This window comes from Thalassophryne amazonica, chromosome 20 (genome assembly GCF_902500255.1).
Source record: "Thalassophryne amazonica chromosome 20, fThaAma1.1, whole genome shotgun sequence".
Classification (NCBI taxonomy): Eukaryota; Metazoa; Chordata; class Actinopteri; order Batrachoidiformes; family Batrachoididae; genus Thalassophryne; species Thalassophryne amazonica.
The window spans coordinates 30,197,744-30,486,101 of record NC_047122.1 but is presented as its reverse complement, the minus strand read 5'-3'; the positions used below and the strand labels follow the sequence as shown (position 1 = coordinate 30,486,101).

The 288,358-nt window shown below is 42.4% G+C and overlaps 9 protein-coding genes across 13 annotated transcripts; 4 read left to right on the top strand and 5 right to left on the bottom strand.

Moving 5' to 3' along the window:
- Positions 1-76,712: 76,712 nt before the first annotated feature.
- cdca8 (cell division cycle associated 8) lies at positions 76,713-90,596 on the bottom strand. The gene is made up of 11 exons (XM_034160847.1): positions 90,525-90,596; positions 89,851-89,943; positions 88,163-88,291; positions 87,631-87,671; positions 87,399-87,471; positions 81,293-81,366; positions 81,085-81,167; positions 80,898-80,996; positions 77,507-77,636; positions 77,238-77,324; positions 76,713-76,826 (listed from the first exon to the last, which is right to left on the bottom strand). The coding sequence occupies exons 2-11, from the start codon at positions 89,939-89,941 to the stop codon at positions 76,791-76,793; spliced, it is 843 nt and encodes a 280-aa protein (XP_034016738.1). The 5' UTR covers positions 89,942-89,943; positions 90,525-90,596; the 3' UTR covers positions 76,713-76,790.
- A 1,041-nt stretch (positions 90,597-91,637) lies between these two features.
- c19h1orf109 (c19h1orf109 homolog (H. sapiens)) lies at positions 91,638-106,811 on the top strand. Its single transcript, XM_034161015.1, has 4 exons — positions 91,638-91,969; positions 103,879-104,058; positions 104,129-104,247; positions 105,419-106,811. Exons 1-4 carry the CDS (start codon positions 91,692-91,694, stop codon positions 105,457-105,459), a joined length of 618 nt encoding a protein of 205 aa, XP_034016906.1. The 5' UTR covers positions 91,638-91,691; the 3' UTR covers positions 105,460-106,811.
- Positions 106,812-107,590: 779 nt separating this feature from the next.
- Positions 107,591-109,373, bottom strand: LOC117502034 (claudin-4). The gene has a single exon (XM_034161014.1). The coding sequence runs from the start codon at positions 108,284-108,286 to the stop codon at positions 107,597-107,599; it is 690 nt and encodes a 229-aa protein (XP_034016905.1). The 5' UTR covers positions 108,287-109,373; the 3' UTR covers positions 107,591-107,596.
- Positions 109,374-120,387: 11,014 nt separating this feature from the next.
- ago4 (argonaute RISC component 4) lies at positions 120,388-170,153 on the bottom strand. 4 transcript variants are annotated; one of them, XM_034161294.1, is made up of 19 exons: positions 169,973-170,153; positions 148,155-148,326; positions 147,838-147,958; positions 145,936-146,117; positions 141,002-141,138; positions 140,437-140,571; positions 133,642-133,729; positions 132,363-132,510; positions 132,148-132,267; positions 131,722-131,883; positions 127,480-127,628; positions 126,963-127,147; positions 126,636-126,795; positions 126,067-126,238; positions 125,665-125,808; positions 125,194-125,328; positions 125,003-125,104; positions 121,123-121,322; positions 120,388-120,991 (listed from the first exon to the last, which is right to left on the bottom strand). In XM_034161294.1, exons 1-19 carry the CDS (start codon positions 169,989-169,991, stop codon positions 120,883-120,885), a joined length of 2,640 nt encoding a protein of 879 aa, XP_034017185.1. In that variant the 5' UTR covers positions 169,992-170,153; the 3' UTR covers positions 120,388-120,882. The 4 variants fall into 4 exon arrangements, with proteins under 4 accessions (XP_034017185.1, XP_034017186.1, XP_034017187.1 ...); XM_034161295.1 differs by having other exon boundaries at positions 127,480-127,613; XM_034161296.1 differs by having other exon boundaries at positions 131,755-131,883.
- Positions 170,154-173,822: 3,669 nt separating this feature from the next.
- LOC117502243 (claspin) lies at positions 173,823-200,352 on the top strand. The gene is made up of 24 exons (XM_034161293.1): positions 173,823-173,958; positions 176,502-176,616; positions 178,982-179,394; positions 179,872-180,012; positions 180,376-180,429; positions 181,392-181,464; positions 181,651-181,753; positions 181,932-182,524; positions 182,646-182,837; positions 183,880-184,043; positions 184,139-184,305; positions 184,544-184,596; positions 184,738-184,931; positions 186,844-187,366; positions 192,053-192,113; positions 192,328-192,421; positions 192,538-192,665; positions 192,869-193,030; positions 193,144-193,265; positions 193,518-193,642; positions 196,838-196,958; positions 197,837-197,913; positions 199,012-199,173; positions 200,168-200,352. Exons 1-24 carry the CDS (start codon positions 173,932-173,934, stop codon positions 200,291-200,293), a joined length of 3,990 nt encoding a protein of 1,329 aa, XP_034017184.1. The 5' UTR covers positions 173,823-173,931; the 3' UTR covers positions 200,294-200,352.
- Positions 200,353-210,673: 10,321 nt separating this feature from the next.
- LOC117502164 (UPF0500 protein C1orf216 homolog) lies at positions 210,674-214,060 on the top strand. The gene is made up of 3 exons (XM_034161196.1): positions 210,674-210,803; positions 212,945-213,713; positions 213,744-214,060. The coding sequence occupies exons 2-3, from the start codon at positions 212,967-212,969 to the stop codon at positions 214,041-214,043; spliced, it is 1,047 nt and encodes a 348-aa protein (XP_034017087.1). The 5' UTR covers positions 210,674-210,803; positions 212,945-212,966; the 3' UTR covers positions 214,044-214,060.
- A 27,739-nt stretch (positions 214,061-241,799) lies between these two features.
- Positions 241,800-244,019, bottom strand: cdca5 (cell division cycle associated 5). The gene is made up of 2 exons (XM_034161345.1): positions 242,443-244,019; positions 241,800-242,341 (listed from the first exon to the last, which is right to left on the bottom strand). The coding sequence occupies exon 1, from the start codon at positions 243,891-243,893 to the stop codon at positions 243,162-243,164; it is 732 nt and encodes a 243-aa protein (XP_034017236.1). The 5' UTR covers positions 243,894-244,019; the 3' UTR covers positions 241,800-242,341; positions 242,443-243,161.
- A 399-nt stretch (positions 244,020-244,418) lies between these two features.
- On the top strand, positions 244,419-266,826 carry psmb2 (proteasome 20S subunit beta 2). Its single transcript, XM_034160915.1, has 6 exons — positions 244,419-244,632; positions 246,782-246,904; positions 247,353-247,423; positions 266,131-266,293; positions 266,465-266,514; positions 266,611-266,826. The coding sequence occupies exons 1-6, from the start codon at positions 244,542-244,544 to the stop codon at positions 266,710-266,712; spliced, it is 600 nt and encodes a 199-aa protein (XP_034016806.1). The 5' UTR covers positions 244,419-244,541; the 3' UTR covers positions 266,713-266,826.
- A 1,871-nt stretch (positions 266,827-268,697) lies between these two features.
- Positions 268,698-283,682, bottom strand: tfap2e (transcription factor AP-2 epsilon). 2 transcript variants are annotated; one of them, XM_034160913.1, is made up of 7 exons: positions 283,588-283,682; positions 281,505-281,948; positions 279,120-279,174; positions 275,523-275,754; positions 273,912-274,030; positions 270,510-270,648; positions 268,698-269,791 (listed from the first exon to the last, which is right to left on the bottom strand). In XM_034160913.1, exons 1-7 carry the CDS (start codon positions 283,624-283,626, stop codon positions 269,530-269,532), a joined length of 1,290 nt encoding a protein of 429 aa, XP_034016804.1. In that variant the 5' UTR covers positions 283,627-283,682; the 3' UTR covers positions 268,698-269,529. The 2 variants fall into 2 exon arrangements, with proteins under 2 accessions (XP_034016804.1, XP_034016805.1); XM_034160914.1 differs by lacking the exon at positions 283,588-283,682 and adding an exon at positions 282,892-283,244 and having other exon boundaries at positions 268,701-269,791.
- Between the last annotated feature and the right edge of the window lie 4,676 nt (positions 283,683-288,358).

Genomic DNA, 288,358 nt, shown 5'->3' with positions numbered 1-288,358 from the left:
TGTGGATTATTTCCTCAGAATTTAATGAACCCCACTGTAACTAACAGGTAAGAATTTATATTTACTGCGTATCTTTTACTCTGTGAATCAGTGCATTAATGGACGTATTTCGGTTGTTTAAGCCACAGGGTTGAAAGCGTGTGAAAAAAGCAACAGCTTTTAGCTTGTAAATGACAGTGTGTCTAATACCGAGATAAACTGTGACTTCTAATACTGTGTTTTACTGCTTTTGAAAGATGACAGTGTTTGGGGTTTTTTTTTTTTTTTTAATTCATTCATTTTTCATGCATTCTTTTTGTGTTTGTGATCCTTGAAATTACCCAGCAGCCCCTGCGGTGCTTAAAGTGAAACTGGTTTATCAATAGCCGACAGTGTAATCTGACATGGCCGCGTCCGAATAAAAGTTATCGTTATCGGTTATCTGTAATAAAGATACATTTTTTAGCAGTTTATCGGTTTAGCGTCATAAAAGATAACTTTTCAGTTATCGGATTAAGGCTTATCGAAGCTAACGTTTTGGTTAGCTATGCCCACCACGTGCTGAATGTAACATCCTTCTATCACTGATGGCTCGTCCATTTGTGGGATGAAAAGCAACGTTGTCATACAGAAACAATAGCAGTAAGAACGTTTTATCAACTACTTTACGTTCCAGCCGTCTGTGGCTGGCCTGTGTGTGCACACGTTGTGGCTGTGAAGACAAACATCTCTCACCTGTTGTCAAGACAACCACAACCGGCACCTGCAAGTACTACGGACATGCGGACAAGGCTGACTGCGCTTGGTCTCATAACCGCTATCAGTCATGTCATCCTAAATGTTTCATTTTGATTTGAAGTCGACGTTTGCTTTATTTTTCTTTGGTTAGTTTCGGTTTTGTTTCGATCCTTTTTGCGCTCTTGAGTTGTAGGCTTTTTGGTGATGGGAAAGGTGCAGGATCATTTGTCCACCTTTTCTCTGTGATTTGTGACTTTTCTTTTTACTTTTTTCCCTTCGTTCAGCTATCGCCGTGTGACCGGGCCCTTACATGACAAGACCCTAGGATTCTTATCCAATTAGGGTCCAAACAGTCAAAGGTCAGTATCAAAGGAAGTCTTTCTTTACTTAGAAATGTGTCAAAGTATAAATAAAGTTTGTATGTGCTCACTCTCAGGTCTGTTTCTCTCAGTTGTTCAATCATCCATGAAAAAGGATGAAAAATAAGGAACAAAGCTGCATCTGTTCCACCCACTGACAGGTTTAAGAAAGCAGATGGGAAGAGATACTCAAGTGCTGATGAATGCATTCGGCTAACGCAATTTCTGAAAAGCCGTCTGTGGCCAGCAGTGGCGCAGAGCAGAGCAAAGACTGCTCAGGCAGGCATCAATGAATGAAACGGATCAGGTCAAACAGCCAGAGAGAACTCAGGTGGGATTTTTCTTTCCCCCCCACCTTTTTTTTTTTTTGCACTTGTACTTTTTGCAGCTTGTCAGACAGACAGCAGGCTGCCAGTGGGCATTTCACAGGAAATAAAGGCATTGTTCGGGTGAAGAATGAAGGAACCTGAAGCAGGGATGGCTATGTTAAATGAGCAGACCTGCAAAACTGCAGTCCGCCAAATGAATGGCGCATGAATACTTCAGAGGCCGTGCAGGCGGGAGAGTGGAGGGCCGAGGTAACGCTGCAGTCAGACAAAAAGATGAAGCGCTTTCTTTTATAATGATGCAAATCATTACAGTGTATTAGATAGCACTGCTTCTCTTCAGTCAGGGACCTCGTGTAACCACAGGATCTGGCATTTATTGCTTAGTTTCTTTTCTGGCTAACCTAATAGGGGTTTCTAGTACATTTGGTGCCCACTGCCTCTTTTGATAGAGGCAAAACCACGGATGAATTTTATTCTTCTGTATCTGTGCACGACTAAAAATCATCACAGTGTAAACCCCTCGAGAAAGCAATTTCCTGAACATCACATCTGTTGTTTATCAAGCAGCAGCTGTATAATGAAGGGATTTTGTAAAGACTAAACTATGAATGTTCACACTTTACTTGCAAATTTTCACACAACTCTGACAAATCTTTCTCATCTACTCAAAGAATTTTTGCATTCCACACTCAGATATCTTTGAATTAATGATTTTTGTGTGAGTGCTTATAAGTCAACACAGCCTTTCAGTACCAAGCATATGAAATTGCTGATACTGGAGTGATGCTGACAGACTGCTTGGGGATCTGAGCAAAATTAAATATTTCCATGGTGAAAATATTTTAAAAATCCCAAATATTTCAAACCCATTCTGTTCAACTGTCTACATTTCCAATCTGATATACGAGGTCTGTCCGTAAAGTATAGGTCCTTTTTATTTTTTTCAAAAACTATATGGATTTCATTCATATGTTTTTACGTCAGACATGCTTGAACCCTCGTGCGCATGCGTGAGTTTTTCCACGCCTGTCGGTGACGTCATTCACCTGTGAGCACTCCTTGTGGGAGGAGTCATCCATCCCCTCGTCGGAATTCCTTTGTCTGAGAACTTGCTGAGAGACTGGCGCTTTGTTTGATCAAAATTTTTTCAAAACTGTATGGCACATCTGAGTGGACACCATTCAGTAAATTCAATTAATTGGTAATTGGTTTTCGGTAAAAATTTTAACGGCTGATGAGAGATTTTGGTCTGGTAGTGTCGCTTTAAGGACGGTCCACGGCACCTGACGGCGATCTGCGCTTCGAGGCGGCAGCGTCTCGCCGTTTCAAGTTGAAAACTTCCACATTTCAGAGAACAGAGAACTTTCAGAAGAAGTCGGCATGAGGAGTTTATTCGGACATTCCATTGTTAACGGTCATTTTGTAATGAAAGAACGTGCGGGCAGAGTCGCATGTCGGGCTGGACCCGACCGCGGGGGGTCGCGGCAGGAAAAACAATCCGTTGGAAATCTTAACGGGCAAGTTGGAACATGCCCAAGCTGTTAAACAATTTCTCAGTTACTCACTGTTGAAAGCCATTAAAAGCCGCCTGAATTCTACAAATGGTTTTCAACACGGAGGTGTTTTCCTGTCGCGGCGCACACAGATTTGCCGAGTCGTCACGGAAACGACTCGGCGAATTTGCGCGTACGTCTTTCATTAAAAAAATGTCTTTAAACAGTGGAATGTCCGCATAAATTTCCTCATGCCGGCCTCTTCTGAATCTTCTCTGTTCTCTCACGATGTCGCTGGGTGAATTAAGCCTTAAATTAGGATGTTTCAGCTCGAAACAGGCCGACGACAGCGCCTGGAAGCGCTGCAGGACGTCCCGCTCCGTGGGAAGTCCTTACACCGACAGAAAACACCCCATAATCTCTCATCAGCCGTTAAACTTTTCACAGAAAACCAGCTTAATTTCTCGAATAGTGTCCACTCGGATATTCCTCACAGGTCCAGAAAAAATTTTGATAAAGCAACGCGCGCCGTCTCGAGCAGCGTGTGAAACAAAGGAATTCAGCCGAGAGGGCGGGACCACATCTCACTCAAGGCCTGCCCACAGGGAAATGACGTCACCGACACGCGTGAAAAAACTCACGCATGCGCACGAGGGTTCAAGCATGATTGGTGTAATCGCATGTCATTCAAATCCATATAGTTAAAAAAATAAAATAAAAGGGTCGGTTTATTATCTAAGAGACCTCGTATATATATATATATATATATATACATTATGGGGTTGTCATTATTGGTTTTTGGGCTGTTGTTTTTTATTGGTTTTTTCTATAAAAGTCTCCACAGATCATCTATTTAGGACAGATCAGGTTTGCAGACAGTCACTTCCAGTACCACACCCCTCTCCTTCTGCAGCCATGCCTTTATAATACGGTATAATGATAACGGAATTTTGCATCATCTTGTGAAACGCATGGATGTCTCTGGAAAAGATGCCAGCTTGACATATGTTGTTCTAAAAATCTCAATGCCCATCTCTACATTAATACTGCCATCACAGAAATGTAAATTACCTTTGCCAAGGGCACTGACACCACCCCTTATGACAGACCCTGGCTTTTGGACTTGTTGCTGATAACAGTCTAGATGATCCTTTTTGTCTTTGATCTGGAGCATACGGCATCCCTTTCTCTATAAACAAAAAAAAAAGATCTGGAATACTGATTTGCCTGACCAGAATACACATTTCCACCATGGGCGCAATTTGGTGGGGGATAGGGGGACAAGTCTCCCCCCCACACACACACCTTTTCAACCAGGGAGGACAGAATATGGTATCCCCCCCCCCCCCCCCACCTTCTAACATATATGTGTGTACTTGAAACATGCTATGCCAGTCTTATGTGCAAACCATGTCAGAATAGTATCTTTGTTTCTGCAAGTTGGTATTTTTAGCAGCATTGACTTGTTTACAACACCTGTTTCTTGTTTGTCACATTCAGAATTTTCTGGGACTGCATTTGCCCAGATTTGCAACCAAAAATAGTTGCCTCTAGGGACTAGTGTCTACACATAAGTATCAATGGACCATATGCTAATTTCTAAATTCTGAAAGTTAGAAAGGAAATAAGAAAACCTATCTGGGACCTCAGAAAGCCCATCTGCAATTATTGCTTGATCTCCAAAATCAGTCTATGCAAGCGAAATTATGTTCAGTATGAGTGTTGTCATTAGTGCCACTTCGAAAATTAAATTCATGATAAGTAATTTATCCTAAACTTGATGATCTGTTGTTTTTTCAAACTTATGCAAAAACAAATCAGTATGTGATAGTTAATAATTATTAAGATCATGTTCTTTCATATTTATGAATACATTTTACCACATTGCAGTTTTTTTTTTTAATGAAAACTCAACCTATCATTCTTTTTGAGTTCTACACATGTGGTGATACCTTATTACACCAGGATGTTAATAAAATCAATGCTGGCTATTCTCAGAATAAAGTACTTATATCCACAGTTTCAAATTGCATAAGTCAAATGGTGTCCACTTTATGGTATTCTCAAACATTAAAATTACTGTTCTGGATGCTCAGAATGCATCTGAGCTTATCTAGAAACCATTGGCTTCTGGGGGCCTAAAGAAGACCCCCCAGACCCCCGGCCTATGGGCTATGGGCTATGGGCCTCACACTTTGTCCCCCCAATTTCTAGTTCTAAATTGTGCCTTTGTTTCCACTGTGTGATGGTCCAATCCAGATCTCTCAAAGCCCAGTGATGCCGACTCTACTTCTCGACAAGTATAACATAGGTTTCTTTTTTGCCCAGTAAAGTTTTAAGTCCCATTTGTGAATGTAACTCTATGTTGGAGTGCTTGACAAAGGTTTCCCAAAGTCATGCCTTGCCCGTGTGGTTAGTATCAGCTATTGATGAATGATGCTTCTTGATGCAATGTTGCTTGAGGGATCAAAGATGACGTGTTCAGTTTAGCCTTGCACCCTTGTCTTTTACACACAAATTCCTTTAATTTAATTTAATGATATTATGTACTGTAGAGGAAATCCTTTCCTATCTTTTTTTGAAGAGCATCGTTTTAAAATATTTCAAGTTTTCTCATAACATGTCTACACACACACACACACACACACACACACATATTTTAAGATATATTCTGCGTACATCTTATCAAAATGCTTTTATGGTGCTTGACATAAAAATAAGAGCTCAACAAATAAAAGGAGACCAAAAATAAATTTCCCTGTTGGGGACAAAATGATTTACTTCTACATCTCATTTTATCTACCAGATCAAGATCCAGGTGGACTGAACCTCTGAAGATTCTTGAAGCTAATACCACAATATAGAATTTATTGATCCAACTTAAACCAGTCCTCACACAGCATCATACAGCTTCTTTCTGCACATTGCACAATCTATTAAACTATGAGCCAGAAGGGTTATCTGCTCCATCACAAGAGACTAGTGTAAGTTTTAATCAGCTTGAAGTGCACCCACCAAAAAAAAAAAAAGTTTGATATAACTTATCCTTGTTTAGGTGGGGGTTTTTTAATCTTCTGGATGGGATTATCTACCATCTGAAGAAGTTGCTGAAATAGCTGGACATTAATGAGACAACAGGAACGCAGGTATTTTGCTGACGCCTATACAAGGCTCCAATCCAATTAATAATAAAATTCCCCACATCCCTCCATCCTTATCCTTTTTATTATTATGAGGACGCCGTGTTTAATTTATGCACGAAGGCACAGCACTCCCACGAGAATGCTCCTACATTTCCAACAAAAAGGTCAAAGAAAGTTGAAAGGCCATCAGTCCCGAACCTTATTCACTCACAGATGATTTAGTTTGCATGCAGCAAGCAAGCGCAGGGATTTATGTGTGGTGAACTGGGACAGGACTAAAAGTACCATAAGAAACAGGGTCAGGTTGGTTTCATAATCTATGACCAAGAGTCAATGAACGTGGTCTTCATGCTGTGGCTAATGCGTGCACGAGCTTCCGTGCACACGAGGAGCAGATGGGATTTTATCTCCGTTTACACTGCAAAAAACTGATATCTAAGAAAGTTTTAAAAAAGACTTGTTTAGAGCAAATTTGATTTAATTTATGCCAAATTAGAAAAATAATTTGTCAAGCATTTTTTACATAACAAATTGTCTTAGAAAATGTCTTATTTTGGGAAACATATGTGTCACTTTTTCTTAATAAGTTTTTCCAGCTAATATCAAGCTGTATTTAACAAGAAACAAGGGAAAGCAATGGATTTTAAATCAGAATAACAATTCTGTGTAGTTTAAGGCACATTTTGATTATTTAGTGCCTTTTGCTAGTTAACCAATTGGCAGATTTTTTTTTTGCTTAATACAAGACAATTTGGCAAGATTTCAGATTATTCTTCTTATTTTGAGAGGGACAGTTTTTTACAGCGTATATTCTGTGCATATATGGAATTGTGACATTGCTCGCAGTGGTTTGAGTCTAATTATTAAATCTGTTAAGGCATCTTTTTTTTTTTTTTTTTTTTTTGATGAAACATGGAAACTACAGCAGCACTTCTTCAAGCACATACTGGAACTCCACAAAGTCCAATCAACCCACCAGGTCCACCTCCACCTGGAGTTCATTTAAGACAATCACTTGTGCAAAATGCACATTTCGTACTGGCAAAGACAATCAAAAACATGGACTTTAAACTTAAAGCTGATTCAACTCTTCCTCTATAATAAACAGTGAAGTAACATCCCACCAGCTCACAGGTTTCTCTCCTGTTCAACTGTCGGCTGCAGAACTGGTTGAAATGAAGCTTTTTCTTTCATGCGCCGACTTTCAAAAAGCCTCAGCTGCAAATGAATGAATGCTAACAATTCTGTTTTTATGTGGCGCTTCATAATTGCAGTCCGTGAACTCTCCAAATGACCTGCGTATGTTCGATGAATCCTCATCCTGAGTCAGTAATGTCCTTAGTACTGAACAAAGAAGAAAAACACTGAAAGAAAAAAAATATCAATGTCACAAACAGAATGTGTGCAAATGTGCAGATGTGACTCTTACATTCAGCATGTCTGCATTTAGAAAGACAGAAACTGAGAAAAGGAGTTCAAACTTTGCAAGGAGGAAGGGTGACGCAGACTAGTGGGTAGTGAGCGTAGCTAGGTCAAAGGTTACCAGCTCAGGACACAGTAACCTTTCACCTCCTGCCATGTAGAGATGTGACTTTGCCATTCAAACAAAAAAAAATAAAAAAAAATCCAAAGTCTACTGTGAAAAAGCTGCAATTCTGATAGAATGAGAGGAGTGATGGATGGCAACAGCGCTGAGGTGGTGACTGCCACCTGGGAGTCTGTGATACTGAGGCAAGTGATTGACTGGGATTTAGTGGAAAGAGGTCTGACTGTGTGGCCTGACAGGGACTGATAGCCTCGCTGTCTTCATTCTGGGTCACGGTGGGGGCGGTCTGTACTCTCTCTGTGAGGTCAACATGGAGGATGGCACAAGTATGATCTGTACTCAGTGCAGCAACCCGTTAATGTGGATTTAAAGGACATCAGGAGCCAATAAGCAAAGTGTGCAACGCATCTGGCAATGCGTGGGTCAAACGGGTCAAAAATTCCAGCTACCAACCCGCTACTAGTGAATTCATATACGGTAGCGTTAGCGGACTGTAAAAGTTAAGGGTTACAGGGATTGTTTCAAAGCTTTAAGCCTTAATGTGACGCATACAATAATGACAGGTGCACATTGTACTGTTTTCAAATGCTCGAACGGAATTTATAGGCTTGAAAGGTGGCTGAAAACACACGATTGCGAGGCTCCGCTGAGTCCACCCAAAGACGGAAAGAAGAAGAAATGTGGTTGTAAACCCTTCATTCATTGTACACAATTTCCCCACAGAAAAGAAAGATCCAGACGGACGTAAAAGTCAGACTAAAACTGTAAGTTTCTTGCACACATTTATTTTGTCAATATCCTGAAACCATGCCGAATTATAATGTGGCTGATGACGCTGTTTTCGTGCATCGGCTTATGACTGTAATATTGTAATATTGACATGTTCTATAAACGAACTGCATGCATGCACATATCATCGTATGTCTGTCAACAAACATGACACCAAAGAGGTTATATGTGAGACCCACCTTCCTTGTAGTCATTACGAAGCCAGTGGAGTAGCGATTTCTCATCCCTGCTTAGCAAATATTCTGCGATATCCACAGTTTCAGTCTCTGGAATTCGTCTAACCATCCGTCAGTTGCCTTCAAGGCAGTGGTGGTCCTAGAGTGATTTACTCCCCGGGCGAAACCCCTGCGTGCCCCCCCTGCGCACACTAACGTGGCCACCACCTCCGTCCCTACCATCCATGAAAACACTAACTTCGTCCAGAACACCCACAATCCCACAAATTAACTCACAACAGCTATTTTCAAGAACAGATTTCCGGTTTTAATGTCTACTGCAATAACAAACACAAAGATAAACAATAATTACTTCAATAAAGTTTTTCAACATAAAAAAACAAAAGACTCAGTGACTTCACATTACAACTATGTACAGTACAGGTATTTAAGAAAGCACAACTGCACTACAGCACCACCTGATGGTCAGAATATTGCTCGTCATTCAGTTTTACCAACAGAGTGCACTTTGCATCATCATAGAGTACCATTCACCATAATGAACAAGACTTAAACCTCCATTAAAGTCGCACCATATAAAAAACAAAAGAAGTTAAACAATCTGTATATTACAGAATACCATGAAGTGACAAAAAAATGTACAAAAAACCCCTATACATTAAAGTGGCAAAAATGGTAAAGCACAATCATGTATCATAAATAAATGAACTAACGACAGAGGTAAATTCTATACCCATTACTGTACACATAAGAAGAAATAACAAACACTATTGTGTATCATAAGTAACAGGAAGCAACAAGTGAAGAAGTAACAACACTCTTTAAAGGCAAAAATGGCAAACCACAATAATGTCATAAATAACAAGAAGTGCAAAAGAAGTTAAGAGGAAAACAGTCTATGTACAAAAGTTTGCATCATAATTGTTTGCCACAGTGCTCACTATCCGTGATGTGAAATTCCATCGAGTAGGAGCATTTCTGGGCAACCTTCAGCAGCCTGCAGACTCAAGAAAAGACATCCTCTTTGTGGATTTTGAGAAAAATGTGGCAAACCCAGAGTGATGCAAAAAATATTCTGCACTCAGATAAGCATTTAGCCCCTGAGACAGAACCAGATTCAGTCTGTGTGCAGAGCAATGCACACACATTGCAACTGAGGGCTATTGCTTTAACTTTGGCCTGCAAACCATTGAGAGCTGAAGCCATAACAGCAGCCATTGGCTTCTTCGTAAGGAAGACTATCAAATGGCTTCGCCAAAATCCGGTCCCACAACATTCACATTGTCTGCCATTATGTGCAGCTTGCTACTAGCTGGGACTGGCACGAGGCTAGTGTGAAGTTTGTCCGCCTTTGAGTGCTTTGTGACGGTCGAGAAGCTCAGCAGCACCCGCTGCTCGGTAGGGACAGAAACTGCGATAGAAGTCAGAAAGAGTGATAGAAGTCAGTCTCCAAACACAAGCAGCTACAAAAAACACACCAGAAATAGAAGCTCGATTTGTCGCTAGTCGTTTTTTAACAAAGAAAATGCCGCTAAGAGGATTAGGAAAGTCTCTGGTTCAACTCAGAACAGAATGAAAATTAAAAAATGCTCCCACAGATGTTTACACCAAAAGATCGCTGATTCGCTAATTTCGCTGTCAATCAAAAAGGGATTCAGCCTCAGACAGATCATCCAATCATCATGCAGAAGCTGAGCGTCTGGGCCGGCCGAGGCCAGCCCACTGCCCCATAGACCCCCAGACACGCTGAGCGTCCGATGGCGGGACAAAGCCCAGCATTTATCCATGCAGTGTTGCCAGATGTACGATAATTATCGTATTTGTACGATAGTTTTGCCCTCTGTACGATGTACGATCAATAATGGGAAAAAATCCAAAATGTACGATAATTTTAGTTGGTTGCCCAAACACGCATTTCTCTCTGACACCCAAGAATCATTATTCTCTTTCTTATGAATAGCTTATAATTTTTTATCTGTTTTATTGTTTTACTTGTGTTTTTGTGTATTTTAAATTTGATATTGAACTGTTCTGTGTGAGGTGCCTTGAGGCAGCTTTTGTTGTGATTTGGCGCTTTATAAGCTGATTAAATGCTGATTAAAGCTGATTAAATTGAAAAATTGAATTGAAATCCATCCTGCCATATTTTTGTTTAAGTTATTTTGTTCAAACACACATATGAGCGATTAAGGTACCTTCCTTGCATGAGACCTCATGGGGTAATAATGGTTACAGTGTTAACCTACTAACAGTACTTCACTGAGCTGTAATATGTACTGTACTTGTGGGATTTTAGGAATTGGTATGACTGCACAAATGAGGCTAACGTCATAGAAATATTTGTTCTGGTTTAAAAAACCCTGTGCTCTTTTCTAGAAAGGCTTAGTGATAGCTTACCACCATCCCATCAGTTAAAGAAAGAAGTAGTAAGTCCTATATAGACCCTGACTAGGGCGTAATTGTTGTGTGGGCCGCCAGAAGAGGAGGTACTGCTGGCCCACCACCAAAGGGCGCCCTGCCTGAAGTGCGGGCTTCAGGCACGAGAGGGCGCTGCCGCCACGGACACAGTCGGGAGTGACAGCTGTCACTCATTAATTCCTGACAGCTGTCACTCATTCTTCATCATCGCACTCCATAAACCCAGACATCATCTCCACCTCATCGCCGACATATCGTACTTCTTTGGAGGTAATATCCTCAGCCATTTGTTTACAATATATCTGTATATTGTGAGTGTTTGCAGGAGTACCGGTCCTTCTTTCTGTGGAAGCTGAGTGAGTGCTGGACGGCACTCTTTTTCCCTGAGGAATCACTGCGGTACTCTGCTACATATTGAGTAAGAGGTGGAGGTGGCATTCCCACCGTTGTTGTTACTGGGTGTGCACACACCTACACTTGACTGTCTTTGTTCTCGCCAGCAGTACCAGATCCGACAGTCGGGGACGGTGATCACCTGGGAATTCGGGACTTGGTGGCTCCAGTATTCACCAGGTTCAGTGGCGGCGGAAATCGTGTGGTTCCGGCTCTTCACAGGAGAGACATCTTCTATCCTCAAACCTGCCCACACATCACCTTTGTGATTTGACTGTAATTATATTCTGAGATTGTCTGTATTTCGTTGTGCACATTTCACAACATTAAATTGTTACTTTTTGGCTCATCTATTGGCCGTTCATTTGCGCCCCCTGTTGTGGGTCCGTGTCACTACACTTTCACAACAGGATATCCCGGCCAGCGTCATGGACTCCGAGGGGCGTCACCCGGCTGTTGAACGAGCCAATGGGAGAGCAGGGAGCGCAGGCGTCTGCAGGAGGCGTGATTGGTGAGCTGCAGCACATTCTCACCGCCTTTACGGCTCGGTTGGATCAAATGACCGAGCAAAACATCCTCCTGAACCGCAGGGTGGAGGCTCTCTCCGCGCAGATGGCGGCGAGTGCTCAGGGTGCTGCTGCAGCTCCTCCTCCTGCCGACCCTGTGCAGGATATGAACGTTCCAGTGGTGGTTCAACAACCCCTCCCACCATTCCCTGAAGCATACATAAGCCCTCCTGAGCCGTACGGAGGTTGTGTGGAGACGTGCGCGGACTTTCTCATGCAGTGTTCGCTCATCTTCGCACAACGTCCCGTCATGTACACGTCAGATGCTAGTAAAATAGCTTATGTGATTGCTCTGCTTCGGGGTAAGGCACGCGCCTGGGCTACGGCGCTCTGGGAACAGAACTCACGGTTGTTATCAGCATACACTGGGTTTGTGGGGGAGTTCAGAACAGTGTTTGATCACCCTAACAGAGGAGAGACCGCTTCAACAATGCTGCTGTCAATGCGACAGGGGCGCCGGTGTGCAGCCGAATATGCAGTCGACTTCCGCATCGCGGCTGCGAGGTCCGGCTGGAATAACGTTGCGCTCCGCGCCGCCTTCATAAACGGACTGTCGTTAGTCCTGAAGGAGCATCTGGTAACTAAGGAGGAACCGCGGGATTTAGATGGGCTTATCGATCTCGTTATACGGTTAGACAATCGGTTGGAGGAATGCCATCGGGAGCAAGACGAAGGACGTGGCCGGATACGCGCCGTCCCTCTCCCTTCTGGTTTCGAAAAGGGGCCGCCCTCCCCACGCTCCACAGCCGCAGCGCTCTGTGAGGCAACAGCTCCCCCTGCTTGACGTTGTTAGGGAAACGCACAGGGCCAAAATGAGGAGGCTGATCCGCGGGGAGTGTTTTCTCTGCAGCTCAAAAGAGCACACACAGAAAAACTGCCCCAACGGCCACAACAACAACCGCCCTCAGAGACTGGGCTCAGGGGGGGTCAAAACATTCACGTGAGACACACACAGATTGCCACACGACTCCCAGTTACAATCCTGAGCGAGGATTTAACCCTTCAAGCCCCAGCACTGGTGGACACGGGGTCAGAAGGGAATTTGCTAGACAGCAGATGGGCAAGGGAGGTAGGGCTCCCTCTGGTGGCGCTTCCTTCGCCATTGCAGGTGCGGGCACTAGATGGCACCCTCCTCCCTTTAATCACACACAAGACACAACCAGTAACTCTGGTGGTGTCTGGAAACCATCGGGAGGAGATTGAGATTTTGTAACTCCTTCTACCTCCCACGTGATTTTGGGCTTCCCATGGATGTTGAAGCACAATCCCCGGATTGATTGGCCGTCTGGGGTGGTGGTTCAGTGGAGCGAAACCTGCCATCGGGTGTGTTTAGGATCCTCGGTTCCTCCCGGTTTACAGGCTAAGGAGGAGGTCAAAGTCCCTCCCAATCTGACGGCAGTGCCGGTTGAGTACCACGATCTTGCTGACGTCTTCAGCAAGGATCTGGCACTCACCCTTCCCCCGCACCGTCCGTATGATTGTGCCATTGCTTTGGTTCCAGGTGCTGAGTTCCCGTCCAGCAGGCTGTACAACCTCTCACGACCTGAGCGCGAATCAATGGAGACCTACATCCGGGACTCATTAGCTGCCGGGCTGATCCAGAACTCCACCTCCCCGATGGGGGCAGGTTTCTTTTTTGTGGGCAAGAAAGATGGCGGACTCCGTCCATGCATTGATTACAGGGGGCTGAATGAGATTACGGTTCGCAATCGATACCCGTTGCCATTGTTGGATTCCGTGTTCACCCCCCTGCATGGAGCCAAAATCTTTACTAAGCTGGATCTTAGAAATGCGTATCACCTGGTCCGGATCCGGAAGGGAGACGAATGGAAGACGGCATTTAACACCCCGTAGGTCACTTTGAGTACCTGGTCCATGCCGTTCGGCCTCACCAACGCCCCCGCGACGTTCCAAGCCTTGGTAACGACGTCTTGCGGGACTTCCTGCACCGATTCATCTTCGTATATCTGGACGATATTCTCAACTTTTCTCTGGATCCTGAGACCCATGTCCAGCATGTACATCAGGTCCTGCAGCGGTTATTAGAGAACGACTGTTTGTGAAGGGCGAGAAGTGCGAGTTTCACCGCACGTCCTTGTCCTTCCTGGGGTTTATCATCTCCTCTAACTCCGTCGCCCCTGATCCGGCAAAGGTTGCGGCGGTGAGAGATTGGCCCCAACCAACAAGCCGTAGGAAGCTACAACAGTTCCTCGGCTTCGCTAATTTCTATAGGAGGTTCATTAATGGGCTACAGTCAGTAGTTAGCCCCTGACAGCCCTGACCTCTCCAAATGTCCCCTTCACCTGGTTGGATCGGGCGAAGCCGATTCAAGGAGTTGAAACGTACGGTTCTCTACTGCGCCAGTTTTGGTGCAGCCCGACCCTAGCCGCCAGTTCGTGGTTGAAGTGGATGCCTCTGACTCAGGGATAGGAGCCGTGCTATCCCATAGCGGAGAGACCGATAAGGTTCTTCACCCGTGTGCCTACTTTTCACGCAGGTTGACCCCGGCTGAACGGAACTAGGACGTCGGCAATCGAGAACTCCTTGCGGTGAAAGAGGCTCTTGAAGAGTGGAGACACCTGTTGGAGGGAGCGTCTGTGCCGTTCACGGTTTTCACTGACCATCGGAACCTGGAGTATATCAGGACCGCCAAGTGGCTGAACCCCAGGCAAGCCGCTGGTCACTGCTCTTCGGGCGTTTGACTTCCGGATCACCTATCGCCCCTGTGACCAGAACCAGAGGTCAGATGCCTTGTCCCGGGTACACGAAGAGGAGGTCAAGACTGCACTGTCAGATCCACCGGAGCCCATCTGCCTGAGTCCACTATCGTGGCCACCCTCACCTGGGACGTGGAGAAGATCGTCCGGGAGGCCCTGGCACGGAGCCCGGACCCAGGAACAGGTCCGAAGAACGGTGTGTACGTCCCACCAGAGGCCAGAGCTGCAGTCTTGGACTTCTGTCACGGTTCTAAGCTCTCCTGTCATCCAGGGGTGCGAAGGACCGTGGCAGTTGTCCGACAGCCGCTTCTGGTGGGCGGTCTATGGAGGCCGACATCTGGGAGTACATCCAGGCCTGCACCACCTGTGCCAGGGGCAAGGCAGACCACAAGAGGTCCCAAGGGCTTCTCCAGCCACTTCCTGTGCCTCATCGCCCCTGGTCCCATATCGGCCTGGATTTCGTCACGGGCCTCCCGCCGTCCCAGGGCAACACCACCATCTTCACGATAGTGGACCAATTCTCCAATGGCGGCCCACTTCGTGGCCCTCCCGAAGCTCCCAACAGCCCAGGAGACAGCAGACCTCCGGTCCACCACGTCGTCCGTCTGCATGGGATACCCACCAACATCATCTCTGAGCGTGGTCCCCAGTTCTCCTCACATGTCTGGAGGAGCTTCTGCCGGGAACTGGGGGCCCTGTGACCCTCTCGTCCGGGTATCACCCGCAGACCAATGGACAGGCAGAACGGGCCAATCAGGAATTGGAGCAAGCCCTGCGCTGCGTAACATCCGCACACCCGACGGCCTGGAGTGAACATCTGGCCTGGATCGAGTATGCACATAACAGCCAGGTGTCCTCTGCCACCGGCCTCTCCCATTTGAGGTGTGTTTGGGGTATCAGCCCCCATGTTTCCCGTGGTGGAGGGAGAGGTCGGTGTGCCCTCGGTCCAGGCCCACCTGCGGAAGTGCACGTCGGGTGTGGCGCTCCGCCCGTTCTGCCTTGTTGAAGGCCCAGACGAGGGCGAAGACCCATGCGGACCCGCCGGCGATCCCCGGCCCCTGCTTACCAGCCCGGGCAGGAGGTGTGGCTGTCCACGAAGGACATCCCCTCCAAGTGGACTCCCCCAAGTTGAAGGACCGTTACATTGGACCTTTCAAGATCCTCAAAATCCTCAGTCCTGCCGCAGTGAAGCTGGGAGTTGGAGCTTCACTGCGGATCCACCGGGTTTTTCATGTGTCCAGAATCAAGCCTCACCACACTCACCCCTCTGTGCTCCCGGTCCGGCACCGCCTCCTGCCCGGATCATTGACGGGGAGCCGGCTTGGACAGTGTGCCGGCTCCTGGACGTCCGTCGAATGGGCCGGGGGTTCCAGTATTTGGTGGACTGGGAGGGGTATGGACCCGAAGAACGCTCCTGGGTGAAGAGGAGCTTCATCCTGGATCCGGCCCTCCTGCCGATTTCTACCGTCGACACCCGGACAAGCCTGGTCGCCAGAAGAGGAGGTACTGCTGGCCCACCACCAAAGGGCGCCCTGCCTGAAGTGCGGGCTTCAGGCACGAGAGGGCGCTGCCGCATGGACACAGCCGGGAGTGACAGCTGTCACTCATTAATTCCTGACAGCTGTCACTCATTCTTCATCATCGCACTCCATAAAACCCAGACGTCATCTCCACCTCATCGCCGAGATATCGTACTTCTTTGGAGGTAATATCCTCAGCCATTTGTTTTACAATATATCTGTATTGTGAGTGTTTGCAGGAGTACCGGTCCTTCTTTCTGTGGAAGCTGAGTGAGTGCTGGACGGCACTCTTTTTCCCTGAGGAATCACTGCGGTACTCTGCTACATATTGAGTGAGAGGTGGAGGTGGCATTCCACACATGTTGTTACTGGGTGTGCACACACCTACACTTGACTGTCTTTGTTCTCGCCAGCCAGTACCAGATCCGACAGTCGGGGATGGTGATCACCTGGGAATTTGGGACTTGGCGGCTCCAGTATCACCAGGTTCAGTGGCGGCGGAAATCGTGTGGTTCCGGCTCTTCTCAGGACGACGTCTTCTATCCTTGAGCCTGCCCACACGTCACCTTTGTGATTTGACTGTAATTATATTCTGAGATTGTCTGTATTTCATTGTGCACATTTCACAACATTAAATTGTTACTTTTTGGCTCATCTATTGGCCGTTCATTTGCGCCCCCTGTTGTGGGTCCGTGTCACTACACTTTCACAACAGTAATTTTGGTAGGGACGCTAGGGTCATGTCCCTACCAATATTCAGCCCCCTGCTGTGTAATCATGACCAATAAAACCGCTGTCCTCCATTATTATGGCACATAAAGGGTTAAATGTATGCCACCTGCTCGAAGCCCCCCTCTTTAACGTAGATATCCTTGTCTGATTAGCTACCCGTTTCTTGCTAACGTGGTTGGCTATCCCACTTGTCACTCCAAGCAGCACACTTCCCACAGTGGCCATGACCGCCCATCGACCCCCGTTCCCCCCGCCCCTATCTCTCCCTCTTGAGCTAGACTTGGTGATATTTGGTAATGGATGACAGCCCCCCTCCCAAGAAACAAGTTATTCATTCATTCTTCACAGTCAGGAATGTAAGTGCAGGGTCTCCGTCAAGCTTTAAAAACTAAGCAAAATCCCTTTCATGAATGGAAACCCTTTTTAAAAGCATTAGGCTTCTTCTGCTCTTTAGGCACTAGGCAGGTTTTAGCAATGTGGCAGGACGCATCATTATTGGGGCGGACACATAACAGACAGACAACGGGAATCGATTCATTCACGAATAGGGATGGGCATCGAGAACGGTTCCTTTCGGTATCGTTAAGAAATGATTCGATCCACCGACATCAATAAGCTTTTTGCTTAACGATTCTGTTATCGGTCCTTCAGATTTTGGGGGTGTTTGTCAGGAAAATGATCATTTCTCTACATTGATTACAGACCCTGCAGCGGGTCTGTAATCAACTTTTCTGCAGCGCGGCTTTGCTTTGAACCTTGAACCAATCGGAGCAGTGGTTCGCAGATTGAAACAGTGCTTCGATTGCTTCGTTTATTCTTTCTTTCGCTTAATTTTCCCCCACTAAAACCCTAAAGCGCATAGTCTGTGAGTATTATTTACCTTTTCTATGTTAAACCGACCTGTATGGTCTTCTGAAACAGTTGATAGATGTATTTTATAACTTAAAAACGAGGAGTGATGCTAACGTGTTAGCATGTCTATGGCATTTTCAGTGTTAAAAGTTAGCATTAAGCAGTTGCAGCTGTCATCACGTTCGGGTGCATTTGTTTTCAAATTGTAATATTTTTAAATTTATTTTTGTTTATATATATAATATATGATTATTAATACAATATATACTTATTATATACAGTTTAGAGAAAGAGACAAAAGAACCTGAATAGAAGTAAAATAAGTCCCTTCGGCTGCTCCCTTGTTTGCACTCGGGGTCGCCACAGCAAATCCAACTTGGATCTGCATGTTGAATTGGCACAGGTTTTACGCCGGATGCCTTCCTGACGCAACTCCACATTACATGGAGAAATGTGGCAGGGGTGGGATTTGAACCCGGAGCCTTCTGAACTGAAACCAAGCGCATTAACCACTTGGCCACCACCCTGAACAGAAAATATAAAACCAACTAACAATGACACCATAAAACATACATACATACATACAGAATAAATGTGTTTCCTGTGAACACCTAGTGACTTTACACCTCCATTTCATCCCTGTCTTATTTAAGTTTAATGACAGTTGTTTTGGTCAAACCATATTTTCAATGTGCTAATTTCTTCATGATTTCTTCCAGAACTATCTGCCAAACTAGAAACAGTTGCCATCCTAGTAAGAGCAGAATACTACTGAATGAATCTGAATAAGGAAAGTTGGGTTTTTTCTCACTAAATGGAGTGCTGCACTCACTGCAGTTTATTGTCTGGAATAGTCCCAGATTGCATTTCACAGCTTCTAGAATTCATTTTTGTGCATGTGGTGTTGGGGGGTAATTTGGGTTTCAGCTTTTTTGTTTTTCGTCACTTTCATCCCTGAATATGTCAATCAATGATTCACTTTTGTTGCGGATTAAAGTTACTAACTGGGACTCCTGTCTTGTTGCGAGAAAGAAACGAGAACCGTCCTCCATTCTGTTCACACAGCTCCAAACGCTGCGCGGCTCTCTGACGAGTCAAGTTAGAATGATAGGTCCAGTCTGAATTAATAACTTCAAAGCGAAACAGCCGGTTTGTTTATTTTATTTATGTCAGAGATCAAGGATACAGTGACCAATTTCATATTTATTTACTTTAAGACTCAATGAAATACATAGAAAATCTGTAAAGCCTACTTTTAGTACAAAATTCACGAGGTATCGATAAGGAATCGGATCGATAAGCAGAATCGATAATGGCATCGATAAAATCTTATCAATACCCATCCCTGTTCATGAACGTCACAACACTAGCAGATAGGTCATTGCAATACTTCGTGTTAAATATCCATCCTCGAATTCAATTTAGATGTATAGCTGGAGCAATGTTGGGTTAGTTGCTTTGCTCAAGGTCACTCCAGTCATGGATGGAGGTGTAAAGAGAGGTAAGATTGGGATTTGAGCCTGCAACCCTGTGATGAAAGACCAACTCCCTAACCATTGGAATGGCTCATTAACCTATAACATCTGCATGACATGAACTTATGATTGGTAATGCAAAAAAAAAAAAATCTTTGTCTTAGAGCACTTTTGTGTCCCCACCAATATCAAAATCAAAGTTACTCCCTTGGACCCTGAGGTCTGTGGCGTCTGTGCTTATACCAGGATTCTGTGGTGTGGTGTGGTGTGGATGAGAGTCTACAAATCCCCATATATGGGATACCAGTTGAGTGCAGATTACTTCCCCAGCCAAGACTAATATCATTTCCAGCCAGGTGGACTGGCATCCCATCCCAGGGGAGTTGTAGATTCTCCACTTGACACTACAGAATCCGAAGATAGGCACTGGCACCAGTGGGGCTCATAGTGCAGCAAATAACTGAAACAATACTTCACATGGTCACATTCTCCTTAGACATTGCTCTTTTGAAAAAATCGACGGGCCACTTGAATTTTCAATAGGCGGCCATGTAGGGGTCAGTTGAAGAATTACACAGGGGTTAAAATATAAAAAAGCTCCAATCATATTGAAACCTATACCACAATATTTGTCTGATTATAAAGATTCCAAAAGGTATAGTTTGGTCTATCTATGGCTGAATGATATGGAGTTATGGGGTAAAAACCTTAAATGGTGACAAAGGTCAATTTCAGTTTGTACAGGGGTCAAAAGTTGCTCCAATTTTAGTAAAAAAAATGGTGTAAATTGTTGATTGAGTTACTTGAATTATAAATTGAATAGTTTTGACTGTGTTCATGCTTGGTCTCTAAAGTAAAGGTCAAATAATGTTGACATCCACTGAATTCTATGATGTGACATATGTTACCCCGTAACGTGACAACTAAGCATGATACATCGTCCAAACTATTCCTTTTTGAAACCCTATTAACTCAACCAATAATTTGCATCACCTTTGAACAAAATTGGAGTAACTCTAACTTTTGGCCCCTGTACAAACTGAAACTGAACTTTGTCACCATTCTTGTTGTTTTTACCCCATAACTCTATAGAATTCAGTCATAGATAGTCCAAACTATACCTTTTTGGAATCTTTACAATCAGACAAATTATGTGGTATAATTTTCAATATGATTGGAGCATTTTTATATTTTGACCCCTATGTAATTCTTCAATTGACCCCTATGTGGTCGCCTATTGAAAATTCAAGTGGCCTGTCGTTTTTCAAAAGAGTAATATCTAAGGTGTACTTTTGCCAAATTTGGTGCTTGTATCACCATTTGAAGGATTCCTCTGTAAATATTCTGTTATCTGCTGCACTACCAGGACAGTTACTTTTTCTTTCCCAGTTCTGCTATTAAGAGCTGAGTGGACTCAAAGTGTCCAAGAACACAGACCAGAAGCTCAACCAGGAACCAAATCTAGGTCTACCTATTAGTAGCCCAACTCCTTATCCCACTGAGCTACCTGATCTACACATTTACTGAAGATAACAAACCCAACTAAGATTAATAAATAAATAAATAAATAAACACACACAATGTACTGTTGCTTATAATAAACTGGTTAATGAATTGGAACAAAGTGTGTGATTAAAACTGTAACTGGTGTGAAGCTGTAAAAAAAATTCATCAAGTCCACTTCTTTGTGGATATTTTCCATGTGGCATTTTCCTCCCACTGCTGCTATAATTTAACTTTTCTTCTGACATTAATTTATTTGTAATAAAGCTTCTCATGAAAAGAAAAGTACAATAATGAGGATTTGCTGCAGCTAAAGCAATCACAAGAATAAAGGGTTTGTTATTATCGCCACAATTCATCTATATTTCTTTTCTCATCTCTAGCCACTCTCCCATATTACATCCTCCCCTTTTTAATTTTTTACCCATTTTTTTCATGCAGTTCTCCCCTCCTCTTATTTCTTACCCCGTCCTCCTGCTCCCTGATTCTGCAATGTAAAGCCTATAAATCACATGATGATAGATTGGACCCGTTGGGAACGTCTCAGCCCAAAGCTCAGAGCAAGGGTAGCTCGGCAGGTACGGCTTTCTTTGTTCTGAACCCATGTCACGGGGGAATATTTACATGAAGGGCACAGATCCCAGTCAGGTTTGAAAGAGGGGAAGCGAGGGCTATATTCACAGAAACGGCCCAAGGACAATAAAATGCCACAATAACAGATATTTTCCAGGGAACAAATCGCTGGTTATATTCGCGCTGAGACCTCTGGTGGGACCGAATACTATGATTGTGTCTATTTATATTGCAGCTTTGTGACGGGTACTGGGCCATCAACCTAAAATGTGTGTTTGAGTTCAAGAGGCGTAACCTAGAAAGTGAAGGGGAAGAATGAACAAACATCAGCCTGGCCTGCATATCTATGAAAAATGGTTCATGCCACAAATTATGGTGGTGTACACATTTGTTTTTTTTTTACATCAGTACTTATGTGTTAACAAGAATGCAGTTTCACACAGTAAACTAGACACTTCAGCTTCAAATGACCTTCATACCTTCCCAACACGTTACCTCACAGCAAGCCGCAGTGGGACGCTCGCACCGCCACAGGCTGGCGTCAGTCATCACACCTCGCAGGAAGCGCCGAGGTGGCTGTCGCACATTTCTAAGTGTATTTGTTTCGCTTTATTATCTGTGTCCAGGAGTGCCAAAAGCAACAAGGTCACCTCACACTGTTGTGATATGCCAAACATTCCTTCTGCCGCGAGTCACTCATCACAGAGTTTTAACCCCGGGCATCGTTTGCAGTTGCATTACATATTTATGCAACACAGCGAGTGTTCGCATTATAACAACAGGTGTGACACGGTCCAACCCAACACCAGACTGAGTTATCACTTTGTTGCTAATGAGTATAGCCACTACACACTCCAGACTAGAGACTGGTGTTATAACCTGCAGACAACGTTCTTCAAAAATCTGCTAAAGGGTTTTTTAAACAAACCAGCAGCAGTGGCTTTGGTGTCCACCGTGAAAGAAACCAACCATTCATGTTGTGTGGGCCGTTGAGAGGAGGTACTGCTGGCCCACCACCACCAGAGGCGCCCTGCCTGGAGTGCGGGCTCCAGGCACCAGAGGGCGCTGCCGCCGACGAGGGCTGCCAGGGTGACAGCTGTCACCCATTACTGGACACAGCTGACTGCACTCAGGACGGAGGTATATCAGCAGGACAGCGTCTCCACCTCAGTGCCGAGATATCGCCTTGAGATTAAGGTAACCTTCTCTGCAAGCTCATATTGAAGACTCTGATAAACCTTGGTAAACCTTTTCAGGACAGCTGACTACAGAAAGCTACTTGCTTGGATAAGTACTCACCTTTCCTGCTTCATTGTAACAAGAGGTGGAGGCGGCTTCTCCCCTCTCCGTCTACTGGGTGCTGTCGCATCCATACCTGTGTGTTTGTGCTCTTTCCCGCCAGCAGTACCGGGTCCGACGAGCGGAGGCAGTGGCCACCTGGGAATTCGGGACTTGGCGGTTCCAGTACTTCTGGGGTTCGGTGGCAGAGGAAATCTGGGTGGTTCCGGTTCGACTAGGACGGACGCCTCCTACCTTCGAGCCTGCCCACACGACACCAGCAGATTTCGGCTTCAAACTCCAAATTATTAATTGTGGTATTGGTTGTGCTCTTTTCACAACAGTAAAACGTTGTTATTCACCTTTCTCCATTGTCCGTTCATTGCGCCCCCTGTTGTGGGTCCGTGTACCTACACTTTCACAACAGGATATCTCGGCCAGCGTCATGGATCCCGAGGGGCGTCAACCGGCTGTTGAACGGCCAATGGAAGAACAGGGCGCAGCGGCGGCTTCGGGAGGGGTAGTCGGTGAGTTGCAGCGGATCCTCACCGCTTTCACCACTCGGATCGATTTCATGACCGAGCAGCACGTTCTCCTAAACCGCAGGGTGGAGGCTCTCGCCGCACAAGTGGAAGCGCGCCCTCCGGCGCCGCTGCGGCTCTCCCTCCCGAGGACCCTGCGTGTGAGAGTGACGTTCCACTGGTCGTTCAACGGTCCCTTCCTCCGTCCCCAGAAGCTTACATAAGCCCTCCAGAACCGTACGGAGGCTGTGTGGAGACGTGCGCGGATTTTTTGATGCAATGTTCGCGTCGTCTTCGCACAGCATCCCGTGATGTACGCGACTGACGCTAGCAAAGTAGCTTATGTCATAAACCTGCTTCGCGGGGAGGCACGCGCTTGGGCTACAGCGCTCTGGGAGCAGAACTCACGGCTCCTTCATTCATACGATGGGTTTGTACGGGAGCTCAGAACGGTGTTCGATCATCCCAACAGAGGCGAGTCCGCTTCAACCGCACTACTGTCCATACGACAGGGGCGTCGGAGCGCAGCTGCCTATGCAGTCGCCTTCCGCATCGCGGCGGCGAGATCCGGCTGGAATAGCACTGCCCTCCGCGCTGCCTTTGTAAACGGACTGTCTCTGGTCCTAAAAAGAGCACCTGGTGGCTAAGGACGAACCGCGGGATTTAGATGGGCTCATCGATCTAGTTATACGACTCGACAACCGGGTAGAAGAACGCCGTCGGGAACGAGGCGAAGGGCGTGGCCAGGCACGCGTCGTCCCTCTCCCTTCCGGGTCCGATCGAGCTCCGCCCTCCCCACGCTCCTCTGTTCCTGCGCTCCGTGGGGTCACAGCTCCCCCTACTGACGAAGCTAGGGACACGAGTAGGGCAACATTTAGGGCACCAGATGCACAAAGGAGATGGACCCACGGAGCGTGTCTTGTTTGTGGTTCAATAGAGCACCATGTGAGAGACTGCCCCGAGCGGTCAAACGCCAAACGCCCGCCCTTAGAGACTGGGCCAGGGGTGGGCCAAAACATTCACGTGGGACATACCCACATTGCTACACGACTCCCAGTCACGATCCTGTTTGAGGATTCAACCCTGAAGGCCCCAGCACTGGTGGACACGGGCTCTGAGGGGAATCTGCTAGACAGTAGATGGGCCAGGGAGATAGGGCTCCCTCTGGTGGCTCTTACCTCGCCTGTGCAGGTTCGAGCACTAGATGGCTCCCTACTCCCACCAATCACACACAAGACACCTCCAGTAACTCTGGTGGTGTCAGGCAAACCACCGGGAGGTGATCGAGTTCTTCGTGACTCAGGCCACCTCCCGTGTGGTTTTAGGATTTCCATGGATGCTTAAGCACAATCCCCGGATTGATTGGCCGTCCGGGGTGGTGGTTCAGTGGAGCGAAACCTGCCATCGGGAGTGTCTCGGTTCCTCGGTTCCTCCCGGCTCCCAAGCTAAGGAGGAGGTCCGAGTCCCGCCCAATCTGAAGGCGGTGCCAGCGGAGTACCATGACCTTGCGGACGTGTTCAGCAAGGATCTGGCTCTCACGCTTCCTCCCCACCGCCCGTACGATTGTGCCATTGATTTGGTTCCAGGCAGTGAGTTCCCGTCCAGTAGGCTGTACAACCTCTCACGGCCGGAACGCGAATCAATGGAGACCTACATCCGGGACTCATTAGCCGCCGGGTTGATCCGGAATTCCACCTCACCGATGGGCGCTGGTTTCTTTTTTGTGGGTAAAAAAGATGGCGGACTTCGTCCATGCATTGATTACAGGGGGTTGAATGAGATCACGGTTCGCAACCGATACCCGTTGCCCTTGTTGGATTCAGTGTTCACCCCCTTGCATGGAGCCAGAATCTTCACCAAGCTGGATCTTAGGAACGCGTACCATTTGGTTCGGATTCGGAAGGGAGACGAATGGAAGACGGCATTTAACACCCCCTTAGGTCATTTTGAGTACCTGGTCATGCCGTTCGGTCTCACTAATGCTCCCGCGACCTTCCAAGCGTTGGTAAACGATGTCTTGCGGGACTTCCTGCACCGGTTCGTCTTCGTATATCTAGACGATATACTCATCTTTTCTCCGGATCCTGAGACCCATGTCAAGCATGTACGTCAGGTCCTACAGCGGTTGTTGGAGAACCGTCTGTTTGTGAAGGGCGAGAAGTGTGAGTTCCACCGCACTTCTTTGTCCGTCCTGGGGTTTATCATCTCCTCTAACTCCGTCGCCCCGGACCCGGCCAAGGTTGCGGCGGTGAGAGACTGGCCCCAACCCACAAGCCGTAGGAAGCTGCAACAGTTCCTCGGCTTTGCTAATTTCTACAGGAGGTTCATCAAGGGCTGCAGTCAGGTAGTTAGCCCCCTGACAGCCCTGACCTCTCCAAAAGTTCCCTTCACCTGGTCGGACCGGTGCGAGGCCGCGTTCAAGGAGTTGAAACGGCGCTTCTCGTCTGCACCAGTTCTGGTGCAGCCCGATCCTAGCCGCCAGTTAGTGGTTGAAGTGGATGCCTCGGACTCAGGGATAGGAGCGGTGCTCTCCCAGAGCGGGAAGACCGATAAGGTCCTTCACCCGTGGTGCTATTTTTCCCCGCAGGTTGACCCCCCGCTGAACGGAACTATGACGTCGGCAATCGGGAACTCCTTGCTGTGAAAGAGGCCCTCGAAGAGTGGAGACATCTGTTGGAGGGAACAGCCGTGCCATTCACGGTTTTCACTGACCATCGGAACCTGGAGTACATCAGGACGCTAAGCGTCTGAACCCCAGGCAAGCCCGCTGGTCACTGTTCTTTGGCCGTTTTGACTTCCGGATTACCTACCGCCCCGGGACCAAGAACCAGAGATCGGATGCATTGTCCCGGGTGCACGAAGATGAGGTCAAAACGGAACCGTCGGATCCCCCGGATCCCATCATCCCGGAGTCCGCTATCGTGGCCGCCCTCACCTGGGACGTGGAGAAGACCGTCCGGGAGGCCCTGACCCGTGTCCCGGACCCCGGAAACGGACCAAAGAACAAACTATACGTCCCACCAGAGGCCAGGGCCGCAGTCCTAGACTTCTGTCACGGTCTAAGCTCTCCTGTCACCCGGGGGTGCGAAGGACCGTGACAGTCGTCCGGCAACGCTTCTGGTGGGCATCCCTGGAGGCCGATGTCCGGGATTACGTCCAGGCCTGTACCACCTGCGCCAGGGGCAAGGCCAACCACCAGAAGACCTCAGGGCAGCTACAGCCACTGCCCGTGCCTCATCGCCCCTGGTCCCACATCGGCCTGGACTTCGTCACGGGTCTCCCGCCGTCCCAGGGAAACACCGTCGTCTTCACGATAGTGGACCGTTTCTCCAAGGCGGCCCACTTCGTGGCCCTCCCGAAGCTTCCACGGCCCAGGAGGACAGCGGACCTCCTGGTCCACCACGTCGTCCGTCTGCATGGTATACCATCAGACATCGTCTCCGATCGCGGTCCCCAGTTCACCTCACACGTCTGGAGGAGCTTCTGCCGGGAACTGGGGGCCACGGTCAGCCTCTCGTCTGGGTATCATCCCCAGACCAACGGGCAAGCAGAGCGGGCGAACCAGGACTTGGAGCAGACACTACGCTGTGTGACAGCCGCGCACCCGACGGCCTGGAGTACCCACCTGGCCTGGATCGAGTACGCTCACAACAGCCAAGTGTCATCAGCCACCGGCCTCTCCCCGTTTGAGGTGTGCTTGGGGTATCAGCCCCCCTTGTTTCCGGTGGTCGAGGGGAGAGGTCGGTGTGCCCTCGGTCCAGGCCCACCTACGGAGGTGCCGTCGGGTGTGGCGTGGCCGCCCGCTCTGCCTTGTTGAAGGCCCGGACGAGAGCGAAGACACATGCAGACCGGCGGCGGGCCCCGGCTCCCACGTATCGTCCTGGGCAGGAGGTATGGTTGTCCACCAAGGACATTCCCCTTCAAGTGGACTCCCCCAAGCTCCAAGACCGATACATCGGTCCCTTCAAGGTCCTCAAAATCATCAATCCCGCCGCAGTGAGGCTTCAGTTGCCGGCCTCGCTGCGGATTCACCCGGTATTCCACGTCTCCCGGATAAAGCCCCATCACACCTCACCCCTCTGCACCCCGGGTCCGGCACCACCTCCTGCCCGGATCATCGACGGGGAACCGGCTTGGACCGTGCGTCGGCTCCTCGATGTCCGTCGAATGGGTCGGGGTCTTCAGTACCTGGTGGACTGGGAGGGGTACGGCCCCGAAGAACGCTCCTGGGTGAAGAGGAGCTTCATCCTGGACCCGGCCCTCCTGGCCGACTTCTACCGTCGCCATCCGGACAAGCCCGGTCGTGCGCCAGGAGGCGCCCGTTGAGGGGGGGGTCCTGTTGTGTGGGCCGTTGAAGAGGAGGTACTGCTGGCCCACCACCACCAGAGGGCGCCCTGCCTGGAGTGCGGGCTCCAGGCACCAGAGGGCGCTGCCGCCGACGAGGGCTGCCAGGGTGACAGCTGTCACCCATTACTGGACACAGCTGACTGCACTCAGGACGGAGGTATATCAGCAGGACAGCGTCTCCACCTCAGTGCCGAGATATCGCCTTGAGATTAAGGTAACCTTCTCTGCAAGCTCATATTGAAGACTCTGATAAACCTTGGTAAACCTTTTCAGGACAGCTGACTACAGAAAGCTACTTGCTTGGATAAGTACTCACCTTTCCTGCTTCATTGTAACAAGAGGTGGAGGCGGCTTCTCCCCTCTCCGTCTACTGGGTGCTGTCGCATCCATACCTGTGTGTTTGTGCTCTTTCCCGCCAGCAGTACCGGATCCGACGAGCGGAGGCAGTGGCCACCTGGGAATTCGGGACTTGGCGGTTCCAGTACTTCTGGGGTTCGGTGGCAGAGGAAATCTGGGTGGTTCCGGTTCGACTAGGACGGACGCCTCCTACCTTCGAGCCTGCCCACACGACACCAGCAGATTTCGGCTTCAAACTCCAAATTATTAATTGTGGTATTGGTTGTGCTCTTTTCACAACAGTAAAACTTGTTATTCACCTTTCTCCATTGTCCGTTCATTGCGCCCCCTGTTGTGGGTCCGTGTACCTACACTTTCACAACAATTCAAGCTGATTTGATAGTACATGTTCCTTCAACCACACCTGCTCCTAATTTCCATCATCTATTCAGCATCCACCAGCAGGTGGCAGGCAGGAGGTCTATGTTATCTACTAATATAAGCAACAGGTTGGTCATCTTTGGCAGTGTCCTACACCATCCTATATTTAAGGTACTTGAAATGGAGTAATATCTCCACCTGGTAGACATTTACCATTAATGCAGGTACAATATAATTTCTCCAAGAGCTCTAGTAAGCAAAACAAAGAGACTTTATGGAGTGCTGCATTAAAAAAAAAAAGATTTTATCCAGTTCAAGCGCCTTTTAATTTGGAGATGTAAAAGATGGTAGCATCTATTGTTTCTGAGTGATCATGTTAAACTGGATCTGTATTTTCATTCAGTCACTGCATTTTACAGCTTCCATGCCATGGATATTCTATGGTGTTCCCCAATCTTGACTTAATGCACATTTGCATCCAAGTTCCAAATTTTACCACAACTTTTTAAGTTTTGGAAACTCACCATGTGAACTGTGTGTGATAACCACAATTTGAGGTGATGTTGCAGTAGCAGCTGGTGAAATCAGGGTCCTGTATGTCCACCCTCGCAATCGCACCTGAAAAAGATGCAGGAAGATTCTGAATGAGATAAATGAAACCAGATCAGCTGCTTTCTTTTTGACACAAAAGCAAAGTTCTCTCAGGTTTTTCCAAGTCTCAGAACATTTCAAACATGTGTTTAGTGAGCTCAGGCATCTTGCAAAAGAAACGTATCCACAATCAGCTGAGACAGGACAAAGGTTCGAGACTGTAAGCCATCCAATATACTGTAATTCTGTTCTCAAAAAGGATGCAGTTTAGATCATGTAGGATCCTTCGTATCATTCACGCAGCAGAGAAGGTGATCGACTGCAATCTGCTATCCCTTCAGGACCTATATACCTCCAGGGCCTTGGGGCTAGCAAAGATTGTGGCCAATCTCTGTCACCCAGGACACAAACTTTTTGTTACCCTCCCCTCTGGCAGGTGGCTGAAGTTCATCAGGACTAAAACCTCAAGACATAAAAACAGCTTCTTTCTGTCTGCAGCTAGACTTATAAATACCAGAGACCCCCATTTACCCTGCCTCCCCGCCCAATCCCACAAAGTACAGACTGATCAACCCTGAACTGTTCATTCGCATGCCCGCACAGCCCCATTCCACTATATCTATGACAGTAAACTTAGCTTTGTTCATTTGACTCCTTTACATCTTACAGAAGTATTTTTTTTCCTTTTTTATTATTGTTTATGCACCTATTACTTCTTATAGAAGTATTTTCTTTTATTGTTGTTTATGCACCAATGACACCAGATCAAATTCCTTGCATGTGAGAACTTACTTGGCAATAAGTTCGATTCTGAAAACTTACTGTTGCTAATACTGTGAATGTATTTATTCATTTTTAAATAGAGTTTTACATGTGGTTGACAGATTACAAACTCTGAATTGTGTATTCCTGGGTGTACCATATCATTGTTGTGCATTTGACTTTCTGCTCAAAACAAGAATCTGTCAAATCAACAGGCACATCTCTGGCAAACAGGAGAGGAAACACACTTACTGCACAGCTGCACTTTGTAGAAACATAAAACCTGACAGTGATGCTGGCAGAGCTACAGAATGGCGAGTGGTTGCTCCAAACTCTCCTCGACAATATGCATTAGACTTCCAGGACTACTGGGATTCTTTGATAAATAAGACGGGGGGGTGGAAACCACGCTCTTCTGCTCAGCCTGACTGTAATTGCTTTTTATTATTAAGTGGTCATGACCTGATTTAGAAACCAGTTTCATTCTTTCATTTTTTTGCAGAGCCTTTCCTTCATTAGTCTCAACAGCTCACAGGAGATGACTCCGTCTAAGAAATGTTGTGCAATAACGAACAATGCACAGTGACAAGGGGGGGAGCTTTTTAATAAATGAAAATCCTTCCAGGAGACATGGACCTGGAACCTTTTTGCTAGCAGCCTGTTGAAAGTGTCTTGGCATGTATTATACGGGGCGCTTTTGGGGGGTCTGCTGCAGATAAGAGTAAATAAAGCCTTTTATTGCCTTGATTCCTTCAAAAGATAGACTCAGCTGTGTAATATAGCGAGAAAGATACCAGGGGATTGGAACAAATAAGGAGTTGAGCAAGGTAGGAATACTTGTATATCATATGAAGATTTTTTTATTTCCTTTCGCTGCAACTAAAAGGAAAGCTTTGTTATTCTAAAGTTTAAAAAAAATTTATATTCTGCATCCAAGATCAATCAATAAGCAGTTAAAGCTACTAAGTAATATTATCTGTGAGAATGAAGATTAAGGGCTTTGGTAAACTGACATTTAACCAAAATGACCTTCACCGTGATGTTTTGGTGACCTTACCAAGGCAGTTCTGGAATCTACATTGGTGTGTGTTACCTTTGTTCCAAATCAGGCTGAAAATCAAATTCCTTGACCTTTGCCAAAATGAATTCCTCAAGGGCAGTTTTTGGGTCAGTCTCCGTTGACATACAATGTTTGGTAGAAATCAGCAAAAGGAACTGAGAGGCACAGGACTATACACAGACAAACACCAGCTCCAGTTCGTTGCCTCTGGCTCAGGTGATCCCTCCGCCATCCCCAACTCACTGCATCCACTCACATTGCTCCCCAGATTCGGGGTGTTTTGTTTTTATACCTCAGCCGTGACTGTGTTTTTACGAAACTGATACGTTAAACAAGATTGTTAGTTTTTGAAAAGCCAGAGGCAAAGGTGATCCGTCCGTAGCCGTCCGCCATCCCCAACAAAGTAGATCCGGTCATATTGTGTGTTTTGTTTTTTATACCTCAGAAATTATATGTTAAACATCATTAGAAATCACCATTTTCAGGCGGTATCTCTGAGGTTGAAAAGTCTGATATTTTGTTTGTTTGGTGTGAGCAGATAAATTCATATTATGCACCGACCAAAACAAAGATGGCCGAAAGAAAATAGTTCCACACAGCCTGGATCCACTACACCTGATCCAGGGGGTCTGGATCCACTCGTAAACTGAAGGATCCACATCCATCCGAGGTATAAATGACCTTGACCCAGTTAAGCTCTGGGTTCTTTGGGTCTTTCCTGGATCAGCAAGACTCTGTTATTACAAAAAGGACAGTTTACAGTTGAGCTCAAAAGTTTACATGCCCTGGCGGAATTTATTTATTTATTTATTTATTTATTTGGCCATTTTTCAGAGAATATTAATAACACAAAAACTTTTTTTCACTCATGGTTAGTGGTTGGGTGAAGCCATTTATTGTCAAACAACCAGGTTTACTCTTTTTAAATCATAATGACAACACAAACTACCCAAATGACCCTGATCAAAAGTTTACATACCTCTGTACATGTATTGCCCCCTTTAACATCAACGACAGCTTGGAATCTTTTGTGGTCACTGTGGACAAGGCTCTCTGATGGTAAAGCTGCCACTGAATATGTTTTGGACTTATTTACATCAATTACAAAGAAATACCAACAATATGACACTCTATGGTAAATCTGCATGGAATAGACAGTTCTCAAAACTGAGTGACTGTGCAAGAAGGAGAAGAGTGAGGAAAGCCACAAAGACATCCAGACAACCCAGGAGAAGTTATAGGCTTACGGGTTATGACTGGAGAAATTATACACAGTGCAAGCTTTGCATTTTGTATCACCAGTTATCCATCTTCATGATGAAGTGGTTTAGAGGAGGCTTTTCTTAAAAAGAAGACCTGAAAGTTTAGCTGCAAATTGCCAGAAGGTACATCTGAGATGCATGCCTGGATTTGATCTGTTTTGGTGAAAGAAAATCCTTCTCTGCTCTACTCCACTATGAAGCTAAGAGTAGTGATGCAAAATGCAAGCTTGCACTGTGCATAAAAACCTAAGACCTTGGGTTGGTGGCTGATTGGTGAGGCTGCTGTTTGTTACGCCTTTCAGGATAGCATGATGAAAAAAGACATCTTTTTACAAGATGTACTATTCTGTGCAGATAAAAGGATTTTTAACAGAAACCCACGTGTCACTGTACAGATATGATTTTCAACAAGAACATATTGACCTGCAAAATCGCTGACCATCATCACTCTTAACCTCACCTAGCCCTCAGCAGAAATACAACAATGTATCAACATGGGTTTAGAGTGTTTGAAATCAATAATATTATATGGCATATGTATTTCAAAGGAATTTGAACTTTCTGGCCAATTCTGGATGTTCCATGCAAAGTGGAATAAAAACTTAAATTTTGGACTCTGACTGCAATGTGCTTGACCCCAGTTATTGCTCTTGACAAATTTGACTTCATCTATGCAATTCCAGCACCCAGCTACATGGGTGCCCAGTGTTTGGTGGACATCAGTTTAAAAAACACACACATACACTTTTGCACTTTTGTTCAATGACTGACCTGAGGTAAACGTGATGTTACCTTGGTCATTCCTGATCCAACCTACATATGTGCATCAAGTTTGGTAGACATTTTTAACTTTCAACTCCAATGACCTTGACCATGACCTTTGCCAAAACAAACCCTTTATGTCCATTTATGGGTTGGACCATCATCTACTTGAAAATTGGCTAAAGGAACTGGGAGGATGAGGGGAACACAGCCATAAACCAAAATGTTGACCTTTGGCCCAGTGACCTTCAACTTTTCCAAAACACAACCCAATAAGGGCAACGCTGGGGTCAGCTTACATGCACACAGCACGTTTGGTGGAAATTGTCCCATGCACCTCAGAAAAATAGTTTATCACACACACACACACACACCTCAAATTAATCAAAAGCATGTTTGCCTTCCTGTGATAACAAAAAAAACTACAGAATAGATTTAAGATGGTATTTACGTGACATTGTCCTCTGCACATTACTTTGTAACCTAAACTGACCTTCCTGAGGTCAGTCTGATGTTAAGGTCATAACTGGCAGCAAACCTCTTGCTTTCATCACCTACACACAACATTGTGTGTGTTCACACACCATATTCTTGACAAGTATGTTGTGTGGGCCGCTGAAGAGGAGGTACTGCTGGCCCACCACCACCAGAGGGCACCCTGCCTGGAGTGCGGGCTCCAGGCACCAGAGGGCCCTGCCGCCTCACAGGAGCAGCCGGGGTGACAGCTGACACTCATCACCTGTGACAGCTGTCACCACTCATCTGATCTGCATCGGTATATCAGCAAGGCGTCATCTCCACCTCTTTGCCGAGATATCGTTCTACCTGAAAGGTAATATCCTCAGCCTGACTGCTTGATAGAAAGCCTTTTTTTGTGATTTTTGTGAGTGATAACAGACTTTTTCTCCAACGAGAGGTGGAGGTAGCTTCCCTGCCGTGCAGATTGCTGGGTGCAGACGCACCCACGTTTAATTGTGTTTTTGTTCCTCGCCAGCAGTACCAGGTCCGACACGCGGAGGCAGTGGCCACCTGGGAGTTCGGGACTTGGCGGCTCCAGTATTCCCGGGGTCTGGTGGCGGAGGAAATCGTGTGGTTCCGGTTCTGCTTTGGACAGACGTCTCCTATCTTCGAGCCTGCCCACACGACACCTTGTAATTTGACCTTTGATCTATTGTGTAATCTGTTGTGTTTGTTGTGCACGTTCGCAACAGTAAAGTGTTGTTATTTGACCTATTCCATTGTCCGTTCATTTGTGCCCCCTGTTGTGGGTCCGTGTACTTACACTTTCCCAACAAAGTATCGATGTAAAACTGATACAGGGTGTCAGGAACTCGGGGTGATGTGGCACCAAACGTTGTGGGACCCAAATGCAAAAACTCACAGACAGTGGAATTGAAATTGAAAGGCTTTATCGGTCAAAAAATGAGCTTGGATTCGGTACACAGTTAGGCAGTCATGGATGCAGAGGTACAGATAGTCAGCAGGCCAGGGCGTCGTCAAAAAGGCAGGCTCAGGTCTTTAACACAAGCAGACAAAGTACGTGGGCAGCAGCAAGACGAGGTCACAAAACAGAGCTGGGTCAGTACACGGCAAAACAAGGCAGAACTATGAAAAGGCTGGTACGAGGACTGTGAAAATCAACGAACTGGCGGGGCTTGAGTGAAGGCAGAGAGTTTAAATAACCAAAGTGGAAATGAGGAAAGTGAGAACAGGTGTGTTGGAAGAACCAGGAAGAGGGCGTGGCAAACAGAAGAAACAGAAAAGTTCAGGTGGGCGTGACTTAGTGCAAAAATACTGAACAGCAAAAACCAAAAGGTAATTCTGATGAAGAAAAAACAGAAATAACAAAATACAGAGACAAGTGCAATGAGACAAAGATGAAAGAAAACAGAAGACTAAGTGATAAACTGAAAACAAAAGCAGAGACAAAAGTAAACTTCACAGAAAAGGCCAGACTAAAGCATAATACAAGAAATTAAATAAACAGAACAAAACCAAGACTGAAGTGAAAACTAAGGTAACAATTAATGACAACAATGTGGCAAAACAGCTACTAAGACAAAACTACACAATACATGAACGATGAACAGAAAACAAAACCAATGAAAACATGAACATGGCAGGAATGCAAATACAGATGTACAGAACAAGAAAGCAAAGATCAATGAAAAAGTCATAACAAAAAGCACATCAAGGGCAGGACCATGACACAGGGCTAAAATCAATACACAAATACTTAACAGCTTGCACAAACTTCTTTTTCTGTAAGGTCAAGACCTGAAGTGGTTTAAATAATTTCTATCGGCACAGCTGAGTGCCCCCTGAAATTACTTTTTCTTCTTTTTTTTAATATTTGTGTCTTATTAGCAGTTGCGTGATAATGTGACAGTGATTTATTTCCAGACTTGGCCTTTTTTTCTTCTTCTTCTTTTTTACTTGTTCACATTTTTCTGATGTAGTGCTTTCATGCAGCAAGTGTAACGATTTGTCACTTTCAAAGCAAGGTCACCAAAAAGTCAATCGCAATCACTTTTTCTGCTCTTACCCCCCCAAGATCTTAGCATGGGAGTGCCAGTCACTCACATCAGCTCAGATTAAAACACCAAGTTATCTCGCTGTTGCTATAGATATTTCATTTCTATGTTGCTTTTTGGGGACAACTAACACTTCCTTATGTTCCCAGTAGTGTTTCAAGGCTTGAACTGGTATGTGCATGTGCTAGTTTATGCACGTATTATTCGAGTGGTGCACGTAATTTTATACTGCATTTGCACTGGTGCAAGTAACTTTATCCAAGTTTTATCAACTAGAAGCACCAGTAAAATGAACCAATAACGGAATAAATAAGGAAAAAACAATTTCCAGTGTGTTGTCTTCATCTTCCCCGTGCTTTATGACTCTCACACACAGAACAAGTTGCTGTGCTCTATTTGTTGTGTTCGCGCGCGCATATGTAAACAAAGAAAAAAAAACTGGATGGCTGCGGTTCCTCTCTCACTCTGCCCCCAAACTCTGTCATCATTGTGTTATAAACCAGTCACCATTTGTTTTATTATACATCTGTGTAGTTAATAAAATTATCTTCACGGACGATTAGTTCACGCGCGCATGTAAAAAAAAAAAAAAAAACTGGCTGCAGCTCATGGATACAGCTCCATGCTGCCGCTTCGGCTCCGTAACATCGTGCCCTTGTTTTACTCAAACGATGCTTAAAAAGTGAGCACAATATCGTAAAACGTGCACACAATATAATAAAACATGCACACATTCTCTCCACATGCAAAACATTTTGCGATATGACACTTCCAGGGCTCCGTAGTTCCTCGCTCTCTCTCCCCTGAAACTCTGTCATAATTGTGTTATAAACCAGTCACCATTTGTTTTATTATACGTGTGTAGTTAATAAATAAAATAATCTTCACGGACGATTCGTTTGCATGCGCACATGAAAAAAAAAACTGAGGGGAGAGCAGCAGCAGCAGCAGCAAACTCTCCCCAGAGACGAAGAGTTTGACACATCATAGGAGAAGTTTTATGGTTGATATAAGACTGACTTTTGGTTGTGCAAGTAACTTTTTTGGTGCAAGTAATTTTTTTGTTACTAGCACCAGTGCAAGTAGGTTAAATAAAAAATGTATTTCGACCCCTGTGTTTGGTTCCCAATCCCCGAAAACCACAGTAGAACGAATGTCAAGAAGAAACCAAATTGTCTTATCAAGGGGAACCTCTGTTCCTTTGCAGACGATGCGGTGATCTTTGTAGAGTCAATAGGTGCCCTGATTGCAGAGCTGGGAGCTGAACTGGGAGTCAGAGTGTGTGGGTTTCTATTGTCCAGCATCGACTTCAAGCCAAGCTTTCAATGATTTTCTGGACTCTGCCATCAGATGTTTGTGTTGGGTGAAAACACTGAAGTTGTGGAGACATTCTCTTATATCAGCAGTGGCATTCATGTCACTCAATCTACTGTCTTTGAGATCTGGTGCATCCTGGTGCTTTCTGTCTTACTGTGTATTTGTTAAAGGTGGACACCAACTAGTGATAAAGTGACAACTTGATATCTTTGGTACTAGATCCCTTCAGAGGATCACTGGTTATTGTTGGAATGACTGTGCAAAATGAATGGTTAATTAGGAAAATGTTCATTAGGTGAAAAGTATCACCTGTATTTGACAGGCAAGTTGGTCAAAAACATTTGGACACAAATGTGAGGCTCACACAAGCAGCTCTGGTCGGTAAAAGGCTTGAGGGAGGAGGATAGCAGAGATCGGTACATAAAAAGGCAGTCCAAAAAAAACACAGCAGAAGTACAAAAATCATCAGGCTTTGGCGAGATCAGAAAAAAGGGCAGGACTATGGAACACAAGAACGAGAGCTGGCGAGAAGGCACAAGGCGCATCAATCTGGTGAGAAACAACACCCAGTGAGCTTATATAACCCCAGATGATGAGCTGCATATTACAAAGAGGTGTGCGTGGAACGCACCAGAACAAAGGCGTGGCCAGGGAGAAAGAACTGCCCACCACCAAGAACCCAGGAACAGACAAGAGAGACAGAAACAGACAGACCCAAGCAGAAAAACCCAGCAAGAGAATAAACACACAGAAAACTAATGAATCAAAGAAAATAACAAAACAGACCTAATGAAAATAAAAAAGAAAAGCAAACAAAATCTCAAACCCTGACAGTGTTCTGGCCATGGACCATGTGGTGCATTTGTGTGCATGAGCCAACACACAGGTGCCTCAGTGTGGAGGCACTCATCTAGGACCCAAAACAGTTCTGTGGTGTGGTAGATGCAGGGACACAGAGCACCAGCGCATACTCCCAGATGGGAATAAACATGGATTTACACCAGATTTGATGAACACATCAGCCACACACACCAGTTCCCATCAGATCTTAGAAGTGAAGTAAAGTGTACCTAACGGTACAGGGTGACCCCAAAAAACATAACCCATAAAAATTGTAATAAATCCTAGAAAGGGGAAGACAACTGAAAAAAATTCTCTTCCCTTTTCTAGGATTTATGTGTATTTATATGCATTTCCCAACATGTCTTGGTCAACCAAGGAAAAGACATCTTGCTTGGGGGCCTATTTCACCAACAAATCATATCATCTGGAGCATAATTTTGAATTAACATGACTTTTATGCAAAGCGACCAAGATAACTGAAGCTTTGGGGAATGACTGTCCACAGACTGAAGTTTAACTCCAGCAAATCTCAAGAAATTTGCTGGACCTTTGTATGATTTATTACAATTTTTATGGGTTGTGTTTTATTTGGGGGGGGGGGGGGGGGGGTCACCTTGTACTCGAACACCTGGAGCTGTGTGCATGTTTCTCCCAGTAGAACTTGAGGTGCATTACAAAATGCCATAAATCTTGTGGTGTGCCCCAACTCAACCAACCAGGAGAAGCCAAAAGAAACTTATCTGAAGTTCCTGAGCAAATTTTAATTCAATTCACTTTCAATTTATATAGCGCCCAATCACAACAAAGCTGCCTCAAGGTGTTTCACACAAGTAAGGTCGAACATTACTAACCCCGAGAGCAAGTATACAGGCGACAGTGGTAAAGAAAAACTCCATCTGATGATGTTGAGGAAGAAACTTCAAGCAGACCAGACTCAGGGGGGTGAACCACTGCTTGGGTCATTCTAACAGTTAAAAGATTTTTACAACATTTTTAACCAAGCTGAAGAAACAGGAAACAGAAAAACCAGAATAACATCAAAACAAAGTGCATTACTGAGATGAGCCCACAGTCATTGGCGGGGGGGTCGTCCAGCTCCCTGGGATGCGAGCCAGCGTCCATCCATCACATCATCATGTAGGATTACATTCCAGCAGATTGCAGTGTGCTGCAACTTCAGCCAGGGCATCTCATGGTCAATCCAGTGCCCTGTGGTGCGCAGCCGTCAGCCTTGCACAATGTCAATCGAAATCATCAGGGGCCTCATGTACAAAGCATGCATATGCACAAAAACGTGGTGTACGTCCGTCTCCATGCAAATGTTCAGCTGTATCAAAAGTGAAATGACCATAGAAATATGCAGTGCAGCACGCAAAAATCATGGCCACCATACACACGTTTATGCAGCTGTTGGTTCACTGCCGGCACGTAGAGGTGATCGTGCGAAATATTAGTAGTGTGAAAATATGAAGTCATCAGAGTGATGTGCACATCAGAGCCACACTTAAGAACAATTAACACACTGTTTGCAATTATGTGGGTGGATATAAAAACATGCGCAAAGTGATGAATAAAATTACATTAACAATGGCTGCGTTAGTGTTGTTAGAGGGCCTTGAAAATGGTGCAATCCGACATGAGCGTGCATTTAGGGAACGTGAGGGTTTACTTGCAAATGACGATAATTGGCTCATAGATCAATGCCGAATACCAAGGCCAGTGTTACTGTAGTTGCGCGCAGATCTGTGGCTGGCCCTAGAGCGTAAAACTGCGAGGAGCCAGGGGTTATCTGTGCCCGCACAAGTGCTGACCACACTGGGCTTCCTGGCAACAGGGGCATTCAAGCGGGAAATGGCAGATCGGTCAGGAGTATGCCTGTCAACCTTGCGCCGAGCCATGCCAGCTGTGTGGAACGCGATCATTCAAATGTCATCCAAGTACATCACATTCCAACATTAAAGTGCAATTGCAACGAGATGTTGGGAAAGTGTAGTGACACGGACCCACAACAGGGGGCGTAAATGAACGGACAATAGAAGGAGTTAAATTTGAACACTTTACTGTTGTGAATGCCACAACCACACACAGCAGATTATAGAATAAATACAAAGTCAATGGATAAAGGTGTCGTGTGGGCAGGCTCGACGATAGGAGACGCCCATCTAGAGAAGAACCGGAACCACACAATTTCCTCCGCCACCGAACCCGAAGGATACTGGAGCCGCCAGGTCCCGAGTCCCCCAGGTGGCCACCGTCTCCGCGTGTCGGATCTGGTACTGCTGGCGAAGAGCAAAGACAGTCAAGTGTGGTGTGTGTACACCCAGTAACAACAACGGTGGGAATTCCACCTCCACCTCTAACACACTCGTGCAGCTCCTGTCTCAAACACTTATCTGACGGAAAGCAGAATGAAGCAGTCGCAGCCCACGCCGGTCCTCCGGGGAGACAGCTGCAACAATGTATCTACTGGAATCAATATTGGAATATTCAGGCTGAGAGTATTACCTCCGTAGGAGAACGCTATCTCAGCGACGTGGTGGAGGTGTCATCCTGCTTTTATCTGGGGTGAAGTGCAGATGATCGGTGACAGCTGTCATAGTTGATGAGTGACAGCTGTCACCTCGGCTGTTCCTGTGAGGCGGCAGCGCCCTCTCGTGCCTGAAGCCCGCACTTCAGGCAGGGCGCCCTCTGGTGGTGGGCCAGCAGTACCTCCTCTTCTGGCGGCCCACACAACAGGACCCCCCCTCAACGGGTGCCTCCTGGCGCCCGACCAGGCTTGTCCGGGTGGCGATGGTAGAAATCGGCCAGGAGGGCCGGGTCCAGGATGAAGCTCCTCTTCACCCAGGAGCGTTCTTCGGGTCCATACCCCTCCCAGTCCACCAAATACTGGAAACCCCGGCCCATTCGACGGACGTCCAGGAGCCGGCACACTGTCCAAGCCGGCTCCCCGTCGATGATACGGGCAGGAGGCGGCGCCGGACCGGGTGTACAGAGGGGTGAGGTGTGATGTGGTTTCAATCTTGAAACGTGGAAAACTGGATGGATCCGCAGTGAGACCGGGAGTTGGAGCCTCACTGCGGCGGGACTGAGGACCTTGAGGATCTTGAAGGGCCCTATGTACCGGTCCTTCAGCTTGGGTGAATCCACCTGGAGGGGAATGTCCCTTGTGGATAACCACACCTCCTGCCCGGGCCGATATGCAGGGGCCGGGCACCGTCAACGGTCTGCATGGGTCTTAGCCCTCGTCCGGGCCCTCAACAAGGCCGAACGGGCGGTGCGCCACACCCGACGGCATCTCCGCAGATGGGCCTGGACCGAGGGTACACCGACCTCTCCCTCCACCACAGGAAACAAAGGGGGCTGGTACCCCAGACACACCTCGAATGGGGAGAGGCCGGTGGCAGAGGACACTTGGCTGTTATGCGCATACTCGATCCAGGCCAGGTGTTCACTCCAAGCTGTCTGGTGTGCAGATGTGGTACATCGCAGGGCCTGCTCCAGCTCTTGGTTAGCCCGTTCAGCCTGTCCGTTGGTCTGAGGGTGATACCCAGACGAGAGGCTCACGGTGGCCCCCAGCTCCCGGCAGAAACTTCTCCAAACCTGCGAGGAAAACTGGGGACCACGATCTGAGACGATGTCTGTTGGTATCCCATGCAGACGTACGATATGGTGGACCAGGAGATCCGCTGTCTCCTGGGCCGACGGGAGCTTCGGGAGGGCCACAAAGTGGGCCGCCTTGGAGAACCGGTCCACTATCGTGAGGATGGTGGTGTGCCCCCGGGACGGCGGGAGGCCCGTGATGAAATCCAGACCAATGTGGGACCAGGGGCGATGAGGCACAGGAAGCGGCTGAAGGAGTCCCTGTGCCTTTTGGTGGTCCGCCTTGCCCCTGGCGCAGGTGGTGCAGGCCTGGATGTAAGCCCGGACGTCAGCCTCCAGGGACGCGCACCAGAAGCGCTGCCGGACCACTGCCACGGTCCTACGCACCCCTGGGTGGCAGGAGAGCTTGGACCCGTGACAGAAGTCCAGGACGGCAGCCCTGGCCTCTGGTGGGACGTATAGTCTGTTCTTTGGCCCTGTTCCGGGATCCGGGCTCCTTGCCAGGGCCTCCCGGACGGTCTTCTCCACGTCCCAGGTAAGGGTGGCCACGATAGTGGACTCCGGTACGATGGGTTCCGGTGGATCCGACAGCTCGGTTTTGACTTCATGTTCATGCACCCGGGACAAGGCATCCGATCTCTGGTTCTTGGTCCCGGGGCGGTAGGTGATTCGGAAGTCAAAACGACTGAAGAACAGTGACCAGCGGGCTTGCCTAGGGTTCAGCCGCCTGACGGTCCTGATATACTCCAGGTTCCGGTGGTCAGTAAAAACCGTGAATGGCACCGACGCTCCCTCCAACAGGTGTCTCCACTCCTCAAGAGCCTCTTTCACCGCTAGGAGTTCTCGATTGCCCACGTCATAGTTCCGTTCTGCTGGGGTCAACCTGCGGGAGAAATAGGCACACGGGTGAAGAACCTTATCGGTCTCTCCGCTCTGGGATAGCATGGCTCCTATCCCTGAGTCAGAGGTGTCCACTTCAACCACAAACTGGCGACTGGGATCGGGCTGCACCAAGACGGGTGCAGTTGAGAAGCGCTGTTTCAACTCCCTGAACGCGGCATCGCACCGATCCGACGAGGTGAAGGGAACTTTTGGTGAGGTCAGGGCTGTCAGGGGGCTAACTACCTGACTATACCCCTTAATGAACCTCCTGTAAAAATTTGCGAAGCCGAGGAACTGTTGCAGCTTCCTACAGTTCGTAGGTTGGGGCCAGTCTCTCACCGCCGCGACCTTGGCTGGATCCAGGGCGACGGAGTTGGAGGAGATGATAAACCCCAGGAAGGACAAAGAGGTGTGATGAAACTTACACTTCTCGCCCTTCACAAACAGCCGGTTCTCCAACAACCGCTGCAGGACCTGACATACATGCCGTACATGAGTCTCAGGGTCCGAAGAAAAAATGAGTATATCGTCCAGATACACAAAGACGAATCGGTGCAGGAAGTCCCGCAAGACGTCATTTACCAAAGGTTGGAACGTCGCGGAGGCGTTAGTGAGGCCGAACGGCATGACCAGGTACTCAAAATGACCTAACGGGGTGTTGAATGCCGTCTTCCACTCGTCTCCCTTCCAGACCCGAACAAGGTGATATGCGTTCCTAAGATCCAGCTTTGTGAATATTTTGGCTCCATGCAGGGGGGTGAACACCGAATCCACTAAAGGCAACGGGTATCTGTTGCGAACCGTGAGTTTTGTTCAGCCCCCGATAATCAATGCATGGACGAAGACCGCCATCTTTCTTGCCCACAAAAAAGAAACCTGCTCCCATTGGGGAGGTGGAGTTCCGGATCAGCCTGGCAGCTAAGGAGTCCCGGATGTAGGTCTCCATCGATTCGCGCTCAGGACATGAGAGGTTGTACAGCCTGCTGGACGGGAACTCCACGCCTGGAATCAAATCGATGGCGCAATCGTACGGACGGTGCGGGGGAAGGGTGAGTGCCCGATCCTTGCTGAAAACGTCAGCAAGATCGTGGTACTCAACCGGCACCGCCGACAGATTGGGAGGGCCTTTGACCTGCTCCTTAGCCTGGGAACCGGGAGGGACCGAGGATCCTAAACACACCCGATGGCAGGTCTCGCTCCACTGTACCACCACCCCGGACGGCCAGTCAATCCGGGGATTGTGTTTTAGCATCCATGGGAACCCCAGAATCACACGGGAGGTAGAGGGAGTCAAAAAACTCTATCTCCTCCCGGTGATTCCCAGACACTACCAGGTAGTGTCCTGTGTGTGATTAAAGGGAGTAGGGTGCCATCTAGTGCTCGCACCTGCAATGACGAAGGCAGCGCCACCAGAGGGAGCCCTACCTCCCTGGCCCATCCGCTGTCTAGCAGATTCCCTTCTGACCCTGTGTCTACCAGTGCTGGGGCCTGAAGGGTTAAATCCCCGCTCAGGATTGTAACTGGGAGCCGTGTGGAAATATGCGTGTGTCCCACGTGAATTTCTTGGCCCACCCTAAGCCCAGTTTCTAGGGGCGGGCGTTGGTGTTTAACCATTCGGGGCAGTCTCTCAATTGGTGCTCAATTGAGCCACAAACAAAACACGCCCCGCAGGGAAGCCTCCTCTGTCTAGTCAGTGGTCTGAATGTGGCCCTGCTTGTGTCCATAGCTTCGTCAGCAGGGGGAGCTGTAGCCACACGGGGCGTAGAGGCCATGGAGCGTGGGAAGGGCGGACCTCTTTCGGACCCGGAAGGAAGAGGGACAGCGCGTGCCCGGCCACGCCCCTCGTCTCGTTCCCGACAGTGTTCCTCCAACCGATTGTCTAACCGTATAACAAGGTCGATAAGCCCATCTAATTCCCGCGGTTCGTCCTTGGCCACCAGATGCTCCTTCAGGACCGACGACAGTCCGTTTACGAAGGCGGCGCGGAGCACAGTGTTATTCCAGCCGGACCTCGCAGCCGCAATGCGGAAGCCGACTGCATAAGCGGCTGCGCTCCGGCGTCCCTCTCTCATTGACAGCAGCACAGTTGAAGCGGTCTCTCCCCTGTTAGGGTGATCAAACACGGTTTTGAACTCCCTCACAAACCCAGTGTACGTATGAAGGAGCCATGAATTTTGCTCCCAAAGCACCGTAGCCCAAGCGCGTGCCTCTCATCGAAACAGATTTAAAACATAAGCTACTTTACTAGCATCGCATGCGTACATGACGGGACGTTGTGCAAAGACGAGCGAACACTGCATGAGAAAGTCCGCGCACGTCTCCACACAACCTCCGTACAGCTCTGGGGGGCTTATGTATGCTTCAGGGGATGGTGGGAGGGGTTGTTGAACGACCACTGGAACATTCATATCTTGCTCAGGGTCGGCAGGAGGAGGAGCTGCAGCAGCGCCCTGAGCGCTCGCTGCCACCTGTGCGGAGAAAGCCTCCACCCTGCGGTTCAGGAGGATGTTTTGCTCGGTCATCTGGTCCAACTGAGCCGTAAAGGCGGTGAGGATGTGCTGCAACTCACCAATCACGCCTCCTGCAGACGCCTGCTCTCCCATTGGCCGTTCAATCGCTGGGTGACACCCCTCGGAGTCCATGACGCTGGCCGAGATATCCTGTTGGGAAAGTGTAGTGACACGGACTCACAACAGGGGGCGTAAATGAACGGACAATAGAAGGAGTTAAATTTGAACACTTTACTGTTGTGAATGCCACAACCACACACAGCAGATTATAGAATAAATACAAAGTCAATGGATAAAGGTGTCGTGTGGGCAGGCTCGACGATAGGAGACGCCCGTCTAGAGAAGAACCGGAACCACACGATTTCCTCCGCCACCGAACCCGAAGGATACTGGAGCCGCCAGGTCCGGAGTCCCCCAGGTGGCCACCGTCTCCGCGTGTCGGATCTGGTACTGCTGGCGAAGAGCAAAGACAGTCAAGTGTGGGTGTGTGTACACCCAGTAACAACAACAGTGGGAATTCCACCTCCACCTCTAACACACTCATGCAGCTCCTGTCTCACTTATCTGATGGAAAGCAGAACGAAGCAGTCGCGGCCCACGCCGGTCCTCCGGGGAGACAGCTGCAACAATGTATCTACTGGAATCAATATTGGAATATTCAGGCTGAGAGTATTACCTCCGTAGGAGAACGCTATCTCGGCGACGTGGTGGAGGTGTCATCCTGCTTTTATCCGGGGTGAAGTGCAGATGATCGGTGACAGCTGTCATAGTTGATGAGTGACAGCTGTCACCTCGGCTGTTCCTGTGAGGCGGCAGCGCCCTCTCGTGCCTGAAGCCCGCACTTCAGGCAGGGCGCCCTCTGGTGGTGGGCCAGCAGTACCTCCTCTTCTGGCGGCCCACACAACACGAGAACCGGTTTTCCCGAATGTAATTGGAGCTATTTTGTTATTTAGTTAATCGAAAACATTTTCATTTCAATATTCAAATCATACGTCATGCGCAAATGCATTGGGTTGGGAACAGGCTAAAGGCTGGCACGGTGTGTGATTGGTGGCTGCTTGGTGGATAATAGTTTATTTGTGTAATTGTTCCTAATGATAACCAGCGTGGGCACATTTGGGCAGGGCTCATATGATTTAAATCGCTGTATATACACACACACACACACACACACACACACACACATATATATATATCATCAAAAATGTTTTATTTAGAAATTAGAACTTAGAAGAGTGAAACAAATAAAAACAATAAAAGTCTATTTAAAATCAATAAAAGTCTATTTAAATTGAGTAAAATCAAAAATCATGACTTTATAGAAAACAAAGTCTTTTTTTTTAACCAGCCCTACACTTGGGCATGTGCGCATTCAAATATGTTTTTTGTTATTATTATTAATGTGTTTTCTTTTTCTTGATGGTCAAATAGAGAGATTATTAACAGGTCGCTGACTGTCACTCTGTTCAGTATTTGTCAATGAACACATGTAACGTTGTGAATGTCACACACTGTCAGCCACCATGCACCTAATTATTTTTTGTTACTTCATTGTATGTGTGTGTGTGCTGCTCTGACCCTCAGCATTTACACACACAGATACACTCATTGTACATTACGGTGAGCTGCTTGGGAAAACGGCAACTGAGCCACAACTTTCATTGTTTTTTCATACTGTCTCTACATATGTCTTTAATTTTTACAACACAGAGACAATGGTGGAAGTCATCAAACACACCACACTCCAGACTTATGGTACCATAAAATATCACAACCAAACTATTTAAATAAATTTACATATTCAGATGAGGGCGTAGACAGGGAGGTGATTGGTACTTCTGCATGTGTGCTGAATTCCACATTGATTGGGATGTACAAATGTAATGTGCTTGGATCCATGCGTACGCACACTTTGATACATCTGATTTTTGTTTGTGCTTATGCCAGTTTCTGTGTTGTAGCGTACACCATGTTTCAGTAGGAAGTCCACGCAAGTCTTTGTACATGAGGCCCCAGATACTCATTCCATGTGACCTACACTTGCAGCATCTCAGCAGGGCGTCTCTTGGTAAAGTTAAAAACTAACAGTCAAAAGCATTTTCTGTCAGCATTTCTTGAACAATATTGATTTTTTTTTTGTTGTTGTTGTTTACGCTCATCTCCTCAAAGCAGCTCATAAGAGAAAACATGCATATGTTCAGACCATAGACTGTATATGGTTCACACCTACTGAGGTGAGCTGTCTGTGGTGCTGTACACACATTGCATGCATATATATATATATATATATATATATATATATATATATATATATATATATATATATATATATGCACATGCATGCAAACATATACACACACACAAAAGCTGCAAACACTAAATCAATCAATCAATCAACTTTTTTTTTATATAGCGCCAAATCACAACAAACAGTTGCCCCAAGGCGCTTTATATTGTAAGGCAAGGCCATACCATAATTATGAAAAACCCCAACGGTCAAAACGACCCCCTGTGAGCAAGCACTTGGCAACAGTGGGAAGGAAAAACTCCCTCTTAACAGGAAGAAACCTCCAGCAGAACCAGGCTCGGGGAGGGGCAGTCTTCTGCTGAGACTGATTGGGGCTGAGGGAAAGAACCAGGAAAAAGACATGCTGTGGAGGGGGGCAGAGATCGATCACTAATGATTAAATGCGGAGTGATGCATACAGAGCAAAAAGAGAAAGAAACAGTGCATCATGGGAACCCCCCCACAGTCTACGTCTAAAGCAGCATAACCAAGGGATAGTCCAGGGTCACCCGATCCAGCCCTAACTATAAGCCTTAGCGAAAAGGAAAGTTTTAAGCCTAATCTTAAAAGTAGAGAGGGTATCTGTCTCCCTGATCTGAATTGGGAGCTGGTTCCACAGGAGAGGAGCCTGAAAGCTGAAGGCTCTGCCTCCCATTCTACTCTTACAAACCCTAGGAACTACAAGTAAGCCTGCAGTCTGAGAGCGAAGCGCTCTATTAGGGTGATATGGTACTACGAGGTCCCTAAGATAAGATGGGACCTGATTATTCAAAACCTTATAAGTAAGAAGAAGAATTTTAAATTCTATTCTAGAATTAACAGGAAGCCAATGAAGAGAGGCCAACACGGGTGAGATATGCTCTCTCCTGCCAGTCCCCGTCAGTACTCTAGCTGCAGCATTTTGAATCAACTGAAGGCTTTTTAGGGAACTTTTAGGACAACCTGATAATAAAGAATTACAATAGTCCAGCCTAGAGGAAATAAATGCATGAATCAGTTTTTCAGCATCACTCTGAGACAAGACCTTTCTGATTTTAGAGATATTGCGTAAATGCAAAAAGGCAGTCCTACATATTTGTTTAATATGCGCTTTGAATGACATATCCTGATCAAAAATGACTCCAAGATTTCTCACAGTATTACTAGAGGTCAGGGAAATGCCATCCAGAGTAAAGATCTGGTTAGACACCATGCTTCTAAGATTTGTGGGGCCAAGTACAATAACTTCAGTTTTATCTGAGTTCAAAAGCAGGAAATTAGAGGTCATCCATGTCTTTATGTCTGTAAGACAATCCTGCAGTTTAGCTAATTGGTGTGTGTCCTCTGGCTTCATGGATAGATAAAGCTGGGTATCATCTGCGTAAGCATGTATAAAGTGAATAAAATTGGTCCTAGCACAGAACCTTGTGGAACTCCATAATTAACTTTAGTCTGTGAAGAAGATTCCCCATTTACATGAACAAACTGTAATCTATTAGACAAATATGATTCAAACCACCGCAGTGCAGTGCCTTTTGTTATGTGTCGGACGCAGCTCGGAGAACCGACCAGCGTTTGAAGGACCCAGTATGAAATAAGCAGAGCACGGTACAAAGGCTAACTGAATTTAATACATAACAGTGATAATACAGAAAGGTGCGGTCTGGCGTGGTGCGCTCCCAGCAGCGCTAACGGTCCGGAGCCAGAAGCTGTTTCGGACCCAAGGACCCCGCCGACACCCCCCAGGTGGCCGCAACAACCGAGTCTGTGAAAGAAGGAACCATTATGCGAGTCCACACTCTACACACAGAACACTTAAAGGTGTACAAACAGCAAACACTTCCTGGCTTGATTGCTGATCAGCTTCCAACCTGCAGGCATGGAACATCCAGTTCACAAAACTCCACCGCAGTGGAAGCTGATACATGACTAACAAACAGCTCAATACAATAAGGTGTGAGGGACACCACATTTACTGACTGTATAACTGTTAGTCACAAAATCTAACGTACCTCAGGAAGTGTGCTGACGAGCGTGAGACCTCACCCCCTCCTCTTTCACAGACTGTGCATCAAACCTGGACGTTTCTCAGCATCCGCTGCTGATGAGATGGCTCCCGAGACGACGATCTCACCCGTCTGGTCACAAGGTCGAGTCTCTGGCAAATACACACTGTGCACTCCAGTCTTAAATGCCAACATGCTCCAATCCATCCAGATGCACCTCAGCTGTGAGTCCTGACGAGTCGCAGGTGATCAGGGTGAGGTCCTGACAGCCTCAGCAACACAGCCACTCAGTCCCAAATGCACGCCACCTGGGAGGAAAACAAAAAGACAAACAAACCGGCAGCCAGGCCCCCCCAGCCATATAACAGTACCCCACCCTCACGGGAAGCCTCCCGGCGACCACACACACCTGGCCCAGGAGAAACACCCCCCTCCAGGGACCATGGCTGGAAACCGCGTCTGCGTTCGTCCTCCAACAGACTGGTTGAACTGGCTGCATCTTTGCCCTTGTTTGACAGTCTCAGCACAGGTGTGGCCAGGAGTTCCTACACCTGTGCGGTCAGCCTTTAACCAAACATGTGTGATTAGTCATAACACAAAACAACCAAAACACCCCCCCCCCCCCGCCCCAGGGGACCGTCCCATCAAACCCCAGGGAAGGGGAAAAAGGAAAAACAACCCAAACCCAAGCCTACAAACAAAAATACTAAAACACCCCCCCCCCCCCCCCCCCCAGAGGACCGTTCCATCAAACCCCAGGGAAGGGGAGAAAAGAAAAACAACCCACATGTAAGCTCACAAACAAAAATGCCAACATACCCCCCCTCCTCCCCCCCAAACGACACGCAGGGACCAACACCCCCCAGAGGGCCACCCGCCAGCTCCAGGAGTAATAACCACGGCCGAGGTCCCTCTGGGATCCACCGTCACCCACGGGGACTACCAGCGCCCCCCAGAGGACCACTCGTCAACCCCAGGAGACGCCTCCCCTCACGACCAATGGACCCAGCCCCGGCCGTCCACGGCTAGATGGACCCAACTCCTTTTCCCCCCCAGAGGACACCACAGTCAAACCCTGAGGGCGGAAACTGGGGGAGGGAAAACAAAAAAAAAACCCAAACCCCCCCCCCTCCCCTCCCGGGTGCAGAGGCCACCTGGGAAACGCCCAGCACAACCTAACTGCACCCCTCCAGCAATGCCGACACTACGGCACACCCGGCTGGAGTCAGAGGAGAAGAGAGGGCACAACAAAAAACAAAGAGAAAAAACAACCCAAATACCACCCCATCACCCCCCAGGGGACCGTTCCATCTAACCCTGGGGATGTGAAACAAAAAGAAACAAAAGAAAAAAAAAAAAGACCAACACACAGTTGTTTGGGTCCCCGTTTTTCTTTTTCTTTTTTTTTTTGCTTTTGCTCTTGTTTAGCAAAGGCTACAGGGTCACACCCCCAGACAAATAGTGGACAACAAAAAAGAAAAGCCCACACAAAAACCAACTCAAAAAACACCCACACAAAATGAACTAACACAAAACAAATCAGTGAGTTATACCGTCAAGCTCAACCAAATGGAACACACCTGTTCCTACTCAAGAGCTTGACGGTAACGTGATTCAGTCACCACAAGGGGGAACCAGAGTGCTAAAAATGAAAAAACCCCTTGGGCGACAGAAAAAAACAAACGAGCTGCTTTTGTGTGCGCAGCTGAGTGCAACACACAACCAAAATGTGCTCAACTAAATAACGCCGGAGCTGATACAACAGACGCAGTAGTTACCTTTATCCGGGGAAACGGGGCTACGACTGTAACACAGGAAGCCCAGCGACCCGTGCTAACAGAGCTCCGCCGTGCGCGTGAACCCATTACAAACGCACTCTTGCAGCTCCCGTTTACACCTCCCATCCGGTCGGAGTGTGACGCGAAGCCGTCGCCAGTCACACTCCACCACGATCCACGGATGAGGCACAACACAGGAACACGGCTGCAAGAGAGCACAAATTAGTATCCAGTAATGGGTCTCAAACACGCACCTTCCGGGCGGAGAGCCCCGCAACTGATCTGGATAACCACTGAACGTCTGCTGCCGCCTTCCCGGCGCGTTACCGTCTCTGCTAACGCTGGGTCCATGATGTTTGGCCAGAGACTACTGTTATGTGTCGGACGCAGCTCGGAGAACCGACCAGCGTTTGAAGGACCCAGTATGAAATAAGCAGAGCACGGTACAAAGGCTAACTGAATTTAATACATAACAGTGATAATACAGAAAGGTGCGGTCTGGCGTGGTGCGCTCCCAGCAGCGCTAACGGTCCGGAGCCAGAAGCTGTTTCAGACCCAAGGACCCCGCCGACACCCCCCAGGTGGCCGCAACAACCGAGTCTGTGAAAGAAGGAACCATTATGTGAGTCCACACTCTACACACAGAACACTTAAAGGTGTACAAACAGCAAACACTTCCTGGCTTGATTGCTGATCAGCTTCCAACCTGCAGGCATGGAACATCCAGTTCACAAAACTCCACCGCAGTGGAAGCTGATACATGACTAACAAACAGCTCAATACAATAAGGTGTGAGGGACACCACATTTACTGACTGTATAACTGTTAGTCACAAAATCTAACGTACCTCAGGAAGTGTGCTGACGAGCGTGAGACCTCACCCCCTCCTCTTTCACAGACTGTGCATCAAACCTGGACGTTTCTCAGCATCCGCTGCTGATGAGATGGCTCCCGAGACGACGATCTCACCCGTCTGGTCACAAGGTCGAGTCTCTGGCAAATACACACTGTGCACTCCAGTCTTAAATGCCAACATGCTCCAATCCATCCAGATGCACCTCAGCTGTGAGTCCTGACGAGTCGCAGGTGATCAGGGTGAGGTCCTGACAGCCTCAGCAACACAGCCACTCAGTCCCAAATGCACGCCACCTGGGAGGAAAACAAAAAGACAAACAAACCGGCAGCCAGGCCCCCCCAGCCATATAACACCTTTAATACCTATGACATGCTCTAATCTCTGTAATAAAATTTTATGGTCAACAGTATCAAAAGCAGCACTGAGGTCCAACAGAACAAGCACAGAGATAAGTCCACTGTCCGAAGCCATAAGAAGATCATTTGTAACCTTCACTAATGCTGTTTCTGTACTATGATGAATTCTAAAACCTGACTGAACCTCTTCAAATAGACCATTCCTCTGCAGGTGATCAGTTAGCTGTTTTACAACTACTCTCTCAAGAATCTTTGAGAGAAAAGGAAGGTTGGAGATTGGCCTATAATTAGCTAAAATAGCTGGGTCAAGTGATGGCTTTTTAAGTAATGGTTTAATTACTGCTACCTTAAAAGCCTGTGGTACATAGCCAACTAACAAAGATAAGTTGATCATATTTAAGATTGAAGCATTAAATAATGGTAGGACTTCCTTGAGCAGCCTGGCAGGAATGGGGTCTAATAAACATGTTGATGGTTTGGATGAAGTAACTAATGAAAATAACTCAGACAGAACAATCGGAGAGAAAGAGTCTAACCAAATACCGGCATCACTGAAAGCAGCCAAAGATAACAATACATCTTTGGGATGGTTATGAATAATGAATACTCAGCTCAATAGAGCTCTGACTCTTTGTCAGCCTGGCTACAGTGCTGAAAAGAAACCTGGGGTTGTTCTTATTTTCTTCAATTAGTGATGAGTAGAAAGATGTCCTAGCTTTACGGAGGGCTTTTTTATAGAGCAACAAACTCTTTTTCCAGGCTAAGTGAAGATCTTCTAAATTAGTGAGACGCCATTTCCTCTCCAACTTACGGGTTATCTGCTTTAAGCTACGAGTTTGTGAGTTATACCACGGAGTCAGACACTTCTGATTTAAAGCTCTCTTTTTCAGAGGAGCTACAGCATCCAAAGTTGTCTTCAATGAGGATGTAAAACTATTGACGAGATACTCTAACTCCCTTACAGAGTTTAGGTAGCTACTCTGCTCTGTGTTGGTATATGACAATAGAGAACATAAAGAAGGAATCATATCCTTAAACCTAGTTACAGCGCTTTCTGAAAGACTTCTAGTGTAATGAAACTTATTCCCCACTGCAGGGTAGTCCATCAGGGTAAATGTAAATGTTATTAAAAAATGATCAGACAGAAGGGAGTTTTCAGGGAATACTGTTAAGTCTTCTATTTCCATACCATAAGTCAAAACAAGATCTAAGATATGATTAAAGTGGTGGGTGGACTCATTTACTTTTTGAGCAAAGCCAATAGAGTCTAATAATAGATTAAATGCAGTGTTGAGGCTGTCATTCTCAGCATCTGTGTGAATGTTAAAATCGCCCACTATAAGTATCTTATCTGAGCTGAGCACTAAGTCAGACAGAAGGTCTGAAAATTCACAGAGAAACTCACAGTAACGACCAGGTGGACGATAGATAATAACAAATAAAACTGGTTTTTGGGACTTCCAATTTGGATGGAAAAGACTAAGAGACAAGCTTTCAAATGAATTAAAGCTCTGTCTAGGTTTTTGATTAATTAATAAGCTGGAATGGAAGATTGCTGCTAATCCTCCGCCCCGGCCCGTACTACGAGCATTCTGACAGTTAGTGTGACTCGGGGGTGTTGACTCATTTAAACTAACATATTCATCCTGCTGTAACCAGGTTTCTGTTAGGCAGAATAAATCAATACGTTGATCAATTATTATATCATTTACCAACAGGGACTTAGAAGAGAGAGACCTAATGTTTAATAGACCACATTTAACTGTTTTAGTCTGTGGTGCAGTTGAAGGTGCTATATTATTTTTTCTTTTTGAATTTTTTTGCTTAAATAGATTTTTGCTGGTTATTGGTGGTCTGGAAGCAGGCACCGTCTCTACGGGGATGGGGTAATGAGGGGATGGCAGGGGGAGAGAAGCTGCAGAGAGGTGTATAAGACCACAGCTCTGCCTCCTGGTCCCAACGCTAGACAGTCACAGTTTGGAGGATCCAAGAAAATTGGCCAGATTTCTAGAAATGAGAGCTGCTCCATCTAAAGTGGGATGGATGCCGTCTCTCCTAACAAGACCAGGTTTTCCCCAGAAGCTTTGCCAATTATCAATGAAGCCCACCTCATTTTTTGGACACCACTCAGACAGCCAGCAATTCAAGGAGAACATGCGGCTAAACATGTCACTCCCGGTCTGATTGGGGAGGGGCCCAGAGAAAACAACAGAGTCCGACATTGTTTTTGCAAAGTTACACACCGATTTAATGTTAATTTTAGTGACCTCCGATTGGCGTAACCGAGTGTCATTACTGCCGACGTGAATTACAATCTTACCAAATTTACGCTTAGCCTTAGCCAGCAATTTCAAATTTCCTTCAATGTCGCCTGCTCTGGCCCCCGGAAGACAATTGACTATGGTTGCTGGTGTCGCTAACTTCACATTTCTCAAAACAGAGTCGCCAATAACCAGAGTTTGATCCTCGGCGAGTGTATCGTCGAGTGGGGAAAAACGGTTAGAGATGTGCACGGGTTGACGGTGTACACGGGGCTTCTGTTTAGGGCTACGCTTCCTCCTCACAGTCACCCAGTCAGCCTGCTTTCCCGACTGCCCGGGATCCGCCAGGGGGGAACTAACGGTGGCTAAGCCACCTTGGTCCGCACCGACTACAGGGGCCTGGTTAGCTGTAGAATTTTCCACGGTGCGGAGCCGAGTCTCCAATTCGCCCAGCCTGGCCTCCAAAGCTACGAATAAGCTGCACTTATTACAAGTACCATTACTGCTAAAGGAGGCCGAGGAACAACTAAACATTTCACAACCAGAGCAGAAAAGTGCGGGAGAGACAGGAGAAGCCGCCATGCTAAACCGGCCAAAAGCCAGTAGCTACGCAACCTAGTGGATTCCCAAAAACACGCAAAGCGAACAATGTGCAAATAATTCAGAGGTGATTCAGCAGAAGGAGTGCTTTAGTTAAGGCACCAGACAGGCCACGAAGCAGCACAAGTAACGCACGGCAACAGCGAACGCACGACAACGGTGCAAAAATAAAATAAAAATCCACTAGACAGGCTGTGGAGCAGCACAGGTAACGCACGACAACAGTGGTAGAAAATAAAATAAAAATCCACTAGACAGGCTGCGGAGCAGCACAGGTAACGCACGACAACGGTGGTAAAAAAAATAAAATAAAAATCCATTAGACAGGCCGTGGAACAGCACAGGTAACGCACGACAACAGTGGTAAAAAATAAAATAAAAATCCACTAGACAGGCTGTGGAGCAGCACAGGTAACGCACGACAACGGCGGCAAAAAATAAAATAAAAATCCACTAGACAGGCTGCGGAGCAGCACAGGCAACGCACGACAACGGTGGCAAAAAACAAAATAAAAATCCACTGGACAGGCTGTGGAGCAGCACAGGTAACGCACGACAACAGTGCTAAAAAATAAAATAAAAATCCACTGAACAGGCTGTGGAGCAGCACAGGTAACACACGACAACAGTGCTAAAAAATAAAATAAAAATCCACTGGACAGGCTGTGGAGCAGCACAGGTAACGCACGACAACAGTGCTAAAAAATAAAATAAAAATCCACTGGGCAGGCTGTGGAGCAGCACAGGTAACACACGACAACAGTGCTAAAAATAAAATAAAATCCACTGGACAGGCTGTGGAGCAGCACAGGTAACGCACGACAACAGTGCTAAAAAATAAAATAAAAATCCACTGGGCAGGCTGTGGAGCAGCACAGGTAACACACGACAACAGTGCTAAAATAAAATAAAAATCCACTAGGCAAGCTGTGGAGCAGCACAGGTAACGCACGACAACAGTGCTAAAAAATAAAATAAAAATCCACTGGGCAGGCTGTGGAGCAGCACAGGTAACACACGACAACAGTGCTAAAATAAAATAAAAATCCACTAGGCAGGCTGTGGAGCAGCACAGGTAACGCACGACAACAGCGCCAAAATAAAATAAAAATCCACTAGACAGGCTGTGGAGCAGCACGACAACAGTGCTAAAAAACAAAATAAAAATAAAAACGAAAGCGTTAGCAAGCTAGCTAGCTTGCCAACGCCGATGAAAGTTAGCCGACAAAAGCGCTCCGTCGCGATGTTTCGACCGCTAGAGGTCTTCTCTAGGCGTTGGAGCACGGCGAAAAAGTAAAAAAAAAAAAAGTAAAAAAAGTAAAAAAGTCTTGAAAAAGACTGTTAATTCAAAGAACTCAAACAGCTCAGTTCAAACAGCTAACAGATACAGCAGAACACCGCTCATCATCGCAGAATTCATCACGTTAACACAAATGTGCAGTCTGTAGTACGAGCTTTTCCTCATCATTTTAGAATTAATAAACATATCATCTACAATTACAAAGGAAACAAATGCGTAGCTGGCAGGCCATACGCACATTAAAATTTAAACAAACCACACCAGGGAAACACAGCCATTGAACTGAATGAAACTGATGCACTGTAGCATCACAGTGACAAACTGAAAGAATAAAACAAACTTATATGATTACATCACATAAATGCAACTCTTCTGCAGCTAGGCTCAAGCTTTTGGATGAATACGAGGCATTTTGCAGATGCATCATGATTGGGGTGACAGCTGGGGAATGGACTAACTCAATGACTGATCTGGCATCGATGCAACCACTGATTTAGCAGTGCAGTCAGTTTAAATGCAATTTATTTACACAAGGCTAACTTCAAAATCTGTCATCGTACAACTAAATTAGCAGCAGTCCTGTTGGTAGCATTTACACGTCATACTATAGACAATTGATTACAAAAACAAAGTACACGTAAAAATAAGGAAGATCATTGAGACGAGATGCTACAGATAAGTGAAGCAGTTATTCCACATATTGCACAAGGTTTTTCAAAATGGAATATGTACTAGAGCCTGACCAAAATAGCCCGGCCGATATTATTGGCCGATATAAGCCCTTTTCAAAGTATTCACTATCGGCTCAAATTTTGCTGATAGAACACCGATAATTTCTTATAAACAGAACAGCTACTGAAATAATGTTTGTGTCGGCAATGTAAAATGTCCTTGCACTGTTTGTCCAGTAGCTGACTCCATTCAACTGACAGCTGATTACACCCCTGCTTAAATGTGTTCATCACCGGCCCCCGTAGTTCACCGTCACACTGCACTGAGTCGGCTGACAAAAACATACAAGTAGGTTTATCAGGATCTACATCCTTATCCTCAACCTATATCTAAGTTGCAGCAACAGGAGGTACAAGATCAAAAATCAGCCGATTTATTGATTATCGGCATTTTTTCATCCAAATATCGCTATCGGCATCGGCCTCAAAAAATCCATATCGGTCGGGCTCTAATATGTACATAAAGATGCATTGCAGAGTGTTAGTGTTTGTGTGAGTTCAGTTTCTGTATGGCTGTGGGATAGAAACTGTTTGAGCTTTGATGGCCCAGTAACGTCTGCCAGAGGGCATCAGGTCAAACAGCTGATGTCTGGGGCAGGAGGGATCATTAAGATAATAGGCTGCTGTCCTGAGGCAGCAGGATCTCAGTGAGTCCTCTGGAACAGGCTCCTGTTTGGTTGCAGTACAGTTAGCACACCACGCACAGATACACTCTGTTAAGACGATCTCAAAAAGGTGGTAGAAGGAGGCCATTTCTCTTGAGGATCCTCAGGAAGTGATGTCACCGTGGTGCCTTCTTGACTTCCGCTGTGGTGTTGGAAGTCCAGTAGAGCTCTTCAGTGATGTACACTATGTGTCCAGGAATCTAAAAGCAGAGATGCCCACACAGATCTCATTGATGTCAAGTGGATCTGGGTCTGAATGGTCATTTCTGAAGTCTACCACTAGTTCTGTTATTTTAGTAGATTTCAGGACCAGATTGTTTTCCAAACACCATGCAGACAGTCTGTGGATTTCACCCCTCTAGGCTGTCTTATCTCCTCCTGAGATTTTTCCACCTGCATACAACCACAAACTGAATGATGGTGTTGGTTGAGTAGTAGGAATGCAGTTGTGGGTTTACAGGGAATAGAGGATGGAGCAAGTACAACGCACTCTGGGGAGTCAGTACATAGTGTGATGGTGGCGAAAAAGAGGGAACTGTTTGGGTCAGTTAGACAGAAAGCCCCCTGAACCAGTCATAATCTTCAGGTTAAGACTAATAGTGTTGATGCCAGAGTTATAATCAGTAAAAAGCATCCTTGCATAGCTCCTGTGCAACCAGACGATAGTCACCGAGATTCAGGATCCTGATCTGAAGAGTGATTCCACGATAATCTTCGCCTTAAGCTGCTTTTGGGAAATGGGTCCCAGATCTGGATGCTTGTTCACTTTCGATTTCCTCTCCTCCCCTTCAGCCATCTCTATTTCTAGCTCATCTCCAACCATCATGAAGTCCCTCAGGTGTCTGCCCACCGTGCCCGGAGAGCTACACTACAGTGGAACTTCACCAAACCGTCCGCACAAAGGAGTCTTCTATCCTGCCCAGCATCATTGTTATTCAACAAAGAACTGAGTCGTCTAACCAGAAAGCCGTGAGGGTATTTAGATGATCACACAGTCTGCTTTTTCCAGACGCTATTCGCTGGCACAGCACAATACTTTCAAATTGACAGATACACAATATGCTCTGAAACATATTCCGTTATAGGTGCAGGTTGATTTATTGTGTAGAAATGAACCGTGTCACAGCGTGAACACCTGACACGCTGCACTATATTTAAATCACATCAGTGATCTACAGTCATTTCCAAAAGCTAAAGTGAAATAAAAACGTATGCCTCTGCATTTTTCCACACTCCTGCATTCTTTCAGCAACACAGAATGTGTTTTACACGTAACAGACCGTGTCAACTGCCACTTCTGTTAAGAAGAGATTGAGGCTGAACTCCAGAAGCGGCCTTGCTGCAGGATGGCGTACACCGTGTTAAATGCTGCTGTAGTCCCGAAGCTCCTGGCAGGTGTGGCGCCGCTCAGTCGCTTTAAATAAGGCCAGTGCTGCTGTGAATGCCAGCAAACATTAGCTGAACTCACGCAGTGGAAATGCTGAATTTGCTCAACTGAGGATCCATCCTGATGCAAATTTTATTTTTAAAAAAATTCATTTTATTTATTTTTGTAGCAGTGGCATCTGGGATTTTGCAGTTGGAACATGTAAGCAAGAGAAAATCATAAGGAGAAATGATGTAAGCAATGCTTGATATGCAGGAGGCTGCCGCAATTACATCACCGGCCCCATTTTGATGCATGCAGGGATCTGTAGACCTGAGTTTAATTTCCAGTAATGTTTTCTGTGTCCTTCTGCATCGTCGTAGTCCAACCAGCTGTGACTGGGTTCCAGTCTTGGCTGGAAAAGTAACTTGTGATGGACTGGTGTTCCATTCATGGGGAGTTGCAGTCTAATTTGTTTCATGCCGTAAGGACCAGCCTGATAGGCCTCAGGATCTACATACGACTTATTTCTTCATAGTCCAAAAAAAAATTACTTTTTGTTACAGTTCATCCAAATTGGTCCATGTGGTGGGATTGTCCAATCAATATACTAGAATGGTTGTTGTGTTGCATGATGTCTGATGAGTACTTTCAACTAAAGTTGGTGTTTGTATCACCATTTGAAAGAGTATTATAGTTGCCCATTGCATTCAGTGTAAAAGTGAGAGGTTTTCTGGTGGCCTGTAAAGTATCAATGCATGCAAGCAGATTATTGCTCCTACTTTACCCTTCTCACTGTTTTGGATATGACAGGCCCAGTCATGATGAGCCAAGCCAGAAGGAAACCAATGAAAAACATGGTACAAATGTGTTTTTATTTGTCATTGTTGTTGATGCACCAATACGAATCCCTGTGTGCGTCAGCAGAGCGTGTCATCGACCAGTCTGTAGCAGGCATATGCAAATATTGTGCTGTATAAAAACTGTACTTTATTTTACACCAGGTTTTTTGATGGCCTGTGACACAATTACTTTCTACTGCCTTGCTATAGGAGTGTTTTCTTTTTCTCTCTGGTGGAGATGTGCCTGGATTAGATGATTTCTGTAATGGACATGGAATGGACTCTGCTGCAGGAACAGATCCAACGAGTGGCTCGATGAACTCCCCCCCCGACAGTGGACTGGACGCCTGCATGGATTCTCATCAATTATTGTTCTGTTGTGTTCTGTATTGTAAACCTTTTTGGTAGAATGGCCTAAGCAGAGGGTCACCCCTTTGAGTCTGGTCTGCTTGAGATTTCTTCCTCAGTATCATCAGAGGAGTTTTTCTTTACCACTGTCACCCATGTGCTTGCTCTAGGGGTTGGTAAGGTTAGACCTTACTTGTGTGAAGCGCCTTGAGGTAGCTTTGTTGTGATTTGGCGCTATATAAACTACATAAATTGAATTGAAAGCACCAACCAAACATCTGACCAGCTGACTGGTGAACATATAAGCGCAAGTAGATTTGCCTTTAAAAAGTTGCGGGTGCCCAGTACATGACCACCGCGCCAGTTAGAAATCCCCATGGTACAACCTAATAATGAACACCACTGTACCATGCCGGAAACCCATGTGTCCCTTATCACAGATATAATGAATGTTTATTGTAAGAACAGATATTTTGAACTTTTGGGTTTTCATGTGTAATTACATGTAGCCACCATAAGATGGCAGCAGCATATCACGAATGCAAGTGGTAGAAAGCCACAGAGTTTGACATTAAAAAAATACATACTCTAGATGATTAGAGATCGAAAGCTTTCAGTCAAGCACACATTAACCTTTCAACAAGTACAACCCCCATAAAATCTGTTTATACACATTTCTGCAGGTCTCAGAGCCTCTCAGTGGCACGTAGAAAAGCTATAGCCAGAAATCAGCCTCCTCAAGAGGTTACCCAGCAGCAATGCTTGGCAGAAACCGCTGCCTTTCTGATTAAGAATTATTTGCTGCTACGGAACATCAACAAGATTATAACTCAATCTAAACTGTATCTTGTGAGTGGATACCCATTAAAGGCAAGTACACCGCTACTCCGTAGATTCATATGGGCTGGGAGCTGAGCTGGAAATAACATTTAATCATACTTTTGGGAATTGGCATTTCTAAACAGTGTGTTGATTAACCAAAAAAAATGCTCCTGGAGTCATGAGGTTGCTGTACAGTGGTGTTTGTAAGTGAAGGATTCTGGTGTTTGTCTTTCTGTTTGTCAGACTTAGATGTTAACCAGGGACCTATGAATGTCTTTGGTACGAGGTCTCTTGGTGCCACCAGAATGACTGTGTGTCAAAGGAGTCGCTACGTGACATAGTATCACATTCAAGGGGACGCCCACATTTCACCTGACTGCGGCAAATAGGTGGCTACTTGCAAGAGGTGGGGATGGACCAGTTGTCTGCCATCCTGGACCCAAGATGGTTCCATGGATCCATGGATGCAGCAATGTCCACCAGCAAGCACTCCCAGATCTAACCTCTTTAAAATAAATAAAAGCATGTGTGCATTGATTATTCATAACAATCAACAATTAATAAAAAGGATAGAAGCAGGAATGTGTGCCAAAAATGTAAGAGGATTGCACGTTTTCTCCCCCAGACATGGCGCAGGGGTCAGAGTGTGGTCAACTCTACAACACATTATACTGGAACAAGATTCTCTGCAGCACACTGGTGCTAGTTACAGTGAGGTCAACATCTTACTCACTTCACTGTGCACAATGAGAGTTTCTGCTTCTGGACCTCAGAGACACATCAGCTGACAGACGGCCTAACTGCCTGTCAGTCCTCACTTTGTCTCTGTGTGTGTGTGTGTGTGTGTGTGTGTGTGTGTGTGTGTGTGTGTGTGTGTGTGTGTGTGTGTGTGTGTGTGTGTGTGTGTGTGTGTGTGTGTATACTAACTTTTAGACTCAAACTGCACTGACTTTGGTGAATAATTGAAACTTTAACATTGCATTATCAAACTTTCTTCTGACTTCACCTGACCTATAAAAAAGCGACACTGAATCAATAAGTGAATTGCACTGATCCAAAAACCGCCAAAGTCTAACGGCATCCTCGGTGGCAGGTAGGAGTTATTGACAGATGTCTTGGGCTGTGAGACTGCTCAGGATATAAAGCGAGTTTTTCCGAAGGCGTCCAATCCTTCAGCAGCAGACGTGCTGTCTGTCTCTGTCTTTCTCTCTCTGCAGTGTGACCACGTAATGAAAAGACTCGTGTTCTTTGATGACTTACAAATGCATTCACTCTCAATTACATGGGATTAATACCGGGGGCACACGCTAAGCTTTATCCTCTCTAACTCTCAGAAATGGAAGGATGATCTTTGAAAAACCTTTTTTTTTCAAACTTTACTTGAAATTATATCAAATCAAGCGAACCCGGACATCAGCGACCTATTCAGGAGCAAAGAACAGTTTAATTTCATTATATAAAAGAATACTAATTAGCTCACAGGCACCAGAGTTCACTCTCATCTGTAAAAATAGACTATTGTTTCTGACATTAGATGTGAAGTGAGAAAGAGCAGGACAGCGGCTTTTGTATCACTGGTTGCTGCAGCTATTAAAAACAGAAGCAGCAAAAGAAGACAAATAATCCCCCAGTTTAATTTGTTATGCAAGTCTGATGCCACAAATCTAAGAGAAGCAGGTGTTTCTGCAGGAAAAACAGAAGAACTGGAGGTTTGATTAGAAATTAGTATTTCAGAGGGATAGGACGGGATAGTTTGAGACAAAGTGAGAGATGCTGCACTGAGAAGGTTTGAACATGTGCAGAGGAGGAATGTAGGTTATATGCAGAGAAGGATGCTGTGGATGGAAGTGCCAGGTAGGAATAGAAAGAAGGGTAATGAGGAGGTTTGTGCATGTGGTAGATGAGGAGATGCAGGTGGCTGATGTGAGGAGAAGAACATGAAGAAGAGTTAGATGCTTTAGGCATGTACAGAGGGGGAACGTAGGCATTTCCAGAGAAGGATGCTGAGGATGAAGCATCAAGACAACAGAAGAAGCAGAAAGCCAAGGAGAAGGTTTGTGGGTGCATTTCAGGGAGGACATGCAGGTGGTTGGTGCAAGAGAAAGATGCAGAGGACAGAAGTAGATGATTTGGGTATGTGAAGAGGAGGAACATAGGCTATATCCAGATAAAGATGCTGAGGGTGGAGCTGCAAGACAACAGGAGAAGCAGAAAGCCAAAGAAAAGGTTTGTGAGTGTGGTAGATGAGGACATGCAAGTGGCTAATGTGAGGAGAAGAACATTGAGAAGACTTAGATGGTTTGGGCATGTGCAGAGGAGGAACGTAGGCTATATCCAGAGAAGGATGCTGAGGGTGGAGCTGCAAGAGAGAAAGACAAGCGGAAGGCCAAAGACAAGGTTTTTAGATGTACTTCAGGGAGGACATGCAGGTGGTTGGTTTTTACAGAAGATGCAGAAGATCGAGTGAGATGGAGACGGACGATCTGCTGTGGTGACCCCTAGTGGAAGCAGCTGAAAGGAGAAAACAAAAAACGTGATAATGTGAAAGGTGACAGCAGAGCACAAAGATCAGGTACCACTGGGAGCACTATCTTCTTCTGCCTTTTCAATTATGATTAAAATGAGCCTAATGGGAAAATATTTCAAGTTGACACATCGGCCGCTGCTGCCGCCTGGAATCCCACACACGATGCATCTCACCTGTGAGCCGTAATAAGCAAAAACATCACGGGGCAAGAATCACCTTTTGACAAGGTGAACCATAAGGCGCCTGAAGTTAAAAGTGAGGTTTTGTGCTGGAGGACAGAAACAGACCCTTTGTCTCCTTTGCAGTCTCCTAATGAATTGGTTTTAGCCCGTTTTGGAGCAAATTATCCTTCCCTCTCCTCCTAATTTTCCAATTTGCTGTGTCATTTACACCTAATTGAGGCCCGCACTGGGCTGTATTACTCTCACAAATAGGGTGATATAGTTTATTGAAGGTCTGCTTTATACAGAGGGGCTGGTAAAGCAAACATCAATTGCAGACTATAAAGAAGATGGGGATTTTTCCGTCAGGCTTGGCGCAATTGCAAAGAGGCTTTAATTATTTCTCAAAGGCAATCCCGCCCATTGCTCCGCCGCTCATTTTATGGTCACTTTCCTTTTCTTTATTTGATGGAGGTAATGAATGGGTGAGAATTCACTTTACTTTATCCCCGCTCTGTCATCCGTTCACATATTTGCATCTTATATTGTCTAACCAAATAAGAAAAGCTTGTTTTCAACCCGACCAGGTCCAGCATGAGGACGGCAGTACGGCCGTCGCCAAGTTAGCGCTTTTTAAAAGACAGCAGGGCCCGATTTCATAAAGCAGTCTAATCTTTCAGTCTACTTAACTTACTTAGTCGACTACAGTTAGTCGTCCAACATTATCCGTCTATCACCGTTTCACATCGACAGCTAAACTTGTAGATTAGCCATCTTATGTGTTAATCAGCGGTTTTCAAGGGCATAGCAGCTTCCTGAGAGACGGCTCCAATGCGCAATAGTTTTGTTTACTTCAGGGATGATCGTAGTCATGAAGTATCCAGCCATTGTTTCTTTAACTGGCTTTACGGACCCATACGAACTGCAGAATGGCATGCTTAGCACTTAGCCTAGCAGTTTCACTCTTCAGTTTCTTCTTCTACACTTCGGTCAAGTTTTTTTGTGCACATAACATTGCTCAGCGTAACAGCGATGCCCAGTGGCTAATGTGAGAACTGTCACAAACACATCATGACAGTCGTTGTCTGCTACAATCATGGCAAAAAGCAGAGGAAGTTCTCCTTTTGGAGGAAGATGAGCGGCGTAGGGGTGCTCAAGTGTTCCATCAAGTGGCGGTATATGATAGCCACCATTTTTTGAGGTAAGACACTAACATTTTATCGAGTAAAATAAGATTAGCCTACTCTGTACCAGGCTAAAAACTTTAGTCAGGTAAGGTGAGACTTTAGCCAACTAAGCGCTTTGTGTAACGACTTGTCAAAAAACTAGTCAACGCAGTGAGTTTATTCGACTAAACAAGATTAGACTGCTTTATGAAACCGGGCCTAAGTCAGCTTGTTCTAAAAGTTCAAGTTTTTATTCTTGACTTTCATAAGCAGAAAATAGATGGTGATGGGAGTCGAAGATATTTAAAAGACACTCTAATGCACTATTTCAACAAAGTTTAAAATGTACTTTGACAACAGAAAACTGAAAAAGTTGGGAGGATATGCAAAATGCAAAGACCAGACAGTGATCAGACACTTTAACTTCTACTTTATTGGAGACAGTGAACCCAAGATATTTCACGTTTTGTGTGGTCAGCTTCATTCCATTCCTGCAACACATCTCAAAAAAAGATGTGACGGGAGCAATTTATTCTAAATATAAAGATGGCATGACAACAGACGGTACAGAATACTGTTGCTAGAGTTTTCACAAAAAACAGGCAGTTCGATTACATCACACCCATTCTGGCTTCCCTTCTCTGGTTCCCTGTGATTAGATTAGATAGAATTTTATTAATCCCTTGGCAAGACTCACTCGGGGAAACTGAGGTTCCAGCAGCATTGTATAGCAGCACACAAGAAGCACACAGAGTATCAAAAGTAAAAAAAAAAACAAAAACATTTTGCAAATATAAATATAACAGACATACTGATCAGTACTGGTTTACTGGCTACAACTGCTCCTCTCATTCCCGTCCTCTGTCTTCCTGTTACTCCTCCTCCCCCCGAGTGAGGAGTTGTACAGTCTGATGGCCTGAGGGACAAAGGAGCTTTTCAGCCAGTGGATGCAGGCTCGCTCTGTGTCCCAAGGGTTAAAAAGAAGTCAGCAGGTTTTACAGCCTTTTCTTGCCATGCTCCTACATTGTTGAGTAGTCTACCTTTTGGGATTTGAAAGGGAACCTCCATTAAGACTAGTCTTAAAATGAATTCATTCTCTATTGCATATCATTCATTAGCTTTAGGGGTTTTTTAAATCTTGTTACATCCCAAAGGATGTAATAAATTCATCAGCATTTAATTATTTGTCTGTCTGTCTGTCTGACAGCAGGATTATATAGCTACTGCCCAGATTTTGATGAAATTTTCACCACAGGTACAGTGAGGAAAATAAGTATTTGAACACTCTGCGGTTTTGCAAGTTCTCCCACTTAGAAATCATGGAGGGGTCTGAAATTTTCATCTTATGTGCATGTCCACTGTGAGAGACATAATCTAAAAAAAAAAATCTGGAAATCCCAATGTATGATTTTTTAAAATAATTTCTTTGTACAGTAGTGTTCAGAATAATACAAGTAGTCGTGCTATGTGACTAAAAAGATTAATCCAGGTTTTGAGTATATTTCTTATTGTTACATGGGAAACAAGGTACCAGTAGATTCAGTAGATTCTCACAAATCCAACAAGACCAAGCATTCATGATACGCACACTCTTAAGGCTATGAAATTGGGCTATTAGTAAAAAAAGTAGAAAAGGGGGTGTTCACAATAGTAGTAGCATCTGCTGTTGACGCTACAAACTCAAAACTATTATGTTCAAACTGCTTTTTTAGCAATCCTGTGAATCACTAAACTAGTATTTAGTTGTATAACCACAGTTTTTCATGATTTCTTCACATCTGCAAGGCATTAATTTTGTTGGTTGATCCATGATACCTGGTATGCGATATATAGGCCCAACACCATAGTAGGAGAAACATGCCCATATCATGATGCTTGCACCACCATGCTTCACTGTCTTCACTGTGAACTGTGGCTTGAATTCAGAGTTTGGGGGTCATCTCACAAACTGTCTGTGGCCCTTGGACCCAAAAAGAACAATTTTACTCTCATCAGTCCACAAAATATTCCTCCATTTCTCTTTAGGCCAGTTGATGTGTTCTTTGGTAAATTGTAACCTCTTCTGCACATGTCTTTTATTTAACAGAGGGACTTTGCGGGGGATTCTTGCAAATAAATTAGCTTCACACAGGCGTCTTCTAACTGTCACAGCACTTACAGGTAACTCCAGACTGTCTTTGATCATCCTGGAGCTGATCAATGGGTGGGCCTTTGCCATTGTGGTTATTCTTCTATCCATTTTGATGGTTGTTTTCCGTTTTCTTCCACGTGTCTCTGTTTTTTTGTTGTTGTTGTTGTTGTTGTTTGTTTTTTTTTTTGTCCATTTTAAAGCATTGGAGATCATTGTAGATGAACAATTTTATGAATTTTATGAATAATTTTTTGCACCTGCGTATGTTTTCCCCTCTCCAATCAACTTTTTAATCAAACTACGCTGTTCTTCTGAACAATATCTTGAACATCCCATTTTCCTCAGGCTTTCAAAGAGAAAAGCATGTTCAACAGGTGCTGGCTTCATCCTTAAATAGGGGACACCTGATTCACACCTGTTTGTTCCACCAAATTGACGAACTCCACACTATGCCACACTACTGTTATTGTGAACACCCCCTTTTCTACTTTTTTTACTAATAGCCCAATTTCATAGCCTTAAAAGTGTGCATATTATGAATGCTTGGTCTTGTTGGATTTGTGAGAATCTATTCAGTCTACTGGTACCTTGTTTCCGGTGTAACAATAAGGAATATACTCAAAACCTGGATTAATCTTTTTAGTCGCATAGCACTGCTATTATTCTGAACACTACTGTATGTTACTGCTGCAAAGAAGTACATGAACACCTACCAACCAGCAAGAATTCTGGCTCACACAGACCTGTTAATTTTTCTTTAAGAAGCCCTCTTATTCTGCACTCTTTACCTGTATTAATTGCACCTGTTTAAACTTGTTACCTGTATAAAAGACACCTGTTCACACAATCAATCAATCACACTCCAACCTGTCCACTATAGCATGACCAAAGAGCTGTCTAAGGACACCAGGGACAAAACTGTAGACCTGCACAAGGCTTGGATGGACTACAGGACAACAGGCAAGCAGCTTGGTAGAAGACAACAACTGTTATGATTATTTATTAGAAAGTGGAAGAAACACAAGATGACTGTCAATCTCCCTCGGTCTGGGATTCCATGCAAGATCTCACTTTGTGGGGTAAGGATGATTCTGAGAAAGCTCAGACCTATACAGGAAGACCTGGTCAATGAACTGAAGAGAGCTGGGACCACAGTCACAAAGATTACATTAGTAACACATGATGCTGTCATGGTTTAAAACCCTGCAGGGCAGCAAGGTCCCCCTGCTCAAGCCAGCACATGTCCAGGCCGTTTGAAGTTCACCAGTGACCATCTAGATGATCCAGAGGAGGCATGGGAGAAGGTCATGTGGTCAGATGAGACCAGAATAGAGCTTTTTGGAATCAACTCCACTTACCATGTTTAGAGGATGAGAACAACCCCAAGAAAACCATCCCAACAGTGAAGCATGGGGGTGGAAACATCATACTCTGGGGGTGCTCTTCTGCCAAGGGGACAGGACGACTGCACAGTATTGAAGGGAGGATGGATGGGGTCATGTATTGCCAGATTTTGGCAAACAACCTCCTTCCCTCAGTAAGAGCATTGCAGATGGGTCATGGCTGGGTCTTCCAGCATGTCAATGACCCCAAACACACAGTTAGGGCAACTATGGAGGGGCTCCGTAAGAAGCATTTCAAGGTCCTGGAGTGGCCTGGCCAGTCTCCAGACTTGAACTCAATAGAAAAATCTTTGGAGGGAGCTGAAACTCTAAACCTGAAAGATCTAGAGAAGATCTGTATGGAGGAGTGGACCAAAAGCCCTGCTGCAGTGTGTGAAAACCTACAGGAAACATTTGACCTCTATAATTGCAAACAAAGGCTACTGTACCAAATATTGATATTCACAGGCGTTCAAATACTTATTTGCAGCAGTAACATACAAATAAATTATTTAAAAAATCATACATTGTGATTTCCGGATTTTTATTTTTTTTTTTTTTTTTTTAGATTATGTCTCTCACAGTGGACATGCACCTAAGATGAAAATTTCAGACCCCTCCATGATTTCTAAGTGGGAGAACTTTCAAAATTGCAGGGCGTTCAAATACTTATTTTCCTCACTGTAGACATTAGACTCCACTGAATTTTGGAGGTGATCCAGATACAGATACAGATTCTGAATCAGGATTTCACTTTATATAGGCTTTTAAGGATTACGTCAAAACTACTTCACGGATTCTCACCAAATTTTCACCACAGTTAGATATTAGGCCATGGAAGACTCCACTGAATTTTGGAGGTGATCAGGATCTGGATCAGGATTTCGATTTGTATGCTTTGATTTTGAGGATTACATTAAAACTGCTTAACAGATTTTCACCAAATTTTCATGACATATTGGTGTTAGGCCTTGGAGGACTCCATTAAATTTTGGAGGTGATCTGGATTTGAATCCCAATTCTGGATCAGGATTTCACTTTTAAGGGTTACATAAAAACTACCTCACATATATGACATTACGATGTAAAACCAAGATCAGGAAGACACTATTTTGTTTCAGTTTGTGAATTAAATATTACATTGTAACATCTTGATCAGTCGAAACATTCTGGATCAGTATGCCGTTATTGCATTGTGTTGTGGAATCCAGATCCAGGTAAAGTCCAGGTCATGATGTAAATTACATATCTGTTACTTTGGGTCCTCGTCTACCCTTGGTGGACGTCAGAAATCTCTGATTGCTCTTGTTTTAATTATTTTGCTTGTACATAATTACTTTGTGGTTTTAATTGTTTTTAATGTTAAATAGTGTTTGACAATGTTCTGGAGCTATTTTCAACCCTTTCTTGATTTTTGTTTTTTTTCTTCAAGTGCTTTATAAATATTATTACTACTACTACAACCATTTCCAAGTTACTGAATAGGTTTTTGGTTTTATTTACAGCAGTCGTTAAAAAATAAACAGTATGATGAATCCGTGTCAGGGAGGCAGTTCCCAAAAACTGACTGACCATGATGGACGGAGACGAGTGAGTTGCATAAGAAGTATTGCATACATGTCTGCTTATGACAAGACATTTATATTTATGTTTGTATAAATTACCACAAATTTCCCATTAATTCCCTTGTAATAATTTCAAATGGAATATGGCAAAAAAATAGTGCATTAGAGTGTCTTTTCCAAAATTGCCAAGCTCAATGTCAGTGAAAAGTTTCCAGAAATTTACTGGAATGTTTCTGCCCCTTTGCAACCCTTCTTGGGGCGGCACACAAAAGAAATTGCTCTGCATTCATATTCCAGCCCAGTCTCACTTTTTTTTTTCGTATCCCCCATCACGAATGGCACCCCATTTTCATGAAATGTTTTTTTTTTTCCATTTTGCTATTTATAATCCGCCCCCTTCTCTTAACCATAGTGCAAGTGTGTCGCCTACCCCAAACCTAACCATACCCTCCCAGACCCCCCTCCCCCCGGTGGCCCCACATTTCGTGGCCCCGTCACGAAAAGTGCCCCGTTTTCATGCCCCATCACAAACCCGTAGATTAATGTACTTTTCGTAATGGCACCATGAACTGCCGTGAGACTGAGTTGTCATATTCAGTGTCTATAACTCTGTTTTGAGGACTGACATCTTTGCAAGCAAATAACATTTGCAGAAGAATGTTGGAATTTCAAACTAGAGGTTTGTTTCAAATTCTGTCTCCATAACAATCTGAAAATGGCATTAACCTACTGCCTTTCCTCTGAGCACCTTCAGGACCTGGTTTTCACAGGCAGCAGATGTTCCTCTCATTCCTGCCCGTTGTCAGAGGTGCCTGGGCGACAAAGGGGCCGCCCATCAAAATGCCATCAGGGCCCCGCTAGCCACCAGACAAACATGCTCAAAATGCATCATTTGGGGGCTGCTCAGCCCATTAACCTGGTCCTGTCTGCTGCTTCATCATTACTTTGTGCCCTTTTATCCACAGACCGGAGAAAGAGTGAGGGGTTTTTTTTCTCCCCCATCATACCTTTTCATGCTGAGAAACCAACAGAGTAAACGTTGAACCTGGCTCTGTGGTTGGCTCACTGTGAATTAAGAGACAGTGGCAGACGGAGGTGTAGGCACGTGAATAAATCGATTAGCAGAGCAGCTGACGGATGGGATTTATAGGAGGGCGAGACGCAGCAGAGAATTAATTTCGCTGGGAGAACACGCCTCTGCCAGGTTCATTTGTCTTGGCAGGAAATTTGGCACCTTCGCCAGGTCTGGGGCCTCAATTAAGGAGCAGCTCCAGCAGTTTGGGGAGGGAAAAGCTACTTTGAGGAATACGCCACATTCATATGTCAGTCAATTTTCTCAATGATAACAAATTTTAGGAACATAAATGAGACGTACGGGGTGGGAGGGTGAAGGGGGCGAGGCCCAGGACAGATGGATCATGGTGTACATTAAACACGCCTCAGAACATTTTTGGTGATCAAATTGTAAATCCCTGCCCCCCCACAAGGAAGTTGCATTTTAGGCTTTGATTTTGGTGTTAAATTGTTCTCAACATGCAAAACTTTTTTTTTTTTTTGGCATTACATCAGTATAAATGTAAAGATATTTAACTGGGAATCTTCACTTTCTGATAATTTTATCTATTCAACTGAATTATTTAATAATAAGATTATGCAAGACTTCTGGAATTGTGCAAAGCTGTGATCCAGATGCATTTTTTTTTTCTAAACTTTGTATGCACTTCAGAGAATTTAAACCATTATCCTAACCCTGAACCACTGAAGATAAAATAATTTAAAGGTTGCTAGGCAGCTGAAACATCAGGTTTGGAGCCTCCTTCAAACACTAAAAGAACACGCTTCCAAAAATGGTGGTCAGTTCCAGGAGTGCAATAAATTCACTTTGTGTTGTGATCTAGCACACGGAAAAATAATATGAAAAGGAAAATACCAAAAGGACTGCTGGTCTTTATTGATGCATGTGCTTGGAGTTCCCTCCTAATTTGTCCTCACCCCCAAAAATGTAGTGCTTAATGCATATACACTATCCGACAGTGCAATGATTTATATTTGTTATGCAAAACTACAACTGTCAAAGCTGCTGCAGAATAATTCTCCAGTTATTGTTCACTGCAGCCTACAAGTGGCCACTTGTAGGCTGCAGACAATGAGGGAACATGTTTTGCCACATTAAGTGCAAGAATTTTTTGCAGAGTGCACAATGGACTGTTTTAATGCAGGTGGACATAAAACAAATATACACCAAGTACAAAGTGTCGGTGTCTCCCTCCTGCTATCGCAGTCTGCAGTCCCTCAGCCTGAACGTCTCAGTGGATGATTTATGTTGCAGCGTTGCTCCGTGACCTCAAAATCCGCCCCATCCATACTGCACCTGTCACTGCACCACTGCCTGCCTGCTTACTGAAAAACAAGCCGCCCGTGCAAAACGACAATTTTCCACCCATCTCGATTATACAGGAAGCGTTCAATCCATTCAGGAGCCAACCAGGGTGAGTTCTGTGATATGTAGAGCAGGTGCACGGGGCCTCCGTATTTGGCTAACGAGGGAGCTGAACTCCATGCACCACAGACCACAGCATCTGTCGCTTGTACGGGTGCAGTTTGGTTTTTGCCTCTGCAACACAGTTTGCACAGGCGCGTGATTAAGTGTTTATGATGGACACAGATGGAAGCTGGGAGCTGTGATGCAAAGAGTTTTGCTCATCCGCTCGGCCTAAGGTGAGACCCACTCCGACCTGGCTCACCTTCCCAGGTGGAAGCTCTAATGAGCTCATCAGGCTTAACGAAGCCTAACAAGCTTCTAATTGGCAGCATTACGATGTCCCCAAAGGTCAGAGTGCAGAGTCCAGTGCCAGCAGAGAAACAGGATGGCACTTCCTGCCAGCTCCTCACCATGTGACTCATTATTGTCCCTCTGTGTAAATAAGGTTGCGGAAGGATGAAGATCTTTTCAGAACCAAAAAACTAAATTTAGCAGCCTACAGGTTAGAAATGAAATTTAAAATGCAGTTTTGAACATCAGAGTTTGACTTTTAGGATACTTTGAAAATGGATACACATTTGAACTCAATGATTGTTGTTGGTTCTGCTGGACGGAGATGTCTTTTTGGTCAGTCTTCATAGCATAAAGTATGTTCTTTCAGCTTTTTTCTTTTTAGTCCATAAGTCTAACGCTAATGTTGACCTAATCGTTACTGCTCACATTCCAGCCTCAGCATATCATGGTCTACACAAAATGTATGGTGGCCATCCCAGGGTGGCAGCTGGAACCAAGTAAGGTTTCAAGGAACTGAATGGTGAAAAGGGTCTATTTCAGTTTGTGGGTGATTCTTAGACTACGGGCACTTATGTCCTTTGATCATATTGTATGAAAAACAGAAAAAGGGGAAATTTCACACTTTTATAGTTATCTTTACAATGAAAGTGTGTTAAGAAATTTGTTCTAGTAGTCTATGATGACTTTTTCACCTTTTTTCAGCATCATTATATGCAAATATTGCCGTTTTGTGCTTGTCCCACACCAAGACTTTTGATCTTCAATGATAAAAATGAATGGTAAAGAAACATTTTTTCTAATGTTTTAAAATATCTCTGAATAAAATATCAGTAAAATAATCAAAACATAATTGGGGTATTCAATGTCATACAACTGTTGTGATTTTTTAAAACAAAATGTAGTTGTCCCACACTATTGCTGTAATTTCCACCACAACACTGTAATGTCCCTTTAAACAGTTTGTATGAAAGATTGTTTGGGTAGTTTCTATGGAGATAAACAGTGACATCAGAGCACATGTATATAGCGCCAAATCACAACAAACAGTTGCCCCAAGGCGCTTTATATTGTAAGGCAATGGTGTGGTGGAAATTACATTTACAAGGCCAATAGTGCCCGTAGTTAAAGAATCACCCTTGTAGAAAGGTCAAACATTAAAGTTGCTCCAATTTTAGTAAAATATGATGCAAATTACTGGGAATCAGACAAATAATGTGGTATATTTTTCAGTATGATTGGAGCATTTTTAAATGTTGGCCCCTTAACTGGCCATAGCCACCACACTTTTTCTTTAGGCCATGGTATACTGAGGCTGGGTTGTAAGTGTTTAGTCTCCTATTTCTATCAGTGTCACCACAACGGACCCAGTATAGATCAGCATGACTGCTGGAGTTTTGATTAAAACCAAGGTTTAATTGGGCACCGCAGTCTCGTTTGAGGGCGGACTCTAAAGGGCTAAAATATGATGCATATGATGTAATTTCTCCACTTCCAGGGGAAAAACCACAGCATTTTCAATGGGTTTTGGGCAAATTACACACAAAGTGGAGATGCAAAGAAAAGTGACAATGCGGTGGGAAAGTGGACATGTGTTGCAATTTGTTTATGATCCAGAGCACAAGCGTGTCGAGGCGGTTACACACTGGCTGCTATATTTATGTTTAAAATGACAATTACAGTATCTTTAATGCACGAAATGGTTTTATGCATCAATCTCTTGAAGAACCTACTTTTTTGTGCACCAAATGTTATAAAGAAGACAGCAGGCTTTAGAGACTTTAGATATCATTATAGCACTTCAGGTTTGTCACTTGATATTAAAAAGCCCACTTCAGTTGATTGTTTTAAGGCTCATTTTAAAATGTTTTTTAAAACACTCTGCTTATTAAACTTTTCTGACAAAAAAAATTTTTTACAGCCAGTGGCAACTGCCACAAATGTAGTTAACAAGCTACGACATGGTTACAGCGCAAGATTGTAGTGCTCAGTTTGAAATGACAGGACAACCTGAACTGTTAACATAGGACAGAAAGGGATTCCAGGTCCTTTCAAATTCTACAATACTGCTTGCCAGTCATCCTGTTTTTTGTCCAGTTTGAGAAAATAAAGAGCCTCTTTAATTCAGTTTGTATAAGTAGGTGGCGCTGGAGATTTCCAATTCAGCAGCCTCCTAGCCAGCAGAGTTGTGAATGCTATTATGTTGTTTTTAGCAGGACAGTGTCAGTGAAGCGGGCCACAGCCCGAACAGGGCTGTCACGGCCTTAGGAGCAATACCTCTATGTGCTACATTGGATAGGATGTGAAAGATTTCAGACCAACACCTCTTCCTAGAGGGGGCCGCTCCAAAACATGTAAGTTGCAGTGGCCTGACAGCATTGATTGCACAGAGGGAACACTGTGTCAAACATTTTTGCAAGCCAAGCTTTAGTACAGTGAGCTGGATGTAAAATCTGCCTCTTCAAGAAACTGTGCCCATAGCAGGTGGAAGAATTGTGCACCCTTTTTAAGACCTCCCTCCAAACATCATCTGGGATCAACACTCCCGAGTCTGTCTCCCATACAGTTTAATGCACAGTCGGCCCTGAAAGGTTAGAAATACTTAAATATATAGGAGACTGTCCCTTTCATTGAGGGGAGGGGTCTCAGAAACATCTGAAAACATTTTCATAATTTTTACCTCATTTTAGGAATATTTGCTGACATGCATATTACTGTGTGTTCAATTGTCATTTAATATGGATTATATTTTGTTTTATTGCTGGGTATTTTGAGGTTTTATTATGGACAACACTTTGAAGAATCATCAAAAGCAATAAAATATTTAAAACTAGCTTCAAAACCCAAGAATTGAGGACTGTTTTAAGTGCTCTTAATGTCAAGATCATATATTTCCTCAGATTTCTTTGGAAGGCGCAACAACTAACATCAAACATCACGGTTATTTTGATGTTTGGTTGGTTTAATGTTTGGAGAAAGCTGCTTGATGACTGGTCGAAACTACACTTCTAAGGAAATTCTGCCACCTACTGGCTACTAAATTCAGTTACACATTAATGAAAATTATAAAAACGTTTTCTGCAGTAATTGATTACGGCACATATTAAAATACAAATTTTCATTATCAACATCCTAACTCATAAATTCTGCACCTGCAGACAAGTGACAAAGGAAAACAAAACTGACTGAGGTAGTGGAGAAACAACAAATGACCTCCGTTCACAGGGATGAAGGCACCAGGTGGGGTCACTACATGGTTTGATATGAAAATTAAAAGAAACGTTGGCTGTGGCCTTCACAGGCAAAAGGTCTCAACTCAGTTACACAACTATGGGAGACCACAGACACGTTAAAGAACTCTGTAAGAACAGTGTTCAATCCCTGCTTCAAACTTCCAGTATTTAAGAATCAATGCCAAGGTGCATAAAATCTGTTCTGGCAGCTCACCACCTCACAAACAATTTATGGGTGATTCTTAGACTACGGGCACTTATTATGTCCTTTGATCATATTGTATGAAAAACAGAAAAAAGGGGAAATTTCACACTTTTATAGTTATCTTTACAATGAAAGTGTGTTAAGAAATTTGTTCTAGTAGTCTATGACTTTTTCACCTTTTTTCAGCATCATTATATGCAAATATTGCCATTTTGTGCTTGTCCCACACCCAGACTTTTGATCTTCAATGATAAAAATGAATGGTAAAGAAACGTTTTTTCTAATGTTTTAAAATATCTCTGAATAAAATATCAGTAAAATAATCAAAACATAATTGGGGTATTCAATGTCATACAACTTGTGATTTTTTAAAACAAAATGTAGATGTCCCACACTATTGCCGTAATTTCCACCACAACACTGTAATGTTGTATTAATGGCATTCAAGTCGTTAGTTAAAAAAAAATGCAGGATTTCTATCTTGTTTACAAAACCACTGGATCACAGGGTTTGAGTCACAATGAAGCATTTAAAAAAATAGCATGAACAAAAATTTAACAGAAAATTGTGCTTTCATGTGAAATAAATTTCACACATTGTATAGAGGAACTAAAATAAATGGTAAATGAATGATAAATGGACTGCATTTATACGTATAGCGCTTTTCCATCTGCATCAGATGCTCAAACGCTTTACAATAATGCCTCACATTCACTCCATTGTCAAGCTGCTGCCATGCAAGGTACTCACTACACACCGAGAGTACCTACGGGATTAAGGACCTTGCACAAGGGCCCTTAAAGATTTTCCTGTCAGGCTGGAATTTGAACTGAGGATCCTCTGGTCTCAAGCCCAACGCTTAACCACTAGACCATCACCTCCCCGTACAAATACAAATGTAAGTAGACAACAGGACAAACAGGCTACAGTGTTGAATTGTTCTAAAAATGAGACACATTCAACTTAATTTATGTGGAATATGTTTATGGCAGCGGGGGGGGGGGGGGGGGGGGGGGGGGGTAGTTTTCCAAGAATGTATTTGTTTGGGGTTTTTTTTTTTAAGTCATATCAAAAAGACCAAAAAAAGTCATACACATCCATCCAAAACTTTGAGATAAAGACAAAACAAAGTAAAAATCGGTTAAACGGTTCAGCAGCAGACATCACTTGTGTGGTCCACAAAGTTTTGTCAGACGACTCTGCAAAGAACAAAGAAAATATTTAGTTTCTTAGATAATCATAAGGAAACAAGTTCATTTTGATGTGCATTTTTTTTCCAAGTTATCTGCTCAGTTTATCAATATAATTGTTTGAAGGTTTATATATGTGTTTTTTATTGCATTGTAAAGACACTTTTATTCCTTTAAAAATTAATATTCAATTATGTCCAAGTTCAATTACAATAACAGAGCATCCGTTTTCATTTACCACACAGACACATTTGGGCAGTTGGAAATAAAAATAAAAAAAGGAGAGTGCATCCAAAAGCCAGAGGTGGTAAATACAAAGAAGAACAAATAAAAACATAAGATCTGTCTGAACAGTTGCAGTGAAAAACCCAAATAAGCTACAAACATGAAGTCTGAGACTCAAACATCGGAGCAGCATACCTGCAGCAGCCGAATGCTCTTCAGGGCCGTCTCATCCAGCACAGAAAGGTCAACTGAATCCATCTGACTGGCCAGCAGCTGAATATTCTGGAACAACACAAGACAAGGGGTCACAGGAGCACACACACCCTTTCCAAAGGGTGCCAAAGCCCTTTATTTTAAAGTGGACTTTAGTTTAAAAAAAAAAAAAATTCATGTGCTTTGTTGCCCTGCTGAGGTAAATAAACTGTCCCCTACAGTCCACAGCTGTCAGCCAGCTTTTAACTCACTTCTCCATTGCCAACAGGCACGTTGATGACGATGTCATCATTGGCCGCCGTGATGGGAGAGCCGTTGACTGAAATGCTGTAAACTCTCTCTTTGTGGCGGGGAACTCTCACAGCAGGTGTCTTAGGAAGTCTGAGCGGGGTGCAAAAAAAAATATATAAAAAAATAATAAAAACAAAATATAATACCTGAATGGTGAACCATGTGTTCTCCTCACTGCAACATCTACTGTTTACAGATCACACAACCTAATACACCCAAAATGACAGCAAATGGTACACGCAGCCCTGGAACACCACTCAATCATTACTTTTAGCACATTTGTAAAGATGTTTAGATGACAAAATTATATTTCTTGAAGCTTTTGTTAAGCATTCACAAATAGTATTTACTAAATACATATGAAAAAAAATTGGATACAATAGATAAAGAAAAGTGGGAGTTGATTTGGGGTTGTTTGGTCTGTCTCATCAATAATTATCAGAAAATACTGGAGAAGCCAAAAGAAATGAGTGTTAATAGAAAAGTATTGTGCTGGAAATTATTTGGCCAGTAGATGGGAGGATGATGATGAGCTGCTGCAGTGACAGTCAGTACTTCACTTCAAGTAATGAAGCTTTCAGTGAAGCCGGGGAGTCGCTCAAATGACACTTAAAGGAGACACTATTTCATCTTGTCAGATGAAATAGCTCTGTGTCCTTTGGTCAGATTTAATTTATATGACCAATAATAACACTGTGCTGTGGCTCGCTGTCCCTGACTCAACTGTACGTGCTAGCGAGATACTACAATGCAACGATTCATGACACAGCCAGACCCAGTGAATGTAAGCTTCAAATATTTCAGGTCACTGCCAGATTTGGTCGAGTTTGATGTCTGACTGCAGACTGGTTACATTTATTTAGAACTTCAAACTAGTGCAATCACAGGACACAGTACTATCAGGACAATACTTCAAACTACGGTTAATGTCTGGTTCACACGGCAAGATTTTAAAATTGTCTGTAGGTTTTCAATACCTGAGAGACCACACACATGGAGGTAAAAAAAAAATCATAGATCCAACAGTTTTGGTTGTACAGTGTGTGGTGTGCAGCCACACGGTAAAGACAACACACCACACACAAACATTACCAGGTCAGACAGGAAATCTTGCAAAACCTCTCGAGATTAAACCTGACTTCGGAGTAAAAAAAAAAAAAAAAAAAATTCAGGGTGAATGAGGAAGAAGCAATGGCAATAATCTGTGGACTATTTCTTACTGAGAAAAAAATGACAGAAAAAGCATTTGTTAAATGAGTGGAGACAGCATAATTATCAGCATAATTATCTTGCCATGTGAACCAGGCTTAAGTTAGTTTACATGGTGAACGTAAGCAACAACATATTACAACCCCTGGCAAAAATTATGGAATCACCGGCCTCGGAGGATGTTCATTCAGTTGTTTAATTTTGTAGAAAAAAAGCAGATCACAGACATGACACAAAACTAAAGTCAGTTCAAATGGCAACTTTCTGGCTTTAAGAAACACTATAAGAAATCAGGAAAAAAATTGTGGCACTCAGTAACGGTTACATTTTTTAGACCAAGCAGAAGGAAAAAAAATATGGAATCACTCAATTCTGAGGAAAAAATGATGGAATCATGAAAAATAAAAGAACACTCCAACACATCACTAGTATTTTGTTGCACCACCTCTGGCTTTTATAACAGCTTGCAGTCTCTGAGGCATGGACTTAATGAGTGACAAACAGTACCCTTCATCAATCTGGCTCCAACTTTCTCTGATTGCTGTTGCCAGATCAGCTTTGCAGGTTGGAGCCTTGTCATGGACCACTTTCTTCAACTTCCACCAAAGATTTTCAATTGGATTAAGATCCGGACTATTTGCAGGCCATGACATTGACCCTATGTGTCTTTTTGCAAGGAATGTTTTCACAGTTATTGCTCTATGGCAAGATGCATTATCATCTTGAAAAATGATTTCATCATCCCCAAACATCCTTTCAATTGATGGGATAAGAAAAGTGTACAAAATATCAACGTAAACTTGTGCATTTATTGATGATGTAATGACAGCCATCTCCCTAGTGCCTTTACCTGACATGCAGCCCCATATCATCAGTGACTGTGGAAATTTACATGTTCTCTTCAGGCAGTCATCTTTATAAATCTCATTGGAACGGCACCAAACAAAAGTTCCAGCATCATCACCTTGCCCAATGCAGATTCGAGATTCATCACTGAATATGACTTTCATCCAGTCATCCACAGTCCATGATTGCTTTTCCTTAGCCCATTGTAACCTTGTTTGTTTCTGTTTAGGTGTTAATGATGGCTTTCGTTTAGCTTTTCTGTATGTAAATCCCATTTCCTTTAGGCGGTTTCTTACAGTTCGGTCACAGACGACTCCAGTTTCCTCCCATTCGTTCCTCATTTGTTTTGTTGTGCATTTTCGATTTTTGAGACATATTGCTTTAAGTTTTCTGTCAAGACACTTTGATGTCTTCCTTGGTCTACCAGTATGTTTGCCTTTAACAACCTTCCCATGTTGTTTGTATTTGGTCCAGAGTTTAGACACAGCTGACTGTGAATAACCAACATCTTTTGCAACATTGCGTGATGATTTACACTCTTAAGAGTTTGATAATCCTCTCCTTTGTTTCAATTGACATCTCTCGTGTTGGAGCCATGATTCATGTCAGTCCATAATTTATTCCTCAGAATTGAGTGATTCCATATTTTTTTCCCCTCTGCTTGGTCTAAAAAAGTAACCGTTACTGCCACAATTTTTTTTCCTGATTTCTTATAGTGTTTCTTAAAGCCAGAAAGTTGCCATTTGAAATGACTTTAGTTTGGTGTCATGTCTGTGATCTGCTTTTTTTCTACTAAATTAAACAACTGAATGAACATCCTCCAAGGCCGGCGATTCCATAATTATTGCCAGGGGTTGTATAAAAACTGAAACACCCTCATCTTCAAATAGATCTGGATCTGTCTTTTAGTTGGTTAGGTAAATTTGAGTTGCCCTTTGATCAGAAATGCTCTATGGTAGATTTACATCCAGCTTTTACAAAGCAATTAACACAAACTATTTTGTCTGACTCTTGTGAACAAGTCGAAGCTGTCAGTGTCTGTTCTCGTGACATCCCACATCTCATATACAGCGGATCTGCAGCACAACAGATGGAAATTCATCGTTGCAATGGAAATCTTTAATCCATGCTAATTTCAGTGACCTTACTGTGTCCATTCCCAAGGTGCTCCTCACCTTATCTCTATTTTGAAATCTTATCCTGCATCACCTTAATTCCAGAATTACTCAATACAGATTGTGCTTCAGCATATTGATTCCTGTTTTAAGAGTGAAGCTGCAACCAGCACACACTGACCTTGGATCAATTTGCGGGGTGATGAGCGGCGTCGAGCCCATCAATAAAGACGAGTCCATGATATTCCTGGCAGGAGTGACAAAAGGCTTCCTGTTTGATCTGAATCCGATAAGACAAGGGTTAGCGTCAAAACATTGGAGATTTAAAATGTGGGAGAAAAGAGGATGTAAAAAATAAACAGCCTTACCTTCTGATGGAGGCGTTTTGCCGGCTGACTGACAGCGCCTTTCCTCTCTTTAATGTAGCCCGGCCTTTCCGTGTAGATTTTTCCTGAATAAAGGAGGATAAAAATAAATAAAAAGTTAACCACTAATCCAACTTTATTTACAATCACTGATAAAGACACATGGCTCGTGAACTGTTGGTACTTTAACTCTTCTAACATTTGCATCTACCTTTGTCACTGAGCTCTGGCTTAGAATATTTTCATTTTCTGAACTTGACTTGGTTGCCATCTTTTTCTTTGATGCTGTGAAACAGAAATAATACAAACAAGTTAACATCTCAGCTCTCTATGCCTCTTTGGTTACTTTAAAATAGTTTCTAAATTGCATTTCTTAAAACAACACTGTGTAAGACAGTGTTATCTACTGTTGACACTGCAGTATTGCATTATGCTGTTGCCTGTCAAGATTTAGTTTCCGTTCATGATTTCACTTCTTTGATGACAGTTCCTCTTCTTTTTTCTTCAGTCCAGCCAAGACAGAAAAACATAAAAGATGGAGTTAGTATGTCCCTTCTGGGCATCTGTATCAACACGGCAGCCTGTGTGAGGGGTAGGGTTGGGTATTGAAAACTGGTTCTTTTCAAGAATCTTTAAGACATTATTCAATCCACCGACTAGCCTTTTTGCTTAACAATTCCCTTATCGGCCCTTCAGTTCACATCACACTGGAGCGGTCATTGTTTTTGAGGGTATTTATCAGGAAAATGATCATTTTTGTATGTTGATTGCAGACTGCAGACCTGAAGCAGCGGGTCTGCAATCAACTGCTTCTTCTATGGCTCTGATTGAAGCTTGAACCAACAAAGCAGCGCTACAACCTGCTGCTTCGTTGGTTCTCTGCTTCGTTGTTTTTCAGAAGCTGCAGGTCCACAATTTCTTCATTAATCCCTCTCAAAGCCATTTAAAGATGTCAATCGTGAATCACCTTTGTGAGGATTAAAGTCACTACCTGGGACTCTTGTCTTGTTGTGGGCAAAAAACAAAATTCATCCTCCGTTCTGTTTGTACAGCTCCAAACTCTGTGCCACTCGCTGCCCAGTCAAGTTAGAAAGATAGAGTCCGGTCGGAATTAATAATGTCAAAGCGAACCGCTGTTTTAAATCAAATGATACCTCTTTCCAAACATTGTAATATGGACAACAAACTACAATCGACCAAAACAGTTTTTTTTTCCTGCCAAAATGAGACGTCCTGTTCTTTATGAATTACATTGATGTTTACATGCAGCACAGCCAGCTGCAAGAGCTCAGCTCAGAGGTATGGCGTTACATTTGTCTCATTAATATCTGAAAGGAAATGCTTTTGACAAAAACTACAGATTTTGTTTATTTCTATTTATCAGAATCAGAAAAGTTTTATTGCCATATGAGTGAACAAGTTCACAACATTAGGAAATTGCTGCGGTACTCTGCTAACATAAAAGACAAAAAAAAAAAAAAAAAAAGAGCAGTAAAACAATATATCAAATCAAATCAATTTTATTTATATAGCACCAAATCACAACAAACAGTTGCCCCAAGGCGCTTTATATTGTAAGGCAAAGCCATACAATAATTACGGAAAAACCCCAATGGTCAAAACGACCCCCCTGTGAGCAAGCACTTGGCGACAGTGGGAAGGAAAAAACTCCCTTTTAACAGGAAGAAACCTCCAGCAGAACCAGGCTCAGGGAGGGGCAGTCTTCTGCTGAGACTGGTTGGGGCTGAGGCAGAGAACCAGGAAAAAGTCATGCTGTGGAGGGGAGCAGAGATCAATCACTAATGATTAAATGCAGAGTGGTGCATACAGAGCAAAAAGAGAAAGAAACACTCAGTGCATCATGGGAACCCCCCAGCAGTCTAAGTCTATAGCAGCATAACTAAGGGATGGTTCAGGGTCACCTGATCCAGCCCTAACTATAAGCTTTAGCAAAAAGGAAAGTTTTAAGCCTAATCTTAAAAGTAGAGAGGGTGTCTGTCTCCCTGATCCGAATTGGGAGCTGGTTCCACAGGAGAGGAGCCTGAAAGCTGAAGGCTCTGCCTCCCATTCTACTCTTAAAAACCCTAGGAACTACAAGTAAGCCTGCAGTCTGAGAGCGAAGCGCTCTATTGGGGTGATATGGTACTATGAGGTCCCTAAGATAAGATGGGACCTGATTATTCAAAACCTTATAAGTAAGAAGAAGAATTTTAAATTCTATTCTAGAATTAACAGGAAGCCAATGAAGAGAAGCCAATATGGGTGAAATATGCTCTCTCCTTCTAGTCCCCGTCAGCACTCTAGCTGCAGCATTTTGAATTAACTGAAGGCTTTTCAGGGAACTTTTAGGACAACCTGATAATAATGAATTACAATAGTCCAGCCTAGAGGAAATAAATGCATGAATTAGTTTTTCAGCATCACTCTGAGACAAGACCTTTCTAATTTTAGAGATATTGCACAAATGCAAAAAGCAGTCCTACATATTTGTTTAATATGTGCATTGAATGACATATCCTGATCAAAAATGACTCCAAGATTTCTCACAGTATTACTAGAGGTCAGGGTAATGCCATCCAGAGTAAGGATCTGGTTAGACACCATGTTTCTAAGATTTGTGGGGCCAAGTACAATAACTTCAGTTTTATCTGAGTTTAAAAGCAGGAAATTAGAGGTCATCCATGTCTTTATGTCTGTAAGACAATCCTGCAGTTTAGCTAATTGGTGTGTGTCCTCTGGCTTCATGGATCGATAAAGTTGGGTATCATCTGCGTAACAATGAAAATTTAAGCAATGCTGTCTAATAATACTGCCTAAGGGAAGCATGTATAAAGTGAATAAAATTGGTCCTAGCACAGAACCTTGTGGAACTCCATAATTAACCTTAGTCCGTGAAGAAGACTCCCCATTTACAAGAACAAATTGTAATCTATTAGATAAATATGATTTAAACCACTGCAACGCAGTGCCTTTAATACCTATGGCATGCTCTAATCTCTGTAATAAAATTTTATGGTCAACAGTATCAAAAGCAGCACTGAGGTCTAACAACAAGCACAGAGATGAGTCCACTGTCTGAGGCCATAAGAAGATCATTTGTAACCTTCACTAATGCTGTTTCTGTACTATGATGAATTCTAAACCCTGACTGAAACTCTTCAAATAGACCATTCCTCTGCAGATGATCAGTTAGCTGTTTTACAACTACCCTTTCAAGAATTTTTGAGAGAAAAGGAAGGTTGGAGATTGGCCTATAATTGGCTAAGATAGCTGGGTCAAGTGATGGCTTTTTAAGTAATGGTTTAATTACTGCCACCTTAAAAGCCTGTGGTACATAGCCAACTAATAAAGATAGATTGATCATATTTAAGATCGAAGCATTAATTAATGGTAGGGCTTCCTTGAGCAGCCTGGTAGGAATGGGGTCTAACAGACATGTTGATGGTTTGGAAGAAGTAACTAATGAAAATAACTCAGACAGAACAATCGGAGAGAAAGAGTCTAACCAAATACCGGCATCACTGAAAGCAGCCAAAGAGAACGATATGTCTTTGGGATGGTTATGAGTAATTTTTTGTCTAATAGTTAAAATTTTATTAGCAAAGAAAGTCATGAAGTCATTACTAGTTAAAGTTAAAGGAATACTCGGCTCAATAGAGCTCTGACTCTTTGTCAGCCTGGCTACAGTGCTGAAAAGAAACCTGGGGTTGTTCTTATTTTCTTGAATTAGTGATGAGTAGTAAGATGTCCTAGCTTTACGGAGGGCTTTTTTATAGAGCAACAGACTCTTTTTCCAGGCTAAGTGAAGATCTTCTAAATTAGTGAGACGCCATTTCCTCTCCAACTTACGGGTTATCTGCTTTAAGCTGCGAGTTTGTGAGTTATACCACGGAGTCAGGCACTTCTGATTTAAGGCTCTCTTTTTCAGAGGAGCTACAGCATCCAAAGTTGTCCTCAATGAGGATATAAAACTATTGACGAGATAATCTATCTCACTCAGAGTTTAGGTAGCTACTCTGCCCTGTGTTGGTATATGGCATTGGAGAAGATAAAGAAGGAATCATATCCTTAAACCTAGTTACAGCGCTTTCTGAAAGACTTCTACTGTAATGAAACTTATTCCCCACTGCTGGGTAGTCCATCAGAGTAAATGTAAATGTTATTAAGAAATGGTCAGACAGAAGGGGGTTTTCAGGGAATACTGTTAAGTCTTCAATTTCCATACCATAAGTCAGAACAAGATCTAAGCTATGATTAAAGTGGTGGGTGGACTCATTTACATTTTGAGCAAAGCCAATCGAGTCTAACAATAGATTAAATGCAGTGTTGAGACTGTCACTCTCAGCATCTGTGTGGATGTTAAAATCGCCCACTATAATTATCTTATCTGAGCTAAGCACTAAGTCAGACAAAAGGTCCGAAAATTCACAGAGAAACTCACAGTAACGACCAGGTGGACGATAGATAACAACAAATAAAACTGGTTTTTGGGACTTCCAATTTGGATGGACAAGACTAAGAGTCAAGCTTTCAAATGAATTAAAGCTCTGTCTGGGTTATTGATTAATTAACAAGCTGGAGTGGAAGATTGCTGCTAATCCTCCGCCTCGGCCCGTGCTACGAACGTTCTGGCAGTTAGTGTGACTCGGGGGTGTTGACTCATTTAAACTAACATATTCATCCTGCTGTAACCAGGTTTCTGTAAGGCAGAATAAATCAATATGTTGATCAATTATTATATCATTTACTACAGGGACTTAGAAGAGAGAGATCTAATGTTTAATAGACCACATTTAACTGTTTTAGTCTGTGGTGCAGTTGAAGGTGCTATATTATTTTTTCTTTTTGAATTTTTATGCTTAAATATATTTTTGCTAGTTATTGGTGGTCTGGGAGCAGGCACCGTCTCTACGGGGATGGGGTAATGAGGGGATGGCGAGGATGACGGGGATGGATGATGAGATATATAATAAAAACTTTACACTATAACAATGTTACAAAATGTACAGAATGCATATGAGGGGTCGTTACTGGTGATAGCAACAATCTGGAGTTCAAAAGGTTCTTGTTGATGAGGCTAACGGCAGAGGGGAAAAAACTGTTCTTATGGCGGGAGGTTCTGGTCCTTCTTCTCCAACCACAGCAGTTTCAGTTAGGGAGTAAACCAGGGTTTGTCATTGTTATAACTTACCCTGGTGCGTGATTAGGGATGGGTATCAAGAACTGGTTCCTTTCGGGTATCGTTAAGAAATGATTCGATCCATCGACATCAATAAGCTTTGTGCTTAACGATTCTGTTATCGGTCCTTCATAGTGGCCGTTGTTTTGTGGGGTGTTTGTCAGGAAAATGATCATTTCTCTACAATGATTACAGGCCCTGCAGCGGGTCTAATCAACTTTTCTGCAGCGCGGCTTTGATGGTACAATGCTGTCCTCGCAGAAGTGGATATATGAGGTCACAGTGTCCGTATATTCATCCAAACTCTCACAAGCAGTGATTTATGTCCAGAGATCAAGGATTCAGTGACCATGTAGAGATTTTATTCTTTTTTTTAATGTCCACGATCACGGATCCAGTGACCAATTTCATATTTATTTACTTTAAGACTCAATAAAATGTTGCTGACATAGAAAACCTGTGAAGTCTACTTTTAGTACACAGACAATTCACAAGAGGTATTGATAAGGGAATCGACAAGTAAGATTTAGTGAGCTTTTATGTGAATAATGATAATGTGGACATCCCCGGAAGTATGATTATTGCGTCATGTGCTTTCATGTAACCCCTTATTGCCCACCCTCAAACGAGACTACACTGACCCATTACTTTTCCATTAATAAACATCCTTAAATCACACATACTGTAGCTTTATTTTCTTGACTTTGCTTCATGTAATTTGTTCCATTTAAGTAAATATATGTACAGCTGCAAGCAACTGAACTTAATTTTCATTATTGATCATTTGTACAGTCTCTGTAAAAATGTTATAAACACAGAAAAACAAAATCCCATCACATTTTCCCCACAAACGTCCCTCCATCTTTCACACCACAAAAAGGGAGAACATTATCACATCTGAGAAGCTGGAACTGTCAAAACTGGGTACTTTTAATTACTTTGATGATTATCCAATAACAAATTGCTGGGGGTTGGTGTTCAGTTAATTGACTCATTTCAGCACTACATCCCACAAATTAAAAGAGAACGGTAATAATTATGACAACATAATCTTTATTAGCGCGGGTGTTAAAGCTTTGTTGACGGACTGCTTTTGTTAAAGAAAAAAATGATTTAAAAAACATTAGGTTTAACATACTTTTGGCTGATTTGAGAAGGACAGCTTGATCCTCAGCGACAACATTTGCTACTTTAGCAGCTTCCTCTTCTCTCTGTTAACAGACATGATTTTATGACTCTGTAGAGACAGCTGTCTGTTTATGATGCAAAATTAAAATTGAGTTAATGCTCAAAAACAAGACTCACATGCACATGCAAAAAGATATAAAACTCTGTGCCACTCAGTAATGACAGCTATATAACCAGCCTACCTTTTTAGCATCCACTTCTGGTGACTTTGGTTTTTCAGACTCTACACAGGCAGAGAGGTGGAGTTTTTTTGTTATTGGCCAAGAATGAGCAAATCAAGCAGTTTACCATGTTTCAAAATGTACACAACACTCCAAAAGTAACACATCACAAGCAACCCTGAACTGAGCAGGGAACTAAAGATTTTGATTATTTTCCAGCATCACATTGACAGGTCATTGGAAACATGTCCAACATTTTTCCCCTACCTATACGATGCAAATTATATATATTTCACAAAAGCTGATAATAAAAATTGTCACACAATGTGGTTATAATTTGTCCCAATGGTCATGAAACTCGTTCAAGACGGAAACCGTGCAGTCCAAATTCTGTGTTCCTGTATGACAATATCAGAGCTGCCGTAACTTTTTTATGAGATCAGTTATGTGAAATGGTAACAAAGCCTGTGACACATTTGTGATAAGTGTGTCAGCAAATGTTGACACTTTTGACTTTTACAAAACGAATATGAAGTGGAGATTTTTAACTTACTTAAATAATCCAACCAGTTCATTTGCCGAATGGCCTTGGGTAGCTTAAGAATTGCCACGTTGTAGCTGTTGTCCACATCTTTCAGCAGTCCATTTCGCCTCTCTATCAGGCGTTCAACTCGAATTTTCACTGATGAGAAATAAAGAAGTGTTAGCAGGTTTTCTGGCAGCAGTGAATTAAGCTATCTGATGACCCTAACTGAGGATCTAACCACAGAACAAAAATAATATCTTTCCCTTAACTGGTATCCGCAGTACATTTTCCTTTTTCAGTGGGATAAGTCGTTGGGCTAAATATATGAAAAAGTGGGTTTGATTGTCGGTCAAGCTAGCTTGGCTGTATCCTTGGGCAAGACTTCCTCTGTTTTACCCCAGTCCACTCAGCTGTAAATGGGTACTATTCTAAGTTGGAGAAGTAACTTGCTTCATTTCTCAGTTGGAATTTTCTATGTATCAGGAAGAATGTTCAGTACCTTACCACAACTCAGCTTGGTGAGGTATTGCTTTCCAAAATTCCACATCTAACGCTGGCACATTTGTTGAAACATAATTTCACCTGTTGCAATGGTCAGATAAATTAAAGAATTGTTGACGCTATTACAAATCAAATGCCACCAACAATGGCAGGCTGGGTGGGGCGTGGAGGGTCAGGGTTGCATGCATGCAACAGAGTGATGACACTTTTAATATACCCAAATTCTGAAGGAGTACATTGAGTGTGTTGGAGGTGAAGTGAGTGTCAGACTGTGACAACTGTGAAGCTGGTGTCTTAGTGATGATGAATGCAATCAACACATTATTTGTTTTTAATTAGGATGTTATCTTATTATTTTATATCAGCGAAGCTCGCTCTTATAGTAGACAAAGGCACAAACAAGAAATGGCACAAAACAATCCAGAAATAGCACCAAAAAAAAAAAAAAACAATCTGGAAATGGCACAAAAAAAAAAAACTCTGCCCATGGTAGATGAAGCCACAAACTGGACAACACTGTCGTCAAAAGCCACAAACTGCAAATGGCGCAAAAAAAATCTGCTGCCCATGGTAGATGAAGCAGCCACAAACCGGACAACACTGTTATAAAAAGCCACAAACCCATGGTAGGTTCTGCAACAATTATTAAAATTATTGTTTCATGATATATACACAGATAGTGAAGAGCTTTGCTCATTAATGTCAGCGACACTGAACATATAATGTGTGAAATACCAAGTGTTCCAATACTTTTGTAGGGCACTGTATCCTAACCTTATGATGAGTGCAAAATGAGTGATATTATTTAGCCATGCTCATGCTCCACCGAAGCATTTACTCAAAAAAAAAAAAGTCTGAAGGACCTAAATGACATAGTGAGATGCTGAAGATCTTCGCTCGTCATGTCCGCGACACATATTGGTTTACAGAACTACATTTAGTTTACTTCCCACTGTAGCCAAGTGCTTGCTCACAGGGGGTCGTTTTGACCGTTGGGGTTTTACATAATTATTGTATGGCCTTGCCTTACAATATAAAGCGCCTTGAGGCAACTGTTTGTTGTGATTTGGCGCTATATAAAAAAAAATTGATTGATTGATTGATTGATTGTTTGTATTTTGTGAACTATATCATCCTGTAGATCAGATCTTATTCAGGTCTGGATCTGCGGTACATCTGATGACTGTTATCCAGAAAATAACTATGCATCTGACCTTCATTATCGAAATCCTCCAGAAAAGCTTCCAGTTTGGCCTTTCTGGGGTCTATTTTTCGTTGTTTTGTAGCTCTTTTCCTGGGAGCCATGTCTGTACAAATGACAGGAGAAAAAAAACAAACGTTCTGCAACTCAAAAATAATTCAAGGAAGATAACTGAAAAAATATAACACAAATAACATCCAATCCAATCCAATCCAGTTTATTTATAGAGCACATTTAAAAACAACAAAGTTGACCAAAGCGCTGTACAATGACATGAAATAAATCAATCAATCAATAAATAAATAGAATGGCAACAGTAAAAGTTTTTAAAAACAATAAAATCATCAACCCTCTAGTTAAAAGCCGTAGAAAACAAGTATGTTTTAAGACGAGATTTAAAAACTAGAGGTGACTCCGCCTGCCTGATACAGAGAGGCAGGTCGTTCCACAATCTGGGACCAACAGAAAAAGCTCTATCATAATAACATACCACCAAACTAGCCAGCATTAGCAAACTACTAGCCAGCTTCAATGCTAACAAGATGGTTAGCAAGATTACTGCGCCAAACTGCCAAAACGGTCTTATTTTCAGCTTATCTAGTCATACAAACAAGTACTTAAAACACTCCACGTAGTAAGTTTATATTTTTAAAAGCAACGAACAATCAATAACTATCTTATTTTTACCTCACGTATCTTCAAAAAGTCGTCCCTCCACAAATCCGTTTTCAAATTTGCGCAATGGGAGGAGCCAACGTTTGACCTTAACCAATTAGAATGCACGTTTTCTTTACATCTCGAGAAAAGAATTTGAACCAATCACACTACGAATCATCATAGAGTATCGAGCCACGTTTCATTCGACGCAACACGTTTCAACATAGCGGAGAAGGGGACGAGCGAACGTAAACTTAGCCAATCAGCGTTGAGTAACACTGAGGTGGCGGGGTTTTTGAGCGAACAGCGTCGTCCTTCGAGCTCAGTGTTTTGCTGTATTCGCCCTATTGACGTATCCCATAATCCCTTGCGTGCCAGAGAGGCTGGAATCAACACGATGACGGTTGTAAATGAAAATTATACTACAAAAATGTAATTTTTTATGCTTTTCGTCACGTTAATAAGAGACGTCTGTATGATACCCTGAAAACTTGCGAAAACAATTATAACAAATAATCCGTGTCTGCTACGTTTAATCTGCGTGGAATTTAATAAACACAAACCGAATTTCAGACTTATTATATATATTAGTCTGGAACAAAGAGGACAAACAGTGTTGTAAAGAACAATAATCAAGACGTTAAAGAGCAAACTTCACTTTCCCCCAGAACGACATGATCAGGAAGCGAGCGAAGCTCACAGCAGCTTCCATTGAGAATAACGGAGAGACAGCCTGTGATTCTCGCATGTTTACATAAAACAAATGCAATAACAACGTCTATAAACCCAGAGAATATATTCATAAGCGTTTTAGGCACAATATAAAAATAGTTTTATGTTGCGATGTTAACGGTGTTGTCCGTGTGCAGCGGTTAAAGTGCAGCGTGATCAGAGCGTCTCAATGCAGTTCTTTCTCAATGTTACTGAATCTGAAGAAATCAGGAGTGCTATTATTCGTTTTCTCCGCCTGACTGGCGCTTACTCAAGAATATAGTGTAACATCGGCATCATAACAGAGGAGGGCAGCATTGCGCACACCAGCGTATAGCCTGCCGGAACCCGATTAGAGGAAGAAGACGAAGAAGAATCGTGTTTACATCAGGAGACCGGAAATGTTCGAAGCGTCGCATCGTGGTGTGGGAATGTGATCACTGATCTGAATATTAGGCGCGATCGTAGCTTGGACCTTCAACGTTAATGTCTGAAATATCCAAATCCGCCTTACTGTCGCTCGAGCAGGTGCTGAGGAAAAGCTTCCACAGTCTGGAGAGCAGCCAGAAAGAATGGAGTGGAGTGTTAGCCGAGTGCGATCCTCTCATGGCTTCTCTGGGTAATTTAGCAGAACAGTTACGAGCTCTGACCAGCGTCCAAATGTCCAAAACTCCACTCAGTGTTTTTCCAGACCTGGAAGAACGGCTACGTTTCAAGCTGCTAGAGGCCACTAATACAGTTGTGGAGAAACTCAATGAGAAGCTGTAAGTGTCTGATTGCACAACACCAACATCACTGACTAATCTCCAAAAACACAATTCATATGTCAGTTTGCAGTTATCCACTTCAGCAGACAGATATGTGAATGAGTTCTCCAGAACTGAAATGAGTATTTATTTATTGGGTTGCTTGATCTACAGAAAATTTGCTTTTTTTATGTCAGAGGTAGCCTCGATGGCCACCAGGTGAGATGAGGAGGTCCAGATGCATGAGCTGGAACCCACTTTAAGGGGTCTGGCCCATGGCCTGTTGCTGGGGTCCTCAACACTGATACGATTGCAAGATCATGTGACACAATGTCATTCCAGCAGTACCTAAGAATGCTCCGGAGGATCTAGTACCAGCAGGGCTCAACTTGGACTTTCCTTCTCTTGCGATGGTTTCGCCATCACCAATCCCCTCTGCCTTTTCCATCTCTTCCTGCTCTGCTAAAAGCTGATTAGCTCATTCAGGTGTGCAACCAATTAGGGCTGAAACGATTAGTCGAGTAACTCGAATAATTCGATTACAAAAAATGTTCGAGGCAAATTCTGTGCCTCGAAGCTTCGTTTAACGTTGTAGTACATATGCCAGGCCTGTGTGTGGCGCTGCAACGTCCACAGGAAAAAAAAAAAAAGACTGGAGCATAACGGCTAATGAAATTAGCAACGATAGCTACCGCTTTCCAGCGTGATACATAGAGTAAAATAAAGCCTTTTAAGAGATAGTTGGTCCACACCGATCATCTGAAATAGACTTACTGTGCATTTAAAGCGAAGCAGTGTGTTTGTCTAGTTTTAAAAAACACACGGTATGAGGGGCTCTCAGACCGGGCGAGTCACAGCTCTGACCCGGCTACATTGACAAACAGCACAAGTCCACTCTTTGATGACTCACACTGTTTGACTTTTTAATTTTTTGCTTTTTTGGACAACACACTTCACAAACACGGTGACTTAAATAATAATAATAAAAAAAACTGCGAGACTGCATGTTCAACCTCCAGCTGAAATGCATCTGCTGAATTGCAGAGAAAGAGGGGGGGGAAAAAAATCACACAGGGACCCAGTCCATCAACCTTAAAAAAAAAAAAAAAAGAAAACTTAAAAATGGTTACATTTTACAAGTTGGAGAAAACAAAACAGAAAGCCACATCCCATCGCCATTTCAGCAAAATGCCAACACTTTGGCGCAGTGACATTGTGCCATTGCTTAAGGAGAGCCCTGGACTATCGATGTTGTTTAAAAACGCAAAAGTACTTTTTATCCGATTACTCGATTAATCGCCAGAATAATTGATAGAATACTCGATTACCAAAATAATCGATAGCTGCAGCCCTACAACCAATCAAGTACTAACAAACACCTGAATGAGCTAATCAGCTTGTAGCAGAGCAGGGAGAGATGGAAAATGTGTTGAGACAAAGATCACAGCTTTGTCCACAACGTTATGATTGATAAAACTTTCCTTGCTGACAAGGCAACAACAAAGCTGGTTTCCATAATCCTCCCCAATTCCCACTCTATGCAAGTGTTGAACAGAGTAGGAGGTAGAACCTAGCCCTGATGAATGTGAGATTTACTGGGAAGAAGTGAGAAACTCTACCCCTACTGTGCACAGCACTCCTCTACTAATATAAGCAACAGGTTAGTTGTTGTTGGTGTCCCACAGCAGCAGCCTATAGCGTAGTTTTAAGATGATGTCATGGCTCACGTACATGCGCCACCTCTTTACGCACTGCTGAGACTTTCAGATAAACAGCGCGCTATGTCTACCGCTAGTTCTGTACCTCTTATAACGCTAGATGAAAATGAGATTCCTGGTGCTAAGTTCATCTATCCATTCATCGAGGATCACACTGTTGCTCAGCTGAAGCGCTGGCTTGAATGTCGTGGCCTCCCAGTCACTGGTAGAAAGTCAGAGTCAAAGAAAAGGTGATGAAAATAATGTGTGCATTCTCGTAGGATCACTGTCAATTCAATAATAACGGCACAACTGACTCTTTCCACGTAGCTTTTGCCTGATTAATCACTAGTTTTTGCTGTTAATGTGTACGTTCAGAGGAGTTTCGTAAATTATAGGGCTTAAAATTAATTAGCTTTAAGCTATAGCTAGCTATACACAACAGAGGGTGCTAATGAGCTGTCAACATCTATCACTAGGGCCAGGCTACTACATTTGTGCTTTATATTAGATGTAAGCTATTGATTGTAGTAAATGTACACTTAAATAAATACAAATATCAGGTCCTTGTTTCATAAGTTATTTTATTCAGGAAGTTATGTGTTTTCGTTTCTTCAATTTCAGGTGTGAGAACTGCATCAGCTCTGGTTTGAGCAGTAAGATAGTAATTACTATAGATGGAGGGAAATGGTATGAAGAGAAAGTCCGTGCATACTACTCACAGCAAGCTGCAGGTGAACCAGATAATGCTACCAGTGTCAGTGTATACCAAGACTCAACAATACCACAATCAGGATGGAGATAGTTTCCTTCAGGTGATATACCAAAGATGTTTAATTATGGCCACATATACCAACGCGTTATCGAAAGCCCACAATTCTTAAGAACTGATCTTGTACATCAGAGTGATTCTGATGACAATGATGACACATTTGATGTTGGGACTGAAAAACCAATGAGGAAAGGAATGGTGTTTTTCAAAAGTGGTCATGTTCAGTCTATGATGGACTGTGTGAGTGAAGACAGTTTTTATTATTGTAAATGTAAATGCATGTCATCTTTTGCCCCTAAAAAGACTTACAATGTGTGTTAGTTTGTCAAAGGACAGTGGCTTTGTGAAAGGGGCATCATGCACATGCAAAGCATCTGCTTTATGGAGATGTAATCATGTAGCTGCTTTGTTGTTTGCAATACTGGATTGGACCAAGAATGCTGGTGATCAGCCTGCTTGTACATCTGTGCAGTGTGAGTGGAACAGAGGCAGAAAGGAAAAGGCCCCCAAAGTTATACATCATGCTGAGTATGACTCTGTTGGTCCAACTGAGGAAAAAAAGAAGGAAAAAAACACCAGATGAGACTATCAAATTTGATCCTAGACCTACCAATTTAAGATCTGCTCCATCAACTGAGAGAGTAAACAATTTTCTACTGAGTATGAGGAATTCCCTGGGTGGTGAGAAATCTATGTGGGAGATTGTCATTCCAGTTAAATACTTGGACTTCGAGGTCATGCATGATCCAATTTTGATTGAAAACTGCAGACAGTTACAAAATAGTCTCATCACTGACCAGAGTGGTCCAGCAAAACTTATTCAAGTACAGGGGTCTGATGAGTGGCACAGAGCAAGAAGCTTTCGCATTACTGCATCTGTTGCTAAAGATGTCTGTAATGCTCAAAGATCAGCAGGTCATTCATGTTTAAACCTACTAAAGCGCCTTCTCTGGACTGACATCATTCAATTAAACAGAAAGGCCATTGAGTATGGGAGGCAGCATGAAGCCATGGCAGTGCAGGATTACCAGAAACTGTACAATCAAGTTGATGTCACATACGCAGGTAAACTCACCATGTTAGCACAAATGCACACCTAACTTATCATACGTTACATTACTTAATTGCCTCCTCTAATTTTTTCCACATAAAACATGGAATGTAAGTTGCAGTTTAGAAATTCCATTCATTTGAAACAAATTCACAATGACAACAAATGTATACAATAATATGTTTATGATTATGCTCTCATTTACAGCTTGATGAAATATTTAAAATTTGAAACTTAATTCAAATAGTCATGTAGAACTATCTTTGTCATACATGTTGACTTTTCACACACCATTCTAATTGTTCTCTTATACATGCTATTGTCAGGTTTGTGGATCAATCCAAAGTACCATCAGTTAGCAGCAAGTCCTGATCAACTCATACATGACCCTGAAAGTGGTCCTGGTGTGCTCGAGATCAAATGCCCCTATGTGATGATGGATCAAGTCCTCAGTCCAAATACTCTAGAGGGGCTGACTCCAAGTCAGCGGAGTAGCTTTTGCTGCAATCTGAATGAAAATGGACAGTTTGTTTTAAAGAGGACTCACAAGTATTTCTACCAAGTGCAGATGCAAATGGGGATTACTGAGCGGAAATTTTGCAACTTTGTCATGTGGTTTTCAAAGGGAATGAATGTTGAAAGAATACATTTTGACAGTCAATTTTGGTCAGACACAGTAACATACCTGGTTAAGTTCCACAAGTACTACTTATCACCAGAGTACTTTTTAATGAGTACCTAGAAACCTCATGCCAGTGTATTTTACTTACTGAGAATGTTGACTTAATATTTTTGTAACCTGTTGGTGAGTACAGTAACTAATCAGATAGATTTCATTTGACAGAATTTTTATAGTTACTTATAAATCTAAACCAGAGGAAAAGTATAACGCATAACATGAGCAAGGAAGAGAGAAAGGACAGTGTAGAGGAGTCAAAATAAGATTCAGAGCACACAAGATTCATTCTCATTTCACTTCTTTATTTTCTGTTCAGAATTGAGAAATTTTTATGGTTCATGAAAAAAGTAAAGGTCTACAGTGCTTCAAGTGATTTACTTATCTGCTCTCTGTGAAATTGAATTTTGTTTTTCTATAGGTTCCTAAATTGGTAGTTAATAAGTTCTACAAGTACTTACACAAGTTAACTCTTTATTATACAGTGCTCAGAACAAAAAACAAAATGTATTCCTTTGCAGTTTAATAACTAAATATAACTTCACCTTCAAGAGAATAATTGATTTGATCTCTCATGATGGCACAATGGCTTTCTGAAAATTGACAAGGCAGCAGCAGACAAATACCATCTGTGAAAATACAGGTTTGAGAGAAAGTGGGATTGTTTTCTGAAATATTCTGTATTTCTTCAGTCGTTCAATAAATCTTTCTACGTGAATTCTTCCCTTAGCATTTCTTTTTGTCTCCAATTCCTCCTGTGCTGAGAATCTCTCTCTAGATGCCAAAAAGGGAGGAATGTTTAAATCATCCCCTTTTTCTTGTAACAAGTCCTTAATGATAAAACCACGGTCTGCCATTACTAGGTCACCTGGATTAATTTTTTCAAGGAAGCCTGACTGAATAGTTAGTTCTCAATCAGAAATACTCCCTTCAAAAGCATCTGAAACAAAAGCACAAGATCCTTGAGGGGCAATGCCAATCAAGATTTTAAAAGTTGTTTTAGCCTTATATGATGAGTACATGATCCTTTGTTGTTGAAAATTGGTTGGGCTTTGAACAAAGAACTCTGTTGCATCAATTACAATCCTCAAATTTTTATACCGTTTAAAACACCTGGGCACATTTTGCTTGGTTATATCTCTTGGGGCAAACATTTGTTCTTGAAGATTCCCAAACTCGTAATAAAGGAACTGGATCCATGTGGTTACACAACATGACACATATGATGCACTGACACAGAATCTATATGCAAGGTCCTGGTGGAGAAGTCCTAATCTAAGGCGAATAAGTGTCATAAATAATCGATCTATAGCACCCAATTTCCTATTTGGTCCTCTCCTGTTATTGTAAGTTTTGTCACTTGTTGCATTTCTTTTCCAAAGAGTCAGTTTTTCTCGAGCTGGACCAAGAAATGTCCATAATGTTAAAAACTGATCCCAATTTAATCCTGTGTAAAACTGACACATCTTATCATTGTCCCGCACACAATTAATGTTAAAAGAAGAGTTAGAAAATGTATTTAAGTTTGCATTCTTCAGTGAATCCAGTTCATTCTTCAATATTTTGTTTTCCAGTTTTTGTGATATCAGTTGGTGGGTTTCACCTTTAACAGTCTGGACTTCAGCATCTGCCCTCTGAACTTCCACTTGTGTAGACTCACTTTTGACTGAAGGGCAAGCCTGAAGCCCTATTGAGTTTCCCACAAAATTCACTTGAGATGCTTCTGCAGCGACAGACATCTCCTCGACACCAACTGTCTGAGAACACCTGCAAAAATAAAAACATAATCATGACTTAAGTTAAAATGACCTCCTTGTAATAAGAAGCATATGCACAACTCATTGAAACTTTGAGAAAATCTTATTGCAATAGCAAAAAGACACTAAAGGTACTTGGATTTAATCAAGTAAAAAGATATGTAGGTACAGTATGTGTGGATAGCCAGGTCTAGGTTCAGCACCATTGCATGCTCAAAAAATAATGATGGGCTGAATGTCCAAACAGTATTCAGATTGTGTGACCTTTTTTTTTTGCAATGTTCTTTTTGGTCAGGCAGTATAGAATTTCAGGCAATAAAAGAAGTTACTAAATGTAGGTTACCTCTGTCTTTTTGCTGGTGATGCCCGGTTTGTTGGGGGCTTCCGTCTCTTTGAAAACCTGGCAACCTGAAAAATTCCGAATATTTTGGCATTAATTCAACTTTTATTTCAAAGAGCATAGCAGGACAGATAGCTTGAAAGCTGGGCCAATTCTGAACACACTTTTCAGGGTCAATGATCTTTTTTATATATATAATCTGCATGAAGTAAGAATCTGGTGTCTTATTTTTTTTCTTTCTTTCTTTCTTTTTTTTTTTTTTTTTTTGGTTCCTTGCTCTCGGCCGAGACGGTTGCATTTTTCTCTTCTCCCTCCCTCTTTATCTTTCCTGCTTCTGTGGTGTGTTGTCTGTGAGGCTGCCAGCTTTGCTCTTCTGGAAACAGCAAAAATGGATCTGTTAAAGTGGTCTCTGAACGCAATTGACACTACGAGGTCTGTCCATAAAGTATAGGTCCTTTTTATTTTTTTCAAAAACTATATGGATTTCATTCATATGTTTTTACGTCAGACATGCTTGAACCCTTGTGCGCATGCGTGAGTTTTTCCACGCCTGTCGGTGACGTCATTCGCCCTGTGAGCACTCCTTGTGGGAGGAGTCGTCCAGCCCCTCGTCGGAATTCCTTTGTCTGAGAAGTTGCTGAGAGACTGGCGCTTTGTTTGATCAGAATTTTTTCTAAACCTGTGAGACACATCGAAGTGGGCATGGTTCGAAAAATTAAGCTGGTTTTCAGTGAAAATTTTAACGGCTGATGAGAGATTTTGAGGTGACACTGTCGCTTTAAGGACTTCCCACAGTGCGAGACGTCGCACAGCGCTCTCAGGCGGCATCATCAGCCTGTTTCAAGCTGAAAACCTCCACATTTCAGGCTCTATTGATCCAGGACGTCGTGAGAGAACAGAGAAGTTTCAGAAAAAGTCGCTTTCAGCATTTTATCCGGATATTCCACTGTTAAAGGAGATTTTTTTAATGAAAGACGTGCGGACGGGTCCGCGCGTCGGCTCGCAGCCACCGCGACGCTCCGCCGCAGGGAAAAACACCTCCGTTGGAAGCCTTAAGGACAAGTTGGAACATGTCCAGCTGTTAAACAATTTCTCATATACTCACTCCACTGAAAGCCATCAAAAGCCGCCTGGATTTTACAAATGGTTATCAACACGGAGGTGTTTTTCCTGTGCCGCCGCTCTGCGCCGGCTGCGTCCCAACGCGCGGACCCGTCCGCACATCTTTCATTAAAAAAATCTCCTTTAACAGTGGAATATCCGGATAAAATGCTGAAACCGACTTCTTCTGAAACTTCTCTGTTCTCTCACGACGTCCTGGATCAATAGAGCCTGAAATGTGGAGGTTTTCAGCTTGAAACAGGCTGATGACGCCGCCTGAGAGCGCAGCGCGACGTCTCGCTCCGTGGGAAGTCCTTAAAGCGACAGTATCACCTCAAAATCTCTCATCAGCCATTAAAATTTTCACTGAAAACCAGCTTAATTTTTCGAACCATGTCCACTTCGATGTGTCTCACAGGTTTAGAAAAAATTTTGATCAAACAAAGCGCCAGTCTCTCAGCAACTTCTCAGACAAAGGAATTCCGACGAGGGGCTGGACGACTCCTCCCACAAGGAGTGCTCACAGGCGAATGATGTCACCAACAGGCGTGGAAAAACTCACGCATGCGCACAAGGGTTCATGCATGTCTGACGTAAAAACATATGAATGAAATCCATATAGTTTTTGAAAAAAATAAAAAGGACCTATACTTTATGGACAGCCCTCGTATTTTTTCTACAAGACACTCGGGAGCGGAGGACCCGACCTGTCCTGCCGGGACACGTGATGGGTTACGTGATGGACAGTTGGAGGAAATGGCAGGTCATGTGCCTTTACACGCTGTCTGTGGAGAACGTCGAAGATGTGTATATATTTGGCATGGTGGTGACCGGGTTCCTGCTGTGTGGAGCGGGCATAGCGCTGGTTTACCGGAAAATTAAGAAAGTGGAAGCTGCAATAATTGGCCTGTCCAGGCTGCCCCACATGATTGATTCGATTGGAAGGGCAGTGTCAGCTCAGTCGGTGGGTGTTAACCGCGCGTTGGAAACCATCTCTGGAAGGATGACTGCACTGGAACACCGCATTGATCGTCAGTAATGACCACATCTCCTCTCCTAATTCAGATGTATTGGAAGCCACTCTGTCTCAGACTGTGGAATCTTTCAGGCGTCTGCTAATCTGGATTTTCATTCGGCTTCCAAAAACACAGCTGCACTTCAAGGCCGCTGTGATAAAAACCTCCTGGAGAAGAACAACGCTCATGCCTCACTCCCCCTGGTCTTCCCCCGCCCTCAGCTTCTCCAGCTGTGATGTTGACTGTGGACAGTGGACTGTTCAGGGCTGGGCCCTTCCTCCCTCCAGAACAGACGAACAAGGCCGTTGATAGCGCCTAAAGGCGGCCTCCGGGTGTTCTGTCTGATAACTGGACTCTTACAAATCTCGGTCGTCGTCTCTCGTCCTGTTGTGTGTGATCATTGTTCATTGTGCTGATGGGTTTTTTCCTGCATTGCTGCTGCATGATTCAATGCAGCAGCAATGAAGGTTTTTCTTTCCCAAGTCTTACCTTGTGTGTGCTTTTTATATGTGTTCATGTACCGGGCCGGCTTATGTGTGTTGTTTGTGTGTGTCGTCTGTTGTCATGAGGCCGGTCATGGTTTGCTCAGCCCTGCTGTTGACCTAAGGCAGGACATACATCTGGAGCTGGTCCCTGGGCGCCTAAAGGCGACTTCTGCTCCTAACTGGCAATTAGGATGGGTTAAATGCAGTAAACACATTTCATTGTGCAGGGAACATGTTCCTTTGTGCATATGACAATAAAATTCTTTTGAATCCTTTGAATCCTTATGCAATAAGCAATATGTACATGGAACCATGACAATGAGCCCAAGGATTTATTTAAACGTCAACTCATATGCCATGTGTTCCATTAAGAAAATGTAAATGAGTTACAAATGTACCCTGTATGTGCTATGGTTTGATGTTCAATGTTTCAATGAATTTCAGTGTTTTTTAATTATACTATAAACTGTAATGAAATTGTAATGCAACTATGCATGTTATGCACTTTATATCATTATATTATTCATGTGGACACAGGAAAACTAGCAAACACCACTGCTCACAGCTAATGGGATCCATATAAATAAACTAATAAACAAATAGTACATGAACTACAGGCATCTAATAACACGTGAGTGTGATAAACACGAGTGTATTTTCGGGGCATTAGCTATATCATCAGTGCTAATGCTATGCAGCGTACACATTGATGATTTAACCCATTGCACAATACAAAAGCCACAGATAAGTCTTGTGTAGATGATAATCTGTGGCATATCTTTATAATTCACCCATGGACGGGAAAAGGGCAAGTTAAATTAGCTACCGTGGTTGGGAAAAAAACACAGGAGGCTAAGCGTTAGCATGGGGCGAAACTCAAGAAGCAACTTACTTGTTCTGGGGTAATCGTGGCTGGAATAGGGTCTGGATGTTCAGCACTTGGCCCTGCTTCACCAACAAAGTGTTTCGAACAGATATACGTGTCCTTCTTGACATTTTCGTGCGAGAAATTAGGTCGACCACAAGCCCGAACCCAGCACTTACATTTCTCGAGGTCTTGCTTTAGTTTAGCAAATGGGATGAATGTCACTCCTCTCATATAATCCTTCTCCGCGTATCTGGAGTCGCTTCGACACAGGCCATGGCTGCAGTGCTTTGTTGTCACCATTGTGGAGTTGTTTGGAGGGTTTTTAAAAGAAGTTTGAGAAAGAAGTGAAAGTTCGTTGCGGTCCGCCGCGGAGTTTTGTGGATTAGTTCCATTGAGTTGTACAGGCAGTTTGTCCGAATTCAAATATGTCCGCCAGACATGCGCAGTGCGCTGTTTCTAAAAATAGTAACTGGAAACTTCCCTATACTCAAAGGTTCTTGAAATGGAGTATTATCTCCACCTGGTGGGCATTTACCATTAATGTAGATACAATGGAATTTAGCCAAGAGCTCTAGTAGTACCAACAGTACAGATACATTTACAGTGGCTGAGTCCAGGAAGCCACTGAAAGTATGGATATTGTCTTTGTCTAGTACAGTTGCAAACCAAGGCACTGCAACTCCTCCTTCTCAAGTGCTGCAATCAGGGTATCCACTGATTCCACAAAGGTCACATCATTGTCAAAGACAAGGTCAGTAAATGTTTCCTCACTGAAAGCACCTAAGCTGCTACTTTCTACAGTCCTACCCAACACCCAGTCCGTGCAAGTATTGAACAGTTTAAGAAACCAGAACATATCCCTGAAGAACGCCAGTATTCACTGCAGTGCTTGCAGAACCTGCGCATAGACCAGCTATGATATTCGACAATTTATTTGTGGAGCCCATGGATTTTCAGGATGATCCACGCAGCAGCCTGGTCAACTGAAACAAACATCTATCCATCCATTTTCTATATGCACTTACTCCAGTTAAGGGTCACAGGGGGCTGGAGCCTATCCCAGCAGTCATAAGGCCCGAGGCGGGGAACACCATGGACAGGACGCAAGTTTGTCCCAGGGCCACATATAGACAGACAAACACATTCCACACTTGCACACACACCTGTGGACAATTTAAAGTTTCCAGTTCACCTAATAACCTGCATGTCTTTGGAAGTGGGAGGAAGCCAGAGGGAACTCACGCAAACACAGAGAGAACATGCAAACTCTACACAGAAAGGCCACAGGTGGGAATCGATCCCATGACCTTCTTGCTGTGAGGCAACAGTGCTAACCACTAAGACACCTTGCTGCCCCTGAGACAAACACTTTGCGAAAATCAATAAATTCGGCAAAGAAGCACAAAAAAATCCTGGAAGCATCTCTAGATTAGATTAGATAGAACTTTATTGATCACTTGGGAAGACTCCCTCAGGGAAATTGAGGTCCCAGCAGCATTATATAGCAGTACACAGGGTAAGAAGCATACAGAATGTCAAAAGTGAAAGAAAAAAGCAGTTTGCAAACATAAATAGCAAGAATAAATACCAGACATACTGATCAACACTGGTTTACTGGCTACTAGTGTTCCTCTCCTTCCCGTCCTCTGTCTTCCTGTTACTCCTCCTCCCCCCCCCAATTGAGGAGTTGTACAGTCTGATGGCCTGAAGGACAAAGCAGTTTTTCAGTCTGTGGTCCTGCACTTGGGATGAGCAGTCTGTGGCTGAAGAGGCTCCTCTGGTTGCTGATGACGGTGTGCAGAGGGTGACTGGCATCGTCCATAATGTCCAGTAGTTTGTCCAGTGTTCTCTGCCACCATCACCAGAGAGTCCAGCTTCATGCCAACCACAGAGCCAGCCCGCCTGATCAGTTTGTCCAGCCTGGATGTGTCCTTGCATGTGTTGCCGCCCCCAACACCACAGTGCGAAAGGGGACACTGGCTACTACAGACTGGTAGAACATCCACAGGAGTTTCCTGCAGATGTTACATGACCGCAGCCTCCTCAGAATGTACAGCCTGCTCTGTCCCTTCCTGTACAGGTGGTTGGTGTGGGTGTGGTGTAGAGCAGCTTTTCCTTTTAATATTAACTTTATTGCCATCTTATCTTTCTGTCTATCATTCAGGTCTTCTCTGCAGTCTGTCAGAGATGCCATCAGTAACCAGGTCTCTGGAGTCTTCCAGCTATACGAACAGAACTCGGATGGTCTGGATTTGTCGACTGTAACAGAGCGCTCGGCTGCCACGCCGTCTGTCGCCGACATGCTGGAGTGGCTGCAGGATGCCGATCGTCATTATCAGCAGCAGTATCCTTTCTGCTCAGGTTTTGGTTGGTGTCTGTCAGAGATTCTGGTTTGTTCCTCAACCCTTTTCCAGATTCTTGCAGAGGAAAAGCTTGCTGCGGATGTTGAGAGCAGATAAACTCTCTCTTCTGGAGTCTGCTCCTCAGAAATGGAAGTCTTTGAAGAACCCCAGTGAAGAAGAAAAGATCTCAGGTACCACGTGTCAGTCCAACACACTGTATCATTAAGGTGGAGCCATAACTCATCCTATATGAATGGGGAGTTGTTTGACATACTGGATCTGAAACATCCCACCCATGTTAATGTTGCATTTTGCAGCATGTTGGCTGATATCCTTTTTCTTAGGAACTTTTGGGAACAAACTGTCTTACAGCAAAATTAAACATTATGCTGCGTTTACACATAAGCAGGACGCGTTACGGATATCATATTTGTGTCATTCTAGGCATATTCCTGACATTTTTAACGTGACTTAACGCATCGGAATAGGTGTGTTAATAGTGTGTTAATAGTGCGTGTTGGTGCGTGGCTGTCAAAAAATCTTCCATGAATGTCATGCACCACCCTCATTTTGCCTCATGTCGTGGAGGTCGCAACTGAGCGTGTTGATCCGTCTTGGTGGTGATCCTTAATAGAGCGTGACAGTGTTCTTCTGTGACATGCGCACAATTAAACCCTGCTGCACCACCTTCAGTTTCACTACTGCAGTATGCTGAAGGAGGACAGTGATGCCAGTCGGCTAAAAGTCTTGTTCCAGTGCCCCTCAGCGCACTCCTGCAGGTGTTCCACCTGCTGCTGCTGCTGTGCCTGATGTTTGGGAAAATGAGTGAGACGAGAGGCACGTGGAGCCACACATCTGGCTGTCTCTGTCTCCTCCTCCTCCTCTCTGCACCACTCCATGGCACAGAGCCCAACTAAGCATGCAGTCAGAGTTCTTCTGCTGCGGATTTTGAGGAGCAAACTGGAGCAATCTGAATTGTTCAGCAGCTGATGGATGAATATGGGTGTGTGGAGACAATTTGCCTCATTCACATCGTGACAGAATGCGCAATAGCACGGAACATTATTCTTGACCATGCGTAATGGTTCCTGATAATTCTCCAGCAACTCATGCCATTAATCGTAAGGCATGGTAACAGGTTGCAGCAGTTCCTGAGGACTCCTGACGCCTCTGCCCTGAATCATCACATTCCTGATCAGCAACCAATAATGCATACTTCGTGGCATTCATGACCTTCATTATGTGTAAACACAGCAAAAGGTGACATCCACAACTGCTACAACTTTCATGTGGGTAGTTTGTTGTTGTGTTGAACTTGTGATGATTTTGCACAGAAGGAATAATTTCTCCGTCCTTTTTCAGATACACTTTGCAAAGTGTCCTTCTTTATGGACTCCCAGTGAAGACGGCAAACGAATCAAGTGGAACTCTATAACCTGTGAATCTTGAAGTGCGTCTGTCAAGAAGATGGAACACAAGAAAACAAGTAAACATGCAGGAGATCCTCGGACTGATTAATTGTATTTTGGCTTTTTTTCACTGGACAGACTGTGTCGAGAACTGCTAACAGACTGGATGAGTCCAAGTTTACCAGACTGCATTTAATAATTAGCAGATATTATCACATATCTGCAGAGTTCTGTTTTTTTTTTCTTTCTTTCTTTCTTTCTTCCTTTTTTAATGTCTGAAATTTTGGTTCCCCATCATTCAGCATCTCCATCTCCCCTCTTCCAGTATGGACCCAGAATGTGTTTTTTTAATGAGCTTCATATAGATATGGCACAACGTTTATACCAAATTTCCTTCCTGATGCAACTCCAGATCTACAAGGAAAATAAGCTGACTATATGTATTTTATTTTACTATTATTATTATTATTATTATTATTGAATGCCAAAAATAGGGTATTGTGAGGATAAATGCAGCTCGCACAAGGAATAACATACTTGCAAGACAACTAATTGACCACTCACACATCTTTTATTTCAGTTTTAATATATTACAAACATTATCAAGGTTTAAGTAATAGAAAGGACTAATTAAGAAATCACTGCAATCTTTTAAACACATGCCATTATAACAAATAGTAACACTCTTATACTGTGTTTCTTGGATGCTGATTAAGAAAAAAAACTGGTGTGAACTCAAAAACCTTTGACCTGATTTAGGCCAAACATGGTGAAGTAACTGGGGGTCAGCCAGTGACAAAATCATTTGATTTTGATCAATATCAGTTCAAATTCATGGTCATAGGCCAAGCTCAAAATTTGGGCCCAGTGAATAAATATGGGGAAATGCAGCTTTCAAGACTTTATACACAGTACAATCTATAAAAGAATAGCAATAACAACCTATAACAACAAAATATAAAACAAAGCATAATGAATTTAGAGCAATCATAAGATCCTGGCCTATTTATTTATTTGGTGGGGGAGCATCAGTCATGGGTACTAGAGCCCACTTTGTAAAAATGTTATGAACGCAGTAATTTTTTTTTTTTTGTTTGCTTGTTTATTTACAGCTCAGTTGTCCTGGCTTTGGGGTCAAAAGGTCAATGTCACTGGAGCTTACTCTGTTTATATATATATATGTGTGTGTGTGAGAGAGAGAGAGAGAATATCTTTCCCAGTTACCTGATTATAACCAAATTTGATGTGTGTGTTTTAGGCATTGTGACCTTAAGAAGTCTGTTGATTTTAGGGACAAAGGTCAAAATTGCTGAACTGTACTTTATAAAAGCAGTCTACAGAAAAGCGCCACTTGTCAGTGGTGAGCTTATCAACATTTGTTGAGGGCGCTGTGGGTTAGTGAAGACTATGTGGTTGTTTTTTTTTTTATTTCCTTGAGTCCCTGATATCGGCAGTGAATTCTTGCTTCCTTCAGGCACTTATGCAGCAACATCATATTTAAAATGGTAATGGTAAATGGACTGCATTTATATAGTGCTTTCCCATCTGCATCAGACACTCAAAGCGCTTTACAGTAATGCCTCACATTCACCCCGATGTCAGGGTGCTGCCATACAAGGTACTCACTACACACCGGGAGCAATAGGGGATTGAAGACCTCGCCCAAGGGCCCTTAGTGATTTTCCAGTCAGGCTGGAATTTGAACCAAGGATCTTCTGGTCTCAAGCCCAACACCTTAACCACTAGACCAGGGGTGGCCAAGTTCGGTCTTCGAGAGCCACCTTCCTGACACTTAGTTGTCTCCCTGCTCCAACACACCTGAATCCAATGAAAGACTCGTTAGCAGACTTTTAATGAGTCTTTCATTGGATTCAGGTGTGTTGGAGCAGGGAGACAACTAAGTGTCAGGAAGGTGGCTCTCGAGGACCAAACTTGGCCACCTCTGCACTAGACCATCACCTCCCCAAATGTGGACACAATTATCACCATTATTACAGAATAAGCAGAGTGATGAATTTAATTAATGAATACACGTCAAGTCAACATTTTAATTTAAGAATTTAGAATTCATGAGAGAGGTTAAATTCGAACAGTTTGTTGCACTCTGCTTGCACAGCTTCCTGTTCCCTTCCTACACGTACTCCTTCAGCGGTAGATTGTTGGATGTGATTGGTTTGGGGAAATCTGGGGCTGATGGTGGTGAATTTGCGAAGCTGCGGCCGATGTATCCCCGGCTGTACCTGCCACCCTTCTCCATGAGGGGGCAGGTGCTGCTCAGTACAGCCCCGCTGATCATTAGAATAACTGCAGCGGCCCAGCCCAGATAAATAGCCTGACCCAGCTCGCGTTTGTGCATCATCGGCACGATGGGGTTGTAAAAGTCTTGGATGACCGTGTTGGCAGTCCATGAAATGGGAACCAGCACACACAGGCCCGTCAGAATGAAGAGAATCCCGCCTGCGAGCGCGATACCCGCCTTGGCGCGTCGGTCGTCCCCGGCGCAGGTTGTGCACTTCATGCCGCAGCAGGACACTGTGCAGGAGAGCCAACCCATGAAGATGGCCAAACACATGAGGGCACGGGCCGCCTGGATGTCCGGCGGCAAAGCCAGCATGGAGTCGTACGTCTTACACTGCATGTGGCCGGTGGTCTGGTAGACGCAGTTCATCCAGATGCCTTCCCACTTGATCTCCGAGGTCAGGATGTTGTTGCCGATGAAGGCCGAGACCTTCCACTGAGGCAGCGCTGTCACCGCGATGGCCATGATCCAACCCGTCACCGCGCAGGTGAAGCTGATCAGCTGCATGCCCGTGTTGACCATGATGAGGAGGACGTTGCTTCCAAGTTCTCAGACTGCTTGTTCCGCTTCCATCCGCTGCAACCAAGTTCAAAGTTCCAGTATTTATTCACGTGTCCATCAAAAGTCTTCTTATGTGTCCATTTCCTCTCTGATGACCCTTCAGAGCCGTGCAAATGTAATCACTCGCTCCTTCATCCACCCTTTGAAAGGAAGAGGCTCACATGCACTTTCTCCATCTCTTCATTGCAGAGTTTGAGTTACTGCATTATTGAGTAGAAGATTGCTGTGCAGGCACCTGTGGCAGGCTGCAGGTACACAATCAGTAGAGCATCACCAGCGGCACATTCCAGACATCCAGGATGAAACCGATCTGGGTTTTTCTTTTTTTACCTCCCTGTATCAATTGGTGGATGCGTCCCTTTGCTTTTAATCCTGGTTCAAACCCAGAAGGCCACAGCAGCTGATTGGTTGTGGGTTTGAGTGCTGACACTCTCCTGGTTTGGTGTCTCGTTACCCCAATGGATCAGATTGGTGCAACTTGATGCTCTTGATTCTGACCACAGTGCTGCCGTGAAAGTATCTCCTCACAGCAAACATCAAGACAACACCAATCACAAAAAAAGCAAAGAACAGGGCAGGTTTTCCAAAAAAAAAAAAATCACACTATCTGCTGGTGTGACTGCACCCATAAAAACAGATTTACCCCATTTGAAAGATGCACAGTAAAATTCACGAGTCTCCGCCGAGCGCTGGCTGCTGCTGCTGCTGTCGCCGGCTGAAGTGTCTCCTTGTTGACAATAAGCACATCGAGGTCCAAGCTACGGTGAGCCCACTTCAGACTCAGCTGCTGCTCAGTTCTGCCCTCCCCCTGCTTCTTTTAAGGGTACCACAGTGCAGACGGCTCAGTCGGGTTCAAACAAAAGAGACGAGAAGAAGCAAAGCCAAGCAGAGTAACAACAGAGGTGCTGGTGAAGAAGGACGTCAGGTCACGTCCATCTTCAGTGCTGCCATTTATCAGACAGACGTGTGACTCCAAACCACCACAAAAAAAAAAAGCAGCAGGGATGAGGAGAGGGGAAGACAACAGGAGGCAGGGAGGGATGCAGAGCAGTGTGTGTGTGTGTGGAGGTGGATCAGTTACAGTGGGGCTCTGCCACAGGGTTTACACTGTGTGCCATCTGAAACCAAACAGTTTTATTTATTTATGTTTGCTGACTTTTCATTGCAAAGAGTATTGTTTTTATTTAGCTGACCATTGCTAAGAATATTTCTTCTTTTTTGTGTGTGTGTTTGTTTTTGTTTTTTAGTTATGTCATTGCAAAAATTAATTTTAAAGACATCTGGCTGAAATTTAACTGCAAAGGGCATTTTTGACATCATTGTAAAGACTTTTAAGCTGACCTTTGCAAAGAGCATTTAATTAATATTAATTTTTATTTTCAGGCACGTCATTGCAAAAATTATTTTAAAAAAATCTGGGTGACACTTGACTGGAAAGGCCTTTTTTTTACATTGTAAAGAGTTGTTTTTTGTTTGTTTTTAAGCTGACCTTTAAAAAGAGCATTTCATTAATATTAATTTTTATTTTCTGGCACATCATTGCAAAACCTATTTTAAAAAAATCTGGGTGACACTTGACTGGAAAGGCCATTTTTTACATTGTAAAGAGTTGTTTTTTGTTTGTTTTTAAGCTGACAAAAAAGCATTTCATTAATATTAATTTTGATTTTCTGTAACGTCATTGCAAAAGTTATTTAAAAAAAAATCTGACTGACGCTTCACTGGAAAGGCAATTTTTTTTTACAATGTAAATAGTTTTTTGTGTTTTTTAAGCTGACCTTTGCAAAGAGGTATTCAAATACTTAGTTTCCTCATTGTATGTGTGTGTGTGTGTGTGTGTGTGTGTGTGTGTGTGTGTGTGTGTGTGTGTGTGTGTGTGTGTGTGTGTGTGTACCGTATTTTCTGGACTATAAGTCGCACTTTTTTTACATGTTTTGGCAGGGGGTGCGACCTATACTCCAGTGCGACTTATAAATGAAAAATATACCGGTAGATTCTCAATTAATTTACCGTAATAAAACAATTTTACGTGACAGAGTCGCTCTAAGATTTAAAATGGCCGGAAATGCAATGCATCATGGGTACTGTAGTATGGCAGCCGTCCTATAGGTCACGCTGGTCGCGATAATCAATCAGAGAACAGAACATTGGACGCGTATTCCTCACTTCACTCAGACAATGATTGTGAAACAGCGTGTGAAGCAGACGAACACGGTGCTTATTCCGGGAGGGCTAACAAGACATCTTCAACCCTTGGATATCAGTGTGAGCAGAGTTGATGCTCAGAGCTGTGTGGAAGCACTGGGTGAGCGACGGCGGAGGATTAGCATCTGCACTTGGAAGGAGCTGGCTTCGACACCACAGGGAGGTCATGAGCTGCGCAGGTAGGTGCTGCATGGTTCGGCTCGCAATGTGGTCCGCAAAATGCAAACATATCCATAGGTAAAATGCAGCTCACGAGAGGGTGCTCAAGGCTTGTGTGACTGTTCCTGCGACTTCTGACTACCATAGAAAAATAGAAATTTCAACATTACTGATAACTTAACAAGACAATGGAGAAGGCCAGAAAAAAATGCCACCAAAAAGAAAATCATACTCTGCAGATTACAAGTTGCGACTGGTGAAATATGCATCCGAAAACGGTAATTGATCAGCAGAGAGAGAGTTTGGAGTGAGTGAGAAACTTGTGAGGGACTGGAGGAAAGCAGAGGTTACTCTAACCACCATGAAAAAAAACAAAAAAAGCTAATCGCGGGCTAAAAGCTAGACGGCCACAGCTAGAGGAACGAGTCCGCACATGGGTGCTCGAACAATGTGCAGATATTATCATCATAATATTATCATCTGAACTTTCATGTTAAGTTAACATACCTGTATGTCCATGCGACTTATACTCCAGTGCGACTTATCTATGGTTTATTTTTCTTTATAATGGATAAAGTGGCTGGTGCGACTTATACTCCGGAAAATACGGTATGTATATATATATATATATATATATATATACACAAACATACATACAACCCCAGTTCCAGTGAAGTTGGGATGTTGTGTGAAATGTAAATAAAAAATAATACAATGATTTGCAAATCCTCTTCAACCTATATTCAATTGAATACACCACAAAGACAAGATATTTAATGTTCAAACTGAAAAACTTTGTTTTTGTCGTCCTTTCGGCTGCAACCTTTTGGTCACAGGTGTCTCCACATCAGATATAGCCAGATCTGCATAGGTATTTGGCACAAGTTTTAGGCTGGATGCCCTTCCTGACTTAACTCCAGTTTTACATGGAGAAACACCCACAGTCCTTGGTGTTCCGAGGAAGTCTCCCATCCACGCACTAACCAGGTCCTACACTGCTCATCTTCTGACATCTGACCAAATCAGGCGTAAGAGATTTTAATCCCAGTGAGACTTTACCTCATCAAACAAAGGATACAGATAGTTGATTTATTTCAAACTTTACTACACTGTGGATAAAACACCAACAGGGTGGAAAATATGGAGCAGTCCGGTGATTAACAGTGTGTATTTATTTATTTTTTAAAGAAAATAGCAAGAGGGAATTTAATCATCTGCTACACAAACAAGCAAATTACACATAAAACTTCTGTCCTCTGTCTACAGTCAGTGTCGGTAAATTTTATCCAGATTTTTCCATCTTGTCCTTTTGTCTATTATGCCACTCTTTAATAGCTAAAATTAAATTGTTTTGTAAGCAATTTGTACATCTGGTTAGAAAATGCTTTCTGAACAAATATCAAACTTACGTTACACCCCCCCCCCCCCGCTCCATATCCATGGCATCGAACCCTGCTTTGCCGATGAATTAAATATCACTGCAACATGAGCTGTGGTTCCTTGGCAACAGTGGTCATGACAACAAGCCAGGACACAGGAAATGTGAGGGAGGATGATCCACTAAGCAGAAGACAATTTGACAAATATCATAATCGCTCTTTTTTTAAAAATGCTAAATGGACTGTATTTATATAGCACTTTTTTCATCTGCATCAGACGCTCAATGTGCTTTACAATAATGCCTCACATTCACCCCAATGTCAGGGTGCTGCCATACAAAGTGCTAACTACACACCAGGAGCAACTAGGGGATTAAGGACCTTGCCCAAGGGCCCTTAGTAATTTTCCGGTCAGGCTGGGATTTGAACAGAGGATCCTCTGGTCTCAAGCCCAATGTTTAACCATGAGACCATCGCCTCCCCCTTTTATGTTAATTTTCTCCCTCAGTGAGATGATTTACATCAACTGGCTGAGCTGTTGTAGGCATTCACTAATATTGTGATTTACAGGATATTACAGCACAGTTTATTCAAGTATTTCATTGGCTTTCTTTTAACATGCAAATTGCAAAATTGACAAACTCACTGACTGAATGCCAAACTACTATTATTGTGAACACCCCCTTGTCTACTTTTTTTTTTTTACTAATAGCCCAATTTCATAGCCTTAAGAGTGTGCATATCATGAATGCTTGGTCTTGTTGGATTTGTGAGAATCTACTGAATCTGCTGGTACCTTGTTTCCCATGTAACAATAAGAAATATACTCAAAACCTGGATTAATCTTTTTAGTCACATAGCACTACTATTATTCTGAACACTACTGTATACAACCCCCGGCAAAAATTATGGAATCACCGGCCTCGGAGGATGTTCATTCTGTTGTGGCAACCCTGAGTGAAAACAAGGGAGCTGCCAAAGGCACTCACAATAACATTAGAAAAACACACAAATGCACCATGATGCCAGTGTAGCTACAATATAACCTGACTGTAATAACTAGTGTTAATGACTACTTTAAACATGTTTTTGCTATTTTGCTACCAACTATAAGTTTCAGGTATGCATTCCTGAAGTATGTAAGTCTGTAATGGGTAACTGGATCTTGCTAAAATCTATCTACAACCCCTGGCAAAAATTATGGAATCACCGGCCTCAGAGGATGTTCATTCAGTTGTTTAATTTTGTAGAAAAAAAGCAGATCACAGACATGACACAAAACTAGTCATTTCAAATGGCAACTTTCTGGCTTTAAGAAACACTATAAGAAATCAGGAAAAAAAAAATTGTGGCAGTCAGTGACGGTTACTTTTTTAGACCAAGCAGAGGAAAAAATATGGACTGACTCAATTCTGAGGAAAAAATTATGGAATCATGAAAAACAAAAGAACACTCCAACACATCACTAGTATTTTGTTGCACCACCTCTGGCTTTTATAACAGCTTGCAGTCTCTGAGGCATGGACTTAATGAGTGACAAACAGTACTCTTCATCAATCTGGCTCCAACTTTCTCTGATTGCTGTTGCCAGATCAGCTTTGCAGGTTGGAGCCTTGTCATGGACCATTTTCTTCAACTTCCACCAAAGATTTTCAATTGGATCAAGATCCAGACTATTTGCAGGCCATGACATTGACCCTATGTGTCTTTTTACAAGGAATGTTTTCAGTTTTTGCTCTATGGCAAGATGCATTATCATCTTGAAAAATGATTTCATCATCCCCAAACATCCTTTCAGTTGATGGGATAAGAAAAGTGCTCAAAATATCAACGTAAACTTGTGCATTTATTGATGATGTAATGACAGCCATCTCCCCAGTGCCTTTACCTGACATGCAGCCCCATATCAATCCAATCCACTTTATTTATAAAGCACATTTAAACAGACCCGAGTCTCCAAAGTGCTGCACAACAAAAGCGTAGACACGGAAAATAGCAATAATAACAATAAAATAGATAAGATAAAATACATAAATAGATAAAACCATGATAAAAAAATAATATCAATACAATAAAAATAAAATAAGACACAAGGACCGTACAACTCACGCGGTGTTAAAAGCCAAGGAATAAAAATGGGCCTTAAGACGGGACTTAAAACACTCCACATATCATCAATGACTGGAAATTTACATGTTCTCTTCAGGCAGTCATCTTTATAAATCTCATTGGAACGGCACCAAACGAAAGTTCCAGCGGTATCACCTTGCCCAATGCAGATTCGAGATTCATCACTGAATATGACTTTCATCCAGTCATCCACAGTCCACGATTGCTTTTCCTTAGCCCATTGTAACCTTGTTTTTTTCTGTTTAGGTGTTAATGATGGCTTTCGTTTAGCTTTTCGGTATGTAAATCCCATTTCCTTTAGGCGGTTTCTTACAGTTCGGTCACATACGTTGAGTCCAGTTTCCTCCCATTCATTCCTCATTTGTTTTGTTGTGCATTTTCGATTTTTGAGACATTGCTTTAAGTTTTCTGTCTTGACGCTTTGATGTCTTCCTTGGTCTACCAGTATGTTTGCCTTTAACAACATTCCCATGTTGTTTGTATTTGGTCCAGAGTTTAGACACAGCTGACTGTGAACAACCAACATCTTTTGCAACATTGCGTGATGATTTACCCTCTTTTAAGAGTTTGATAATCCTCTCCTTTGTTTCAATTGACATCTCTCGTGTTGGAGCCATGATTCATGTCAGTCCACTTGGTGCAACAGCTCTCCAAGGTGTGACCACTCCTTTTTAGATGCAGACTAACGAGCATATCTGATTTGATGCAGGTGTTAGTTTTGGGGATGAAAATTTACAGTGATTCCATAATTTATTCCTTAGAATTGAGTGAGTCCATATTTTTTTCCTCTGCTTGGTCTAAAAAAGTAACCGTTACTAACTGCCACAATTTTTTTTCTTGATTTATGATAGTGTTTCTTAAAGCCAGAAAGTTGCCATTTGAAATAGTTGTGTCATGTCTGTGATCTGCTTTTTTCTACAAAATTAAACAACTGAATGAACATCCTCCGAGGCCGGTGATTCCATAATTTTTGCCAGGGGTTGTATGTGTGTGTCTGTGTGTGTGTGTGTGTGTGTGTGTAAAAGCACTCCCAGTATAAAATAACGAAGTCATCCAGAATCCAAATTCTCATCCCTCGTAAACAACTTTTGATAGTCTGACTAAAACAATTATACATCTGGAAGGTATTCACAACGCTTATTTCACATTTTGTTACAGCCTTATTCCAAAATGTAGTAAATTCATTTTTCACCTCAAAATATTACACACAACACTCCATAATGACAACATGAAAAAAGTGGCTGAAATTTTCGTCAATTTATTAAAAATATAAAAACTAAGAAATCACATGCACGCAAGTATTCACACGCTTTGCTCAGTTAATACTTTGTTGATGAAACTTTGGCAGCAATTACAGTCTCAAGTCTTCTTGAATATGATGCCACAAGCTTGGTGCACCTATCTTTGGGCAGTTTTGTCCATTCCTCTTTGCACCACCTCTCAAGCTCCATCAGGTTGGATGGGGAGTGTCAGTGCACAGCCATTTTCAGATCTCTCCAGAGATGTTCAATCAGATTCAGGTCTGGACTCTCACTGTGCTACTCAAGAACATTCAGAGTTGTCCTGAAGCCACTCCATTAATATCTTGGCTGTGTGTTTTGGGTTATTGTCCTGCTGAAAACTGAACAGTCTCTGTACATTGCTACATTCATCTTTCCCCTCAATCCTAGTCTCCCAGTTTCTGCTGCTGAAAAACATCCCCACAGCATGATGCTGCCACCACGCTTCACTGTTGAGATGGTGCCTGGTTTGCTCCAAACATGACGCCTGGCATTCACACCAAAGAGTTCAATCTTTCGTTCATCAGACCAGAGAATTTTCTTTCTCATGGTCAGAGTCCTTCAGGAGCCTTTTGGCAAACTCCAGGTGGGCTGCCATGTGCCTTTTACTAAGGAGTGGCTTCCGTTTGGCCACTCTACCATACAGGCCTGGTTGGTGGATTGCTGCAGAGATGGTTGTCCTGGAAGGTTCTCCTCTCTCCACAGAGGAATGCTGGATCTCTGACAGAGTGACAGTCGGGTTCTTGGTCACCTCCCTGACGAAACTCCTTCTCCCCCGATCGTTCAGTTTAGACGGGCGGGCCACTGTGCTCATTGAAACTTTCAAAGCAGCAGAAATGTTTCTGTACCCTTCCACAGGTTTGAGCCTCAATTAAGCTGCAGAGTAGGTAGAAACATGATGCACCTCATCTCACATTTGAGTTTCATGATGAAGGCTGCTAATACTTACGTACATGATTTTATTGAGTTTATTTTCAATAAATTTACAGAAAACTATAAAAAAAATTTATCCTTGACAAGCAATTTAAAGTTATCTCCTTGATGTTTCGTACAAAGACAGAGATTTGTCCATGTTTGATCCTGAATCATTTCACCAAGTTTGATCCAAATCAGATCAAATGCACTGGTCAGATAGATGAACACACCGGACCATAGACAGTACGCACTTCCAAATTCTGCTATATACCAAAATTTAATGGGTTCTTACTTTTAATACTATCTATAATTTTTGCTAAAACCAACAAATGTGAATGAAAGTTTAACTCCTTGGCAGCACTAATACTGATCATTATATATGCATAGAAACACCAGGTATTTTAACAACTGTGATGCTTGCAAGCTACTTTATTTCACCTGCTGCCAATTGCAAAGTTGGGAGGAACTGGAGGTGTAAAGTGTTCAGTGACAGCACAACGTGGAAAGAAACACTAACAAGGATATCAATAAGACCAAACATTAAAAAAAATAAAAACAGAATGATGGATGTAAAATCATTTACACATTAGAGCCAGTTGGTATAGAGTGCCATCTAGTGACAAAATATAGGAGCTGCAGCATAAATGGGGTGAGATTTTCATGAACAAGAACACAAAACAATTCGAGGTATAAAATACCAATTTATTACTTTGCACATGAACACAAGAATTCCCTGCAGGCTTAAAAAAAAACAAAAAAAAAACAAATTATGTCACATAATAGCAACAGAGCAGGTGAGTGGGGCCAGAATATGCCTCACCTATCCCAACAGGTCAAAGGATCCTGTTCCACTCCTAGAACTTAACAGTTTCAGCTCTGATTCTATTGCTACTGGACAATCGCACAGCTTCAGAGACCACAAGCAAAGGGAGGAATTAAAAGAACTAAAAATAAAAAGGGGTAAAATACACAATACACCATAACAAATTACAAATTTGATAATATCAAAGTAAAGAATTAAAAAAAAATCATGCTCAATCTAGAGGGACACTGAATTAATTATGGACTTTTTCAGTTGTTAGAAAGAGGTCATCCTACTCTGTCAATGCTGAGGGGTGTCACCAGAACCCTTCACAAACAGGAAGTGCATTTGTGAATGGTCAAGGGAATCACCATGGAGATGGGTGTGTCCACCTCTGAAAGGTGTAACCACAGGCACAATCCAGGAACTTTTATTTATTTATTTTACAGTTTTGAAAGGGGGCATGGGGGGTGCACTTGCTGCAGAAACCTGGCTGGAGGGGAGGGGTTAGCGCTTTAACGGGTCCACATGTGGAGAAAGTACCTCGTTTGAAATTGGACGCAACACAAAGAGCAGGAACCCCCTCACCTCAGAAAACAGCGCGTCCCTCCAAAAACTACAGACGTTTAATGTAGGAACTGTTAAAATACAGACTGGACAAATGTTGCTAGCCTAAAAACTGTCACACTAGAAAAATCGCTAAAACATTTATCTTGGAGGGGAAAAGCATTTATATATATATATATTTTTTTTTGTACTCATAATAAATATGATTTAAACTTTTTTAAGGACAACAGGACAATACTCTGGCATGCAGGCAAGCAAAGTCTACATTTTGTTGTTTTAAAGAAAATTTTCTATCGCCTATGCTACAATTTCACCAAATGCACATTCCCACTGATTGATACAAGCAAATATATAAAAAAAAAGATAATAAAATACAAAAAGACAACAACAGCGAGAGTCGACCAACAATTACAATGAGTAGAATTATAGCTTTGTTTTTCCACATTTGAAAATTACAGCTGGCTTAATATTGCTTTGCAATATGTCTAACAACAGAGTGATCACTCAGACTCCATTTGAAACTAATTTTACGCAGGATTTAAAAAACAGCAAATCAGTCCTGCTTGTGAAATGTCAGATAAATATCCAAGCTGCTTGGGGTGAAAAAGCTAGTGCACATTTATAGAAGTTTAAAGCATAATATATAAAATTACTACAATGCCCGTACAAGACCATAACAATCCCCCGCCTCCACCAACCTCTCCATTTCCTCCAACTCTCATCCTGGCCGACGCCCACGCCGTCAAAAGGTGGGTGCTCAAACTCATTCATAATAAACCTACTTATTTAAGGGTGGTTTATTACAAAAGGGTTTTCACTGAGCTGCCCCCCCCCCAATGAGGCGTGAACACCGACTGTTCCAACAGTCAACGCCAGGGGGCGTAGTTTCTACAAGCAGGGCAGTGTTTGGGCCTATAGTTGATTCATATAATCCAGTGTTAAAATGCATCAAAAATGTGAAAAACAGTAAGTAGTACAGACTTTAAAATGGATATACTTCCAGTACACATTTAATAGAATTTTAAAAACCATTTTAAAAAGTCTGAAATTTCAACTCATCACTTATCACTTTTTAAAACAAATCAAAGCTAGGCTCACTCTGATTACCGATTCCTGATTGTCTCCGTCCATCTCGACCAAAGCCAATTAATAGTAAATGAGCAATTAACACAGCAGCAAATGCGTTTTTGCCCGTTGGAGTGCTCAACAATGCCTCGTCATCAATAATCAATTAAAATCGGAATTCACAAAGGAAGCACAAGTTCATCCATACAAGAGCCTATTTTCACTCACCATTAATCAGAATGCTACAAAGAAAAAAAAAAAATCTTACTCAAAGCTCCACCCCTTTAACCTGCGGCTCTACAACAGAGGTCTATTCCTGAAGTCGCACTAAAAACTATATACCTGGCTTTGCTGGCAACCATAAAATTCCATCACAACTGTAACAACAACAACATCAATGGTAAATTACTAATTCTAAACAACGTTTTAAGATAACCACAAAACATCTTATATTAAACTTTTACAAATCTGCTTTGTTGATTCGTATGTATAAATGCATAAACGTTAAGAGAGATTTGAGAGTGCCCTCTGTTGCTTGCCTCGCATCCCAGGTCAGTGCAATGATTTGGCCAGCTTTAGCAAAGGAGACCATAACAAACTGAAAATGAAAAACAAAATTTAATTTGAAGAAAGGAAAAAAAAAAATTAAAAAAAAAATTAAGTAAAACGTTGGTTTCTGGCCCTTTAAAGTTGACAAAGTTTTAAAAGTCACAATATTCCAGCAGTGATTTCTGCAAGACAGTCAGGTCCAAAGGAAAATTAAGATCAAGATTTACACACAAATCAAAGCTGAAAACAAACTATTTAATGCTTTTAAGCCATTCAAGGTCCCACTGCTGAGCTAATCACAGGCCAGACCATCATCACAACCGCTACACATCAGACCTGCGTGCGCTTAATAACTGAAATGCATTAAGTGACTTTCTTCTGGGCTTCAATAATCCTGCAGGATGCAAAACAAGAAGTGACCCCACAGGTGCAAATCTCACCCTCTTTCGACTAGCAGCACCCCAAAGCTCACTTTTAAAGTCACTTAAGGCATTTCAATTACTAAACCAACTCAGGGCCGCTACAAATACCCACACTGACCTCCATCAGTCCTGCTTAAGTCATATGTGCCAAAGTTGCTCTATAGATGTAAATATATGCTTTTATGTACTGTATGTGTGAATATAAAAACAACAAATCTGAGGCATTTACAGCAGTTATCTCGATTTCCCTTTGCAATTCAGTGGCCTGCCATGAAACGCACATGCGCGCACACACAATCATGCACTCACATACAGCAGAACATTTATATACAGAAATACACACACACACACACACACACACAAGTATTAATGGGCATGAACACCCAGGTCACCTCGCTTGTAAAAGAGTTGAGGAAAAGTTAACACACGCTCATAAAAAGGAAAATATATATATATATATATATATATATATATATATATATATATATATATATATATATATATATATATTCTCAAAAGGTCAACTCCCCTCCATCTCTTTTCAGAGATCCCTCCCCACCACCCCATAAACCCAAGACCTTGTGACAGATTTTTGCCCAAAAGGGCTTTGAGGTAAAAGTAGATAAGAGTCCTGCTTAGCTGGGAGAGCTAAAGAGCAGTGGCGACACAGATCGTGCCGGTCAGCTCTTTTCTGCTCAGTGTACAAACAAGAATCCAGACATTCAAATAGAAAAAAAAACAAAACTCAAAATAATGGCTCAAATCGTGTGAGTGTGCATGTTTTTTTTTTGTTGTTTTTTTCGTGAGGGTTTCCCCCTCGTCTGCATTGGGAAACCCTCAGGGCTCGCGGTGCTGCATTTGCTGGTTCTAAAAGGCGGCTTGATCGGGAACGCTGGTTGGAGAGCGTCCTGGTCAACAGATAGCGAGACATGGCAGATTCGCCCGTCCCAAAAGCCGCTTTGGTGCCGATTCAGAGAATGACAAGTGTGACGAGGAAGAAGACATGACAGGGAAAGACACAAGAGAAGAAGAACATGGCAAGTAACGACAGGAAACAAGTCCGAAGGTGGACCGGCTGATGTGCTCAGGCGAAGTACATGGTGTGCTGGGTGTCATAGTGAATCTGAACTGCCTTGGCCAACGCCTGGGGGTCCCGGCCGTTACTCTGGCCCGACACGTGGCTACCTTCCGCACTGCAAGAGAGCAGACACGACTCACTTCAGCTTTGAGAGGAACGTTATTCGCAAAATACTTGAAAAGGCAAAAAAATGGATGGCAGAGTGATAAATGGCACGGAGCATTTTCTGGTTGCGCTCTGTCTCACCTGTCGTGGTCTTTGTCCACCAGGTGGTAGCGTGCGCGGAAGGCCACAAGCCGGGCATAGTAGGCCGGTGCTGGGATGGAAACGGAGCGTGTGCAGCGCACGTAGGTGTGGCACAGCTGGTAGGTGAGGAGCTGCAGTTCGTCGGCTGTGAAACAGTTGTCATCCCACAGGACGTGATAGTGGGAGGGGCGACTAGTTCCCTGGGGGGGAAATGGAAATTTAAGATACTAAGTCCATGTAGTCCCATGAACGCAACAAATTTACGTGTAGATTGTCAAATTAGAATTACCACCACATCATCAATTCTTGCCCTTGATTCCACCAGGTGCAGTTTGTAATGTCAGAATTGGACAATTAAATGCATCATTTCACTTCAGGTGGCTGAGGTCATTTTGGATTTTTTTTGTTGTTTGTTTGTTTGTTTGCTGAACTTGTCTGCAGGATCCTTGTCCATGTAGCTACATAAAAAAAGCATTACAAAACTCTGGCATTTTGGGGGAAATGAAAATTTCAAAAACATTCAGATCGGAGTAGGGCAGGTAGGGGTGACGGGGTTCTCAGTTCAAGGCCACTCTTGCCACATTTCTCCATGTAATATGAAGCTGTGTCAGGAAGGGCATCCAGTGTAAAACTTGTGCCAAATCAACACACAGATTCACGTCAGATCTACTGTGGCGACCCTGAATGAAAACAAGGTACAACCCCAAATCCACTGAAGTTGGGACGTTGTGTAAAATGTAAATAAAAACAGAATAGAATGATTTGCAAATCCTCTTCAACCTATGTTCAATTAAATACACCACAAAGACAAGATATTTAATGTTCAAACTGATAAACATTGTTTTTGTGCAAATATTTGCTCATTTTGAAATGTATGCCAGCAACACATTTCAAAAAAGCTGAGACAGTGGTATGTTTACCACTGTGTTACATCACCTTTCCTTCTAACAACACTCAATAAGCGTTTGGGAACTGAGGACACTAATTGTTGAAGCTTTGTAGGTGGAATTCTTTCCCAGAATTCTTTCCCATTCTTGCTTGATGTACAACTTAAGTTGTTCAACCGTCCGGGGTCACCATTTGTCATATTTTGCGCTTCATAATGCACCACACATTTTCAATGGGCAACAGGTCTGGACTGCAGGCAGGCCAGTCTAGTACCCACACTCTTTTACTACGAAGCCACGCTGTTGTAACACGTGCAGAATGTGGCTTGGCATTGTCTTGCTGAAATAAGCAGGGACGTCCCTGAAAAAGACGTTGCTTGGATGGCAGCATGTGTTGCTCCAAAACCTGGATGTATCTTTCAGCATTGATGGTGCCATCACAGATGTGTAAGTTGCCCATGCCGTGGGCACTAACACACACCCATAGCATCACAGATGCTGGCTTTTGAACTTTACGCTGGTAACAATCTGGATGGTCAGTTTCCTCTTTTGTCCGGAGGACCCGACGTCCATGATTTCCACAAACAATTTGTGTCTGTCCATTTCAAATGAGCTTGGGCCCCAGAGAAGGTGGCTTCGTTTCTGGATGTTGTTGATGTATGGCTTTCGCTTTGCATGGTAGAGTTTTAACTTGTACTTGTAGATGTAGAGACAAACTGTTAACTGACAATGGTTTTCTGAAGTGTTCCTGAGCCCACGCGGTAAGATCCTTTACACAATGATGTCAGTTTTAATGCACTGCCGCCTGAGGGATCAAAGGTCACAGGCATTCAATGTTGGTTTTCGGCCTTGCCGCTTACATGTAGAAAGTTCTCCAGATTCTCTGACTCTTCTGATTATATTATCAGGGCTGTGAAATGAAAATTGTGAAATCCGAGGAAAATTTGCGGGGGGGGGGGGGGGGGGGTACAGCTCCCCAGGAGCCGGGGGGAGAATTACAGCCCAGAATTACATTTTTATCTAATAATACTTTTTCAGCATCTCCTGGAAGAACAAATCTCAAAAATAGTGGATATTTAAAATGATCCTATATTCAACCTTTTATTTGACCTGTCAATGATGATGTTGAAATAACACAATATGACGTGGAAGTAGGATCTGGAATGATTTCCTTTTAATTGTAAACCAAATTATGCATTAACTCAGAACAATTAAACTACATGAAATTTATGAAGACTGAAAAGACTGTTACAGCATTTCAAAAACCACAGCTAAAGCTTGTAGAATATTTGTAAAATCATGGTAAAATATCAATAACATACCTTATAGTAAAAAGTCACATTCTTGTGTAAATTCATGCAGCCTAAATGCATTCAAAGCCACAATGTCTTTTTTACAATGAAAGAAAGTCTAGATTAGTGAAAAAAAAAGTCACATAATCTTGTCTAAAACCCTTTTTTGAACAGCAGAATGTTTATTTTCCAGGGAGAGAAAAATTCTCCGTGTTTTCCTGAGAGGGCACAGTTCACTTTTCCCGTTTCTTTTATCTTTCAGGTGTGTTGATGAAGCCAGCGACAATTCCACGGATTCTTGTCCTTTTAAGACTTTTCAAATAGTCTTTCTCGCCATCTTCTCTCTGTCCGACGTCGGTCCATGACACAGACATACTGCACAAATCTGCTTTTAAAAACTTGAAAGCTCTAAAAGTTTGGAATATCCACATGCTAAGTTTAGCTTAAGCGCCGCACAGGAGCCATACAGCGTCGCTGCAGCAACCAACCAGTCCTGCTTTATGACAACTGTTGTAACAGCTATGCTTTGAGTGGCATTTTTCCTCAGAGAAACTCCGCGGATCCGAGGAACCTGATTTGTATCTGTAACACACAGATCAGTGTCCGCGGACTTAGAAAACTTACACGATGTTGTAAAAAAAAAGAGAACGCTTTGCGATAAGCATTTTAAAAACTCAGTGATGTTCACGATTAAAGAGTACAACACTAACACCCCACCCCCCTCCCCATGATGAAATCCGTGGAATCCTGCGGATCCATGCAGTTTTCACAGCCCTGTATTATGGACTGTAGATGATGGAATCCCTAAATTCCTTGCAATTAAACGTTGAGAAACATTGTTCTTAAACTGTTGGACTATTTTTTTACGCAACTGTTCACAAAGTGGTGATCCTCTCCCCATCTTTGCTTGTGAACGGCTGAGCCTTTTGGGGATGCTCCCAATCATGTCACTCACCTGTTTCCAATTAACCTGTTCACCTGTGGAATGGTGCTTTGAGCATTCATCAACTTTCCCAGTCTTTTCTTGCCCCGTCCCAACTTTTTTGTAACGTGCTGCAGGCATCCATTTCAAAATGAGCAAATATTTACACAAAAACAAAAAAGTCCATGAGTTTGAACATTAAATATCTTGTGTTTGTGGTGTATTCAATTGAATATAGGTTGAAGAGGATTTGCAAATCATTTTATTCTGTTTTTATTTACATTTTGCACAACGTCCCAACTTCATTGGAATTGGGGTTGGAGAAGCCAAAGGGACTTGCATACTTTTACTAGTAAGGAGTGGGGCATGACAGAAGTAAATAAATCCAGGAAGAAACACATTTTTGACAGGTCAAATTATGTTTCATAGTGGCAGTGCCCAATTTTTCTTTTTTTTTTTTGCTTAGATTGACCATAAAATGATTCTGGATGGTGGGCTGCAGGCCAAAAAAATAAATGTGTGCACTACATACATACAATTAAATTAATTTATAGATCATTAATTCTAAATCTTAAATTTTTTAAAACATTTCCAAATTTATTAGTTTGCAGAGATTGTCAACTGCCATGTTGGGGCCAAAAGAAAGGCAGTGCAGGCCAAATGTGGCCCGTGGACCACAGGTTGGCCAGCCCTGTTTTAAAGCACATTAGTGTCCATGACTGATACAAAGTACAACAATTTACAACACAATGTTTTGTCTGTAAATGTCAATTCCTCACCTGAATCCCAGCGTGGCTACACAGGTAGAAGTCAAATTCGGACGGGTGCGTGATGGTGCTGTCCACTGTTGTGCCAGCTGGGACATTTCCACTCTTCCCAACCTGCAGCAGTTTGTCATATTATAATCAGCACTCGCACAGTACAGCACTGTGACGTAACGCTACAACACGTCCAGTCAACTCCTACTCACCCTTTCAGCTTTGTCAGAGCAGAACAAACGCGTGTGGTGGCGTTTTTGCACCACAATGTAGGTGATGCCGGGCCTGTAGTCCTCCTCTAGACTGATGCATGCCTTCCGGATGGCTATCAGCTCCGGCCACGCTACCTGAAAATCAGAGGGGGTGGAGACAATATACATTAAATGAATCATTGTGAAAACTGCTTTTTTTGTGTGTTTCAACAACCTTTACTGACTTTCACTGCAAGACAAATGATTTTTCTACTCCAAATTTAACACATTCTGTCAAATTAAATTTGCTTTAATTCACTGGATTGCAATGTTAGAAAAAGGCAGCTAGTAAATAAACCAAGTTTAAGAGACAAAATATGCCATCAATACTGCAGTTTATCCCCACTGAGTGTATAAGAGACTTGGGTGGTAAACTATCACCAGCATGACGGCAATAATCTCAAAATGAACACGTAATTACCAATTTCTCACCTGTTTCATCTGTCCTTCAGACACGCCTCCACGATAATAGATGATGCGCGTGGGCTTGAAACGTGTGGACTTATAAAACTGGATGAGCAGCTCTCGAACCATATTGGTCAGGTCCTGAATGACCTCCTGACTGAAAAGCTGCTCCTGAAGGGGCACAGGGAGAATTGACAAGTACCATAAAAATTATTAGTTTATGATGGCTTCACCAGATGTTATGAGTGATTTGTCAAACAAATAAAAAAGCAACAACAAAACTCAATTAAAATTCTGGATGAAGAGATTAAAAGCACCTGGCAGACAGGGGCGGGGGGAACCAGATTTCTAAATAAAGTTTATGCTTTAGTTAAAACTGTGAGTACTAGCTTATGCATGATAAAAATGAAACATCACAGAAGAAGGTACCTGAGACATGTCTTGTCGAGACGTCTGAACGCGGACCGTGGCACAGTATCGGCTCGGGTGGCCATCCATGCTGCCCACGACTGCGGCGATGGACGGTTTCTTCCCATCGCCTGCTGGTGGATGTGTGACGTCAGCACCCAGGAAGATGACAGGCTGCTGGAACACAGAAGGCCTGAACCAAAAACGATATGGAAAGATGACAAAGACAAGGAAGATACATGAGGACTTAAGAGTGCAACCGAAGCAACAAGCGCATAATCTCCATGAACCCACGCTACCTGGCCAAAGTTGATGACCTCACCACTGACAAGTGAGGCTTTTTGCAGAAAGCTTTTACAAAGTACAGTTCAGTGATTTTGACCTTTTGACCCCAAAAATCAATAGACTTCTTGGGGGGTTCACTATGTGTAATGCATATACCAGGCCAGTCTCATTCACAAGTAACATACTGCATGACTATGGAAACCATTAATCACTGAATGTGTCTTTTTGAGGCAACTTTATGCTAACCAGCTGCCTGGGTGAGCCACTGGTGGCTGCAAAAACAAATTCAAAGACTACACGCTGACCTCTGATGAGGCACCAGGACATTGTTGATGCCGCCCAGTTTGGCATTGATCTTGAGGCAGAGGTTGGAGAGGGTCTGAGGGGACGTCTTCACTACATTCTTCACCTGGACACACTGGGTGGCCATGCCAAGGAGGGTGTCCCCCACACGTTTCACCTCAGCTGTACAGAAAACGACAAGTAACACATTACTAACCAGTTTGTTTCAGCAGAATTTAAATTATTTCAAAGACGAACGCTTGTCACTACATTTTCCTTTGTTCATCTACTAGATGTTACATTTCCCTTATTTACTGAAATGAACAAATCTACAATTTCCAAGTGCTGACCATAGACAGGCGTTTTGCCGGGCAAGATGACCACAATGAGCTGCAGGCCTACGTAAGACATCTTGAGGTGTTTGAACATGGGCTCCACACTGTCAGCTCCTTGTGCATATTTACAGAAACATGGCTGACCCTGAATGGGCATCCCAGCATCCTTTGAGATTTTTCGCAGCTGGTCAGTGAAGCTCCTACAAAGGAATAACATCACATACATGCTCGTTAGAAGTGAGTAACAGGAGGAATGTGCACATAATAACTGCATGTGAGAGCTATGCAATAGTAGGAAAAGCACATTTTTGTATTACAGTTCAAGGTCATGCAGACTCATAATGAGCAAATACAGTAACGAGCCACTTGATATCAGTTGCATGCATGTTACAAAGTCAATTTATGAAAATTAATTGTGGAAAGAAAAAAAAAAAAAAGAGTCTCATTCTGGTTTTGCTCTGTCACTTCCTCTTGTAGTTGTTGAGTAGCTTTCAGACAGGCCACAGCAAAAGTGTTAAAAACCATGACTCACTTTAGCAAGTCCTCCCGACACTGTTTCTGGGGTGCAAAGCAGGCCACGGCCCAGACTTTGATCTCAATGCCAGCATAGAACTGCTTCCCTCTCATGTCCCACACACCCTGGTTGGGCGTGGCCACGGTTTTATTCTGTGGAGAGAGTCCCTACTCTCTTAGTCAACCCCCGGTTCAATCAGCCAACACAATTGATACTACAGCCAAAACATGCAATAAACACAAACATGAGTCCAGTGCATCCAGAAAGTGTTAACAGCACTTCACTTTTTCCACATTGTGTTATGTTACAGCCTTATTCCAAAATGGAGTAAATTCTTTTTTCCCCCTCTCAAAATTCTACTCACAACACCCCATAATGACAACATGAAAGAAGTTTTTTTTTTTTTTTGCAAATTTATTAAAAATATAAAATTAAGAAATCACATGTACATAAGTATTTACACCATTTGCTCAGTACTTTGTTGATGCACCTTTGGCAGCAATTACACCCTCAAGTCTTCTTGAATATGATGCCACAAGCTTGGTGCACCTATCTTTGGGCAGTTTTACCCATTCCTCTTTGCAGCACCTCTCAAGCTCCATCAGGTTGGATGGGGAGCATTGGTGCACAGCCATCTTCAGATCTCTCAAAAGATGTTTAATTGGATGCAGGTCTAGACTCTGGCTGGGCCACGCAAGGACATTCACAGAGCTGTCCTGAAGCTATTCTTTTGATATCTTGGCTGTGCACTTAGTAGTGGTGCAGCTTAGCTAAAATTTCTAGAACATTTGGTATTCCATAACATTTGGAACTCTGTGGCATTCACGCAAAAGAATTCAATCTTTGTCTGATCAGACCAGAGAATTTTGTTTCTCATGGTCTAAGTGTCCTTCACGTGCCTTTTGGCAAACTCCAGGCAGGCTGCCATGTGCCTTTTACTAAGGAGTTGGTTCCATCTGACCACTCTACCATACCGGGCTGATTGGTGGATTGCTGCAGAGATGGCGCTCCTTCTGGAAGGTTCTCCTCTCTCCACAGAGGAATGCTGGAGCTCTAACAGAGTGACCATCAGATTCTTGGTCACATCCCTGACTAAGGCCCTTCTCCTGTGATTGCTCAGTTTGGACGGGCGGCCAGCTTCAGGAAGAGTCCTGGTGGTTCTGTCGCACTGTCAACTGTGGGACCTTATATGTGAACAGGTGTGTGTCTTTCCAAATCATGTCCAGTCAACTAAATTTATCCCAGGTGGACTCCAATTAAGCTGCAGAAACATATCAAGGGTGATCAGGGGAAACAGGATGCACCCAAGCTCAATTTTGAGCTTCATGGCAAAGACTGTGAATGCATATTTTTTATTTCATTGTCATGCACAGTATTTTTTCTGGTGTCATGTACAAAGATAATAATAAATTCTATTCTATTCATATGTACATGTGATTCATAATTAAAAAAAACTTTCATACTGTCATTATGGGGTATTGTGTATAGAAGTTTGAGGAAAAATGTATTTAATCCATTTTGGAATAAGGCTGGAACATAAAATGTGGAAAGAGTGAAGCACTGTGAATACTTTCTGGATGCACTGTGTTTGCAATACAAACATAGTGAGTCAATACATTTCACCTGAGTTTGCTAAAACTCCAACCTGTTTTATTGTATTAGTAGGATGGTGTGTAGCTAGTAAATGGTACTGATGTGAATCGGGGGCACTGTGCCTTAGTGTTGTTATTTAGGCACAGAACATTCTTACTCTATGTTCTGCTTTGTTTGTTTACACACACAGAGAGAGAGAGAGAGAGAGAGAGAGCGAGAGAGAGAGAGAGAGAGAGAGAGAGAGAGAGAGAGAGAGAGAGAGAGAGAGAGAGAGAGAGAGAGAGAGAAAACGCCTGCACTCCCATTTCTTCATGGGAGTGCAGGCATTATGTGGAGTGTCCACACTTAGGAGGTTGGGAGGCACCATTTAATGACTTTCAATTACATTAACAAGATATGCCAAAGGCCATTAGTGACCACAAAGACACATCAGGAAAAACGTTGGAGCTGCCGTCTCCAAGGTCATCACAAAAGTTTAAAGTCTTTTAAACTTTAAAGAGAGTCTTTAAAGTCTTTTAGACTTTAAAGAGTTTAAAGTCGCGTTTGGTTAATCTTTTAATACCTGATGAAGTTTTTATGTAAGCAGAAAACAGACCAATGCTTATCCCACCTCAAATATGCAAACAGTCACTTCAGGAAGTCGTACTTTATATTAGCATGCAGTTTTAAAATGAAAGATACAAGTGCTTCATTTATACCATGTGATCAGAAACATGGGAAAATCTGTCGGTCTACATTTAAGAAGTTTTCACTGGAAGCTAATTCGACTCTACGTCCCAGCAGGAAATGGGCCAAACCATTCACAGCAACACTGCTGTGAGGGGTCTCAAAATAACCACTGTTGTTTAAACAGCCAATAGTGTGACTGGAGCTTGACAGAAGATACAATGATGTAACAATCTACATTGACACCAAGGGTTTTTGTTTAGTTTTTAGGTTTGTTTTTGTTTTGCTCTGGATCCAGATCTGAGTCATTTAATATCAAGTATCTGCCAATACAGACTCCTGATCTGATACTTGTATTTTCCAAGATAATATACTGGCACACAGATAATGCAAGTACATTAAAGTTAATCCAATGCATATGCTTTATAAATTAACAGCTACACAATGCACTGGGGGGGGGGGAGTTACCTCTTAGCTGCTCTGTAATGTTTTAATTTTTATTCAACAAAATTAACATGGAATTTAAGCTCTCATGAATTCTACTTAGTGCAGGATTTTAGTGGCTTTCATGTCAAAGAAAGGGGGATGTGTCACCTCTGACCACTAGGTGTCGGCATTGTTAATTAAATTGATGGCATGATGGAAGAGAAGCTAAAACTGGATGGTTCAAACAAACGCCTACTGTGACAATGGAAACGACAAAGCATGGAGCCAATTGTGAAAAGAACGCTGGAATCATCTAGACCAGTTGTGCTCAGCCAGTCAAGAGCATGCACCACCCCAGCTCACTGTTGACTAGCTAGGAGAGAGCAGCAGTAAAAATGAGCAGGTTAACTGTGCAATAATTCTGATGAAGTCTGCAAATTACACATATTGCAGTAGTTCCTGTCATTACACAATCAATGCATCCTCAGAGGATGTAAATCAGACATTAAAATCTTTACTTTCAGTTTCAGATGCAACTTAGTTGTCAGTGTACTAATATGGTTGTGCATGTAAGATGAATTTGTCAGGTTGTAGAAAATTAGAAATTCATTTGGCTGTTTTGTTTTAAGCAATTAGTGAGTTTCGCTCCACACACAGATCAGAGGGCAGAGTTAGAAAATCCCAATATGGGGAATCTAGCACACTGTACAACTGATAGTAACCATTTTGTTGCTGGGCGTGCACGAGTCTTATCATCCTCCATTTAGCATGTACATTCTTTTTGCCTCATACACACAATCCATGAATCTCAAATCAGCTTCTTGCCCCTGCAAAAAGGAAATAACTTCTGTGACAAAGGTCTATACTGTTGTTAAAAAAGAAAGAAAAGAATCACGGGGACTCCTGGTCCACATAAAAATGCCCCCATTCTAGTCTTCCCTCAATAATCTGGATGCAAACAAGTGCCACCCAGCGTCACAGTTTCAATGTATGACTGTGGTCGGTGCACGCACCAACACACATTCTCAGGGCTCAGCTTAGTGGAGATTCACTGGGTGCATCTCACCAGTCCAGTAACTAACTGTTCGTCCTGTCTCCCAGGGAATTATATTAGTTTGTTAAGTAAGCCAGGTCAGGTCAGGTCAGGGAGCATGTGCTGATGTCATGCATTGGCGCATCCATAATATTAAGTGTGCACACTGCGGTATTTTTCATACTTCTGATGCAGTGTCAATGAAGGGAGAAGAAACCATTTGAAAGGAGACATGCACACTTGACTGATGAAATGCTCCACAGGATTAGAACACAGGGCAGGTTCCAGGTCTGCATTCAGGATCACAGTGTGAATTAGTAGTAACAGTTAGAATAACTAACAAATGAGAGACTTGGTCACAGGTCTACAGTTTACTGGGGGGGAAAAAAGCTTATTAGAGATATTAAAATGATTAGTTTTTGATTAATTCCTATTGCGTTTTGTCTGCCAACCTGGAACACCACCCAATGTGCCAGCATTCCTTGAGTGACACCCCCCCTCCCCATGTGTCCCAGAAAGAGCAGCCACTGACCAGTACTCACCCTGCCACAGTCCCTCCCTGTGTCTGTACTCACCCGGCCCCCATACTGCAGCATGGGCGCTGGGAGGACACGCCCTGTCACCTCTGTCATGTCATTGTGCACCACAATGCCAAATTCTTTCAGATAAGGGTCCGGGCCCCCAACCATACTGTTACTTTTGACCTGGAAGGATAAGGGGTAAAAAATATATTATGCAGCATCATCGCCACTTACCAAACTCTGAGCCAAGGGTGCAAAGTTCAAGATCTTCAGTGGAAAAATACACTGTAATTTCTATTACAGCTTTTTAATTTCAATATTTTATGTCAATTATAATTTATTACGTATTTCTATCTTTCAGCACAGTACAGATAGGTTTTGCCACATTATTACTTCACTGCCTTTGTGCATGTGAGAAAATCAAACTGAAGAGGAAATGGCACGCACCAGTCGGCTGATCTCTTCCTGCCTGTCAGGGGCTGAGCGAGCTGTCGCTTTGATCATGGTGGACGTCTGGTTGTCAGTCAGTTTCTTGATACAGCGCTGGCCTGCAACAATGTTACAGACCTACAGTGCAGGAAGAGACACACCATGTATTTTTAAGACCTGAACCAAAAAGAGACAAAAACGATGAACAAACATTAATGGTATTTCTGTCTCACCTCCAGGGGAAGGTATGTGTGCTTCTGTTCCTGCCCCACTTGTAAGCAGGGCAGATGTGGATACTTGAGCTGTAGATTGTACTTCTGCTTGAAATACTGAGCTACTGTGCACTCCATGGCTTGGCCATTCTCTAACTGTAAGGGGAACCTATGAATACATGCAAAACAAATTTAATTTACATAGTACCAAATCACAACAAAGCTGACTCAAGGCGCTTCACACAAGCAAGGTCTAACCTTACCAACCTCTAGAGCAAGCACACAGGTGACAGTGGTAAGGGAAAAACTCCTTTTGATAGTACTGAGTAAGAAACCTCAAGCAGACCAGACTCAGGGGGGTGAACCACCGCTTAGGCCATTCTAACAGTTACAAGGTTTTTACAAAGTTTAAGAAAGGTAAAAAAACAGAAAACAGGAAATCAAGACAACGTGACACAATAACAAAAAGAATATGCATTTGATGAGAAGTCCACGCAGGTGGTTATGCCCCGGCAGGGCTCATCCAGCAGTCCTCATGCTGTCAGAGGCCCTGCTCCAATGGCAATATCCATTCCAAACACAGACTGCAGAGTGCAGTCTGTCAGTCTGGCACCATGTCTTCAGTAGCCATCCCGCTATCCATACCTCAGACAGAGAGAAAAGGAGCAGAGGCCGAGACCTGTTCCATTACTAATAAAATGAATTTAAAGGGATAGGAAGCATAGTTCCATACTATGCCACTATGCTAGCCATTTGAAAAGAAGAATAAATGTGTCTTAAGCCTGGACTTGAATGTCTCTACAGAATCTGTTTTATCTCCATAGGGAGATTATTCCACAAAGCAGGTGCACAATAACACAAGGCTCTGTGGCCTATAGACTTTTTTTCTTTTTTTTTTACCCTAGGGACACAAAGCAGTCCCACGCCCCGAGAACGCAGAACCCAGGCCAGTACGTAGGATTTAATTAGGTCAGCAAAGTAGGGAGGTGCCAGTCCGTGAATAATTTTTATAGGTTAATAGCAGAACCTTAAAATCCGACCTCACAGAGACAGGAAGCCAGTGAAGAGACGCCAAAATGGGTGTAATGTAGTTGAACGTTCTGCTTCCTGTCAAGAGTCTACATTAACTCCACATTAGAATGTGGAAAAAACATGACCAAAGTTGCATTAATCAAGTATTTATGAGGATAGTATTTTGGACTGTGTCACACTTCTGTATAAAGATGAATGTAATAATGGAAGTAGTAGTAGAAAAATAAATTAATTAAATAATGCACCCTCTCTGGAGGATGGTGCTTACGTTTGGTGGCTGGCAGGTCGTCGTGTAACATTGCACACTCGATACTTCCTCTTCATCTGACCACAGTGTGTGACCTCAACCTTCAAGCCTGTTCAAAATGCACAAGGAGCAGAATGAATGTTCACAGCAACTTGAAATATTTTGAAATCTTAGGTATAGCTCCTGTGAAAGAAATGTAGTTTCTGCCATGTGAGACTAAATTGTTTTTAGAAAGGAAAATGAAAAACACAAATTGCACTTCATAATATATATATATATATATATATATATATATATATATATATATATATATATATATATATATATATATATATATATATATATATATATATATATATATATATATATATATATATATATATATATATATACACACACACACACACACATACTGATTTGGAACAGTGTCACAAGTATCTTGGTCCACAACTGTCAAATATGAAATGATGCTAGACACTTAAACTTGGAGAACTTGCACATTAAAGCAAGTATTTGATCGGCCAATCACATGGCAGAAATTCAGCACATGGATGTAGACGTTTTTTTTGCTTGTTTTTGTTTTTGTAACTTTATATTTAAGTTTTAGTTTTTTTCAAACATAAAAAAACACAAATTATTAAACAACATAATAGACCGACTCGACCAAAAATGAGATACATTCAGAATTGAAGATACTGAAAGCCACAATGCATTGCGTCTTCTCTATGTATGTATGTGTATTTAAACAACTGCTTACATCAAGAATAAATATATGATGTCCATTTTTCCCCAAAACAGTTTCCCTTTGACGATTTTATTATGTCTGACCAGTAGGTGGCGATTTTGGGGCATTTCCAAAATATGTGATAATGTCCAGCTGATGACTGTCCACATTTCCTCCAACAATTGCCCTGTGTATGACTTTTGGTCTGATGTTCTTTGATTTTAGGTGTTGTAAAGTATCTCACTGTGTTCTTCCACATAAATTCTCTCCACAAATCTGAACTTGAGGTTGTCGTGATAGTTTTACATATATTTAACTAATCATCTTCTGTTAAATTAATTCCGGCTTCTTTTTCCCATTTCTGTTTTATGTATATAGTTGAATTTGCTTGTCTTATTTGCAGAAAAGAATATGTTGAAGAGACATACTTTTTAGTAAGTTTCCCTTTACATACATCCAAAATAAGCCCAACCAAGTCATCAATTTCTTGTTTTGTATTTTTGATATTGTCACTGAAGTGATGTCTCAACTGAAGATACCTGTAGAAGTCATCCTTCTCCAAGGCGTAATCAATTGCTAGTTGTTGAAAGCTTTTTATGTTGCCATTTGATATTTTCCAATACGAAGTTATCCCTTTGTTATACCAGTATTGGAATTTGCTATCAATTTTGGAGGGAGTAAATTGTGTATCATAAGCAGGCCAGCACAAAATTCGTGCAGCTTTTTCAAAGGCGTCTTTTCTAAATTCTTTAAACAAATATTTAATGGTGTTCTTATGTAAACATTTACACTGTTTAAGAGTGATTTAATTTTCTGTTTGTCTCCCAAAATAGAGGGAAGGGGAACACCAATCTCTGCTTGATCAATTCCTTTCCATTTGGCATCCTCAGTTGAGTCACACCACAAGACCAAAACTCTAAGCTGTGCGGCTTTATAGAAACATTCGACCATGCTCTTACTTAATTGTACCTTAATTGCATGGTTTCGTATTTTATTCGTGGACGTTGTTTATTCCAAATGAAATTAGAAATCATTCTGTTCCATTCAACAAATTGCCTGGAGGACACTTCAATTGGTAATGCCAAAAATAGATATAGTAATTTAGGGAATATGGTCAATTTTATCATTTCAATTCTGATACATGTTCATAAGGAGGAGCAACCATCTCTTCAAATCTGCTTTAATACTGTTTGTCAGGGGGTCATAATTGTGTTTAAAAAGATCATTTGAATCCTTGGATATTTGGACCCCTAGGTATTTAATTATACAGTTGTTCCAATTACACTGTAAACATTTTAGGACATTTTTTCTCCATTTATAATTGTAAGTGAGGATTTGAGTTTTGTGGAAATTTAATTTGGAACCACAGTATGATGCAAATGTTTCAAGTACAGTTATTAATGTGGTTAGGCTGGTTTCAGGTTTGGTAAGTGTAAGCAAAACATCGTCAGCGTATAGACAAATTTTATATTCTGTGTCTTTTACAAAGACGCCTTTGATATTATCTGTTTCTCTGACTGCTTGGGCTAGGGGCTCAATGTAACATGCAAACAAGGTTGCGCTGAGGGCGCATCCTTGCCTGCAGCCCCTTTTCAGTGAAATTTCAGCAGAGAGATCCCCATTAATTTTTATCCTGGCTGTGGGGGAGTGATATAGTGATTTGAGACACTGGATAAACTGATCATTAAAACCAAAACATTTTAAGGTCAGAAATAAAAACTCTCATCGGACAGTCAAAAGCCTTTTCGGCATCAAGGCTTAGGCCAACTGACTCTGTATTTGTCATGTATTTTACAAGGTGAAGGGCTCTGCGGATGTTGTCGTGTGTCTGTCTCCCTTTCACAAATCCCATCTGATCAGTATCTATTAGTTCTGGGATAATGTGTTCTAGTCTTTTTGCCAGGATTGTTGTAAATATTTTATAATCTACGTTTAGTATTGATACAGGCCAATATGAGCCACATTCAGTTGCATCTTTCCCTGTTTTAGGTATTACAGAGATAAGGGCTTGATTCCAGGATTCAGGTATTGTACCTCCTGTAAGCACATAATTAAAGCAAGATTTAAGCAAAGGTATAATTTTTTGTCTAAAATATTTGTACCACTCTGACGGAAACCCATCAGAGCCAGACATTTTATTTCCCTTTAGGTTTGAAATTGCTTTATCGATTTCTTTTTCTGTTATTATTTGTGTAAGTTTTTGTTTTGTTCTCTTCCTATCGAGGATAAGTCTAATTTTGTAAGAAAATTCTCTACTATGATTATATCTGCTGCAGGCGGCTGAGAGTATAAATTTGTATAATAAGTAATGAAGGATGTCTGAATCTCTTCTAAATTATATTGTACTGTGTTATTAGCTGGGTTTCTTATCTTGTGGATATTGCGGTTGGCTTGTAGTTTTCGTGTCCTCCAGCCAAGTGATTTTTTTAGCTCTTGGACCATTCTCATAGTAATTTTGTTTGATAAATTTTGCTTTCCTTTCTATGTGATCGTCATATAAATTGTTTAACTGAAAGAATTTTTTGCAGCATATCATTGTCATTTCTCATGTGTTGTTGTTCTAAGAATTTTAGTTCAGCAATCTTGTCTGAAATTAGTTTCTCTTTCTTTTTAATTGATGACCACATTATAAGCTTTCCTCTCAAAACTGCTTTTGCAGTGTCCCATATTACACTAGGTGAAGTTTCTTCATTATTGTTATGATATATGTAATCTGTTAATTGTTCTTGTACATATTTTTTAAGGTCTATATCATTAAGGAGGCTATTGTTAAGTCTCCAAAGGGTTTCTTTTCGCTTAGTATCTAAATGTAACGTCAAATATACTCCTGCATGGTCTGAAACATCTCGTATTCCAATTTCACATTGAATAATTCTGTGCCTGTCTGAGCTCAGCATGAAAAAATAGTCTAGTCTGGATAACATAATATGTGAATGGGGAAAAAAGGTAAAGCATTTCTCATGTGGATGAAAATCTCGCCATACATCTTTCATACCCACTTCTTTAAGCAATTTGTTAATCAGTATTGCTGGAGGTTGTATCCTCTTATTTGTAGAAGAGTCAAGAGAAGGAAGTAAATGAGCGTTCCAGTCTCCAGCACACACTGGTACTCCAGATATTTCAGTACAGGTTGAATTTTTTTTTTAACAAACTGCTTATCATTTCCTGGAGGGCGATAAACATTAAGTAATGTCACTTTTTTATGATCAATCAAACCCTTTACTAGCACATATCTTCCTTCAGTGTCAGAAATTTGTGACGTGAACTCAAAATTGATTTTGTTTGAAATAAGAATTTCCACTCCTCTCGCATTTCCTTTTTTAAAAGATGAATAGTAAGTATGTTTGAACCATTTTTTAATTTTTTCATGCTCAGTGTTATTAAGATGCGTTTCTTGCCAAAATATCACATCTTGTTTCTCACGTTTAATTTTACTGATTATTTTACTACGTTTTATTGGGTTATGTAAGCCGTTTACGTTAAGGGTAATGAAATTATACTTTTGTCTATTAATTTTACTTAATCAAGTCAACACAATATACATTATAGAGTATATGGCTAAGCATAAACAAAAGGGTCGGTCTGGAAGAACAGTAATAACAGTAATAACAGTGATAAACAACATAATATAACAGTGACTTCCACAAGTGAAGTGAATTATCCACTTCGGAGTTGAGAGGAGAGTCCCTAAGGAACAAGGGAGCCCCTGACAGCACGGGCTGCAGGTCAATAGCAGCGCACATAACAGAAAAACAACAATGAGGAAAGTGTCATGTGTTGTTTCACGTCAAATAAAGAAGAAACTCTTAAGAAGCATCTGCATCACGGCGAAATTCCTTTAATCTTTCTTGGATACTTTTGATCCTTGATTCCCATGTGCGTCGTGGAGAATCAACTTTTTGCCAGTGTGGTTTGGACATCCTCGCGCCCGCTAGTCTTCCCGTCATCGTTTGGGTTGTAACGTTTCCGTCTATCACTCCTTTTTGCTTCAGGTCTTCTGCTGTGTCTCCTGCATTGTTATAGATCACGGGGCCGGTTTGAAGGTGGACACGTAGTCGTGCAGGGTGCAGAGTCTGAAAACAAATGTTTCTTTCTTTCAGCGCTCTCCGTATGGGCATGTATGCTTTTCTCTTTGACAGAGTGTCTCCTGTATAGTCGTGTTCAAAGAAAACACGTCTTTCCTTGACCATAATGACTTTCTTGTTCCATGCTGATCGAAGTACAAGTTCTTTAGTCTTGAACTCGAGGAAGCACATTACTATAGATCTTGGGTTGGGGTCCCCGGGAGGCTGAGGAGCATTGGAGCAGTGGCAACGTTGTATTCCCAGAGTGGTATGGGGAAGAGACAGCTCACTTTTAATGAAATTCTCGAATCCCATCATATCATTCCCTTCAGCTTGCTATTTTATTCCGTGGATCTGGATGTTGTTTCTGCGGGAAAATGCTTCAAGTGATTCAAAACGAGTTTGAAGCTCGTCCTGAAGACCAAGTGTGTAGGATAAGGCATCTTTCACATCCGCGCTGAATTCCTCCATCTCTGTTACTCGCTCCTCGGTTGCTTCGATTCTGTCTTTCATTTGGTTAACATTGTTCTCCACATTGTTGAGTCTAGAGTTCATTTCTTCCCTGAACTCAGAGAGGTCATTCTTGAGTTGTCCGGTTTTGTGACTGAGCTCTTGGACCTCAGCGTGTACTTTTGGATTTCGGCGATAATGCTAGCTCTCATAGCCTCCATGTTATTGGCGCTTATATTGTTAGCTTGCATGCTATGCTCGCCTAGCTTGTTGCTATCGCTCTGGTCTCTGTCACTTTCACTCGGTGAAAAAGTCTCTTCTTTGTCAACTTGGATATTTCCTCATCTCTTTCTTTTGTTGCCCCCTGGCATACTTGTTAAGCTACTTTCTGATTATAATTTAAGTGTATAGATGCCAGGGGAAGTTGGACCCACTGGAAGATGTAAAATTAAGCGGCCGCTCGTCTATCCACCATAGTGGAAGTCTCGATGTAGACATGGTTAAGGGAATTTGCTGAAGTTCAAACCAAACAGAATGGAGAAGGAAAGTGGTGTTGAATGTGACGTAGTTGTTGGTGCCAGATGGGTTTGTTTTGAGCTTTTCATAAACTACTGCCGATCTACTGAGATTTTGCACGCACAACCATCACTAGGGTCTAAAGAGAATTATCCAAAAAAGAACATACATCTGGAGGGGAAGAGAATTCCTCTGGGCATAATGCCTCATGGACAGTAGAAGTCAGAATGACAAGCCATGCAGAAGAACATCTCTGAATGTACAAAATGTTGAAACATAACACAAACTGGCTACAGTAACAGATGACCACAAAGGGTTTCACTTCTGTTGATCAAGAACAGGAAAGAGACTACAATGTCCACTTGCTCACCAAAATTAAACAGTGGAAGATTGTGAAAAATGCTGCTTGGTCAAGTGGGTCTCAGTTTCTGTTGCAACACTGAGATGGTCGGGTCACAATTTGGCATAAATAACATGAATGCATGGACCCATCCTGTCTTGTGTCAACAATTCAGGCTGCTGATGGTGGTGGTGCAATCATGTTGATATGGATCAAACTATCTGAGGAATGATCAAACACTGTGTCGAATCTATGTCAGGAAGGTTTTGGGTAGATCCGAAGACAAAATGTGGTGTAATGTGATACAAGCAAGGTGTACCTAATAAAGTGGCAGATGAGCGTATATGCAGACAACATACATTTTTCAATTCAAGATTATCAAGTTTGTGTTTGAAGGCAGAAATACAAGCTTCTGATACCTCAGGTAAAGAACTGTGTTCATAAACGAGTGTGGGTTAAGCTGTGTGTTTACAGCATGACTGTGTCAGGAGTAGAAGTAGTATCTTTAGTTTGCATACCACATAAAAACGTGCCTTGCAGGCCCACGCCAACCTGTAATCTCCACAGTAAAATGGATACTCGGTGAGTCAGAGAAGCTGTGTATATGATACACATGTACACCACATCTGGTAATTCTTCATTCTCTGGCAAATTCAGTTCAATACAGAAAGTACCCGACGGAATGTTGGTATATTGTGAGTTTGCTTGTAGTGTCTGCCCACCTCTTATTTCCTTGGTGAATTTGACACGCTGCGAGTCAGTCAGGGGTTTGGTCTGTTCGTTGATGTTCTGTATATCAAGCACCTCGCACATAAACTCGATCACAGGCTGAGCACGGTAGAAGGCAGTGGCCGAGACTGGAGGCAGAAAACAATTCATTATTATTCAATTAGAAGCAATCACATAAATTAGATTCCATCACAAGCAAGAGTACTGGCCAAAACTGTAGACTTAATGAGCGGTAATGCAGTAGTGACATATTGAGAGGCATTCAAGTGATTTATTGACACTCCTGGCAGTACCTCACCTCTCAACCTTTGCCAATAGCACAACTCCCTTTAAAGTAACAGAGTGGATACTCCTCAAGGTGTGGTTTGCCAAACATGCCCCCCCAATTTCCAAAAGCCTAGGTATGCCATACCCATAGCATTAAAAAGAAAAAGAAAAAAAAAATTCAATTACTATCATTAGCTACTAACTAAACATTAGAGCTTCTGAGTGTATCATGTTGGATGGTTATTCAACCTGAAGATACTCGCCTGACACAGATCAATTCTGTGCTCTTACCATCAATGTTGAGCATCATGTTCCACATGGCGGGACGGACAGACTGATGGAAACCAAACCACACCTCCCTGCCTCCACCCAAAGGGTGGTAGTAACCCTCAGGAGGAGAAAAAAAGGATCTCCCCACTGGAGTGTACCTGTAGACACAACAACTGCCAATTACTGACCGAATCAACCAAATAAAACTTCACATTATTCTGTAGGTTACTGCATTTGGTATTGGCAGCTTATAATAACAAATTCTGATTAATAAACTGCATCACATTTGGTTTCTGTACAGTCTTATACATAAAATTGCATTTAATCCATCTTAATGAGCTCGCCAAATTCTAACGATTGGTTTGAAGTGCAGTAAGCCACAATACAGCACTCGGGAACCAGCTGTCGGTGTCGTGTTGTTTCCACTTTAAGAAAGACCAAAATGAGATGCTTTAAAAGGACATGTTGCATATTGTTTAACGTACTGTTCAACAACACAACAGCAAAGTATTTCTGACTGTAAGTGTATCTGCGCACATGTGGTCACATTAGTGGTTGTTGACGTACTTTATTGCTAATTAAACTTCTTGCTCAGCCAGTCAGCAGGTGCATTTCCAGAAAAAAGCTTTTTGCAGCATTTCTGGGCGAGTGATGTCAGTCTGAGCAAATGCAGAAACAGAGTGAAACAAACACTGCAACATCAGATGATGAAACTACTGACGAGTCATATGAAACTGAAAGCTCAGCATTCATTCAGATCAGTGGACCTGCAAGCAGACTCTTTGAAAAAGTCAGGAAGACAATATTTTCAGGATATTCAGGACATCCTACCAGCTCACAGATGCACAGGACCCTAGAGCACGCTGCCCAGTTCTGTGCTCCATACAGAGAGGAGGCAACACACTTCACCCCCAACTCTTAATATTTTTTTAAATGCAAGTACCACATCAAAATCAGCATGGTGGCTAATGGTGCAACTTGTCCTTTAAAACATAGAAGAATGGACATAATGCACGCAGCTGTTGCTGTACCTTAAGAATTTGATTTCCGCTCTGCCGTTTTCTTCATAAAAGCCTCCCTGTCCACTGTCACAGGAGCTACAGCCTCATTCTTAGCCTCTGATCTGATCGATTCCGCGGCAGACAGTATTGATCGAGTCAGCTGACCTCGGCCTCCATGACACTCGGCGGCAGCGTGCCCCCACCCCGAACGGATAGTCAATCACAGCAACCCGCACAGGCTGTGGTCACCACCAAGACGAAACAAAAATGCAGAGATCGTCCTCAGGCTTTGTGTAACGCTTGCGTTTTGTCATGGTTTGTGTCATTTGGATATAAAGAGGATAAAATAAAGAGCTGAAGTATTTATGTGAAATTTCCAAGCAAAAATGGGTCTTGCATTAAAACATTATGAGATGACACCACAGTATAGTGGCGCTAGATAAGAGTATAACTGTGCGGTACAGTTATTCCATCCTGTCATACTTATGTAATCTTTGCAATTAATCACGGTTCCATTCTCAACATTAGCATCAGTTTGTCCATATTCCATTCAACAGTGCACTAGGACGGATGCTCAAAGTGGCAAACAGTCAGAAACACGAGTACTAAGGAGTACTTTGTTTTTGGCACTCTGTAGCCATTTGATTAGCATATGCTTACAGACTGTTTACAGAAATGCACAAATTAATATCAGTAAATTATCACATGACCTCTAATAGCAAAAATCTGAGTTGTTATGAATGTTGTGCACATGTCATTTGTATCTAATAAATGTGTCTTTAAAACATTGTAATTAGGAATGTTCCCAATTATATCAGGAATGCACGTCCTGTAGTTTAGTGAATAGAGCAATTCTTGTAAAAGCTGCTCACAGAATAAATTTCTTGAAAACACATCAGTTACAAATTGTGGCACACCATGTGGATACAATCAGGAAAGATACAAGAAGTAGTGAAGCAGGGAAGTGGTGACTCCAAATATGAGAAAATAAGGCTTGAGGGTCATATGCTCAATTCCTCAATCAGACAGTAAAATCTCTTAAGGTGACCTGAAGAACCCTATGTGCGCCTGAACGGCTTGCATGGCAGCACCTTGACATTAGTAAGCAATATGAGAGTGACAATTATAAACCAGTTTGAGGATTGGCATCAGTTGTGGAAGCAAGGTATACTGTGCATCTGGAAAGTATTCACGGCACTTCACTTCCACATTTTGTTATTGTACAGCCTTATTCCAAAATGGAAGAAATTCATTTTTTCCCCTCAAAATTCTACACACAATACCTCATAATGACAATGTGAAAAACGTTTTTTCTTTACTTTGTTTTTAGATTTATGCAAATTTATAAAAAAAAAAAAAAAAAAAACTAACTAAAATCACATGTACATAAGTATTCACAGCCTTTGTCATGAAGCTCAAAATTGAGCTCAGGTGCATCCTGTTTCCACAGGATGCATCCTTCAGATGTTTCTACAGCTTAACTGGAGTCCACCTGGGGTAAGTTCAGTTGATTGGACATGATTTGAAAAGACACACACCTGTCTACATACAAGGTCCACAAGCTGACAGTGCATGTCAGAGCACAAACCAAGCATGAAATTAAAGGAATTGTCTGTAGACCTCTGAGACAGGATTGTCTCAAGTAGGGATGGGACCGATCCCATCCCGGATCGGTAACGGGTTCCGATACTGAAGTAATTCACGTATTGAAGAATACCGATCCAACCGCGACATTTTACAATCCCAGAGAAGAGCCACTGTGTATCCTCTCAACTGCTCTCTGTTTGTTTACTGCCAAGCAGTAAAGCAGAGAGTTCTCTTCTGCAGTGTTCTAGCTGCGATTAGCGGCAAATTTCTGCTCGTGTTTCTGGTTCAAATTGTCTGTTTTCAAGCACAGATTTTCTGAAAAATTAACTGAAGTGTTGCTGAAAATGTGTGTTAAAAAGTTAGCCGCTTCACTGTCTCAAGGCTGTGAAAAGCCAGCTCAGCGTGCAGCCAAGGAGGAGAAGCTGAACAGAGATTCTGTCCGCTGAAAGGGAAAAAGGGGAGAAAAACAGCAAGAGAGACAGAGGGAGAGAGAAAGCAAGAGAGAGAGATAGGGAGAGGGAGAGGGAGAGAGAGACAGACAGAGGGAGAGAGACAGGCAACGATAGAGACAGACAGAGGACATAATTTTTAGTTTGTACTCTGTAACACTTGATTTGGCAATGTAAACATGTCTCCCATATCAATAAAGCTCCACTGAAATTGAAAATTGAGAAGGAGGGACAAAGAGAGAGAGAGTGCTGTCTTTTCTCTTTAAGTCTATAAAAAAATAAATAAATAAAAGTACTTAATGCTTTCACCAAAACATCAAATCTAGGCTTTCATCTTACATACACCTTCTGGCAAATTGCAGCTGAACTTTCAGGTCTCCTTTTTAAGAAAATACTCATATAAAAGCAACAATAATGTTAATAATAATATTAAAGCAAACAGAGCTCTGGTATCGGATCGGAAAAGTATCGGTACATATCCAAATTCAGGCATCGGGATTGGGTCGGAGGTGAAAAATTGTTGATCGGTGCATCCCTAGTCTCGAGGCACAAATCTGGAGAAGGGTACAGAAACATTTCTGCTGCTTTGAAGGTCCCAATGATCACAGTGACCTCCATCACCTGTAAATGGAAGAAGTTTGGATCCACCAGGACTCTTCCCAGAGCTGGCCACCCATCTAAGTTGACTAAATGTTATGGAGTTATGTAGTAAAAACAGTCAAAAAGATGACAAAGGTCAATTTCAGTTTGGACAGAGGTCAATAGTTAAAGTTACACCAATTTTGGTAAAAAAAAAAAAAAAGTGACACAAATTATTGGTTGAGCTAATAGGATGAATCAATGGAATAGTTTTGACAGTGCTGAATGCTTGGTCTCCAAAGTAAAAGTCAAACAAGGTATACATATAATAGGTACAACATATGTCATAGAGTCCATTGGACTCTATGACATATGTTACCCCATAATATAACTAAGCATGACAGATGGCGCAAAGTATTCCTTTTTAAAACTCTTAACCAATCATTTTCATCACCTTTTACCAAAATCTGAGCAACTTAAACTTTTGATTCTTGTACAAACTAAAATTGATCTTTGTCATCCTTTTAACACCATAAATCCATAATAATCAGTCATAGATAATGCAAACTATACCTTTTTGGAATCTTTATGATCAGACAAATAAAATGGAATACCTTTCAATAGCATCCTGGAACCCTACAGGTTTCAGGATGCTGCCACATCTGGAAATAAAGTTTACTTAATTTAGAATATACCTGCCATGTTTGGTGCTTTAGTCACAAAATTAACAATCGTTATGGAAATTTTAAGCTGAGCTGCACCACCACGATGCACATGGCCAAGACAAAGGAGTGGCTTCAGGACAACTCTGTGAATGTCTTTGAGTGGCCCAACCAGAGCCCAGACCTGAATCAGCTTAAACATCTCTGGAGATCTGAAAATGGCTGTGCACCAATGCTCCCCATCTAACCTGATGGCGCTTGAGATGTGCTACAAAGAGGAATGGGCAAAACTGCCCAATGATAGGTGCACCAAGCTTGTGACATCATATTCAGGAAGACTTGAGGATGTAACTGCTGCCAAAGGTGCATCAACAAAGTAAAAAATGTGTGTGAATACTTACGTACATGTGATTTCTTAGTTTATTATTTTGAATAAATCTGCAAAAATTTAAAAAAAAGTTTCATGTTGTCATTATGGGGTGTTGTGAGTAGAATTTTGAGGGAAAAAATTTATTTACTTCATTTTTGAATAGGGCTGTAACATAATAAAATGTGGAAAAAAATGAAGTGCTGTGAATACTGTCAGGACATACTTTAGATACATTTACCATTTAAGTAAGAAAAAGAAAAAGAAAACAGTTGTCACAGAGAAGAGACAGATGGATGAGCAGCGATACCTCATAGAAGGTAAATGCCGTGTGATGACATCCAGAGCTTGAACAGAGTCCTCGGGGACCTCATTAAGGTGACCAGAGAGTGCTTCCAGTAGCATCTGAAGGCTGACCACAGACACCCACTGCAAAGACACCTTAAAAGTCTGATCTTTGCCCTCACCAGGTAACGTCACCTCCAGGTCCACCTAAGGATGGGGGGAGGAAGAGAATACAATAGGAGAAGGATGACAAAGGCAGTGAGATTAAAGATACATATGATCAGCAGACAGAAATTGGTGTTTTGTAATGCAATGTGGTGTTTGTTACAGCACATATGCTGGGGAGAGTCATACTGAACTACATCTAATGACAGTGGTAGTTTGTCTTGTTGATCGTCCCCCTAAGCTTTGGTGATATTCGCATTGTCAAGTTCATGAAAGATCTTGGAATATTAGCATTGAAAACATGAATCTATGTATATTAAGAGACGGAAAAAATAAACAGTAACGCTTCCAACAGTGTCACAAACATGATCCATACTGCATAATGAGTAATAACAAAACAAAATACTACACGAGACAGGCTTGCCAAACAATAGATGGCAATTAATGAGCTATCAGTGATATGGCTGAGGATGAACAGTCAAACACAGAGAAACGCGTCATGTCCAGAACTACAGTAGATGCTAGCTAGCAACACTACATCACAGGTTAGTCCTGTAATGACAGTGTGCTGCAAAACATTACATTTCTTTCATTCGGGCTTGGCCTAGGAACATGCACTGGTGTCAATGTGTCCACTACACTATGCCCACGCCTTGTGTCCTGGATGGCAACCTCCCATGCAGAGTCGGTCAATCCCCACCTCTAACAAGTCGCTCTTTATGCATCACAGCCAGATGACATATGGGCATCCCCTTGACATTCAGCTTTTGGAGTTTTCAACACCGAGGTACAAGCATTCCAGGTCATGTCCAATAAAATGGACTACACAGCCAAAATGTTAGAGCCAGCATTCCTTCACAGCCCAAGTGGGACCCCTCTCTGACGTCTTGTGTTAAAAAAAAAAAAGGACTGCGCTGGCTGCCAAACAGCAATAATGGACTCAATCCTGTTAAGAACAGTCTTTGCAAGCACTTTCCACAACACAGAGCAGTGTAATACCACATTAGTTTTTTTCAATACAAATAACCCTTTCCATTCCAGTGTGGGATGAGAAGTCCTTTCTTCTGGTCCATCGTGATGATACCCATCTCCTAGACTGAAACGAAGATTGTTTGCAATTTCAGGGGTGCTGTATCTCTACCCACCCGGAGAAGTTCCACTGCAATTCCACATATTCCTAGAGATTTGTCCTCTCTGAGCCATTTCACCACCTTTGCAATCACAGTAATATTTGGTGGCTTAAATGTTTGACTGACAGCTCAATCACCATAGTCCTGTTTCAAATCAAAGCCACAGCATGTTGTGACTGCGAAGGGATGAAGTGTAGCTTTGGAGGAACATAGAGGTTTGATTCCAGTGTTAGCAGACTGAAGACTGCTAGACCTCAGACTGAGAGTTACATAATCACAAATTCCTCTAAAAGACACCCCTTTTCAACCATCAAAATGCCTCTTTTTAGCTCCCTGTACAGCGTGGAATTTCCATCAAGCCGTGCACTGCGACTCCTCTGAATGATACTCAAACCCCCTGGAGGTGTAAGAGACTAAGTTTGAGTATCCCTGCTCCAACCATTTTATGTCTGACATCATCCTGCCAAATATATAATAATAAAAAAAAAAAAAAAAAAGGTTTCAAGTTCCTAAACGCCAACCATTTCTCTTTGTGGCAATCTAGAGTCATTGTCTATAAGCACAAAAGCCCTTTTAATCATTCTATCTGCATGCATGCTAATTACACAGGCTTCAAATGTTGAAATACCCACCCTGTCTCTCCCTATGGGCAGTGGATGTGCTGTGTACATGTTCCTCTTCCCATCATACCCAGGCTGCCGGTCACCAAAGATCTGCATCTTGAAGTGCCGCACCATGGTGTCCACCACCTCCCTACAACACAGAAGCATACGATAGTAATCCATAAACACAACCTTTCCTACAATAAAATATGCAACTGTATGTGTTTGTCTTCTCCTCAATCTGCAAAAATACATGGAAGTGAAACTTGATTTTAAGCATTTCCCACAAATAAGAAAAATAATATCCTTGTTTATATTTTCAGCTCAAATATTGCAAGTGGGTTTACCTGTTGACCCTCCGAGGCCGTTTCTCAGGTTTGATGTCAATATCATAGTGATAGACATCAATCTTGGGAATCTGCACTTGGAAGTGGTTGGCCAGCAAACGGATAGGTTTCCCCACCGTGCCCAGGCCGGGACGTCGCGGAGGCTGGAAGAGAGAGGTCGGGGCAGGCGGGCCTGGACAGAGCAGAGGGTATAGTTATTATGTTGCCATAGAATTATTACCTCTGTACATCTATCTCTTCTGACCAGAGGTGAAATTTACAAGTGTCCTCTTAAAATTAATAAATACATACATAATCTGCTTTAAAAAAAAAAAAAAAAAAGTTTGGATCATTGGCTGCTGTGTTGGATGTTGCTCATGGCAAAGAGAGGCATTTCTTTCAATTAAAATGTTATATTTGAAGGATGACGTCAAGTTCGCTGCAAACCCATTAATGACACCAGCATGAATGCACCCAAACAACCTCACAAATGCTCACATACATACTCTGATTGATCTGAAAGTCTAGGCAATGACCTACATTGGTCAAGAAAGGGCTGGGAAAACAATGACCTCCAATGGCAACCCACCCCCAACTCCACCCAGACACAGGGCACCCACCCCACGTGCCAAAAAAAGGCCAAACGCCTCTTAGACAGACAGCAGCAGAGCCATATGGACGGTTGCCATGCAGTGAGTCTGGGATTACCATTGCACAAAAAATGCACTACATAAACAAACTACACCTATGCACCCTCCCACATAGATACATTACATACATGTATACACATGCATGTAGGAAAACTCATTTACCCACCACTTCTATCTAGAAGTGGAGCACAAATGTTGCAATCACACAATGTGTAGAATTTAAAACGGTTTATTTAATTGGAGCATTTAAAGACCTCAGACATCCTCCAGCTACGTTGAACCTGCACAGAATGACAAATCGTACTTCACACATCAACAATAATTAACATGGAAGGAGGCATTGGACACCTGCACTACCTGTCAAAAGCTCATTTCAGTTGCAGTTTCAGGCAGCCATTTATCACTTTGTGGAACAGTGACTGCTAAAAGAAAAGAGACTGATCACTATGTAACACAATTTTTGTTCCTGGCTTCTAAATGTTATATTTCAACTGCTTATGTCTAAAGTCTATGGAAAAATTACTACATTCAGCACAAACTTTAATTTTATTTTTTTAAGGTTCTAGAAAGTTCTAAAAGTTTCTTGAAATTTCTAGATAATTCTGGAAACTTCTAGAAAATTCTGGACAGTTCTAGCAGTTAAAGAATATTCTAGAAGACTACTCAGTAGTAGTGAAGGCGAATCGAGAATATTCTTGAAAACAGACAAATTTCAAAATATTGTCCTGATCACAGAAGCAAAGTTTCTGTGGAATAACAGCTATTTTCTATTTATTTAAGGCATAACAGGTTAGGAAAACACACTGTGTACCCAGGAACAAAACAAAAATAAAAATTTGTTACATAGTGTTACAGGAGGCATGGATTTTCAAGTTACATATGACTACATCAATAAATAGACACCCGAATTGGCCAATGGGCTGATTTTAATGTTATGATTCGGTTGAGTTGAAGTCCTTTCATTCACATAAACGTACCAAAAAACTGCGGTTTGGTTTGCAAGTGTACTGAACAAATGCATTGATTGCATGTGAGGAGCTTTTGTGTGTGTGTGAGCTTTGGAACACACTCGCAATTCTGCATTTCCCCCAAGCAACTTTAGCAATGGACCATATATTGTTATTTCAGTCCATTCTGTTTGTTGTGATGTAGAACTACGGTTTCTCATTGAGTAATTATGATAATGAGCAAAGAAACATGGATTGGATGATAACTACGAGGTGCCTTCAATAAGTTCTGAGACTTTTTTCGTAGGGGCAGTTATAATCATCTCACACTCTTGTAATTTTGATATGTCATTACCATATGTCTAAGGAGATAATCTACCAATTTTTGTTATTCCAGGTTGAAAGACGGCTGTATGTGGACGTTAAGCAGACCCTACTAAATCACACTCGTCACAGCTGACTTTTTTGCAAAATGCAGTCAGGACGGGAGGACAGTTTGAAAGAGCGATACGCTATAAAATTTTGTGTTAAACTCGGAAAGAACGCTATGCAGACTAACTGCTTCAGACTGCTTATGAATTAAATTGCATTGGTGTTTCATTGGTACAAAACGTTTAAGGGTGGCAGAGAGTCTGTGAGAGACGATGAGGTGTGGGAGGGGGAGGGAAGTCAGAACACCGGAGCTGGTGGGGAAAATTCGTACTTTTATGGATGAGAGCCGTCAAGTGTCAATACAGACAATAAGTGTACAGTTTGAAGTCAATGTGGGAACTGTGCACACGATTATTCATGATGAACTCAACATGCGGAAGATTTGTGCGAAGTTCAGGACAATGCACCAGTCCACAACTCCATCCGTGTTTCCAACTATTTGACCGAGATGGGCATCAAGACAGTTCCTCACCCTCCCTACAGTCCAGACCTTGCTCCCTGTGACTTTTGGTCACCTTAGAGGCAGTCGTTTTGAAACCATTGAGATGAAAGAGGCTGTGACAAGGGTCGTGGACACGTTCATACCAGAGGACTTCGAGGGGGCCTTCCAGAAGTTGTTGGAACGAAACAACAAGAGCATTGCATCTGGAGGGGAGTACTTTGAAGGGGACTAGAGTTTCATGCTTGTTCAAGGAAAAAAGTGTCCCTACGAAAAAAGTCTCAAAACTTATTGAAGGCACCTGGTATATGCCGGCACTGTTCATCTGCAGTCAGGTATGGTGCTGGTTATATGCCGAACAGTACCTGAAGAGAAATGGAAGAAGTGCAAACCGAGTTTTCTGTGGCATTTAAGCAGCCTCCTGCTAACAATTCCAACGGGGCAAAAACAATAACAAATGTCAAGTGTTTCTATAGCAGCAGATATACAACCAAACTCCGCTGTTGAGAACACTGGTGTTAAACGCTAAAGATAATTGAGCCCCGCTGCAACAAGCTTCCTCTTTCTTTCTTTTAAGAGGAGTTTCATGCTGCGTTTCTCGCTTCCATCGTACTTAACACATACCGAACTGTGAACTCAAACCCATGGTATTAACGGAACCACGATTTTTACATGTTACATCGTCAAACAGCTTCTTCTGTCTGGGCAGCATTTCTACACTCCAAGATATTGAATTTAAATCTATTTAAATCATCAAATATGGCATGTTCGCAGACTGATGACCTCATCTCAACTAAGTACCAGAGTTGCATGCAGTCATTTTTGTGTCAATTAATTGTTGGGTTGAAACATACAATGGGTGTTCGAATCAAACAGAACAATAGCGAACAACAATGGAAGTGCAGCAGTATATTCACAAGAAAAAAGAAAGGAGGCAAAAAATGACAGTATTGGTAGTAGTAAGGAGATTGAAGAAGCTGCTTAATTCTTTTGTCAACTGACAGCTGAGGGACTGCAGGGGTCCTCCTGAAATCCACGCATCCACACGCTCCAGTTAGCAAGTGAAGCGCGAAAGCACGGACAATCAGATGACGGAACCCTCCTTGTTGCTTCCTGAAAATGCATTACACAACATGCCCTCATCTAGTCTGGGCCCCAAATCATCATCATCACCACCACCACCACCATCTTTTTACTTAACTGACCAAATCTCAGTCTTCAATAGAAAAGCCACTTCACTTGTTTTTTTTTTTGTTTTTTTTAATATCTCTCATTTAAAAAAAGAAAGGAATTGTAAAGTACTGTTTTTTTGTTTGCTTGTTTTCCCATCTCAACACATTTCATGACTCACTCCTTTCTCGTGACGGCCTTGTTATGGATAACAAAAGCTGCAGCAAATGTGTGATTTCATTACATCTTATTATAGGGTGAGTTTACTTACATCAAAATAAAGACATTTAAAAGCCCAGGGTTGTGTTGACATTTTTTATGTGCTACAGATACGTTTGACCATGACAAACAATTCAATCACAAATTATCAACACAATCACATCAACACTATCTAATCATGTAAACAGGTTTGAAGTATGACAGTAAAATTCCCCACACCCTTATTGCTTGATTGGATGGTTATTCTTCTGGTTACTGTGCAAACACGCGTGCATGAAATACACCAAGTTAGAGAGCTTCCTCTTCCACTTTCCTCAAAAATCAGAGCTGTCCATATATATATATATATATATATATATATCTCTTCCTCAGGTGCTGCACTCAGAAATGTGTGTCCATCTCAATACGAAAAGCCTGAAGTCCTCTGTGCACCACAGATGCTCTCCTTAACACAAGCATGACAATAACTTTCAAATATAATGGCACTGCCGTGCTATTCATCATGCCAATGCATCCCACTTTGTCCCGCTTGAAACAATGCTATAATCATTTTATAGCCGATGACGCATTTTCTCTCAGAACGTGGCTGATGAAACCATTCTCTCATCGCTACCAGAATCACAGAAATTATCTACAGCTGCAGGTTGTCTCGCGTGGTGGGGAAAGCATTTGGAATCGTGTCTCAAAGTTAATTATTTATAATATATATTATAATGGAATGTAATTATAACAGTTGCATTTTCATTCCTTCTCATGATCATGTATCTGTACAATTATGTTTATTATAGATGTAACATCTCATCAAAATCATTCAGATGTGCTACGTGCAATGGCACGCAGTGACTGTTTTTGAATAGGTTGCGGAGTGTTCACAATTAGTTCATGAAATTAATGCGTGCCAGAAGTTTTGAACATTTCAAAATTTCCTTTGTGTACTGGCACGCACCCGCGCACAGTTTACAACTGGTTTACTCACTGGCACGCCAGACTACATGCCAGTGCGGGGATCAAATTTGTGCAAGTGTCAAGGCACATTTAGCCATCTTTGAACTTGTCTAAGGTCCGTGTCTCAAGAATGTACCCTGTGAATTTGAAGACCCTGTCAGTAATAGGACTGGACTTATACTGAGCCCAGACAGACGGACGGACAGATGCATATTTTGGCCTCGGGTAACAATAAAATAAATAAATCCATGACAGCACTAGAGCCAGACCGATATGGATTTTTTGAGGCCGATGCCGATAACGATATCTGGATGAAAAAAATGCATATAAACGATAAACCGGCTGATTTGCTGATAGCCGATAATCAGCCGATATTTTTTTTTTTTATGAATAAAATGTTCTTTTTTGGACCCATAACAAAGAAGGTATGAGCTAAAAGCTGAAGCTTTGTCCTCATATTGATTAACTTTATAACAGAAGAATTTTCAAGTTCAAAAAATGCAATCAAGAATTAAACCTTTGTGAAATTAGCAATACATATCCTTAAAAAGAGTTGTGAAATACATCTGATCTTGTATCTCTTGTTGCTGCAACTTAGATATAGGTTCAGGATAAGGATATAGAGCCTTATAAACTTACTTGTATGCTTTTGTCAGCCGATCAGTGCAGTTTGACGGCGAACTACGGGGGCCGGTGATGAACACATTTAAGCAGGGGTGTAAGCAGCTCAAAGCTGAATGGAGTCAGAGCTCCATCTACTGGACAAACGGTGCAAGGACATTTTACATTGCCGACACAAACATTATTTCAGTAACTGTTCTGTTTATGAGACATTATCGGCGTTCTATCGGCAAAATTTCAGCCGATAGTGAGTACTTTGAAAAGGGCTTATATTGGCCGATAATATCGGCCGGCCGATATGTCGGTCGGGCTCTAGACAGCATGCAATCAATGATTTCTCCCCTTCTGACAAATTAACTAAGATCCAAGTTTCTCTTGACTGTAATTAACTCAGTTGACAGAAATTCGCCATGAAAGTAATGCAAGCACCGCAAAAGCTACAAGCTCTTCAAACTGACCCCATTAATATTTACACCGTGTACACTTTCACTGACAGAAACCCAAATTTGGAACTTATCCAGACAGCAGTAATTACACTTACTTGAACTTTAGCAAAGGAAGATCCATTATCTGAAGGTAGATTGCTGTGAAAAAGCTTGTGCCCCCTCGGGCTTTAATGCATTTCAATTTTTAGGACATTCTGAAGGGGGGGCGGGGGGAAGAGATCACACTTCTTTATACTGACCTGTCTAGAAGTACCTATACTCACTGGAAATAAGCACAATTTACGATATGACAAATTAAAGAAAACCAATCAAAGCCAAAATAATGGCATACATAACTATGTGCCGCTGTTAGTCTAACAGCTAAATTATCACCTTTACATTTTCACAGCACTGAATATGCCTTAGACTTCATTTATAGAAATCATGGACAAAATTAAACAGCATGGTACTGTGTGATTAATCGGTCTGGAGGAGGCAGTTCTCAAAAACTGAGCAACAGTGCAACTCTGAAAGAGTTATAGGCTTCTGCGACAGATGAGGGGAAAAAATGTACATAGTGCAACTTTTGTCTGCTTCATGGTGAAGTAGAACAAAAAGAGATTTTTATACAAGAAAAACAGATCAAGGATTAAGTTTCCCATGTGCCTTCTGGCCAACTGTAGCTGCAGAAAATTCATAAAAAAAAACCAAAACAAAGCAACAGCTTCTAATAAAGAGAAAATACAAGCAAAGTACTGCTGCATCACATGACCAGACAGGCCATCTAACAAGGTGGCCAACTTGACTAGAAATTAAATCTACAGACAGTCATCTAAACAAAAGTTATCAGGAGATGACCTGTACCCTCCAGTCCCCACAAATCAGTAATAGAAAGTGTCGGGGGATCACCCAAGTACACCCTTCTGCTAAATATGAATGAAATTGGTCAACTGCTTCTTGAGATATCACGCTAACAAGCAAAAATTGATGGACAGAGAGACGGACAGACAGACAGACATGCTGATCTCTATACCCCCCTCCCCTCATATTTCATACCGGGGGTATAAAAGGGCATTCAAGCACTGTGTCTAACAGTTTCTTCTTCTGTGTCCATGAATGACATAATTACCTCTGCCAACGAAGTTGCACCTGTTTATTCATTTGTGAACAGACTGGAGCCCACAATCTTTCATATATCCTTGTGAAATTTTTACTGAAAAGATTCAGATCCTGAAAGACAAGAGCTGATTCAGTTTTCAAGGTCATAGGTCAAAGTCAGAAAAAAAAAAATCATTTTTAAACACTGAATGAATTTTCAAAAACATAACTGTCAAACAAGGTGAAATTTCTTTCATATTTGAGAGCGTTATGTAGGACGGCATCCTTTATTGACTGAAAGTTCAATCTGGATCTAACCGAGATTACTTTTTTGTGGCCATTTAAATTTAACAGTGAAAACCCCATTTAATGGATATTTTACATCTGGTTTGCCCAACCAGTCGATCGCGAGCTGAGTTCCAGATGATCGAATGAAAAAAAAAAAAAAAAAAAAAAAAAAAAAAAATCTGAGGATTTAGTGCTTCTACAACAGACTGATGCAGAAGGTGACAGCAATGTACCAATAAGGATGCTGGCTGCTGTTAAACACCATAGAAGAAGAAGGCATAACAGCAAATCTAAAAAGAAAACTTACCTTTTTCATTCCGAGTGGGATGAGAATTATTTTTTCGTTTATTCGAATGGCAAATCCAGCTGACCTATCGCAATGCAAATGTAGCTTTACTGAAGAAAGGGAATTTGGATCGGCATTTCAAAATGAGCCACAAGAACTACGACGCAAACTTCCCAGCTAAATCACCTTTGCTCGCCCGAAAAGTCCAGGAATGAAAAAGTCATCTAACAGCGCAACAGCCCGTAAATTTGGACAATGTGATGGATGTGGATGACAGGATCACGTGATCTGTTCAGGCCAGGAGTCTGCAGAAGCGTTTATTCCGTGCACAGCTGGAGGAGGCATACAGAACACACACATACCTGTGGCTGCACATAGAGGCAAGTTTCTGCAACGGTTTTCTGAATTGTTGCCCAAAATTAAAGAATTTCTGAAACATCACTCTTCAAACTGGATAGCTGTGCTACTGAGAATGAGATCCTCACACTGAAAAACGACTGAGCTCAAATCCAGAGCAACACCAGACATGAATGTCCAATTCTGAAATCTAATGCAGAAAGAGAAATACCCCAACCTCAGACAAACTGCACAGAATTTGACTGCATTTTTTGGATCAATGCATTTGTGTGAGTCTGCCTTGTCACACATGACAATCATCAACTCAAAATACAGAACCACCATCACTGACCACCTTGCGCTTACAGCTGGCACTCAGCTCCTACTGTCCGGATGATGAGAGACTAGTTTCCTTCTTTCAGTGCCAGAAGTCCCACTAAAGCAGGGAACAACTTTTCCAACTTAAAATTAGGCATTGTATTATTTGGGTCATTTATTATTGTGTTGTTATGGGCCAATCGTAGGCCAACTTGCGTTTATTCTTTGCACCACGCATATTTACTTCAATAATGTATTATTAATGTTAAAAACTTGGTGCACAATAAATTGTGGCTACGCTATGGCTTTCGATGCAGTTTGGTAGATCTCGATACACTGTCAAATTTATATGTAGATCTTGGTTCAAAAAAGGTTGGGCACCCGTGTTTTACATTGTATCTTAATCAAAAGTGCCCCAATCACTCTCATATTTGAAAGTGAGGTGCAGACTGGCACTCACTATCGCCTGATAAAGTTTGATCCAGATCTGATCTGGATTGTGGATTTTGTGGACATTTGAATTTAATAGGCCCATTTGTTGTATATTTTGCATTATATCTCCATCAAAAGTGCCTCAATCACTCATTTGTGACAGTGAGGTGTAAATTGGCACGCCAAATGAATAGACTCAGTTTGATCTGCATCTGATCCGTATTACAGATTTAGCAGACATTTGATTTTAACATTGAAAAGCCATTTTGATCTATATTTTGTATTATATTTTAGCTTATGAAAAGCCACTTCTAACAGGACTTTGACCTTGAAAATTTTTTCCAAGGTAAAAATTTGTGGAATTGGAAACTAGTGTGGGCGAAGTTTTGCGTTCTACAAGTGTGGTGCTCTAGTTCCGTTTTGGCATTTGTGTAATGATGTGCTCTTATCAAAAACGAAACATTTTACACAGTGCAAGGCTCTCATCCATGTCACCACCCCAGGGTCCCTTTATTGAGAGAATAGCTTCAACTTAAAACATGGTGCCTTTTGGGGGCCAATTGTGCTGAGCTACTGAATGAACCTTTTTTTTTTTGCAACATTTTTTTTTAATTAGTTAACCACATATAGCAACACATCCAGGTACATGTACTGTCAAAATAAATATAAAAATGGATAAGCTATCAAATTTACCATTAATGATGATTTAGTTAATTTAAAGCCTGATTTACGCTTCTGCAGCTGTAACTCCGTGCCATGACTTGACAGTTTTAAAGTTCTCTGTCACTGGATTATGTTTTATTCTGGATTAATTTGTCCCTCAACAAGCTTTTCATCACCTCCAATTCAAAAGGTAAGATGTACAATTTCCTCTTTTTCTGTAAATTTGCAGACTTTTCTTTTTTTTTTTATTAATTTTTAATTATTTATTCAATTTTATGTTGACTTGTTTTATGTAAGGCACCTTGAGACGGCTTTTGCTGTGATTTGGCGCATTATAAGATAATTAAATTAAATTACATTTTCTGATCATTTGTATTCAGCATGCGTACTGCAAAAACTATTAAAATATAAGCGGAAAGCGGAAAAGCAGAAAAGTGTCAAATCACAGCCTTTCCCTGTGTCTGATTTAACAGGTGCACATCAGGCTGCGGATCAGAGTCTGAGCACGGTGTGAAAAAATAAACAGTTGAGCTTTTAATCACGGAAATGACTCCGGTCCCACTTTATTCGAATCAGTGAGTGACAGCACTGAACTTTAATTCTGTACCCGTTACTGCGCACGTCCAGACTAGGCATGTGAATCTCATCACTGACAAAGATTCAATACGCACCTCAATACACTATCAGCGATATGACTCACCCCTGTTCCCGATTCAATGCAATTTCATAGCGATTCAATTCCTCACAATGCGATTTGGTGTGGTACGATTAGGGATATGTATTGATAAAATTTTATCGATATCAATGTCATTATCGATTCCGCTTATCAATCCTATTCTTTACTGATTCCCTTATCAATACCTCTTGCGAATTTTCTGTGTACGAAAAGTAGGCTTTAGAGGTTTTCTATGTCAACAACATTTTATTGAGTCTTAAAGTCAATAAATATAAAATTGGTCACTGGATCCTAGATCTCTGGACATAAATACAAATCAATAAAATATGTACATGGTCACTGGATCCTTGATGTACATGATGGATCCTTGATCTCTGAATAGAAATAAATAAAATTTGCTGGTCTGCTGTGCTGTCCGGTGGCTGCCTTTCCTGGCCCCCGTGCCCTTTCGCTGCCCCTTTTCTCCTGGCTCCCCCAGGGCCCTGCATCCTGGACCCACTTCCGTCCCCGCTCGCGGCCGGCCGCATGGCTTCTGATGTGCTGGAGTGGCCCATGTCATATGGTAAGGTTCTGTATTGTTGTCTTGGCCCAACACACCAGCCACAGTAGTGATCGGATATTTAGCTGTGATCTGGGTCTCTGTGTGTGGATGGTTGCGTTTTTGTGGCCGTCACCACAATTCAGTTTTTGGGTGCTCTTGAGGGGATTAACACTATGGTGTTCTAGATTAGGGTATGGATGCTCACTAATTAGACAACAGACTGTTGCTGTCACTGTTTGTTCATGTGTGGTTGTTTGTCATGGTATGTCATATGGTTGGGGCCCCGTCTCCTCGGTGTCTCACGTCACAGTTATTGTCTTCACCACTTGTCTCTCGTTCTTGTCTGTCTTTGTGTTGTTTTGGTGGTCAGCCCTTCCTGATAGAAGCTGTCGGTTGGCTTTGAGTAGGATGTTGTTGGCTGATCGGGAAGGGCGGCTGGGGGTCACACACACACCACATACCTTCTGTCTTGCGAGAAATAAATTGCATATATGCGTATTAATGTTCATAAATGGTTCTGCCAGTGTGGCATTTACCATTACGATATATGCAGACAGGGGAAAAAAAGAAGAAAAAAAAAGAAATAAATAAAATCTGTACTTTTTGTCAAAAGCATTTCCTTTCAGATACTGACACAAATGTAACTCCATAGACTCTGAGCTGAGCTCTTCAGCCGGCTGCTGCACGTCAGGATGTAATTCATTGTTGTATTGTTGTATTCATTGTTTGTATTACAACATTTGGAAAGAGGTGTCATTTGATTTAAAATGGCGATTCATTCTGAAGTTATTAATTCCAACTGAAATCTGCACTGCTCTTTGGAGCTGTGCACTTAGTCCCACAAAACAGAGGATATTATATCAGTTATCAAGTTGTTCACCAATGAATATGGCTTTATACACCCTGAAGAAAATCATACACCCTGAGGCCGAAGGGTCTATGGTTTTCTGAAGGGTGTAAAAAGCCATATTCATTGGTGAACAACTTGATAATGATTTTATCATATACAGTGGTCCCTCGTTTATCGCAGGAGTTACGTTCTAAAAATAACCCGCGATAGGCCTAATCCGTGAAGTAGTCAGCGTTATTTTTTTTAACAATTATTATAGATGTCTTAAGGCTGTAAAACCCCTCACTACACACTTTATACACTTTTTTCAAACAGGCATTAACATTTTCTCACTTTTCTCTCCTGTGTAAACACTCAAAGTTCAAATCTTAGTAGAAAAAAAAAACATAGAATGTTTTCCTATAAATAATTATGATGGCTTTTAGAACTAACGAATTTAATTTTAACGATCAACCTACGAGGTTGGACACGTAAGAAATTATTAATAGTGTCCAGATTGGCTGATTACTCGGGTGGTATGAAAAATATTACCCGTCCGCGAAAAGGGTGTATTGCTATTTATTCTTTAGTGTTTTATCCAATTATATTGGTGTATCATTTATAGGTATATGATAATTATTATTATTTCCTTTACCTGATGGACAACTTCAGTTACGCACTGGCTGGTGCTCATGCCAGTGGACTTACAGCTTCTGAAAACCAGTGAAGCAGAGAACCAGCAAACAACAGGTCAAATTGCTGCTTCATTGCTTCAAGCAGACCTGCTACAGTCTGCAATCAATGTAGAGAAATAATCATTTTCTCGAACACCCTCAAAAACAATGGCCGCTCCGGTGCCCTAACAGTCCGTGGTGCATTCAATGTGCCTTGGGTAAAAAACAAAAACAAAACAATGCACGCAAGCAGTGAGTGATGCAACACGATTCAACCCATCAACTGAATCGATGCACACTGAATGAGTCGCACTCACATTGCACACTTTTGTATCGAGATCCCAATTCGTATTGATTAATCTTCACATGCCTAGTCCAGACTGTTCTGTCCATAGGAGTTTAAATAGAAATACATTGTGATCGGACAGGAAATTTTTTGTGATGTGAGCAAAAAGCCGTTATAAAACAAAATTGTTATGTACGGTGTTTATTACATGGAAAACCATACAAAAACATCTGGTTTATGCAGTGAGTTTAGGTGCGTTTTACTGTATATGGGACTGAACAATAAATTTACCTCGCAAAACTTTGACGAAGTCACTTCCCTCCCACACGGCTGACTTTATTTTCCCAAATTTTTCTTCTGTTCAGATCTGAAGGCAATTTGTACATCTTGAAGCCCTTGTTGTATCTATTTGTGCCTCCAAATCTTGAACAACCCGTCATTTTCATCAAATAAATAAATAAAATTGCTGGATTTACATGCAGACAGATTAACAGCGAACGCTATTTTGAACCCAAGCTGGCACCAGGAGTCACGTGACCATTTTTTGTTGTTTTTTTTTTTTTTTCGACTCATCATGTTGCTACTCTCTGAATTAAGGGACTCTAACACCCCCCCCCCCCCCCCCCCCCCCACACACACACACACACACACACACACACTAGTAGTCTCACACACATAACTGTTATTAACAGTTATGACATTTACTACAATATATAACCATTTAAAATTAGCTACACACCAAGCACAAAGGCTGCAGAAATCTCAAAGTAGCCATTTAGAGTTTACTCTCAGTCATCATGTTATGCTCTCTGAGCTACAGCTACGTCAACAGGAACTGGCCACAGAGGAAGCAAAAACTTCTCTGGCAACATATCATCAGCATCCCAACTTTGCAAATCACTGGTTTTATGTTGTTTAAAGTCACAAAGAGAGGTTCTGATAGTCATGCTGAAGAGCGAATGCTTACGTGCATGTCCCTGGAAACCATGGACTTTTAAGCTAAGCATGAGGGATGATGGCACAGCCTGATGATGAGTCAGAAACTAACAGCACTGAGCGCTGACGCCCACACCTGCAAATCACCTAGATTAAGGTACAACACTGGACCCTGGAAAGAAGAGATGTACTGAGGAAAGTTTGCCAACCCTTCACAACATGCAATGAAATTTTTTCCCCCCCCACTTGTGGGTTGTTCATGTAAATTTTCCTACTATACCACATTAACCAGCCACAATGGATGTGTTCACTGCAGTGGAGTACGTGCATCCAGTAATGTAGTAGTGTGAGAAAATTCTCACCTGCACTGATCATTAAAATTGACCAGTTGATCAGAACTGCAATGTTGTGCAGAGGGCTCCTCCTTGGGATTCCGGTGCCAACTCAATTCCTCAGTTTAATAATTTATGTATAGCCATCTATCAAGGGGATGGTACAATTCTAAGTAAACTTGGTGTAAATCAGGCCTGCCATAATTAGCCGCCTAGTCACGGTTACGTGGACTACCAAAATCATCGGCAACTAATTTACTAATCAACATATTACATAATTAAAATATGCAAGGCAGAACTTGCCTTCCACGGCAGTACAACGGCGATACAGGAGCATCTGAGAAGGAAACACGATGTGGCTGATTGTGATGAAGTGGAACAGTCATCTTGATAAGCTGCCTCTTGATTACTACTTATGGACATCTTTGTGCTAATCATCTGTTATGTTTTTACTGAACTGATAGCTATTTCCACCCCAAAACCCCATTTCTCAGTATCATTTAAGAATATTTTCCTTGTTTACTATGCCATCCATATACATCCCCATTCCTATGCAATAGTTTTACTGATATTTTCCCTGGTTATCATTGCAACCATTTATAATCTATGTTAATTACTGTATTTTCCGGACTATAAGTCGCACTTTTTTTTTTACATGTTTTGGCCGGGGGTGCGACCTATACTCCGGTGCGACTTATAAATGAAAAATATACCGGTAGGATCTCATTTAATATACCGTAATAAAACAATTTTACGTGACAGAGTCTCTCTATATTTTAAAATGGCCACTGGAAACAGAAATGCAATGCATCATGGGCACTGTAGTATGGCGGCCGTCCTATAGGTCACGCTGGTCACGATAACCAATCAGAGAACAGAACGTTGGACGCGTATTTGTCACTTCACCCAGACAATGACTGTGAAACAGCCGAACACGGTGCTTGCTGTTATTCCGGGAGGACTAACAAAACAGCTTCAACCCGTGACGGCGGAGAATAGCGTCTGCACTTGGAAGGAGCTGGCGTCAATGACTGTGAACAGTGTTTGAAGCAGCCAAACATGGTGCTTATTCCAGGAGGGCTAACAAAACAGCTTCAACCCTTGGATATCAGTGTGAGCAGAGTGTTTAAGTTGACGCTGAGAGCTGCGTGGGAGCACTGGGTGAGCGACGGCGGAGGATAGCGTCTGCACTTGGAACGAGCTGGATCGACACCACGTGGAGGTCATGCGCTGCGCAGGTAGGTGCTGCATGGTTCAGCTCGCAATGTGGTCAGCAAAATACAAACATATCCGTAGGTAAAATGCAGCTCACGAGAGGGCACTCAAGGCTTGTGTGACTGTTCCTGCGACTTCTGACTACCATAGAAAAATTAAAATTTCAACGTTACTGAGAACTTAACAAGACAACGGAGAAGGCCCGAAAAATGCCACCAAAAAGAAAATCATACTCTGCAGATTAGAAGTTGCGACCAGTGAAATATGCATCCGAAAACGGTAGCCGTCACAATATTATCATCTGAACTTTTCATGTTAACATACCTGTATGTCCATGGGACTTATAGTCCAGTGCGACTTATTTATGGTTTATTTTTCTTTATAATGGATAAAGTGGCTGGTGCGACTTATACTCCGGTGCAACTTATAGTCCGGAAAATACGGTACATTATTATGGGTTTATAAAGAAAGAACTGTTTGAGTTGTAATGATGCACCATAAGCCTTAATATGGCTACTGCTGATAAACATTTAGTACACTGTACCAACTAATGCATGACTCAATTTAGAGCTGCAGCTAATGATTAGTTTAGTAAGAGGATTTTAGTGATTATTGTATTGGTTAAAAATAAATAAAACTTACTAGAGCAACGCGCTGATAGAGCGCAAACCTCCGCCAACACTAGTTAACAATTCCACACATTTTTACCTTGGAAAAAATTTCAAGGGCAAAGTCCTGTTAGAAGTGGCTTTCATAAGCTAAAATATAAAAAAATATATATAGTTCAAAAGGGCTTTTCAATGTTAAAATCAAATATCCACTACATCTGCAATACAGATCAGATACGGCTCAAATGTATTCTATTCATTGACAGTGCCAGTCTGCACTTCATTGTCACACATGAGAGTGATTAAGGCACTTTAATTCAGATATAATGCAAAATGCAAAACACCAAATGGGCTTTTTGATATTAAATTCAAATGTCCACAAAAATCCACAATCCAGATTAGATCCAGATCAATCTGTGTGAGATGATAGTGGGTGCCAGTCTGCACCTCTCTTTCAAATATGAGAGTGATTGGGGAATGTTTGATTAAGATAAAGTAAAACATACATTAAATGGGGTTTTCAATGTTAAATTGAAATGGCCGCAAAAAATCTGTAATCTGGATCAGATCCTGTCAGTCTATAAAGGATGCCATCCTACATAACACTGTCAAATCTGAAAGAATTTTGATTTTTTTTTTTTTTTGAGTTATGAATTTTTGAAAATACCTTCAATGTTAAAGATTTTTCCAATTTTCTGAAATTTTTCCTGACTTTGTCCTTTGACCTTGAAAATTGATCCAGTTCTTGTCTATCAAGACATAAATCCTCTGTAAGAATTTCATAACAACATATGAAAAATTGTGGGCTCCAGGCTGTTCACAAACAAACAACCAAACAGACAAACAATGAAACAAACAGGAGCGATAACATAACCACATCTAACTTTGTTGGCAGAGGTAATAAAGAGCAATTTAAAATACACATAAGAGTCCCTTTCGCTGCTCACTCATTTTCACTCAGGGTTGCCACAGCAGATCCAAGGTAGATCTGCATGTTGATTTGGTACAAGTTTTACACCCGATGCAACTCTACATTACATGGAGGAATGTGGTTGGGCTAGGGTTTGAACCGGGAACCTTCCACACTGAAACTACAACATTTTTTAGTAATTTAAACTACAAAACTAAACCTATTTAGTGCTATATGATGGTACATTACTTTCTGGGTGTATCAGGAAGAAGAAGAAAAAAAACTTTCTGAAATGCAAAAATAAAGAAATAAAAAATTAACAGTAATTTCATATTACATAAAAGTATGGTATACATACAAAATTAAATTAAAAGTGGGCTTTACTATCCTTGTTTTGAAAAGCTTTGTTACATTTGTAAGAGCAAAAATCAATTTAAAAGGAGCATGTTGTGGCTGCAATGAAGCAAACTGAGCATGTCAACATGTTCAGAACTGAGGCTTGCACTGCGCTTTGATGCAATGTTTCCTGCTGCAGAAAACGGACGCTGTGATGGCGTGCATGTTGCCAGAATACATAGCAAAAGTATTGTCGGCGTGCTACATCTGCTTTCCACCATGACAGTGGATTGTCCTTCCCAGACAGTAGAAATCCATGAAGATCTCCGAACTGAACTATTTGATTTAACTGCTGCTAATCATCCTCTTCATCAATGGTGCTGGAGTCTGATGATGATCCCAGTATATGCTGAGGAATGACGTAGCACCCTTGACATGCGTTACTGAGTTGTTGTCTTGGAGGCTCCAGTTTCACTTTTGTTTTTGGCAGCAAGTCTCATGATCTGTGTGCTGTCAAACAATGAACGCTTATCAGCAGGCAAGAACTTGAGTTTTCTAAACCTGGATCCAAAGCAGCTGCAATTAGGGCCACGTTTGGAGGTTCAGGCTGAACCCAGACAATCCTTGCCATCTGTCTGTGATTGTGATCTGTTCTGCCACACAACTCTGGAGTGACCTTACTGGTGCAGTCTCAAAAACTGAACTCTGATAACCAACCCATAGGTCACACTGCTGTCCATAAATCTTTTTGTGACAAAATCTTAACAGTTGCTACAATATTAGCAACACAGTCATGGACAACTGCTTTGATTTTCTCTGGTGGAATGTCAAATTTGTTAACAACAGCCTCAAATCACTCAGCAACATTTGCAACTGTGTCTCTGATTAAGGAGCACTGTCTTCAGGCTGTGAAATGCTATTTCCGAATCCTCCCCCAATAAAATGACTATAAGGTGCAACTTGGAGTAATCCTAATCAGAATGTTGGGGCTGCAACCAACAATTTTATTTAAATGAATAATGGTATTTTTTAATCCTGTCAAATGTCAGACTACAGCACCGCAATCAGAGCGCAAACCTCCGCCAACACTAGTTTCCAATTCCACTAATTTTTATCTTGGAAAAAATTTTCAAAGTCAAAGTCCTGTTAGAAGTGGCTTTTCATAAGCTAAGTTAGATGTGATAATTTGATCAGGAGTATGTATTCAGTACATACACTTGAATCAAAGTTTTTTGTGGTGTTGTCAGGTTTTTTTCCCCAACTTTTTCAGTTTCTGAATTCTTTTTCAGATAATTGTCAGAGAACACTGGTCATCTTTGCGACACACAATTTGTCATTGCTTTTTGGCACTTGGTTTCTGACTGACAACTGGAAGACAGACAAACAGGCATAAAATTGGAACCTCCATCCAATTTTGGTGGTTGTAGGTAAATCCACGACAGAAAAATAAGAGTGACTGAGGCACTTTTGATTGAGATATAATGCAAAATGTACACCAAATGGGCTTTTTAATATTAAATTCAAATATCCACAAAATCCACAATCCGGATCAAACTTTGTCAGGTGATAGTGAGCGCCAGTCTGTACCCCACTTTCAAATATGAAAGTGATTGGGGCATGTTTGATTAAGATATAATGCAAAATATATATTAAATGGGGGTTTCAATGTTAAATTTAAATGGCCACAAAATCTGTAATCTGGATCAGATGAGATCCTGATCAAACATTGTCAGTCGATAAAGGATACCATCCTACATAATGCTCTCAAATATGAGAGATGATTTTTTTTTTTTTGACAGTTATGAATTTCTGAAAATTTGTCCAATTTTAAAGATCGGGATTTTTCCAGTTTTCCAAGATTTTTCCTGACGTTGACCTTTGACCTTGAAAACAATCAGTTCTTGCCTATCCGGATATGAATCTTCAGTAAAAAAAAATAATAATACATGAAAAATTGTGGGTTACAGGCTGTTCACAAACAGACAGACAAACAAACAGGAGCGAAAACATAGCCTCCTCCAACTTCGTTGGCGGAGTTAAAATGAAAAGAAAAAAAAACATTTTCAACTATATCAAAGCCTGTGGTAAAAAGTAAAGTCCCTTCGGCTGCTCCCTTGTTTGCACTTGGGGTCGCCACAGCAAATCCAAGGTGGATATGCATGTTGAATTGGCACAAGTTTTACGCCGGATGCCCTTCCTGACGCAACTCTACATTACAATTCCCTCTATCAAGCCAACAGCGCCAAAACTCAAGTATTTGGGAGGTTAATACCAACAAACTACTTAGTTCTGTACACCTGAGAACGAATGCGTACACAAGTTTTACAATGATGCGACTGGCCTGGCTGTCCAGGGCAAGTACACTCTTCAGTTCTCCAACCACGGCAATGTGGCTTGCTCACTTGAGTGTGCAAATACAAAAACTTACTGTACAAAAGTAACTTTACAGATCTGAATTTGCAATGAACCAAAGCAAGTTATACTAAATGTGTAACTAAATACATAATGTCCTTGTTTGTTTTTATACAGAAAAGTTGCACTGAACAATATATTAACATTTTCAGGGTTCCGGGCTTTTGCATTCAACATTATAACTACAACAGTAAAATTGAGACATGCTGCCTGTAGCATGAGGCAAAACACTTTAATGCCTACTCCTGATGGCAACAGACCAAGATGCCAGGGTTGAATCACCTTAAGGCCATAATATGAATACAGATTTGTTATGATATTATTAAAATGTTTTAAATGTGTAATAACCATATTTCCAACTGTAAATAAAACCCATAATTTTACTCTAGATTAAAATGCCCCATCAACCCAGATCACCAACCCAAAAAAAACAAGTGGAAAAATAATTTTTGCATACTTTGAACAAATAACATCTCTCCCACCGCTGTGACAACAGACAACACCCAACTCCCAGAGTCCCATAGCCAACTCTGAACAGCTGCATCTCCAGTTGTGTCCAGGTTACAGTACCAACCAAGTTTTAGAGCACCAACATTTTCCTGGTCCTTAGCTACAGCGTCAAAAGAGGTGATAGCTGTTTTATGTTTAAATGGCATTGTGAATTAAGGTTGAACATATTTTTATCTATCCAATTAAATGTAAGGTATTTTTGATCTAACAGTTTTGTGTTTAAACCCTTTCCATGATTGTGTTATTCCCACTTATACATATTTTCTACAGTTGACAAGTTTTTGGGGTTTTTTTTTTGGGGGGGGGGGGGGGGGGTGGAAGTTAATGGAAAAATATTCAACATTATTTTCACTTTACCGAGGCGTTGCTAGGCCGGTATCGTAGATTTACGTCAACGCTATCTGGCTATACCCGCCCACTGTGCGTAAACAAATGACATCATAGCGCGCAGCCCAAGAACTGTCCGCGGGGGGGGGGGGGGGGGGGTACTGTCTGCAGAGGAAAAGATGAAAAGGCGAGAAGTGTGCGTTGGTCCCAATATGGATATTCCGGATGATTTTCTCATGGATAGTACAACAATGAACAGCAGCCAATTAAGCAGCCAGTTTGATGAGGACGCACTGCTGAATTTGGAGAGCAGCGAGCGCCACCCGACATGACAAAAGTTAAAGTTAGCCAACTTTTTAATGTACATGTTACGTGTTGTGTATCTCAGTAAGTGACAATAATGCAAATAACATGTTATCATGCGGTGTGCATTTTCTGAGTCCCTCCATCCATGCCATCACCCGCAATGACAGATATTCACCCGAGTTAGACGAGGGCGAATATCTGTCATTTTGGGCGACTGGGCATGAACGTCGGGCCTCTGAAAATGCATACCGCCCTCCAAAAGCATGTTATTGTATTATTATACAGCCTTTGTATTTTCTAGTAAAGTGTAATGATTGTGACAGCAGGCACTGTTGGTTTCACTCAAACCCCTCCTGGCATTCAAGTTTTTAATAAAACCAAGATATTGAGTTGGCTGCAGTGCTTCACTGCCAACAGCTATTTTTTTTTTTTTTTTTACACTTATCTTGACAGCAGACTTCTGATACATTTGCTCACAGGCAGCATAAGTCTATGCGGAAAACAGCATTTCAATATCATGCAATTCCTGATACTGTCATTATTGTATAAGACCTTAACACAAGATAAAAATACTATTTGTGTTTTGAAAATCTCACCATGGGCAGACAAACATGTAGAATAACCTTGTTCCACTTTGCAGCAAAGCTAGTAAATGACTGAGGAAAATGTTCATTTTGTATGAAAAGTCACAAGAAAACCACCACTTTTATACCTGATAAAAACTCTCGTCACCTGTAGCAAAAAGGCACCTGAACAGTCTTCCAGCCCCTCCTGCATATATTTAACATGTGAATGCTCCTGGAAAGACTATTTATTTATAATGCACCCACTTTCTTTCAAGAGTTGTTAAAACTGTGAAATGCAAAAGTGTCTTTTGTTCGCAAGACTGAGTCAAGTACTCATTTTGCAAAGAGTGCAGCTCCTAAAAAGAGGATATAAGTGGCCATTGAATGAAAAGTGTCGTCTGTTTGTATGCCATTAACCTTAGATCGCTGCAAGGCTGCACGTAAGTGTCTTTGTTATCGTAGGAGAGCTGAATAATGTGGAGCAGATCGTCGGATCTGATCGATAAAAGCGCCATGGGGGCGTAAAAAAAAGAAAAACAAAAACGCATGAAAACAAGCAGCAACTTACGACGTCAGAAAACACCCACATTCTCCCGTTTAAAGCCAGAAAGCGTTTGACTGGCGATCATTCTGTTCTTACCGATCGCTAAAGGTTGATATTTAAAAGACTTTGACGGTGTTGAGACAGACGGGGAGATTTAGATCAGCAAGCTCGAAGAATAATAAACACGAACGTAAACACACCATGACGCGGAGAGCAGGAAGGAAGGTCCCGTAGTTAAATCCCCACTCACAAAATGCCAGCGCCAGCACGACGTGCTTCACATAAATAAAAGCCCGCACACACACATATACACACAACCGGGGAACAGACACCAGTCGGGCCCCCCAGCGTAAAATAAAAATAAAAATAATAACAAACGGACCAGGAGCAGAGGTTCTCTGCGGTGTAAATAATGCCACAGGTAGACGCCGGACAGCACGGCTGGGCCTCGGGTTGTTTTCGAGGCCTCGCTGCAGCCGCGGCGCCCAGTGAGGCGGCGCTTTGGCGCACACACTCCCCACACACGGCCGCTCTCTCTCCGCCGTTTACCCTCATTTCTTACCGGGTCCGAGCGCTTCCATGGCCGAGGCCTCTCTCTCCGACTCTGTCCCGGCCTGCCGGCTCCGTACCGACGCTGAAATTGGGGGCGGTATCGCGAAGCTTAAAGTGACTAATTTAAGAGAACGGGTGTTTACGTGACTGACTACTGACTGACTGACCGGAGCTGCCGCTGCCTCTTATGTTGTTAGTAGCAGTGCGCATGCGCCGGCGGAGCGAGCGAGACACCCCGTTATGCGCATGCGCAACGTGCTTACGTCAGCAGACCTCTGCAAAAAAAAAAAAAAAAAAAACAGCAACTAAATTTCAGATAAATGCACTAAAAGAAATTAATTAACTTTAGAGTATTTTAGAAAATGTGCAACTTACGCACAATTTCAATTTCACATCATTCATAATTAATTACCTCCGCCAAGGAGGTTATGTTTTCGGTCGCGTTTGATTGTTTGTCTGTTTGTCAGCAGGATAACTCATAAAGTTTTGAACGGATTTTGATGAAATTTTGTGGAGTGGTTGGAAATGACAAGAGGAACAAGCGATTCTAGTTTCTAACTCCACAAAAACAAGGCAGAAAGGCTTGAAAAAAATTAGGGTGTAACATAGTCAAATGTTCTATCAAACAGCAATGTTTGGTGATGATCCGATCTGGATTCCAGATCTGGTGATCCAGAATATGCAAAAATATATGGAAAATAGAAAATGTGTCAGTGTGAGGTGACAAATGAAGCTAGAGATGCACAACTAACACCAAATTGTAGCTGAATCTGTACTGATTCAGTAAGGTGTCATCAGATTTGATGTAGCTTCAAATGTTATGGAGCTAGATCCAGAAGAAAACCGCCATTACCGAAAAATCGTTTTTATACAATAACTTTTGAACTAATAAAGACATAAAAGTGATTCCAAGTTCTAGTGGTATGGTTTCATGGTCAACAATGTCAAATATAAAGGAAAGAAAAGTGTATGTATCATAGTTTTGGTTGTAACACTGAATCGTTGATTGTGCCAAGGAGGGAATCTCTTTAGAGTCATAAATGTTAAAAAATTAATATATTTGCAGTTTAGTTGAATAATAAATTGAATTTTGTCTCTTATTTGTTTTTGTCTATAAGCACATGCAATATCAATATCAGTGCTCAGATGACAGTAGCTTCTGGGAAAGGTGCAAGTTGCAATAAACTGTGATGCCAAGCGCTGAGGATACATGCTATCCAGTCACAGCAGATTAAACTTTTTTTTACTACTGAGCAAACATCATTGTTAGACTTTTTTAGGTTCAATGATTCCACGGCATGTAGATGTTATGGCGTCAGTGACCCCATGGCTTTGGCGGAGGTTTGCATTCTCTGAGTGCTTCTAGTTTATTTTAGTGTGATAAAAAGTGTACATATAACATGTAAAGTTTTTATTATATATTATTTGTTTTACTGATCTATTTAATTTAATTTTTTTTTTTTGCACAGAATTTTGTCTTTTATGTTAGCACCAAGTACCGCAGCAATTTCCTAATGTTGTGAACTTATTCACTCATATGGCAATAAAAGTTTTCTGATTCTGATTTTAAAAAGTATGTATAGATAGTACATAAAAGCCCACATCAAAAATTTAAACACCATAACAATAATAAATAAAAAGTCCAATGTTAAAATCACAATAATGCTTACAAATCATAAAATACTTGTTGGATGGAATGTTCCATGATGCTTGTCTTTCAGACCACTTGATGACACAGACTGGATTTGACCTGAATGTTTTGCGTACATACCTGAAAAATGTCATCACTTGCGTACAGTCTAAACTGATAAAACTAAGGTCTTCGTATCTCAGATAACAGGCGTCATGAAATATTCTGTTCTTTGCTTATCACTCTGACACAGACACAGGCAGCACAAAGTTTTGATATAACACATTCCGTTCAGATATAACAATATGAGCGTGTCACCCACATGCAACACTCTTCATCCAATCACATAATTGCACTGATCCAGGCAATAAGACAAGGCCCGCCCACCCGGGGGTCGGCCGAACGCAAGCTTAAAACATAGGCGGGCCATAATATCAGGGATCTTGTATGCAACATTGGGTGGGACACTTGCTTCAATATCCCAGCACTGTCGTAGTGACTCTCTGTTCAGGGAAGGCTTCTTTTTAATACAACATCTGATTTTGAAGTCCATTTCCTGTCAGTCTTTTGGGTCTTTGAGTTCGCTCACCACATAAAACTACTGGGGGCGGGGGGTTGGGGAATCACCATGCAGGTAAGGAAATCCCCTACATACTAATTTGTATAAATAGTACATCAAAGCACAGATCCAAGGTTAAAAACCATAGTAATAGTGATCAAAAAAAGAAGCACACATCATGCACACTCAATATAAACATTGTCAGAAATATAAAAATTGTCCCAATTTAAAATAAAACATCTGGTGAGCGAATCACATGGCCCGATAAATCATTCCATATATATATATATATATATATATATATATATATATATATATATATATATATATATATATATATATATATATATATATATATATATATATATATATATATATATATGTTTTGAGATAAACAATAAAAAAATTTTAAAAAGTGTTTTTCAGACCATATTTTCCTTGACCTTGACCAATGACCAAACTACCAATGCTATCCAAACACATAAGATCCAGGCCAATTTTCATCCATCTGGGCACCGTGGTTGTTGAGATATATGTAGTATAAGAAAATGTTTTTTGACCATGTTTTCCTTGGCCTTTGACCAAACTACATCCACATCTAATTACCTCTAGACATCTATCCAAGAAATATTTCCACTGTTTGAAGTCTGTCCAGCCATTTCTAAGTTATCTTGTCTAAAGACACACACACGCCAGTGAAAACAATATCCTGCATCTCCAGTGCACTGTAATAAAGACAAAGTAAGTCCCTTCAGTTGCTCCCTTGTTTGCACTTGGGGTCGTCACAGCAAATCCGAGGTAGATCTGTATGTTGATTTGGCACACGTTTTACGACAGATGCCCTTCCTGACACAACTCCACATTACGTGGAGAAATGTGGCAGGGGTGGGGTTTGAACTAGGAACCTTCCGCACTGAAACCAAGTGCAATGACCACTTGCTCACCACCCCTGTATGGTAATAAAGACAAAGAGGCCTATCAAATTGCTTGTGAAGTCTTCTCATAAATCACAGGGTCCTGGTGGCCACCAAGACCACCTTTGCTTGTACACACATAAATAAATAAATAATGTTTTGATGATCAATCTTTCTTAAGCAACTGCCAAACATCAAACGGTTCCATAAATTTGAATAGTTTGGTTTTGGGCTGTTTGGGCAATACATTTGAAATCATCATCCTTGGACTGTGGAATATTGTGATGTGAATTTTTAATTATTTACGGTATTTTACAGAGCCGTCAAAAATTATCTGCAGATTCACTGATGATATGAATTGAGTTATTCATTTATTTGAGAAGTAAGATCTTTCTTTCTTTCTTTCTTTCTTTCTTTCTTTCTTTCTTTCTTTCTTTCTTTCTTTCTTTCTTTCTTTCTTTCTTTCTTTCTTTCTTTCTTCCTTCCTTCCTTCCTTCCTTCCTTCCTTCCTTCCTCCTGGCAGGGAACCCCTGAATCCCCGCCCATCCAAACTGGTGTCGTCATAGTGGGAGGATACAAACCCTCGTGACAGACCAATGAGAAAGCGTGGACGGGACGATTGACACTTCTGCGACGACCAGCCTTCAGCCCAGCTGTCACGGGGCGCGAAAGCTTAAACCTTCGAGGTGTGTGTACATCAGGCGGGAGGAGGACAATCGGTCCTGTTAAAGACTATCTTAATGTGATTTAAAAGTTAAAAAATAGCTTTTGTCACACAGGCATAGACGTTTAGACATTTTTAGCGGCTGTCAGATTTGGATGAAACACCTGTTTTCTTTACAAACTAAGGAAGCGGACAGACAAAAATGAGCCTGGTTCTTTCTCCGCGGCGGGTAAGAGAAATATTTTTAAAAGTCACTGAGTGTCATGCTAAGCACACTATACAGAAAGCGACTTCTAAACTGTGTGTAAAAAATATGTATTTTAAATCCACCCCATTTGCGCGTATTGTTAGCATTAGCAAGTTAGCAAAGTTGCTAGCTTGAATTAGCAGTGATTGGCCTGGTCTCACACACACACTAATGTACAGAAACTTTTTACTTTATTAATCGGTGTTAACATGTCGTACCTAAGCAAAATGCAAAAATCTGCCTCAACGTATTTGTCACAAAGGAATAAAATAGCTAGTTTTATTCTAAACATTTTAAACAGGTCAACTGGCTAATCTATGTCCCCTTCCATTGTTGGTTCAGGGCGAGGCGCCACTCACTGTTGGAACTTACAAAAGAAAGCCATTTGATTGCTTAAAGGTTTAATGTTGGCCTCCGTATTTGAGGTAGATTTTGCAGCAAGATTACCTTTTTGGTGATTTCTGTTATTTTATTTTAACTAACGCAAAGAAGTCGTAACAGCAATGTTGCCAGATTGAGCAGCCCGTGTGCCATTTGAAGGGTGTCATATCTGCAGTGTTGTGACCAAATAATCAATGCAAGGGTTAAATGTCAGCTTCATAAGACAATGGTGAGACCAGTGATAATGCATGTAAGGCATGATCACGGATGGGCGTCTAGGAGAATTTGCATGTGCTAAATATGAGGTGATGAGTGGGATTACAAAACAAGGCATCTGGATGATTGCAGTGCCTTGGTGCTGCTTAATTTGATGTCCTCACTTTACATTATTAGCCCCAAGACTAACTTAATATGTCATCTAGTTCCTGAGATATGGTCACCCAATGAGTTTTAGATGATTTTAGTTGATAACCGCTGAATTGACATATGGTCTTGATGTAACTTGTGTTCCAAGAGGATGGTCCACTGTGTTTATCCACCAAGGCTGATTCACATTGCCCTTTGTGTTTTTAAGATATTGACACAAATGGTACATGACATGTGATTTGACATTGGCCTATGTCCTTGACATGACCTATGTTGTAAGAGGATGGTTTATTGACCAAGTCTGATTGAAATTGCTCTGCATTTTTTAAGCAATCACTCTGAACATACAGACATATCCATTACATTTGCTCCTTTACACATCGCAATGAGGGTAATAAAATAATATGAGGTAGTATACAGCAGAAGTCAGAAAGCTGTGAAGGAAAAGTCAGTTGAGATGACTTGAACATGTGATGAAAAGGGACCAGTAGGTCAATGAAGAATTTATAAGAAAGTAAGAGAGTGAAGGTTGAGTGAAGGTGCATGGACAGAATAAATGAAGATTTTACACAAAAGGCTAAATCAGAAGGATGTGCAAGACAGGACTGGAGAAACTTGATTACACACAGTAACTCCTCATAGTAGTGGAAAGAGATGGAGAAAAGTGAAATTTTAAATTTGATGTTATGTCCTGTCACAGCGCAGATATTGAGGAACACGGTTTCCTTAAAAAAATATATGCTAGCATGTTGCCCATGGGGATCCATGGGCTCTAGATTGGGTAGTGTTTATAAAATAGGTAGCTGACATTTTTGTGGTAAGGGTGGTAATAAATTAAGCAAAGCTTGTTTAAGGAGTTGGAATGACGTGAGAGTCCAGAATGTTTTTAGAACCTTAGACCTCAACAGTTTTTAGAAGAAGAACTCAACCCTTTTATTTCCTACTAATTGTGTAATTTTTAAATCTTAATTTATGGTCTTAATGTATTTATAAATTGTTTATGTTCTTGTTATCATATACATCATTATTATTATTATTTTATTTCTACTTCTATTTTGTCATTTGATTTTTAAATGGACCACAATGGAAATAAGTGTTGTCACTTTCTTGTGTCATCCATGAATTTTTAACATATTTACAATTATATTAGCACTTATGTTGAACTTAGTCCCTCCCCACACTTATGCTTTTAATATAAAAATGACTTGCTGCCTTCTGCAGGAATGGCGTATGTGTCCAGGAAGTAGTTAGCAAAATGCATGCACGCACAGCTGCTGTAAGCAGGTGCTTTTAATTTGATAAACAAAGACAGTGGCTGAAGACATTAAAACCACTGCACATTACACTCATAAAATTTAAGTCACTCATGGTAATAGCAACTTGAGACTTATCTAAACTGACTAAATCAATTGAGCTACAAAAGCACAAAAAATCAATAACACTGACAACACTGTTAAACTAACATGAACCACAATAACATTTAAACCCTCAAACCCTGAGCTCCCATGGTGCATTGCAGCACAGCATCCATTGTTTATTGGTTAGCTAAAATTGCTAATTTCTTCAAAAGTATTTGTCCTCTCAACTTTCCGGTTTTGCTGTATTTGTCCTTGACCCAAAATATAGAAGCATACCAAACAGCAAATGTCAGTTCTCCCTAGTGTTTGCGTGATCGAAGCCATACACACGCAACCATGCACTCAGAGGCCACTTGGCTATTATAATATAGATGAATAAATTGCAAAATAGTGAACTCTGTTCTGTGTTATTTTGCCCAGGGTGAGGACCTTCTAGCGGTGGCTCAGACAACAGCAGAGAGTGACTCTGACAGTGGAATGGGCTCTCCAGCTGAAGAGATGGTGACCCAGACACCAAACAGAGACGAGCATCCAGGTCAGTGTTTCCCAGACAATTTTTTTTTTCAGGCCCAGTGGCACTCATCTATATATCTATCAAGATATCTCTCTAGCTATAAATGATAATTTCACAGATTAATTTTCTGTGAAATGCAGGGTTTTTCTAAACCAGTGATCAAGTTGTGCAGTTGTGCTTCTGGCCTGGTTCTTCCTTTGTGGAGTTTGCATGTTCTCCTCGTGTTTCCATGGGTTCCCTCCTGGCTCTGCGGCTTTCTCCCACTTTGAAAGACCCCCCCCATCCCACCCCATGACACTTAGAGTAAACGGGTTCATAAAACAGAAAATGTTTTGCAGATGATGTGGTCCTGTTGGCTTAATCAGCCTGTGACCTCCAACACTCACTGGATCGGTTCACAGCAAAGTGTGAAGGGGCTGGGATGAGGATCAGCACCTCTAAATCTGAGGCTATGGATTGCGGTCTTGTCCCAAGTGAAGGAGTTCAAGTACCTTGGGGTCTTGCTCACAAGTGAGCAAGACCCCATGCGAATCTCATGCTCCATTGTCCCCTCACAAGTGAGGGGACAATGGAGCATGAGATTCGCCAGAGAATCGACACAGCAGGGGTGGTATTGCATTCGCTCTACCGTACTGTTATGACAAAAAGCGAGCTGAGCCAAAAGACGAAGCTCTTGATCTACTGATGAGTCTTTGTTCCTACTCTCACCTATGGTCATGAGGGTTTGGTCATGACCGAAAGAACTAAATCGCAGGTACAAGCAGCCAAAATGGGCTTCCTTAGAAGGGTGGCTGGTGTCTCCCTAAGAGATAAGGTGAGAAGCTCGGTCATCCATGGGGAGCTCAGAGTACAGCCTCTGCTCCAGGACTAGGTGGAGAGATTATATCGCCACACTGGCCTGGGAACGCCTCAGGGTTCCCCAGTCAAAGGTGGTCAGCATGGCCCGGGAAAGGGAAGTCTGGGGTCCCTTGCTGGAGTTGTTGCCCCGTGACCTGATCCCGGATAAGCGATTGAAGGTGAGTGAGTGGGTTCAGAAAGTGAATGAATGGATAGGCTGTTTAACGTGGCATTGCAGTGCTGCCAGAGGACCTTCCGTTAGATAAGTAATAAGTCGACTGTCAAATGATTTCCAAAAATAAAAATCTGTCCTGGTGGTGGTCCTCTTTGGCTTGGCGGTCTGCCAGGCACGTGAATAGATAAGTGTATCCTCAGGCAATACTTCACCTGCTTCACGGCAGTGGTCACCAACTCCTCTCCTGGAGAACCCCTGCCCTGCGCCATTTACATCTCTCCCTGCCCTACTAGTGCAGCAGATAAGCGAATATTTACAGAGGAATCCTACAAATGGTGATGCAACCACCAAATTTTGCACAAATACTCCTTAGACATTACTCTTTTGAAAAAGCAGAGTATCTACTCGAATTTTCAATAGATGGCCAGGTAGGGGTCAATTGAAGAATTACACAGGGGTCAAATTTAAAAATGCTTCAGTCATATTGAAAGGTGTTCCATATTATTTGTCTGATCATAAAGATTACAAAAATGTATAGTTTGGGCCATTTATGGCTGAATTCTATGGAGTTAGTGGGGTAAAAAAAAAAGCAAAAATTGTGAGAAAAGTCCATTTCAGTTTGTAAAGGGGTCAAAAGTTAAAGTTGCTCCAATTTTGATAAAAAGTGGTGCAAATTATTGGTTGAGTTAATAGGATTAATAAATGGAATAGTTTTGAATGCTTGGTCTGCAAAGTAAAGGTTAAAAAAAGTTAACGTCCATTGGATCCTATGACATGTGACATATGTTACCCCGTAACATAACTAAGCATGACGCATGATGCAAACAATTTCCTTTTAAGACCCTATTAATGCAATCAATAATTTTAATTAATTTTTTCCAAAATTAGAGCAACTTTGCCCGCATCTGGCATCTGCTGACTCTTGATTGGCTAAGACGCCTAACTGAGTCAATTACCCTGTATTGGATGTACCTCTGAAGTGGGAAGACAGAACTCGAAATTATGTAATTTTTGACTACCATGCAGTCAAAGTGCAAAGGTGTCAAGGACATTTAGTCTCCTGATTTGCTTTCTTGCTGTTCTAAGGACAACACCAAAAAAAAAAAAAACATTCAACAGCATGCACTCAGTTCCGTTAAGAAACCGAAATGTAAAGAAAGGTATGTTGTCTAATGTGTTATTACAGCAGTCACTGTGCAAGAAAATACAAAATTCCTGATGTGGAAATCAGATATTTTGAACTGAGTGCTGCCAACGCACACGTGCATGTTCATTCAGCTTTGTCGCGTGTGTCGTTTTTTTAACATTTCTCTCAGAAAATATAACACAAAGATTATGCTGTAGGACTGTTACTAATGATGCTTGTGCTTTCAGATACTGATGACAACGATGAAGACATTGCAGTTTACAGAAAGCCTCGTCGTAACACCATTAAAGACAGCGACAGTGAGGCAGAGGATGCTTGTGGCGAGAACAGCATGCATGTGGCTGAAGCGCTGGTCCTGCCAGCTTCCAGCGACGAGGAGCTGGCGTCTGGGCAAGGAGGAGAGAACAGCGAGAGGAAAGGAAGGAGAACGCAGAAACCCACGAGAATAACCCGCGGGCCCGCTGACAGTGACGAGAGTGAGCCCGAGCAAGAGAAATGTGGACAAGTGAAGGAGACGGACAAACAAGTAAAAGCGGTGAAGAAGAGACAGAAGAGCCAGAGGCGCCATGAGAAAAAGGAAAAGCGGAACAAAGCGATGGAAAAGCTAAAGAAGAAAGAGAGGTTCTCTGAAATGGCTGAGGTACCTGCTGTTTGTTCTTCTCTCACCAATCCTCCTGAAAATTTTGTTCAATGCCCAGAAAATTAAGGGGCCTGTTTTAGAGTAGAATTACAATTTCATTGAGAAAAGTTACAAAACTGCAAAAGTTGAAGCTCTGAAAAACCCCTTCTTCATTAATACTGCTGATTTCTGTGTGGGCTTATTGCATAGCAACAGCTAGATAATTACATGTCAGCTTCATGTTAGCTTTAGAACTCTGTAATCTTGTACTTTTTATCAAAATTTTGATTTTTTTATTACACTTTGGGTGAATGATGTGTTGGAGCCATGTGATTGTTAGTTATATATATTTATTAAGTTTTACTCGTCCAGGATTTTTGACTAGCAAATTACAAGCAGTGAATGTATATTATCATCAATTCAAAACTTTGTATTTCTGTACTTGTAATCTAGGATTATTTCCTGATATTGTGATGATATTTGAATAATCCCCCACAGGGAACTCCTTTGCCTCAGAATGACAGTGGCTGTCCACTCGGCGACACCGACCTCTTTGATAATGGTCTGAATGATGACGATGATGAAGATTCTTTGGACGCTATCCGAGCTGCTGTCAAGCAGAAGCTCAAAAAACATAAGGTAAAAACGATCAATGAATAACTGCAATTTATATTGTTCCTTCAGTCATTTTAGCATAGCAGTTATTGTCACATAAAGTCAAACGTTGTGCGTATGTGCAATAGTCCTTAAGAGGAAGTGTGTGTGTGTGTGTGTGTGTGTGTGTGTGTGTGTGTGTGTGTGTGTGTGTGTGTGTGTGTGTGTGTGTGTGTGTGTGTGTGTGTGTGCGCGCGCGCGCATGTGCTCGCTCATGTTACCACTGTGCTTAGCTAGTTGATAGATATTCTCACATTCATTCAATTATGGAAGCTTGTGTTAGATATTCAGGGTATTCTAGCTCTTGTCTGCTATTCTTTGTCTGATCACTATTAAATGTTACTCCAGGAACCTGTGCTGGAGGAGGAAGAAGATGAAGCACTGGGAAAACACAAACGTGTGGTATGCATTTTTAATTTTTTACCTCCAAGTAATGTCTCGGTCGTACATGATGCGAAAACAAATCACTTGTTTCATGTTTGAACAATTAGAGGGATTACAGCATATGAGTTGAAACACAAGTGGAGGTGTTTCAGCAAAGTATGATTACCATGGAACAAAGATGACTATATAATTAAATAAAACAGGAAAGGAAAACTAATCTCCCTCAGAAATCTACTCAGTTCCTTACCAAATTCCATTTTAAAAAGTAAGATTTAGCATCAGTTAGAATGGAAACAAAAGAGAACACAGCTTAGGATAAGAACTCTGCTCAGGTTAAGGATAGGTTTGGCCTCAGTGTTGCTGACCGAATGCCCGAATGGTATCTGAAGCTTTTGTACAGCAATCCTTTCCACATAAATTCAGCATTATTTCATAATAAGACGGAGGAGCGATCAGGGCGCCGCAGCAGCACGAATGAGTCTGACTCTACATCCAAAACGATCAAAGGGAATAATGTGATTATTAACCATCAGATGACAAAGTAAAACCTCTTATATCATTTGAAAGTCAGTTTGAAGCAGAAACGAGGTGATAATCGGTAAATCACTGCTGATTCTCTGAAATGATGCATGTGCAGTGAAGGCAGGGCAGACTGATTTTTAGGGGGGATGGGGGGGCGTTCAGTTGGCGACATTGGGCCCAGTTCACACATGGGGCTGAGTTTGCATCGGGCCGACCTCTCCTGTATCTGCTGTAGTCACATAATTGACTTGACAGAGGTTATAGCGACAGCAGATTTCAGTTCTTAATTGTACAAATAAAAGTAGTGTGTTTTACACTTTGCTTTGATTTTACTTTGGTTTAACGAATTTATTTGGGGTGCGGATACATTTTAAACCTCAAAAGGCAGCAGAACGGTGCTTGATGGCTGTTATTTTTGTCACTCGTCGCTTTTGTATAATTTTTTTTTTTTTTTTTAGGAGAGGAAAGCTGCACGTGCCAGCAAAGAAGCTATGAAGCATCTCCACAGTGAATCTCAGAGGCTGATCAGAGGTTTAGTTTAAAAACACTTTGTTGGTTTTATGTTTCTGTTTTCCTTTTCTTTTTTTTTTTCTTTTTTTTTTACCTGCTTAAAATTTCTCACTAAATGTTAACTCTGCATTTATTTTTCTCTGAATTCTAATTTGAATCCCTGTTTGAAGTGGGATCTAATATTTCCATGTTGTGGTCTTTTCCTAGAGTCTACACTTGGCCTGCCATATCACATCCCCAAGCCAAAGACCATCGATCACTTCTTTAAGAAAAGAGTCCGACCAGAGGGTTCAGCCATGGCTTTGTTGAAGTAAAGATAAACTTAAAACATGCAGGATCCTCAGTTATTAATTTGACTACTGAAGTCTGTAGCATTTTTGAGTGCCATTTAATTTCATATCATTACAGTCTTGAAATCAGTCTTGGCAGTTTGCGTTTACCTTGTCGTGAACTTAAAAAAAATAAATAAATCATTTTCTGACCTTCAGATCATTGAAGTATTCAGACATGATGTTGAGATCTCCATCGGTTCCTCCTCAACCTCCCACTGAACCACCCAGTGAGCCCCAGCAGCCATCTGCAGAAAAAGACGTGCCCTCCTCTCTGGATCTCTCATCTGCAAATATCCAGACTTTACCTCAACCTGCCGCCACCTCATCTCCACAACAGGAAAACCTCATCCAGGTCAGAGAAGAAAGTGTGTCACCAGATGCTGAGCAGGACGAAGGTGCTCCTATGCTTTACCTCCCTGAGAGTCTGCAGGAATCAGTGACATCATGTGATGTAGAAAAACCAGCTTCTGTCTCAGAAGAACAAACGTTTTCTGCAGCTCAAGAAAATGGCCAGAGTTCAGCGACAGCTGTTTCTGAAAACCGGGTAGAAAGTACTGCATATCAGGCTATTGAGCTTTTAGCACCTCACTGTGTTAATGCTGATCCAACTGGGAAAGAGCAACCCATGAAGACAAAAAAAGACAAACTATCCAGACTGAAGGAACTTGGACTGGATCCTCCACCTGTTGCAAAATTGTGTGCGGACGAAGGAGCCTTTGTCCAGCTGGAGCTTCCACAGCCTAATCCAGGTTAGTCATAATTACGTTTTGAGGACAGCAAAGTTTAAAAAATAACAAACCGGGTGATCAACCATAAGCTTTCACAGTAGGTCTGGATAAACTACCACATCTCCCTCTCTTCTTCAATCAGGCGTGGAGGCACTGAAGGAGCGCTACCTCCGTCACATTAGGCAGCCTGCACGGGCCAAAGGAGAGTGTACGATGCAGCTCAACATCATTCGCAAAGACAACACATCATCGGGCCAAGAAGAACTGCACACAGAGTCTGTCACTGTCACAGTAAAGGAAGCGGCGGAGGAGGAGCCTGTGGCCACTAAACCTGGTATGAATTTGCATGGTAGCTGCACATACTGCGGGAAAATATTTTCTCTAGTGCTTCAATTGCTGAGACTTCATACGGGATAACAGAACACAAGATGGTTTGTTCTGCTAACCCACCCACTGTTATATGGGTCAGCTGACCATTATTTTTTGTCATGGATTAATCAAATAACTTTTTCTTTTTTTTCTGCTGAGTTTTGGTAATTTGCCTATTGATTATTTTCTGATTAGTGGTTAATGTACCAGTATATCATACATTTTGCTGATTACTTTAAACCTTCCATTCAACTTTATTTTGTTTGTTTTTATCATAAAAATATTGGTTTTACAAATTAAAAAAATAACAATAAGCAATATATAATGTGCCAAAAATTAAAAATGAATTCATGGAAAAAATATGGAGGAAACATAGCTTCGTCTCTTCCCAGGACACACAAAGATTGGGGTGGGGCCCTTACATTCACTAATATAAGCAACATGTTGGTCATCATTGATGGTTTCCCACAGCAGCTGATGCTCAAGGTTCTTGAAATGGAGTAATATCTCCACCTGGTGAACATTTTCCATTCATGCAGCTATAATAGAGTTTTATCGAGAGCTCTAGTATTTCACGTTTTCATTGTCCGTTAATTTGTTGATCGTTTTCTCAAATATGTTGTTTTGTTCTTAGCCAGGAGATATTCAGTTTGCTTATTGAGAGGAAGAAAGAAACCAGAGGATATTTGCCTTTAAGAACTTGAAATCGTAGAATTGTGACATAAAAAGCCCTCAAAACAATTAACTGACTATTAAAATAGTTGGCATTTAATAATTGTTGCAGCTCCAGTTTGAATGAGAATAATTTTAAAGTCAGATTTTTATTGATTTTCTCTCCCAGTGGTGTACACAAGGAGTCACGTGTTCATTGACACTATGTGAAAACAATCACTGACAGTTTGGAAACATTATTAAGAGATTCAAGTTGTTGGCATGGCTACAGAAAGCCGATCCAGACCGGGTTGTTTGCTTTCTGACATGAATATCCTCTGGCTGTCTTTACACAGGAGCAAAGCTGCTCATTCTGAAGCAACGCCTAAAGTCTGCCATGGCCCTGCAGAGAAAGGACGAGAGGGCACGTAAAGTCGCACTGCATCGCTTGGACAATGAAGTGTGTGAGGAAGAAGAAGAAGAGGAGGAGGAAGACATGACTGAGTCTGAGGAAGATGAGGTGAGAGGATCTACCTTTCTTGCTGCTTCGGGCATTTCTGTGATGGTAAAATAAACTTTGATCCCCTATATATGTCCTTTTTTCCCATTCCACAGGGCTTAGATGAGTTACTGGGGGGTGACGAGGATGAAGAAGGCAGCGTGGTCCATAGTGTCAGAAGCCCTTCTCCTGTGGCACTGAATCAGCCCTCGCCCACTCGTGATCTCGCTAACACAGATGGCACGCTCATTCTGTTCCCTGGCAGCTCCTGCTCTCGAACCGGGTAAATGTGTTTGGGTTTGTGGCTGCGCATGTGCCCTTAGGTTTACTCCCAGAAAATTGGAAGGACATGTCATGAAGAAATGCACTGATAAAAGTCGCTCATTCCCTCACCATTGTTGGTAAACTATGACCAGACAAAGTGGTTAACAGCTTCATTTCGGGATGTCGTAGTGCACTAATTGTGTATTTGCAGTTTGATTAATTACTGTGTAGTAAAATTTCACGTGGTGTCCTTTCAGTGACGGAGTAAGAAGGTCGGGGCCGTCTGGGCAGGATAGCAGTAATAAGACAGGTGAGTAAAATCAACAACTCCGCATTGATTACTTGTCCTGTTTTACGTGACATTAATTTGAACGTGGTGATATGAGCAGTTCTGTTCACATTTATTATCTGAATTGAGCATTTTCTTTTTTATTCTCACCCCTGCCATTAGATGAGGACGACTCTCTGTTCTTGGTAAAAGACACCAGTCACAATAGCAGCTTTGAGCTTGCTGGATCCATGATTACCTCCTACCAGCCTGTCAATTATCAGCGTGCTGCAGGAAGGGGACTGTCCAACTCCTCAGTGTTCCGCTCCCCTTCTCCCTGTCTCTTCAGGCCCAGCTTCCTTGGCTCTGCCTCAAAAGTAAGATGGAACTCCCCCTCCCCACCTCCTCAGTTCAGACCACGTTGATTTGTCAAGTGCAATGAACAGCAGAGCCTCAGGAGGCCACTAAAGGGGCTGTAACTTTCATAGATTGTCATGCTTTTTTTGCGAGTAAGTTTTGATTTAAATCAACTGTAGACCACTTTCACATGATGTGACGAACTGCTTCATATTGGTGACAGCCATATTCATAGTAAACAGAGCAGAATAACAGTATGCTGGCTGCTACCAGTCACCTGTCAGCAGACTGGTCCCCAGCTAACATCAAGCTGGCAATAAAAGGGAGGAAGTTGCTCCGGATAGAAGGACCCAGGTTCCCTTCCTATTTGGTTCTTTTTGTGTGGAGTTTGTATGGTTTCTCTGTGTTAGTTTGGGTTCCCTCCAAAAGATCTGGCTTCCTCCCACTGACCAAAACATGCAGGTTAGGTGAACTAGAATATTTAAATTTGAGACCAACCAATATGGATTTTTGGGGGGGAGAAGATATACCTGCTGATATACACTTAACAAATGCCAATGGTTTTTAACATTTAGTTTAAAAACTCTTATAACAAAGAAATGTAATTGAGGCTTGATGTTTTACAGTTCAAACATGAATTTTAGAATTAACAATACATACAGCCACCAACCAACCAACCATCATGCTGCTTTCACTTAGATTGGCACTTGCCAGGTCGCTTTGCTCAGCATTTGCATAAAATGGACTTGTCTATTTTGACCCTGCCCAGCTGGCTCTATAGTGACCACTTGCTTCTTGTCGCTGTACCACTCTGATTTAAAAATGAATGGTTGCTAGTCACTTTGCCTCTGTCTCTTGAAGCTAATGTGACCAAGTGGCAATGGGAGTCCCAGCCATGCTTGACAGTCCCAGCCATGCTTGACAGTCCCAGCCATGCTTGACAGTCCCAGCCATGCTTGACAGTCCCAGCCATGCTTGACAGTCCCAGCCATGCTTGACAGCATTGTAAACAATGCTTTTGGACCACACCTCCAGGAAAACAGTCTACATAATTGCACCATTTATAACAGCCATATGTTTTTCTGCATTGTTGTTATCTTGGCAAAAATAACACTGATACCAGTAATCTCGTACAAGACTGGTATCGGCTGTTATATTGGCCAACCGATATATTGGTTGGGCTCCACTTAAATTGACCGTAGCTGTGAGTGAGAGCGTGAATGAGTTTCTGTGTGTGTCAACCCTGCGGTAGAGTGATGGCTGGTCCAGGGTGTATTCCCACCCCCACCCTTGCTCATTGACCACTGGGATAGGCTCCAACCCCGTGTGATCCTTAACTGAAAAAAGGGGGTTTAGAAAATGAATGAAGTTGCTTCGGATGATGTACAAATTTTGGTTCATGAAGATCCAGGAAGCATGCATTATCTGCTTGGAACTTTTGGCACACTGGGAGAGCCGAATGTGCCTGAAGCAACAATGACCCAATGCACAGAGACTGTGGTGGTCCAGTTCAGTCGTAGGAGCAGGAATGGGGACCACATAAGGCCAGAGGAGTGGCACTCACTTGCAGAGAGGATTGAGGCCGTCCACAGCTTATGACAGCGCACCAGTGGCAGCCTACACACAGAGCAGCACCACCAGCTAACACCTGTGCGTGATGACTGGATCTTTTTGGGGTGAGGAGTGCTGCCAGACCTGGCTTGCCAGCACATCATGGACACTGACGTGGTCTGCTTTTTGTTGAATAATACATTTTTAGAAGAATCGCGTGATGACGTAATGATTTAAAATGTGAAAATCTTTTATTTTGGAATCTCCAGTTTGTAAGCCTCCAGGTTTGACACTGCACAGTACAAATGGTCTGTTTTCTTTGATGTTCCTGTGTGATGGTTTTATTTTCCCTTCCTGTTTTTTTTTTTGTTTTTTTTTTAGAGTTCGGGAAAGCTCTCTGAGCGTTCTCTCTGCCTTCCCGTTGAAGACTCTCAAGACCTGTACGCACCTCCATCACCAGGCGCTGACTCAGGGCCACTGGGCGGAGGGGCTCCTGGACCTGGGCTTGGGGGAGACTCCCAAGGAGGTCGCTTCTTTCTGGAAGATGACACCCATTCCCAGTTACTCGACGCAGATGGTTTCCTTAATGTTGGTCCTCGCTCCCACAAGAGGCAGCTGATCTTGGACAGCCTTGATGAAAATGCGATGGATGGTAATATGGGCGAGCTGTTGGGGTTGTGCTCGGGTGTGTTTGGGTCAGCAGAGAAGTTTTCTGAGAGTGGAAAAACAGAAAATGGCCTCAGGACAACACAGGAAGATGAGCTGCTCGGATTGTGCTCAGGAACATTTCCAACAACTCAGCAGATGGAAACAGGGAAGATCAAGGATGGAGAAAATGATGAAAACACAGAAAACACCATGGACCAGTTGCTGGGGCTTTGTTCGGGCAAATTTCCTAGTCCAAGTAAGAGTCTGGAAAGATGTGTGTGCGTGTTTAAGTATTATTTTTTGGAATGCATAAATGTTTAATTTTTCACAAGATTTTCACAGATTACTTGTGGAAACCTGTCCACAGGAAATTGACCTTAAAATGTTGTTAAATGGCATCAAATATGATCTATTTTGTTTTAATCATGATTCCTACACAATATGGAATTTTAGTAATTTCCAGGTCTGGATAGGGATGGAAAAAGGAAATTTGGATATGGATAAATTTTAGTGTTTCCAGATTCTTGCCACTCCATTGCAATTTAAAATGTGGCCTAAAATTCAGATAAAATGTTTGGTCCATAGAAATATATTGTTGTATTGAGCCAAGCGGAGATGTGCAGCCATGTGATTTGGTTCTGTGGTGAATCGGTGGAAACTGACTAGTGTGTTCACATTGGTCACCAATGGAGTGTTTTCCCTGATGTCAGTATTATGCATGTGAGCCAGATGTTTGGCCGTCTCAGAGGCATTGCCGACTAAACAAGATCGTGGAAGCGCGGTTTCTACTCTCTCAGATGGCAAAAGTGTTGCAAAACTTTGTGAGACAGCAGCAAGATATAGAGATGGACTAAGCAGTGAAACAAGGTCACAATATGAGATGAAAATGAAATGAGTTGGTGGTGGCCAACATTTGCGCTGTTGGCGAGTGAGCGTTGACTGCCTAGTGTTAGGTACATGGACATTGTGAATTATTCATTAGTTTCACTTAGCCCCTATACATCTGCAGACTTGGAAAAACTGCAAAAGCTTGGATACGTATAACCAGTTTCAGGGTTTGCACTTAAACAGTCCTGAAGCAGAATCAGCAAGGCTCAACACAGTATATAAAATATACCTGGGATGCAGAATGTGCGCCACTCCCACGATGCACAAATGCACACATCCCGGGAGTGATGCACATTTGAGGCTGTGCAAGGATGCCCACATGTTCAAAACATTCAAAAGTTGGTTTTTAAAATAATGTGTCCAAGTTTTTTGCTTCTCCTTGCTGCTGTCAGCTCTTCTGTCTCCTTTCCACAGGAGGTGGGGCCAACGTGCTGTGTGTTTGAGCATCTGTAAAGGCCACTAGAGTGGATACCAGCCTGTATCCCTCTATCCAGAAAGTTTAGAAGAATAAATGGAATTGGTTAACTTATTTTTTTCTTTCAAACTACAAACCTAAAAGCCAAAGTGCACTGAACTACATTTGTTTAATCACTGCACGCTTAAGAAGACAACAGCACTTAGTACAGTGCATCCGGATAGTATTCAGTGCTTTTCCCCCACTTTATGTTGCAGCCTTATTCCAAAATGGACTAAATTTTTTTTTTTTTTTTTTTTTTTTTTTTTTTTCTTCCATGAAATTCTACTTGCAACACTCCATAATGACAATGGGGAAAGTGTTTTTTGGAAAATTTTGTAAATTTATTAAAAATAAAAAACTAAGGAATCGCGTGTACATAAGTACACCCTTTACTCTGTACTTTGTTGATGCACCTTTTGCAGCAATTACAGCCTCAAGTTTTCTTGAATATGATGCCACAAGCTTGGTGCACCTGTCTTTGGGTAGTTTTGTTCATTCCTCTTTGCAGCACCTCTCAAGCCCCATCAGGTTGGATGGGGAGTGTCTGTGCTGGGTCAGCTGAAAAATGTCAGTGACTGTGGGGCACAAATGCCTGATGGAATCTAAGGTTTGAGTTTGTACACAAGTAATAGGTTACATGTAGTGAGACGGATCTGATCACATGTACTATTCTTTTCTCCTTCCTTTACTGCTCATTTTTTTTACTTTAATTGAAAATCAATTAATGTACTTAATGATTTTATTTCGATCAAATGGATTAAAAAAAATTAGTCTCTCAAACTTCTTTCCTTTCACATCTTAATCTTACCTTATACGAAATGTGCAGAGCGTACACATGTTATCCAGGTTTTTCCCATCAAAATTTTGTTGCAGTCATGCTAGCTGTAGACGTCTCCTTTCTTTGCGGCATTTTTCACAAGATGCGCCCTAGTTCCTAATCACCTTTTGGCAGCTTATAGTAATGCAGGTCCGTCTTTCTGTCTGACCTATTGTGGCAGTCAACGACACAACAGTAATTCACAATGATGTGTTAGAATGCTAAGAACAGAGACCAGTCTAGAAAAGGGTTAGTGGAGTGGAAAAATCGATATCTTCAAGATAGCGGAGTTCACCCGGGGGTTGGTAAGGTTAGACCTTACTTGTGTGAAGCGCCTTGAGGCAACTTTACTGTGATTTGACGCTATATAAATAAAATAAATTTAATTTCAATTGAAAATTCCAGGTTTATGAGGTCACATGAAAATGCTCTTTAATAGATTTGTGAGTGTAGAGTAGCCTACTTACCCAGGGGTGCTGATACAAATTTTAGGCTCTACTAAATGTGATATGCCATAGCTTGGCACATTATATGACGATATTCCACAGTGTATCATACAGTACATGTTTACAGCTACATTTTTAATTATCTTCTTTCAATAAATGAGTAGTTATTTGGACGGTGAAATCTACAAAGTTTGAAAATTTAAGTATTGAAGAATTCTGAAATGGAAATATGTGGAGGAACCGGTGTCGCCACAGCTACTTTGAAAATTTACTTTATACAGTTACTTCATTAGCAGCTTTATGCAGTTACTTTATTAGGAGCTGCCGACAACTTGTAACTAATAAGCAGTGTAACTAGTAATCTAACTCTGTTTCACTTAGATTGAGTAATCAGCAAAGTAACTAATAGTTACTTTGCTGATTACTGAGTTAGGTTACTAGTTACTTTATTACAACCCTAATTCCAATGAAGTTGGGACGTTGTGTAAAATGTAATTTAAAAACAGAATACAATGATTTACAAATCCTCTTCAACCTATATTCAATTGAATACACCACAAAGACAAGATATTTAATGTTCAAACTAATGGACTTTATTGTTTTTGTGCAAATATTTGCTGATTTTGAAATGGATGCCTGGAACACATTTCAAAAAACCTGAGACAGTGGTATGTTTACCACTGTGTTACATCACCTATCCTTCTAACAACACTCAATAAGTGTTTGGGAACTGAGGACACTAATTGTGAGTGTCATGATTGGGTATAAAAGAAGCATCCCCAAAAGTCTCAGCTGTTCACAAGCAAAGATGGGGCGAGGATCAACACTTTGTGAACAGCTGCATGAAAAAAAATTACAACAGTTTAAGAACAATGTTTCTCAGCATTAAATTGCAAGGAATTTAGCGATTCCATCATCTACAGTCCATAATATAATCAAAAGATTCAGAGAATCTGGAGAACTTTCTACACATAAGTGGCAAGGCCGAAAACAAACATTGAATGCCTGTGACCTTCGATCCCTCAGGCGGCACTGCATTAAAAACCGACATCATTGTGTAAAGGATATTACCACGTGGGCTCAAGAACACTTCAGAAAACCATTGTCAGTTAACACAGTTCGTCGCTGCATCTACAAGTGCAAGTTAAAAATCTACCATGCAAACCGAAAGCCATGCATCAACGACATCCAGAAACGCCGCTGCCTTCTCTGTGCCTGAGCTCATTTGAAATGGACAGATGCAAAGTGGAAAAGTGTGCTGTGGTCTGATGAGTCCACATTTCAAATTGTTTTTGAAATGATGGACGTCGTGTCTGCCAGACAAAAAAGGAAAAAGACCATCCAGATTGTTACCAGTGCAAAGTTCAAAAGCCAGCATCTGTGATGGTATGGGAGTGTGTTAGTGCCCATGGCATGGGCAACTTACACATCTGTGATGGCACCATCAATGCTGAAAGATACATCCAGGTTTTGGAGCAACACATGCTGCCATCCAAGCAACGTCTTTTTCAGGGACGTCCCTGCTTATTTCAGCAAGACGATGCCAAGCCACATTCTGCACGTGTTACAACAGTGTGGCTTCGTAGTAAAAGAGCGCAGGTACTAGACTGGCCTGCCTACAGTCCAGATCTGTCGCCCATTGAAAATGTGTGGCGCATTATGAAGCACAAAATACGACAGAGACCCCAGACTGTTGAACAACTGAAGTTGTACATCAAGCAGAATGGGAAAGAATTCCACCTGCAAAGCTTCAACAATTAGTGTCCTCAGTTCCCAAACGCTTATTGAGTGTTGTTAGAAGGAAAGGTGATGTAACACAGTGGTAAACATGCCACTGTCCCAGCTTTTTTGAAACGTGTTGCAGGCATCCATTTCAAAATGAGCAAATATTTGCATAAAAGCAATAAAGTTTATCCATTTGAACATTAAATATCTTGTCTTTGTGGTGTATTCAATTGAATATAGGTTGAAGAGGATTTGAAAATCATTGTATTCTGTTTTATTTACATTTTACACAATGTCCCAACTTCATTGGAATTGTGGTTGTACTTACATTCAGCAGCTGCCAACAAGTTGTCCGCAGCTGCTAATGAAGTAACTGTAAAATGTAAGTTTTCAAAGTTAGTGTGGCAACACTGGTAAGAACTGTGAGTAAATATTTTGTCCTTTGTGTATTTGGTAATTCTACGGTAACGGCATTACAAACAGCAAATTTTTTTAACTGTAAGCTAAAATGTGACCAGATTTTGCTGTTGTACCATAGCATTGCCCTGTTGTGGTTTAACTCGTGTGCGTGCTTTGAATCACGTTGCTTCCCTTTGTCTCATTATTTAGATTCGTCTCCTTCACCTGCAGTGTCACGTTATGCACATGTGGCTTCACCAGAAACAGTAAGGTAGGGTACAACGATTTGGTGAAGTTTTAAAATGATTCTGCAGTAAGGTGTTAACCACTCCTCCAAAAAATAAAAAAATGTGTACCATACTTAAAATGTTTTTTGTTTTTTTTAAGTGGTGTGGGGTAATGGACGGACACGTCTCTTTCCAGTTTCCAATTTGTTAAAAAGCTTAGATTGCAATAAATACTTCAGTGTTTTTCTCTGTATGAAGGCTAAAGCAGCCGGAGGAAGAAGACCAGCAGGAGGAGGAGGAGGAAAACAGTGAATTCCAGCTTCTCTCAGACATAGAAAGTGAAAGTGAGCAGGTAAAGTTTCTGCAAAGGTCCCTCTCTGTTATCGTTTGGGTCCAAGAGTCCTCACTGCATGGACACTCATTCTGTGCATCATTACTTGATCGTGCAAATTAATTGTCACATTGTAGGAGGATGCGGATGGTGACGAGGAAGCTGGAGACGCTAGCGAAGAGGAGGAAGGAGAAGAAAACAATGAGGTGGAAGAAGAAGAAATGGAGGCTGTGTTTGCACCCCGACGTGTTAAGAAAAAGAAAATGTGAGTGTGAAAATTAAAAGAACTGGAGTTAATGAAGTAACTAAGTTTTAAATTAGATTATAAATGAAAAGGACCAAAATCAGGTACCCGAACAATAAAGAAACCAGTGGAGTGCAAACATTAAATCAGATGACTAGTTTGTCCTGTGGCTCGTTAAAATGGCGTGCAGCTGTGTAAAGGGTAAATTTGCGCATGCTGTCCAGGCGTTTAACAGACTATGTGGACTCAGAAGCTGAGCTGTCGGGCAGCGACGTGGGCAGCGATGATGAGGATGGCGATGGAGGGAGTGAATACGAGGAGGAGGAGATTCTTGATGAACTTCCCTCTGAGGAGGAGCTGCAGGACCAGGTCAACAAGATCCACATGTGAGTGACCTATTTTCACCTTCGGTGCTTTATTAATTCACAGTGTCCCACTTTGAAATGAATGCTTTCTTGGTGTTATTGTTTAATACAGTGCCATGCCATCATTCCTACAGGAAGCAAGTGCTGGACGATGACAAACGGCGTCTCCGGCTATATCAGGAGCGCTACCTAGCCGATGGTGATTTGCATTCTGATGGACCGGGACGAGCTCGTCGCTTCCGCTGGAAAAACATGGGTAAGTTTAATAGAGTTAATAGCAGGTTGGTACTGATTATTTCGTTTGAATTCCTGTGTTTTCCTTCTTATTCTGAAAATATTCTTCCTTTTTGTTGTAATAGTTTTTCTGTTCAGTTTCATATTGACCAGCTACTGGATTTTATTGGCTTTGTGCATTTGACAATAAAAGAAGTTCTGTAGGTTTTGCACAACTTTACATTTTTATATTTTGTGTTTCAAAGTGCAATGATTTTCTTTACATTCTTTCCAGATGATGGTTTTGACGTGGACAGGACAGGAGCAGAGGAAGAGGAGGAGGAAGATGATAATATGGATCACAGTGAGGTGAACAGGAGAAAGGAGAGACTGGAGAGAGAACAGTGGCTCAGAGAGCAGGTGAGTTTATGGACTTGTGTTTAAATGCTCACTGACACACCGTTAAAAACAAGTCCATGTGCATTAGTATTGGCTTTGTTGATTCCACTTTTCTAACGACATGATACAAATTTAAATAAGTTCACTTCTTTTCAACATGAGTCATATAAAAAGGCTACTAATGCAGTCTGAGAAGTAATCCTTTTGTCAAACATTTGCTGGGGGGAGGAATCATAGTTACAGTAGTGTTCAGAATAATAGTAGTGCTGTGTAACTAAAAAGATTAATCCAGGTTTTGAGTATATTTCTTATTGTTACATGGGAAACAAGGTACCAGTAGATTCAGTAGATTCTCACAAATCCAACAAGACCAAGCATTCATGATATGCACACTCTTAAGGCTAAGAAATTGGGCTATTGGTAAAATGGATAGAAGAATAACCAGAATGGCAAAGGCTCACCCATTGATCAGCTCCAGGATGATCAAAGACGGTCTGGAGTTACCTGTAAGTGCTGTGACAGTTAGAAGACGCCTGTGTGAAGCTAATTTATTTGCAAGATTCCCCCGCAAAGTCCCTCTTAAATAAAAGATGTGCACAAGAGGTTACAATTTGCCAAAGAACACATCAACTGGCCTAAAGAGAAATGGAGGAATATTTTGTGGACTGATGAGAGTAAAATTGTTCTTTTTGGGTCCAAGGGCCGCAGACAGTTTGTGAGGCGACCCCCAAACCCTGAATTCAAGCCACAGTTCACAGTGAAGACTGTGAAGCATGGTGGTGCAAGCATCATGATATGGGCATGTTTCTCCTACTATGGTGTTGGGCCTATATATCGCATACCAGGTATCATGGATCAGTTTGGATATGTCAAAATACTTGAAGAGGTCATGTTGCCTTATGCTGAAGAGGACATGCCCTTGAAATGGCTGTTTCAACAAGACAATGACCAAAGCACACTAGTAAATGAGCAAAATCTTGGTTCCAAACCAACAAAATTAATGCCTCGCAAATGTGAAGAAACATGAAAAACTGTGGTTATGCAACTAAATACTAGTTTAGTGATTCACAGGATTGCTAAAAAAGCAGTTTGAACATAATCGTTTTGAGTTTGTAGCATCAACAGCAGATGCTACTATTATTGTGAACACCCCCTTTTCTACTTTTTTTTTTTTTTTTTACTAATAGCCCAATTTCATAGCCTTAAGAGTGTGCATATCATGAATGCTTGGTCTTGTTGGATTTGTGAGAATCTACTGAATCTACTGGTACCTTGTTTCCCATGTAATAATAAGAAATATACTCAAAACCTAGATTAATCTTTTTAGTCACATAGCACTACTAATATTCTGAACACTACTGTATGTAATTTGAAATACAGTGCATCCGGAAAGTTTTCACAGTGCTTCAGTTTTTCCACATTTTGCTGTGTTACAGCCTAATTCCAAAATGTAGTAAATTCATTTTTTTCCTACTCACAACACCCCATAATGACAACATTAAAAATGTTTTGTCAAAATTTTTACATATTTATTCTAAGAAATCACATGTACATAAGTATTCACACCCTTTGCTCAATATTTGTTGATGCACCTTTGGCAGCAATTACAGCCTCAAGTCTTCTTGAATATAATGCCACAAGCTTGGTGCACCTATCTTTGGGCAGTTTTTTTTCCCCATTCCTTTTTGCAGCACCTCTCAAGCTCCATCAGGTAGGATGGGGAACATCGGTGCGCAGCCATTTTCAGATCTCTCCAGATGTTCCATCGGATTCAGGTCTGGACTCTGACTGGGCCACTCAAGGACATTCACATTTGTCCTGAAGCCACTCCTTTGATATCTTGGCTGTGTGGTTGGGTCATTCTCCTGCTGAAAGATGAACTGTCGCCCCAGTCTAAGGTCAAGCGCGCTCTGGAGCAGGTTTTCATCCAGGATGTCTCTGTACATTGCTGCATTCATCTTTCCCCTTCTGGAAGGTTCTCCTCTCTCCACAGAGGAATGCTAGAGCTCTGCCAGAGTGATCATTGGGTTCTTGGTCACCTCCCCGACTAAGGCCCTTCTCCCCCAATCGCTCAGTTTAGACGGGGAGCCAACTCTAGGAAGAGTCCTGGTGGATCCAAATGTCTTCTGTTTAAGGATGATGGAGGCCATTGTGCTCATTGGGACCTTCAAAGCAGCACAAATGTTTCTGTACCCTTCCTTAGATTTGTGCCTGGTGACAATCCTGTCTCTGAGGTCTACAGACAATTCCTTTGACTTCATGTTTGGTTTGTGCTCTGACATGCACTGTCAACTGTGGGACCTTATATGTAGACAGGTGGGTGCCTTTACAAATCATATCCCGTCAACTGAATTTACCCCAGGTGGACTCCAATTAAGCTGTAAAAACATCTCAAGGATGATCAGTGGAAACCGGATGCACCTGAGCTCAATTTTCAGCTTCATGGCAAAGACTGTGAATACTTTGTGTACACGTGATTTCTTGTTTTTTTTTTGTTGTTGTTGTTGTTTGTAAAACAAAGCAAAACCCTTTTTACATCCTTAGCGGATGTAATTAAATCATTGGCATTTATTTATTTATTTATTTGTCTGGCTGTTAGTGGGATTACATTAAAACTACTGCACAGATTTTGATGAAATTTTCACCACAGATAGATATTAGGCCATGGAAGACTCCATTAAATTTTGGAGGTGATCCAGATTCTGGCTCAGGATTTTACTTTATGCAGGTTTTTAAGGATTACATCAAAACTACTTCAGGGATTCTCACCAAATTTGCACCACATGTAGATTTTAAGACATGGAAGACACCACTGAACTTTAGAGGTGATCCGGATCCAGATTGGCAGGCATCAGAAATTTCTGACTGCTCTCGTTTCTTAATGTTATTGTATCTAAAAAAAAAAGCTTTTTTACATTGTCATTATGGGGTATTGTGTGTAGAATTTTGAGTGTAAAAAATGAATTTCATCCACTTTGGAATAAGACTGTAACATAACAAAATGTGGGAAAATTGAAGCGCTGTGAATACTTTGGATGCACCGTAAGTAAATTAATTCAGAATCTGGCCTGGTGGAGGTTCCTGTTGGCCTGGCAGTCCACCACCTATAAAACTGGGGGAAACACTGCTTTATATTATCTTCTAACCGGATGGTCTGATTGTGCATGCTGTGGTTGAGTCATGGTTTTTGTTTTGGTTTTTTGTCTCCTTGGGCAGGCTGAGCAGAAGGCCAAGAAAGGGGAAGATTTGGATGCTGATGATGAGAAGATTAGAGAGGAAGACAGTCATTTTATGAAGCTGGCCAAGAAGTTCACTGCCAAGTCTCTGCAGAAGAAAGGTTGGTTGAATTGAGACTTCACGTCATCGATATCCATCTAATGACCAAGATGAAGCCAAGACACATTTTTATCCATTTCTCCTCAGATCTAGTGGAACACAGTTGGCAAAAAAGTAACTGGGCTATGATTAAAAATATGGATTTAAAAAGGATGTCCTCAGTTGTGTAATTTGACAGTTTAATAGCTCTGTGTTCACACAGATTTCAAAAATTAATTATTTCATTCTCCAGTTCTTCTGTTGCCGCTGATATAAATAATGAAACTACAAGATCTGCATGGAATATTCATTTATGTTCCTGGATACTCGATGTTCTCAGATTTAATTGACAAAATGTTTTCTACAATGTGAATTTGAATATTTCAAAGCATGTTAGCCTGTTATAATTATTATCTGTGTCCAAGGAAGATGAGTGCATGAGGAGTTACCATCTTTGCTTGTCTGTATGAACATTCTGCTATGACAACTTTGATGTTATATTTTAATTTTTGAGATCAGTCTTATGGCAACAGTACTCATTCGAAATCCGCATTTTTCTCGACTCTGAAATTGTCGTGTAGTTATTAATGTTTGTGCTTTTTATGATTATGTATACCATAAATTTTTGTGATTTTTGTTATTAATTTAATATAGAGTTTATTGAACATGTAGGTTCAACACAGGTTTGGTTTAAACTGGTATATTTGGGGTGAATCTCTCAGCTGGCTGTATTTTTATTTTTTTATTGTTTTGTTTTTGTTACTTAAAAAATATTATTGCAATTTTGGGTGTATTAACTCCCTCAACTAGTTCTTAAAGGTTTGTAGCAAACATCAATGGTGAGTCATGCATTCAGAGCCTTGATTACTATTAATAGAACTTTTTCATTTTTCAAACCAGACGTCCTTGCAGCGTGTCTTCCAGAAAAACCACCATCATCTCTCAACCCCTTCCAGAGGTCCTCAGGACCATTACAGGTACGTGGTCAATGTGGCAGGATGGACAGAACATCACAGAATATTGTAAATGTCACATAGGTTCATTTGTTGTTCTCAACTTCTCCTGTTTTTGTTTTCACGAAATGTCAGCAGCTGCATTTGTAATTTAAGTTCAAGTTTATTTCTGTTCAAGGAAAAAACTTTGCAACCCAAAATTAAACAAAACAGATTTCTCAGCCAGTCAACCCATGCAACCGAAAGGGTGTAGGTAGAAGCAAAGCTTATACAACCCCTGGCAAAAATTATGGAATCACCGGCCTCAGAGGATGTTCATTCAGTTGTTTAATTTTGTAGAAAAAAAGCAGATCACAGACATGACACAAAACTAAAGTCATTTCAAATGGCAACTTTCTGGCTTTAAGAAACACTATAAGAAATCAAGAAAAAAAGATTGTGGCAGTCAGTAACGGTTACTTTTTTAGACCAAGCAGAGGAAAAAAATATGGAATCACTCAATTCTGAGGAAAGAATTATGGAATCACCCTGTAAATTTTCATCCCCCAAATTAACACCTGCATCAAATCAGATCTGCTCATTGACATTGACCCTATGCCATGACATTGACCCTATGTGTCTTTTTGCAAGGAATGTTTTTGCAGTTTTTGCTCTATGGCAAGATGCATTATCATCTTGAAAAATGATTTCATCATCCCCAAACATCCTTTCAATTGTCCAAAATATCAACATAAACTTGTGCATTTATTGATGATGTAATGACAGCCATCTCCCTATTGCCCCAAACGTCAGTGCATGTCAGTAATTTTGTTTGTCAGTTGCAGTTGATGACTTTGTTCAACAAACTTGCGTTGAACATTCTTCTGACTTTGACACCTGAAGGAAATTTGTAGTTTTCAGTCACATGGTAATAGATGATTGTTGTTGTTGTTTGATGTAGTATTTGATGTTCTGTCTTTTTATTAAACAAAAACTCTCGTGCATACTGGTCAAAAACCTGCAGAATGAGCCTGGGCTGAATGTTGCCAGTCTTCTTTAAATGCGGTATTTAAAGTTCATTATGGAATCTCTTTGATTTGTGCAGGATCAATCTGAGATTCATGCTTTATTCATTTCTTCTAGGTGAGGCGGGGTTCTCTTCTGAGTCAGCCTCAGTCCATCCTGCAGAAGTTGGCGTCGATCTCGGAGGGGAATCCTCTGGCACCGAGAAACACCCGCGGATTCCTCTTTCAAACGCTGTCTCCCGAGAAGGACGTCTCAAACGCAGATGCCCCTCAGAAACAGGTGAGTAAACGTAAATTTGAGTCTTGGTCTGATGGTTTAGACGGAGCAGATGAGACGATGAAGTTTGGCTGCCTCGCGTTATTTTGTTCAGTTTGTGGTAAAACTATGATCAAAACTGTCTTTAAAATGTTGCTCCAGTGGTGATGGGGGGGGCGGTGTTGCATATATACCTATGTAATAGGAATATCTCAGTGGGCCCAAAATACAACAAACTGGACACACATCAAATGGAGGAATTGGAAAAAATAAAAACATTTTTTCAGGCCTTGAGATTAAGCATTTGGACCCTAATAGGACAAGTGGGACAAGATTTTGACTTGTCCTAAAAACGGTGAGGCAAAGTTGAGTCTGCGAGTGCCACTGACGTAATATGCACATTAAATAAACTTTAAGTAATCTATATATTAAAAGCCAAGTGCCCTCTGTGTACGTGCATGCTTGTGTGTGTGGCAATCGCAGCTGACAGTAACACCAAAAAGGAGGAGAAAAGAAGTGCCACAGGCTGAAGGGGGGAGATTTTTATTCCGTTGACTTCCAAATTGCACTGGCAGATTTTTTCTAAATAGTTTTAAAATGCAAATAACCTTATTTAGGCCAAAATGAGATCCTGTAGTTTTATCATCATGTGACTGTGACGTATGAACTTATTCATGCTGATGTCTACATTTGTGACACTAGGTGGAGCCAAAGCCCACATTGCTGTTGTAAAATAAATTCCGATGGCAACCCCCCCCCCCATTCTGCTGCAAAATATTTTATTAAAAGGAAAGGCCCTTTTAATAAAATATTTTGCAGCAGAATTCCAGCTAAAACTGCATTAACTTATTTTGAATACCACATAGCTGTTGAGTGCATGCAGTAAATTCATCAGTATTTGTCAAAATCTTATTTTGTAAAAGTTCCGGGGTTTTTTGGGGGGTTTTTTTCCTCCTTTCTTTTTTTTTTTTTTTTAAGTAATAAATAAATAAAAATCTCTGAATGTGTTTGGCACCAGATGACAAAGAAGAGGGGGCAGGTGCAGGTGGAGAACCCAGCTGCTAAGAGGGTCTGCAGAGAGCACAAACCTGGCCTGCAATCCAAAGGTCTCCACAGAAGCATCTTCAACTTCCTGGACCAATAAAAGCTCAGCACCTGACTTAAAGTCTTCAGCAGGCGGACATGGTTCCAGCCACTTCCACAAATTTTCAGCCAACAAGGACTCAAAAGGGGACGGATTCCATCCTGTACAGAACACAGACTGGTCCCTTTGGTTTATAGATGATTTTGTGTGTGTGTGTGCGCTGTCATCGTCGTCCCACCACCTCATTCGTCATGCCACCTGAGGTGTTAATGTTTTACATTGTTCTTGGCTCTTTGGGCTGTTTGGTCCATTTAAGTGTTTTATTGTGTAAATAGGATTTTTTTTTTTTTTCTTTTTTTTGAATTGCTAATGGCCTTCTTTATATCATTCAGGTTAATTTTACATTGTAAATAAAAGTGTATTTTAACATAACACTGTTTTAACACTTTTTTTTTGGGCACTTCTATTCTTAGTTTTTACATTGTAGTTGCTCTCAGAAACTCACAACCACACCTGTTCCTAATCCATCATCAATCCTGCATTCACTAACCATCCAGCAGGTGGCAGACACATCTACAGGATATTCCACATACAAAATAGTAGCTTCTTAGATTGATCTGGTGTGTCAAAGTTGACCACATTTTAATGAGCTTCTTATTAAATTGCTTTTGAACTACTGTGTTATCATCCTGGAGGGCATGTACTCTCCTATCTATTAATGCACTGCATTTTACAGAGGATGTGCCTAGACCTTCCCAAAGCCTAGGAGTTAATTATTTTGTTTTACCCATTTGTGCTAATTTTCTTTCACTTTGAACAGGTTGAGCATTGCTAAAAGCAGTCGTCGTGGGATAATGTCTCGTAGTGCAGGAGCTGAGTTAAATATAAATTCTGTCAGCAACCATTTGTGGTGCCATCAGTCTTATTGATTATGTTTTAATCCTTTTAAAACATTAAATTGAAGCTCAGCACTTGCACTATGTCTAGCTGTCGGTCTGATATTTGAGAGTTAAAGCTGCAGTTACTGTTAAACAAGGCACCAAGTATTGTACAGCTTCTGATTTGAAGTATTATTCTGTGGTATGCAGAAGTTGAGTACTTGATTCAACATCTGTCTTTGCCTCACAAATTTTATGTTGGTGCTCTGTCTTCCCCACATGCTAGATACTGGTTGCATTAAGTATCTTGATCCAAATCTGGTTAAAAATGTAATTCCTTGGCTTTGCCAAAATGAATTACAGCGCCCTCCAAAAGTATTTGGCCCTTTGTATTTCACACATTTTAATTTGTTTATGCCATTTCAAATACAAAAAGTAAATCAGGCTTCTCAATATAAATGTTCCCCCCCCCCCCCCCCCCCCCCACACACACACACCAAAACAAAAATTTAACTATTTTTCTTTATTTGTGTCTCACATGCCTGCAATGTCCTCACCATCTCATTTCGGTCCTTCACACTTTTTCAGTAAATGCTTCTGGGGAGCATTAGCATGGCTAAAAGCCTTCAGCTTCTGGGGGACTTAATTACAGTCCTCTTAACCCCCTGCCACTTTAAGCATTTTTTTAAAACGTAGATTATTATTCAAATTTTTCAGCTAGTTGACAGTAGGGTTGCACAATATGGCCAAATTATCGTATCTCAATATTAAAGCCAAATATATCTCTATCCATATGATATACGATATGTTTATGATTTCACACAAAGTGCAGCAACAGTAAAAAATTAAGCATTCTTAAAGAAAACAATAATACCACACTCATTTTGCACTCATCATAAGGTTAGGATACAGTGCTCTCCAAAAGTATTGGAACACTTGGAATTTCACACATTTTAATTTGTTTATGCCATTTCAAATACAAGAAATACAAAAACTATTAAAACTGAATAAAAACTCAAACTGAAAGCGAATCTCTACATTGCAAATTTTTTCTTATCACAGACCTTTACATTACATCTCTACAATCTACAAATTAATTAAAATATAAAAGCCAACATGATGGGCTACATAAATAATTCTATGCTGTGGTATAATACCTGTAAATAATCAGTATTATTGCTAGTTTTCTTTAGACAAGTCAGGGGATGGATACATGAACATTTCCAAGTCACTGAATATGTCTTGAATGTTATTTACATCAGTTATGAAGAAATACAAACAGTATGGCACTCTGGTAAATCTGTGTGGAGGAGACAGTTTTCAAAAACTGAGTGACTGTGCAAGAAGAAGAAGAGTGAGGAAAGCCACCCAGACAACCCAGAAGAAATTATAGGCTTCTCTGGCTGTGATTGGTGAAACTGCATAGTGCATGTTTTGCATTTTGGATACAGCTTCATGATGAAGTGGGATAGAGGAGGATTTTCTTAAAAGAAGACCTGAACATTCAGTTGCAGTTTGCCAGAAGGTACATCTGAGATGCAAGCCTAGATTTGGTTTGGTGGAAATCAGAGTGAAACCTTTGAAACTAACCCTTGAAGGGCAGTTCTGCAGTTAACCCTCATCCACATACCAAGTTTGGTGAAAATCAGACAAAGGACCTGGGAGGAGTTTGGGAACAAACAGACAAATGCTCAAATTATTGCATAATAAGCTTGCAAGGCGTCTTGTGTGTTAATCATGATCACATTTTGTAAATCGCCACTTAAAATCACAGATTACTTGCAGGAACTTTGCGATGCCATCGCTTATCTTCAGTTCCCGCCTCATTCCTCCACCTGTCCTTTGACAAAACTCTCCACACTGTTATCCCCATTTGAAAGCCATCGTAGCTCAGGGACTAATGGTTTGGTAAGTGGCTAATGATAGGTTTGCATGGAAGCGAGGGACTTCTAACGAGCCCTTTCATGTCTCTCCATCTCATTAGTAGCCACGGTGATTAGGAGGAGGTCCTGAGGTGAGGGCGGTCGCAGGAGGCCCCATTACACATCATTAGGGGCCAACGCCGGAAGGGTCTGGGATGAGGCCCCATGGTGGTCCTGTCCTAAAGCGAGCTCTCGTACCTGCAGGCATGAGGGCAGGCTGGTGACGCCCTTGTGTACTGTCGGTAGAACTTCTACCTTTCACTGAGGTGTTTGTTTGCCTGAGAGGTGTATGTCTGAAACATCACTGGGTTTTGATATGTGATGAGCCAACAGGCCTTGGGGGTAGGGGGTGGGGGGGGGATAATTTACTTGATTTTGATGCAGCAGATCAGCATCTGTGTTACACTATTATCATTATTTCTGAGCCGTAACTATGAAATTAATAGAGATAAAGACTCGGTTTCAAATCCCGAGGGTCTGTTTGCAGGGTCAAGAATCAATTAGACTTTAATAGGAATAATGAGAGTGCGGCAGAATAATGCCATTTATTATTTTTATTCCCTCCACTTTTCTCCAAACTGGATTTCAGGACTTTGTTTAACCCCAACAAGAGATACACAGGGTCAGTGCAGTAAACCCCCTCAAAAATAAAACTCAATTCACTCCACACTTGAAAAAGCAGGAAGGTTACATGTTTTGGCATCAAGGCTCGACTTCTAAATATCTAGAGGACACAGATCAGACTTTATTCCGATTATGAAGAGGAGAGAGGGCAGAGGGTGGAATAATCTTGCACCCAGGGGTGTGTGTAATATGCAAAGCAAGCCGTGCCCGGTTAGTGTTTAAATCTGGCACGTCTTGGTGGACTTAAGCTCGCTGGCTGTGAGATCGGGGTCCGGGAGGCCTGGCGTTACAGTATGTGACAGTGAGCGTTGAGGCCCACGGGCGCTGTCATGGTAAAGTCTGGGTTTGGATCAGATGTGGAGCGGGTCATCCTGCTGCAGGCTGCGCACAATACAAACAAGGTCTTATTATGCACAAGGTGAGCTGTGTAACAGCCCCCCACAACCATCGCCACACAAACACCTTTTGTGCTTAACACTGCAATAATCATTTTCCATCCAGAAGCCACAGACGACCTTTAACCTTTTGAAGATCAGTCTTTCACAGTTTCCATTTTTCTCACCAGTTGTGCTTCATAACTTGGACTTTTCATTTCTCCTCTTCTTTCTTTCTTTTTTAAATTTTTGCTATAAAAAGAGGAGACTGAGATGATTTTGCATGTGACGAGGCCTCCGGCGGGCGGCTGTGTTTGATGTATTTTTTATGTGCTTAGGCTACTTGTGAGCGGTTCGGAGAGGAAGAGTGGGGGAGGAGGGAGGACGCCTGGTGCTGATGCACTTGAATGGGAATGTTGCTGAAGGAGGAAAAGGGGGAGATGCAAGGTTTTCCGGCACCAGCACGACTCTCAGGGAGAGACAGGAACTCTTGTTAAAGCTACAGTGTGTTGGGTTTAAGTGTCATCTAGTGGTGAAATTGCAGTCAGCAATCATTTTGCCAGAGTACCGAAACTGTAACAGTAAACAGTGAACAATGTTTTTAAGACATTTGCACCAAAAAGTTCAACAATACTGCGCATAACTCTGAGTAACTGATAACTGTTCGTTATGTAGTCTCCTGTAAAAGGGGAGGAGTTATACAGTCTGATGCCACAGGTAGAAGGACCTCCTTTGGCATTTGGTGGAGCACCACGGTGGCCTTAGTCTATGGTGAAGGTGCTCTGACAGGATGTCAGTGTGGCATGCAGGAAGTGGGAGGTGTTCTCCGGATGCTGAGCAGTTTCCTCCGCATCCTCCTCCCACACCTCCACCACGACTCTAGCTCATCCCCAGGACCGAGCCAGCTCTCCTGATGAGCTTGTTGAGGCTGTTCATGTCAGCTGCCTCAGCCTGCTGCTCCACCACACTACAGCATAGAAGATGATGTTGGAGAACCACTGAGTATAAAAACATCTGCAACATATTTTTGAAGACACTGAAGATCTGAGCCTCCTGAGGAAGTACAGTCGGCTCTGACCTTTCTTATACACACTATCTGTGTTTACTTCCACTCCATGTTGTGTTCTATGTGGACACCCAGGTACTTGTAGTAGTCCACAATGTCCACCTCTATTTCCATTGATGGTAACCGGGTTTGGACTGGTCTTCCATCTCTGATCCAACCACCAGCTCCTTCGTTTTGATATGTTGACCTGAGTGGTTTGAGTCCAACACAACCTACAAACCTGTCCACCACACTCCTGCACTCAGCCTCCTGGTCACTGCCAATGCAGCCACAATGGCAGAGTCAGCTGAGAACTGCTGCAGGTGGCAGAACTGTGATCAAACCTGAAGTCTGAGGGTGTAAGTGTTGAACAGAAATGGAGAGGGACCGTCCCCTGTGGTGCTCCTGTGCTGCTCTTGATGGTCTCATATGTAATATTCCGAAGCGTCACATACTGTGGACAGCCTGTGAGGTAGTTGGTAATTCAGGCCACCAGTGGAGCCTCCACCTTGGTGTCATATAGCTTATCACTGACTCTCACAGTGCAGTAATGATCAAAGGTCTGCGATAAGGAACAACGATTGGCAATCATGATCAGAGGTTAGGAATCATGATCAAAGGTCTATGATAAGGAACAAAGGTTAGCAATCATGATCAGAGGTTAGCAATCATGATCCAAGGGTCTGCGATAAGGAACAAAAGTTACTAATCATGATCAAAGGTCTGCGATAAGAAACAACAGTTAGTAATCATGAGGAATGGTCTGTAGTAAGAAACAAAGATTAACAGTCATGATCAAAGGTCAAAGGTCTATGATAAGGAACAAAGGTTAACAATCATGATCAAAGGGTCTGCGATAAGAAACAACAGTTAGTAATCATGATCAAAGGTCTGCGATAAGAAACAACAGTTAGTAATCATGATCCAAGGGTCTGCAATAAGGAACAAAAGTTAGTAATCATGATCAAAGGTCTGCGATAAGAAACAACAGTTAGTAATCATGAGGAATGGTCTGTAGTAAGAAACAAAGATTAACAGTCATGGTCAAAGGTCTGCAATAAGGAACAAAAGTTAGTAATCATGATCAAAGGTCTGCAACAATAACCAAAGGATAGCAATCATGACCAAAGGTTAGCAGCCATGATCAAAGGTCTGCAATAAGAAACAAAGGTTAGCGATCACGATCAAAGGTTAGCAATCATGATGAAAGGTCTGTGATAAGGAACAAAAGTTAATCATAAACAAAAGTCTGTGATAGAAACAAAGGTTAGCGATCACGATCAAAGATCAGTGATAAGGAGCAAAGGTTAGGGATCATGATAGTAATCACAATCAAAGCTCAGTGATAAGGAACAAGGGTTGGCGATCGTGACCAAAAATCAGTGATAAGAAACAAGGTTAGTGATCATGATCAAAGGTCAGTGATAAGGAACAAAGGTTAGCAATCACGATCAAAGGTCAGTGATAAGAAACAAAGGCTAGCAATACGGGTCAAAGGTCAGTAATGATGATCAAAGGTCAGCAATCATGATCAAAGGTCAGCGATAAGGAGTAAAGGTTAGCAATCACGATCAAAGGTCAGTGATATGAAACAAAGGCTAGCAATACGGGTCAAAGGTCAGTAATGATGATCAAAGGTCAGCAATCATGATCAAAGGTTAGCGATAAGGAGCAAAGGTTAGGGATCATGATAGTAATCACAAAGCTCAGTGATAAGGAACAAGGGTTGGCGATCGTGACCAAAAATCAGTGATAAGAAACAAAGATTAGAAATTGTGATCAAAGGTCAGTGATAAGGTATAAAGGTTAGCCGTTACAATCAAAGGTCAGTGATAAGGAACAAAGGTTAGCAACCATGATCAAAGGTCAATGATACGGTACAAAGGCCAGAAATCACAATCAAAGGTCAGTAATTAGGAACAAATGTTAGTAATCATGATCAAAGGTCTGCAATAACAAACAAAAGTTAGCAATCATGATCAAAGGTCAATGATAAAGAACATAGGTCAGTGATAAGGTACAAATGTTAGCACTCATGACCAAAGGTCAGTGATATGGACAAAGGCCAGAAATCACGATCAAACGTCAGTAATTAGGAACAAAAGTTAGTAATCATGATCAAAGGGTAGCAATCCTGATGTGATAAGGAACAAAACTTAGTAATCATAATCAAAGCTCTGTGATAAGAAACAAAGATTAGCCATCACGATCAAAGGTCAGTGATATGGAACAAAGGTTAACAATCATAATTAAAGGTCAGTGATGAGGAACAAAGGTTAGCAATCACATTCAAAAGTCTGTGAAGGTTAGCAATCATGATCAAAGGTCTGTGATATGGAACAAAGGTTAACAATCATGATTAAAGGTCAGTGATAAGGAACAAATTTTAGCAATCATGATCAAAGGTCTGTTATAAGGAACAAAGGTTAGCAATCACGATCAAAAGTCTGTGATGAGGAACAAAGGTTAGCAATCACATTCAAAGGTCTGTGATAAGGAATATAGGTCAGTGATAAGGTACAAATGTTAGCATTCATGATCAAGGGTCATTGACAAGGTACAAAGGACAGGAATCACAATCAAAGGTCAGTGATAAGGAACAAAGGACAGCAATCATGATCAAAGGTCAGTAATTAGGAACAAAATTTAGTAATCATGATCAAAGGTCTGTGATAACAAACAAAGGTTAGCAATCATGATCAAAGGTTAGCAATCATGATCAAAGGTTAGCAATCCTGTTCAAAGGTATGCAATAAGGAACAAAAGTTAGTAATCATAATCAAAGCTCTGCAATAAGAAACAAAGATTAGCCATCACTATCAAAGGTCAGTGATAAGGAACAAATGTTAGCAATCATGATCAAAGGTCAGTGATAAGGAACAAATGTTAGCAATCATGATCAAAGGTCTGTGATAAGGAACAAATGTTAGCAATCAGGATTAAAGATCTGTGATGAGGAACGAAGGTTAGCAATCACAATCAAAGGTCTGTGATGAGGAACAAAAGTTAGTAATCATGATCAAAGATCTATAAGTAAAGGATAGCAATCATGATCAAAGGTCTGTGATTCAATTCAATTCAATTTATTTTATGTATACGAGGTCTGTTAGAAAAGTATCCGACCTTATTATTTTTTTCAAAAACCATATGGATTTGATTCATATGTTTTTACGTCAGCCAAGCTTGAACCTTCGTGCGCATGCGTGAGTTTTTCCACGCCTGTCGGTTGCATCATTCGCCTGTGAGCAGGCTTTGAGTGAGGAGTGGTCCAGCCCCCTCGACGGATTTTCATTGTCTGGAAATGGCGGAATGATTTGGGCTTTTTTTCCATCAGAATTTTTTCAGAAACTGTTAGAGACAAGCAGCTGGTAACCATTCGAAAAATTTATCTGGCTTTCGCTGAAAATTTTACGGGCTTCACAGAGAATAAGGACTGTTACTACAGCTTTAAGGACGCCCCACAATGGCGCACGGCACGCCGCGCTCCGAGCCGCCATCGAGAGGCAGAAACCACCACATAATTTCTAAACGGATCGCTGTGTGGAGCCGGGACCGTCGTGAGCAATTTCTCTGGTTATCACAAGAGCTGGACATCAGCCATTTTCTGTCAGATTTCACTTTTAACAAGAGATTTTGTCATGGAAAGCCACGCGGAGGCTTCGCGCATCAGGACCGATTCGCTGATCGAGCGAGACAAAGGATCACCTCCATTTTGGAATGCCAGGGGACAAGTTGGGACATGCCTATCTCGGCTTTCAATGCTTACCAGCCCAGTGAGTATAAGATAAATTGTGGAGAGCTAGGCATGTCCCAACTTGTCCCCTGGCACTCTGAAACGGAGGTGTTCCTTTGTCTCGCTCGATCAGCGAATCGGTCCTGACGCGCGAAGCCTCCGCACGGCTTTTCATGACAAAATCTCTTGTTAAAAGTGAAATCTGACAGAAAATGGCTGATGTCCAGCTCTTGTGATAACCAGAGAAATTGCTCACGACGGTCCCGGCTCCACACAGCGATCCATTTAGAAATGATGCGGTGGTTTCTGCCTCTCGATGGCGGCTCGGAGCGCGGCGTGCCGTGCGCCATTGTGGGGCGTCCTTAAAGCTGTAGTAACAGTCCTTATTCTCTGTGAAGCCTGTAAAATTCTCACCGAAAGCCAGATACATTTTTCGAATGGTTACCAGCTGCTTGTCTCTAACAGTTTCTGAAAAAATTCTGATGGAAAAAAAGCCCAAATCATTCCGCCATTTCCTGACAAAGAAATCCGACGAGGGGGCTGGACCACTCCTCCCACAAGGCGTGCTCACAGGCGAATGATGCAACCGACAGGCGTGGAAAAACTCACGCATGCGCACGAAGGTTCAAGCTTGGCTGACATAAAAACATATTAATCAAATCCATATAGTTTTTGAAAAAATAATAAGGTAGGATACTTTTCTAATAGACCTCGTATAGCGCCAAATCACAACAAAGCTGCCTCAAGGCGCTTCACACAAGTAGGTCTAACCTTACCAACCCCTAGAGCAAACACACAGGCGACAGTGGTAAGGAAATGCTCCCTCTGAGGAAGAAACCTCAAGCAGACCAGACTCAAAGGGGTGACCCTCTGCTTGAGCCATGCTACAGACATAAATTACAAAACAATTCACAAAACTAACAGAGGAAATGCACAGGACAGGACGGTTTCAGGAACAGATATCACACCCATCTCTGGATGGAGCTGCACCTCAAACAGAGAGAGAGAGAGAAACAGAATCAGGCATCAGAAAGACAAAAAATACAGTATAATTTGTCAGCATTAAGCAACAAGAAAAACAAAAGAAACCCTAAGGTGATTGCCGGCCACTAGCCCTAAGCTTCACTTAAAGACCCAGACTTTAGATAAAGTTGAGGCCGTGGCACGCTCCATTTACTAATAAAATTAAGCCCAGGGCGGTACATAAGGTTAAATTAGATCAGCTAGGTAGGGAGGTCCCAGTCCGTGAACAGATTTATAGGTTAGTAACAGAATCTTAAAATCTGATCTCACTGGGACAAGAAGCCAGTGAAGAGATGCCAAAATGGGTGTAATGTGGTCAAAATTTCTGCTTTGTGTCAAACGTCTGGCAGCAGCATTTTGAACCAATTGGAGACTCCTAATGTTGGACTGCAGTAAACCAGAAAATAGAACATTGCAGTAGTCCAGTCTAGAAGAGACAAACAGGGTCTCAGCATCCGCCATAGACAGGGGACGAATCTTCGCTATATTTCGCAGGTGGAAGAAAGCAGTAATAAAGAACAATTAGTAATCATGATCAAAGATCAGCAATCACGATCAAAGATCAGCAGTCATGGTCAAAAGTCAGTGTGTGATGTGTAAGTGCGATGGCTTGTGAGTTTTGGGAGTCGGGGGTTAAACCTTAATTAAACAGTATATCTGCGCTGATGCACAAATTTAAACCTCCTCATAAAGTTAGCTCTGTGACGTCACGTGACGTTTGGGTGGAGACGTGCTACAGTAAAATAATAAAGCCTTTGCGCTTTCCAGCCATTGTGTCACTGTTTCAGCAGCTTCCTATTTTGCTCCCTTTCTGACCCAGTTCAGGAAATCAGAACAGGAGAGAGGGGATGGGAGGAGGAGGAGGGTGAAGAGGGATGAGGGAGTGGAGAGGAAGAGGAAGACAAACATCACAGAGGAGGGTCGGAGGAGGGGAAAAAACTGATCTCCACCTAACATCTCCACACAAAAAGGTAAGACCACATGCAAATATGTTCACACAAGTGCGCCGTTTGTTTGGGCGTCTGTCGGAGGATCCTGCTGGTATCTGAGGAAGGACGCGGAGCAGACAGCGCCGACATGGGGTGAGCGTTACGTAACGCGCGGCCGACAGCAAAAACAGCGTCAAAACCGCATCTGTCATGAAAAAAATGTCTCAGACATGTCTCAGACATTTTTTTCATGATAGTTGGGCTGTGATTGTGTGTGTTTTGATTTCCTCGTTTATGTTTCTGTGCTGATTTGCGCCGTGACGCGCATCCAGCCGCAGCGGGAGTCTTTTTCTTTTGGTCACATTTTCTCCTTTTTCATCCGCCATCGTGTTGATTTTGGTCCAAAGGGAAATAAATGATACAGAATCCTTTCTTAAAGCAGATTTCACCCTGAAAACAAACACCAGTATTTCTGCAGCTTCGGACGTGTCCCCGTGTTGTTTTATTTGGTGACACATTACGCTTGACTCTGTCCGGTGCGCGCTCCCGAGCCTCACAGTCGCTGTCCTTCAGCACCACGTGGACGCGCGTGCACAGGAGAGGAACAGAGGGGCAACTGACTGACAGCAGCCCGAAGTCAAGATTAGAGAATTTTGCACTCGGAGGGGGAGACGTGCACATGTTTGACGCTAACAGGAGCGGAGTGCGCAAAGCAGCCTGCAGTCACACAAACGGGAGCGAGCCAGGGGGTGTGGGCGGGGCTTAAAGTCACGTTTTGACCGAGCTGGCACGTGAGCACAAAGACAATTTCGTTGTATTATTTTACTCCTTATGACGTCAAAGCAAAATCGAGAAATTTATGCGTCTTTACAGAAATTTTTTAAAGCAGCTGTTTAATGTCAGTGTGAAAATAACTTTAAATTACAATGCATACAAAATATATCAGATAAATGATCACTTTTACAGCCAGTCATTTGAAGTTTAGCAAAATGAATTAGTCAGTAATTACACTGAAAAAAGAGAATGTTTGAACCAACTTTAAAAAGTGTTACAATTTGTAAAAACCTGAATGAATTAAGTTGTTTGAACTTAAGTTTGTATAGAGTTGATTTAACTTTCAAACAACTTAATTCATTCAGGTTTTTACAAATTGTAACAAACATTCTCTTTTTTCAGTGTTGTTCCACTTTCACATTGAATATTTATTTATTTATAAATGTATTTGAGAAAGAAGCCATTTTAAAACTCGTTTTAATGATTAAAAGATAACTAATTTGTCACACTTTATTATGCAACAGCAGGTGCCATATTGTCCATTTTTTTTGCATATGTGTATAAAACATCCTAATGGATGGCATTTAGATAGCGCTTTTCCATCTGAATCAGAACCTTAAAGTGCTTTACAATGATGCTGTGCATTCACACCACACACAAATACACACACACACACACACCAACGTCTGGGTGCTGCCACACAGGGTGCTTACTACACACCGGGAGCAACTTGGGGATTAAGAACTTCGCCCAAGAGCCCTTAGTGATTTTCCAGCTTGATGGAGATTTGAACCTAGGATCCTCGGGTTTCAAGGCCACCGCTTAACCACGAGACCATCACCTCTTGTTGTTGCATAATAATGCATGACTTGATTTACTTCATTTGAATAGCTTTTTCTCTTCCTTTTTGGTGGTGGTGGGGGGGGGCAAAGTCATATTTGGTGTGGAACAACTAACCCAGTCTCATGATGAAATGTGGGTTCATGACAGGGGCACAAAAATGGGGCGCTTTTGATGACGGGGGCATGAAATATATTGGGTGACGGGGGGTGACCATCAATGGTCATTTTGGTCTCAAGGACAATATGAACTGTGTTTTGGAAGTCAAAACTTGAAAATACCCAAATAGAAGAGTTCTCAAAAACAACCAGTGCTGTTTATTTCCACAGTGATGAATCATGTGACTCAAGTGCAAAAATAAAGATGACACACTCTTCAAAAACAAAAGGAAGTACGCTTCAAGTTTCTGCAAGTAAATTTTCTTTTATTTTACTGAGATAAAAGTAGAAAAACACTGAGGCACCAAATCCAAACACAAATCACGATCTGCTGTTATGTATTTGCTTGCATAACTAAAATGTGCAAAATACTGGAATAGTCATTTAAATGCTGCTCTTGTCTCATTTCAGTGAGTCTCAGTCGAGGTCAGTGATGCTTCACCATCAGGACCGACCCCTGAACTCAACCTACGAAGGGAAGGAAGGTACCAGCTGTGGTTCTTCCTCTTCACTGCAAAACGGGAAAGGTGACACAGATGGCAACTTCAACTTCCTCCCAGGTGAACATGGTGACGGCATCATCACGATGGGCAGCAGAGCGGACGAGAACAGAAACCAGATGCGTCCCCATAACCTGGGCCTGTTGGGTCACGATCCCTCTACCTGTTCTCCAACCTCTGGGTTTCACTACAGCACAGCGGTCCTGTCACCCCGCTCCCGCCTGACCCGCTGGAGCCCCCTGGAACCGCTGCCTGAAATTGACAGTGGTGACGACGGTTATGGCCGAGTGCCCCCTGATGGAGTAGAGGAAGGAAGGGTGGAAGATGAGGAGGATGGGAGGCTGGAGATGATGACCAAGAGTGGACAGAGAGAAAAGGTGGTGCATCAGAAGAGGAACGGCAGCATCATAAGAGGAGAAGAAGAAGATGAAGATGACGAATGGGGTGACAGCGACTCGGAATCCGAACACAGCCAATCTGGCGGCAGCATGTCCTCCCTCAACACGGAAAGTGGAGGAGAAGGGCTGCCAAAGGGAGGCTGGCACCACACTGATCAACCTGAGTCCAAACTCCAAGAAAGCAACCCAACCAGGAAGTGGGACAACTGTAACCCAGAGCCTACTGGAAGGTCCGGAAGCATCAGTCAGACGCCTGCGACAGGACATGGTTCGGAAAACTGCCTCCTCGAGGAGCAGAGTGGAGACAACGATGAGCAGTCGTCAGATTCCGACGGCGAGCTGCCTGAGATAATGGATGGCATCTGGACGCTACTGGACCGAGAGCGCTTCAAGGTGCAGGAGATGGAGAAACATCAGGTGCAGCTGACCATGTACCGCCGGCTGGCGCTCATCCGCTGGGTCCGCACCCTGCAGGGCCGCGTCCAGGAGCAGCAGAACCGCCTCCAGTCCAGCTTCGACATCATCCTCACACACAGGAAGGAGCTGTTGCGCATGAGCACTGCAGCGGCTGTGGCCAACGTTACGCCCGCCACCGCCATTAGCCAGTCGTAGAGAGGCGGGTGGGGGGGAGCTAAGACAAATAACACTTTATAACTCAGAACACATACTATCTCCTGGAATATAACAATATGCTTGTGTTCTGTGGACATTTCACACTGATGTTGTTGATTGTAACGATCCAAAAATGTGCGTTTTAAGTGTTATTCTACCTAAAGCATAAATATAGTAGCGGTCAGGCATGTTTGATGTTTTAAACCAAATGACTTCAAAAGTATGTATCTGCAACAGCACCAAAAAAAAAAAAAAAAGACAGAAAGAGACAAAGAGAGAATTGTTGGACAAACCTAATAAAGTGTTTCAATTGGCAACACTCAGATGAATTAAGTTAATCCAAATTCACAAGTTGGTAACATAATTTGGACAATCTTAATGAATTTCAGTGTTTCCAGCTGAAGCAATTTAATTAGGTTTCTTGTTTTTTTTTTCAGTGAATGAAGTTCCTTCCTGTGTCTCCTGGGTGCCATTAGATTGAATGAATTCAGTTACATTTTGTGCAGGATTTCCAGCCAATAAATATACGTAGCCCCAACTCAACAAAACAACATCTGAGCTATACAATGTAATTTAATGCAGTTGGCAGTGGTGGATGGAGTTGGGGTGTAGCCCTCCTCCTCTCCACCCCCCACCCTGAGCCGCTGACCAAAGGTGTGATAAAATATGGGAAAGGACTCACTGATGAACTCTACTGGATGCAGAATTAGTTACTGCAATGCACTGTTGTACACTCAACAAAAATATAAACGCAACACTTTTGGTTTTGCTCCCATTTTGTATGAGATGAACTCAAAGATCTAAACTTTTTTCCACATACACAATATCACCATTTCCCTCAAATATTGTTCACAAACCAGTCTAAATCTGTGATAGTGAGCACTTCTCCTTTGCTGAGATAATCCATCCCACCTCACAGGTGTGCCATATCAAGATGCTGATTAGACACCATGATTAGTGCACAGGTGTGCCTTAGACTGCCCACAATAAAAGGCCACTCTGAAAGGTGCAGTTTTATCACACAGCACAATGCCACAGATGTCGCAAGATTTGAGGGGAGCGTGCAATTGGCATGCTGACAGCAGGAATGTCAACCAGAGCTGTTGCTCGTGTATTGAATGTTCATTTCTCTACCATAAGCCGTCTCCAAAGGCGTTTCAGAGAATTTGGCAGTACATCCAACCAGCCTCACAACCGCAGACCACGTGTAACCACACCAGCCCAGGACCTCCACATCCAGCATGTTCACCTCCAAGATCGTCTGAGACCAGCCACTCGGACAGCTGCTGAAACAATCGGTTTGCATAACCAAAGAATTTCTGCACAAACTGTCAGAAACCGTCTCAGGGAAGCTCATCTGCATGCTCATCGTCCTCATCAGGGTCTCGACCTGACTCCAGTTCGTCGTCGTAACCGACTTGAGTGGGCAAATGCTCACATTCACTGGCGTTTGGCACGTTGGAGAGGTGTTCTCTTCACGGATGAATCCTGCTTCACACTGTTCAGGGCAGATGGCTGACAGCGTGTGTGGCGACGTGTGGGTGAGCGGTTTTCTGATGTCAGTGTTGTGGATCGAGTGGCCCATGGTGGCGGTGGGGTTATGGTATGGGCAGGCGTCTGTTATGGACGAAGAACACAGGTGCATTTTATTGATGGCATTTTGAATGCACAGAGATACCGTGACGAGATCCTGAGGCCCATTGTTGTGCCATACATCCAAGAACATCACCTCATGTTGGAGCAGGATAATGCACGGCCCCATGTTGCAAGGATCTGTACACAATTCTTGGAAACTGAAAATGTCCCAGTTCTTGCATGACCGGCATACTCACCGGACATGTCACCCATTGAGCATGTTTGGGATGCTCTGGACCGGCGTATACGACAGCGTGTACCAGTTCCTGCCAATATCCAGCAACTTCGCACAGCCATTGAAGAGGAGTGGACCAACATTCCACAGGCCACAACTGACAACCTGATCAACTCTATGCGAAGGAGATGTTTTGCACTGCATGAGGCAAATGGTGGTCACACCAGATACTGACTGGTATCCCCCCAATAAAACAAAACTGCACCTTTCAGAGTGACCTTTTATTGTGGGCAGTCTAAGGCACACCTGTACACTAATCATGGTGTCTAATCAGCATCTTGATATGGCACACCTGTGAGGTGGGATGGATTATCTCAGCAAAGGAGAAGTGCTCACTATCACAGATTTAGACTGGTTTGTGAACAATATTTGAGGGAAATGGTGATATTGTGTATGTGAAAAAAGTTTTAGATCTTTGAGTTCATCTCATACAAAATGGGAGCAAAACCAAAAGTGTTGCATTTATATTTTTGTTGAGTGTAACTGTCCTCAGAAGATTTCCAGTCTTTAAAATAAAAAGTGTGTATTTAGTTTCCCAGACTGCCTTTAGAAAAAGGCTAGATATTCTTAAAAGTTAAGCTATATATTTTTAAATAGTTTTGGTTGAAATAGTTGGGTTATTTGGAAAAGAAAGTGGTCATTACATGCTAATTGTACATCTGTGGGCCTGTGATATTTTCACACCCTGTGTGCCAAACCAAAATGTTGGATGTATTAAATAAAACACAGTTTATCATGAGATGACTATTTCTATTTAAAATGTTGTTCTTGTCTTGACATGTGACTTTTAAGGCCTAAAATGAATATTATGTGCATTCATCAGATAAGATATAGATTATAAGGAGATTGGGGTGAATGTGAGGCATTATTGTAAAGCGCTTTGGACGTCTGATGCAGATGGAAAAAGCGTTTCTATAAATGCAGTCCATTTACCATGTTATGCAAAGTTAAGACAAATAAAAATGAGCTTTTATCTGAGACTTTTTTCTCTCTTTTATTTCATCAAATGTGATCGAGTGTGACCGGCTGCAGCACAAATGAGTGTGAGAAATCCCAAAAGCTGGGTGGTAAAATCTCTTTAAGATCGTCGATTTCTGGCTAATGTCACGGTTTGTCCAAATTCTCCAGGAAAAAAATATATATCTTTAGCTGTTGATGAAACGGTGTATTCCTGCCTTCTGGCAAATGACCTTTTGAGTGAACAATTGCTTCTTTGTCGGTTGAACAAAGTTGGTTTGTATCTGCTCATCGCACGTGGTGCAGAGCGCGCGTCCTGCAGGGAGCGTGATAGCCGAGTGAGGCTCGAGCGGCGTCAATCTTTACGCGCACGGATGCGCCCGCGGGCGCTGCGAGTTCATCCACCTCTTTGTGTGTATGTGCTGACAGAGATACAGGCCTGTAATCTCCGCGCGGAGTTTGGAGGAAACCCCCCCGGGGAGCCTGTCAGTTTGCGCCCCGGGGCCCCGCAGGCCCGAGCCAACCCCGGTGAACAGGCGCAGGTCCGGTTGCGCGCAGGAGCGGCCAGACCCCACGGCAAGTTTGGGATAATCCTCTGCTATACCTCCTAACTCCCGTTTATGTTTTATACGCTTATCGCCTCCCTTGGTGAAGTCTGAGACAATTTACATACTGATCCCATGTTTGCTAAATGTTTGCGGCATGTCGGCAGCGAATATACAAGCAAAAATCTCCTAAATAAGAACACCGTGGAAGAACAGACTTCTCTTTGGTGGTAATTTTATAACCGAAACGTGATTTCAGGGCTGAACGACTCGGTTAAAGTCTTGGCCGAACCACGCTGGCGCAGTTGCTGTGCGTAAAAGTCTGTATTTAGCTGTTTCTTCCCAGGCAACCTTTGGATAACCGCACAATGGTTCCCCAATCTGATTTATTCAACTACCTAAAATCTATAGTCGAGGTCATTTTGAGAGCACCGCTTCTATGCGCACGTATACTTGAGGGAAAAGTGCGCATATGTTTGCGCCTTTGCGCTTTAAAACATCCAATACAAATAATTTAAAGCGTAATAAGTGAATGTTACAGCTATTTTAAAAAATATGGCGTTTTGTGGGAAACAACTCGGCCTTGTGGAGCCATGGACCTCAGCGTATCCTCCACGAAATTACTTCTTTTAAAATTTTTGGTTTGTGTTTGATTTATTACCTTATCTTGTTGTGATTTTTTGCTTGAATTACGAATATGTCAAAGATTGATAATTATCTTTCATTGCATTATGTCATTCTAGTACATTTAAAATATTTTTTTGTGACTCTCATTACTTTATGTGACTGAATCAATTGCTTTAATGACCAAGGTCACGTGATCTGAGGAACATTAAGTATAGACAAATGAAAACAAGCTATAAATTCTCTGACACACACCGCGCTTTGCTTTTACGCGCACCCTCCATCTCTGACCTGAATCCGTGACCCACGAGGAAGCATCCATTAGGGGGAGACACTCCATCACTAAACCCACTCAGCGTGTACTGTCACATGTTTTCCGTCAGGGGGCATGACTGAGCACAGGCGGCTACTCCCCGTGTGAGGGTTGCGCTGTAAGAGGGAATCGTGAAAAGGAATAATAATAATAATAATAATAATAATAATAATAATAATAATAATAATACATAATATAATAATAATAATATAATAATACATTTTTTAATGTTTTCACTATGAGGATAACTCGTCAAAACACAGCTGAAGAAACGATGTAAACTTAAGGATATAATGAACTAGAAGGGCACTGTTGTGTGTTGGGGGGTTTGGCTGGATGTTTTTGTGTTGTTTTCTTTTCTTTGCTCTCCATGGTATGCAAACTGGTTTTTGTCTGTGGAGAAGGTGCTGGCAGAAGAGTCCTTCACCCTCATCAGCATTATTAGCTGCACCGTGGAGGATGTTCAGGCCTACTGACTCGCAGCACCTGTGGATGATGCCACGTGTAACTTAAAGACTTTCAGCTGAAGCAGATAATGAGATGGCGTTCTGCATTTAAGCCATGAGTGTTCAAGCAGAATTGCCGGGAACTCGACCTTGTGACGTTTGTTTGTGAGACGCTGAGGACCGCGCCAGGGTTTGACACATCGTGCCTGTGAAGGAGGACGGGTGAGGGACACATGCTGTCAGCACACATCAGAGGTGATTATTGTCTGAATGATCGTTAATAGTAATTTGGCATTTTGTTACGCAGTATATTTGAACATTGATGAGAATTGTGCAGTTTGCTTCTCACTGCTGTGGCGTACGGACTGATGATCCTCCACCTGTTGTGAGAAGCTGCTCATTTACATAAAGCTTAAATTCAGACCTGAATGTGTTGCTGATAGTGTGTGCCTCTGAAAGATATTTGCTGTAGCTCTGTTGACTTACCTCACCTTTTCCATCCTTCACAGAGGCTTCGATCCTTTTGGGCGCTGGAGAGCGCGCCGTCCTTCACTCCGCCAGACAAACCAAATATTTATGTTGTACACTAATTATTGCACTGGAGGGGAAATAAAATCGTTTTGTTTGTGGAACCGCTTTCTGGTTATTTAGCGCTGGGTTCGGTCAGACGTTGGTCCGCTCCTCAACCTGTGTCTGCACATAACAGTAGTTCCCGGCCATTCCAAATGGACCCAGCGGCAGAAGCAGTTCCGTTTGCCGAAAGAGTTCAAGAACACTTGGAGAAAATGGAAGCAATTACAGCATCTCGCAAACCAAATTAAACAAACAGATGCCCGTGTTACGGAGCTTGCAGCGCAAGCCGTTCCACTTCCTGCTGCTCCAGCTGCGGCACCATCGATACCGGTGCAGATAACGCCGTCACCCAGAGATTCGGCTTCGGAATCAATCATTTGTCATCCGGAGCCTTATGCGGGAAACGTTGAAGCCTGTCCGTTTTTGATGCAATGTTCTCTGGTTTTTGCTCAGCGACCGGCTTCCTTCTCTTCTGATGGTAGTCGTGTCTCATATGTGACAAATTTGCTCCGAGGTGATGCTTTAGCTTGGGTCACTGCGTTGTGGAGTAATAACTCTCCATTGTTAGGATCCTTTAAGGATTTCTCCGGGAGTTCCGCTTGGTTTTTGACATCCGGTGAAAACAAATACCGTTGCCCAACGTTGCTGAATCTCAGGCAGGAGAGGCGGAGTGCGGCGGATTATTCCGTGGATTTCCGAATTTTTTTCTGCTCAGTCCGGTTGGAATGCCGCAGCTTTAAGAGGAGTGTTTGTAGATGGTTTGAACGATCCATTAAAAGACGAGCTAGTAGTCTGTGACGAACCAAAAGATTTAGATGAACTAATATCTTTGGTTATTCGTCTAGATGATCGGATAAAGGAGCGTGGACGCGAGAGAGGACGGACATCAGAGCAGGTTTTTTTCGTCTCAGGGCTTTCCCCGACACAGATCTGGGCTGCCTCTTCTTCGCCCCACTGAGACTCCTCTGACGGGACCTCTGGCTCCTCTTGCGGATGAGCCCATGCAGCTCGGACGAGCTGAAGCCGCCATATTGCCCCGGTCACATAAGCGTCAAGAAAGATAGTGATGACGTATCTCCAGGTGTTCTGGGACAGGCATAAAAATGGACACACAAAAAACAAAAAAAAACAAAAAAAAAACCTTTGGTTGTTTAGTTATTTGGGCTATTTTTGTTTTTTGTAAGGGGTTATAAATTGTTTGGGGATTTAGAGGCGGTTCCGGAGGAGTGAACGACTGGCAGTTCGGAGCTCGGCTGGTCTCAGGTAATCGTTTGTTTTCATTATTTGGACTAGGTATTTTCTGTTTGAGGATTGGGTCGTTTTGTTTTGTTGTTTTTTTATTTCCCTGCTTCCCTAACCCCAACCTCACATTGCTCTGAGACCGTTTTGTCTTTTTGGGTGGGGTGGTGCAGGTTGGTCACGCTGAGCGTTTCTCAGAAGACCTCTGCACCTGGGGGGAGTTGTCAGGGGCGTTTTTTGGGTTTGGTTAGGGCCCGGTTCCTCTCCAGCCCCGGTGGGCCTTTGACCGTTCGTCATTGGTGTTACCGGGGTGTGGTGCAGCGGGAACATACCTCAGTCAGAGTGGTGGGCCGATCTTTGCCGTTCGCCATTTCGGTAGTTCCACCCCTCCCGATAGGCTGGTGGTATGGTCGGTTGGGCACCGGACGTCTTTCCGGTTTTCCGCTGCGCTTCGGGGATGGGACCGGGTTAGTTTTTCCTGTTTCCTTCCCCAGCTTAGTAGTTTTGTGCCGTTCGCCAAAATTGGGCTAACGATAGGCTCTGGGAGTGATCTGGGGTCTTTCGGGGTGCTGGGGGGGGTAACAGGGTTTGATAGTTGTTTTATTTTGCCCCCGGGGTGTTTTAATGAAGTCCGCCGGGGGTTGGATTTTTGTGTTGTTATGTTTCCTTCCAGGTTCCACCTCCAGGGTCGATGGGACGGTCCTCTGGGGGGAATGATTGTGGGGCCGATTAACCAAGTGTGGCCGGGTCTGGGGTTCCTGGGTTGTGGGGAGGGTACCTCCTGGGGTTGATGGTACGGTCCTCTGGGGGGCGCTGTTCCTCCATGTAAACCTGGGGACCTCTGTTCCTCTCCTGGAACTGGCGGTAAAGGTCTTCTGGGGGGGGGGGGGGGGGGGGGGGGGGGGGGGGGCTCTGCACATCGTTCTGGGGGGGTTGTTTGTTATTTTTCTTTGTGAATTTATGTTTGTATTGTGTTGTTGGGGCTGTGTTGGGTTATTGCATTTGGGAGTTTTTCTTTTCTTCCCGGGGTTGGATGGGACGGTCCCCTGGGGAGGGTTTGGGTGGGTTTTGTGTTTTTCTTCTATGTTGGGTTGTATATGGGACTTGTTTGGGGTTTTTGTTGATGCCAGCCGGCCTTCCAGCCATGGTGCCCTGTCCTGCTGTCTGCTTTCTGTTATGGACCCTGGAGGGAGGTGTTGTTCTCGGCCTGGTCTGTTCGGTCGCCGGAGGCTTCCCGTTGATGGGGGGTACTGTTGTGTTTGGGGGGTTTGGCTGGATGTTTTTGTGTTTTCTTTTCTTTGCTCTCCAGGTGGTATGCAAACTGGTTTTTGTCTGTGGAGAAGGTGCTGGCAGAAGAGTCCTTCACCCTCATCAGCATTATTAGCTGCACCTGTGGAGGATGTTCACGTGCAGGCCTACTGACTCGCAGCACCTGTGGATGATGCTCACGTGTAAACTTAAAGACTTTCAGCTGAAGCAGATAATGAGATGGCGTTCTGCATTTAAGCCATGAGTGGTTCAAGCAGAATTGCCGGGAACTCGACCTTGTGACGTTCGTTTGTGAGACGCTGAGGACTGCGCCAGGGTTTGACACATCGTGCCTGTGAAGGAGAACGGGTGAGGGACACATGCTGTCAGCACACATCAGAGGTGATTATTGTCGGAATGATCGTTAATAGTAATTTGGCATTTTGTTACGCAGTACGAGGTCTGTCCATAAAGTATCGTACCTTTTTATTTTTTTCAAAAACTATATGGATTTCATTCATATGTTTTTACGCCAGACATGCTTGAACCCTCGTGCGCATGCGTGAGTTTTTCCACGCCTGTCAGTGACATAATTCGCCTGTGAGCACGCCTTGTGGAAGGAGTGGTCCCGCCCCCTCGTCGGATTTTCATTGTCTGGAAATGGTGGAATGAAAAGGACTTTTTTTCCATCAGAATTTTTTCAGAAGCTGTTAGAGACTGGCACCTGGAAACCATTCAAAAAATTTATCTGGCTTTCAGTGACAATTTTACGGGCTTCACAGAGAATAAGGACTTTAACTACAGGGTTAAGGACCCCTTTAAGGACGGTCGGTGCGCCGCGCTGCGAGCTGCGACGATGCGGCACAAACCACTGGATCATTTCTAAGCTGATGGCTCTGTGGATACGAGACCGTCGTGTGCTCTTTCTCTGGTTATCACAAGACCTGGACATCAGCCATTTTCCGGCAGATTTCACTTTTAACAAGATTTTGTCATGGAAAGCCGCGCGGAGGCTTCGCGCGTCACGACCGATTCGCTGATGAAGCGAGACAAAGGAACACCTCCGTTTCGGAGTGTTAGAGGACAAGTTGGGACATGTCTATCTCGGCTTTCAGTGCTTACCAGTCGAGTGAGTATAAAACTTGTGGAGAGCTGGACATCGAATGGTTTCCAGGTGCCAGTCTCTAACAGCTTCTGAAAAAATTCTGATGGAAAAAAAGTCCTTTCATTCCGCCATTTCCAGACAATGAAAATCCGACGAGGGGGCGGGACCACTCCTTCCACAAGGCGTGCTCACAGGCGAATGACGTCACTGACAGGCGTGGAAAAACTCACGCATGCGCACGAGGGTTCAAGCATGTCTGACGTAAAAACATATGAATGAAATCCATATAGTTTTTGAAAAAAATAAAAAGGTACGATACTTTATGGACAGACCTCGTATATTTGAACATTGATGAGAATTATGGTTTGCTTCTCACTGCCGTGGCATACAGACTGATGATCCTCCACCTGTTGTGAGAAGCTCTCATTTACATAAAGCTTAAATTCAGACCTGAATTGCTGATAGTGTGTGCCTCTGAAAGATTTTGCTGTAGCTCTGGTGACTTACCCTCACCTTTTCCATCCTTCACAGAGTCAGTTTGTTGTGTCCACCTGGGGGGTTTTGGCGGTGAATCTGAGTCCAGAAGCGCAGAGGCTTCGATCCTTTGGGCGCTGGAGAGCGCGCCGTCCTTCACTCCGCCAACAAACCAAATATTTATGTTGTACACTAATTATTGCACTGGAGTGGAAATAAAATCGTTTTGTTTGTGGAACCGCTTTCTGGTTATTTAGCGCTGGGTTCGGTCAGACGTTGGTCCGCTCCTCAACCTGCGTCTGCACATAACAGGCACTCAGAGTGCACACTGCATCACTAGACCAATAACAAACAGCTGTTATTACCTCTGTCAGCCACAAGAGGGAGCAGTCAGAATTTTGAGTTTTATCTCCTTTAGACCTTTGTGATGTCATAAAGCAGACATTGTAAAGAAGGATATAAAAGGAAAAAAATCAGCAGCACTAAAAATTCTTGAAGCTGGATAAATTACTACAATTCCTACATTGACACAAACGTTTGTGGAAATCTGGACACTTTTTGAGATATGCTGCATTTGGACAGACCAGAAAAAATGCATAAGCTCCATCCCTTCTCTCTCTGACTTCATTATATATATATATATATATATATATATATAGTGAAAATATTTAAATGATTCAAAACTATCTGTCAAAGCAAATAAGCATATTTGGCTTGATAGGATTTCTTGAAAGAAGTTACCTGCTGTAAACTGAGTGAGAATATCTTGGAAGTACAGACTACATGCTTTAACTAATATTGGGATTTTAGCATTTGTAGTGTGTCCCTTTACCTTTCAGTTTTGTTTTGTTTTTTTGTTTTTTTTTCTTGATTCTCCCAAATAAGTTTAAAAAAGGGTTATTAGTTTGGATAAAATCAGTGGTGAGATCTCTGAAAGCAGCCAATACTTTGTAGTTTAAATATTTAAAGTGGTCATATTGTGCAAAATCAGTTTTATCTCATTTTTGCAATTAAATAATCATGGTTAGGGTTAAACTCTCCAAAATTCCACAGTTCTATGACTGTAGATTTTTTTTCCTGCTATAAGCAAACTTCAGTCTTGAAACAGCTCTTTTTTGTGACATATGTAACACAGGTCTGTATACAGACTTATGCCTTGTGCACATGGCCAGCAGCATCTCCTTACTATTAAAAGGAACAGGTACAGAAACAGGTTGACTTATAAAGTCAGAGAGATCAAAAAATGTTGTTGTTGGTGTTTAGGATGTGTCACATCAGTGTCACTCTCATATCACATTGCATATGCAATTTCCTCCTGGGATTAATAAAGTATTCTGATTTTGATTACCTTTCAAAGTCTCAGGTTTTAAGAGGTTTCGCTTCATTTGCAGGGGGATTATATTACTCTGTCCGAAGTGCAGTTGATCCTTGGAGACACTGATTCTTTAGGACAACATCTGAGGTCTCATATTTGGACGCCCTTGACATGAAAAAGTTTGGGAATCCCTGCTGCAGCCGAGCTGTTGTGTTGAGCTTTTGAACACAAAAATACATATATACCCTATCATGCTCTCTCCCCCTTCTTTCCTCTGCCTGATGTAGTGTGACAGTGTGCTCGCCCGCAGCACTCTGCTGGCATGGAAACAATCAGCTTTGACAGAAAGAGGGTGGTGGTGGGATAGAGGGAGGTGGAGGATGAGTAGGGAGGGATGAAGGGAGTCAGAAGGGTGGCGTGGGGGTGGGTGGGGGGGAGCTGCGGCCTGAGGCCCGTCAGTGATGAACTGGATAGAAAGACCACTCGTCGGAACAAAAACTCAAGAAAGAAAGAAAGAAAGAAAGAAAGAAAGATAGATATATAGATAGATAGATAGATAGATAGATAGATAGATAGATAGATAGATAGATAGATAGATAGATAGATAGATAGATAGATAGATAGATAGATAGTAGATAGATAGATAGATTTGAATGTTTCCGTTCACATTTTTCTTTAAAGGGGTCAATTGTCCATATTTTCACTTATGTACACAGCAGATCATCAAACATTAAAGTTTGTAGCTAAAAATGCCACATACGAGGTCTATTAGAAAAGTATCAGACTTTATTATTTTTTCAAAAACCATATGGATTTGAATCACGTGTGATTGCGTCAGACAAGCTTGAACCCTCGTGCACATGCGTGAGTTTTTCCACGCCTGTTGGTTGTGTCATTCGCCTGTGAGCAAGCTTTGAGTGAGGAGTGGTCCACCCCCTCAGCAGATTTTCATTGTCAGGAAACGGCGGAATAATTTGGGCTTTTTTTCCATCAGAATTTTTTCAGAAACTGTTAGAGACTGGCAGCTGGAAACCATTCTAAAAATTTATTTGGCTTTCGGTGAAAATTTTACGGGCTTCAATCAATCAATCAATTTTTTTATATAGCGCCAAATCACAACAAACAGTTGCCCCAAGGCGCTTTTATTGTAAGGCAAGGCCATACAATAATTAAAACCCCAACGGTCAAAACGACCCCCTGTGAGCAAGCACTTGGCTACAGTGGGAAGGAAAAACTCCCTTTTAACAGGAAGAAACCTCCAGCAGAACCAGGCTCAGGGAGGGGCAGTCTTCTGCTGGGACTGGTTGGGGCTGAGGGAGAAACCAGGAAAAAGACATGCTGTGGAGGGGAGCAGAGATCGTCACTAATGATTAAATGCAGAGTGGTGCATACAGAGCAAAAAGAGAAAGAAACAGTGCATCATGGGAACCCCCCAGCAGTCTACGTCTATAGCAGCATAACTAAGGGATGGTTCAGGGTCACCTGATCCAGCCCTAACTATAAGCTTTAGCAAAAAGGAAAGTTTTAAGCCTAATCTTAAAAGTAGAGAGGGTGTCTGTCTCCCTGATCTGAATTGGGAGCTGGTTCCACAGGAGAGGAGCCTGAAAGCTGAAGGCTCTGCCTCCCATTCTACTCTTACAAACCCTAGGAACTACAAGTAAGCCTGCAGTCTGAGAGCGAAGCGCTCTATTGGGGTGATATGGTACTACGAGGTCCCTAAGATAAGATGGGACCTGATTATTCAAAACCTTATAAGTAAGAAGAAGAATTTTAAATTCTATTCTAGAATTAACAGGAAGCCAATGAAGAGAGGCCAATATGGGTGAGATATGCTCTCTCCTTCTAGTCCCCGTCAGTACTCTAGCTGCAGCATTTTGAATTAACTGAAGGCTTTTTAGGGAACTTTTAGGACAACCTGATAATAATGAATTACAATAGTCCACCCTAGAGGAAATAAATGCATGAATTAGTTTTTCAGCATCACTCTGAGACAAGACCTTTCTGATTTTAGAGATATTGCGTAAATGCAAAAAAGCAGTCCTACATATTGTGTTAATATGCGCTTTGAATGACATATCCTGATCAAAAATGACTCCAAGATTTCTCACAGTATTACTAGAGGTCAGGGTAATGCCATCCAGAGTAAGGATCTGGTTAGACACCATGTTTCTAAGATTTGTGGGGCCAAGTACAATAACTTCAGTTTTATCTGAGTTTAAAAGCAGGAAATTAGAGGTCATCCATGTCTTATGTCTGTAAGACAATCCTGCAGTTTAGCTAATTGGTGTGTGTCCTCTGGCTTCATGGATAGATAAGCTGGGTATCATCTGCGTAACAATGAAATTTAAGCAATACCGTCTAATAATACTGCCTAAGGGAAGCATGTATAAAGCGAATAAAATTGGTCCTAGCACAGAACCTTGTGGAACTCCATAATTAACTTTAGTCTGTGAAGAAGATTCCCCATTTACATGAACAAATTGTAATCTATTAGACAAATATGATTCAAACCACCGCAGCGCAGTGCCTTTAATACCTATGGCATGCTCTAATCTCTGTAATAAAATTTTATGGTCAACAGTATCAAAGCAGCACTGAGATCTAACAGAACAAGCACAGAGATGAGTCCACTGTCCGAGGCCATAAGAAGATCATTTGTAACCTTCACTATGCGTTTCTGTACTATGAATGAATCAAAACCTGACTGAAACTCTTCAAATAGACCATTCCTCTGCAGATGATCAGTTAGCTGTTTTACAACTACCCTTTCAAATTTTTGAGAGAAAAGGAAGTTGGAGATTGGCCTATAATTAGCTAAGATAGTTGGGTCAAGTGATGGCTTTTTAAGTAATGGTTTAATTACTGCCACCTTAAAGCCTGTGGTACATAGCCAACTAACAAAGATAGATTGATCATATTTAAGATCGAAGCATTAAATAATGGTAGGGCTTCCTTGAGCAGCCTGGTAGGAATGGGTCTAATAAACATGTTGATGGTTTGGATGAAGTAACTAATGAAATAACTCAGACAGAACAATCGGAGAGAAAGAGTCTAACCAAATACCGGCATCACTGAAAGCAGCCAAAGATAACGATACGTCTTTGGGATGGTTATGAGTAATTTTTCTCTAATAGTTAAAATTTTGTTAGCAAAGAAGTCATGAAGTCATTACTAGTTAAAGTTAATGGAATACTCAGCTCAATAGAGCTCTGACTCTTTGTCAGCCTGGCTACAGTGCTGAAAAGAAACCTGGGGTTGTTCTTATTTTCTTCAATTAGTGATGATTTCTCGGTTATCACAAGAGCTGGACATTAACCATTTTCCGGCAGATTTCACTTTAACAAGAGATTTTGTCATGGAAAGCCGAGCGGAGGCTTCGCGCGTCACGATGGATTCGCTACTGGAGCGAGACAAAACCACCTCCGTTTTGGTCTCACAGGACGGCTTTGAGATGGCGTTCAGACAGCTGTCGGTGGTTTTTCCATCGAGTGATTATCCGAGAAATTGTGGATGTGCCTGGACATGCCAGAACATGTCCCGTGAGGCTTCATCACGACGTTGCTTTGCGCCATGCGGCACCGCCGCGATGCGCGGAATTCCTCCGCACGTCTGTCTCAATGTGCCGAAAAAGTGCTGATGTCCACGTCTTATCACAATTCCTGTGCTAGTCAGACGTCCTGAATAAACACAGCGTCCAGTTTGGAAATGAATGGCACATTCCACTGTTACAGGAGTTTTTGTCATGGAAAGAGGAGCAGAGGCTTCGCGCGTCACGGCGGTGCCACATGGCGCAAAGCAACGCCGTGATGAAGCCTCATGGGACATGTTCTGGCATGTCCAGGCACATCCACAATTTCTCGGATAATCACTCGATGACAGCTGTCTGAACGCCATCTCAAAGCCGTCCTGTGAGACCAAAACGAAGGTGGTTTTGTCTCGCTCCAGTAGCAAATCCATTGTGACGCGCGAAGCCTCCGCTCGGCTTTCCATGACAAAATCTCTTGTTAAAAGTGAAATCTGCTGGAAAATGGTTGATGTCCAGCTCTTGTGATAACCAGAGAAATGGCACACGATGGTCACGGATCCAGACAGCCATCCGTTTAGAAATGAAATGGTCGTTCAGCCTGTCGATGGCGGCTTCGGAGCGTGGCGCGCCCCACAGCAGCTGGGGGCCGTCCTTAAAGCAACAGTAACACTCCTTATTCTCTACCAAGCCCGTAACATTTTCACCGATAGCCAGGTAAATTTTTCGAATGGTTTTCTAACAGTTTCTGAAAAAATTCTGATGGAAAAAAAGCCCAAATCATTCCGCCATTTCCTGACATTGAAAATCCGCCGAGGGGGCTGGACCACGCCTCACTCAAAGCCTGCTCACAGGCGAATGACGCAACCGACAGGCGTGGAAAAAACTCGCGCATGCGCAAGAGGGTTCAAGCTTGTCTGACGCTATCACACGTGATTCAAATCCATATGGTTTTTGAAAAAAATAATAAAGTCGGATACTTTTCTAATAGACCTCGTATACTTTGAGATGATGCATCCTAAACTGAAACTTTCTGAGAAAAGTTTGTGTACCTGTTGCTTTGTGGCTCAGTGTGTCTCACACAGCATGCAGACACCAGGAGTCGAGATGTAGACTTCTGTGACATATGGCACAGAAGTCTAAAGGGTGCAAAGCTTTCATTCATTCATTTCATTCATGAAACTTGGTGAAAGGGTAAGGGCGTGGTCCAAAAGAAGAAGATTCCAGGCCGCATCCAGGACGGTTAATACTTTTTCTCAGCATTGCAACTCCTGGCAAATTTTGTTAGTCGGGCAGACCAACAAGAGGACCATCTCTGATAATCTCTTGCATTGCGAGTGAAGTCAAAGCAACACCGCATCCACCACACCATGGAACCAAGTTGGATCCTGGATGGTAACCACGCAAACAGACAACCGGTCCATCACCACCTCTTCAAATGTGTCGCGTTCCCCAGGAAATGATCCAGGATCTATGTGACTGGAAAAGACCAAAAGGATGCCCACATTACACCTGGATCTGGCAGATAGATGCTTATTTGCGAGAGGTGGGGATGGACTGGCTGTCTGCCTGTGTGGTTGCCATCCAGGACCCAAGATGGTTCTGTGGTGTGGTGGATGTAGCAATGTGTAGCATCAGCGCACGCTCTCAGACGTGTGATTCAGGCTTGACGTCTGCGTCTTTGAACAAGACACTTCATCTGCATTGCGTCATTCTACCCAGCTGCAAATGGGTACCAGCCTTGGATGGGAGTGTAACCCGTGATGGACTGGAATCCAGTTGAGGGGGTGACGCAGACTCTCAAACGCTTAAGCATTGGCTCAATAGACACCTGAATAGGACCTTACGTCTTCTTTCCAGTAGAAAATAAAATATGGCTGAAAGATTAGAACATCATTTGGTGATAAAGTGGCTGCACACAGTCTGTTGCCCCTCGGCTGAAGTACGCTCTCTCTCATTGACACTCTTTCACTGCACTCTAAACTACTCTTACGTGACTTCAACTAAATGCCACAAAAATCTAACATATTACACCAACCTGTTGCCTGTCAGTACAGTAAATCGGACATCTAGTTCACGACCCACATGTCACTTTCCCATTTGACCCTCTTTGTTAAAACAATCAGGTTTATAAGAGGCTCCTCAAGGCCCAGGATTCTGCTCGTGTTTGATTCCAGGACTTGAATCAGCCTGTGTGGGTGAGTGCGTGCACGCCCGTGTGAGGGCGGGTACTGATGGTTCAGCTGCCTCGTCTGCTATAACCAGCTAATAAATATGAAAACAGCAGGTTAAAACTTTGTATTCGCCCTGTGCCTGAAAGGATTATACCCTTCTATAGAGTCCCATGAATAATCCCCCAAACCTCATAATGCCCAATGTTGCCCCATAAAACTGTGTTGGACAATGAAAGAGAAAAGGGGCTTTTTCCACGCATAAGGGGTTTTCTCAGAGCACATTGAGGGGAGCCATGACCGGGATCCGCCCATAGATTATCTGACTGTGGGTGAAAGCACGGCTGGGAGCGGCAGGTGCATGTGCCAGGCACAGGGGGTGGTGGGGGCCCCGTAACGGTGCGCAGAGTTTGATGGCTGCAGAAAGGGGGAGGAACTATGGTGAATTCTGTGCAGCTGCCGGCAGGAATGTTTGCAGATTGTCACTTTCATTTAACCTTGCTCTTTTTCTTTCTCTCCCTGCCTCCACCCACCTACCGGGCCTCCCATACTGGCCAGGATTCCCTCCCCACTTTCCAAGGCGAAAAGATGGGTTAAACGGTGACACCCCGTCCACAAAGGCGACAAGCGGCGCGGGTTGTCCCCGCCTCTGCACCGTGAAATTGTGGATTAAAGTGATAAGCAGCAGCGATGAAGGAGATCCTGTGTGCTGAAAGAGTTTTTCCACGACCACGTGAATGCAGAGTAACTCATAAGACGGGGTTAACAAACTCTTTAGCTACATCTCACTTTGGTCCCCTGAGGCTCCTTTCAAACACTGACTGAATATGAGTGTATGATTCTGCATCTTTGCCAGAATAATCTGTCATCTATTCACAATTCATAATCTGTAATCTCATATTATGCACCAGGTTTTAGCACTTTTGTTTGATTGTTTTTTCATTTGCAATGTTTAATAAAAATGTGCATGTGTCTGAAATGGCCAATTTGCACCAAACCTTGGTTTGTAATCTCTGCCGTACAAACTGTGTCCCACTCCATACTGTGGCCTTGGGCTATGATGGCCCTCACATAATCCCCCAAACTCAGCCGCTGTTATTCCACTGGGAATTAGCGAAAGTGCAACATGTCAGAGCATAACGCTGCTGCTTTTTCACACCATCTTCTAGCAAAAAGGGATTAACGTCTCCGCTGTTATGAACAATAAGAATGAATAACCAACGACCGTCTGTTTATCCCACACAATATAAAGGAAAGAGTATCCCTGTGCTTTTTTTTTTCTTTTTTTAATTGAACTGTCCTCGGGGCATTTGTGGAGGTAATACTCGAGGCCTGGACAGAAATCGGTGTGTTAAATTACCATCTGACGCGTTAAGATGCAGCATTTGGTGGTGAATTTATCTCTTCATTAGCATCTAAACAGTCTGTGTGTTCATAACAGTTAGATTTAAACAGAACCAGAGTGGGAGGGGCTGTACCAAAAAAAGACAAATCTAACCTAACCACAAAAATAAACAGAAATAATTGGGCGACCAAATCAACCTAAATTAGAAGAGCACTCATAGAGAGGCCAATGGCCAATCAGCACAGGAAGGTGCTGAGAAGACGTTTTTCTGTCATATTTAGGGCCCTATCTTGACTAACTATTGCGCAAGGTCTAAAGTGTGTAGCGCCAGTGTATTTGGGGAGTGTCCAATTTCAGTTTGCAATTACCACAAATCTGAGCACAAAGTAAGATGCAGGGTGCAACAGAGTTGTATTTAGTGTGTTGAGAGAGGACACAAAACTTCCAGATTAAAGGCCCTCTGACACGAGCATGACGTTGATTCATGCACTTGCATGCCTGTCCTGTGACGATCCCACCGGCTGAACGCCGTTCTTTGTTCCACCGCCTGCCGTGTGCTCTGTGCTGGCCACTGCGTATATAAAATAATTATTTAATGGGGGATTAATCATTTTCCCTGCAATTTGGCCACTGAAAAACAGCTCTAATCACTTCCTGAATCACAGAGGAGCCTTTAGCTGGAGCCGTGCACACGTGAGCCTAACAAACTGCAGGAGGCATTTGGAGCCGTCTAAAAAGGTAATTATTTGTCATGTTTACATTGTCATGGCTTGGTAAAACAGGTTGTGTGTTCTTTCCTTCTTGTGTGCAGCTGTTAAATATGTTTATAACAGATTTAACTTCTTGTTATAATCGTTCAGACGATCCGCTGATGTCACCACTTGCTCTGTTCATTTCTTCTTTACTCCACTTGACGAGCTGCACGTTGTGTTGGCGATTAGGTCACGCCACGTAGCACGACATTTATGTGTGAAAGATTTTTGAACATTACAAAATTCTCTGTGCGCAATAACACGCACCGGCACCCCTCTCGGTCCTGTCTGCATCTGTTAAACACGAGTTTACTCTCCTGCACGACACAGGCAGTGCTAGTGCGTGAATCGAAGTCATACTCGTGCCAGTGGGCCTTAAGACAAAGTTAGGAAATCCATAAACACTTGCAAATACAAAAAGCAAGTGCATCAATTCAACACAGGTAGTTGCATTCTTTATTAACCTTCAGCTTATGTAGCAGTTTAATTTAATATATCTGCTGAAAACGCACTCACTTAATGTTTGTGTAACGGAGGCCGGCAGGAGTCGCTGTGGCAATAGCATCAATAGTCAATGATGCCGATGTCTCACTGGTTCTTGGCCCAGTGAGACATCGGCATCAATTTGACCAGTTAACGCTCAGCCTCGGCTCGTGTGTCATACATCACACTGACAAAGTGAGGAAGCTTGGGGTAATTTTTGATCCTTCATTGTCTTTTGGCCTCCACATTAGAAATATTACTAGGACTGCTTCTTCCACCTGCGAAATATAGCGAAAATTTGTTCCATCCTGTCTATGGCTGATGCTGAGACCCTGATCCATGCATTATCTCTTCTAGATTGGACTACTGCAATGTTCTATTTTCTGGTTTACCGCAGTCTAGCATTAGTGGTCTCCAATTGGTTCAAAATGCTGCAGCCAGACTTTTGACATGAAGCAGAAAGTACAACCACATTACACCCATTTCGGCGTCTCTTCACTGGCTTCCTGTCCCAGTGACATCAGATTTTAAGGTTCTGCTACTAACCTATAAAATTATTCATGGACTGGCACCTCCCTACCTAGCTAACCTAATTAAACCTTACGTACCGGCCCAGGCTTTACATTCTCAGGGTGCAGGACTACTTTGTGTCCCTAAGGTGAGTAAGAAGTCTGCAGGTCACAGAGCTTTCTCTTATCGTGCCCCTGTTCTGTAGAATGATCTCCCTGCATCAACAAAACAGTCAGATTCTGTGGAGATTTTCAAGTCCAGACGTAAGACGCACTTATTTTCCCTTTCATACGGCTAGCATACTGGTACAGTTTTGTTTTATGCTTTTTACTCTTTTAATTCATTTATTAGTAATTGGAGCGGGCTGCAGCCTCAACTTTACCCCAATTTCTGGTTCTTTTAGTAAAGTTAGGGCTAGCGGCCGGCGATCACCTTAGTATTTCTTCTGTTTTTCTTGTTGTTTAATGCTGGCAAATTATACAGTATTTTTTGTCTTTCTGATGACTGATTCTGTTTTTCTCTGTTTAAGGTGCAGCTCCATCCAGAGATGGGAGTTGTATTTGTGTTGGGCGATCCTCCTGCCCAGTGCGCCAATAGCATTTCTTGTATATTTGTCCATGAATTGTTCTGTGAATTGTTCTATAATTTATGTTTGTAGCATGGCCCAAGCAGAGGGTCACCCCTTTGAGTCTGGTTTGCTTGAGGTTTCTTCCTTAGAGAGAGTTTTTCCTTACCACTGTTGCTCTGGGGGTTGGTAAGGTTAGACCTTACCTGTGTGAAGTGCTTTGAGGAAACTCTGTTGTGATTTGGCGCTATATAAATGAAAATAAATTGAAATAAATTGAAATTGACTAGGCCTCACTCTCCTGACAGCTAAAGGATAGTCTGGATTTTTAGCCGACTGGTCAGAGTGTCTTCCTCCCGTGCCGGAGATTGTGAGTTTGCATCGCAAGTGGGAGGAGCCAAATCAACACAATGCAGAAGAGAGAGTACAGCCGCTACACTCGCAGAAACACAGAAGCTTTGCAAATGCTGATGATACTAAGAATGCCTGCAGTGAACGCTGATCATGAATAAATGGATCATTGTGAAGCTAACAAAATAATTGCAGAAAAGTCTTTGAACTTTTAAAATAAGTTATTTTTTCTTGGTGTGGGTGGTGGGACAAAGCGGTGGTGTCCTCCAGCTCAGGCTGAGAAATGCACCCAGACCAGACGAACACAGAGGGACCTCTTGAAAAACCCTGCATTTATTCACAAACACTTTTCACGATAAGGAATTAAAGTATTTTCAGACATTGTCATCCAAAGAAGGGTGTCTTTCGTGGAAAACAGTTTTCGGCTGTGATGATGAAAGGATGCATCAGGTCGGATTAAAAGTCGTTATATTTTCTCTGTGTGCCACTTTGTGAAATTCCTGCTTCTGCTGCCGATTAGCACCTTACACCAGTTATGTGGATGCTCTGTGTCTTCTTCTCCGTTTTCTATGGAAGGGTTACAGCACCACATATAGGCCTGGCATATGTGCTACAGTGTTTTCAAGCAGTTTGAGTATTTTCATGTGAACAGAAATATTTCTGCCATCAAGACTCAGGTGAATTTAACATGCAAGTCTAACATAAATAGTCTTTGTTTGGTGCTGGTCCCCTCTCCTGGGTATCGGCACAAAGCGAATGCTGCCATCGAAGAAAGCAGGGGCAGAGGCTACCCCTGACACCCTAGGGGGACCAATTGGTGGCAGTGGGGTGGAGGAGGCACATGCAGACACAACTAGAGCACGACCGGAACCAACTGAGGAGACAGAGGAGAGGCCGAGGATATACAGGATCCAGCAGGAGGTGGTGGGGTGGAGGCAGCAAAGACTCAAATGCAACTGCAAGTAGAGAGAGAGAGGTGAATCAAGGCTGACAGCGACTCCTGCTGGCCTCCGTTACACAAGGCTGACAGGCTGACAAGCTATTGGTTGTGGGTAATCACTAAATTACAGACAGCTGATACTGATTAATAAATAACTGTTACCAATTAGCAAACGAGGGAAGGTCTAGCTGGCAGAACTTACGCTATGCCACATTTCTTGAAATGGTGCCATGTTTACGGAACATTTTTTGAAATCAACAAAGAAAAAAATCACATAGGGAAAGTTACATTTCCATGTAGACAAGGCAAAGAGGTTTCTCGCCGGAGTGTAAAGGCGCACTCTATTATCTGAGTAAGTTTATTTTGTATACTTTATTGATGATGTTACTTTTATGCTACCCATACTTTGTATTATTTATTTGCAATGCATTGAACAGTAGAAGTCAGTAAACGTCTTCTCGGAATAAACCTCTTTTTGTGTTGATAGTACGTCTGTTGCGTTGTGGAGTTTAACACCTCTGTGTTTTTGTATGTGCTGTGTGAGTTTGCAGACATTTTTTGATGCAATTACCTGTTGAAGAATTAATGTCAGTGGCGGAGGGGGGAGCTTTGTATTAGTGTTTATTTTTTTGTTTTTTGGCATATCCATTTGCTACTGGGTTGTGCTGGCGGGTGGCTACTAGCTGTAGCTGCCTGGACCTTGCACACACTAGCTGTCACTCAAAGTGATCACGCCTCTAATTAGTCATAACTTTATGGCTTAAGATAGGTTAAACTGATATGTTAAACAAAACTTCACCCTGGATGCTGTGAATATTTATTTGTGGTGTAAAGTTGGATATTTTAAGATGGTGTTCTATTCACCCTATTGACATATCCCATAATCCCTTGCGCGTCAGAGAGTCGCTGCAGTCAAACCACATAGAGAATCCACATGATGACAATTGTAAATTAACATTATACTACAAAAATGTAATTTTTTATGCTTTTCATCACGTTAATAAGAAACTGCTGCAACAACTTGCTAAAACAATTATACACTCAACAAAAATATAAACGCAACACTTTTGGTTTTGCTCCCATTTTGTATGAGATGAACTCAAAGATCTAAAACTTTTTTCCACATACACAATATCACCATTTCCCTCAAATATTGTTCACAAACCAGTCTAAATCTGTGATAGTGAGCACTTCTCCTTTGCTGAGATAATCCATCCCACCTCACAGGTGTGCCATATCAAGATGCTGATTAGACACCATGATTAGTGCACAGGTGTGCCTTAGACTGCCCACAATAAAAGGCCACTCTGAAAGGTGCAGTTTTATCACACAGCACAATGCCACAGATGTCGCAAGATTTGAGGGAGCGTGCAATTGGCATGCTGACAGCAGGAATGTCAACCAGAGCTGTTGCTCGTGTATTGAATGTTCATTTCTCTACCATAAGCCGTCTCCAAAGGCGTTTCAGAGAATTTGGCAGTACATCCAACCAGCCTCACAACCGCAGACCACGTGTAACCACACCAGCCCAGGACCTCCACATCCAGCATGTTCACCTCCAAGATCATCTGAGACCAGCCACTCGGACAGCTGCTGAAACAATCGGTTTGCATAACCAAAGAATTTCTGCACAAACTGTCAGAAACCGTCTCAGGGAAGCTCATCTGCATGCTCGTCATCCTCATCAGGGTCTCGACCTGACTCCAGTTCGTCGTCGTAACCGACTTGAGTGGGCAAATGCTCACATTCGCTGGTGTTTGGCACGTTGGAGAGGTGTTCTCTTCACGGATGAATCCCGGTTCACACTGTTCAGGGCAGATGGCAGACAGCGTGTGTGACGTCATGTGGGTAAGCAGTTTTCTGATGTCAATGTTGTGGATCGAGCGGCCCATGGTGGCGGTGGGGTTATGGTATGGGCAGGCGTCTCTTATGGACAAAGAGCACAGGTGCATTTTATTGATGGCATTTTGAATGCACAGAGATACTGTGACGAGATCCTGAGGCCCATTGTTGTGCCATACATCCAAGAACATCACCTCATGTTGCAGCAGGATAATGCACGGCCCCATGTTGCAAGGATCTGTACACAATTCTTGGAAGCTGAAAATGTCCCAGTTCTTGCATGGCCGGCATACTCACCGGACATGTCAACCATTGAGCATGTTTGGGATGCTCTGGACCGGCGTATACGACAGCGTGTACCAGTTCCTGCCAATATCCAGCAACTTCACACAGCCATTGAAGAGGAGTGGACCAACATTCCACAGGCCACAATTGACAACCTGATCAACTCTATGCGAAGGGTGTTGCACTGCATGAGGCAAATGGTGGTCACACCAGATACTGACTGGTATCACCCCCAATAAAACAAAAACTGCACCTTTCAGAGTGGCCTTTTATTGTGGGCAGTCTAAGGCACACCTGTGCACTAATCATGGTGTCTAATCAGCATCTTGATATGGCACACCTGTGAGGTGGGATGGATTATCTCAGCAAAGGAGAAGTGCTCACTATCACAGATTTAGACTGGTTTGTGAACAATATTTGAGGGAAATGGTGATATTGTGTATGTGGAAAAAGTTTTAGATATTTGAGTTCATCTCATACAAAATGGGAGCAAAACCAAAAGTGTTGCGTTTATATTTTTGTTGAGTGTAACAAATAATCCGTGACTGCTCTGCGTGGAATTTAATAAACTCAAAACGAATTTCAGACATATTATATATATTAGTCTGGAACAAAGAGACAAACAGTGTTGTAAAGAACAATAATCAAGATGTTAAAGAGCAAACTTCATTTTCCCCCAGAACGACATGAACAGGAAGCGACTGTAGCTCACAGCAGCTCCCACTGAAAATAACGGAGAGACAGCCTGTGATTCTCGCATGTTTACATAAAACAAATGCAATAACGTCGTCTATAAACCCAGAGAATATATTCATGAGAGTTTTAGGCACAATATAAAAATAGTTTTATGTTGCGATGTTAATGGTGTTGTCCGTGTGCAGTGGTTAAAGTGCAGCCCGATCAGAGCGTCTCAATGCAGTTCTCAATGTTACTGAGATCTTGCAGCGCGGCGACCTCTCCGAGGTTTGCTGGATTTGAAACATCAGTAGGGCGAATGGAGATTGACTCAGTTTTAGAGCCAACCTCAAGTGGCCATTCAAGAAACTGCATGCTTGGGCACTTCCACACTGGCTTAATTTTTTAGCAACGGGACTCACCACTGGGTCATAATGTACAGTCGATATCTTCTGTTGGTTCCCATGGTTGTATACATTTGGTGCAACAGCGCCCCCCACCGGCACCTCAGCACAAACAAACTGGCTTCTTTTGAGGCATGTGTGCGCTCTCCTGAGTGCTCTTTCTTTTTCAGCTCCTGCGCTTGGTTTTAAAAACTCGGTAGCTATCCCCCCCCCCCCCCCCCCCAAAAAAAACGGGCACGAACAAGAATGTGAAAAATGAAATATGAAAGAGTGGCGCGATAAACTGGTAGATAATCATCTTTTCATTAAACTTTCATCCCCAGTGACTTAAATATTCAAGAGCCCAATTACACAGCTTGTATCTCCCTCTCGCGCACGCTCTGGGAGCGCGCGCGGCTCAAGGCGCGCAGTCGGAGCGTCATTATGGATCGCGCGCACGCGGGCGCATGTACGAAGAGGGGTGTGGAAGTGACCCGCCGCCCGATGATGATGATGATGATGATGCGCCCGCAAACAGGGTGCATGACTCTCGCCTGCGCCTCTGCGAGCGCGTGTGCGCGCCAGTGTATTAGCAGTCAGAGCGCAGAGGCCCACAGCGATTCCTGTGTGTGCGTGCGATAAGGGGGGGACGGGAGGTAAGTCTAACGGGGGGAGGAGGAGGAGGTGGTGCAGGAGGAGAGAAAAGAGAGAGAGGGATGAGCTTCCTCTGTGCTGTCAAAGCCTCCGGATCGCGGACCCCCACCACCCCCACTCCACTCCACACTGGTCCTCCTCCTCACCCCCCCCCCCCACGAAAAGAGTGTCTTGGCAGGGTAATTAAGAATGGCCTCTAACACAGGAGTGTGTGGCAGGAACGCTCCAGATGAAAGTAAATGATTAAAATAATTACAGGCTGAGAGCTGACGAGCCGGAGTGCGGGGTGGCCGCCGGACATTTGTCGGTAATTAGATAATTAATCTGAATGCAAATGATGAGCCCTAACGAAGCAGTCAAGCTGAACCGGCGACAACTGCCGTGAGTGAAATGAGGGAGAGAGAGAAAAAAAAAAAAAAAGCAAGAAGGGGAAAAAAAAAAAACAACCATCACATGGCGGGTGTGAAACATTCAGCACCAAAAAAAAAAAAAAAAAAAGACGGGGAGAGAGGGAAAAAAAAAAGAAAGAAAAGGAGAAAAGAAGCAGCATCTTTGGAAATCAATAAGTGTTTTGTGGCGGTGACATCTCCAAACCAGACGGAGTGACAAGTGCTGTTAAAAATATACACACGTCTACAAAAGGCCTAAAAACAAAACGGCACCTGAGGAGGAAAAACAGCGCAAACTGTGGATTCACTGCCACTCATTTATTGTCACGATCTCATTTATTCAGCGCAGGCACGAGAGATGATTGTAAAAAAACAAAAAAAAAAAACAAGGTGCATTTACTTCTGTGCTGGACCAAAAGGCTACGTTCACATTAGCAGCTGAAATGACCTGGGTTTTTTTTAATACATTAGTGTGTAGGATTTGGGGTTTTAAATGGAATATAGCATCCACAACCATCTGTTTATTTGTATTTGTATTTATAAACACCAGATTCAGTCTTGTCATTTGATTGGTGGTTTGATTGGTATGTCATGTATGGAAACATATGATTTACATGATTTTTCATGCAATTTTGTCTTCAATTACTATTCATTTGGTTCCATACTTTTCACTCCACTGAACAACTTCAATTTTAGTCAAAATGTGTCCATGATATGATGAAGCTAAACCCAGCATGTGTTCTCGGGGACATCGCTCGCTGCCGTAGAAACAGTCAGGTAAAAAATTGGACAAATTCCCATTATAGGATTTTGCTGGATTGAGAAAAGCAGATTTAAATAGTTTGTCATGTATCTAATTTAAATAAAATATCAAATGTGCTTTTTTCCTCCACTATGATGGGAGGTGATGGTCTAGTGGTTAAGGCATTGGGCTTGAGAGCAGAAGCTCCTTGGTTCAAATCCCAGCCTGACTGGGAAATCACTAAGTGCCCTTGGGCAAGGTCTTTAATCCCCTATTGTTCCCCGTGTGTAGTGAGCGCCTTGTATGGCAGCACCCTCACATCAGGGTGAATGTGAGGCATTATTGTAAAGCGCTTTGAGCGTCTGATGCAGATGAAAACTATTTTTTTTTCCTGGTTCCCAGTGGAGAAGAAAAGATGAGGCAGATGGTGTCGGTAAGTGTTAACTACACAGCTAACCAGACTAGCTGTTCTCTCACCTGAAACGCCGCCTCGACACGTTTGTGCTCCAGGTCATAAACAAACCGCAACACACGTCCACTTTCCCACAGCATTGTCACCTTCTCTTTGCATTTTCACTTTGCATGTAATATGCCCAAAAAGCCATTGAAAATGCTGTGCATTTCCCCCCGGAAGTAGAGAAATTATATCCCATGCATCATATTTTACCCCTTTGGCACCCGCACTCAAATGAGACGCTCCCCAATTGGGGTAAGATTTCACGTAAGGAGACTCTAGAAAAACCCTCCACACACCAATTCATTGTTGCAGGCAATTAAACCCCAATGAACAGATGATTATGAATGCTATATTCCATTTGTGGCAAGAAACACTCCTAAATTGTTCGTGCTGTGGCTTTAAGAATCATATCATTAATGCTGCATTTTTTAAATAGACTGAATGGAAACATGTCCTAAGCTTTATTTATAGTAGCAATGTTAATTTTGAAAGTAAACATGACAACTATTGACAACTATAACATTTAAATCACATGTATTAACAAAAATCATTTAACTGAGCAAAATATAAACCAATCACAATTTATAAGTAAAACAAACTATACACACAAAACTTTATATTTCGAGTACCAAAACATTTAAAGATCTCCATGAGTTTACACTGAACAGAACTGAAATGCTGTAATTACAGCTGCAACTGAAACATTTTCTTATTTGTTCACTGTTACTTGATCGATATAATGAATATTACAAAAGTGTGGAATGAGGATACCTTGAACAATTTCTTCAAACTCACGATGCCATCTGATGATCTGCACATAAACCAACAAAGATATGTGGATGGTTTTAAACAAGTTAAACCTAGTTTCTTCAAGTTGGGGAGTGTTCATCCAGTTTAAAGAATGGTGTGGTAGAATGGTTTGAACTGTGTTTAAACCACCGTTGACAATTTATAACTGGGGAGGTCCAATTCTTTTTTAATGTTTAAAGTACTTTAAAGATATTATCTTTCTTAAACTAGTTTAAGAAAGATAATGTGTGTTCAAAGAAGCTTAAAATGCTAAAACCAGTCTTCCAAACTTGCAACCACTTTATCTCAAATAAGAGAAAAGAATGAGCAAAGACATCATGTTCAAGCAAGAAAACGGAACAAGTTAGAGATTGACATTTTACTTCTGTTGATTAGCAGGACAAGGACAGATATAAGAATCAGGCAGTCAGTGAGTAAGTCTACAAAATTTCCATCACTAACTGCATAACAACTACTGCATATCCAGCTGTGGAATTTTATGGCTAATAGGTATAGATGAGGACCACTGAACCTCCTATTATGGATCATGTTGGAATGTTTTAACATAAATTGTAGTTATTTGATTATATATCAAAGTTAACAGGAATGCTGACACAGTGGGTCATGTCAAGTAGGCCTTTTGTTTGCATGTGATTCATGAAGCTTTGCTGCTGATCGCACGGTCATGGCAGTACACCTGCTCAGTATGAAGTGGACATCATTCACCAGGTGTCTTAAAAAAAAAAAAAAGTACAGCCATGAATAAAACAGACAATGAAGTGACACTTTAAGAAAACAAAATATTAAATGTACACGAGCTGGTGTTGGACATACCTCTGACAGAAGGGGCATGTCTATATATCCAGGCAAGCTCAGTGGGCATGTCTCCCAGCACAAAAAAGTCCATATCTGGACTTTTTGTCATGTGAAGAAAAGTGTAAAATGAGCCATTTCAGGCCTAAATTTGTCTTACATCAGGACAGTGTATAAACAGACACAGAATTGCGAGACCAATATCATTTTACACTAAAAGATCGGGTCAGATCTGGGAGCCCACTTTGGTATCATGTCACTACATCCACCACAATGCAGAAAAATAGCTAGGTTCCTGGGCGGGGCAATCATCCAGGCAACCGGTTCATTGCCACCGCTCGAAAGTAGCCATCTACCTGTTGGAGCAAGGTGAAATGTGAGCGACTCCCCTTGGCCTTTTCCAGTTGCTCAGCCCTTCAACGGCGAGGCCTGTGTGTTGAATCACGGCCAGAAAAAACACATGCCCAAAATGTCACAGTTTATGTTACCTCACAAATCACAATGCAAGTGCCGCTCCTCATCTGAGGATTTTTTTTTTTTTTTTTGACAGTCACTCCAGGGGTCCCCAAGGATCCTCTAACTGTAAAAGACAGTTAATAAAAACTGAATTTGCACAAGCAATCAGTTCTTGAAACAGCTCACAATTATTTCATCAAACCACTCACATTCAGTTTTTCAGGATACCAGCAACAAAAACATGCTGGTGTTAAGTTTCTTTAGTTTTACAGCATCTCCTTCTCCTACTCCACCACCAGCTCAAAACCTTCTGCCTCTTCAAACTCTGCGTTCATCCTGGCAGCCAAGGCGTCCAGCTCAGCGGTGTCAATCTGCTGGACCTTCCTCCTCCTCTTCTTCTCTTTTACCACGGCCACTCCAGGGATGTTGGGATCCGGCTCAGGGAACACTGACGCAGAGTCATCCGCCTCCAGCAAGGACGTGAAAGAGGCCAGTCTGGATAAGCAGCCAGAAGCCTCCAGACCGGACCTGGACTGCCTGTCTCTGCGGCCGACCTCAGGGGTTTGGAGCTTCTCAAAGCCGAACATATTCTCACGGGAGTCGTTAAATGACTTGTCGCTGAGCCTGCTGTAGGAGCGGCGCACCTTCTGCGACCAAGCCGCATCCTGTGCGTCCACCGCCGGCTGCTGGGAGCAGGAAACAGGCGGCGAAAAAGCCAGAACAGCGGCCTGCTCCTTCAGGGGCGTCACTCTGCATTCAGGAGGACTCGGAGTAGAAACCTTCGTCTCTTTCTGTCGGCTGGGGTCCGATACTCTCGGTGTGTTCTCCTTGTTGTGCTCCGTGAGTGCGGCTGTTTTCCTGGGTGCAATTTTCCTCACGGTGATGGAGCGTTTAATAGTAATCGCAGGCGCCATGTTGCTAAAACTTTTAGCCTGAAGAGAACTCAGGCGCGGCGAACGTCTCCTCTGAAGGTTATCACACTCCGCCATCGGAGCCCCAGACGCTGCTTCATTCATGCTGACCTCCTCTGGGTGAAAAATACGGAACCGTTTCGTTTGTAAATACAATAACTACAGCAGCCACAGCGAACGACACCTCAGCGACAACGAAGTCCGCTCAAATTGCCCGCCTGTAACCAATGTTGCCAAATCTCGCGGGGTAAACAAGCTCCCACAGTTCCCATTATATTATATTATATTATATTATATTATATTATATTATATTATATTATATTATATTATATTATATATCCAAGGGTCACAGGGCGTGATGCAGAGTACATTTTACGTATACCTTAATGTGAAGCGCTTTGGGGATATTTATTATATTATTGATAAGGCCCGCTTAACACATGAAGAGCATATCAAACTGTAATCATTTGGAGTCTGTGGGAAGCCAAATGACACTGCAACACCGACATTATACATTTGAGGAGGCTGCACTGGGGAAACCAATGCTCGCGCAAGCCTCTTAAAAGAAGTTGCGTATTATAAACGAACGTGGCAACTCACCCTCTGTGGCGCGTGGAAAAGACGAAACGTGTTTCCCTGTGACGTCATAGCTTGCGCCTGCTACAGTTTTGCTGTGTAATGTGAACAGACTTATCGGGGTTTTTTTGTCAAGCTACTTTATTTCTTATATTTGGCTAGTACAGTTTTTACAGAATGGAGTATTTAATCGGGATTCAGGGGCCAGACTTTGTACTTGTCGCCGCCGATAATGTCGCAGCTAGCAGCATCATTCAAATGAAACACGGTATGTTTTAGCACTGTTAGCGTTAGCCGTATTTTAGCGAGGAGTTTATTCTAATTAAATTGGGTTATCAGACAGAGATTATTAAAGCCTATTTTAGTGAAAATACAATAATGTGTAGCTATGTGAATTAACTAAATGTAACAACACTTACCACCCCGGACCACCACATTCCAATGCTAATGCTAAACATATAACATAATTATTACAACTTTTTCCCTGTTTTGATTTATTACAAAGTAAAAAATAAATAAATAAGTGCAACTTTCGAAATTTTGGTAGGGTGGGGTGGGGGAGCAAGGTTAGCACAAGGTGTTAAAGCAGAATTGTGAAAGTGAAAGTCATTGCTGATTTTACGTTTCACGTCGTGGTATTGATTCAATTTTCATTTTAAAAGTTAAACATTCTACGCTTCAGCCGAAACAAATTATTATTTAATATTAAGAGTTTATTTAAAGAGTTTATTTAATCCCATTTTCGTTTTAGTAATTGTGTTTTTATTTGATGATCACAATGGAATTTTTTTTTTTTTTTTATCCTCGAAATTTTGCATGTACCTACTTACGACGAAATGTACTGTCTGTGTGTCTTACATTTTGCATTTTATGTACATGATCACCTTCAAAATATATCGATAATTATTATACAAATAATGAAGGTTTATGAGTGGTACAAGTGTTCCATTCAATGAAGTGAAGCTGAGTTGAATGGTATGTTCCAGCTTTCACCAAATTCAATTAGTTCCATTGAAAGAATGTAAAAACATTATTTGTTTTATATAACGGCTAAAATAGATCCTTGTCATTTGATATTATATTAATTTGTAAACAACAGAAAAGGGACTTACATTTTGGTGTGTCACTACCGCTTTGACATCAACAATCCAACAAGAACTTTAAATGGCAGTCCAAAATTGTTCTCAGTCAACTTGGAAAAACAGGTACTTCCCGCCTCCACTTCATGCCTCCAGATGGCTTATGACTTGGTGGATTTGTTTTTGTGTCTGTGTGTGTGTGTGTTACTTAGAGGAATTAGCACCGTCAGTGAGCTCGTTCAAATCGTTGTCCATCAGCAAAACAAATTCTGCCATGCTTAGCTAAACCCCGCCCCCACTAGTGTGTGCGTGGGCAGGGTTCATAGCATGCAATGGTATAAAATGTATGGAACCAAATTTGCATGGTAAGTGGAACGAATAATCCATGTCACATGACATACAAAGCACCAATCAAAGGACAAGGATCCACACAGCCATTATATAAAAGATAGTCATGTAGCGGTTTAAACAGAGCCCAGTGGTTGATAAATTAGTGAATAATTGTACATCTCAAAGATATTAGCAGTCAATGATCTGGTTTTAAATGGCTCAAAACCAATGCTACATTTAAGGTAGGTGGGGAGGTGATGGTCTAGTGGTTAAGGTGTTGGGCTTGAGTCCAGAAGATCATGGTTTCAAATCCCCACCTGACTGGAAAATCACTCAGGGCCCTTGGGCAAGGCCTTTAATCCTCTATTGCTCCCGGTGTGTAGTGAGCGCCTTGTATGGCAGCACCCTGACATCGGGGTGAATGTGAAGCATAATTGTAAAGCACTTTGAGTGTCTGATGCAGATGGAAAAGCACTATATAATGCAGTCCATTTACCATTTAAGGTAAAATGGTTCAGTGGTAGTTCAACGGCATATGTTTGGGTTCTGTTTTACTTTGAAGGCGTCTTGTTATATTGCAAATTATGATGGACATTTATAGCAATTGTCCAACATTATTTTTTAACCTAAAAGATTAATTGGAGACATAACCAAAACAAAAACATTTATCATGACAACAAACATTGCAAGTACATCTAAAAAAAAAAAAAAACAATAATAATTTTTTTTTTTTTTTTGTCAGTTATTTCAGAAAGTGAAAATTTTACATTTTCCGGACTTATTACACATAAACTAAAATTTCTGAAATAACTAAAAAAATACATATTGAATTTTCATGATATTGTGTTTTTCTGAGATGCAATTGTTGGTCAACCTAGAAACAATGAGGCATTTTTTTTTATGTGGTACCAGCCTTATTATGCCTAATCATAATAATAATTTTTTCGGTCAGCAAGTGGATGGATTGTTTCGGAGCTAAAATCTTATTACAACTGCTGTGTTTTACAGACTATGACAAGATGTTTAAACTGAGTGAGAAGATTTTGCTGCTGTGTGTTGGAGAAGCGGGAGATACAGTACAATTTGCTGAGTACGTCCAGAAAAATGTCCAGCTCTACAAAATGAGGAATGGTAAGGAGATGTTTGGTTATGCCCATGCATGGCATATTTCTCTCTTTCTCTTCTCTGTCTTGTCTAGTTTCACTATATAATTAGAGAGATTCATCGAGTAGCCGTATGTGGTGACAAAATTTATTTTAGTTGATCACATGATTTATTTTTATTTATTTGTCTTTAGCTCAGTTGTACGCCCAACCTCTGAGGTTTTGAACATGTTCAGAACAGATTAATCTTGGGTGTTGAAATTACTATGACAATTATCACCCAGCTCCTCGTAGATGAACAATAATGTGTGATCAGAATGTCACCACTGTGAAGAAACTTGATTGTAAATGAGCTGTATGTTTGAAAGTCAAAGTGAACTCATTTAATGGCAAGGCTATGCTTGTATTGCTGTACTTTGTATGTCTCAACCTTTTTATTTCTTAATTTTATTCATTATATATTATTTCTCCCCCAGGTTACGAACTCAGTCCAGCAGCAGCAGCAAACTTTACACGAAAGAACCTTGCAGACTACCTTCGGAGCAGGGTAACTAGACTGACTGCACTCAAAATTAAATACAATAAAATACAACAAAGAACAGTTTTCTTTATTTATTTATGGGTTATTCCATATGAACTCAACTTGAGGTCCCATGGTGACCAATTCAGATTTGGCAAAAACTAAATTGTGTTTGTGTCTCTACATATATAATGAACATGTGCAAAATTGTAGGTGGAAACTCTTAAGGGTTTCCGAACTACGGGCCTTTAAAAAGGGGTGTTGTGCCTGTTTTTGACACTCTTGAATTCCATTTGCTCATGTGTAGCCAATTTTGGCTTCCGATGTCTGATACAAGCAAAAGTTTCTGGCTCAAATTTGCTTTCCTGGGTAATTTTGGCCCAGGCTTTCAGATTCTGTTGTCAGGAAAGGCCTATCTTATCTAGTTTCTGAGTTACTAGTCTCCAAAGTGGTGAATATTTTACCTGTGAAAATGGAAAAATACATTTTCAGGGGGCTCATGTCAGTCTACAATCATTTACAACAGACTATTGATGCTGGATTCCTTCAATTTGAGGACAGGTCTGTTTGCAGGAGGGAACCTGACTCTGCAAACATCTTAAGTTAGAAGTTATTGGACTCTAAAAAATTTCCATCTTAAAAAAAAACAAAATTGAACCATTTTTGACTGGCAAATTCATCATGTGGGCAACTACCCATGGTCATGAAACTTTTTCTACATAATTATTCATACATTACAATCCTTTGCTCAAAGCGTCAGCTTGTTTTCTCACCTTCATATTTAATTTTTTTTTTCAAATGTTGACCTCTTTCATCCTGTGACCGCTGTCACACTACAGGGAGTTACAGTAGTTAAAGGGATAATCTGATTAGCATTTTCATTCTCTTGATTTTCAAGGCTTGTGATCACCTTTTTTTACTTGTAATGAGATTTTCTGGTCACATGCCAACATTCAGGGAGTCACGTTTTATACATATCAATGGCTGATGTCATCCAAAATGAAAATTTTTTGACTTGCCACCAAGATTAAAAAGGCAGGCAAGTTATTTGGTACAAGGTCCCACCATTCCTTTATCCCAATTTCAGCAAACTCATTATAAATGGAACAGATATCAGCTGATGTTCATTTTACTGATGTTGACACCGAGCAGGCCGCATCTGAGGTGGATGATGCTGAATTACAGCCAGGAAAATATGTTTCATGCATTTATGATAAGGAGTGGTTTGTAGGTTGCATTGTTGTGCTATCAAATGAAAATAGCAACGTGTTCATCAACTTCATGAAGCAGTCGAAGACTGCAGCTCTCTCATGGCCTGCTTGTGATCACCACAATCCCTGCTGGGTGCCATTCCAGAAAATAATATGTGTTATGTCTGCATCTGAGCTCCAGTGACAAAGTGCAAAATTTTATCAGCTTTCTCCTCATGACACAACATTAATTCAAAAGCAATTGCTATCATTCAGACTATGAACTCATATGTTTCACCAGTATGGTACCCGGATCTCCATATTATTACCAATTTAGGACTAGTTAGAGAGTAGGTACTGTCCACTTTTGTCTGAGCTGGTGAAGGAATACATGTAAAAAATATTGACACTCCATGCTTGACATTAGGGGTCACAGGACGAAAAGGTTGACTTAAAAACAAACAATAAAAAGGAAGTGAGAAAACAAGCAGGGTTTTTATTTATTTATTTGTTTTTTTAGGAAATGATTGTAAGATTTGTGCAATTATGGCTAAAACATTCCATGACCATAGGTAGTTGCCCACGTGGTGAATTTGCCAGTCAAAAATTTGTCAAAAAGTGTGCTTGTTTATTTATTTTTAAACCGGAACCATTTTAAGAGTTCCATAAGTTCTAAATTAAGACCATTGCAGAGTTAAGCTCCCTCCTGCAGACAGTACAGTCTTCAAATTGAAGGAATCCAGCATCCATAGCCTGTTGTAAATGATTTTAGACTGATAATGGCCCTCTGAAAATGGATTTTTCCATTTTTGCACATTAAAACATCACCACTGTGGAGGGCAATAACTGAGAACCTAGAAGAGATAACAGAATCTGAAAGCCTGGGTCCAAATTACCCAGGAAAGCTCATTTCAGCCAGATATATTTGCTTGTTTCAGAGATATTGGCATCCAAAAGTGGCTACTTGAGAACACATGCGATTCGTGAGTGTCAGAAATAGGTGCAACAAACCTTTTTTAAAAGGCCCATAGTTCAGAAACCCTTAAGAGCCTCCACCTAAAACTTTGCACATGTTCATTATACATGTAGCGGCACCAACCCATTTTTTAAAGACAAATCTAAGTCAGTGACTGTGGGCGATTTCTGGACTTTAGTTGAGTTCATAGGGAATGATCCCTTTTTATTTTTTTAATGAGCTAAAATATTGTACTTTGACAGCAGTCTTTTTCCTCAAGTTCCTAGTTGTTCATACCTACAAAGAGTAAAAATAATGTGCTGTCTCTGTGGATCTAATAAACTACACTGTCGTGGGGCATCAAATGAAAAGTTGTTTTAATGACTGATTTTAAAATTGGCATATTTGAATAGTAAGACTATAAAATACCACAAAGTCTAGAGGGGTTGTTTTGTAGTTTTTATTTGGCTTTGTAAAGCATGTCTGTTTAAAATTTGCCATTGTTTGTATGATTCCTGTTGTCCTTTACTGTCGGCCCATTAAATAGCCACCAGGTTTTCATAAAATATTGGCATTAGTTTTTATTTATTTATTTTTTGCCCACACCTCATGGAAATTGGTCTGTTTTAGTGAGCAGTATGATGAATTCTGTGACTATAATCGTAACCAACAAATAATAGCTCAGGCTTGAGGGCCCATTTTTGTCTTTGACCCTCATAATTTCACACTATAACACAAAGCTGCCGTGATGCCATTTTATGGACCAACCCAAAGGTTTGCCCATTTTAGGCTTGTCACAGCAGAATTCTTGTGGAATTATCACTTTGTGTTTATGTTGAAAGAAATGTCTTTAACAGTCTGCAAAAGTTGACATCCATTTTAATTATAAATTTTCTTCTTTTTTTTTTTTTTCTTTTTTTCAATTTATTATCATTTATATAGTGCCAAATCACAACAGAGTTGCCTCAAGGCACTTCTCACAAGTAAGGTCTAACCTTACTAACCCCCAGAGCAACAGTGGTAAGGGGAAAAACTCCCTCTGAGGAAGAAACCTCAAGCAGACCAGACTCAAAGGGGTGACCCTCTGCTTGGGCCATGCTACAGACACAAATTACAGAACAAATCACAAAATGAATATACAGGAAATGTTGCCAGGAGAGAGAGCGAGAGGTTGCGGCACACTCCGTTTACTAATAAAATTAATTAAAAGAGTGAAAAGCATAGAACTATACTATACCAGTATGCTAGCCATACGAAAGGGAAAATAAGTGCATCTCAAGTCTGGACTTGAAAGCCTCCACAGAATCTGACTGTTTTATTGATACAGGGAGATCATTCCACAGAACAGGGGCACGATAACAGAAAAGCCTCTTTTGGTAACTCATTTGTGGTTATCTAAATTATTATATTATTATTATAAAATTATCTAAATAACATGTTCAGTAAATTACAGACAACTAGGCATTCTCTTTCAGTTATACTGGTTTGTATTATAATTTTAACATGTCTGCGTTCTGGAAAATGTTTACATTTTGGCAGTCAGGTCTTTTTCTTTTTTCTTTTTTTTTTTGACTGAAGGATCACAGGGTCATGTCCCTTTGGGACTTGACAGCACCTGTTATGCTCCAGCCCAGCTCCTATACCTGCTTCCTGGGTGTTTGTATTTTGACCTTTTGTTCATCTTTACTTAAAATAAGTTTAGTGAAGTTCAAGTAAAACCAAAAGTGCTTTCACCCTCATTATATAAACCTGTTGGCCGTAATACTTAGTGAAATTAACTATACCACTTTATCAGATGTAGTTATTGCATTTCAGTTTTTATTAAGCTTTTGACATAAGTTACTGATTTGTCTGATCTGGATTGTTTATTGATTATCCTTTTTTGCAATGCTTGGTGCTTGTGGAAATAATGATCTTTTCTCTTAAGACATGACTGAAAATTTAGGTTTCCACTAGAATTTTAAAGTCACCTAATAAGGAGCCAGCTTTAGAGTACAGTCACAAGAACTTGCTGACAGACTTAAGACTGCTACACACTGCACAGTGAAATATTATGTATCACCAAAGTACCACATACACATTACGATGACACTTCGCCCCTTTTAGCAATTAAGGAAGGTTCAGGAGCAGCACAACAGGTTTTGAGCAAGGTGCTTAATCTTCAAGTTGTTCCTTGGATACAGCATGCTGACATCATTGTGTTTTTGTGTGCGCGTATGAATGAGTGACTGTGAGGAATCATTGTAAAGCACATCTTGGAAAAGACGATGTAAAATCAAACTAAAACTTGAATAATTTCATAATGGCAGCCCTTTTGGTGGCCATTTTTGGATGCATTGCATCTTTTATACATTGATGAACAAGGTATTATTAGTAGCAACAACATTTGGGTCCAATCTGGCTTGCTTGTCTATTCTTTATTTTCACTGCTTATGTTCTGGGGTCACGACAGCAGATTGTGTGTCCCTCATCTTTATGGATCTCTGATTTTTATGATCCGAATGTTGCATAAGGTGGACATATAACACTGCAGTATGTGGCGACTCATGAGTGGCCCATGAGTACAAGTCTGTGTCATAAGTACAAATGTGTGTGCGTGTGTACACCTCTGTGCCTGATTGTAACACCTTGCAATAGGCGTCATGATGAAATGCACACAAATCAAGCTGCAGAAGTTGAGAGCATGCACAAAGTTAGGCAGTACATCCCCATCTCATACATTATGTACTTCTGTACAATCCTGCCTATATGCTCACTCCTGTATAAGATTGTGCTCCAACTTTACTCTTTTCCCCAAAGTTAGGGCTGGTCTGGAACAGAACCTGTAAAATATTGCAGTAGATCTGGTTAAAGCCTTGTCCACATGCATACGGCACTATCCTAATACAGTCCTTTTCTCTGTTGTTTTAGAATAATGTTCTATAAACACAGCACTGTTTCAACATTTATCTGCATCCACATGAAAGCACAAAAAAGGCTGAAAATGTTGTATGTAGTACATATGCCAAGCCTTTATGTGGTATTATAATGCTTTCACAGATGGTGTAAGAGCTAATCATTGTAACAGCAGAAGCTAAAGCTACACTACAAAGCAGCAGACTGACTAATAATAATAATAATAAAATGTGTCTTTATTTAGGATGGTCCACATAAATACTAAGATGCAGTATAACAGCTACAGACCCTATATTTCTGTTCAGTGAAGTTGTCACGCGACCATTTATACAATTCCGACTTACACTGTTTCAAATATTAAAATCATTCACACACGGAGTAAACATAAAGTCTTAGTCTGACCTGTTGCGTCGTTTCAACTGGATTCATCATCATCAGCCTTACAAAAACTGTTATCCACACAAGAAACCCATATTTTGGAAGATGACATCTGGAAATACTTTTATTTCTTATCATGGAAATAGTTGTGAATAAAAGCAGGGTTTTTAAAGAAGTCCCTCGATGTTTGTCTGCTCTGGGTGCATTTCTCAGCCTAAACCAGAGGATGCCAGCACTTTATACTGCCAAAAAGAAAAATTAACTTATTTTAAAAGCTGAAAGTCCTTTCTGCAGTTATGTTATTCATATGACAGCGCTCCATTTAGTCATGATCAGCGGTCATCACAGCCATCAGTCATCTCTTGAGCATTCTGCTTGTGACAAAATAAAATCCCATTAATTATCCACAAAACAAACAAACAAAAAACAACAACATTAAATTACACTAACAACAACATGTCATTCATTGTAAGTGGCTGAGGTTGGAGAGGTGGAACTATGACATTGTTTCAGAAAAACTGCGTGTTGCTCATCCAGACAAAGATGCCAAGGTGGAGTTTTCAGATTTATCCACTCTGGGACCAGTTTTCAAAAAGTATAGTTTTCGGCCACCGAAAATGCCATTTTCGTGTGAACCTAACACCAGTACTATACAAAACTTATGTGGATGCACCTAAACCTTTTTCCATGTGGACAAGGCCTAAATGTGGGTGTAGTTTGATTAAATCTTTGAACATTTCAGACACTTTAGGTCAGTCTGCTGTGTATACTAACTAAATTCTTTTTGAACTTTATTTTGATAGCATTACAAGGCCTTAACAGTAAATTCTAATCCAATTACATTTGTTTCCGCAAATGTCAATAATGGAGCTGTCAGCTGAGAGGGAGAGAAACTAGTGCAGCGACGATGATGCCTAAATGGGTGAATTTAAGATACCATGCAAAAGTATTGATGTGGATTCTGATACAGAATTACTCAGTGCAATTGACAAGATGGAGAAATATGTGGGTCTGCTCACAGACTTTTCCAGTTTGGCATGAAGACGCTGTTGCTACAGTAAGCTTTGATGAGCCAACCACACCCTTTGACCACTTACAGAAAAATAAACCGTGCAAACAACAGAATTGGACCCCTTGTGTCTAATTTGCGGATGTTAATTCTGGATTGCAGTCACAAATATTCATTTTATATCCGTAAAACTCAATTTGTGACTGTAAAATACAGCATTAATGTCCGCAAGTCATCAGAGACAACAGGGTTATTCCCTAAATTAAAAAAAAATAGATGGGGGGAGAGAACATCATCTTTGAAAAACTGCTTCTCTGAAATATTATTATTTGCATAACAACATGACATAAAGAAACTCAGATCAGAAAATGCTTATGTAATTTCATCAACTGGAGATGTTAGGCTTCAAGTTGGCTAAAGCCAGTGTTGTTCTACTTCTACTGCTACAGTCAATAAGATGTGAATCAAAAGTACATGCACAAAGCACTCTTTAAAAGTTTTTACAATACAGTGAACTTTATTGTCACTGTAGTGAAATTTGTCTGGATCTACGATCCTGAAGATGCTTTCGTAATAGTGGGGAAAAAAAATACTAGATAAAAACAGATGCTGTAACGTATCTCAGTATTGCACATTATTGCACATAATTATACATCACATCATATGAACACTGCCAGCTATTGCACAAGCTAAATAACTTGTAAAAGGCTATGTTGGTGTTTACGCAAATACGTAGCAGTAGTGCACTGTGCTCAAATCCACTTCGCTGCACCTATTCATCCATGTATCTCTTGCACCAGTTTAAGATTTGTGGAGACATGGTCTGTCACAATAGAAGAATAGTGAAAATAATTACAAAAAACAATTAGTGTGCCAAGGAAGGGAATGTGGGACACGTCAAATGGGGATAGGAGACACAGGAAGAGGGTGGGGGGGTGGGGGGGTGCCCCCATGGGAAACTGCCAGGTAGGAGACAACAGCACACAGACAGGAGTGAGAGTGAGCAGGAATCAGCATCCACACAAACACAAAGAGACCAACAGCATCTTGATCATTCAGTCAAGGTTGCGCATGTTGTGGAGGAAAACATTTATATTCATATCTTGCCAAGAGCGGCAAGACAGTGTTTCGTTATTTTTCTATTTTTCTGCCTCACGGTTACGAATTTGGTTTTATGAGTGCAGGATTTGCGAATGCTGAGTTCTCAGGAGTGCTCCGAAAGTGAAGCAATAGCAGTTTTCTCTTCTGCATCCCACACCTTCCTCCAGCTATGCTCTTCTCATCAACCTCCAGAGTACACGGACATTTGCAAATTATCTTGTATAAACAGGTCCTGTTTTATGATGTTTTTCTCCCCGCAGAACATCTTGCGTATGTAAAATATTTAATCTCCTCTGTCCATTTCAGTGCAAAACTCAGAGACACATCTGCTTATTTTTCAAACTGTTCCTTATCGATTTGCAGGCACAGCCACTTTGTTCGCTAAGATAAGTAGAAGATTGCAGATATGCTTTTTATTTTATTTTTTGTAGTTCGGTGTTTATTTTGAAATTGCACATGTGTACTATAAAACGAGCAGGGGTGGTGGCCAAGTGGTTAATGCGAATGGTTTCAGTTCAGAAGGTTCCGGGTTCAAATCCCACCCCTGCCACATCCATCCATCCAGTTTCTTCCGCTTTATCCGGAGTTGGGTCGCGGGGGCAGTAGCTCAAACAAAGCCGCCCATACCTCCCCCAGCTCCTCCGGTGGAACCCCAAGGCGTTCCCAAGCCAGCCGAGAGATGTAGTCCCTCCAGCGTGTCCTGGGTCTTCCCCTGGGCCTCCTCCCAATGAGATGTGCCCGGAACACCTCTCCAGCGAGGCGTCCAGGGGGCATCCGGAAAAGATGCCCGAGCCACCTCAACCGACTCCTTTCGACGTGGAGGAGCAGCGGCTTGACTCTGAGCTCCTCCCGAGTGATGAGGAAACTCATCTCGGCTGCTTGTACTCGCGATCTCGTTCTTTCGGTCATGAGCCAAATCTCATGACCATAGGTGAGGATCGAAACGTAGATCGATCGGTAAATCGAGAGCTCTGCCCCCCTACTCAGCTCTCTCGTCACCACAACGGTCCGATGCAGCGACCGCATCACTGCAGACGCTGCACCGATCCGTCTATTGATCTCACGCTCCATCCGTCCTTCACTCGTGAACAAGACCCCGAGATACTTAAACTCCTCCACTTGAGGCAAGGACACTCCACCGACCTGAAGAAGGCAAAGCACCTTTTTCCGGTCGAGAACCATGGCCTCGGATTTGGAGGTGCTGATTTTCATCCCAGACGCTTCACACTCGGCTGCAAACCGCCCCAGTGCACACTGAAGGTCCTGATTTGACGAAGCCAACAGAACCACACCGTCTGCAAACAGCAGAGACGAGATTCTGTGGTTCCCAAACCAGACCCCCTCTACACCCTGGCTGCGCCTAGAAATTCTGTCCATAAAAATAATGAAATGTAATGTGGAGTTGCATCAGGAAGGGCATCCGGCGTAAAACCTGTGCCAGTTCAACATGCAGATCCACCTTGGATTTGCTGTGGCGACCCTGAGTGCAAACAAGGGAGCAGCTGAAGGGACTTACTTACATGTGTACTATAAAACAAATATGGGTAAAATTCAAACCACTGAAAACTGAATATTGCATACTTGCAACAACATAGGAACGTTTTCACACATTTTGTTTCAATATGTAATGCCTTTGTAAATTATTGTTTGGTAAACTGGGCCATGAGCTGATATTTTTGAAATGTTTTAATAATTAATATGATTAAGCCATTGAAAATTCTTGATTGTAAATATGATATGCTTTTATACCATCCTGTGACATCAGTGCCGTGTTGAAACATCTCGCTCGGTACTGCCAGCTGATAGATTAATCAGAGGTTTATTGTTCATGCTGATGGTGTTATTCCTGTGGGATAAATTACAGACGAGTGGTGTACTCTCTGTGCGATGTCTTACCCCAATGGCCCCTGTCCTCCAGGAGATGCAGTTAGCTGATCTCAGTCAAGCATGTCAGCGCAACATACACGAACATGGTTCACATGCAACTGTGTACTTAGCAGCTGACTGACCACAAAAATAAGTGGGCCCTCTACTCACCTCAGGAGGACTGCATTCACTCGAGCTTTTGAGATGATACAGGAAGGGAGATGGAGAGTAGGGAAAGAGAAAAAAGTAGCGGTAAGCACAATCACCTGAGGCTTCCGCTGGTGCATGTATATCAGTAATGATGCACATAAAATTCACCACAAAGCTGGCACTAAAAAACACACCAACGTTTTAAGGTCATACAGCCACAGTATCCACCTGTATTTGCTTTATTTTACTGACTTGTGTATTGTAACATATTTCCATAAAACATTGTGTGGAAGGTAAATGTATATTAAACTGGTAGGCAATTAATATGTAATTGCACATGAACTAATGTCATCTTCACAATATTGTGTAACAGTTTTTGCTGTTGGAGGTGCAAAATAGATGATAGATTTATGCATCAAATGTTGGAAAGACAGAGTTTGAAAATGAACAAGGTTCTGTTTCTTATATATTTAAGGTAAAGACCTAAAAGGAAAAAACATTTTGTATTTTAAATTTGTAACAGTAGTGTAAAGCAGATGTCATACGTGGCAGAAACTGAAGCCGATTTGCGCTGTATCTGTTACAACTTCCCCATTTTGGGGTTGCAGTCGCTCTCACATAGAGTTTGGCGTACAGTTTTCCAAATTAGCAACTCAGCATAATGTATGTAATGGAGGATACTTCTCAGTATTTGTTGGAAAAACCGAGTATTGGATGTATAGGAGTTTTTTTTACGTAGAGTTGCACCAGTCTTACTGTTGTGAAAGTGTAGGAACACGGACCCACAACAGGGGGCGCAAATGAACGGACAATGGAGGAAGTCAAATAACAACACTTTACTGTTGTGAATAAGCACAACAAACACAACGGATTTACAACAATAGACAAAGAAGTCAATTCACAAAAATGTGTCACGTGGGGAGGCTCGAAGATAAGAGACGTCTGTCCAAAGCAGAACCGGAACCACACGATTTCCTCCGCCACCGAACCCCGGGAATACTGGAGCCGCCAAGTCCCGAACTCCCAGGTGGCCACTGCCTCCGCGTGTCGGATCTGGTACTGCTGGCGAGGAACAAAAACAGTTAAATGTGGGTGCGTTTGCACCCAGCAACCCGTATGGCGGGAAAACCACCTCCACCTCTCGTTGGAAGAATGTCTGCTATTTAACGCACAAAAAGTAACAAAGGGTTAATGTCAAAGAACACAGTCGGCTGAGTACGGTACCTTCTAGGTAGAGCGATATCTCGGCAAAGAGGTGGAGATGTCGTCCTGCTGATATACCCCTGCTGATCAGATGATTGGTGACAGCTGTCGTAGGCGATAAGTGACAGCTGTCACCCCGGCTGTTCCTGTGAGGCGGCAGCGCCCTCTGGTGCCTGGAACCCGCACTCCAGACAGGGCGCCCTCTGGTGGTGGTGGGCCAGCAGTACCTCCTCTTCAGCGGCCCACACAACAGGACCCCCCCCTCAACGGGCACCTCCTGGCGCCCGACCAGGCTTGTCCGGGTGGCGGCGGTAGAAATCGGCCAGGAGGGCCGGGTCCAGGATGAAGCGCCTCTTCACCCAGGAGCGTTCTTCGGGTCCGTACCCCTCCCAGTCCACCAACTACTGGAAGCCCCGGCCCATCCTACGGACATCCAAGAGCCGGCGCACAGTCCAAGCCGGCTCGCCATCGATGATCCGGGCAGGAGGCGGCGCCGGACCCAGAGCACAGAGGGGTGAGGTATGACGTGGCTTTATCCGGGACACATGGAAAACAGGATGAATCCGCAGTGAGGCTTCAGCTTCCGGCCTCACTGCGGATTCACTGCTGGACTGATGACCTTAAGGATTTTGAAGGGACCGATGTAACGGTCCTGTAGTTTGGGGGAGTCCACTTTCAGGGGAATGTCCTTTGTGGACAACCACACCTCCTGCCCTGGCCGATACGCAGGGGCTGGGGTCCGCCGACAGTCTGCATGGGCTTTTGCCCTCGTCCGGGCCTTTAGCAAAGCAGAACGGGCGGCGCGCCACACCCGACGGCACTTCCGCAGGTGGGCCTGGACCGAGGGCACACCGACCTCTCCCTCAACCACCGGAAACAACGGGGGCTGATACCCCAGACACACCTCAAAAGGGGAGAGGCCGGTGGCTGAAGACACCTGGCTGTTATGGGCATACTCGATCCAGGCCAAATGGGTACTCCAGGCCGCCGGGTGCGCGGCCGTCACGCAGCGCAGGGCCTGTTCCACCTCCTGATTGACCCGTTCTGCTTGCCCGTTGGTCTGAGGATGATACCCGGACGAGAGACTCACCGTGGCCCCCAGTTCCCGGCAGAAGCTCCTCCAGACTTGCGAGGAGAACTGGGGACCGCGATCGGAGACGATGTCTGTTGGAATCCCATGCAGCCGGACGACGTGGTGGACCAGGAGGTCCACTGTCTCCTGGGCAGTCGGGAGCTTCGGTAGGGCCACGAAGTGGGCCGCCTTGGAGAATCGGTCCACTATCGTGAGGATGGTGGTGTTGCCCTGGGACGGCGGGAGGCCCGTGACAAAATCCAGGCCGATGTGGGACCAGGGGCGATGAGGCACAGGCAGCGGCTGGAGCAGTCCCGATGCCCTGCGGTGGTCAGCCTTGCCCCTGGCGCAGGTGGTGCAGGCCTGGATATAATCCCGGACGTCGGCCTCCAGGGACGCCCACCAGAAGCGCTGCCGGACAACTGCCACGGTCCTACGCACCCCTGGATGACAGGAGAACTTGGAGCCATGACAGAAGTCCAGGACTGCAGCCCTGGCCTCTGGTGGGACGTAAAGCTTGTTTTTCGGCCCAGTTCTGGGATCCGGGCTCCGTGCCAGGGCCTCCCGGATGGTTTTCTCTACGTCCCAGGTGAGGGTGGCCACGATAGCGGACTCCGGGATGATAGGTTCCGGTGGATCCGACAACTCCGTTTTGACTTCGTCTTCATGTACCCGGGACAAGGCATCCGATCTCTGGTTTTTGGTCCCGGGACGGTAGGTGATCCGGAAGTCAAAACGGCCGAAGAACAGTGACCAGCGGGCTTGCCTGGGGTTCAGCCGCTTGGCGGTCCTGATATACTCCAGGTTCTGGTGGTCAGTGAAAACCGTGAATGGCACGGACGTTCCCTCCAACAGATGTCTCCACTCTTCAAGAGCCTCTTTCACCGCAAGGAGTTCTCGATTGCCGACGTCATAGTTCCGTTCGGCCGGGGTCAACCTGTGGGAAAAATAGGCACACGGGTAAAGGACCTTATCGGCCTTTCCGCTCTGGGATAGCACGGCTCCTATCCCTGAGTCCGAGGCGTCCACCTCAACCACAAACTGGCGACTAGGATCGGGCTGCACCAGAACAGGTGCAGACGAGAAGCGCCGTTTCAACTCCTTGAACGCGGCATCGCACCGATCCGACCAGGTGAAGGGAACTTTTGGTGAGGTCAGGGCTGTCAGGGGGCTAACTACCTGACTGTAGCCCTTAATAAACCTCCTGTAGAAATTCGCAAAGCCGAGGAACTGTTGCAGCTTCCTACGGCTGGTGGGTTGGGGCCAGTCTCTCACCGCCGCAACCTTGGCCGGATCAGGAGCGACGGAGTTGGGGGAGATGATAAACCCCAGGAAGGACAAAGAGGTGCGGTGAAACTCACACTTCTCGCCCTTCACAAACAGCCGGTTCTCCAACAACCGCTGCAGGACCTGACGTACATGCCGGACATGAGTCTCAGGATCCGGAGAAAAGATGAGTATATCGTCTAGATATACGAAGACGAATCGGTGCAGGAAATCCCGCAAGACATCATTAACTAATGCTTGGAACGTCGCGGGGGCGTTTGTGAGGCCGAACGGCATGACCAGGTACTCAAAGTGACCTAAGGGGGTGTTAAATGCCGTCTTCCACTCGTCTCCCTTCCGGATCCGAACCAGGTGATACGCATTTCTAAGATCTAGCTTAGTGAATATCTGGGCTCCATGCAGGGGCGTGAACACTGAATCCAACAAGGGCAACGGGTATCGATTACGAACCGTGATTTCGTTCAGCCCCCTATAATCAATGCATGGACGAAGTCCGCTGTCTTTTTTACCCACAAAAAGAAACCTGCACCCATCGGGGAGGTGGAATTCCGGATCAACCCGGCGGCTAAAGAGTCCCGGATGTAGGTCTCCATTGATTCGCGCTCAGGTCGTGAGAGGTTGTACAGCCTGCTGGACGGGAACTCAACGCCTGGAACCAAATCAATGGCACAATCGTACGGACGGTGCGGGGGAAGGGTGAGCGCCAGATCCTTACTGAACACATCCACAAGGTCATGGTACTCCACCGGCACCGTCCCAAGATTGGGCGGGACTCTCACCTCCTCCTTAGCCTGGGAACCGGGAGGAACCGAGGAACCTAAGCATACCCGATGGCAGGTCTCGCTCCACTGAACCACTACCCCGGACGGCCAATCGATCCGGGGATTGTGTTTTAACATCCACGGGAACCCGAGAATCACACGGGAGGTGGCAGGAGTCACAAAAAACTCGATCTTCTCCCGGTGGTTTCCTGACACCACCAGAGTTACTGGTGCTGTATTATGTGTGATTAGAGGGAGTAGGGAGCCATCTAGTGCCCGCACCTGCACAGGCGAGGTAAGCGCCACCAGAGGGAGCCCTACTTCCCTGGCCCATCTGCTGTCTAGCAGATTCCCTTCAGAGCCCGTGTCCACCAGTGCTGGGGCCTTCAGGGTTAAATCCTCATAAAGGATTGTCACTGGGAGTCGTGTGGCAATATGGGTATGTCCCACGTGAATGTTTTGGCCCACCCCTAACCCAGTTTCTAGTGGCGGGCGTTGGTCAGGGGAAGGTGGGAGGGGTCGTTGAACGACCTGTGGAACGTCACTGTTGCGCACAGGATCGACAGGAGGGGGAGCCGCAGCAGCGCCCTGAGGGCGCGCTTCCACCTGCGCGGCGAGAGCCTCCACCCTGCGGTTAAGGAGGACGTTCTGCTCGGTCATTAGATCCAAACGAGCCGTAAAAGCGGTGAGGATTCGCTGCAACTCACCGATCATTCCTCCTGCAGATGCCTGTGCGCCCTGCTCTTCCATTGGCCGTTCAACAGCCGGTTGACGCCCCTCGGGGTCCATGACGTTGGCCGAGATATCCTGTTGTGAAAGTGTAGGAACACGGACCCACAACAGGGGGCGCAAATGAACGGACAATGGAGGAAGTCAAATAACAACACTTTACTGTTGTGAATAAGCACAACAAACACAACGGATTTACAACAATAGACAAAGAAGTCAATTCACAAAAATGTGTCACGTGGGCAGGCTCGAAGATAAGAGACGTCTGTCAAAAGCAGAACCGGAACCACACGATTTCCTCCGCCACCGAACCCCGGGAATACTGGAGCCGCCAAGTCCCGAACTCCCAGGTGGCCACTGCCTCCGCGTGTCGGATCTGGTACTGCTGGCGAGGAACAAAAACAGTTAAATGTGGGTGCGTTTGCACCCAGCAACCCGTATGGCGGGAAAACCACCTCCACCTCTCGTTGGAAGAATGTTTGCTATTTAACACACAAAAAGTAACAAAGGGTTAATGTCAAAGAACACAGTCGGCTGAGTACGGTACCTTCTAGGTAGAGCGATATCTCGGCAAAGAGGTGGAGATGTCGTCCTGCTGATATACCCCTGCTGATCAGATGATTGGTGACAGCTGTCGTAGGCGATAAGTGACAGCTGTCACCCCGGCTGCTCCTGTGAGGCGGCAGCGCCCTCTGGTGCCTGGAGCCCGCACTCCAGACAGGGCGCCCTCTGGTGGTGGTGGGCCAGCAGTACCTCCTCTTCAGCGGCCCACACAACACTTACTCTGAGTTACTCTGAGCTCTCCTGAGGTGAGTATGAGTTAACAGGAATTACGTAGTTTAGAGTCAGATTTTGCTTTTGGAAAATTTTGTACCTGTTCAAAACTTGTACAAGTTTATCCAAGCTGTTCCAACTTGTAACAAGCTATGCCAAGGAGTATACAGAGTTCTTACAGCATTAGAACTCTGAAAAGCTGAACGCCAAACTCTGCACCAAACTAACATAAGTTTAGCTTCTGCTGTGAGAGTGAAATATGGTGTCTGCACAAAATATAAACTGATTGAACAGTTTATAAGTAGGCGGGGCTGTTTGAGAGCGAAGTCAGGATGATTACAGTGACTAATTAATTGCCTGATATTTTTGTGGATAAATCGTGTTACGCTAGCTCAAATTTTTGTTCTGCATCTTCAAAATAAGTATGTTTTGGCTACATTTTCGCCCACTGGTGATCTATCATAACCCCCAACAAAATATTTTAATTTAGGCATTACAAGAGACAAGAAAAGGGAAGGTTTTTTTTTTTTTCTTTTCCCCCTTCTCCCCAGTGATCTGTAAGACAGCAGCAACAGTTAGCCTCTGTGCTTGGTGAGTTACAGCTGGCCCCATATGGGTTTGTAAAATATTTTGTATACGGGCACAAATAATTACTGGTGCCATATTGTGTGCAGCTCCCCTGCTCCTGCACAGATGAACAATTAATACAGCAGATTGAAGAGAAATGCCAATAAAGGGAACATGCCCTGGAGCAAAGTGCAAAAAAAAAGGGAGAGGAAGGGAGGGAGGGGGGAGAACAGAGGGAGGGACGAAGAGAGGAAGTGCTGGAACGCGAGGGGGAGTTTTGGAATGAGTTTGTGTGGACTGTTTACAACAGAAGCTTCTTATTTTGTCATAGTTAGATGTTTTTTGATTCAGATGCTTTGTCACCGGCATTCCACTCGCAGATATGCGATGCTCGTGCAGCGTTTTTTTTTTTTTTTTTTTTTTTTTTTTGATCTGGCAGTGTGCAGGTGATGCTTTAATTCAGTGGCACAACAGTCGCAGCGGGGTGGGGGTAAAACATGAATGTTTGCACGTGAGCGTAAGTGCGAGTTCAGGTGGCTGGTTAACAAGGCGCTGCCGAGGTGACATGGGAAAGGAAGGTTATTTTGATGTCAAGTCAGTATTATTGTTACATTGTAACCACTGAGGCAGGTGTTTGGTGGTTGGGGGGAGGCACCAGTGGGGCGCTCGCAGGCTCACAGAGGAGTTAAAACACACAAAGATACGCATCCTGAGATTCACGCCCAGTGTGCACACTCACAAACAGTTTCTCACATACATGCACAAGTGCCATTAACACGCGTACAAAGACTCGTCCCACAGGGAATGTAGAGATCAGCATTGCCCTAGTGGCACTCCTCACACTCACCTTAGTCACAGACGTACAGCGAAACGAGTGCAGGCGTGTAGATCACGACATATGACTCGAACCCACCTGATCTCACCTCACCGCCTTCACCAGAAACGATGCAGTGTTTTATTTTGCTTCTTTCCGCTGACTTCAGCCTCTTTTTGTAAGAGTTTAGGCCTCAAAGTTCTTCTGTAATCCACAAACGGTCTTGTTTTTAATGTGTTTTTTTGGGGGGGGTTTTTTTTACGTTATAGCGACTCGCGACAGTGAAGAGAGAAAATGAGTGTTTGGGAGGAAGAGAAGAGGCTGGAAGCGTAAAAGATGTAATTTAAAAGGGGGGAGGGTGTGGGGGCAAGAGAAACGACTTCAGAAGTTTTTAATGAGCCCTGGCGCTACTCCAGGGCACAGGGGGAGGTGAGGGAAAGGATGAGGAGGGAGGACACCATGGCGGGAGCAATGGGGGTGCTGACTCCCAGCAGATGTCACACTGCCAGTGACACTCCAGTCCCCACTGTGACACACCTCCTCTGTCCTGTGACATGCCCTTTCACCTTTTCTCTCCCATCACTACACCCCCCCAACCACAAAAAATTCTCTCACTTTCACCACGCGTCTCTCGCTCACCATTCTTCATGTCTTGTTGTTGTGAACACTGCGTACATCAGTCCAAGCATCTAAGTCGAAAAATCGGCATAGATAATCAGGTGCTAATTGTTTCAGATTCGTCGAGAAGGAGAGTTTTACGTTCAAAAGTTTAGAGGTGCAGTCACTTGTGAATTGTTTGCGTTTGTGTGACTTTCTAGGGGAACAGAGATGTGAGATGATGAAGGGTGGCTGTGACTGCTGGTCCAACACTAACAATTTTTACAGCACATCGAAGATGTCAGACAATGACCGCTGCAATCTCCTCTGTAATGTTTTTTGTGTTGATATCACAATCTTCTCTCCAGTCAAGACATTCGCATTGATGACTTTGTGTAAATGACCCTACTTTTTCTTCTTTGTCTTCTTAGCCTTGGATGTTTGTATTGTAATAGTTTTACGCCATTTGCTTGACACGTCGAAATGTCAACGCATCCACTCGCTCACTGTAAATCTTCTCAAAAACAAACCTGTATTTATCACTGACTAAGGTGCTCCCTGGAGGTTAGCATGGCTTGCATGGGTACTGATACTCTGTAATGGCTCACCATAGGTGGGCCAATAATGTTATTATCTGCCCAATGAAATTATATGCTAATTTCAAGAAGTTCAAAATTTACCAAAATAGCGCAGGGCAGTTTGTGTACGAGGTACTACGAGGATGTTAGAGGGACGTTTGTGGTGATTACGAGGCTGTTGGAGGCCCATTATCTGAGTATCTGGTGGCAACAAGGACAGGACAGACTATGTGCAACAGAGCAGGTTCCACTCTGAGAAAGCCCTGTAGCCTTTTTAACATTTGTTTCATGCAATTCCTTCAGAAGAACATCATATGTGTGGCTCATTATATGAATAATCACTGAAATTTCTGACAAATCTGTACATGGCTCATTATTCATGGCTTTATTATTCAGTCTGACCAGGGCTTTACCAGGGACTGATTCGTGAGAATATCAACATCCATTGTTCACCGTTGTTACCTAATATCCCTAATTTCTCAAAAAATATTGGTCCTATTAACTTTGTTTTCGCTGCATTCATCCTTGACCCAGATTACATAAGCATACCAAACAGCAAATGTCAGCTCTCCCAAGTTTCTCTGTGATAGAAGTTAAATGCACGCACACACACACACAGAGGCCACTTGGCTTTTAATATATAGATTTTCAAGTATATGGTTCTGAAGTTTAAAAAAGAAAAAAAGGTTGTAGGTTTGTTTGGTTGCTGAACAAACATTTGGATGTCGACTGCTCATACTGAGTTTCATCGATTTGTGTCTCTGGCTAACTCTTCACCCTTATCCTCCTTCTCATCCTCGCTGTCTAGACGCCATATCATGTGAACCTTTTGCTGGCGGGCTACGATGACACCGACGGCCCTGGACTCTTTTACATGGACTATCTGTCTTCCCTGGCCAAAGCCCCCTTTGCTGCCCATGGCTACGGCGCGTTCCTCACCCTCTCCATTATGGACCGCTACTACAGACCAGGTCCGTCAGACACTTTTATTATCAGTATGCGAGCTAAAGGTGCTGTGAGACAAGTGTGGTATAGTACATATAGTTTAATGTCATTTTAAAGCACACAGTAAATAAAAAGGTTTTCCACTTGTTGGTGTGTCCCTGCAATACAGTCTTCTTATTTCTTTGTTTTGGTTCCAGATCTGACCCGAGATGAAGCAGTGGATCTGTTGAAGAAGTGTGTGGAGGAAGTGAGTTCAGATAGTTTATTCCTAAATCATTTGTAAAACAGTAATGATGACTGTTTAAACACTGACTGAGCTTTTATATTTTTTTTCCTGCTCCAGCTGAACAGGCGTTTCATCCTCAACCTTCCCTCCTTCACCGTCCGTTTGATTGACAAGGAGGGCATCCATGACCTGGAGAAGCTCACCGTTGGCGCCAAGTGACCGCTTAACTACCAGCCCTCACGTCCTCGTTTTTGTTTTTTTTTTGTTTTTTTGTACCAGTGACCTCCTCGCCCTTTTTATTCCAATAAAAAGTGACACACTATTCAAGTCGAGGCTCTTTGTCCCTGTGGTGTTTTCTCGTCACGTGGCTGTCCCGAGGAGCGGAACAGGCTTCCAGCTGTGTGCTTTTACGCGTCCTCACAGGCTGTGCATCTGGGTAATGTGCACGTGAAATAAAAAAGACTTTTAAGTGTAATTGAAATTAAAAAATAATCCTTTTGATCAGCCCTGATGTAGATTAGACTCATAGACAAGTTATGGAAGATTTTAATGTTTACTGTTGATTTAGGTTCTGTAGTTTTCCTGCATCAGTTTGGGTTTTCCAGCCGGGTGTGAGCACACACAGTTGATAAATCGGCCTGTTTTGGAAGCGTCTTACCGACAGACCTTGTGTGTGTGCACGCGCGTACGTGAAGCCGTATCACCATCTCCTCTTTCCAACGCAGACAGGTGATTAATAAACATTAAACAATCCCTCTTCACTCAAACACACCGGAATCTGACAAGAAGAGCAGCATATGTTTGCCTGGAGGCACACAGAAAGATGGAGCGCGGTCCCGCTGAGTGTCAGATAGAGGGGGGAGAGGGGGGAGTTGGATTATGGAGCAGGAGATGAAGGGATTTGATGCAGGAGGGTAATGAGATGGGAGGAGAGAAAGGCGGGAATATGTCAGGTAGGAAGGCGCGCTGGTGTGGAGTCCCTGGAAAGGAGTGAATGCCGTCTTCTGGTCAAATAAAGTGAAGGAGAGTGAGAGGAGGTCGGCGTGAGGAGCGCAGAACAGATGGGCTGGTGGGAGCTGAGGTGTTTGGTATGTTGAGCGCCGGGGTTCTCCCGGGTATAGTGTTCAGGGCTGCAGCTGGTGGCGGCGGCGGCGGCTCCTCGGGCCTCCGCTGGAGCCCCGCCTGCATCTATGCAACCTGAACTGTGTGGAAAATTAAAGCAAAAACAATAAGTTGATGAATAAATCAGTCAACTGACAAAAATATTCAACTGCACCGAGGTACGAGCGGTTGGTGCACAGCACGGCGCCTCCCCAGTTCAAGGCCACCTGTGCCCACTTCTCTGTATGCTCCTGGAGTGGTGTCAGGAAGGGCGTCTGGAGTTAAACCTGTGCCAAATCTACACAAGGATCCACTCTTGATCACCTGTGGTGACACAGAGGAAAACAGCCAGCATTTATTTATAAAACAAAAAAACTCTAAAACTAAGTTTGACTCGTTACAAGGTCTCAAATCTGAGAATATTTTTGATTGTCTCTCCAGATAAACTGCTTTTAAATTGTTATATATGATCAGCTTGAAAGGGATATTTCCACATACAGTCACATAAGGATAGAACTCCTTCATGGTGTCTTGGTGGGTTCCCTCACTAGTCGTTTTACGCAGTTAATCATTTTTTTGAGAACTGCCTACTACAGATTTACCACACATAACACTGATGCAAATGTACCACATCACATGGTGAAAGAAAACTGGCTGTAAAGGTGATGATTTACTAAAAATACTACTTATGTTGTTTGTCTTATGGGCTTTTAAAATTGAGGGACTGCTTAAAAATGGCTGTTGAAAGTTCACGCCACAAGTACATCTTGATCTTTTAATTTCAGCTTCCAACGGCAGTTTAGAGGCAAAATTACAAAAAAAAAAGTCATTGTACAGATACTTATGAACCTGACTATGGGTATGTTTTGACTTTGACACTGTGCAAAGAAAGTTTGAGAAACTTTAGTTGTAAAACAAGTAGAACTGTGATTGGCAAATAAATCAATGAAAACAAGAGTCACAGCCTTGCTGGAGTGTCCTTGAGCAATGCAGTGACTTTGTGTTGTTGCCATAGTATGGTAACAACAACTACTGTATGGATGTTGCACAAAGTTCAACTCCTTGCTGAAGGGAGATAGAATTTGCCTGCATGTATCGATTTAAAAAAAAAAAAAAAACTGCAGCAGTATTAAAAAAAAAAAAAAAACAGTTCTTGCCTTTGCATTTAAAAATTGTGTGGCGTTTTTACCAGTGTGGATCTTGAGTAAATGTTTTTGAATGTTTTACTTAGTATTAAAAAAAAAAAACCAAAACACGAGTTGTTAATTCTTTAATAATATATTACATTTATGCCGTAATACAATAACAGTAATAACATTAATAATAATAAACATACACAGAAAGTACAAAATGATTTGTGCTATTTTCTTAAGTCATCAACAACACAGACTTCAAAATAAAACAAATCTCCATTAGATGTCTTTGACTCCTCCAGAGAACTCATTCTCCCATAAGCACCCACTGCAGCTGGACCAATCAGGTGGGGTCGAGAGTCCCCCCAGAGTTCTAAAGGAGCAAAGAGCAGGTCGTGTCTCGGATATGGCTTCCGACGCTTCCTGGATGTGTTCAGTCCAAATGTGGTTTTTGGTGACACATGAGGTGAAACGTTAGCCAAAAAATAATCAGGGAGAGGGGACGGGGTCACGTGTTGGAGCTCATCCTGAAGCGATGTCTTCGCCAACAGGGTTGTAAACGCCATCATGACACAAACCGACTACTGAGAAGAGAGAGGTCCATGCGTCATTTTGAGTGGACAAATTACAGATATCACCTCCCACCTCCTCACCCGCAGGAGCCGCAGAGTCTCTGGGAGGTGCAAGTCTATGTCCTGAGGGCAAAGGTTAAAGACAGAGGGGCGCGTGTCTGTCTCCTCCCCTCTTTCACGCATCCTCTCCTGCCCTCCCTCTCATCCGCTTGTCCTTCCGTCCCCCTGTCCTATTTGCGGTGCTTCATCTCCTTGTCGTGGTGGCTCTTCCCTCCCCCCTCTCCTTTGTCCAACATTTTGATGGCTTCTATCAGGTAACTCTGGAAGGCAGAGAGCGCGGCGCAGATGGCGGGCGCACCAAAGCCGTGTGTGAGCAGGCTGAAGTGGGTGAGGCTGCCCTGAACGCCGGGCTCCAGGCAGGGTGTGGGTCGACTGCCGCCCAGCGGAGAACGGTCCTGGGACATCAGGTCCACGAACTCCTTACAGATCTCCCTGAAAACAAGACCGAACATTGTTTCATTGTTTGACCACAAATTCGATTTGAAGTTCATTTCGCAATAAGGCTCGTGAGCTGACGCGCCAATACACGTTAAAGCTACAGTGTGCAGGATGTAGTGTCATCTAGTGGTGAGGTTGCAGATTGCATTATCCCTTTGCTGTCATCAATTTGTTTCCATTCATGTTTTTGCTTCTATGGTGATGGATTCATGCTCCTTTGCCTTCTCTTGTGATCAGCAATCTGTATGATCCTTCATTTTACAGAAATGAGGGTTCTCATACTTGTTAGCCTCCGCTAGCGACTAGTAGACTGTGTGAGGGAACCACTGATTACACTTCTTTTTTCTTCAATCTGCTGCAAAATGCAAAAGATGGAGTAAGAGTGTCCCTTTTGGGCTCTGTACCAACCTGGCAGTGCAACAGCTGTGCCCTACATGTGCTAATAATACTTATCGCAGTGTTTTCTTTAATACATCTCATCAGTAGTCAAATATGCCACATCAGCAAAAGAATGTCCAGAATAAATTGTGGTAATATCACTAAGAACATGAACAAGCTTTATGACATCACAAAGCTCCATAGATATGCTGCACAGAGCAGGTAGCTCAGGGGATAAAGAGCTGCCCTGCAAATATGTACGTACCTCTGGGTTTTTGAATCCTGTTCATGCTACCTGTCTGTATTGTTGCAGGATTAGGACAGAGCTACTCACTTGGTGGCGAGCAACATGCTGCGCCGGGTTGGGAGCTGGTCCGGCTCGCTCTGCCTGCACAGGTACTCAGCCGTGGCTCTGGCTGGGAACTCTGTCTCACAAACATAACCAAAATCCCGTGCAAGGTGGACGGCCTCGCCTAGAGGAGGAGAAAGGAAGAGCAATTACTGCAAGGAGGACTCTCCATTAATAGGGCAGATACGTCTGAGGGTCAAAGGTCAGCTACAGGAGTGTTAGCGTTAAAGCAACCACATGTGTTTTTACTCAAGTGAATTCAAAACAGACTGATAATATTCAGAATTAAGTCAAATTTGAGCATTAACAAATTTAATGTACTCATTTTGATGATGAAAATGGAGTATGGCGTGCACGACAAATATTTCCGACTTCAACAGCATGATGAGTATCAATGTTATACAGTTGGCTGGTAGCTGCATTAGTGATAATGTCCTGTCAGGTGCACTGAAGGTTGCAGTACTAGCACCATTAGAAGGGGTTTTGGATCACTTGCACTCTTGTGGACTAAAATTGAAGAAATGTTCAGAGTAATTTATGAATCATGATAAACAATTTCCTCTGCAAAGGAGGTTAAATTTTCACCTCAGTTTGTTTCTCAGCATTAACGAAAAACTACTGAATTCATTCATCAAGCCTGAGAGACCTAATGATGCTCTTCTGCGTCCTGGTGAACTTTTCATCATATTTTTATTCGTAGATCCTATTTTGACTGTTCTAGACAAAAGAAAGCTGAGATCGTTCTGAACATTTTGATATGCAATACATGGGCATTAAACTAAAGGAAAGTATATTAAAATGTGGAAATTCTTAAGGTATGGTAAATTCAAGAAAATATTCTATGGGTCAGGCAACAGGTTCACATAAAGGTATATTACAGATTTTTTTATAATTAATATTAATGTTGCAGCAGTATGAACTCAACTAAACACCTGTTCAACAAATTATATAAGGTACCACATGCCTTAAAAACAGACATTAAAATGATTCACTGAAACATGCCAATTAGACACAAGAGAGGGAAAAAAATTAGTGAGGCATTTCGACCAAAAAAATGACTGATGTTTGTGCTTGTTGCTTTAAATGGAATAGAATTGCTATTGGCCACGCCCCCTACAGGCAGACCAAAGCAAGAGTTGAATGTTCAGCAGTCTTGGAAAGTGGACAGAATAAGATGTTTTTGCCCATCCAAGCTTGTTTTACATATGTCACAAAAGCGTACAGCAATCCATTACAGGCTTAAATGGTACTATAACAGTTACAGTCTGTCCAGATCAGAATAACCAAAATTTTTATAATATGGAGTGTATCACTTTTCATAACAGACATTGTTACGCTAACATGGCATGTTTGACCTCTGACAGACTGGATTAAAGAAAAGGCTAATCATGGTTAGCCTTAACATACGTAGTCATGCTATCAATTGTTACTCTAACAACATCGATCTTGGCTAGCATTAGCACATGCAGTAATGCTAACAGCAAGTGTCAACCTTGACTGGTATTAGCATATGCAGTCACACTTACAGCCGTTAATCTAATGGTGTCAACCTTGGTTAGCATTAGCATATGCAGTTATGCAGCCAGCTGCTATTCCAATAGTGTCACCCTTAGTTATCATTAGCATACATGGTTAGGGCCACTGAAGGTTTCTGTTTTATACTAGTACCATATGAAGTGCTTTTGGATTACTGTACACCAGGGGTGGCCAAGTTCAGTCCTCGAGAGCCACATTCCTGACACTCTTAGTTGTCTCCCTGCTCCAACACACCTGAATCCAATGAAAGGCTCCTGCTGTACACTTTTGGACTAAACCCTGTCATGGACTAAGTTTAGTTAGCATTAGCATACACTGTCATGCTAACAGCTTTTACTGTAATGATGGCAACTTTGGTTATCATTAGTATATGCAGTCATGCTAAGAGCCATTACTCTAACGGTGTCACCCTTATTCAGATTATTATTCACCCTTATTCAGATTAGTGTATGTGGTCACGCTACCAGCTTTCATTCGTGACAATGTCAACTTTGGTTAGCATTAGCACATGCGGTCATGCTAGCAACTGTTACTGTAACATGTTACCCTTAGTTAGCATTACCTTATGTGGCCGTGCTACCATCTTTTACTGTAAAGTGTCAACTTTTGCTATCATTAGTGTATGCTATCATGCTAACACCTTGCTTAACATTACCATATGCAATCACAGTAACAGCCATTACTCTATCTGCATCATGTTGGAGAGTTTTAAAATATGAGTAAACTTGTAGAAAAGGAGTATAATATGTAAGCTTTAATACGACCTGTCCACACTCAAACACATCACTGCAACATAACAATGTCTAGAATAAATGAACATGAGGAGGAAGCACAGGTTCTAGATGTGATCATTTGTACTATATACGAAGGACAGCTGACTTAGGGAAAATCTGTTTACAGTTATGCTACATTTTTTTAAATTATTGACATAGAAAAATGTCTTGGCTTTTCTGAAAGCCTTTATTGAAGGTTTAATCTGTTTTCAGTTGTTTTCAATTTTATAAAATGAATTTTTGTTGTCAGTAAGCTTTCCTCTGAAGCTGCTTAACCAGCACAATATTCCGTGTAAAGAAATTACAAACAACTGAAGTTTTATATTTGCGCTGTTACAGTGTTCACATTAGATCACCCCCCCCCCCCTTTTTTTTTTTTCTTGTTTGACTTGTGCGAGCAATTCTGCTGTTTTGTCCGAAATGTGAACATGTTAATTCTGGGTTTGGGGTCACATGCATACAGAAAATGTCCAGATTTGAATCTGCTGTCTGGGATGTTAGAGGACAGACTTACTGATTAATTCTGTCTCTGCAGGCTTTTATTTTGAAATACAGGCTCTTATTGTGGAAGTGCACATCAGTCTGAACATCTTGCTGTTTTCACCACTTGAAGCCTCATGAAAAGTGCCAAAAGACAAAAGTCAGCTGTTTCTGGATTTCAATTGATGCTCCAGATACACAAACACACAGAGGCCACTCCCCTTTTATTACATGGATTCCCACATCAAGTAACACCCCACCCCCGAGGGTAATGGTACCCATTTAACCCTTAATTGCATCTGATTTTACAAAACATAATTATTAATATAAATGCTGTTAAATGCTGCAACAAATTTGAACTTGTCTGTTTTCTCACTTTCACTGACCCTTGGCTTGGTGAGACGGCCTCAGTTTGAGCTTTTTATACAACATCCCTCTGCGCGCGCGTGTGTGTGTGTGCGTGCGCAGCCATCCACTCCACATGTGAGTGTTTATCCATATCTGCTCATGTGTCTGTAACTGTCAGGGTTCATGCAGGTCACTGTGTATGCGTGCACATGCATGTGTGTCTGTGTGCGTGTGTGCACGTTCATCCCACCCTCCACTAGAGATGTGAGCAGAGTGACGTTGGCTGCCTTGCGTCGCCCGGCGGGCAGGTTGAGGCCAATCTTCTCCAGACGCTCTCTCAGACAGCGGCCACCATTCTTTGACTTGGCCCTAAGGGCGGACGAGGAGACAGAGAGCAGTTTTTAGGAGAGACGGCTCTTATGTGTGTGAGAGACGCTGAAATCTCCCTATGCTCCCTGTCAACACTCATACCGTCTTTGTGTCCCAAACATTTTTATCCTTTTTTGATATATATATATATATATAAATTTGACAAGCAGACTGTATATAGACAGAAGCATATTTACTGAGGAAGAAGCAGATTTACATGCATTGGAAGCTTTTGGCGGTCTTTAAAAGGCCACGTCATTCTCAAATTATTTTATTCTGGAAGCTTCATCATAAAGTTTTCTTTTCACCCGGAGGCTGAGCCTCATTCCAGCACATTGCTTCTCTTGTGATTTAGTCCCATGACCTATTTTAGGCCCTCAGCTAAATCCCACGTAGTTAAATAAATAAATAAATCAGAAAACTCCTACCTTGAAAAGCCCTGACATATTTTGATCAATTACAATCTAAAACACATTATTTTATACATTAAGGTGAATAGTGAAATTCAATTCATCAAATTTTATTTTCATATCAAAAGGATAAATAATTTGTATCAAATAAAGTAGATAAAAAAAACATAAAATTTCAGGTCTCCTTTGTGGGTGAATGGATGAACATTGCTCCAGTGTTTTACTGATTCTGTTGGGTTCTCAACTGTGGCCCCGAGGGCCACATAAGTGCCGTTCTCCAAAGGTTAGCTATCACTGTAAGCAATTTATTCCCTCTGTTCTGACTTTATAAACTTCTCCTTGCTTCATTTTGCCTTTTCGCCATTTGCAATACATCATTCTTTAAATGTATTTTGATCTTAATTATGGCGACCACCCAGCAGAGGAGGGGCAGAGGTTATGTTCCCCTGATGGTCTGTCCAAAGGTTAAATGTCTCAAAAACGAATGTAGAGAGTTTGATGCAATTTTTCTGTGGAGATGGTGTTGGGATTAAAAAAAAAAAAAGAAGTGGTGATTAGATTTTGATTCTGTTCTCAGTGTTAACTCTAAATTTCTCTACAGTCTCTTTGATTAACAGTCTTGCTTTTTGATGTCACCAAGATTTGATGGAGAAAAAGTCAGAATTCTTCTTCTTCAGTTGGTGAAGGAAATAGTTTATAATGTTTTTAATAACTTTTATCTTGCATGACTTGGATGAAAGGTGTTACTCCATCCATCCTAAACAAATTGGTTGAAAATGATTGATAACCTCTGTCTTCACTGTTTCTCAAAGTTGAAACTTCATTTCCCATAATCCTTAGTTCTTACTTTTGTGTATATGCTTTCTGTATATTCTATGAGAGTCTCATGAAGGACCAAAAAAAAGATGTTTTTTTTTATTTTTCTCTGGTCTAAACTACCTCCACAATTTGGTAGAAAACATAATAAAGTTTGAATTAAGTTTATTTAGAACCGTGATTGATTAATGTGATCTATTATTATGATATGTATTTTGATATATAAAATATGCTAATTTGACATCTTTTGCCACGTCTCCTCTCACCTGCGGAGGACGCCACCCAGCAGGGAAGCGTTGAGGCACTCAGGAGGTGAGAGGCGCCGCTGCACCTCCCCGACAGTGACCTTGTACTTGGAGGTGGAGCTGAGCAGGGAGAGGCGACCCGGAACCGAACAGAACACTTCAGCTGGGTTGGACACGGCTCCCATGCCGAGGCCCTCTTTCCCGATGGACAAGGCTGACAGGGACGAGCCGTTCAGTTTGGATGGGATTGGAACTAAAAGAAAAAGGGCCAATAAGTCACACAGAGTGGACACATTAGATTTATTTTCATCCTGAGTTTTTAGGATAATTAATTATTTGAGTCCATAACAGTAGCGAAGTTCACAAGAAAAGGAAAGTTAAAGGAGGACAAACATTAAGAATCGTTCAGTCACAATGACTGTGTGACAGGGGCGTGGCCAGGAACTTATTGTGGGAGGGAGGAGCCCACTATGCACTAGATTTTATAGTAGTAGTGTTTCAAAAATATTGAAACATTGAATGGATTTCTGAAGCTATTCTTTCTTGTTGTGTTTTAAATGTTTCCATATTTCTCACACTCGCATTTCATTTACTGTTTGAAGAGTTTCAAAACAGATGAACATTTTGATTCAGATAGTGTTTCAAATGTTTCAAAACAGCAAACAATTTTAATCAATTTCTAACCCAGTTGTTTTGTTTGGTGTATCAAATGTTCCTAGGCAATCATTTTCTGTATCACACATTATTCAGTGTTTCAAATATTTTGAAACATTGAATCACTGCCTACAGCAGTGATTTGTTATTGTTCCATTTACTCTTTCTAGCATTTTAAAACATCAAATCATTTTGTGAGGTGACTGATTCCTTTGGAAAGTCTCGTTTTTGCCTTTGCTATATTTCTAACACTTGGATTTCATTTTGTGTTTGGAGGATTTCAAAACAGTGAATCTTTTTCAAAAGCAATTAATTCAGGTAGTCTTTCAAATGAAACATTGTGTTCCAAATGTTTCAAAACAGCAAATAATTTTCTGAAGTAATTATTTCATTTACTACTTTGAACCATTACAAAGTGAATCATTTTATGAAGCAGTTGTTGTGTTTTTTCATGTCTCATCTTTTGAAAAAGTGACTCATTTTCTGATTCTGTATCATGTTTTAAACTTTACATTTTTCTAACACTTTGTATTTCAGTGAAACAATTTCTGAAGCAATTCATTCATTCAGGATTTTGAGCATTTTCAAGTTAATTATTTTTGAAGCAGTTGTTTTGATTTGTGTTTTCAGTATTTTGAAACAATTTTTCAAAAGCATGCATTTCATTGTTTCAAATGTTTTGATCCAGCAAGTCATTTTCTGATGTAACTGTTTCATTTAATGTTTCGAGCTTTTGCAAAATCAAATGTTCTAAGGCAATCATTTTCTGAAGCACACACTATGTAGTGTTTCAAAGCATTTTGAAAATTTATTGAATCACTGCCTAAACCAGTGAATTATTTTTTGTTTATTTATTTTTCTTGCATTTTAAAACAGCAAATCTTTTCATTCATGATTGATTCATCATCTGTATTTGTGGCACATGTCCGGGGGGGGGGGGGGAAATCTGCGATGCCCCCCATGGCTGCACCTGTGTAACACCGTGCTCTTCCTTCCTGTACCTTTCTCCTCATTATTCAGTGTAACGTTCTCTCCAGTGTCGACGCCTCATTCTTGGCAGTGCTTCTTGGTAATGCTGCAGTTACTTGCTTACATTTTAACGGTGCATTCTCAAATAGCTTCACTTCACACGCTGAAGAGCTCAATTCACACTCACTTTTCTTAGCTGTGGTAAACTTTTAAGATTGTGATGCCCACACCTTTTTCCCTCCGGCATCTCTTTTCCAGGCTGCTCCAATCATTTCAGTCATCAATAAATTTACATTTTGGTACAATATGCAATAATTATTCAAAAGCAATTGCTCTGTTTTGCACAGTGCATGTTGTGTTTGATGCACTTTGCAGCATCACATTGATCTGGTTCATTTTTACAACATGAATTGGATTTGGTGGCCACAAATAATAGCCTCTTTTTGAACTTCTTTAACTTTTCTTTTTAAGACTTCCACCTGCACTAACATTTAGATATGCTTTCTATATTTGAATATGGTTGAGATTTCATATTTAATCTTCAGAACCCTACATTTACATGCCTGTGCATGCAAAAACAAACAGATCCTACAAATATTTCAGCCCATCCATCTGAGCTCCTGCTTGCTCTTGCAATCATAGCTCCATAGATTTGTATCTGTGTACATCACTCTTCTTAATTTTGCATTTTCTCTCTCTGGTCTCACCCCCTACTTTTACTTTTGTTTGTTGTTTTTAACCTAAACTAATCTGTGCTCGGCACACATTTTGCGCTATGCTGCCTCTTTGCAACACTCTGAAACATCAGATGAACTGGCCGGCAACTCGACGAGGCCACAGAGCGGCACTAAACCTCTCCTTCTCTCTCTAATCATCATTCCCTCTCTTATGTCTCTCACTCTTTATCTCTCTCACCCTCCTCCCCTGTCTTTTTTCCCACTTGTTCCCTTTTCCCTTTCGCAATTTTTCTATTCATGAGCATCCTCGCTTTGCTATCTGCTATCAGTGCTTGGAGAGTGTTGCCGTGGTAATCGGTCGATTTGGAGCATTTGATGAACATGCATGATGTGCAAGAGCTGCCGGTTCATCACGTTTGTGTGTGTGTGTGTGTGTGTGTGTGTGTGTGTGTGTGTGTGTGTGTGTGTGTGTGTGTGTGTGTGTGTGTGTGTGTGTGTGTGTGTGTGTGTGTGTGTGTGTGTGTGTGTGTGTGTGTGTGTACAGATTTGCAGCAAAGCATGACACACCTTTGAGAATGATATTTTTGTGACATATCAAAAATCAGAGGACATGCAAAAGTGAGATATCTCATTTAAAATGTGAGATGTTGTCCTTGTGCAGGGGTGAAAGTGCACTTGGTTTCACTGCTGATATATGATGGATGTTTTCACTGATGCTCTGAAGTTAAAGACATTCTGCAGCAATCTGCTATGATGTTCACAATGTTGTAGTTTTATATCACAGTGGGCCACATTCTGCACCCAAAAACAGTCTGCAAGGGTTTTTTTTTTTTTATGAGAGATTTTTCACACCTACAAATCCAACTTGAATTTTCTAATCGTGCCCCTGTGTCTTGTGGAAGAAAAGCTGCCGCTCAGAGTTGGTAATGCTGGAGTGATCACACTCTGCAAATTTCCCCACAACTCTTCTTTTATCATGTTTCCCTCCCTTTCCTTTGCCCCACTTCTCTCCTTTTTACTCTAATCCCTCTCTCTCTCTCTCCCCCTCTTTCTTTCCCTCGCTCTTCCTCTCTCATATGACCATGAACACTTCATTAAGAATGTGTGCCTTTGGGGTGAAGTCTGCAGCTGAGTATTAGAGGACTTCTTGACTTCAAATGAAATAGCAAAACAGAATTATTTATAGTGTGCGCATGAGATAGATAGAGAGAGGGAGAGAGAGGAGGCCCCTAGACATAAAACCCCCTTCAGCATGTGCAGCACAATTATATAGGTGCAGACACAAATGCACACACACTGTCTGTCTCCCACCTCTTACCTTTTTTAATGACAGAGTGGTCGAGGATGCCCAGGGCTGAACCTTCCTCCATCCCCTGCATCAGACAGACACACAGTCACATCATTTATCCACCAAAGATTAATGCCCATCAGCACCATCCACACCAACGCAAACAATCCAGTCTGTTATTCGAGTGCAATTCCACGCCGTATTTATTTGTGCAAAACTGAAAGAAGGTGGCAAAGCATATGTAAATAGTCCTCACAGAATAGTTTCTATGTGTAATAAAGTGCTAAAATGATTAGAGGTTATTTATGTTTTTGCATCTTTTAATTTTTGTGTAGTTATGCGACATACAGTTTTGCATTTTTGATTTTTATTTTATTGTTTTAAAACAAAAGTGCATCCACTTTATAGTCTGCAAACCATTTTTTTGCTAATTCATCTTTTTTTCAGTGCATTTAAAATTAATTCAACTATAGACATAAAAATACCCAGTTAAGAAAAAAAAAATTCCACCCTTTTACATATTTATAACTGCACACACAGTACTGTTCAAGGTGTGAAGCGCCTCAGTATTTCAGCTGTTACATTTATTTTCACTAATATATTCAAAGACCACTTTATACATTTCAGAATATTACATTTTAAATTAAACCTAAAAAAAAATGTAACTGAATACAATGAACTTTTCCCCTGTACAAAAAACCCCAGATGAATAAATAGGGTTTATAGCCCAATACATGATTCTACAAAGTCAACATACAGATAATAAACAATAAATAATGAAGCTTTTTAAATTTTGTATTTATTTATTTGTAAAAACAATGTAAAAGCACCCCTAAAATAATTTAGTGTTAGATATTTATTTTATTGAGTCTTTGATTTTGTTTATTGTAAATTTCATATATATATTTACAAGCGTTTCATTATTTTTGCAACAGCTTTGTTTTATGGAATATAGTTTTGTTGTTGTGCCTAAACTGTTTGTATAATTCTGCTTGCAATGAATTAAAAAAAAAAAAAAAACAGAGTAAAAGCCAAATTCCAGCTTCTTGTGTATTAAAAAAAAATCATTCCTTTTTCTGTTCATGTAAAATGTGAAAAAAAGAGTAAAATGAGTTTTGGACTTTTGGTTTTTAGTTTTTACTCTTTGCTAGTAACATATAAAAATAAGTACCTTAGTTGATTGATCATAAAATGAAAAATTTAAGGAAAAATGTTAGGGAAAATAATAATAAGTTAAATCCTTTATTTGATGCTTCCATATTAAAAATTACACTTTTTATTTGATGTTTCCACCTTTTTTATTTATTTATTTGTTTATTTGTAATTTAAAGCTTTTTCTCTTCAGTGAAATGTTGCAGGGCGACACTCGGATGTGTCCTTTGTGGTGAATTTTTAAGCGGCTTCAAACGTAAAGGATATAATCCATTAATCAAATAAAGGTGCTTGTCAAGTGGGAGCGTTTAACACAAACACGCTCGGTTTGACTCTTTGCGCAGTTCCCCTTTGAAACGTTTCTCTCTGTTAATGAGCGTCTAAATCAATTGGTCCCGGTGTGTGGGTTTTCTTTTTTTTTCCCTCTCCTCCCCGTGAAAGAGGCGACAAACAGCGTCTGCAGCTGCACCTGCTGCAGGGAGCGACTGTTTTACACCGACTATTCTTCTGCGCAAACCTGCAGCAGACTGCGCCATAATCGCCATCCTGTCTGAGCGCAGTGCGCCTAATCACACGGGCTAAATGAAGCTTCAAGAACTCCAAAAAAGCTTTGGAATTAATGATTTTTTAAAATATAAATTTACAGTCTCAAAATCCGACATTTTTTTTCTTTTTTGCCATTAGTGAAGAGTTAATATTTTAAATCACATACCGACGAATTTATAACGAAAAAAAAATTCCTACAGAAACTTACTCACCTCAATAATTAAGTTTACAAGCTACAGTAAGTTTTTGTTCATAACGGGAAAGTTCGTCTGTAAGAGACTAAATTTCTTCCTTGAATTTTAGAAACATTTAAATAAAATAAAGACACGCGTGTGTGAAAATCGATTTATCAAACGTGGGTGGGAAGAAAAATAAATGCCTATTTTTTTGTTTTGAGATTTAAACAAACAGATCGACATAGTTTTCTTGAATGAACAAGCTGAAAAAATTACGAGAGATATCAATTTGTCCAAATATTGATGAAACGGTTGTAATTTAAAATGAGATTAAACAGAAGTTAATTCGGTTAAAGATCGTCTCTGAAGGATCCGTTATGTGCCTTCGAATTATGATGAGCTGTCAGTTACTTTTTCCACAAGGACCTCATCTTTACGCGCACTGAACTCGTGCCGGGTGTGACTTTTACGCACGATCCCCCTGCAGTGCGCGCAGCGGGAATGTCTCTCCGAGTGAGGATGGAAACCCAAAAATAATCACCTGAAGATCCTCCAGGCCATGGTGTCCCAGGTGCATCCCGAGAGGACCGTCCCCGAGAGCGGCGGCTCCTTCCCCCAAACCGTGGAGCAGGCGGGGGACAGCTGGATACTCCCGACGGGGATCGAGACTCAGAGCGCGGTGAGACTGTGACAGCAGCCCCCCCTCTTCGGAGCGCGACCTCTGTGAATGCCACGCGACTTGCTGGTGCTGATGAATGGAGTTGATGGAGGGGTAGGGGTCCGACAGGTGGGAATACGCAGAGTCCTGGCTCTGAGAGTACGGCAGGGATGACTGGGGATACGGAGGAGGGAAATACGGGGGCTGGAAGTCGGAGGCCGGAGTGTGGCAGAGCGGAGGTGCTGAGGAGTAGGCGGCCTGGTTCAGGGAGGACAGCTGGGAGAGACGACCGCTCGGCGAAGAGCCGCTCAGTCCGTCTGCGCGCTCCTGCAGAAAATTACCATGTCAGAGTCCCCAAAAGCGACATAATCTAATTTAACACATCAAAAAATATTTAATGTATTTTAGTTAAACTGAAGCACTCATGGATATTTAAGATTCAAGCCTTTACATCACACAATAAACCAGACTTAAGGCATTCATAGATTTATCTTTTTTATGAGGGATAGAAAAATAAGTAAGGATTTAAGTGATGCGCAATGGCACAAGCCGCCCTTGGCACCGCTGCAACGCAGAGTCACAAAGGTCACGGCCACCGCGGAGGTAACGCAGGTAAATAACGCGCAACAAGGCGTTAACGTGGGAGGGCGGGGTTACATTGGCAAAATAATGTGTCACTCTGTCAGCAGCAACCCCACAATGACCCCACGGATGAATACGAAAAGGTTTGATTCACAAAGCGAAGGACACCAACAAAACTTTCTCGGAAAAAAAAAATCTATCCACCGCGTCAACAACGTAAAAAAAGTAGACCAGTAACCTACATTTCACACAGCCTGGTCAAATTGGATTCGGCGAAGCTGGGTCACGCAGATCAATTCTACTGTGATGGAACAATGTCCATTACGCGCCGCAGACAGTCAGTCAACGGATCCGAAGCCACCCCCCCCCCTTTTTTTTATTCCAACAAATTTCGTAACTGAAGCTGTAAAACGTCACTTTGTTTCACTTTGGATACTTTTGCGCAGACAAAGAGAACCTCCGCGGAAAGATGCGCGGAGACGCCAAAGCATCAGAAAGACACCAAGTCAGAAAAAACCCAGCTGCTGCTGAAATCAGTGAAATACTTAATAAAATCGCATCAGTTATGGGAATTGCTTTTTATTGGGGGGGGGGGGGGGGGGGGGTATTATTTTTGCATGCAAAAAGTAAACTACTCTTTAAGTTACATTCACTGTGACATCAGTACAAAAATTCTGTGCGCACTCACCATAGCCGAATAGGTGTGGATTAACATCTGGATCACTGTGGAATTCAAAGTCAAATCAAGAGTCACTGAAAGACGCCGCCAAACGCTCCGAGCTGTAATCCAGAGCGTGTTTCACCACTCCATGGAGATCAAAGTGGGATTTACTTTTCCTGATGTGGCGCTCCGGTGGCCTCTTTACGCACAGATGAAAGCGGCTGCCAGACACACGCACACACGGAGTCCTCACGCCTCTCCATGAGCGCACTATTTATAGGTTTTGCGCGCACCCGGCAAGGATGAGGGGAGGGGTCGACGCGCAGGGTCCACTTCTCTTAAAGAGATATATATTCATTCAACTTGGAATTTCCGCCGCGCTCTGATTCTCTTTTTGCGCAAAAAAACTCGCAGACTGTTTTTATTTACTCAGAAAGTGTTTTCGCGAAAGAATTTTTGCACTAATTATTTAAAAATGTTTAGGACTCATTTTTACGCACCCAATCAAGCAAATATGTTTTTTAAAACGTTGATTTTTATTCCTCCCCAAACTTCTTTCCAAAGTAAATTCATGATTTGCAGTTTCTCCGGGTTCAAATAATAATAATGATAAAAATCGAAATCAAGTAGATGGGCACACAATGTGCACTGCTCGTGCACATCGACAGCGCCATAATAGTATTATTAATGTAATCATAAGGATGAGGAGAAAAAGTGTTTTACCTGCATGCCGTCGGTCTTGGTTCGGGATTTCCAGAGCATAGTGGCGCACGGAGTGTGGAGCTGCTGTGGATGAGGCGCAGACAGGCTGAGGGCGCACAGAGGAGTGAGGGAGTTTGAGAGGCGATGCAGGAGTTTGTATGGATGAGACAGGAGGAGAGGAAAAAAAGGGGTGTTGGAGGGGTGGTAAAAGGAGGGCGGGAGGTTACACAAAAAGAGGAGGTGGGGAGGCAGATGCAAACTTTTTACGCTTTGTACTCGAGTTCCCAGGCCGCCTCTTTACATCCTAAAGGTTTGTTTAGTTCCACACTACTGAAGTGAAACTGGAAAACGCAGAATTGATTCCAGGAATGAATGAAGTACGAATGAAATATAACTAACTCAAGCCAGAAGAAGCTTATCCAAGTTTACCAACAGTATATATATATAAAGTGAAAATAAGCAAGTATACTTCCAGTTTTCTTATGCACTTCATAGATTATATTTAAACTATATTTTGACAAGTATACAAAAAATACAAATAAAACACCACTATACTTGTAAGTTATTTGTTTATACTACCAGTTTTCTTGTTATGTACTTCATAGATTATACTTAAATTATATTTTGGCAAGTATACAAAAAATACAAATAAAACATTTCACTATACTTTTCACAGAGTGACAAATATATAGAAAACCCTGTATATTTGGTGTACACTGACAAGTATACTTGTACTTGTAGTTGCTTCTAATCAAGTGTCTTGCAAAACTGTACTTGAAGGTCTCCGGGTTTAGGGGGAATAGATTCATGGCCAGTGGATCCTTCAAATCCTGATCAGACTGGAAAATCACTGAAGTTGTACGTGTACTTTCACAAACTAAAAAGTGGGTTACAAGTATACGCTACCTATAAGTTCACTTTTACTGTAGTTGTGTACTCAACAAACTTACTTCTCTTACACTTTACATGTACTTACAAGTTTATAAGGTACAAAGTGGTTAAATTTAGTCCCAAGAAGTAATGAAATACATACAAAGCAAAAATGGTGCCAAGTAGCACCATTTGGCTGGTAATCATTTTTGGTACCATGTAACAGCAAAAGTGATTCCATGATTTTGAGCCAAAGAACCATTTTTTAGTGATATTTAGCACCATTTTTGTTTTGTGTGTAGTACACAGACAAATGTAGCATATTTAAAAAGTACAACTGAGGTTTATTTAATTTTCTTAAATAAAATAAACTTTAAGTATACTATGTTTTCATAAGGGGAGGCAAGAGATTTTACAAAAAGCTAATAATAGTTATTGTAAAAATAAAGAGAAAAAGTTAATGGAATCTAGCTATAGTCATTAACAAGGCCAATCTATATCCTAGGCTGTGTCACTCATCTCAATCTCAAACATATGCAAAGTCTTAATTATATTCTGCAACTGGTGCAAGTTTCATCACCAGCCATGAAGTTCTTTTGGCGTTATCATATACACCTTTCAGAGGCGGTACCCTGGTGGCCATAGTTAGACTCAAAACACATTAAACTTGTCTGAGATCTTACTCAGGTGATCTTTTGTGCCAAGTTTCACTTTGAATACATGGTCTTTTTTCTCAATATATCACTGCACAAAGTTTCAGAGCCTTTTCCCCCTGGTGGCCATAGTTAGAATAGAAATGTACACAAAATGACAAATTGTTATTTAGAGAGACTCAGATGAGGACTCTCACTTACATTGTGAGAGAACATCAGCTGTGACATTCCGGTCACGTGGGGTGTGGGTGACTTGGAGTTGAGGACCTCAGTGCCTGGAGAAGTCCAAGGTCACGCCCAAATTCCACGTGGGTGTGACAGATGGATGGTTACTTTCGAGAGGTGAGACTGGACCGGTTGTCTGCCTGGGTCGCTCCCACCCAGGAGGACTCAAGAAGGTTCTGTGGTGAGGTGGAAGTGGCAGCATGTGCTCTCAGACCTTTACCCGCCAGAAGGTAACCTCGGATTAGAACCAGGGGTGGGGTTACAAAACTTAAAAACTGTGCTACCAGGAAGTAGGCAGCTGGTTTGTGGGTGTACAGTCTACTTGGATGTTGATGATGTGACCTACTAATATAGTGCATCATTAGAAGGTGATGAAATGACTACAGAGCCTGGCAATTTATTTTTCTACACCAGACTTGTACTTGAGTTGAGCACTGAGTCAGCCTATAGTCGACTTTCGGGACTTGTGACTTGACTGTGACTTGAGCACTTACAGTAATGTTCAGAATAATAGTAGTGCTATGTGACTAAAAAGATTAATCCAGGTTTTGAGTATATTTCTTATTGTTACATGGGAAACAAGGTACCAGTAGATTCAGTAGATTCTCACAAATCCAACAAGATCAAGCATTCATGATATGCACACTCTTAAGGCTATGAAATTGGGCTATTAGTAAAAAAAAATAAAGTAGAAAAGGGGGTGTGCATAATAATAGTAGTGTGGCATTCAGTCAGTGAGTTTGTCAATTTTGTGGAACAAACAGGAGTGAATCAGGTGTCCCTATTTAAGGATGAAGCCAGCACCTGTTGAACATGCTTTTCTCTTTGAAAGCCTGAGGAAAATGGGACGTTCAAGACATTGTTCAGAAGAACAGCGTAGTTTGATTAAAAAGTTGATTGGAGAGGGGAAAACTTATACGCAGGGTGCAAAAATTATAGACTGTTCATCTACAATGATCTCCAATGCTTTAAAAATGGACAAAAAAAAAACCAGATACACGTGGAAGAAAACGGAAAACAACCATCAAAATGGATAGAAGAATAACCAGAACGGCAAAGGCTCACCCACTGATCAGCTCCAGGATGATCAAAGACAGTCCTGGAGTTACCTGTAAGTGCTGTGACAGTTAGAAGACGCCTGTGTGAAGCTAATTTATTTGCAAGAATCCCCTGCAAAGTCCCTCTGTTAATAAAAGACGTGCAGAAGAGGTTACAAGTTGCCAAAGAACACATCAACTGGCCTAAAGAGAAATGGAGGAATATTTTGTGGACTGATGAGAGTAAAATTGTTTTTTTGGGGGGGGGTCCAAGGGCCCCAGACAGTTTGTGAGACGACCCCAAACTCTGAATTCAAGCCACAGTTCACAGTGAAGACAGTGAAGCATGGTGGTGCAAGCATCATGATATGGGCATGTTTCTCCTACTATGGTGTTGGGCCTATATATCGCATACCAGGTTAATGGATCAGTTTGGATATGTCAAAATACTTGAAGAGGTCATGTTGGCTTATACTGAAGAGGACATGCCCTTGAAATGGGTGTTTCAACAAGACAATGACCCCAAGCACACTAGTAAACGAGCAAAATCTTGGTTCCAAACCAACAAAATTAATGCCTCGCAGACGTGAAGAAATCATGAAAAACTGTGGTTATACAACTAAATACTAGTTTAGTGATTCACAGGATTGCTAAAAAAAAAAGCAGTTTGAACATAATAGTTTTGTTTGTAGCGTCAACAGCACATGCTACTATTATTGTGAACACCCCCTTTTCTACCTTTGTTTTACTAATATCCCAATTTCATAGCCTTAAGAGTGTACATATCATGAATGCTTGGTCTTGTTGGATTTGTGAGAATCTACTGAATCTACTGGTACCTTGTTTCCCATGTAACAATAAGAAATATACTCAAAACCTGGATTAATCTTTTTAGTCACATAGCACTACTATTATTCTGAACACTACTGTATGAGTCAGACTCAAGGATTCACCACATTCGGATTTTTTTTTTTCCCATTTTTTGTATAATAGGCAATAATTTGGAATTATATCCATTTACACTCTAATGAGGACTTGACTCAGACTCTACTTTAGTGACTTGGACATGAAAACCTGCGGTACGAGACTCGACAGACTTGAGGTTTAATGATTGCACCACATCACTGTTCTAAACAATAAAATGCAAAAATGAGGCAAGAAATTGAAATCTGGTAACCTAAGTTTTAACCCAATAGAGTACCCTTTTTATTTCAAAGGCAGAAATATTAGAGATTTTATTGATTGATCTGGAATATGTCATTTTAATTTCAGACAAAGTTGATGCCTTAGCCAATGGAAGGCAATTAAAGTGAGAAGAATGTGAGGCACACTTGTTACAACATGCTGCTGCACTTAAAAAAAAAAAAAAAACTAGCAACTTTATCATAGAAAAAACTTTCAATGTGAAAAAGCCAATTTCAGTGTATATTCAAAGCACCCAGTCTCTCATTTGTACATTTAAACACATGGCTAAATTAATTTCTGTTAACAAAAAAGGTGAATACCTCACATCAAAAAAGTCACAGTTCGCCATCTGGTGGTAGATCAGAGGAAAAGTTTGATAAATCACAAAACCAGATTTGACACCGAAATTCTGATTCTGGTTTATTGAATACTGTCAAAAACTCACATGACTCACATCACATCTGCTCTTCGGGTGGAAAAATCTGTCCAAATAAAAAGCACTGACATTATAAAACACAACACTGACAGTAAGTCTTAAAAAAATTCTTTATTCAATGTGTCCAATATCATCACTCACATTTTCTACGTAAAAGTACAAAATTCTCCAGTAATTTTTTAAAAACAAAAATCTACAGATTTCAGGTAGCACAGTGGCTTACTAGTTAATACTGTTGCCTCACAGCAAGAAGGTTATGGGATTGATTCCCCACTGTGGCCTTTCTGTGTGGAGTTTGTATGTTCTCCCGGTGTTTGTGTGGGTTCTTTTCAGGTGCTCCAATTTCCTCCCACATCCAAAGACATGCAGGTTAGGCGGACTGGAAA

Bases quoted from the DNA above. Each gene is read 5' to 3' on its own strand.
- ago4 (XM_034161294.1), bottom strand. The intron at 127,148-127,479 runs GTGAGTCATGGT...ATTCCTTTGTAG, and splicing joins TGTCGGGAGGACTTGCTAAA to GAGCTTCACTGACCAGCTGC. The intron at 125,105-125,193 runs GTGAGTAGGAGT...AAACTGCTGCAG, and splicing joins GCTCTGACAAAGCTGAAAGG to GTTGGGAAGAGTGGAAATGT.
- cdca5 (XM_034161345.1), bottom strand. From the start codon at position 243,893: ATGAATGAAGCAGCGTCTGGGGCTCCGATGGCGGAGTGTGATAACCTT.
- cdca8 (XM_034160847.1), bottom strand. From the start codon at position 89,941: ATGGCTCCCAGGAAAAGAGCTACAAAACAACGAAAAATAGACCCCAGA. The intron at 81,168-81,292 runs GTAGATGCAAAT...TCCTTTATTCAG, and splicing joins GCCAGAGCTCAGTGACAAAG to GAAAAATCTACACGGAAAGG. The intron at 80,997-81,084 runs GTAAGGCTGTTT...TATCGGATTCAG, and splicing joins CAAAACGCCTCCATCAGAAG to ATCAAACAGGAAGCCTTTTG.
- LOC117502243 (XM_034161293.1), top strand. From the start codon at position 173,932: ATGAGCCTGGTTCTTTCTCCGCGGCGG. The intron at 181,754-181,931 runs GTAAAGATAAAC...TCTGACCTTCAG, and splicing joins TCAGCCATGGCTTTGTTGAA to ATCATTGAAGTATTCAGACA. The intron at 193,266-193,517 runs GTAAGTTTAATA...CATTCTTTCCAG, and splicing joins CTTCCGCTGGAAAAACATGG to ATGATGGTTTTGACGTGGAC.
- psmb2 (XM_034160915.1), top strand. From the start codon at position 244,542: ATGGAGTATTTAATCGGGATTCAGGGGCCAGACTTTGTACTTGTCGCC. The intron at 246,905-247,352 runs GTAAGGAGATGT...TTTCTCCCCCAG, and splicing joins GCTCTACAAAATGAGGAATG to GTTACGAACTCAGTCCAGCA. The intron at 266,294-266,464 runs GTCCGTCAGACA...TTTTGGTTCCAG, and splicing joins GGACCGCTACTACAGACCAG to ATCTGACCCGAGATGAAGCA.
- LOC117502034 (XM_034161014.1), bottom strand. From the start codon at position 108,286: ATGGTCAACACGGGCATGCAGCTGATCAGCTTCACCTGCGCGGTGACG.
- LOC117502164 (XM_034161196.1), top strand. From the start codon at position 212,967: ATGCTTCACCATCAGGACCGACCCCTGAACTCAACCTACGAAGGGAAG. The intron at 213,714-213,743 runs CTCCTCGAGGAG...GGAGACAACGAT, and splicing joins GACATGGTTCGGAAAACTGC to GAGCAGTCGTCAGATTCCGA.
- tfap2e (XM_034160913.1), bottom strand. From the start codon at position 283,626: ATGCTCTGGAAATCCCGAACCAAGACCGACGGCATGCAG. The intron at 281,949-283,587 runs GTAAAACACTTT...AATTTTCTGCAG, and splicing joins CCAAGACCGACGGCATGCAG to GAGCGCGCAGACGGACTGAG. The intron at 279,175-281,504 runs GTGATTATTTTT...TGTCTGATGCAG, and splicing joins ATGGCCTGGAGGATCTTCAG to GGGATGGAGGAAGGTTCAGC.
- c19h1orf109 (XM_034161015.1), top strand. From the start codon at position 91,692: ATGTCTGAAATATCCAAATCCGCCTTACTGTCGCTCGAGCAGGTGCTG. The intron at 104,059-104,128 runs GTATCCTTTCTG...ACCCTTTTCCAG, and splicing joins GATCGTCATTATCAGCAGCA to ATTCTTGCAGAGGAAAAGCT. The intron at 104,248-105,418 runs GTACCACGTGTC...GTCCTTTTTCAG, and splicing joins TGAAGAAGAAAAGATCTCAG to ATACACTTTGCAAAGTGTCC.